Here is a 244,102-nt window from a genome sequence, read left to right on the forward strand (position 1 = left end):
GCCAGTCCGTAGGACGACACCCGGCGCAAGGCCGTGGGCCGACGACTCGAGCAAGTCCGTGGGACGACACCCCGGCGAAAGGCCGTGAGCCGATGGACGACTCGGGCCCGTTCCGGGGGCCGGCACCTCGGGAGTTTGCCGTGGGCCGCCGACTCGGGCCAATTCCGTGGGCCGCCACCTCCACGGAGCATGGCCGTTGGCTAAAGACTCAGGCCAATTCCGTCGGTCCGCACCATTGGGTCAAGGCCTTGGGGTCATCAACTCGGGTCAAGTGTTCAAGTGTTCAAGTTGCACAAGGCCGCGGGTTGACGGCTCTGGTCAAGTCCGTAGCTTGGCACCTCGGGTCAAGGCATGGTCGATGACTCGGGCCAGTCCATAGGACGACACCCCGGCGCAAGGCCGTGGGCCGCCACCTCCACGGAGCATGGCCGTTGGCTAAAGACTCAGGCCAATTCCGTCGGTCCGCACCATTGGGTCAAGGCCTTGGGGACATCAACTCGGGTCAAGTGTTCAAGTGTTCAAGTTGCACAAGGCCGCGGGTCGACGGCTCCGGTCAAGTCCGTAGCTTGGCACCTCGGGTCAAGGCATGGTCGATGACTCGGGCCAGTCCGTGTGACGGCATCCGTCAAACCGCCACATACTCGGAGCATGGCCGTGGGCCAAAGACTCAGGCCAATTCCGTGGGTCCGCACCATTGGGTCAAGGCCTTGGGGTCGTCAACTCGGGTCAAGTGTTCAAGTGTTCAAGCGCTCAATCCAATCGAGATCCAGGCCTTAGAGTCTGCTGAAAACACTGCTAATATCAACCTCTCAAGAAGCGTAGTCACGGTGGAGTCCATTCATGAGGTGGGATGACGTTCCACACGGTAAATAAAGTTGTTCGCTGTTGAAGAGTGAGAAAAAGATCCATTAATGGGGAGCGGTGTGGATTCAGAATATGTTTGAGTTGAAAGAAGAACGGAACAAACAAAATTCATCTGGAACACAATTTAAGTCAGTTAACGGTTGCAATGCATATGAACAGGATGCATCAAGAAAATGGTATTTCGAAAAACGATGGGCTAATATGTAAAGGTTAGGATCTTCAAAAATGTCAAAGTGGCCCATCTTTAGGGGTAGTTCATTTGCTTTTTAGTGATATCTTATTGACATCTCTTCGGTCACGGATGGCAGAGCATCATTGATTTCAAAATGATGGACAACATTTGCTGCATGAGTGGTGGACTCTCAGCTGTCCAAAGAAAGTGCCGTTGATGTGCAATGTGCATTGAAAAGAGGTACATTGGAGATGTTGTTGCTTTAACGTGGGTTCATCTCACCACTGACATGTGAACTTACATGTAAACTTGCAAACAGGGCTTTCAGGGGTGTGAGTTGACCACTGATAAAAATAGCTGAAAAAAGCTGAAAAAGGTGTAAAAAAAAACCCTGAACTTTGGAAATCTCCTATACTTTTGTACACAGCACGAGAGGGAAAAAAGCTGAAATCCAAAACCAAAAAAGCTGAAATCAGCTTTAAAGCTGAGATTTCGCACCCCTGGGCTTTGTTGGCCTTTGTTGTGAAATCACTCGTGCTTGGTCATCCCTGACTGATGAGATGCAGATATGGTGTCAATGCAAAGGTTATGGACTACCCTTTAAGATGGAGCAACTTTAACGTCTTGGTCATTGTACCTGCCTGGGTTTTTTTTTTTTAAATACATCCTGTAGAGGGTTAAATAGTGAGGCTGAAAAACATAAATACCGTCACATGCACAAATGTCGCTGCATGCAGTCAATTCATCTGAACATTTTCTTATGTTTTCATTGATCAATTGTCAGAATCTATTTATTACGCACATCACACCATTTCATACTGACATTTCAAAGACATGCACAATCAGTTTTTACTGAAATTTTCAAATTGAAAAGTTTCAATTTGAGAATGAGTACTTTAAGTTAGACTTTAGAATTCATATTTTAATAGGAGATCAAGCAATGTATATTTTGCCGGGGGGGGGGGGGGGGTGGGGTGGGGTGGAGGGGGTTAAAATACCACCCGAGGAATCATATTTCTTCATATACAGGTCTCTTTTTGTTTCTAAAATAAAACTCACCACAAGAATTCCAAAGAGCATTCACGGTAGTGGTCACAAGGCCGCGGGTTGACGGCTCTGGTCAAGTCCGTAGCTCGGCACCTCGGGTCAAGGCATGGTCGATGACTCGGGCCAGTCCGTAGGACGACACCCCGGCGCAAGGCCGTGGGCCGACGACTCGAGCAAGTCCGTGGGACGACACCCCGGCGAAAGGCCGTGAGCCGATGGACGACTCGGGCCCGTTCCGGGGGCCGGCACCTCGGGAGTTTGCCGTGGGCCGCCGACTCGGGCCAATTCCGTGGGCCGCCACCTCCACGGAGCATGGCCGTTGGCTAAAGACTCAGGCCAATTCCGTCGGTCCGCACCATTGGGTCAAGGCCTTGGGGTCATCAACTCGGGTCAAGTGTTCAAGTGTTCAAGTTGCACAAGGCCGCGGGTTGACGGCTCTGGTCAAGTCCGTAGCTTGGCACCTCGGGTCAAGGCATGGTCGATGACTCGGGCCAGTCCATAGGACGACACCCGGCGCAAGGCCGTGGGCCGCCACCTCCACGGAGCATGGCCGTTGGCTAAAGACTCAGGCCAATTCCGTCGGTCCGCACCATTGGGTCAAGGCCTTGGGGACATCAACTCGGGTCAAGTGTTCAAGTGTTCAAGTTGCACAAGGCCGCGGGTCGACGGCTCCGGTCAAGTCCGTAGCTTGGCACCTCGGGTCAAGGCATGGTCGATGACTCGGGCCAGTCCGTGTGACGGCATCCGTCAAACCGCCCACATACTCGGAGCATGGCCGTGGGCCAAAGACTCAGGCCAATTCCGTGGGTCCGCACCATTGGGTCAAGGCCTTGGGGTCGTCAACTCGGGTCAAGTGTTCAAGTGTTCAAGCGCTCAATCCAATGGAGATCCAGGCCTTAGAGTCTGCTGAAAACACTGCTAATATCAACTCTCAAGAAGCGTAGTCACGGTGGAGTCCATTCATGAGGTGGGATGACGTTTCCACACGGTAAATAAAGTTGTTCGCTGTTGAAGAGTGAGAAAAAGATCCATTAATGGGGAGCGGTGTGGATTCAGAATATGTTTGAGTTGAAAGAAGAACGGAACAAACAAAATTCATCTGGAACACAATTTAAGTCAGTTAACGGTTGCAATGCATATGAACAGGATGCATCAAGAAAATGGTATTTCGAAAAACGATGGGCTAATATGTAAAGGTTAGGATCTTCAAAAATGTCAAAGTGGCCCATCTTTAGGGGTAGTTCATTTGCTTTTTAGTGATATCTTATTGACATCTCTTCGGTCACGGATGGCAGAGCATCATTGATTTCAAAATGATGGACAACATTTGCTGCATGAGTGGTGGACTCTCAGCTGTCCAAAGAAAGTGCCGTTGATGTGCAATGTGCATTGAAAAGAGGTACATTGGAGATGTTGTTGCTTTAACGTGGGTTCATCTCACCACTGACATGTGAACTTACATGTAAACTTGCAAACAGGGCTTTCAGGGGTGTGAGTGACCACTGATAAAAATAGCTGAAAAAAGCTGAAAAAGGTGTAAAAAAAAACCCTGAACTTTGGAAATCTCCTATACTTTTGTACACAGCACGAGAGGGAAAAAAGCTGAAATCCAAAACCAAAAAAGCTGAAATCAGCTTTAAAGCTGAGAGATTTCGCACCCCTGGGCTTTGTTGGCCTTTGTTGTGAAATCACTCGTGCTTGGTCATCCCTGACTGATGAGATGCAGATATGGTGTCAATGCAAAGGTTATGGACTACCCTTTAAGATGGAGCAACTTTAACGTCTTGGTCATTGTACCTGCCTGGGTTTTTTTTTTTTAAATACATCCTGTAGAGGGTTAAATAGTGAGGCTGAAAAACATAAATACCGTCACATGCACAAATGTCGCTGCATGCAGTCAATTCATCTGAACATTTTCTTATGTTTTCATTGATCAATTGTCAGAATCTATTTATTACGCACATCACACCATTTCATACTGACATTTCAAAGACATGCACAATCAGTTTTTACTGAAAATCAAAGTCCTGCCCTATGCACACAAACTTAAAACTGCAAATATTGAAGAAGTCTTTTTTACCAGCTGTTCAGATGGGAAAAAAATATCAGAATGTCACTTTCGAGTGTCATTTACTTTTAGTCAGCTGTTTTGGGTGAGTGCAATCTTAATATAGGAATGGGGTCCGAAACTACACAAACGCTATCAGAGCAATGGTCACTCACCACGACGGTGTTGTTGAATGTTGGCTTGCAGACTGCTGAGCTCCAGCACAAAACTCCCAAATTGTCACAAGATGAACTCACAAAAGTCATAACTGCACCACCAAGTCTTTGCAGCTCAGACGTCGACAAGACCAAGTGAAATCAAGACAAGACGAAGCGTCAATCTCACGTCGAGCACTGGTTATTCCCGCCCGTGAAAAGGCGCGGTGGACGGTTGACGTTTTCAAAAGTGCAGATTGCGGCACGCGTTCCTGGAGTCAATCCATTCGAGAGATGATTTGTAGGCTTGTTGTAGTTTTATAATACTTTCCACTCGCCAAGATGGTGCAGAAGATCGTTAACAATGCAATACTTCAGTAAATACGATTGAAATCCTCGCCGAAGATCCTCCAGGCAGACTCGCAAATCCTGCTTAATTAATTCCCGCTACACCAAAAAAATACAAATGAAATAATGTGTCAACTGTCAACTTCAATTGCTTGTTAAAAGAGGGCGCGCTACACAAATTGTGGTCATCATATTAAGTCGGACGCCTCGTAGGGTTGCAGACCAGTAAAATAAACTTTATAAACCCAATGGTAAATGCTCCCAATTCAGAAATTCAGGGAAAATACTCGCAACTGTCCAAGGGGTTCGACACACACACATCAAATTAATGCTTATTTCATCATCTTTCTTCTTTATTTTCCAATTTTTTGGGGGGATTTATTGATGACTTTTGGGAGAAAATGTCATCTGAAGATGATCACGTTCCCCTAAAAGCAGGAAACTGCGTAATAGTCGTAGCCTTGTTGCCATTTTGTGATTCGACAATTAACGACGTTGAAGTACATGTACGGGCGCCGCATGTACATGTTCATCGTACAAGACCAGATTCTGCAGGTTTTCCTGTGACACATTTCGTTCACATAATGATACAGATCAGAAATGGGGAAAGAAAAAACTTTAGCATTTCACAAAACCCTACTGTGTATATCTCGATATTTAAATGAACATTGCAAGCTATCTGCAAGTAGACATTAATTTAGTACATTAAAACTGGGAATGGAAGAATTACTTCTCTCTTAAAAAACTTATTTATTCATCTATATTCTTGCTTCCTTTAAAAAAATATTTTACGAATGTAAATTTATTAATTTTATGTACTATTATGCGTATTAAATTGATCCCTGATTTTCATTTCAATCATTGTTTTAATCTTAAAATAGTTAATAAGTCTTTTAAAATATCTCCTTAATAACTAAAAAGGACTGATGATGCGACCGGAAGAACTAATTACTCAACACTCCGTATTCACTTTCATGCATTTATGGGGATGCGTCTGAACGATCTCAAGATGTAATTATAGATCATTTGGAAAATTGGAAATCTATTTTCTTTATGATGTTCATTTATGAAAACAGACCGTTTTTTTTATCTGAAAGTATACTGAGTGCGGATACCGGGTGCGTAAGCAGCGCTACTTGCGACCGCGCTTGCAGCTACTTGCAGTGGAGATATGAAGACACCATCAAACGAACGTCGTTCATCGTCCAATCACAAAATGGAAACGAGGCTACGAGTATTGCGCGTCATGGATGCATACCTGTAAATAAACTCCCATAGACACTTGTGCTAAATGCCCATACTTCAAAATTATTTTAAAATACTCAAAACTCTCACAGGTATTCAAGCTGCACAGAAAAATGATGATCAATGTGTCATCTTTCATTTTCTTTTCAATTTTTGGTGGGTTGACCATTGACTTTTCGAGATATTTTCACGCAAAGAAGACGACCCCTATTTTCCCCAAAGCGGAAAAGTAGCCATCTTGAAAAACTATCCCTCCAAAGCATGGCAAAATAGCGCCACTTTCGAGCCCGATAGCATCCAAAATGCTCAGAATTGGAAGCCCCAAGTCCGGGCCAGAGGTTCATTACCATACCTCTTCAATTCCCCAATTTTACGGCGCTCAGAACTCTCTAATATAGAATATTTTGAGGGTATAACTTTTATTCATGAGCTTGGCGGATCGATTTACCGGTGTGCACCCTCATGAAGCCCATCGCCATTTTGAAAATGGACGTCTACGCTCCATCGCAAAATAGGGCCATTTTAGGGCCTAATCATCATCTACATTTCACTGAAATACCAGCTCGTAGTCCTCTGCACGGCTTCCAACCTTATTGTTTACAAATCATCAAGTTCACAGCCTTCAAAATGCTCTAATACTAAAGAATTTGAGGGCATGCAAATCCTGATTTGGCCGGCGTAGGCAATTTCGGACCGATTTACTGTGGTTTGCACCCATGTATTAAAATTCCCATAGACACTAGTGCTAAATGCCCATACTTCCAAATTCTTTTTAAAATACTCAAAACTCACACGGTAAACTGATAATTAACATGTCATCTTTCTTTTATTTTCATTTCTTGTGGGTTGACCACTGACTTATTGAGATATTCTCACCCAAAATAGACGACCAATATATAAAGCGGAAAAGTAGCCATCTTGAAAAACGATCCCTCCACAACATGGCAAAGGAGCGCCACTTTCGGGCCCAATTGCATCCAAGATGCTCAGAACTGGACGCGCTCCCGGGTCCGGGCCAGAGGTTCATTGCCATATCTCTTCAATTTCCCAGTTTTATGGCTCTGAGAACTCTTTAATACAGAATATTTTGAGTGAATAACTTTTATTCACGGAGCTTGGTGGATGCATTTAGGCCTATATTTACCGGTGTGCACCCATAGCCATAATAAGATAAAACTGCCTAATACCGAAGTCAACTTTCATGGGAGAAAAACAACATCGTGGCGTTGTGGGGCAGACAACTCAAGACATATATTAGTGTATCATTATATATGGTGATTGGTCGTCACAACGTACTCCAAATGCTCAAAATTGAAGAAGTCGCCAAATAAAAATAATAAATTAACACGCTCGTTGTGGGGATAATAACTCCAGGAATATTGGTTGAATTTATTTATTTAGTGATTGGTTAGCAAACGTTTTGAAATTGGAGCGAAAATGACCAACCATTAAAAAAACGCGAATAGATATAAGGCGAACTGGAGTCAATTTTATTACACGCCGAAAGCAACGCCCGTTTCTACAAGATAACTCCAGTATCTGTTGCATCGAATTGAAATTTCACATGTTAATTTAAAGTAACAAGATTATGTGGAATATCGAAATAAACTTCACAAAAACAATGCCATGCAGTAAAAAAAACTGCCTTTTTAATAATGCTCGTGTCAACCAGTTCAATTGTTATGTCAAAAGAGGGCGCGCTACACAAATTGTGGTCACTGCCGTAAACAAATTGCAAGCCACGCGCCAGCCAATTGGAGTTGACTTTACTAAATCGTGACGTCATTTCATTCCAAAATCAGGACTGACTAGTTTGATTGGTCAATTTGAATGCAGTGCTTTTGAATAACAAACAGCCAGCTCCATATCGCGTAACATAATACAGAACGCGTGACATGTGTGTGTGGTGTGTTTTTAAATCCATTGTCTATTTGACGTGCAACGGGCGAATGACCGAAGACCCGATATAGAAAGCGCCCGCTAATTGGTCAAAATCTAGGAGGTCAAGAGGCGGGGTCTTGCCTAATTAATCAGGAACTACTAATCGGCGACTACAATAAGGGGGAGGGCACTGCACAAGCCGGTGAATAATGCGTTTAGCCTACGGAGACGCTTCACGTAGACGCTTAGTTTTGAGTTCACTAATCAGTAGAAGCGTAAATTACTTCTTTTTTTATGTAAGGCAAATTATGTGTTCCAAGAGTCCCCGAGTCCCTGCAAGTTTCAAGGAATTTCCATTTTCAGGCCCAACTGAAAAATATTGCAAGGGAACATGACTTTGGCGAACACATTAATGAATTTTAAAGAAAATTGGGCCCCCCAAAAGACCCTTCCATATCAGCTGGAACCAATCAATATTCAAACACCGTGTTAGTTTTGAAGAGTTCAAGTGGGCAAAACTATAAACGATTGTTGATAAATAAAAAGGTTAACATCTTGGAGTAAACCCCCCCCCCAAAAAAAAGTGACGCAATTTCCATTGTAGCCTTGGTCAATGCTCTCGTCGTTATTCGTCCCGTAGGCCAACGCGGTAATCAATCGGCGGCATATCCACGCGCGCTATGCATGGTGCACTGAAACGAGCCCCATTAAAAACAGTGTAAAATTAACAAAGTTCAGGTCCAAAAACATCACTGGGGTTTCTCAAACAAAAAATAAATTATTGTCTTGTCCTTCATCTTTTCAGTTCTTTTCAATTTGGGTAGACAAGCTGATCACATTTTTAAATATTCACACCAAAACAAAATCACCTCCCGAAAAGTGGTAGTTCCCAAGCCTGCATGTAGCCATTTTGCATACTTCCACTTTCACAGGCAAATAGGACCCATTTTTCAACCGTATCAATCAAGCCTGCCCTCAGATGGAAGCTCAATAACCAGGGAGTTGATCCTTGGGTATATTGACACAACTCCACCGTTTTTAAAGCCAAACGGTCTCCGTTTTCAAAAGAAACTGTGGGGGCACTTATTATGCTAATCAGCTGGCGTAGAAATTCTCGCTTGAATTAGTTCACTGCACCCCTGCCGCAACCTCGTTTCTAAGGTGTTGAGCCGTACGCGCCACCACTACCTGCTCTCTCACCCTGGTATTGGATCATTTGCATGTGCAAGATTTTTGAACACGTATGCAAATGAAAAATAGTCTGATGCCTGCCTGTGTGTCTCATTTTCATTTTTTTTTATGCGGTGTCTAGGGTAAATCAATTCGTCGTACCGCGAGCATATGGCATTAGTGACGAAAATACGATTTTATTTTAATTAAACTGTTACGATCTTAACGAGACAAAATTCAGTATCACATTTCATATTAATATGAACAAATTGGAAAGGAAATGAATATTTTAAGGAAGGCGTGGTCGAATGATCGCGAAAAAACGTACTGCGTGTTGTGAATGACAACACCAAGTACACGATATAAATCAATTTCTATTGCGGTATCGACAGATACAGGAAGAAAGTTTCCTATCCAGGGCTTACTATTGGAAACGAGGTTGGAAATAAAGTAAGCACTGGGGACGAAGTTGCCCCTGCCGTGCATGTAAAAATACAGCGCGAACAGCGACCTCATGCGGCCACTATTTTTATGCAGCTCAGTTGGGGACGATCGAGAATCTGCAAGATTCAAGCAATTTCATGTTCAACTTCAGCCACAATTGATAGAAAATGCTAGGGTTTGACCTTGACCTACCTTGACCTATGGCGTTCATTCCAATTGGAGTGGTGCCGGCCATTTACTTCATGATGTCCTACGACCATTATCTTGTGGTTTGTGTCATCTTAGCAGAGGCCGATGCATTTGATGTCGGCTTTCGAACAGTCTCTTTGGTAGTCTTCCCCTGCATAGGTCTGCTGCCTTGCATGCGTCTCTACAGGGTGACCCAAAAATCAAACCCTGAGGCATTTGCTTTCTTTCTCAAAATAGCGATCTGTGTATTGTTGTATTTTGGGTATCAGATTAATTGCAACGGCGGCGAAACGGGTTTCAAACAGGGGGGGGGGGGGGGGAATCAAAATGAGCCACTTGCTCAATATCTTGCGTCGGAGCGTGTCCAGCACTATTTGGTGCATCCATGCTAAAATGTCGACACGTGTTTAAACCGGACACTTGGCCTCCGTAAAATCGAATCATGGGGGACATGGGGGGGGGGGACCATCTTTCAAAATAGAAGGCGCTCTTCAAGACCGGCCATTAAGTACCCATTTTCAGGGCGCATTGTAAGGGTTTTGGGGCTTTCATTTTCCTCGTTCAACCATAACTCTCAATACCATTTCGGGAAATCAGAAAACAAATTATTCGACATTTTAGGGCAAGTTTTGTTTTCATCTCGAGGGGGCACATTTGATGCTAGAGGGGCCACATTTATGTCTTAAATGGTTTGTGTTCAAAATTCCGTAACTTAAAAAGGTACATGAGTGATTTGGATGATTCGTATTTCTGTGCAGGATCTATTGAATGAACCAAAACCCAATATTTGATTATTTGAGGAACTAATAATTGAATATGATATTTCTTACAAGGACAGAACAAAGTATAACACCCTACTTAATTGTATCCCTCAGGAATGGTTTTGTGATACGCATTTAGAGGGTGATGATATTACAATTATTTTAAATTATAACCTTATCACGGCCAAGAAAATCCGTAAGTTTACTTACAACATTATGATTGATAAATTCATGTCAGAAAAGCAAAAGACCTTTTGGCATAGTGCTTTTAATATTAATTTGGAGAATGAAGACTTGGAGGTGATTCATACGCACAATTTTAAATGTACTATTGAAACTAGACTGAGATCTGTTTACTTAAATTTGTTCCATGGGGTCATTGCCTTTAATAATTTTCATTTCAAAATTGGCAGAAAAGATTCCCCAAACTGCTCTTTTTGTGAAAAATATCCTGAAATTTCACTTCATGTGTTTTATGATTGTGAGTGTGTCACACCAATCCTTTCAGACCTCCTTTGTTACATAAATCAAAAACTAAACGATTCTGTACAAATTGGGAAATTTGATACCACATAAAGCTTATTCTCGATCATAACCCCATCTAAAAACATGTTAAAATTGTGCAGCAGCAGGATTCCAGTCAAACCAGTGAGTTTGGCGGTGTTGAGACATCATCTTTCATTGAAAAAAAAACTTTTTAATTTTGCCGACGTGCATGGCTACGCCGACGCGCGCGCATACCAGAAACCGGAAACTTTTTTTTCGCCTTACTGGAGTCTTCTCCTTGGCTTCTCTCTTTAAATAAGTGTATTTTTTTCCTAATTTTAATATATTGTTCTTCAATTACGTTAATTTTTTTGTGATACTTGTTTTTGTTTTCTAATGTATATTGCTTTTGCAAATCAATAAAACATAGAAAGAAAGACAAAAGTCAAATACCGTTGTGTCATCTTGTCGGTTCTGATATCAAAGCATTAATTTACTTGCAAATTATTTATTGACCAGACGAGGTAAGTTATTAGATTTAGTATTCATTTGCTTGTGGATCTGCGATGGCGGGGGAAGATATATTGCTTCTCCGTTCAGATCATGATCATAATGAGCTTTGGTTCCGGGCATTATGAATGAAGTGCAAGTTGAAGAACCAGGAAAGCGTCATATAGGTAGGCCAAGCCTACAATCCCTGAGCGGCACCAAGACTAACTCTCTAAATTCCAGAGAGTGAAAATTCACTCCATTCGAGTGAAGATTCACTCCCACAGTCAGAAACTAGGGACTAGACATTTTAGAGTAAAATTTCTTCGACCAAAACAATCAAGTTTTTTTTTTACTCAACTTCGACTATAGAGTGGTTCTTTTTCAGACTTTCACAATCTAACATGAGAGTGATTTTTCACTCTGAAACGTCTAGTCCCTAATTTCACTCGTTGGAATTTAGAGAGAAAATGGTAAGTTTTGCCGCAAATTCCATAACGTTTGTAACCTTTGCATTTTATGATTTCATTTAATAGCTTGTAAACCTAAAATAAAAACCACTGCAACTTTGAGGCGGTGACAACTGATAGAGTAGACATTTTGATGATTGATAGTTGGTTGTCGCTTTTAAGACAGTTGATTGTATTTGTCTTTTCATTCAAACCCGTTTTTACTAGCAAAGTTTGCTGGGAGGAATATTGATTGACATTCCATGCACATGTTGGACATGGATTACTCTTTTGCAAATCCTAATCATATGTGCCACATGTAAAGAGCAACTATTGTTTAATCAAACTCAAATTGTAACTCAAAACAAAAACAAAAACACAGCTGAACATATCAACACAATGCAATGGAAATTTCCAAAATAGAAACATTTAATGGTAACATAAAGAAAATAATGAAAATAAACCGAAAACTAAATGAAAACTTTAATTCAACATGTCAGAGTCCTACAAATGTTGAAGGTTGGCAATCCATGTAAGTGTTGGTGCATGGCTGCACGCTGACAGCATGTGGGTTCTGGAGTTGATTTACTTCGTAAGGCTATCCTGGCTAGCTAAGATGCAAATTATGTCACACATGTCAATTTTTTTTGAAAGCATCTATGACCTGACAAACCCATTACAAAAAGTTGTGAATTTAGCATCCTGCCTTCCATGAGATATGGCCATAATTGTCAAAACTTCAAAAATCCATATAAAATTACATGATGACATCATCATGACATCGCCTCAATTTTCATCTCTAACACATCCCTGTCAACATACGATACAAACTTTTATTTCTCGAGATATGGGTTTTAAAAATATGCTCCTTTATATAAGATGACATCACAGTACACATGATGTCGTCATGACAACGCCACATCACTATGCACAACATTACTATGTGGTCTTTGTCTATCTTAAGTTTCGTAGGGATATGACTATGTTTTATGTCCAATGTACCGGGCACAAAAAAAAGCATGAGCAAAGTCTAGGAGATTTGGGATACAACAAAATGAAGTAAACAAAAAATCTTCACAAAACTAAGGCTTTTCTGCAACTTTGTGGAAAAGTCTAAAAAGGAATCTGTCCAAGGCAGTACATACTGTTTTGGGGTTGAACTGCACAAGATCCGGCAACTGTTTCTAGGACTCCTTGGGCAGATGAAGAGCAGACAACTGAAGATCATATTCCCGAAAGGTCTGAACCCAGCGATGAATGTACCGACAGACAGCTGCACTCAGACACCCAACCTGGTATCAAGATCAGAGAAATCAAACATAAGCACCTGTATTACATTGTATTACCATTGTTGGCGACTAGACTCAACTCGAGTCGAAAGGGTAACAGACTCGACTCAATTCAAGTAACTGCAAGCAAATGACTCGACTCGACTCCTTCCTGGTTGGTATGAACACGGAGCTAGTGTGGTTTTCCCGATTCAACTGCACAATAAAACACAGTAATACACCAGACGACGAAAAATCCAAAGAAACGTAAACGTGAGAGTTATTTTCGTTCCGATTGAGACATGATAAAATGTCAATATCAAATTATTTTTTTCGGAGGTGTTTTTTCATCAAGTGTCTTGTCAAAGTTTCACAGTCCTATCTGATAAAAAAATTATCGTCCTTTTTCTGACGATTTATTGTTATATCTCCAATATCAAGAACATATTTGTAACATAAAAAAGTGATTGAAAGACGTCCTCCGGTGAGCTGTTTTTACCCTAAAAGAGACTGGATACAATTCGGCCACAAGAGGGCGTGTTGTACGAGCTAAAGCACGGACATGCGCACAAGCCTAATGTTGTCCTGAAAACGTACGGTGGTTTGGTCAGCATCAAATCAGGGCATAAATGATTATTGTGCGCATGCGCAAGATATACCGCCCCTAAAGTGGTAACAGGCATTTTGATGGACATTTGAAGAAAAAAAAACCCAGGGTGATAACACCCTAAAAGCTGCCACCGCTGCAATGCTATCACACATTTTCCAACTCTGGAGGACTGGTGTATACATTGCCAAAAATCGCTATAACGCTTGTGTTTGTCAAACTGGTACCGTACCGATGGACAAATTGTTGGACCGAGGCTGATGGCCTAAAGGGCGTTGCACACATAATTATCACAGTATGCCGTTATTTCGTGCAAGTTCCGTCGAAAAAAATGATTGTGCACAGGCTAGGCCCAAAGATCCTACAGCGCCGCATATGTGAATATACGTACCGAATATGCTTCAATTAACTGATTATCATCTTAAGAATGCAACCTGATTTCCCACAAAATTATGATGAAAACTTGTTGTCAAGTTGTTGACTTTTTTTAACCACGATAAGCTATGCGGAGATTCACGTGAGGGCGTCCTGAACACCGCGACTCAGCACTCTAAAATGGCGGCGGCTCGGCTTCACTACTATGACGAACATATATAAACACGGCGTTTGTGTTCAAAATTTCGTAACTTGAACAGGTACATGAGTGATTTGGATGATACTTGTACTAGAAATGTGTTGTCATACAAGACCAAATTAAATTTGGTCTTGAATGACAAGTCGGTTGAATTGAGCAGAAATTCTAACCCAAACAATTGGTTATTGAACAACCCAAGTTTGGGTACCTAGTTCCAGTTTTCAACCTTTCTTGGATAAAATTAACCCAGGCAATTTTTCAGTGTATTCTCCCTCCTCATGCTAATGCATTTCTTAAGGTTTCAAAATCATGACGTCATCAGACCGGAAGTTACTTTAAGGAGAATTTGAAAAGTATCATATTTTAATTTAATTCTATCATTTGATCCCTGTCATATCTTCGTAGTCCAAATTAATGATATCCATTACAATGTTCACCTTTGGATCTCTAATGCTGTGACGTCATCAAACCGTAACTTAGGTGTTATCAATACATCATCAAACCGGAAGTTAGGTGTTATTAACACATAAAATTATATTTCCCATATTTTCATACGTTATTTTAACTTCACAATGAAAATTTATCCTCTCCGAACTTTATCAGTATTCACTGACCGTTTTTGACCGATGACGTCATCAAACCAGAAACAACTTTTTTGCACACACAAAATGTTTACTGAAAATTATCACACCGTTAAAGATACATTTGTGTAACAAAATAATTGATTGTACTGGAAAGGATTTAATTTCGTGATCCTTTGTTCTACATAAACATATATAACTGGGCAGTGTATAATGAAAAGGCTGTCCGCCCGACCACTCTGCGTTTGTAACTCGACAAACGCGAAGCTCTAGTGTGATAGTTAGTTTTGCCAGGGGCCCGCTTCCTGTAGATTCGCATGATGTTACATTTGCTGGAGTTAAAATTTCATTCCCCAGTACACATGTATACATTTTTGGTTGTGGGTGTTCGACAAATACCTCGAAATCCGATTTTTTTCCCCCCTCACCCGGAAAGGTGTTTTTTTTTCCCTTCGATTCAATAGCCTTTTCCCTTGTCAAAAAGTGTGTGTGTGTGTGGGGGGGGGGGATACCCCCAACCCCCGGGATTTACGCCCCTGGTTTTGGGCCACTTTCCTTGAAGCGCAGTTAAACACACAAAGGATGGGTCAACTATATGGTGCAGCTTATCAGTTTATCATGTGAACAAAGGCTTTTTGGAAGAACAGGAGATATAATTTCCGAGAAAAAAATGACTTAAGTGGTTTTTCAAGTCACGTTTTGTGATTGCTGTACTATCTTTTGAACAAAACATCTTATAATGAAACCAACTAAAAAGCATTTGAAACGGTCATCAGCAACAATTAGACATCAAGTTTAAATACTGCCCCCACTCTTAATTTTATGAAAACATGCCCGATTGGGACAGACAACCTGTACACAATTTCTTCCGCCTTATTAAACATGTAAAACAACAGTCCTGGAAATTTGGGGAAAAGGGGATCAGGACATGGAAAATGGAGTGAGCAGACTTTCCACCGCTGTTCCAGAGGCTCACATTCGCTTATCCCCCCCCCCCGCCCGCGATTTTTTTTCTACCAAACGACATCCGCATACATGGCTGTTTAGCGCCCTCTACGATACTTTTACGATACGCACGCAGGTATATAATTATTTGTTTCCCTGGTTGGTATGAACACGGAGCTAGTGTGGTTTTCGCGATTCAACTGCACAAAAACACAGTGATACGCCAGACGACGAAAAATCCAAAGAAACGCAAACGTGAATGTTATTTTCATTCCGATTGAGACACTGATAAAACATCGCAATCAAATTAGTTTTTTCGGAGGTGTTTTTTTCATCAAGTGTCTTGCCAAAATTTCACAGTCCTATCTGATAAAAAAATTATAATCCTTTTTCTGTCGATTTATTGTTATATCTTCAATATCAAAAACTTATTTGTCACATAAAAAAGTGATTGAAAAGACGTCCTCCGGTGAGCTGTTTTTACCCAAAAAGAGACTGGATACAATTCGGCCACAAGAGGGCGTGTTGTACGAGCTAAAGTACGGACATGCGCACAAACCTAATGTTGTCCTGAAAACAGCGGTGGATTTGGTCAGTATCAAATCAGGGCATAAATGATTATTGTGCGCATGCGCAAGATATACCGCCCCTAAAGTGGTAACAAGCATTTTGATGGACCTTTGGAAAAAAAACCCAGGATGATAACAGCCTAAAGGCTGCCACCGCTGCAATGCTATCACATATTTTCCAGCTCTGGAGGACTGGTGTATACATTACCAAAACTCGCTATAACGATTGTTTCCCTCATTTGGTACTGGTGGCCAAGCATTTGGACCGAGGTCGATGGACTAAAGGGCGTTGCACACATAATTATCACAGTATGCCATTTATTTCATGCAAGTTCCGTCGGAAAAATGATTGTGCACAGGCTAGGCCCAAAGATCCTACAGCGCCGCATATGTGAATATACCGAATATATGCTTCAATTAACTATTTATCATATTAAGATTGCAACCTGATTTCCCACAAAATTATGATGAAAATTTGTTGTCAAGTTGTTGACTTTTTTTAACCACGATAAGCTATGCGGAAATTCACGTGAGGGCGTCCTGAACACCGCGACTCAGCACTCTAAAATGGCGGCGGCTCGGCTCCACTACTATGACGAACAAAAACACGGCGTTTGTGTTCAAAATTCCGTAACTTGAAAAGGTACATGAGTGATTTGGATGATTCGTATTTCTGTGAAGGATCTATTGAATGAACCAAAACCCAATATTTGATTATTTAAGGAACTAATAATTGAATATGATATTTCTTACAAGGACAGAACAAAGTATATGTCCTTACTTAATTGTATCCCTCAGGAATGGTTTTGTGATACGCATTAAGAGGGTGATGATATTACAATTATTTTAAAGAATAACCTTATCGTGTTCAAGAAATTCCGTAAGTTTACTTACAACATTATGATTGATAAATTCATGTCAGAAAAGCAAAAGACCTTTTGGAATAGTGCTTTTAATATCCATTTGGAGAATGAAGACTTAGAGGTGATTCATTCGTGCAATATTAAATGTACTATTGAAACTAGACTGAGATCTGTTTATTTTAATTTGTTCCATGGGGTCATTGCCTTTAATAATTTTCATTTCAAAACTTGGCAGAAAAGAGTCCCCAAACTGTTCTTTTTGTGAAAAATATCCTGAAACTTCACTTCATGTGTTTTATGATTGTGAGTGTGTCACACCAATCCTGTCAGACCTCCTTTGTTACATATATCAAAAACCAAACGATTCTGTACAAATTGGGAAATTTGAGATTTCATTTGGTGTTCCCAATAACAAATTTTGGACTTATGTTTTGCTGTGCGCTAAATTTTATTTTGATAGGTGTGAATTTCAAACTGAAATTCCCTCCTTTACTGGGTTAAGATTATTCTTGAAAAAAATCAACATGATATGGAATACAGGATTGCAATGAAAAATCAAACACTAACTCTTCATTTTATGAAATGGAAATTTAAGTTTTCATTTCAATATTAATTGTGTAATTGTAACATTTGCTTTACTTTACTTTACTTTTCTCGTTGGCTTCTCTCTTTAAATATGTGTCTGTTTTGCTAAGTATTTCTCCTAATTTTTGTATATTGTTCTTCAATTACCTTAATTTTTTTGTGATTCCTGTTCTTGTTTTCCAATGCATATTGCTTTTGCAAATCAATAAAACACAGAAAGAAAGAAAAAAAGTCAAATACGCTGTGACATCTTGTCGGTTCTGATATCAAAGCATTAATTTACTTGCAAGTTATTGACCAGACGAGGTAAGTTATTAGATTGAGTATTAATTTGCTTGTGGATCTCCGAAGTTGGAGGAAGATGCTTCTCTGTTCAGATCACGATCGTAATGAGCTTTGGGTTCCGGGCATTATGATTAAGTGCAAGTTGAAGAACCACGAAAGCCTACAATCCCCGAGCAGCACCAAGACTAACTTCCAAAAAGTGAAAATTCACTTCATTCGAGTGAAGATTCACTCCCACAGTCGGAAACTAGGGACTAGACATTTTAGAGTGAAATTTCTTCAACCAAAACAATCAAGTTTCGACTTCGACTGAAGTGGTTCTTTTTCAGACTTTTTTAATCTCAAATGAGAGTGATTCTCACTCTAAAACGTCTAGTCCCTAATTTCACTCGTTGGAATTTAGAAAGAAAATGGTAAGTTTTGCCGCAAATTCCTTACGTTTGTAACCTTTGCATTTTATGATTTCATTTAATAGCTTGTAAACCTAAAATAAAAACCACAGCAACTTTGAGGCGGTGACAACTGATAGAGTGGACATTTTGATGATTGATAGTTGGTTGTCGCTTTTAAGACAGTTGATTGTATTTGTCTTTTCATTCAAACCTGTTTTTACTAGCAACGTTTGCTGGGAGGAATATTGATTGACATTCCGTGCACATGTTGGACATGGATTACTTTTTGCTAATCTTTATCACATGTCCCACATGTAAAGAGCAACTATTGTTTAATCAAACTCAAACAGTAACTCAAAACAAAAACAAAAATACAGCTGAACGTATCAACACAATGCAAAAGCAATTTCCAAAATAGAAAAATTTAATAGTAACATAAAGAAAATAATGAAAATAAACTGAAAACTAATGAAAACTTTAATTCAACATGTCAGAGTCCTACAAATGCTGAAGGTTGGCAATCCATGCAAGTGTTGGTGCATGGCTGCACGCTGACAGCATGTGGGTTCTGGAGTTGATTTACTTCGTAAGGCTATCCTGGCTAGTTAAGATGCATATTATGTCACACATGTCAATTTTTTGTGCATGCATCTATGACCTGAAAAACTCATTGCAATAAGAAGTTTGAATTTAGCATCCTGCGTTCCATGAGATATGGCCATAATTGTCAAAACTAATTCAAAACTCCATATAAAATTACATGATGACATCATCATGACATCGCCTCAATTTTCATCTCTAACACATCCCTGTCAACATACGATACAAACTTGTATTTCTCGAGATATGGGTTTTAAAAATATGCTCCTTTAAGATGACATCACAGTACACGTGATGTCGTCATGACAACGCCACATCACTATGCACAACATTACTATGTGGTCTTTGTCTATCTCAGTTTCGCAGGGATATGACTATGTTTTATGTCCAATGTATCGGGCACAAAAAAAAGCATGAGCAAAGTCTAGGAGATTGGGATACAACAACATGAAGTAAACAAAAAATCTTCACAAAACTAAGGCTTTTCTGCAACTTCTAAGTCTAAAAAGGAATCTGCCCAAGGCAGTACATACTGTTTTGGGGTTGAACTGCACAAGATCTGCCAACTGTTTCTAGGACTCCTTGGGCAGATGAAGAGCAGACAACTGCAGATCATATTCCAGGAAGGTCTGAACCCAGCAATGAATGTGCGCGGCGGACAGATAGCTGCACTCAGACGCCAAACCTGGTATCAAGATCACAGAAATCAAACATTAGCACCTGTATTACATTGTATTACCATTTTTGGCGACTCGACTCAACTCGACTCGACTCAACCAGACTCGACTCGACTCAAGTAACTGCAAGCAAATGACTCGACTCGACTCCTTCCTGGTTGGTATGAACACAGAGCTAGTGTGGTTTTCGCCATTCAACTGCACAATAAAACACAGTAATACGCCAGACGACGAAAAATCCAAAGAAACGTAAACGTGAACGTTATTTTCATTCCGATTGAGACACTGATAAAACGTCGCAATCAAATTAGTTTTTTCGGAGGTGTTTTTTTCATCAAGTGTCTTGGCAAAATTTCACAGTCCTATCTGATAAAAAAATTATAGTCCTTTTTCTGTCGACTTATTGTTGTATCTCCAATATCAAAAACATATTTGTAATATGAAAAAGTGATTGAAAAGACGTCCTCCGGTGAGCTGTTTTTACCCCAACAGAGACTGGATGCAATTCGGCCACAAGAGGGCGTGTTGTACGAGCTAAAGCACGGTCATGCGCACAAACCTAATGTCCTGAAAACAGCGGTGGATTTGGTCAGTATCAAATCAGGGCATAAATGATTATTGTGCGCATGCGCAAGATAAACTGCCCCTAAAGTGGTAACAAGCATTTTGATCGACACTTGAAACATAACTAGGGTGATAACACCCTAAAAGCTGCCCCTGCTGCAATGCTACCACATTTGTTGACTTTTTTTACCACGATAAGCTAGCTGTGCCAGTGCGGCAATTCACGTGAGGGAGTCCTGATCAATGCGACTCAGCACTATAAAATGGCGGCGGCTCGGCTCCATGACGAACATAAACACGTGATTTGTGTTCAAAATTCCATAACTTGAAAAAGTACATGAGTTATTTGGATGATTCTTGTACATACAAGACCAAATTAAATTTGGTGTCAAGTTTTGATTGAATTTAGCAGCATGATGTTACATTTGCTGGAGTTAAATTTCATTCCCCAGTATACATGTATACATTTTTGGTTGTGGGTGTTCGACAATACCTCGAAATCCGATATTTTGTCCTCATGCGAAAAGGGGGGGGGGGGGTCGATTTAATAGCACATTACCCTTGTCAAAAAGTGTTGGGGGTTACATACCCCCGTCCCCCGGGATTTTCGCCCCTGGTCTTGGGCCACTTTCCTTGAAACGGAGTGAAACACACAAAGGATGGGTCATTATGGTTCAGTTTATCATTTGAATCAAGGATTTTTGGAAGAACAGGAGATATAATTTCAGACAAAAATGGCTTAAGTGGTTTTTCAAGTCCCGTTTTGTACTATCTTTTGAACAAAACATCTTACACTTTTCACTTTTCCAATTGAACCTTTAATTCAAATCAAATCACAAACCAAGTCCACTTAAAATTAAACATGGTTCAAAAGGATTAAACAAAGTATGTATATACAAAGAATAAACTAAAAAAATTTGGAACGTAGTAATTCACAGCATTCATGGATGAATGCAAACTTCATTGAACAAATATTGTTGAATTCACAGAACAAACAATCAAAAAAAAATCATACAAAACAAAAGAAACCCGAAAATCAAAAGCTGTTTGTTAACCACTTTCATCCCCGCAGGGAAGTAGTGGAAATCACCATGTTTCAAAAGAAAAAAAAATCAGTATCAAAAAAGCTTCATATCAGCCAGATTAATTTTTGGTTAATCATAGTGAACAATGCGTTGTTGTGATCCCATTTGTATTGAAACAAGCTAGTGTTGTTTTTGGCTGAGAAATAGTGAAAATCGATCAATATTTTACTTTTCATTCGATGTTTCCACACAGTGAGGAGATCGGTAGAGGACGAACGTAAGTAGAGGTAGTATATGGTAGCTTTCAGGCTGATAATGAAGTAATTTGCCAGATTGACCATCTCCTTTGGCCGTCCTCTCCCGTGAGGAAGCAGACACCAGTAGAGATCAAAATCTTGGATGAGGTCCGGGAACAGACGGCTCAGAAGGCAGTTGAGAAAGTTGAGTGCTTGCTGGATAGCGCGACATTGGATGAATAAGTGTAGAATTGTTCCTCTTTCACCGCACCACTGACAAAGCGGCGAAATGTCCGGATTTATATGTTGGAGAACCGGTAAACTGGGTAAAATGTTGTGTAGTAGTCGAAATTGAATATCGCCCTCCTTCTTCGAAGATGGAAGATGATATATCTCCTTCCATTGAATCCTTCGATTTTCCGGAATGATGTTATGTTTGTGCCAGTAAGTTTGAATTGGATTCTTCAAAGAGTTGAGTTCTGCGTTGAGAGTTTTATAGATGAATTTTGAGGATGCACTTGAAGCATCAATGTCTGGAGGGAAATGGATAGCGAGAGGAAGTTCCAAGAAGGCTGGAATGTTCTGTAGGTTACGTGTGGAGAGACGGTATCCGGAGCGGTTGAAGAATTTCGGAAAGACACGTATGAGGAGTTCTCTCGCATCCATGAGTTCCGAATGAAGAGTTCTGCTTGAGTACCTTCGTATAGAGTTGTCGGAATGGAGAGCTTCCAGTCCTTTCCACTTCCCGGATGAGAGGTCTAGTAGGTCCGCGACTGTGCGAATTCTACGCACGCGAAGACGAGGCCAAAGGAGCTGGTTATCAATACCGGCAAATTTAACTAAATAAACAGAGTTTAATGGTAAATTTAACACAAACTGAATATAATCAGGTGGTATGATAATTTGGGCTCTCGAAAGATTCCAGGCTTGCAAAACGTTACTGTAAAATGTGGGTAGATGGACGAAAAACTTGGCATCGAGATTAATGAGAAAAATCTGAGCGTCAAAATTCAGCTTACAATATTGGCGTAGGAAATAGCTCATTAACGAGAAAGCAGGATGAGGCGAATTCTTGAAAAATCTTTGTAAGTAGGTGTAACGAAAGGTGAGTATTCGTGACTGAAGACAGGTTAGGCCTAAACCACCTTTTTCAGGGGATTGGTACAAAATTGTCTCCTTTAGCCAATGTCGTCCATCAGACCAAATAAAATTAACCAAGTTCCTCTGGAGTTCACTGAGAATATCTTGAGGTGGGGAGAGAACAGCAAGAACATGAAGTAGTTTGGAAGTCGCAAGCTGATTTGCTACTAGGGCTCTGCCCCTGAACGAAAGCAGCCTCGATAAGCCTTTCCAACGGGCGAGGACTTTTTGTAATTTGTCACGACAAATTTGCCAGTTTTGTTGAAAACAACTGTGCGAGTTTCCCATGTGAACTCCGAGGAACTTGAGGCCTTCATTATTCCACTTAAAGTCCAGAGGTCTGTCGGTTCTATTTACCCATGAACCAACCCACAAACCTTGGGATTTTGTTTGATTCAAACTTGCAGCAGAAGAGCGACTGTAACATTTATAAATATCTCTAATAATATTGAACGCTTTATCACAAGTGACAAAAATTGAGACATCATCAGCGTAAGCTGAAGTAATTACGGTAGTTTCACTATCTGGTATTTTAAAACCAAATTGACTAGAATTACATCTAATCGTGTGAAGAAATGGTTCTATGGCTAAGGAATACAGTAAACCAGAGAGTGGACATCCTTGCCTGATTCCCTTTTTAAAAGGGAATGGAGCGGTCAGGGAGCCACACACTTTCAGAAGACTTTGCGAATCGTTATATAATAACTTAACATAAGAAATGAACTTTTCTCCAAAGCCCATGGCTTTCATAACTTTAAACAGATAATTATGATCCACATTATCAAATGCCTTTTTTTGATCCAAGTTTAACACCGCAAGAGGAACATCGTGAGAATTGGCGTACATAAGAATATCTTTAATCAATATAACATTGTCATAAATGGAGCGACCCGGAACAGTATAACTTTGATCAGGATGAACGATATCATTAATGACATTTTTAAGTCGATTTGCCATGATTTTAGCAAAGATTTTATAATCTGTGGTAAGTAAAGAAACAGGACGCCAGTTTGCAATTTCTAACAAATCGCCTGTTTTGGGAAGAAGGGTAATAACTCCCCTTCGGCAGGAGATTGGTAGACGCCCAGTAGAGACAGATTCATTAAGAACTGACATAAGGTCGTCTTTAATAATATTCCAAAAGGTCTGATAGAACTCAGCGGTCAACCCGTCCAAGCCAGGCGACTTATTGTTGTTCAACTGTTTCACTGCATTATCCATCTCATCTATTGTTATGGGATTATCACACTCGTCAGCGTCACTTTCACTGAGTGTGGGCAAATTCTTAACCAAGGGTTCTAAACTATTCGGATCAGTCTCAGCCTCACAATACAGGTTTTTATAAAAATTCCTAATGTGGGATTTTATTTCACTGGGATTATCGGAAACGTTGCCAGAGGAGAGGCGAATTTTAGAGATTATTTTGGCAGTGGAATTAGACTTCTCTAAGTTAAAAAAGAAGGTGGAACATGTATCGATCTCGGTCGTAAGTTGAAATCGTGATCTAATAAGAGCACCTTTGGCTTCATGTTTGTAACACTCATTCAGGGCATCTCTTTGTTCACGAAGAATTCTTTGAGTATCCGGGGTGAGATCAGGCGAAGACTGTAAATCATCAATACATTTTTGTAGAGAGCTAATTTTGTCTCGTTTTTCACGGGCAACCTTAACACCATACATTTGAGAAATAGTTTTAATGTGGGTCTTCCCTACATCCCACCAAGTGCTGATGTTGGAAAAGTTAGTTTTTTCAGTTTGCCAATTTTTCCAAAATTGCTTGAAAATAGCTTTGTACAATTCATCCTGAAGCAAGGAATTGTTGAAGTGCCAATAGACACTCCCTTTTTTTCTGAGTTCAGGAGATGTTATTTTGAAAACAACAGCACTATGATCAGAGAGGGAGCAAGGTTGAATGTCACAGGAGACAACAGAAGACAAAAGATGAACAGGAAAATATATTCGGTCGAGTCTAGCTTTAGAGATATTTCTTACTTGACCAGTGTTATATCTAAACCAAGTAAATTTCGACAAGTTGGGATTATTTCTACGCCAAACATCGCACAAGGAAAAAGTGTTAATGACATCTTCCAGAGCGGAGGCAAGTTTGTGTCTCCTTTCAATATTTTGTGAAAAACGGTCTAAAAGAGGGTTATGAGTACAATTGAAGTCGCCACCAAAGATGACTACTCCATTATCTTGTGAGGAACAATGGTCCTCAATTGCTTTCAGACAGTTCATAGCAACACCATCGTCTTGAGAAATCAAAATATTGTAAATATGATAAGTGGTTGAGCGAACATCAAGTTTGACATAATGAACGTAACCAGCAGATATCGTGCAAGATTGTAAGATGTTGAAAATTGGATTTTTCTTAATGAGAGTAGCGACACCAGACCCACGGGTAATTCCAGTGGAGCAAGAGACTTTATAAGGCCAAGTCTGCCAACATAAATCTTCCTCTCTGAGATCATTTATTTCCTGTAAAAGAACAATATCTGGGTTTCCAAGGGTGCTGTCTAGATACACACGAATAGAATTATTTTTGATGGGCATCGAACACCCTCCTGTATTTAGCGTTGCTAGGGAGAGTGTCATGCAGATAAAGTGAAGATGAGATAGAATCATCACGGAAGAAGATGAATAGGATCGGTTGGGTCAAGATTCCTGATCAGCTTACGAACCCTCTGCTGCATGTTCTTCTTTAACAAAGGGCTGTTGCGAAGCGGTTTCAGTTGTTTGATGAGACCGGGGATGTTATGAGTGAATTTTCTGGCAACCTCAAGTGGTTTTCGGCGTGATTTGACACATTTGAGAAAGGCGACTACCTCTGCATTGTTTAATGGCCCTTTTGACAAGTGCAGGTCCCCTGGGCCATCTTCATCTTGGGCAAGTTGACTCAAACCAGAAGATACAGATTCCTGGTCACTCTCTGTATCCTGTTGAGATGGGTTTATTTGTGGTGACTCTACAGACATTTGAGTGCTGTGTAGAATTGGTGATGTCTCTACAGATAGTTGAGTGTTGTCTAGAACTTGGGTAATGTTTTCCTCTGTTTCCATTTGAACTATATTTCTTTGTTTTCTCATTTTTCGTTGTGGAGAGGGAGATTTGAGTGTCACGAGAGAGATTGAGATATCCTCCTTTGCTTTAGGTGTTTTGTGTTTTCTTTTTGCCACCACCTTCAGCAAAGAGAGGGGAAGTTTCCCTAGTTGGTGCTGGGGGTGAGCCCCAGATTAGGGAGTCATTTTGATTGTTGGTGACGTGTGGAGGAGAGGATGTACTTTGCTTAGAATGTTTTGGAGTTGTGTTATGTTTGGGTGTATCTGCTAAATTATCTTTTTTGTTCTCAGATCGTTCTGGATGTTTCATTGAAGGTCGAGCTGCAAATACAGGTGACTTCTGTGAAGCTTCCGTCTCGGTCGGCTCATCTGTGGTGACTGATGATTTGCTTTGGACACCTGTATCATTTGTAGCATGTCTATTGTTTTTATGTAGATGTTTTAGATCAGATTTCTTTCCATGCATGAATACTGGAGGCGGGTTTAAAGGGTTGGAGTGCTCAGTAGTAGTTGCTGGTGCAGGCACTTCAGATGTTTTGGTTTTCTTACAGTGTTTACTTATATGACCATTTTCTCCGCAGTTGAAACATTTAACAGAGTCGTTGGAAATGAAAACCCTGTAGTTGACTCCCGAGTAGGTGATGTTCATGTGATCTGGGATAGTGACATTGGTTTCAATGATGGCATGAACTTGGCGTCTAAAAGACATTACATGAGACAGATCTTTGTCTTTTATCCCTAGGGGTATCGGTTTGATCGGTGATACTAATTTACAGAAACTCGACAAATTTTTGACAAGGATTGCGTTAGGCAGTTCTGGGTACACATTAGATAGCACCAATCTCTCTGTTGGTTGAACCAAAGGAGTGACTGGGATAAATGAGTCCTTATATTCTAACCCAAACGAAACAGCGTCGTCGACCGCCCCTCTGGACTTCAGATAGACGGCCACACGCCCATTCGATATGCGAGAGGCTGAGACTATTTCATTGGGGTCCATACCTGAGACGGATAGAGCATTTACATATGACTGGACTGAGACATTGTCTTCGGCTTTAAAAGCTATTCCATTGTTTCGAGTTATGTTCCTGAAAGGATCGGCGTTACCCGCGGTAGGTATGGTTTTTGAAGGGCCAGCCAACTGATCGCTCGACTGAACCCGAACACTGGAACGTGCAACAGCCCGACTAGCCATGGTGGCCAGCCCAGCTATCTAACGTTAAAGAGTACCCGAAGGTACGAAAGAAATAAACTCAAAATATCTGAAAATGGTAGAACGTAAAACCACCAAAGTAGGACCAATAGAGTCTACAACAGCCTACAATTACAACGGTATACAATTTTAGACCAACCTTGGTCTTAAAACAGTGAAAAACTTACGTTTTACGAGAGCCCAATATCATACCACCTTCAAAACAAACAAACAAACAAACAAAAAAAAAAATCTTGGATCCGTGCCTGATTATCATTATCGAGGGTTGATTATCATTATCGAGGGGCTTCCGCCGTGCGCGCGTCACGGCTGATGGCATCTTTATAGCCCGCCAGTCGACCAGCAAGGTAGCTAGCCCGATCTGGGGATGCTTCGTGGACTTGCGGGCGGCATACAACCACCTACACCGCCCCATTCTGTGGAAGATGCTGCGTGTGAGGCTAGGCAAGGAGGCGGACAAGATCGTGGACATCATCGAGGCGACCTATGAGGAATCGGAGGCCAACCTTGACGGCGCGCCCAGCCCCGATCCACTGCGGCGTGCGACAAGGAGCCGTGGAGTCATGTGTGCTATTCAATTATGCGCTCGACCTCGTAATGCGCGTGGCACTACAGCAGATCGAGCGCGAGTACCCCGGGGCAGGAGTGCAACACCGATATGACATCACCAACGAGTGTACAAACAGGATGCAGCAGGCGGAACATGCTGCGAGAGGCGAGGCTGTGACCACCGTGATCACCTATGCTGATGACATACTTATGCTGGGACAAACACGCGAGGAGTTGCAGGGCATGATGAATGTCATTTACCTGACGTTCAAGAACTATGGGCTCACCATGGCAGGGGACAAGACGGTCAGCATGTCCTGGAACACGCCTGAGGAGACGCGCAACAGCAAGAGCTTGATCACAGTCGGAGGGGAGGACCTGGGCAATGTCCGGACCTTCAAGTACCTCGGGCACGTGCTAGCCGACGACCCAAACAAGCCGCAACACATCACCCAGAAGATCAGCTCTGCACGGGCAAAGTGGGCGGAAATAAAGGGTGTCCTGACGGACAAGGAGTTGAAGATGACAACACGGGTCCGGATGCTGGAGGCGATGGTGCGCAGCAGACTAGTCTATGCAGTGCAAACCGAACGACTCCGAGCCTCCGAACGAGACAAGCTTGACAGCCTGTGGATGAATTTCTGCAGAAAGCTAGTCAAAGGCAGGTTCAGCAAGAAGAAGAACATGGACGGTGAGGACACCTACGTGTACAAGTATAACGCCAGTGAGATACTGAAAATCTGCCGGACATTTTGAGCGAGCGAGTTTTGTCTAAAACAGCACGTCAAGTACATGGCGCACATTACTCGCATGCCCAACTCGAGCGAGCAGAAACAGTGGCTGTTCACCAAGGCTGAGCATAAATACACCCAGAACCAGTGGATAGCCCTCGGCCAGGACCTGGACTGGACGAAATGCAAGTTAGGCGCATGCTCTTCAACCGGGCAGAGCTCAATGCGTGGCTTCGGCGCCACGAATCACAATGGACGTAAAACGTCTGCGAGTGACAACACCCATGATGATGATGATTGAATATTTAGGGAGCAAACTCACCGCAAATCCAAAATGTCTTGGGAGATTTTGGATCTCAATCTTGAAGATCTCTGAGGTGAAGTGCTGTTGCATCAGATAGTGATAAGGATCCGTTATGGCAGCACCAGTCACCGTACGTCAGAGGTGCTGGTGGAAGTCAAGATCTGATGCACAAATGAACAGATTAAAAAAATTGATATGGCTAGAGCTATATTGTCTATGTCTTCATCCATGACAATTACATAGCAACAATCTGACGATAGCTGTAGCCATAGCTCTAGAAGCCCGTTTCAGACACAGCCTAAGTAACAGATCAACAAACTTGCAAGTTATGCATTATGCATCTGATTCCAAATGTATACCAATCTTTGTGCATACATGTTGGGGTTTGAACCCCGGACAACTACAAAGTTAGCCAAGTAGCATCAGAACTCAGTTGATAAGCGGCGGCGCCACCAGATAATAAGTGGCGGCCGCCACATAATAAGTGGGGCCAGATAATAAGTGGCGGCCGCCACATAATAAGTGGGTCCAGATAATAAGTGGCGGCCACCACATAATAAGTGGCGGCCAGATAATAAGTGGCGGCCGCCACATAATAAGTGGGTGGTCGCTGTACAAAAAATTTTTTTCACAAGTACCAAAAAAATATATTATATATTATTGAGTGGCACTATCCGTCTTCCGTACATGAGTGATTTGGATGATTCTTGTAGTAGAAATGTATAGTCAAACAAGACCAGACCAAATTAAATTTGGTCTTGAATGACAAGTTTTGGTTGACTTTAGCAGAAATTCTAACCCAAACAATTGGTTATAGAACAACCCAAGTTTGGGTACCTAGTTCCAGTTTTCACCCTTTGTTGGGTAAAATTAACCCAGGCAATTTGTCAGTGTATTCTCCCTCCTCATGCTAATGTATTTCTTCTTTTTACACAAAGGTTAGTTTGATGATGCTGCGAGTACAGCGCTTCACCTCGAGTATTAACAGTCTGATACATGCAGTCGAAATGTTCTCTTTGAAAGCATTTGTGATAGTGATACGGTCACAGTCCGCGTTTGATACCTTATTTTCACTCGTAGGTAAATCAGGGAGGTTATAGTCCGAGAGCCCAGTGAGGTTTATTTAGATATTGCGCACAAAAGGTTTGATGATGGCAGCGAGTAGGTGGGGGCGTCTAACCTTCGAAACCGTCGTTCTTAAAGTGTCACCCCCCATGCATTTGGGAGGGGGCACCGCCTAAAGACCCCCAAAATTGACTTTTAATTAGAATATCGCGCACAAGCACGATTCTAACGTGAACAGATAGGCCTAGTATTCGATTAACTATCAATAACCAATAGTTTAAGAATGAGAAATCCCGTGCATTACATGCTTAAGAATGGCCTAATTAGTGCTAATTATTCACCTTTAATTAGAATTTTGAGCAAAACAGCGAAACCTTCACTAAAAGCTAATTAACGTCACCAACATGCAAGATCCGCAACTTAAGAATGGATTTTCGCGTGAATTTTGTACTTAAGAACGAGTTAAAGTTCAATAATTAGCCGCCCGCTAAGAATTAGTTTTTCATGTGTTTGATTAGAATGTTGAGCACAACGATCATTCCAACACCAAACGATAGTGTATGAGTCAGCGTTTGCAAAATTTCAACTTAAGAATAAAAAAATCTTGGGCAAAATCTACTTAAGAACGGCTTAGGCCAAAAAAAAAAAAGTCTCCGGTTTCTGGTATGGAGCTTGCCCCAAAAGTGGTGCGGCAACGCGGCTTTTTTTTTTTTTACATGTTTTTTTTTTTTTTTTGGGCTTCAAATGTCGGCTGATGACTGCAAATGGTGCCCGACTAAACTTAGTGCAAATATATGGGAGTCCAGAGAGGCTACATAAAGCTTATTCTCGATCATAACCCAATCTAAAAACACGTTAAAATTGTGCAGCAGTGGGAGTCCAGTCAAACCAGTTAGTTTGGCAGTTTTGAGACATCATCTTTTTTTTTCATTTTGCCGATGCGCATGGCTACGGTGACACGCGCGCATACCAGAAACCGGAGACTTTTTTTTTTGGCCTTAATAACCGCTAATTACTATTGTATGGTACGGAGGCCGATTTCCATCTCAAATTACACCTTGAAATCAAGCAGTAGGGTATGAACCAAAGACTCCTCAATTCCTACTAGGATAACTGAGATTACACCTTGAAATAAAAAGGGATCGAACCCAGGGTCAATGGAAAAGAAATCAAGCAGAAGGGTATGAACCAAAGACTCCTCAATTCCTACTAGGATAACTGAGGTTACACCTCGAAATAAAAAGGAATCGAACCCAGGGTCAATGGAGAAGAAATCAAGCAGTAGGGTATGAACCAAAGACTCCTCAATTCCTACTAGGATAACTGAGATTACACCTTGAAATAAAATGGAATCAAACCCAAGGTCAATGGAGAAGAAATCAAGCAGTAGGGTATGAACTAAAGACTCCTCAATTCCTACTAGGATAACTGAGATTACACCTTGAAATAAAAAGGAATCGAACCCAGGGTCAATGGAAAAGAAATCAAGCAGAAGGATATGAACCAAAGACTCCTCAATTCCTACTAGGATAACTGAGATTACACCTTGAAATTAAAAGGAATCGAACCCAGGGTCAATGGAGAAGAAATCAAGCAGAAGGGTATGAACCAAAGACTCCTCAATTCCTACTAGGATAACTGAGGTTACACCTCGAAATTAAAAGGAATCGAACCCAGGGTCAATGGAGAAGAAATCAAGCAGTAGGGTATGAACCAAAGACTCCTCAATTCCTACTAGGATAACTGAGATTACACCTTGAAATAAAAAGGAATCGAACCCAGGGTCAATGGAGAAGAAATCAAGCAGAAGGGTATGAACCAAAGACTCCTCAATTCCTACTAAGATAACTGAGATTACACCTTGAAATAAAAAGGAATCGAACCCAGGGTCAATGGAGAAGGAATCAAGCAGTAGGGTATGAACCAAAGACTCCTAAATTCCTACTAAGATAACTGAGATTACACCTTGAAATAAAAAGGAATCGAACACAGGGTCAATGGAGAAGGAGTCAAGCAGTAGGGTATGAACCAAAGACTCCTCAATTCCTACTAGGATAACTGAGATTACACCTTGAAATAAATAGGAATCGAACCCAGGGTCAATGGAAAAGAAATCAAGCAGAAGGGTATGAACCAAAGACTCCTCAATTCCTACTAGGATAACTGAGATTATACCTTGAAATAAAAAGGAATCCAACCCAGGGTCAATGGAGAAGAAATCAAGCAGTAGGGTATGAACCAAAGACTCCTCAATTCCTACTAGGATAACTGAGGTTACACCTCGAAATTAAAAGGAATCGAACCCAGGGTCAATGGAGAAGAAATCAAGCAGTAGGGTATGAACCAAAGACTCCTCAATTCCTACTAGGATAACTGAGGTTACACCTCGAAATTAAAAGGAATCGAACCCAGGGTCAATGGAGAAGAAATCAAGCAGTAGGGTATGAACCAAAGACTCCTCAATTCCTACTAGGATAACTGAGATTACACCTTGAAATAAAAAGGAATCGAACCCAGGGTCAATGGAGAAAAAATCAAGCAGTAGGGTATGAACCAAAGACTCCTCAATTCCTACTAGGATAACTGAGATTACACCTTGAAATAAAAAGGAATCGAACCCAGGGTCAATGGAAAAGAAATCAAGCAGAAGGGTATGAACCAAAGACTCCTCAATTCCTACTAGGATAACTGAGATTATACCTTGAAAAAAAAAGGAATCGAACCCAGGGTCAATGGAAAAGAAATCAAGCAGAAGGGTATGAACCAAAGACTCCTCAATTCCTACTAGGATAACTGAGATTACACCTTGAAATAAAAAGGAATCGAACCCAGGGTCAATGGAAAAGAAATCAAGCAGAAGGGTATGAACCAAAGACTCCTCAATTCCTACTAGGATAACTGAGATTACACCTTGAAATAAAAAGGAATCGAACCCAGGGTCAATGGAAAAGAAATCAAGCAGTAGGGTATGAACCAAAGACTCCTCAATTCCTACTAGGATAACTGAGATTACACCTTGATATAAAAAGGAATCGAACCCAGGGTCAATAGAAAAGAAATCAAGCAGTAGGATCTGAACCGAAGACTTTTCAATTCATTCAAGGATAACTAAGGCTACACCTTGGAACAAAAGAGGAATCAAACTTGCTACTTACTTTATCATCAATGGTGTCAATCTTAGTCAGCACTACTCCGTCAATCAGTGGAGGTTGATCCATGTCTCAATGGTGTGCTCGATTGATTGCCTGGTCCACTGCTTCGTTACCACCCAAATAACTCCCCAACTAAGAGAACTAACTCAGACAGGTTGATTTCAATCAGCTGTTTGAGCAAAAATAACAAAACAGGAATAACAGTTAATCATAAGGAAATGAAACATTTTCTATCTTTGTGCAGTTCTCTCTTGAAGGCAATAAATTATATTCTTAAATTAGGTTGTTGCCCTTCACCGACGTTTTAAACACTGGGCAACAACCTAATTTAATTTATATCACCCCGACGCAAAATTCCATCTTATAATAAATTATATTCTGTTTTTTTTTACATGGCGTTTCTGCTTACACATTGGAAGCTACGGCAATAGTTGAAAATATGTTACAACGAGTTGCAATACGACGGCTGTTTCTTGTAAAATGGATTCGCTCAGACTGTATGGTTGCACATTATTATACTATCGGTTGAGAGTTTGTACAAGAAACAGCCGTCGCATTGTAACCTGCATGCCGGATCGACAAGATTGACATGGCCGATTCCAGAGTCACTCGCATTTCACTTTTTTGCATCCTTTTCCAATCTTAGTGGTGTACTTTTTACAAAAAAGAGAATTCATTTTTGGTTTGGAAATACTCAACATAGGCCTATAAGGCATCAACCGTATGGTATTATGAAAATTAAATGATACTAAATATGAGCATGGCACTGTTGGACAAAACCGTCCGTGACTCGCATTTCGTGAAAAGTGCATGCCAAAAATTGTCTTGGTTTTAATTGAAAAATTTCCTCAAACCAAATGGACCACAACCAAATGTACTAGATACCTATTAAACATACTAAATGAGGGTAACAAAATATATTCAACAACTAACTGTATTGGAGGGGAAAAATGCCGTCATTCGCATTTCCCTCACTCGCATTTCAGTTTGTTCATTGTGAACGAAATGAAGCATTTCCTCCATAATTCTTATCAAGTCTTAGCTAAGTCTTTTCAAACAGCCTTTATAAACCTTTTCAGTGTGCTCAAAATACTAATTGCAATGAAAATAAGTCAGGTGTGTTTACAAACACAAATGCCCCGCAACCGTGACTGTTCCCATGACATAACACCACTCTTTTAACATCAACTTACACGTACCCTACATGTACCTTGGTCACATGGAACGTTCATTAGTGTCTTCTGTAGGTTTTATATGAATTAATCCCTAATCCCTTTGATCTCAGAATAAATACAAGATTTTTATTGTTTAAGCCACTGTGACCTTGACCCTTGACCTTTCGGCTCCAAATGCAAAAAGACAAGATATGTCCGGACACACACACACACCCACACCGTCGTGTTTTACTATACCCCTGAGGACAACCTATTGTGTTTCCCTTTGTCCCTCTAATGTAACACTTTCCCATAGACTAAGCACATAACCGTACAATCGAGGACCGGTTTTAACAATAGGCACCGTCGTCTGAGGATCAAAGGCTCCTTTGTGCTCCTTTTGTTGTCTGTCCTCGAGCGTATATACAATACAAGAGCACCCACCCACCCACACACCCACCCACCCACGGAAGGACAAGGCGGAAACAGTATGCCCCCTTCGGCTTCGCGGCGGGGCATAAAAAGTATTTTAAGTTACTGGGGAAAAATGCTGTCACTCGCATTTCCGTCACTCGCATTTCAGTTAGTCCATTAAAAACCACCTGCATTCATGCACTTTCTGGCCATTAGTTTTGAGTTCCGATGCAATTTTGATTAAACAAAATTGCCAGAGCATACATGTGTACAATAGCTCAACAGTACGGAGAGTTATGTATGATTCAGTCAACCAGACAACTGATCAGTGAGATGTGAGACATTTTTAAAAACAGCTGGAAAACAATCCGTGGCGACGACTTATAAATCAAGTCCCTGTTAAAAACAAACGGAAACATGCCCATGTGCATGCACAAGAGCCTCATGGGTGTGTGTGGTGGAAAAATACAAAAATCTCTTTGGGAAAAATAAAGTGGGAATGTTTCAGGTTGTAACAGCTAGCTGCTTTGTTCTTTGCTTGAATTCTCTTTCTCAGAATGAAACTTTTTTCTTTCCATTCATTTATTTAAAATGTAAGGCCCCTAACAAGCTGCTACATGTAAGGCTCCAATAACTTGTTAAAGGCACACAGGATCATTTGCATTAATCCCAAAAGTAATCTACTGGTGCTGATTTTTTATCAAAAATCAGCTTATTTGGCTTAAAAAAAATCACACTGACCATACTAAACACCCCATGAAATTATTCTGTCCAGCTTGCTGTCATTAAGAAGAAACAAAGAATTGTATTGGTGATTTCCAATGATTAGTCAATTCTTGACTGATTTTGCGAAATATACAGAGTGCTATGGATGAAATTGTGTCTTGTGATTAAAAGGTTTGTGCACGCACGGTGGGTTTTCACTGTTTTCACACAAAGTGTAATATGGCCATTTTCACAATCAGTGGTGTAACTTTGAAATGTTGAGGTTTTGGTCTATATTTCTTGAACCAGAGGATAGAATTCTTAGATTTTTGGTCCTACAACTATCCTGGGTAAAGGCTACCTCAGTCTTAACAAAGTTCCTGTGTTTCTTCATACATATGGATATCTCGGACCCCAGAAGGGGCTTAATCCTACCACTTCAAGTGGTACGTTTTTAGGTACCTTTTTTTCATTCAACCTATTTATATTATTGAGCATGCAATTCCAAGTTGCTTTTGGGTTGTGATTAAGCACAAGACTTGGACCTTTCTGCCATATAATTTTGACCACTGTTTCTGTTTCCGTTCTGTAGCTATGTCATTAAGAGTTGTCATGTTTCGGAGGTTACATTTTCCGTTAACTTTTGGTGTCAATATATTATGCATTACTTCTCACATTTGGAAATGGTAAATATCCTACATTTTCAAACATTTTGCTGGTGATTACATCTACGTTTGTTCAACATGTTACCCTTTTGGCTTAGCGGCAGCTTCGGGATATTGCATGCTTTCAAATATTGTTGTTAACTTTTCCGTTAACAGTTTTGTAACCTCCAAAACATTGGATTATGTGGTCTAACTCTGAAATGAAAGAAAGTGGTAACAAAGTGGATAAACTAAAAAGAACTGTTATGACAACCCATCATCCATAGAAAATATCTTTGGAAAGGAATGTTGACTTTTTGGTTAAATGTGTACTGTTAAATTTCCGTTAACACGCGTAACCTCCAAAACACAATGTAACCTCCGAAACATTTCAGTTTGGTTTCATTCAGTTTACTTCTCTCAGGAAATACCCTCAGACCTCAACATAATGTGTATTAACACTGCAATCACAAAAATAAAAATAGTTAGGTTTGAAAGAAAAGAATCAAGAAAATGTGTTATTTGAACGCATGATTCTGATACAAACCTGTTTCGGAGGTTAAATGTTAACATTTACAAATGTACAACACAAATCTGTAATTTGTAGGCACATTGCACTTTTTTCTTTCACCTTGTTTTGTATTTTTGCATCTCAACCCACTTAAAATTACTGACAAAAAGAAAAAAAATTGTTTCCTTTTTTTTTTTCTTGGGCTGCAATCTTTAGTAATTTGTGTTAACATTCTCCGAAACAAGCACATTTGTGAAGTTTTTTGGTGACAAACTTTAAATTAAATTTCACTTTTTTGTAAATGCAATTGGTCAAACCATTCCTGCCATTAATGTAAACATTGCATTTAAAAAACAATTCTGCCATGGCTTTAAATTGTAAAGAACATAAACAAGTCAGTTTGGAACTTTCAAATTCACTAGTGCTTTACAATAAAACATGCCTTAACCTAGGATGCAGACAGTTAGGGTCATAGTAAATCTGCAGCAAACAAATTATGTTTTTGTCAAATTTCAGGCCTCAAATCAAGTTTACCATAAAATTTGGCGACAATGATGGATAAATCAAGCTCCAAAACCAATGATTTCCTGAGAAATGTGTCCAACCTAAAATATTTTTAATGGAAAAAAATTAATATAACAGGTTTGAAATTTTGAACCCTTGGATACAAAGTTACACCACTGATTGTGAAAATAGCCATATGCACTGAGCTGAAACTTCAACAGGCTGGGTTTTTACCATTCTTCTTTGGATTTTGTGTGGTGTTATTAATTGGAAAGGAATGAATTGCTTAAAAAGCAAATGAACCTGAATGCCTTTAAGCACAGAATGTCTTAGTGGCTCAGTAAAGTCATGTTACCAGCCAAAATCCCATGCTATATTGTCTGTGGCTGGTTAAGAGCTTCTCTGTCTGCATTCTAAGTTATAATAGAAAGTGATATCGTCAGTCGCATTTCATTTGTCACTCGCATTTCATTTGTCACTCGCATATATATTCAAATTTCAAGGGCTCTCTATTATAATGTGCTCGGTTTTTGGTTAAATTAATACTTGTTGCTTTTATAGGCCTACTTGGTATTGGTGGGAGAAGCAAATTATCAATTGTCAGCAATATAATCACTACCAGTTTAAAATAATAATAAAAAAGATATTTTTGTATCAAACGCATATGCCTAAGCATCCACAGCTGTGCACCTACAAGTCTTAAAGGTATAAAATCATACTACTAAATTGCGTAATAAGTTTGTGACTACTGTTTTTCTAAGAAAAAAATGCAAACAAAGGAAAATGCACATAAAGTAGTACGGTACATTTTATAAACCAAACATCACAAGGAAGAAACTAGACCCATGAACGTGGCGTTGCACACAATGCCAAGCTGTTGTGTATTTTCGAACCTAGCGAAATCGATCCGCCATATACATAATTTCGTATGGATGTTGAGTAGGCCTACTCACCTGGAAATCTAAATTTGCCTGTCCGCGTGTTCAGGATGTGTCATTTCGACGACATTTGCCATCAATGAAGACCCATACGAACGTGTAGAAATGAGATTTTAACCTGACAAGTGACCATGACAAATGACCCTGGACGAGTACCCAGGGTCATTTGCGTGCAAAATTATTGGAGCCCTCCGAGCTACCCGTCTGCTTCATGTGGCGCATATGAAAGGCGGCGTCTGATTGGCCAATAACGAGACCACGTGATAAACGCAGCTAATAATTTGGAATCGCACTTATGATCCGGACATCAGGAGTGCCCGGAGTGTCAGTGCGATACCAAATTATCTGCAGCATTTATCACGTGGTAAATCACATGCATCAGGAGGAGGTTGCAGGACGTCGAGATCTTGCCAGATTTTACCTCGAATATCGTTTAAATGCCAGATTTGGCGTAAAAGCAGATTTCAACATGTTCAAGAAAGCTTGATATGTGAATACTTATTACACGGTAAGGCAATGTTCAGTCTTTGTCACAGAAGGCCGATTTTGCTTGGTTCGAACATGTACAAGAGCGTGGCGTAGTTTACAAGCCACGTTCACAGGTCTAGGAAGAAACGTGACAAGGATTTCATAGAAGACGATTGAGATTTGACTAAAAAAGTTTATATCCTGATCCTTACATCTATTAGCAATAACTTTTTTGGGGCCATGTCCCTGTTTGCTTGGAATCGCCCATTTGCATTAATACGATGTCACAGCTTTTGGGGTCACGCTTCTTACGGAAAGAATGTTGCAACCTGACGCTAATTTTTTCTTCATAGGCCTACATCATCTCAATGAAGGTCAGTCAGTGCAAAAAATGATGATAAGATATGAATCTGGGACTAAGAGTAAGAAACATTTCCAATTTTGTTAGGAAATAGGCCTAGGCCTTCTACTTAGAAAATTTTCTTGATTCTCCATAGACTTTGTACAAAACCTCTGAAGTAGCGTCAGGTTGCAACATTCTTTCTCAAGCAGACTAGCTGCTGCTGCATAGATGAAATACAGTAAAGCAAAAAAGTAAAGTCAACACTGACAAAGGAAATTGTTCTACCTTGGCTAAGTTGGTTGACTTCCAACACCGCGCCGTTGGCAAATGGTAGGTGCCCCTTGGCTCAGCTTAACTTCAGCCGTCCTCAGGCGCTAGGCATGTTGCAAAAGATGGTTTAAATGCCACTTGCCCAGAAGTAAACACAGTTCATCCAAAGACTCCTCATGATATTCCAAAGGAACTGAGCGACGGAGGTTGTATCTACACCATGAAAACAGAGCATGAAACTAGCAGAGGTTTCAACCAAATGTTCGCATTGAAACTCTCGCAGGAAAGTAAACAAACACATCAAACGAAAACGTGTTTGGCATTTAAACCATGTTTGGCGCCCTCAATATTGAGGGCGCCAAACAAGTTTCATTGCCCAGATTCCACAATAGCTGCATAAATAGTATGCTAACCAAGCCGTGTGGAAAACATCCCATATAATTATACTCCAAATCAGACTTTTCTGGGCATAAGGTCAAAAAATGAGATTTTTGCATATTATTAAAAATGTAAATTTTCCTATAATTGATGGTTTAATTCCTGGGTAAAGTTATGCTATTTTGAAGTTCATCGTGTCAAAAAGTAGAAAACGGAGAAAATGGCAGTAAAAGTTTGGGGTCTATTCTAAGACCTGTTTCAAGTGACATTTCTGTAACTGATAAACCTAAACAAATCATCAAAAAAACTAAATTTAAGGTTCAAATTAGGGTTTCAAACTTTTGTAGTATATTTTAGATATGTTCAAGATTAGAAATATGCAAAAATTCGAAAAAAAAAAAAATCACCCCAAAGCATTTTTTGCCCTATCTCAATTTCAACCTCTGCCCAGACGCACGAACAGGATAGCGTATACGAACTAATCGGTGTAGAAAACATGCTATATCTGCGTTTTACCTCCATAGCATTAGCGCATACGAACCAAGGGAGTACAAGACATGTCATTACAGCGTATCACTCCATAGCATTAGCGCATACGGGCCAAGGGGCTTGAAAAACATGCCATTACAGCGTATCACTCCATAGCATTAGCGCATACGGGCCCAGGGGCTTGAAAAACATGCCATTACAGCGTATCACTCCATAGCATTGGCGCATACGGACCAAGGGGCTTGAAAAACATGCCATTACAGCGTATCACTCCATAGCATTAGCGCATACGGACCAAGGGGCTTGAAAAACATGCCATTACAGCGTATCACTCCATAGCATTAGCGCATACGGGCCAAGGGGCTTAAAAACATGCCATTACAGCGTATCACTCCATAGCATTAGCGCATACGGACCAAGGGGCTTAAAAAACATGCCATTACAGCGTATCACTCCATAGCATTAGCGCATACGGGCCAAGGGGCTTGAAAAACATGCCATTACAGCGTATCACTCCATAGCATTAACGCATACGCGGGGCAAGGGGCTTGAAAAACATGCCATTACAGCGTATCACTCCATAGCATTAGCGCATACGGGGCAAGGGGCTTGAAAAACATGCCATTACAGCGTATCACTCCATAGCATTAGCGCATACGGGCCAAGGGGCTTGAAAAACATGCCATTACAGCGTATCACTCCATAGCATTAGCGCATACGGGCCAAGGGGCTTGAAAAACATGCCATTACAGCGTATCACTCCATAGCATTAGCGCATACGGGCCAAGGGGCTTGAAAAACATGCCATTACAGCGTATCACTCCATAGCATTAGCGCATACGGGCCAAGGGGCTTGAAAAACATGCCATTACAGCGTATCACTCCTTAGCATTAGCGCATACGGGCCAAGGGGCTTGAAAAACATGCCATTACAGCGTATCACTCCATAGCATTAGCGCATACGTGGCAAGGGGCTTGAAAAACATGCCATTACAGCGTATCACTCCATAGCATTAGCGCATACGGGCCAAGGGGCTTGAAAAACATGCCATTACAGCGTATCACTCCATAGCATTAGCGCATACGGGGCAAGGGGCTTGAAAAACATGCCATTACAGCGTATCACTCCATAGCATTAGCGCATACCGGCCAAGGGGCTTGAAAAACATGCCATTACAGCGTATCACTCCATAGCATTAGCGCATACGGACCAAGGGGCTTGAAAAACATGCCATTACAGCGTATCACTCCATAGCATTAGCGCATACGAGGCAAGGGGGCTTAAAAAAACATGCCATTACAGCGTATCACTCCATAGCATTAGCGCATACGGGTCAAGGGGCTTGAAAAACACGGCCGATTTTCTAACTCAGCACTCGCCATATGGTCGTGTACAATGCGCCTGTCCATAGGAAACGGCCAAACGGCCGATTTTCTACCGCGCTATTGGCAATACACGCGTGCACAATCGGCCGTGTACAAAAACGGCCATATACGGGGTTCAAATAGGATTTTCGCTACGGTCCAAAAAGCTGGTCTTCGGTTTGTAGGATAAGTTTACGCTTTAGAGCAGGGAACCAGTTACCGTGTGTGTCGCAGAAGTTTAGAGTAGAAGTTGCTCACGAAAAAGGAGTGGATAGAGTCTTTTCGTGTAAACTTCAACTTGCAATTAAACACAAAAATACAACAAGAGGTATTTATTTCATGATTTCAAGGGTTTGGCATCATATTTGAATGAATTAATCCAATCTAATTTCAATTAATTTTTGAAAAATCTCGGCACACCGCCATAATGGTCGCGTACCAATGCGCTTGTCCATAGGAAACGGCCAAACGGCTGATTTTCTATCTCAGCACACGCCATACGGTCGTGTACAATGCGCTTGCCCAAAGGAAACGGCCAAACGACAGCGTATCACTCCATAGCATTAGCGCATACAGACCAAGGGGCTTGAAAAACATGCCATTACAGCGTATCACTCCATAGCATTAGCGCATACGGACCAAGGGGCTTGAAAAACATGCCATTACAGCGAATCACTCCATAGCATTAGCGCATACGAGCCAAGGGGCTTGAAAAACATGCCATTACAGCGTATCACTCCATAGCATTAGCGCATACGGGGCAAGGGGCTTGAAAAACATGCCATTACAGCGAATCACTCCATAGCATAAACGCATACGGGCCAAGGGGCTTGAAAAGCATGCCATTACAGCGTATCACTCCATAGCATTAGCGCATACGGGGCAAGGGGCTTGAAAAACATGCCATTACAGCGTATCACTCCATAGCATTAGCGCATACGGGCCAAGGGGCTTGAAAAACATGCCATTACAGCGTATCACTCCATAGCATTAGCGCATACGGGGCAAGGGGCTTGAAAAACATGCCATTACAGCGAATCACTCCATAGCATAAACGCATACGGGCCAAGGGGCTTGAAAAACATGCCATTACAGCGTATCACTCCATAGCATTAGCGCATACGGGGCAAGGGGCTTGAAAAACATGCCATTACAGCGAATCACTCCATAGCATAAACGCATACGGGCCAAGGGGCTTGAAAAGCATGCCATTACAGCGTATCACTCCATAGCATTAGCGCATACGGGGCAAGGGGCTTGAAAAACATGCCATTACAGCGTATCACTCCATAGCATTAGCGCATACGGGCCAAGGGGCTTGAAAAACATGCCATTACAGCGTATCACTCCATAGCATTAGCGCATACGGGTCAAGGGGCTTGAAAAACACGGCCGATTTTCTAACTCAGCACTCGCCATATGGTCGTGTACAATGCGCCTGTCCATAGGAAACGGCCAAACGGCCGATTTTCTACCTCAGCACACGCCGTATTGGTCGTGTACAATGCGCTTGTCCATAGGAAACGGCCAAACGGCTGATTTTCTATCTCAGCACACGCCGTATTGGTCGTGTACAATTGCGCTGGTCCATAGGAAACAGCCAAACGGCTGATTTTCTATCTCAGCACACGCCATACGGTCGTGTACAATGCGCCTGTCCATAGGAAACGGCCAAACGGCTGATTTTGTACCGCGCTATTGGCAATACACGCGTGCACAATCGGCCGTGTACAAAAACGGCCATATACGGGGTTCAAATGGGATTTTCGCTACGGTCCAAAAAGCTGGTCTTCGGTTTTTAGGATAAGTTTACGCTTTAGAGCAGGGAACCAGTTACCGTGTGTGTCGCAGAAGTTTCGAGTAGAGTTGCTCACGAAAAAGGAGTGGATAGAGTCTTTTCGTGTAAACTTCAACTTGCAATTAAACACAAAAATACAACTAGAGGTATTTATTTCATGATTTCAAGGGTTTGGCATCATATTTGAATGAATTAATCCAATCTAATTTCAATTAATTTTTGAAAAATCTCGGCACACCGCCATAATGGTCGCGTACAATGCGCTTGTCCATAGGAAACGGCCAAACGGCTGATTTTCTATCTCAGCACACGCCATACGGTCGTGTACAATGCGCTTGCCCAAAGGAAACGGCCAAACGACAGCGTATCACTCCATATCATTAGCGCATACAGACCAAGGGGCTTGAAAAACATGCCATTACAGCGTATCACTCCATAGCATTAGCGCATACGGACCAAGGGGCTTGAAAAACATGCCATTACAGCGTATCACTCCATAGCATTAACGCATACGGGCCAAGGGGCTTGAAAAACATGCCATTACAGCGTATCACTCCATAGCATTAGCGCATACGGGCCAAGGGGCTTGAACAACATGCCATTACAGCGTATCACTCCATAGCATTAGCGCATACGAGCCAAGGGGCTTGAAAAACATGCCATTACAGCGTATCACTCCATAGCATTAGCGCATACGGGCCAAGGGGCTTGAAAAACATGCCATTACAGCGTATCACTCCATAGCAAATGTGACCCGCTCTACAAAAAAGGCCCGTAAGTCGCGCTATGCTGTGTAACACGTAATGGGTTGTTGTACGTGGAAAATGTGAAAAATTCATCACACATGATTTTTTTTTATTTGATTTTTGACATGTTAATTTCCATAGTTTCATAATTGATTGGCAGGTATTTTGATTTTGATCAATAAAGATGGAAAAAACGTGTTTTGTTTTGACTTTTGTTCTGGCTTTGTGTGGTTCATTGGTTTAGAACGTTGTAAGATTAGCGCATACGAGTCAAGGGGCTTGAAAAACATGCCATTACAGCGTATCACTCGATAGCACTAGCGCATATGAGCCAAGGGGCGTAGAAAACATGCCATTACAGCATATCTATCACTCACTGGATGGCAATACAACACAACCGCAGACAATTTTAACGCGGATAGAGGGCGCAATAACCACGGTTGTACAGTTGGTTAGACGCCCCATTGATAAATTGTCTACAAAACACTTATCGCGGGGGAATTATTATTCGTTGTATTAAATTAAATTTCCTCTGTTAATTGCCTGTTATCAAAGACGTGTTAATAAATATCAAGAAAATGGATGGACCAAGAAAGTAAATAAAGAGAGAATATATTTTATAGTCTTGAGCGCGAAATCACATACTACAATGCTTTAGCTATCTACACGTATTTTTTTTTTTTTTATTGTTTGGTGACTCCCCCTTGATATTCAAGAAAAATGCATAATTTAATTACCATCAATAATGGACATTTTTCAATACAACAGGTGTTTCTGGAAACGAGTAACTCGGTATTGTTTTTGTAGGCAGGTTTTTCTCCGCGGTGACAATTTTTTCCCCGGCGACCACTATTTATGTAGCGCGCCCTCTTTTGAAAATATTTCACGTGCAACACACGCAGTGTTTTGGTTTTATTATTTGTATTGTTTTGACGAATTCCCTCTAAATATTTAAGAGAAGTGTAAACTTATATGAAAAACAATCACTATACGACATTTCAAATGGATACAATAGATATTTCTTAAGTTATCGTCCGGAAAACGAGAATATCGCTTCTGTACTGTAGCGTAAGCAGCTTTTATCCGCAACCACTATTTCTGTAGCGCGCCCTCTTTTGAAAGAAATTGGCTATGGCCATGTGCACAGCCCAGAGTGTATGGCGCCCTCAGCGTGCATGAGAATCAAACCATGAAACGTGTTTGGCGCCCTCAATATTGAGGGCGCCAAACACGTTTCATTGCCGGCCGGCCCGTCGATTTGTAAACAAACGCGCGTAATTCGTAGTCAACTAATTTTGCCATTTTTGTGTTTTAAACTCTGTCAAAATACTGATGTTTAGTGATTTCATTTAATGATATGCCAATCTTTCTGCATGTGGGAAGATCGTCAGATCAAATGAGCTGTAGAACTAGAAGGATCGTCAGCTGATCGTGTGAAATCACTGGACACGGTTTCATCATCAGATCATGATGATCATTCATGAACATGATGAACTCTTGAAGTTAAGTATGCACTGCCTAAATAAACTAGTTTAGTTAGCCTAGAGAGCTCGATGTCAATTGTTGTTATGCTTGTATTTCTAAGTTGTATTAGGCATATTTTCTGGAGCCTTAAATCATAACATATGTCTCCCCCTCCCTCCAGGCCAGAGATCCAATAGTCGAAGTTTGGATGTTCCAAAAAGTGAAAGTTTTAGTTTTCAAAGTGGCTATCGTTACAGCAGCTGTAACCATCGTTATTGCAAAATCACTGGCATTGATGCAAATCTATATCTCATTTATACTACCGTCCAAAAAACTTGGACCCTACACGCCATTTTAACATTGGCACATGGTTTGAATATCACCAGACTTTGTGCCAATGTTAAAAAGGGGATTTGTAAGGTTTAACTTTAAAACTGTCCAACCAGAATGTTTAGATAGCTCAATTGCTTGCAAGTTTGACCATTGTGCCGGGGACTCGGGTTCATAACCAGTGCTGCGCTGCTAAAAAAAAAATTCTCTCATTTTTACATAGTTTTCTGTACCCCCATTTTTAAAAATAAAATTAGATTCCATTTTCTTTTTCACAGTCCGTTGCTTTGGGAATTGTTAAAAGGGAAATCAAGTCTGAGAACCATTTGGTTGAACGATAGTCCAGTTCTAACAGCTACAGATTCTGACATTGAATACTAGGTCAGGGAGCCAGATGCATTTAGATGGTTGCGTAATGATACCCGTTGATTAACGCGATACGACTGCCGTAACAATAGCCACTGCTTTAACTTCCCCATCATGCCCATGTGCCTGGGATATTGCTGTGCTATCGTAGCCACATCTCCCACCTAGAAAAGTCTGCCAATTCTTTTCCGGATGCAAGAAAATGTAAGGTTTTGAGGTATTGGTTGTCTTCTATGACCTCTCAGGTTTTGTGCCCCGAGTTGATTAGGTAATCTTACCTCAATATGTAGAGTTGACTGATGGTAGCCATGTTGAGTGTCAGAATTCAGATGACCCCAAAGCTGTGACATCAGGTGATGTAAATCGTCTTGCTCTGGCCGGCACGAGTTGCAATGCGATGGCTGTTTCATGTAAAGCTCCAATGACCACACTCCAACCCAGTCATGTCGTTGCAGCTGTGTGTGTGACGTATCAGGGGAGAGGGTACCAGCCTAGACTAATCCATTGTACACGACCATGTCCCAGTGTTTAAAAAAAAAGGTCCAAAATACTAGGACTAGCCCACTACGTGTACTTTGTGAGGCCTACAATGTACATCAACAAGTGGACGTGGTTTGATGTTTAGCTCAGCTGCATCCTAGCTATATAAATTCTACCTTAATGACTGTTAGATTTTTAAAAATAAAATTACAATGAATTTGGAGCTCAGGATTGGCCGGCCAGTAATCAATACCTAATGTTCATTTTCCAGATCTTGATGTGTTAGGCCTATCTTTTTAATTTTCCAGACATGTAGCTGATCAATGCTGAAATACCAACTGCAATCCGAGCCTACGACAACTGATAATAGCCAGTGATTTCTGACAAATCAGCCCTGATCACTGAGCTGCCATGTCCAAACCAAAGCACTATGCTCCCGTCTTGCAGCCTGCTGCTAAGCCTAAGACTGTTAAAGGCAAGAAAGTTGCATCTAGGAGGTCAGCTGAAGCTCAGCCATTGGCAGAGCCAGTCTATCATTCCACAGTGGCACTCGGACATCAACTCAAGAACTTACAAAGGATGGAGTTTGATGCTGAAGGCGGAGTGCTCAAGGCGTTAGAGGAATCAGATATGGCTAGAGTGAACTTTGCTGAGAAAGTTGCTGAAGCAGTTAACGTCTCAAAGAAACAAACTAAATATTCAGGTCTTATTAGCGTGAATGTGCCAGTAGAAGCCACTATCGCTCAGGAGGTGGAGGGTCGTATGTCGAGACTGAAAACCAGTCACAATCAAGCTTGGCGTAAACCCTCCAAGGTATTTTATGGAACCATTGCTGGAGGTGGGGTTATTTTATAGCTATATTAAATTACCAGAGGGTTAACTCCTCATTCTCACGCGGCAGAAATAATCCTTCCTGGGCGAACACGGTTTGAATTCATGTGCATGTTTGTAGAACATAATGACATTAGATACTACATTGTATATTTTGAAAGTGTATTCTAAATGCAACGCGCAAGTACAACATACCCAAACAAATTTAATAAACGCGCCATGACCGTTAAAAAACGAACAGCGAAAATCATCTGCAGCGGATACGCGCACGCATTTGCATTGTTTGCGCAGAGCAAAATGAAACGCACATTTACTGATTGAGATTTCAGTTTTGGGCATATCACCTTCGATAACGCACCAGTATTGAACACAAATGCAGATTTGCAAATAGCCGTACAAAAGCCGAAAAAAAAAATTCGAGTTTTCCATAGATTGTGCGCAAACATGGATGCACCCAGTAGGCATCACTTTGTACATCGAGTCAGCATTCCAGTAATTTAATATAGCTCTATGGGTGATTTATAATAAATGCCGTTAGTAGTGGATCTGGTTGGGTGGAAAGTTGGAACGTAAAGGAAGCATATTCAAAGTACAAACCTCCAACAAATTTCTCAGGGATTTCAAAGTCATGAAACGGCAAATGTTCCACCTTAAATTGTAGTGCAACACAGTGGAAATAAACCAAGTCGACTCTCGTTAATTGGGACACCAGTCCCATTCATTGTGCACATCAATGCACAGTCGGGACCAAGGCTTTATGTTTGTTATAACCAGAATTTGTATTAACAGAGTTTGTACTAACAAGAGTCGACTGTATATGTGTATTTTTAAAAATTCCAGATTTGTTTGAAATTTTTAATTTTTTTTCTCTTCTTTTTACTATTTTCAGGCATCAGAGGTCCCTCCTCCAAACATCAAGAATGTGTTCACCCCTAATTTGATAGTGGAGGAACCCATCATGGATGTCCCAACATTAGCCTCTCTAGACGTTCGGCCTGAACCATGTTCTCCCAAGGTAGCTTTTGAACTCTACAAACACATGATGTGTTGGGACTCATGAGGCCTGCATTCAAACTGTTGCATACAATGGACGTCAAAAATAAGAAGAAAATGATATTTGAGAAACCAGATTATGAACATTCAGGCCATTTCAGATAACATACTGAGCAATTTCATCAAATAATTGGCAAAACAGACTTTTATTTTACTGTGTCTTTTTTTTATTTGATCTCTGCAGCTCTTATTTACATAAACTATGGTAAGATTTTATATACAAATAAAATACACATGCACACACACACAGAATGGCTAACTGGCTTATTTCGATCCCTCTTGAACACTAAGATGTATCAAATGTAGAAAAGTAAAAAGCTATTTGCAGTTATTTTGGTTTTGTGAATTGACTAAGTTTGAAAAATGTATTGTGTCACATTTTTGTTTGCATTTGTTTTCATGAACATTACATTAGTAAGTGTTTTAAGGTAAAAATATTTTGATTTTTTTTGTTGCACAAACGCATTCCCTGCCAATTATTCAATCAAGTTTAAAAGATTTTGTTTCTGCATTTTTAATGGCAAAATTACCTTTCACACACAACAAAGCAACATCAAAAGTTGTCAGAAAATCTTTGGGACGCCTATACATTTTTATAGTGAAATGAACAAACCTTTTCATTTGCCTTTCTGTTATTTAAAAAAATGCAAAATCTAGGGCATTTCAGAGCAGTGCAAAACAAAATTTATGCAAAATGTAAAGACTACAAGGAAGAAGGAAACAAGCAAATAGTTTTACCTCCAAAACAAAATGTCCACAGAGAATTTTACAAAATGTGAAATGAGCCCAAGATTTGTGAGCTGGAAGCATTTTTTCTGGGATTCCGTCTTCTAAAGCACTTTTTGGTTCGCAGCACAAACGTTGATAATAAACAAAGAAATTAGGATTTTAAACATATCTGAATGAAATGGCATCAAATTCAGATGGCCATTCTCAAAATGGCTTAAAACTAATAAAAGGTCCAAGTTTTCACATGGTATGATGGTTTGAAAACCAACCCTGTCCAATAAACGGGCAAATTTGGTGGGATACATTTGGGACTGTTATGAGTGCTAGGAGATTCTTGGATCGTGCAGGGTTTGCGGCAGGGTTTATGAGATGTATTCAACCATGCCTTTGATTTTGAAAGGTCATTTTGACGTGGACATTTTGTGGTGGCACTACAGAAGCGTTGATGTTATTAATAATTTGAGAGAGAGCTATCCACGGCTTCTTTGAATTCTTTGATTGCCTCTTCAAGTTGTTTTCCTTTCTCTTGTCCTTCCACGGTGCCAAATAACAGCTCACTACAAATAACAGGAGTAATCACATAATCATATCAAGCAATCCAACGCACAGACATCTGGCATAAACTAGGCTTCTAATGTGTCCCAAAAGTTTAAACGGACTTTATCTCCAGTCATTAAAACAGTAAATTTTGAATTTGAATGCAAAAAAAAAAAGATTGAAAGGTTTATAACCTGCCCATCAATACTATCACTTACCATACCCTTGTTTCACATTAGTTTAGTTGGATACATAATTATAAACTTAGCGCATCAAGTTCAAGATTTTCTGGCAAATTTACAACATGGCAAAATGCAAGGTCACATACTGCACATTCATAATGTAGGTTTTCTGTTATAAAGGTGTCATGTCACATGTACATGTTTGCTAAAATGGGCCGATTTCTAATAATTCAATGTCAAATATTCATTAGCTGAGAAGACAACCTAATATTCGAAAGAGCTGAATATCTAGACTGGATAAGCATGTTGTGTCATAAAATTAGCAATATTGATACAGTTCTAGGTGGGTTAACAAGATAATGCCTGCCACCATGTGTTAGCATTTTGTGCGCAGTACATTGAATGTGATAGATTAATAGTATCCAAAATAATAAGCATGTTATATTTTTTAGCTGTTCACTAATTTGTACTTGAAGGGTAGATTAAAATACTCTTTGCAAATTGCAGTGCACGACATACGAAAGCAGACATAACAAAACAAGTGTTTTTACATTGATTGTTTAACAGCTTTAATCTATTGACATAATTTCTCCATAATATTATTTTTTTGAAAAATAAGTACTTTATTTAGTTGCTACATACTGCACATGTACAATTATAAATGAATTAGCGATATTGTTAAAATGTTAATATTGTGGCACATCACAGGATTACAAATGTATTTGTTAGTTGTATTAAAATTCCACACTGTATATTCAGGGTTTTTTATTGCATATTTTGGCCGATTTCTAATTTTTTTTTATTACAATGAGCCGATGTTATTTTTCCTTGAGGATTTACTGTGTAAATAAAGCTTATACTGACAAAACTGAAATAAGAGAATACTTCCTTAATTGGCTTGTATTATTGTGGAATTAGATGTGACGTTCAAGTTTAATCAAATAATATACAGGGGAAAAAAATCAAAATATTTACATCTGTATGATGCAAATTATCACTGGTCCCCACATCTGTGTAATGCTTTTTCTTCACAAAACTAAGATTGGGTTACCAGTGACAGGCTGTGCACATTCAGATGTCTGTTTTGCTCTTTTTGTTTGAATTTGGAGACGGGAGGAATCCATCAATGCCTCTACACAGAAAAAACAACAACAAAAAAGAACCACAAACACACTCGGATTAACTCACACACAGACAATGCATTGATGAAGATATCAGACTGAAATAAACATTTCATATAATAAAAAAGGAAAACGCATTTGATTAGAGGTGCAGTATTTGATTTTATTGGAGGCAGGGATTAGTCTCGTAGACCATCGCAAGTTAAATTCGAACGTATTCACATACCGACAACGACTGACGCTCACGCGAAGACGCGGTAGCTTTTGCACATTCAGGAAGTCGTGCGTATGTCACGCGCGAACCAGTACAGTACAGTATGCGCACGTTGTGTGTCCCGTCCACGGAGCTCTCAAAAGAGGTAAAAACGCGCCCTCTTTTGTTGGCGCACGGAGCCCATAGTTATTCAACATTTGCTTATTCCAGTCTGATATCTTCATAGCAGTAAGAAAGATTAGAACACAGATTCATTGTTAATACGGCCATTGTCCCGTTTGTTGTAACGACGGGTTGAATGCACGCTGGTTAATACTACGTACTGACCTTTATGCCTTGGCAAAACCAAGGTAGAGCTCACTGAAGTAGGCATGCAAGTCAAAGATGATAGTAGTTAGATACATTGATCAAAACATCCATAAATCATTGTTGTTCACATGCAATAACAACAACTTGGTCAAGCAACTGATTTGGAGCTTTCTTGTTATTCAGCCATTTTTTTTGCTAAAACTTGCGAGAACACTGACTCCCATGCATCATGCAAGTTTAATGTACATTTTTAAAGACAGCTGACTGGCAAAACAGTCAACTTATCAAAACAAACATTTAAAATGGAGTATTTCTTTGTACAAATTTCACAGCAAATTACCAACGCATGCATACAATTCCAAATTTGATTATTTGAGGCCTGCACACATACATGTGTTAATTAACAAGTCAACTTAACACTTTGTGGGAGTGTGGCGGAGTGGTTAGGGTTCGTGACTCGTGATCAGAGGGTCAGGGGTTCAAATCCAGCTGCTTGTACTGTCCATGGGCAAGCCACTTCACCTCCACTTGCCTCTCTCCACCCAGGAGTATAAATGGGTACCGGCATTAGCTGGGGAGTAACCTGCGACGGACTGGCATCCCATCCAGGGGGAGTAGAAATGTTCTCAGTCATTTCATGCTACTGAAACAGAGATAAACGCTGGCCTGCTGGGCCACAGTGGCTTGTAACAGACTTTAATAAGTATTTGTCACACCAGGAATTAATGGGTCCAAGGTATTAACTGAATACGCAATTTGCTCATTGCTCATTGGCTGATAACATTCCAGTCCAAATCAATTGTAACACGTGCACACAATACCATGGTAACTACCAACAAGGGTCAAGTGTCATAAGCATGCAGTCACTTACCTGACTGTGTCAAAGGTTAAGGGTCATGAGTGGGAGGGGCAAAGCAATGGAAGGGGGCGGGGTCACCTGGTGCTGAGGCCTAACACCATATAGCTACAATGAAACATTCAATGCTGAACGGTTACCTTGGTTACGCGAATAAGCGTACTGACACATAATACAGAAATACTTAAATCATGCAAAAATAAACACATGCATTCATGATAAACCAACAAGCTTAACAATTTTTGCTGTGTGGTGAAAAAAAATATGCAACACGCTGATATTCAAGGTTAGTTTTTCCAAAGCGTACAGCCGCTCTAAACATTTTGCATTAGCACTGCGTTATCTGCGTATGTTATGGTTTGAAAGCAAAAACCATCAAATTTGTCATTTTATTCTATGAAGTTAAAGTGTATTCAGCAATTAACACAATTCAGTGCAAAATGCACTGTGTACTTTGTTCTCAGATTCTAAAGGGCAAGACACAATGCAAGGCGAGGATAGACTGTCATCTTATGAATTAAATTTAAAATTAATACTAGGCTGCTCTATTTTTGTATTAATTAAAATCCACAAAAACACTAGCTTTTGATTTGGTCAATAATAGTTTTTACAGCAAAGCAAGCGCAGTGTAGATGCACTCAGTTCTATACTGCAACACAAGCATAACAACAAACAAAATAGCAAAGCCCCCACCCCCCCCAAAAAAAAGGAAAAAAAAGAAAAATTGATAGCAAACAAATTACAGATATTATGATGATAAAAGCTTAAAGAGACTTCAAGGAATATCATGAAATTATAACAAGCAAGTGTCATTCAGTGGAGAAACTGCAGGTCTTGACTACCCCCCCCCCCCCCCCCGACCATCCCCATCCCTACCCCAACACCCTGTTGTCAAGGATGATCCAACCAAGGTGATAAAGGAGAAAATGTTGAAATACAAACCATGCAATATGGGCAAAAGGAGTCGAGCAAAGTAGCAAGACGATGTGAATAAGATGAAGTTTGTTTAGGTTGAGAAGAGAGGATTAACAGAGCTGAATGTTAACGCTATAGTGATAGCTGCTGCTGACTGTAGGGAACCAGTGCAAAACATGGCTGGTTGCCGTGCCCCACGATCATGCACTAAGACAGATCGGTAGATGGAACTATGTAAAGAGAGGAATAGTCAAATGGAGGAAGGAAAGAGGAAAGAAGTGGAGATAGAAATGAGAATGCAGCCCAGAAATCAGCCTTATTCTCACGGTAATCTGTCGTTAGCAACTCATGCATCCACTGTGCCCATCTTTGTATTTTGTTCTTTCTTTTAAGCTGTGGCAGGAGCTTCAACATGTCACTTGGTGGTCGGTCAGTTGGTCGGTCGGTCTGTCTGTCTGTCCCCGAAAATTGATCAAAAATAATTCACCAAATGCTGTGCTGTGGTCATAAAATGCACTCTTGCTGACAGGTTTCGGAACAGCGATTGATCGATGCTCATGCGGGCTTGTTTTGCATATATGTCTGCCCCGAAAATTGACCAAAACAAGCCCATAACTTTCCCAAAAAGTATAACTACAAAGTTTTGATTTTCAAAAAAAGCAAACCGGCAAAATCAAATGAATACAATTTGGAAAAATGTTTATGAACATTTTGTAAATGGAAGCAAAATACATGCAGTAATGTTGTAGTCATGTGGTATTTATCACAGATCGCTATAAATCTAGGTACTTCTGAAGTATGGTGTTCGATATGTGCCATCGGCGTCGCATTTTTGGGCATCACTTCTTTAAGCTCTGGCAGGGATCGTTTTGATCGATTTCATGCAAGACTTTCATGCAAGATGGCCAGTGCACTCGCAGTTGTTTTTCTATAAATGCAAGGGTCATCTGATATTATGAGATAATTGTTCATGTCACTTGTTGCTGTATCTAGTGTTTCTAATTACAATTGGGTAAATTGAGTACAGGTGAAACACAGACAAAAGTAGCACATCTTCATTCAGTATTCCCCAATGTCTTCTGTTGCCCAAGACAACATTTAATCTTCAGTTTTCTCATGACCAAGACAAGATTCCAAATCATCCTGGAATACATGCTCAAGTCAACATTCATCGGATGCATGCACTGTGCTGGTGGAATAGTAAGAACATACACACAGATACATGTACATGACAACCGACATGACATACCTGTAGTTGATTTCACCGTCGCCATCTTTGTCCAATTCAGCAATCATAAACGCTATCTCTTCTTTGGAAAGGTCTATACCACTCTCCTGTAACATACAACACAACTCAAGGTCAGTAACTGCGAAAGGCTCAATTGCAGAGACGCGGCTACAATGCGGTCGAGCCAAAAGGCATTAACGCGCCTTAAGCAGCTCTCATATGACCCATGTCTTACCAAGGAGCACAGCTAGAGATTGAAAGTGATGATTTCTAGCAGAGGGATAAGAACCGGAGAACTCAGAGAAAAACCTCAAGGCACTGGACAGAATTAACGAACAACTCTACTCACATCTGGAATCGAACCAAGGCCACAACAGTGAACTGGAACTATACTTAGGCCAAACAACATTGATTTTTAGGTTTTCATCACTCAATTGGAAAAAATCTTTCGGGAGGGGAATTTATATTTTATATTTTATAAAATCCCTTTCTTCAAACCTCACAGTTTATAACAGACAGGTTTTCAGTTGACTGAGTGTTCAAACAAACAGCACAATAATTGGCCTACCCTTGCCATGCCAGCTAGATGTCAAACTTTGAACTTAAAAAAAATTACGACCATGGTTGTGTACAATATGCGCTCACTGTATGGTGCCTAGAGCGTTGTCCTATTGATACCATATCGACTCGTCATGGTTCCCGACTATGCAATGACGTCTGCATTAGCAGTGTGAATTCGCACGATGTGCTCAGTAAAGTCAGTATGTCGTGCACAATGTTGCGTGCAAATCAGTGCAACTGTGCCTGTGGATTTGGTGAGAAACTTGTCTGCAAAATGCACTTTTATTGAGGAAAAAACACTTTCAGAAAAATATAAAATATAAAATTAATTGGGGCAGGAGTGAAAATCGAGGCGGACGGTGATGAAAACTTCAAAATCAATGCTGATTGGACTTAACAATTCTTAAAATAATGCCAAATTTTCAAAATGTCAACAAGACATATTCAACTTACTATGAGTCCTTCTTCAAACTCGTCATATGTCACACTCATACTTCCATCTTTATCAAACTTGTTGAAGAAATCCACCAAGCGTAAGTTGTTCTTCTGGATGTAGCGTTGGAGTTTGAGCATCGGGTTGAGCTTCTGTTTGGGTTTGACGGTCTCCTTCATGCCGCCGTGATGGACCTTGATGCTTGGCCGTGTTTCCTTTAACTGATTGTAAAGATCTTCAAATTCTTTGTTGACTTGGATCCCCTGTCATGACGGAGTTATCAGTGATATGTGTCACATGTATTACCAGCGTTGTCAACTCCATCACAAGTTCTCCCAAGTCGTTCTGTTCCAAGTCAAGTCACAGGCCATTCCAATCAGCTTTGTGACCAGAATTTTGAAAGGATTTTTATATGACCTGCACCCGATTTCGTGTAACTCATTGTTACTTAAGATGCATCGCAGCGCTGTGACGCGTCGTATCCCTACAATGCCTGGCAGCTGCAACGCATCCTGCGATCCATGTCACAAAACACATCGTAAGTGCGATGCATCGTAGGTGTATTTATAGCACAACTCGGTGACTGTTTTATGAATTTATTCAGCGTACAGTAAATAGTCGTCTGATATTCAACAAAGAGTCATCAGATCTCCTTTCAAAAACTTTTAAAACGTCAAACAAAATGGCGAACGTTTGCTACAATTTTTAAGGAAAACAAGCTCTCAGTGGACTGTATAGCTACTTTGAAATTTCATCTGCAATATTCCAGGCTAATTCATTATTATTCAATGCAATTCTAATGACAACTTTACACACATTGTCTCGGTATTAGAGTCTTGCTTATGTATTTTTATGGCATAATACTGGCTAAGAAAGCAACGCTCCTTATTTTGCGATGACCTCTAGACTTGTCATAACTTGCAACGTGTTTACAGCCCTTGTCAAGGAACTTACGACACGTTCAACACGTTGCACGTTTCGCGAGTTGCGACATGTTACTCGGTTTGCGATGTGTCGCAGCGGTTCGTGAAATCGGGTGCTGACTTGTAATTTACACATGACGGAAACTATGGTTACAAATTGAGTCAGATACAGACAACGAAAATGAGATAATGTTAAAATCTGCAGTGTCTTCTAGGATGGCCAAGCGTGTTAAAAGCTACTAGACTGTCTGCCTCCGTAAGTTGGGCAAACGAATGAAAGTGTAAACTTACTGAAAAATCCAGTTCATCCATGATAGTGTTAGTGTTATCTTTGATGGCTTTTAAGATGGCGAATGCTCCTGCAGTTTGCATGGGGTTCTTCCCGATCTAAAGAAAAGTTATAGTTTACAAGGAATTAATAATATGACCCACTTAAAGGTAGGGTAGATCATTTGTGCAATTGTTTCTTGTTTGAACTTGAAGCAACAAAAGTGCTCAAAAGCTATAGAAGAGTGCTTTAAAACAACTAACCTGATGAAGTTTTAGCTCAGTGAATGCTGTATATTCAGAGAAAACAATGTTCAAAGATCTCGATTTCAATTCAAAAGTTGCCCAGTCATGTTTTGAATTGCGCAAGAAATCGGCATCTGAGACATGTTCTCATTTAGCCGATTGCAGCTACGCGATGTCACGCACTGAAACGACGAATTATAGCAACCGCGCACGTGTATGTCATGTCAATGCTTTTGCGCAACCATTCACGGATTCGCTGAATTACAAACCAACCACTGAGGGAAATTTCTAAAAACGTGTCACTTGACACATCTTTGGAAATAGCTTCTTTTTTGTCTTTTTTTTCTCAAAATGACAGCATGCCAGGAAGAATAATTTCACAGGGAGTTTAGTGTCATTACTATCTTTAAACCAAGTAAGTTTTTTCAACAATAATTTTGTCAGTTACTTTTTGGATCGCTGCAAATGATCTACTCTACCTTTAAACATCCTTTTTTTTTAAATCTGACATAACTGCCACCTGGACAGCAGTTCATTTATATCAAATATTGTACAATTGAGTCAGAATTCAGGAGCTAGCATTCTCTAATGGAGTGATTACTTACTCTCAGAATCTTGAGCGTCTCATTATTGCTCAAACCTTTCCCCAGGAAAACTGCTCCTTCACCAGACATTCTGTTATTCCTGTAGAAATAACAAAGACAACACGTGAAATGGACAACTCTGTAAAACTTGTCTGATTCCAAACCAAAACTAATGAATAGGAAATGCTACGGAGTGTTATGCATTCCTTCGATTCCTTATATTGTAGTTATTTCAAGCATGTATCGACTATTATCTGTTAGCAAATCTGTAACAAAAGTATCACAACTCTAACACCAGGTATTGTCCAAATGTAATGAGGCCCCTTAATTGAGCCCTATGACTACTGGTCCCCGACAAGTATAATTTTTCGGCCCCTTAATTAGGCCCTGCGTTTCTTGGCCCCTTAATTGGGCTAACATTGCTCCACCCCTGCAAGTTTTTATTTGTTTCCTTTTAACGTTTAACTTAGTTTAGTCTCATGCCTGCCAGAGTATCTATATATATATAAGAGAGAAGTTTACTCGCCTCCGAGACGATGTTTGCTCCTGAAAGGATCCGAGACCGCGGGCTCCCGCGGCGCCAAAATCGCTCCACGTCCGTGGAAAAATGCGAAGGGTGTCTTCCGCCGGGTCGGACACTTCGGGTCGTCCTAATTTTCCGGTACGGCCCGGCGATCCGTTTCGTCGATTTTTCGTGACTGCGTTTTGCGCAGGAATTTGCTGTCGTGTGCGCTTTCACGTTGACTGCCTGGCCGCCCCCTGTGCTGGCTTTTCTGCGTGTCTAGACTGTGCGAGGTCAGCGAGGTCAACGTAGGAGTTTCGTTTACGTGTTCTACTCGGCCGTTCTGCAAAAGTGTTCACCAAATGGTAGTATGGGGTGACCTTGGCAAAATATTTTTTCTCCATGGTGCGTGGCCACCAAGTGTCCCTATTGTTTCCTGTGCTTTGCTTGCCGCCCCTGCGCCGAGTGCAACGAATACTAAGAAGGACTACACATTAGTATGCCTTGCGCGGTCTGACCAATCGAAAGTCTACACTGCATAGTATTTCCGGGCTATGCAAAACTGTCGATGGCAACGCTTACTGCAGCCTGCTCCACACCCTGGAAACGAGGTTGGGTCTACGGTGTTCGCTATTTGAAGCGCAAGCATGTGACGTCGCGTGATAGAGTGCCATTGCTTCCATAATGTGTTTACAGCTCCATGCTTCCACCACCAAGGCTGAGCGTTGTGAGTTCGCTGCCCGCCACGTATAATTCAGTGTCGCGTTATAATTTCGGGGGCCTGTTTGGGGTCAACGAAGGATCGATGCATTGCTTCAAAATCGCGATCTTAACCGAAGTCACAAAAAAATCGACGAAAAAGTGTCCGACCCGGCGGAAGACACCCACATTTTTCCACGGACGTGGAGCCATTTTGGTGTCGCGGGAGACAGCGGTCTCGGATCCTTTCAGGAGCAAACATTTCTCAGAGGCCGAGTAAAACTTGCTCTTACATAGATGGTTGAACCAACTTGAATAAAAGTTAAATCGACTTTTTCCTCGCAGACGGTCTCGCAAATTGTAAGAAGTTCAAGTTTATGTTTGTTGAAGAGTCCAATACTGAAACTTAATTATGACCTTCCTCCATGATTCAGACCGTTTGTAATTTTATGGTAACACTCAACATTTTCATTTCAAATGACACCTTCACGTTTTATTGCATTATGATTTATTGTCAAAACTGTACAATCAGCCTTCGCCTGTGTACTCCAGTAACCTGTTTACTACGTTTTCCAAATGCGACTGCCTCACAAAATGCCCATTTCAGACCAACGGGAACATTTACAGACAGTTGCCATGGTACATAATTATCATGTGCGTAAATCGACAGGGGACAGGGGGAACCCCCCCCCCCTCACATTTTGAAGCGGGGGACATTGTTTGGTCCCCCCCCCCACTTTTTCTTCCCCGAATAAAAATTATAGCCTACAATAATGATTCTTTTGCTCAGAATACATGTAGCTGATTCAATTACCAAAACTTTAAAACATGGTCTTTTGCTCACATCGGTTTTAGTGGTCAGAAATTGCCTCAGATCACACCACAGAAATTGCTATTCTTTAACTGCATGTCTCCTCAACTTTATCCCCCATTCACATTTAACTCCCCACATTTTCATCCCCAACTCTACGCCCTACCCGATCTATGATCGGGTAAATCAGCTTGTTGTTTATAATACAAGAGAGGACCCCTTCCTGAAAGTGGAGTGACCCCTGGACATGAGGGTGCATTGGTTTGGGTGGTGTGGTCCAGCATGCTTTAGTGCTGTATCATCTACATGTACTATCAATTCCAACCGCCCTGTCTCTTATCTCCCTCTTTCAGCTCGCCATTTTCAAATCCCCTACCCCCCATTACACAAATAAACACTCTTACATTCAGTAACCTCTGCGGGCTGAATTCTTGGAAACTTTAGTTGGTAAAGTAAGGATCAATCAGCGCTAGAGTAGTTTTAAGTCACAGTAGCATAGACTTCAGGACAAGTCGTTAGAAGTGTTTTGTCCGACGAGGCCTCCGATAGTTACTACTGGCACGGCGCTCGCTAGCACTGTACTTTAATGCTTGTGTATCGTGTTTACATCAGCCATTGATCCGACATGTCTAACGCCTTGACTAATATGAAATCAGACAGTTATTACTCCATGTCCCAGCGAAATGCATATGCATTACGTTTCCATAGAGAGAGCCAATGATAAGCCGGCTGAATCGCTGGGAAGCATCCATTATTAGAGTGGGGATACAGTTCGCAGCATGTTTGATCAATGCATGTTTCTGTTTTTTCTCTCTCTTTTTCAAACGATTTTTGTTACAATATTATACACTCAGTGGTAAAATAGAAAATATAATGTTCAAATCGTTTTGTTTTTTTAACAAGAATATAATGATGCATGGATTCCAAATAACCCAAGAATTAGCTTTCGACCCCATGTGCAATCGATTCGCTGTTGCATGATGACGCACTCACCGTCAGTGAAATATGACACCCATGAGGTGCGTAAATGTCAGGTGTAATTCTTAGCCAATCAAAATTCCGTGATGTTTCAAGTCGGTAACTGGAATTATTCACAATGTTATTAAACCCAGGCATGCAACTGGGAATTTAGAAAAACGAGGAAACTCCAAATCAAACCAGACTTTGTACAGTATTTTTCAATTTGTAATGGCATTCATGAGAAGTCAAAAACGAGGAAATCAACGGATCCGAAAAGTTGCTTGTCTGTATGCTGCACGCTTCAACGTAACCCAGGGACAGTATGCAGTAGTCAGAGCCGGTGGTACGTCGGTGCAGTTTGCAGCAGCGCAGGTGGACTAAACCTGGCCAATTACCGACTTGATTTCAAGTCTAAGGAGTAAACACAACTTACGTGATGTCCAGTTCTTCCAAGGAACTATTCATCTTGAGTGCTTCACCTAATGCCTGAGCTCCTTCATTGCCAAAGCCATTCCAGGAGAGGTTCATGATCTTCAGACCGATATTGTTCTAAATGAAACGAATACATCAAAGGCATCAGTTACGGAGAGATTAAAGGGGACAGATGCTGACTAAAACCAAAGCAAGTTCTTGGAAGGCAAACCAAATCTCTGATTACCAAAAAACTTGCCCTTAATTCAATATTTATGTTTACAGACAACACAAATCCAAAAGATGGAAATGAGCCCGTCACTTTGATCCATTAATATCATGAATGCTTTAACCATTATACCCCAAAACATTCATTATTTAAGCACTCAATAAAGCTGCTTGTAATTATAAAGGAAATACTGTAGCTGATCAAGACATTGCAAATGTAGTACAGTGCGAGTCAGAATGATCTGGACCCAAGTTCACCAAGTTTTGTTGGCAAATAGAGTATATTGAGACTAAAACTAAGTGTTTTACATGAATGGTTACTACCTTGTCTTCCACAGGAATTCTGAATTTTTCAAATTAGTGGCTTTGGTGAGGAGTTATGCCATTTTCATTGAAGTGGCTCATTTTTCAGTCTGCACACGGAATTGGTTTTTCCTTTTTTAAATGTGTCAGTAACTTCAAGTGAGTCAGTCACCATGACAAAGTTTGTATTTGTTATTACACTGCTTCACATCAGTACGCGATTTTAATAAATTTGTTGAACCATGGAACCGTGGTCAGGGTGTTTTTTAGCGTGTGTTCTTTGCTAGCGATTTTCTTCAAAATGGAACAATCCTTCACCAAGTATGTCCAAAATACCAGCCTATAACATATCTCATTTAAACTTGTTTTGATAATTGCTACATATTTTTAATATTTTGTTTAAATATGGGTCCAGATCATTCTGACTCACCCTGTAGGAGCCTTATTTCCCACTCTATCTACTGCTCCATCTTACCATGATGCCTCTAGCCAGAGCTAATGCTCCTTTCCTTCTGACGTGATTCCAGCTCAGGTCGATATGTCGGATGCTGATATTTTCTGAGATTGCTGGGCCAAGCAGCAGACCGGCAGCCTCACTGAATTCATTGTGGCTCAGATTTAAGTACTCAACTTTGCTGTTGTTCTGAAATATAAAAAAACACCAACAAATTTCCATTAATGAGTCTATCTTACATTTGTGGTTTTCTTAATTTCATTCAGGTAATGAAACCAAGGATTCCTCATCAGTGCCCCAGGCACTGTAGCTCACAAGCCTGAAGAAACCTGTAGAGAGAAGACAATGAGAAGAAGTAACAGTTTTAGGGTTGGGAGGAAAAGCCCAGAAGAATATTCTGGGGAAAACCCATGGAATCAGGTAGGGACTGAAAACCCAATCTACATGTGGACCAGGGCAGGAATCTAACCTAGGCCACAGCGGTGGAAGGCGAGGACAGTTAACTCCTCATCAAACCACAAATAAAAACAATGCAATCATATTGTCATACTTTTTTTCAAAGGGGATATCTCATTATGAATTTCCAAAATATAAAGGGAATATAACAGAGAATGGACAAATAATTCACAACTGAATCTGTCAAAAAAATGTTTGACAGTCATTCTTTCTTCATCAATGTGAAAATAAATTTTATATCATTTGCCTTTGAAGAAGTCCTTGCTAGGTATGAAATATTGGGCCACTCTAATTTTCTGATTTTGAAATAAAAAATTAATTTAAGAATTCATTTTCATGTTCTTTTCTTTAAAACAATTTACTCACCAAAAGAACCTCAGCAAAATATTCTGCACTCTTGTCTTCAAAACTGTTTCCTGAAATGACAAAAAGTACATACCACAAATTCAAACCACTGCAAAATTGTTTGAATTTAAAATTACACTAAAAGTTACATATTTAGACAATATTGCCCTTCTTACCTTTTAATGTGAGATGTGTTAATGTGCTGTTCTGTAGAAGCATTTCACTCAGAGCTTTGGCACCGGTGTTACCCAATTTATTCTCAGAAAGGTCCTACAAGTATTCAAAACAACAAAAGCACAACAAATTAATTTTAAAATCTTTTATATTAAATGCTGATGGTTATTCAAAGTTTGGTTGTATTTTTCTTGTATTAAACCCGTTTCGGACAAAATTTTACAACAATCATATGATCCACTCTCCAACGGAAACCAGTTTTTCCAAGTGCACTACAGCCATGGGATTAGGCCTTTTCACAAGAGAGCCTATCAACCGGTTAAACTCAACCCTGGGTGAACTCGGTTCTGCCCCGGGTTGAGTTTTTGATTTTTCAACCCCGCGTTCAACCCCACATTGTTTCACACTTGTTTTGTGCAAACCGAGCTTATTTCGCTCGGTAACTACTGTTTTGAACCCTGGCAAAATGTCAGGTCTGGTTGAAAATCTCAACCCTGGTCTGCAGCAGGGTTGAGTTCAACCTGGGGTGAAATCAATTTCAGGGTTGGCGCTAGGTTGACGCAGGGTTGAAAACTTTTCAAGTGTGAAACGCTGCAGGTTTTCAACCCTGCGTTAACCCTGCATCAACCCCGAGATTTGTCTGGTGTGAAAAGGGCTGATAAAAGGTTGAGATGGAGAATATACATGTTCCCCCTTTGCTAAGTTGTTTTTTTTGGGGGGGGATGGGATAGTCTATTGGGCCCCTCTTCATGTTGCTACATAGCGCTTTAAAAAAATCAACTGTTTAAATAAAAATGGAGCACAGAATTCAATGAGAGTATTTTCTACTGGTTTTGGAAAGATTGGCAGACTGGACTATCTACTTCACTTACCAGATCAGTAATGTAGCAGTTTTCTTTGAGCATATCAGCAATGGCAACTCCTCCTACAGCATCCAGCCAATTATCACTCAGGTTCAGCTTACAGATTGTCGTGTTAGTCTGCATGAGAAAATAATCACTACGTAAACAATATGACAATATCGTTTAAGCACATACAGAGTGAGTAAAAAAGAAAGTGACCCGACTTAATATATTTATTTCCTTAAAAAGCAATCAAATTTGAAAACACCAATGAAGTATGTCCGAAAAGAGCATGGTCTTCCACTCATCTAAAAAAAAAAAGAATTACTGAAATTGATCCATGCTATCAGAAGTTATGAATGTTTTACTAAAAGAACCCATTTTTATAGCTGTCCATGGAGTGTCATTAGAAGCTATTGCACTGAATGAGAATTACAGATTACACGCAAGCATTCAAATACAAATGAGATTTTGATCATTTAAATCAAGACTGAAACATTATTTCTACTGTCAGATTTTGTGTAACTTTGAATACGAGGAAGAACTCATCTATTTTTTTCTGAAATATTCGTTGCAATTTTGGTATGTTTTCCTTTGCAAGTTCTCGATTCATCGAGGTGGGGAACATCCATGTTTCATTGTATTTAATGGGTATTCATCAGTTCGTAGAACGGTAAATGATCAGTGGTGGATAGCTGAATTTTGTGATCAATGTATTAAAATAGACTTAACTTGGGAAAAGAGTATGCAAATTACATGAAATTTGTAAAGTTACTAGTCAATAACCTGTACTTTATAACTATGGTTTTTGTTAATGAAATGGTGTGAGTTACATATTTTTTAAATATTTTCTCTAAAATCTGTCACTTTCTTGTTGACTCACCCTGTATACAAAAGTCATTCAGGAAGTTCAATGGTCCTAGACCTGGTGATATGATGATTCATAGCCACTACAGTCAGCTACGACTATGTCTGAATGACTTGGCTTAATTGGCTGATAGTCACATGCATCTATGGGAAGTGGCTGTGGCTACTTCCATTGGCACATGTGGCATTTCAGGTCATAGCCAAGTATCAGAGATGTAGGCTTTTTCTAAGACAGAAGGATATGGCTTACCACCAGGGATATAGCGATAGCCTTGGCTCCAGCAGGTCCGAGACCATGATGCTTCATCGTCAACTCAGAATCAGCTATGTGTCTTAGGAAGTAGGATACAGGAATCACACCGTTCAGCCGACACGCTTCTTTGTACGTTGATTTACCGGATGCGTCATACGCTTCCCGAACATCTACAATAAATTTCAGATTGAGATGTGTCAGATCTTGCTCTCATGCAGGACATAATAAGACAATGATGTTTACAAACACATATCCACAGCCGTCAACATTCTACTAAATTTTCTTCAAAATGCTGTTAGAATGCTTCTGTAAGAAGGACTATAAAGTTAATTTCAAAGGTTTAAAATGGATACTGACTAAATTATACATGTGTTTCAAATATCTGTAGGCCCATATTCATTAACATGCAATCATTAGTAACAATTTTTAAGTACTTATTTCAGTAATGAACCATCAGAAAACTGAAGGTATTTGGGGTTTTTTTTTGGTAATGTTTGATGGTTTGAAAGGAAAGCCCCTGTCACACTTTTGCGTATCCTAATTCCTTATGAGTTCCTTATCAAAATTTTTCAATACGCAGCCGTACGCTCAATTAACGTCGAAACGTTTTGATCACTTTGACTTATGTGCGACGCACATCTCGCATATAAGTAACGAATTCAGAGCATCCATTGCGTATGAGATGCGTATGAGTTGCGTATGCAGTGCACAACATTATTTTTCGGGCTGCGAATAGGTCAGTATCATTGATCTCCATATATGGAGATCAATGGTCAGTATGCAGTGCGCATGCCGAGCGTATTCCGGACGCACCCGACTTATGCCGACCGCATGCTTGAGGCACTTCTGAGCGTATTCCCGCCGCATTTCCGCTGCTCGCCGTTCAGCGTGCGTTGCATCTGCGCTGCAAGTACGCTATGTATACGTCCAATACAGGCGGCTCATATGCTGACGGGGTGCGTCACGAACACATAGCGTACTCGTAACGCACTCGACCGATGTGGGACCGATGCGCTGCGTATTTATAACTTATGACCTGCGTAACAGCGTACGCAGCGTAGTTTTGTGCATGCCCAAAACTATCCTGCGTACTGGGCCGTACCATGCTTATATCTGCGTACATAAAACCTACACAAAACGAAAGAGATGCATATGAGGTGCGTATTGTGCGTACGACTGCGTATGACAAAAATGTCAATGCGCAACTCATAAGGAATTAGGATACGCAGAAGTGTGACAGGGCCCTTAAGGAAATCATACATACGTATTGGTTTTTGTTTTGAAAGTTAAGGAAATCTTACATACGTATTAGTTTTTGTTTTTGTCCGTTGCATGCATTAAACCGAAATGAATTACCTTATCAAATGCGTGTTTTGAAAAAAAAACACCAAGGATTGCATGTTAGTAAACAAGAAATGTATCCATCAGGTCAAAAAAATCAACTAAAGTTGTTTTAATTGACTGAAGTTGCTTTCAAATAAATCTTCATTTTCCCAATCAGTTGGACATAAACAGTGGTTAATGTTATTTCTTCTACAAGATTATACACGTAATATCCAAATGTTAACTACATACATGTACTTCTCAATTTTCAGGGTGGGTGTTATACGTACATCCTTTTTGATGATGACTTTAATAGTGAGTGTTACATTTTAGGGGCGAGAGTATTTTGACCAGTTACAACATTTTAATGTTACTCCTTTAATACTTTCTGGTAAGCTGTGTGTAATATGAAGTAATAAGTCGAGAGGAATATACAAATCTGCAAAATCCTATTTTTGTAATGCACTAGGAAATAAAGGCACACAATGACAAGGATAAACCTTTGAAATATGGAGCATGAATTATTTACAACAGGGTAGGCTGAAAATAGAATATTAAGGAATAGTTATGCAATCTACAATATTTCTGCTTTTTCAGCACTAAAAACGGTTTCTGATTTCTACTTTCACATCAGATTAATTCTTGGACTATTGACGAGAAAGTGCACCTAATCTACTGAATTACATATCACCCGCACTGCAGTGAAATGACATTAAACATACTTTCGTCAGTACATTGAGTTGTTAGTGTGATGTGTTCTAGGGCTACAACCGTGAAGGTTATAATGGTATGGTTGCTAAGGTTAGTTTGGATTAATATTCGCATAAAGGCCAGTGGAATTTACAATTTAAGTACATGTATGAAATGCAAGATTTAAGTTTGGTTTAAATTTGGATTCTTTTCATCTGATGAGATCATTAATAATAAAAAAAATGACAAACAAAAACTAAGGACTTTGATAATGCTTTGAAAATGCGGTGTACTTCAGAAATGATTAGCAACCACCCAGAACGTTTTTAGCAAATTTAAACAATTTGAGTAAATTACCCTTATCACTAAGAGGTAACCCACAGCAACTGAAAGGATAACATACATGTACACGAGTGATATTTGCCATACAATTGAGCACTGGAGTGCCGGTATTAGCTATATCCACTGGCCTTGTTTACTGACTAAAAGGTTAATTAAACACAGAATACAATCAAGTCTTTATTCTTACTTCGTCTCAGTGCCAAAATGGTTTCTGTAGGAAGAAATGATTGCAGGAAACGTGCATGCAGGCAAACAAAGAATTTTTGTTATATAAAAAGGCTGTCAAATTCATCATCAAATTATCGGTATTATTTTAAAACACATTTTAGCTGAAAAATAATTTTTGATCTGAAATTTTCACATTATTGTGACAATTAAGTGAAATCGTTTAGGCTTGAATCCACAAATGTACTTTAAATTTGAGTGACTTTGATGTGCCGTCTTGATAAACCCTCAAAATCCCTCTTTTACACAAAACTTGAATATGTGCTGAATCGAGCCTTTTTCCTTCATGTGTGTTGGGGTGTGTGTGACCGTGTGTGACTTGGGGTGTGCTTAGGTGCTGTGATGTCACAGACATGATGTACATTTGTGATAATGAGCCAGCACAGGCAATGAAGCCACAACACATGCAAGTGAAATGGAAAAGTTTGGACACTCCAAAATAGGATGCTCACTTTAAATCAGATTTGCATTAATCTGTTATTACAAAGACGTGAAGGCTAAATGATCCAAAGGATTTTGCTACTCCTTCCTTGAACATTCTTAAAGTGCAGCTACAACCTTTGAACCTTAAACCCTTCATTCGCTCTCGCAGTCTCGGAGTCAGTTTTTCATAAAATGAGATGACAACTCCTTAATTGCTAAAATTCAAAAGGTGTCATCTATCATGTCACAAAGACTTTAGTATGATCCACTGAATGTGGTTTTGAAGAAGCAGCCTTGTGTTTGCTGGCCATAATCTCATAAGAAAGGATTCCTAATCCTAATTACTACTCAAACAGGATTAGACGCTTGGGAACTAATGCCTTAGAGCACTCTCTAAGAATCTTGAATCTAACTGTTGAAAGTTGTGGCACTGACAGCAACATGCAAATAACATCGATCGTTGGTCCCAAATACTACGCAAAGAAGTAGCGATGGAATAAAGGATGTTTGCATCCAATCTCTAAACAGCTTTGTCAATACAACAGCATCACAACATTTGAGACACGTAAGAGGATTTCATCAGCTTCTTCAAAATAAAAGCTTGGAGGGAAAGACAAGACTGAAAGTGGTTTAGAGAAACACTCTCTGCAACTGTTCTCTGCAGCTGAAATGTTTCAACGTCAGACTAAGGTGTCCAATGTTGACTTTGAGTTTGACTCGTTTTGTCAAAAAAGAATTTTTCTCTGGCTTCAAAGCAAATTCCTCTAGGACTCAAATCTACGCTTTCTTTTCAAATAATTGCTAAAAATGCATAAAATTCAGCGTTTGCACAGTGTATATTTATATGTTTGCAATTTTTGTATTAAAACAGCTTTTTGAGATTGATATTATTAAAGGGAATATACAACATTCGCTTTTGCTGTAAGTTTCAGAATCGATTGATTTGGGGGTTACTATTTTATAGCAAATATTGTTGCACTGACTTTTTTGAAGTTTTGTGTTTGTTGGTGCTGGAAAAACCAAGAAAAACAATCATCTTCTTGTAGTCTGGTTCCCTGACCCACTTATGATGAAACGGGGAATTGAATGGTCAGGAAACCAGTCTTACTGGCTTGTACCCGTTCATAGGAGTGCAACTGATTGCAAAAACAATGCGGAATAACTAAATATGGTCAATTGAAGACAGTTTTTGAAAACAAGCCAGTTTTTTTCCAACGCTGGTCGGCCAACCAGCGTTGGAAATCGTTACAAAAATACAACATTTCTTACATATGTCAGAACACCAGGTGCCATGATTTTACAGGATGCTTTAGACTGTCATTCACTAACAGCCCAGTAATGTATTTCATAATAATTTGGTGTTGTTTTTTTTTTGGAAATGTTGTATACTCCCTTTAAATTTTGATCAGAAGAGTGAAAATCTCTAATCTTGTCATTTTATAATTTTCACGTTGCATGAAGCGTGTATTTTTTATCAAGACCCAAGTGAATCACCTTCCACCTCGAGGTCCGTATCAAAACCACTGCTCTCACTGTACGTTGTCTCTGATTGGGCCATTTCATCAACTGGGGATTCGTTATCATCCACTCCAGACAGTCTGCTCTCTGGCCGAGCTGTCGAGCGACCACCCTTCCTCGTTATTGTCTGTAGCAGGTGGAATGATAAATGGAAAGGAACAAGGTTCAGCGTTTATCATTAGCAAAGATTCACACGGACTTAGACTGACCTTTTTGACTTGTAAATATGACACTGTCATTTAATGATTAATCCCAGACTGAAAAACACTTGAATGATAAATTACATTTGGTAAATAAGTTCTGTTGTGTGAAATTTATAGAATATTCTTTGACCGAATCAGTTATCATGGTTATTCCAGTGCATAGGAACAAGCTGAACTGCACACCGTGAAAGGAATCTTTTTGTGTCATAAATGCAATACCCAACATTCAACTTGTAAACATAAAATATGCCCAACAGTAATTCAAGTGGGTTTCTTGCAAGATTAAATTAAAGACAATATTTTTCTTATCAACAATGACACAGGGTGGCAAAAGGCCTTTACGTTTACTAACTTAATGCAATTAATCCTAACACGTATAAACCACAGGTAAATATGCGCTGGATATTTGATCACAAAATAAACACAAGTTGCTAGGATACTATCGAGAACGACTTAACTATCTGGATAATAATTGTTCAACAAATTGTACACAAAGGATAATTATTGACACAACAAACTCCTGTCTAGTTGATTCTCTTGGTGGTCCTTTTTCAGCATGAAATGTACATTTTTAGTGCCTATTTAATTATTTAAATTGAAAAAAATCTCTAAACAAATTAAGAATCCTGGACATGTTTTCCAGTGGTCCTTGGACCACACAGCACAGTCTCATTGAGATTTTGTTGCACGTGTCTGAATAACTTGGTCCATACAAAAGAAATCTTTCAACATTTGAACTGGAAAGATAATTTTATGTAGTAATACATGTTAAAAATGGCAATTTGTTGGATTTATCAAAGTTTAAAAAATAAAATAAAAAGTAGGCCTAACAAGGATTGAAAAACATTATGGAAAGAATGTTGCATCCTGACGCCACTTTTTTCATCATATATTATCTCAATGAAGGTCAGTCACTGCAAAAATGTGGAAAAGACATGAAGTTGGGTTGAGAAACATTTCCAATTTTGTTAGAAAAAAACTGAAATGCACTCAACTCTCCACAGACTTTGTACACAACCACAGAAGTGGTGTCAGGGGAAAAAATGTTGCAACCTGACGCCACTTCAGCGGTTGTGTCCACAGTCTTTGGAGAGTCAAGAAAATTGTCCAAGTATTTTCTAACAAAATTGGAAATGTTTCTCAGACCCAGATTCATGTCTTATCATCATTTTTGCAATCACTGACCTTCAATGAGATGATATATGAAGAAAAAAAAAGGCGTCAGGTTGCAACATTTTTCCCGCGTCAGGATACTACATTCTTTCCAAAATTATTGCACTTGAATACAGGGCATTAACATTAGTTACTTTTACTGGGGCCCCATTCCTATTATAACAGAACACAATTTCATTCTTAAAATAGTTTGGACGACAGCCAAAACTGGCAAGAGTGTCATATTTTCTCTAGATGCAAGTCCTGTTCAAAATGATAAAAAACAGTGTCATTAAATGTAAATAAAAAAAAAGACTGCTTGAGCCTGTAAATGTAATTTTGGAACGATAAACACCTTGCATTTTGTAAGACTCACTAAGAGAAGTAAAATAAAAGAATGAGCAAACCCCCAAAATAGCGGGGTCCTAAAAGTAACTAGGCCCTGTAAAAAGAAGCTCGAGTATTAAACTCCAGCTCGCACGAATGTCGGACACTTCACCCCATTTCCACGTCGCCCCATGTCACTTCGCCCCTAACCACTTCGCCCCATCCCCACATCGCCCCATCCCCACTTCGCCCCATTCCCACTTCGCCCCATCCCCACTTCGCCCCATCCCCACTTCGCCCCATCCCCACTTCGCCCCAGCTGTTACATGTAAAAAAAAATCTCATCTATTTTATTGGCTTAAAAACAATTCCAACAGATTCACTAATTGCTAACCAACGGAAAGAATTAGCCCACCAACATTGACCAAATAAACAATTCATAACCAACCTATCAAGCTATCACTCTCCCCTGCTGAGAAAAACAGCTTGAAGTAAAAGATCCAACTTTTTTCCCAACCCGGCTATACCAACCCGTCTCCCACTTATCTGAGAACGACAATACCTTTGACATCCTAATTTCACTCTTGGAGGAACCAATCTACATGGGGCGAAGTGGGGATGGGGCGAAGTGGGGATGGGGCGAAGCGGGGATGGGGCGAAGTGGGGATGAGGCGAAGCGGGGATGGGGCGAAGCGGGGATGGGGCGATGCGGGGATGGGGCGATGTGGGGATGGGGCGAAGTGGTTAGGGGCGAAGTGACATGGGGCGACGTGGAAATGGGGCGAAGCGTCCGACACCCGCTCGCACTGACTCATATGCTCATCGGGAATTCGACATTTCCTGATGAGCATATGAGCTGGAGTTACTGAAGCTTCCAAAAAAGGAACATTATTTATTGTTGTTTACAATGGAAAAGGGTGCATTAATATTGCCCAACACGCAGTAACGATAAGTGCTAGGCCCCCTACGTTTAAAACCTTTTCCCGAGTTACCTTGCGTTCATCACCGATACTTCCACGGCTCTTGGCCCGGCTCGGGGCCCGACTTCCCGCCGGTGTCTTGTTGGCATTCTCGTCCGTTACAAACTCCATTTCTGCCTCTTCCGTTTGCTCGTCTGGCTCATTTTCGTTCGACATTTTCGTCCCTTTAGTTCTGGGTCAAATTTTGCACTAAATTAACCCCATACAGAGAGACGCAGTGACTACTGAAGTATTACTTCGTTCTTTTCTAGTTGAAACCCCCGGGTTAGCGCTAGTGAAAGCGTCTAGCATTTATTGTGTACATCATTGCACACATTGTAGGCGTTCAATGGAAAAATGGCGCCCTTTGTGTGGACTGTTTGTGTTGCTATGGGGCCGTCCTACCGCTAATTGATTGATTGATCTCTGCACTTTGGAACCCCGGTAGTTTTTAGTGAAAGTTTATGTGCAGTTGAAAAAGCGCCCTCTATAAAAGGAAAACTAATTACTAACAGGTGTATAGCGCCCTCTATAAAGGAAAACCAATTAACTGCAACAGGTGTATGCAGTCTATCCTAAGAAACAAATGCAAATGGCAAAATATGCTTTTATTTTGATGCTTAAAAGTCCTTCAACTTTTTTTTAATGGAAACAGAAGGCTGATAAATTGTCTTTTTTTTACTTTCAATTATAATGATAGTTTCTGCAGCCAGAAATATTCACTCCTAAAATCTGGGGACACATTGAATAAAAAAAAAGACACAAATGCACAAAGTAAACTTTAAAAATACATGGCGTATATTTCTTCATCTGTGAATGCACACCAACTTTGCAAAGCACATTCTCAAGACATGTTAATGACAAAATTCATAAAATGCTAAATGTTGTTCCATTAACTTTGGCTTAGAAACAGTGCCAAGCTTGTAAACTTGTGTCAACAAATTGGGAGGGAGTGTTGATCTGTTGTGTTTAATTCAACAAAAAAGACAGTGACATGAACATAAATGCGACTTCAAACTACCAAATCACAGATAATACAACTTGGGCAACTTTTACCAAAGTAAAGCTTGTTACATCGACCTATGTCTATCTTTTTTAACAAAAACCTAGCAGTTCCATGCCAGAAGCAGTCATTTTTTTTATCCTTAAAACATTTTCTGCCCCCAAAAGATTCTCAACTGTATGATTATAGGGAAGAAAGTCTCCATGTAAATCAACAATTCAACTGCGTTTAAACTACACAGGCCTTGCCAATCAAAAACTTAGCAATTTGGAAATACAAGTGCATTATGGACACTTTTTATTTAATAACATTTACTTGCTGAAAATGAGAGATTTGTTTGTATCACAGACAGCTTTGAAATGTACAACTTTGTACGATGAAAAATACGTCACCCGAAAAATAGCCCTTACTTGGTAACACAACAAAATTGTGATTTCCACCATGCGATCTTGCAAATTTAATATTAAGTATTTAACAAGAAATATGATATTGAACATAATTTATGTGTGGATATATTAGCCCTAACCCCAGGCATGATTTACTAGGAACCATACCCATCCTGGCAAATTCCAACACCATATGGGAAACTACACACACATCTTTCTGACTTTGATTCTGGAGGTGTGCCAACCCAATGTTAAAAGACTGTCAGTTTAGGGGTACTGTACCCATCCTGACAGATTCCAACAAAACATGCCATTGGGGTTTGATGGGTTGAGTTCTGTTAGGATTAGCATAGAGTTTATGACACAATAAAGATGGCGCTTTCATGGATAATGAAATACTCTATAAGACGACAGATTTCAAATGATTTCTGCGAAAAGAGCACAAGTGCAGGTTAGACCAGACTTGTAAATATACAAATAATTAAAATAAATCTCTTATTTCATCTAACCGCCAGAAGAAAAAAACAAAGATAAAAACGTCAACCAAACCATGAAAGTGAAAGAAAAAGGCTGAAGGCTTCGCATTACAAATGGACTGATATTTTTTAGATGTGTTTTTTTTTTTTTCGTTTGAGATTGTTCGTCATCATTGCTGATGCAGGAGGTTACTGAATATTGTAAATATTCTCAAATATATTTCAAAGCATGATTTAGAAAATACCACCTTCCCAGACAAAACATAATTCAATTGACAAACAAGAATGGTAAATGTTACTTTTCAATGTGTATTCCTTTTGGCTATCATCATAAATTCAAGAATCATAATAGTTTGGACACAATAAAGAAGACCAATATAAAAGTACACTGGCCTATTGGTAACTGGTACCTTAATACTTGATTAAATTATTCAAAATGTGCATAATCACTGGAGCAAGACATTTATGCGTATAAATACGTCAACATTACACATTTCTTTTTTTTTATTTATTAAAGTCTTTACTCTTTAGAGGATTCAGATATTCTTTTTTTTCATTCAGCGTACAACTGTGTCATCTGCTTCAAATGGAGGCTCTGGCTGATTGACAACTTTGCGAAGCCTCTTCAGGCAATCAGTCAGGTTGGCGGCTGGTATGGAGTCTAAGCTCTTCAGGGTAGACTGAAGATTAACAAAGATTATCAAATGTAGATTAAGAAAAAAGAACAACTCAAAAGTTATGTGGAAAAGGTTAGCAATTAAGATTAAATTTTAGTTTCACAGAACATGCAAATAAAAACAGATCTACATATAAGGCCAAAAAGAAAGTCTCAGTTTTCTGGTCTATGCATGTATCGCTGTAGCCATGCGCGTTGGCAAAATTTAAAAAAAAAAAATCCATGTAAGACGATTTCTCAAAATCACCAAACTCTCTGATTTGACTGGAATCCTGCTGCTGCACAATTTTAACATGTTTTTAGATGGGGTTACGATCTAGTATAAGCTTTATCTGGCCTCTCTGGGCTCCCATATATTTTGCACTAAATTTAGTCGGACACCATTTGCAACTTGTAAACGCTTTTAACTAGCGCAACATGTAAGGGAGCAGACTAATGACCAGCCTAGCAGCTCATGCACAATGTCGATGTCGCTGTATGGTCTGACGTTACTGTTTTCTCTGATTTTTGTCTTGACTATCCAAATTTCCTGAAGACTGTTCTTGTCGGTCGAGATCATAAGTTGGGTGCAGAATTCTCAAGCCTTGTGGCCTTACTGAGGTCACCTGCGGCTCCAATCTGAAGGATATTTTTGAGAGTTTAAAGGGGATCGAAGAGTCATCTGCAACATCAGCCGACATTTAAAGAAAAAAAAGTAGGGGGGAAAAAACTGTGCCACTGCACCAAGTTTTGGGGCAAGCTCCATACCAGAAACCCGAGACTTTTTTTGGCCTAAAGATGAAGGCTTAATATTTGGTTCTTAAAGTTTGAAAACACATGATTGGAATTATTTACCTGTACAAGGTTGTCGTTTCGTCTCATCTGTAGTAGCGCCACCAATGCTATCTCGCTGTCTGCCTGTACTGCCGTGTTCTTGTCTTTGGTGTTGCTCACAAGAATGATGACTAAGGTTTTGATGACAGACACGCCCAGAGGTTTATCTGTTGCCTTGGCGATTTGTGTTATCATCTGTGCAGCTGTCATTTTGATATCGCTGGATGCATGGTTCAGATTCTGTCAAGAGAACAAATCAGATCAGCAGAATACTGGAGTCAATTGTGGCTTGAAATTTCCAACACGTAAAGACAAAGAGACATAATGCACTAGAAAGGAACATATCTTGTTTACATTTTCAAAAAAAGCCCTTTTGTTCTGTGTCAACTACGAGAATTTGGTGACTCGCATATCAATAGAACTATTGTTATATCGTGTGCTTGGATACTGTAATTTCATTGGTTGAGAAGGGCCACGTGTCCAGTTTGTAAAAATGCATGTACAGTGGCTAACCTCATATACAATGCGCGTTGCACGCACGCGTGTAGAACCTGCGCGCATTGCACGCACGTGTGTAGAACCTGCGCGCATGCTCAACTGAGCTGCATGCAATGCGTGCGAATCCGCTCAGTCTCATGTCGGCAGGAAGCAATTTTTTTCCCCAAACAACATCCGTTTCCCATCTTCTGATTGGTCCATTACGTGCATATCTAATGCCTTGTTCTCCACAACACAAACCCAAGATAGGCTTTACGTCTTGTGAGAAATGTTCCTTCCTCACTTTAGTTATTTAAAAGGTAAAATGAGAAGAAGTGAGAAACGCTCACTGGGGTTGGAAGTCGGATCACCTGATTAGAAGTCAGGACTACTTCCAACCAGTCCACGAAGCAGCTGCCAATCGTCGGTGATTTAAACACCATTATTCCTTGCTATATAACTTTTTCTCCAAAGCCCTCGACATTATGCATAACGCAGAGAGAGAGCGCCCTCTTTTGATATTGTTGGATCTCGTTTTGGAAAAAATATTTCGCGGGCAGTTATCAAGAGTTACACCACACTGATTTTATTTACTTCTTGCATAGTAATGTCCAACCATTTATCGTTTTGACTTACTGGTACGATATAACAAAACAATTGTTGACTGCTGTGATGTGGGATATGCGGTTTTTAACCTCATCTGGACGCATAGCACCTGAGGCGAAATATGCGCCCCTCAGGTGTTAAAAACGTCATATCCCACATCACATCAGTCAACAATTGTTCATCGTTAAACTGCACTTAATTCATGATTAAACTTCAATAAAATTCATTATTAAACTTGACAATGGAACAAACCCGGGCCCAGAAACATGCATACTGTAACTTAATCCTGGAACTCCGATTAAAATGATGATTGCACTACAGAATACCCACCTTGACAAGAACAGAGATGACATTAGCTGGTAAATCCTCATCTTTCATGACGAGATGCTGACCAAAGAATCCAATCGCTCGCAAACCACTAACAGATATAGGGATCTGTGGACAGCCATTAACACATCACATCATCAGAGAAATAATCAAGCCATTCAATGCGGAACAATGCTTGAAGAAAGCAGGCATGTCAGACAAGACATCCACACTCACCCTGTCATTGGCAATGTTTCTAGACACAGTCTCTAGCACCAGGGACCGGTATTTATCAGACAGTAGTTTCTCTGGAGCTTCTTTGATTGCAATCGCTAGAGCCACACTCCTACCGTGCTGCAACACCCACACAGCACTTGTATCATTCACTGCAATTTAACAAGGAAAAATAGTAGCACAAGTTCAGAGAGTAGTTTCATTTCAGCATTCTTTCCATTGATCAAGACAGAATTTAACCAAGAAATCTAAATTGCTTGAGAGATTTGGCATGTTCTGCTCTACCCCTAACCCTGCATGACGCAACACAGTGCATCAGCTCCATTTTATAAGTTACGATGGTTGATTCGGTAAAACTTTTGAGTAGCATTTTTTACAATAGAAGCACAACATTTTGTTGACATAATTTGTTTGTTTGAGTGTTTCTTGCAATACTCACCCAGAAGGTTTGATGAGACAATAGAGTCCAGTTCCTCATCAGAGAGTATCGATTTGTTTGTTTGAGTGTTTCTGGCAATACTCACCGAGAAGGTTTGATAAGACAATGGAGTCTAGTTCCTCATCAGTGAGTATCGATTTGTTTGTTTGAGTGTTTCTTACAATACTCACCCAGAAGGTTTGATAAGACAATGGAATCCAGTTCCTCATCAGTGAGTATTGATTTGTTTGTTTGAGTGTTTCTTACAATACTCACCCAGAAGGTTTGATAAGACAATGGAATCCAGTTCCTCATCAGTGAGTATCGGGCACAGCGTCCCCACGCAGCCTGCTGCTGCCATACGTGCCATGTCCTAGCAACGAAATCAGATCTTACATCAATATTTGAAAATTCACAGGTTCAAATTTGCTAATGATAATTAATTTTTCACCAATAGTAAGGTTATTCTATGATAGAATTTCCTGTAAGTTGTTGAAGTTACCGAGTTATCATTCAGACAATAAAGGCGCCTTTCCATACGCACGTTTTCCGTTGCATATACGTTGCGCTCGTGATGTGTTTTGTGCGCGTAATTTACCTTTCCATATATACGTGAAGTATGCACAGTGAATTTGGTTTGCAATGTAGGAAGAAGAAAATGGCAAGCCCTCAAAATCAAATGCGTCTATTGATTGCAGATGCAGCTTACAGAAAAAGAATTCATTCCAATCAAAAACAAAAACACTGGGTGTGGGTCCATGAAATCTTCCAAAGCAGGAAAGACAATCATTTAGATTGCAAGGCGGTATGGTAGGGGGATATTGCGCTTGCGCCAAGCGTTGCGTATGCGTCAAAATCGCTCATAGAGTGATTTGGACGGACAGTCGGAAAGTACACGCAACGTATATATACACATGAAAAGGGACGTGTGCTACAATATGAAGTCAATTTTTGTGGCCGTCAAAATGAAACGCAATGTAACGGACCAAAGAAACGTGCATATGGAAAGGCACCTTAAGACCTTGAATCTGACCTCTGGTATTGACAGTAATCCTAGCAGTGTGGCAGTGATGGCTTTCCTGTTGGCATCACTCATCTTAGTTCCTCCTCCTCTGATGACTCCACGTATGGCTTGTAAGAAAGTCTCCCTGTAGCAAGGAACAACATCAGTCACTGATAACTGAATCTTAACTATTTTGAAAGTGACGGAATCAACTTCTCATAATTATATCAGTGTGTTACTACCAGCTGAGCCAAATAAATCAGACGCCGGCCTTTCATCGGGCTTGAGCAAGACGCATCAAAGCTACCAATTTGAAGGCTGTTTCATGTTTGTTTTTATCGCATGACGAAACAGTCGTTAAAAAGAAATGCGCAAAACCAACTTCCCGTGTACATGCATAGAACACAAATTTTCACCAGAAAATAAAAAGTTTACTCAATAAATTTCACACGCAAGGTAGTACTACACAAGATGGGATAGAGTCGTTCTTGCTCCCCGTTTCATCACTCTATTTTAAAAGTCGACTAGGTTTTGGCATACAATTAAATTTTGTAAACAAGCTATTTTGATTTAAACTACCCACATAGCCTTATCAGAAATCTTTCAAATCTGTTTCTACAGCAGTTTTCTTCCTTGAAACTATAACTCTAGGCTGACACTCATCTTTAACGGGAATGATGTCCAGACGATATACAAATTAACATACGCATTAATGAGATAAGACGACCCTCAGACCGATCACAAGACGAATTCAGTCGTATTATTAAGGGAGTTAGGACGTGTTGAACAGGTCTTAAGTTTAGTACAATCGATCCTAGGACAAGTAGCGAGTTAAGACAAGTTACCCTTCCTAAGACACGTCTTAGCATCTTCTGAAATCTACCCCTGGTATCTGAGTTAAGAATCCATCACTTCTGTCTCACAGTCTTACCTGACTCCTATATCATTATCTTCATTCTTGATGCCGGTATGTAGCTCAGTAAATAGCGGATCTACCCTTGCGTGTATGATGACAAGCTTAGACAAAGCTGAGGCTGCTTCAAGGCGGACTGCTCGGTTAGAATCAGACAGCGCCCTCTGGAAGGTTGTTTGTAGTTGAGGAAGGAAGGGCTTCAGCAGAACACCAACCTTAAAGCGTAAACATTCAGGACGAAGATTTCAACACTACTGTGCACTCAGTGTAACATGAGACGCTTCACCAAAATTAATATTATACAGGGGTGAGTAAAAAAAAAGTCCCTTTGGACAGGTCCTTGTCTCCCACAAAAATGGGAACAATTATCGTTTTTTCCTCTTCAGCCAACATTCGGTATGGGTATCAGTGACCACATTCAGTACAGATTTCACTGATATCCATCCATGCATGCAAAGGATACAGGCCTTTCTTTGTGACTACCTGAAAACACTACCAACACAATGTTTTCTAATATTTTTAAAGGGATATGTAACGTTATTTAATGGCCAGCACACTGCAAGACAGAACATTTCAAAGTAGCCATGGCAAGGCCACAGTTTACTGCTGTCCCATGGGCCTTGATGGTCAGAATGTTTATGAAACAGGTAGTGTTCAAGACACGATAGGTCAATTTGGAGAACACCTTCCGGAGGTACCACAGCCCGACACTCTGACAGTGCGCAGAAACGTTGTAAAATACGGACCTCCAGATCTTACCCCCTTTGATTTTTTTCTTTGGGGGTACCTCAAGGACCGGGTGAACCACATTGTGCCAAACACCCTGCAGGAATTTCACCAATAAATTACTGGTGAAATCCAAGCCCTCAGAAGAACACGGATGGTCCGCAGAGCTATTGCAGACATGAGGACACTGGCACAACTATGCATTGATCTGAATGACAGACAGGTGGAGGGTCGAGCAACCTTATCTGTAATTCAGGTTCAAGTTCAGTAAATGTAATTCCATTTAATTATGACCTGTTCTGTTATTCCTTTTATTTCTTTCATTGCCCAGAGGCCCATTGTTGCCATTGTGTTGATAGCAAGAGGCCTATTCTAAACATTGTGTTGGTAGTGTTCTCTGGTAGTCACAAAGAAAGGCCTGCATCCTATTCAGGCATGGATGAATATCAGTAAAACTTTTACCGACTGTGGTCCATACCCAGACCGAATGTTGGCTGAAGAGAAAAAATGGTCACCTTTCCCATTTTTGTGGGAGACAAGAGCTTATCCAAAGGGACATTTTTTTTAACTCACCCTGTACAAGCATTCTGCACAAAGCAAGACACTAAATGTAAGCTTGAAATAAACCACACTCTGTATGCTATTTAGAGACTTCAAGGGGCATTAAAACAAAACAACTGTAGTCTGATGTTGACAGCTCGAGGACCCTAAGAGCGCTTTTCAAGAATCCTTAGTTTCATTGCCAGAAAGATTTCAGATAATAAACAAAAAATAGCTAAATAAGTAAATAAATGATTGGATGTTGTCCCTGCTACATGTAACATAAGATCCTATTTGTAATAATCTCACCTTCCCCAGTAGCAGAGTCAGCGTTTGTAAGATGGCCACTTTCAGTGTCCATGTGTAGCGATCACCTAAGACTCTGATCAACGGTCCAGTGATATTGACAACTTGGGACTTCAGAGCGTCGTTGCTAGTCAACTGGATGACTTGACCTAAACCTGAAGCTGCTTGTTCCTTCAGCTCTTGGGGACCGTTCAGCAACGCTTCCCTGAAAATGGGTAGGATCGGGGAGATGCCCTTCTTAGGCAGACAGAATCCTGGTAGTTCTTTGCCTTGTAGGCCATCAGCAGCGTAGCGAATGGCTTGGCGGAGGGAGGCAATATGCTGCAACTGATCTGCTGAAGTCAGACTCTGCATGAGAACACCAGGGAAAAATGACATGATAATCAACGCCTCTTGTCGAGCTCGTCAGTTTTTGAATAGCTAATGGATGAGGCTGCTCTAGTACACATTGATAGTTCCACGGTTAAATTTAAACTGCGCTACTCTGAATGTTATCATAACAAGCTTGATCGGATCTGGGAAGCTGCGGGCCAACAAAATGTTCACCTTATTTTGGCCTTTACCTCACAGCTGTAGGTCAGACGGAGAGGTCACAATGGACATTTTGTTAATGTTTGACCAAGGTCAACATGTTGGCAGCGTTACTTTTGTCATTCAGCTTCTTTGAAATTTGACCTATTTTGACATCGACCCCATAGCTGTAGGTCAGATGAAGAGGTCACCATGGACATTTGTTAATGTTTGACCAAGGCCAACAAGTTGAAAGCGCTACTTGTGTCATTGAGTTTATTTGACATATGACGTTATTTTGACCTTGACCCCATGATGACCTTTGACCCCAGTTTAGTCACGTGAAATGTAGGGGCTGGGCTACTGATACTTTTGACAAGGTTTGATTGAAATCGGTCAAACTATGTAGCAGCAATAGACAATGTCAACGTTTGTTACTAACTAACTAACGTACGGACTAATGGAGAGACATGATGATTTGTCGAGCTGCTACTCGCAGCTTAAAATATTGCCAAGATTAAATCGGTGACATTCAATTTCTAGGATAACATCAGGCTCACGGGAATCACGCTCAGGTAGTACACACGCCCTTGACCAATACCGTTACCAAAATGCGCACGCACCTCGTCTTTAAGAACGCGTGCAGCATGAGCACGAACGTGGTGCCACCTCAAAAACGGCTTCTAATTTTGTTTGCTCAAGTAGTCCAAAGCACAAAACATTTCCCAGCATGCTGCTCAAGCTAGACTGCCAAACATTACTGAAACCATCTTTGTGTCCATGGGGAACAAACAAGTCAATTTTGGTACTTAAGGCACACAGGGTTAACCAATTCTGCCCTCACAGGTATTGCATCTGTTGGAAGGAAATCAATTCATCAAATGGAAATCCGTAATCAAATAACATGACAAAATTCTTACCTTAGTGACTGCATTGAGTGCGTCCCATGTGACATCCAACACACTGCGATCGTCATCCTTCATCAGGAATATCAATCCACGCAGAAGCGCTGGCACAAACTGCGAGTAACTGACTTTAGTTTGGCTGCAGTAGACAAACAGGATGGTGGCAGCAGCACGACGTACCCCAGCGCTTGGGCTCTTAGTGGCTGGTAAGATCTCATCCATGATAATCTGAAGACCTAACTCATCCTTGACTGACAGAACAACAGTCTGACAATGCTGAAGCTCCTGAAAATTAATGAAGATCAAGTAAAGCCAATAAGAAATTTTATTTCTTGAAGTCTTCATTCCGACAAGATGGTGTGACTGTTGTTTTCGTAATGGCCGGAGTTACTGGAGATGAAAATTTTTAAGGACGTACTCACCTCCTGTCCTTGTGGAGTTCCTACACTGTTTTTCAGGGCATCCATGAGGGCAGGAAGAATCTTATGAAGATGCTTAGTGAGTGATTCCCCAGCAACCTCAGAAAGGATGGCTAGAACTCTGGTGTTCACGGGAGGTTGAATCAGCTACGGACAACCAAAGAAAATACATTGTTGCTAGCATCGTGACTTAGGGCGTGATCCCTGTCTACATGGGTTAATGGCTTCTGACTAGCGCCCTTGAACAACGACATTGACAAAATGGGGAACCACCAACATAGGGCTGGATAGCTCAGTTGGTAGACCACTGGAACGGCAATCCAGAAGTCGCAGGTTCAAACCCTGCTCCCCTCAATTTCTTTGTTGAAGTTTCAAAAACAAAATACAAGATGAAACAAGTAAAGGTTCAGGCATAATGGCTACATGATGGGAGTTTGAACCGTCTACAAACAAATGAAGACAACACATGACTGGTATACCTTAGGAATCAGGAACGGTAGAACCACTCGACTCTTGACCATCATAACTTGCTTCAAACCATCCAAGGCATAAGGACCTTTCACGTCATCATCAAGTTGCTTCAACAAATCTGGTAGAATGTCATCCAATGCTTTGTGTCCTGCACGATAAACATCACACACATGTACTCAGAGACTGTGAGGTTCATCTCAGTAGTCGTGACAAAAAAAATCTAAAGGCCCTCTCACACTGTCACGTCTATTCATGGCGTTCATATTGCGTTGTTGAAATAATTAAAAATGTAACAAAACGCCATTTGTCCAGGCGTCAAGTTAGTACGTACGACGTTCTTGGAGTCCTTATAGTGAGCTTGATGCGACCTTAAAACGTACGTGTGACGTCAGCAGCCAGAAGCACGGTGTATATTAATACTCGGGCCCAAACGGACGATAGTCATTGAGTCTTTGCATTTTGAACAGCATAGACGCAGAGGAGACGCACAGTCCTGATGCATGCACGTTCGTGGAGTTCTCACGACGTCGCTCCCGCCTGCCTGCGCGTTGCGAGTACGTCATGGCCGTTCACGAGGAGTTTGCGCACAGTCTTTACCGCGTTCTGGTCAAAACGCCGAGGCGCGGCGTTTGTTTTGTGCATGTCCAAAATGAACGTGGCAGTTTGGCGTTCAGCGAAGTCCTTGGAGTCCCTCTGAAGTCCTCAACTAGTATCAATGAGTCCCCACGCCGTCATCAGCGTTCCCAGCCTTTTAGTCAATTTTCTTCGTTGCGGTACGAACTCCATACCGGAACGTGACAGTGTGACAGGGCCTTTAGCACAGGAGTTGCTTTCAATGAAACGTTTTCCAACATAAACAACATCACAATGGAAATGCAAAATAAAGAGGAAATTTCTTACCAATGGTGGAGTGTAGATTATCAAACGTCTTGGCTGCTGCTTCTCTGACGTCTGGCAGCGGATCACACAAAGCTTTCCTGACCGTTGGAACAATGTTATCTACAAAACCCAAAACCTACAACAAAACAACAGGGGACTTTGTTTAAGTCTTACTTTGCCCCTGGTAACAATGTTAGTAGTTTTAAAACTGTTGACTGCTCCCAAATTATTCTATTATATTCTTTTCTCTACTAACTTTGAATATATTGATTGTTGTAACTAAGATCCATTCAAAATCCATTTAAATTCTACAAATCACATTTTTATCGCGGCTGAAACAAATTTTGGAATCTCAGGCCTCTGAAAGTCCGACAAATCGACAAATTTGTTGTTAAACTTTCCCAAATGAACTCCTTAGCAGTGCACATTTCTATAAACGCAATCACAATGAAATTTGGAGTATACATTCATCACTTGTCCTGATTATTTACACAAATTTTCATCAACATTCTATGTATTGTAAGCTGTATCTCAAAATATAGCCGTGCAGCGTCAAACTTGTTTTGTACCAGAGGGTCACTTGTTCTTTACATTACCTGTTCCCTGCTGGTGGATTCCATGATCTCACTCAGACCCACACATACTCCTTGTCGCTGGTCACTCTGATCAGAATCCAAACCTTTCTCTAAGATTGGAATAATCTCAGGAAGAACTCGCTCTCCTAACTTTCGCACAAGATCTCCCAAAGTACGAGCTGCAACCTACACAAAGGCAAAAGGCAAATCCCACAAATTAATCATATCTGTTTATAGACAGTAGAATGTCAGTCGTACCATGGAGGTAGGAATAGAAGGAGTTAGCACAAGCACAGATCAAACGGGCCATGTCTCACGCCGCGATCGATCAGATAACGACCGCAAAGTAAACACATTCCACGCTCAACCTGCTGAAAACCGCAAAAATGCATCCGCAAAAATGCATGCGCATTGCATGCGGCTAATACGGAAAACTGCCACTAAGTTTCGTTTTTCGACCTTGCAATTTTTTTTTTTCCAAAAGTGCTAAGCATCGCTAAGTTACGATTCTGGCATCATTTGAAAGCGCTATGTTTCCAAAACATTTCCTGTTATTTTTATTCAAAGGGCATGGCAGGAACCTGCCAAAAATGCCTAACATTTCACCAGGTAATTCACGAAATTTCACATTTATCCGAAATATGACAAATTTACTTGCCAAACCAATTATTGGCCGATTTTCATCGTTCAAAAGATGACATGACAAAGATTTTTGTTGCGCATCCAAAAAACAAGACCCCGATAGCATGTCTACGCTCGAAACGTACTGCGCATGTCCGAAGTATATATTTGATTGTTGGATGGTAGGAAGTATGTACTCCAGTCAGGCTTCTTCGGTAGGGAACGCGACAAAGCTGAGCGCGCGGTCGGCATTAGACATAGCGTTCAAGGGGATTAAAGGTGGTCGTTAAAATGTCAATGCGCTGCATGATATCCCATAGCTCACCACAGTGGCCTGGAATATGCTAATTGGGATTAAAACCAGGGGGAATTTCGTGTTAACTCCTTCTATTCCTACCTCCATGGTCGTACATAGGTAAAATTCTTTTACAGTTCTTTTTATATTTACAAGTACATTATTAAAGGAAAAATGTGTGTTCCGGAGGTATTATAACACTCTGTTTAAAACCGGTTTCAGTCTGGATGGGTAATTATCATCCATCCAGTGAGCTAAACGAACGCACCCATAGAGAACACGATGAGATGATAACAGTTACCAACCTGTCTCTTATCATAGCTGGTACTCGCCAAGCAGCCAAGCAATAATCCAAACAGTGTGGAGAGAATCTCTCGTAGTGTCCGTGGAGTGTTGACTACAACCACTTTCCAGACATGCAGAGCAGCTTGTCGTACCATCAACGCTGTATCAGATCGACCCATGTACAGACCGGCAAGTACACGGTTTCTTCTGTCCATACCCAACACTTTCAGAATGGACTACAAACAGAAAAGAAACCCACCAAATTATCAATGGGCAACAGTCGTTGACAAGAAGTGTACAATGCCGAAAGTTCGGCTGGAAAACTATTTTCCTGGTGCAAAAATGCTGGCAGTTCTCTGTTAGTCCGAAAACTTGAGACTTTCAATACTGTGTATGAGAGTCCAAAAACTTAAGGCATGTATATCATGCAAAAGTTTGTTGCGTAAAAAAAACAGCGTGAGTTAATTATGCAAGCTTCTTACTCGCAACAGTTTGCTCACATTTCTCGAAACGTCTGTGATGCTAAGTTGTTGTTGTGAGCATCGCACCATCCTAATTTCAGCTGTTAATTCTATTTTTACTGAAGTTCGAACATGATACATCATGTTGATGTGATCGCAATGAATTATGGATACTAACCAAAAAACTCCTCCGCTGTAACATTTTCATATGGTCGTGAAGTGAAACAGTGCCCTCTTGCTGTTACAACCTCGCATTTGCAATACGAATAATGTATGTTTTCAATAGAGGGCGCTATGTTATTTGGCCAACCATTAAAAAAACAAGAATACTTTGCGAAGCACACAAGCTTTCTAGAACAAAATGGGTGAAATTCAAGCTGCCATTAACATTGGATTAAAGGTCTAAAATTTCGCAGGAGACATGCTTGTAACTATAGCGTTTTGAGGTACTGTTGTGTGGGCGATAATTAGCCGAATGGCGAGTGAAAAAACGTCGGTAGTAATTTTGCATTTTTTGTATGCAGTTACGGTCCCAGTCTAGTGCAATGTACTTGACAGTTAATAGCGAGAGGAAAGAATGGCTCTAGGAAACTTGTAGTCTTTCAAGGCATTGTAGGTTAACATTTACGTCAGTCCAAGTACTAACCTTAGTTGAGTGTTCAGTTCCAAAGTTATCATCTTCTCCACTGACGGTCGACTGCTTGCCCGTGACCCCTGACACTCGGTACAACAGATCACCTAATAACTGGACAGAGCTGTAGCGAATTCTCCAATTCTCATCAAACAAACCCTTCTCTAATTCTGGTAGGAAGACAGATACAGATGTCTCTGCAAACATGTGGACGATGCGTTGGCCGGCTCGTAAGGCCGTATCACGGACAAACTCGGATTCATCTGCCAGGGCCTGGGATAAAAATGGAAGTAAATGCTTTTGAAACTCAGACAAATTTAATGAAGATACATAATAATCAAAATTTTCAATGGTACTTTTTTTGCATGTTACAAAAGATTTACTTTGGAAAGAGACCATATTGGCTTAAAGCATCATTATGAAAGTTTATGGAAATTTCACCCAACCATCCATACCTGAAAGAAATACAATGGAACGCCGCTATAACGAACATCGCTGGATCCACTGAAATTGTTCGTAATAGTGATCGTTCAGCATAGCGATTTTAAGCTGCCGGTGCTCTGGTACGCACTTTTCAATAAATATCGCCCTTCAAAACTTCACCCTGCACGCCCTGGTAGTTACTGAAAGACAACTTTGAACATGTGCCGACTATAAACCTCTGTCCAATGATGTCACACTGTGTTTACCTGTGCACTTTCCTATGGAGCCAGTGGGGGCCCACGGTCCACTGAGCACCATAGGAAAGCACACACGTAAACAAAGTGTGACGTCATCAGTACAGAGGCTTATTGAACTACGTAATCCCACAGTTTTTGAGCTTACTATCTACAGCAACGGGTGGCCGTTCCCCTCTATTCCTTGGGAAATAATAGCCGCTAGTCATTCTTCTGTTGACATTTTTCAACAACAATGTTAAGTACGTTTTGTACACAAAAACCGGGAGCCAAGGACGATGTTTGGTATAGCTGAATGTTCGGTACAGCAGTGTTCGGTATAGCGGCGTGCCACTGTACTGCAATTGGTTGGAAATACCACACTCTACTGAGCTATAATATCCATACATTCTTTCCTTACCTTTAAGATAGCAGGGATAACCTTGCCGACATACGCTGTGAATCTATCACCAAATGTCCCAGGTAGATAGATGAACATCATGATGTAACCGTCTCTGACATGAGGTGGGATGTCGGGTGCTTCGGCTGTCTTGATGATATCAGGCATCAACTTGGCTAGTTTCTCTATCCCCATACCTGCCATGACTTCACTCAAACCTGCAACAAATTATATCCATTCATGCATCAGATCAACAAATTAATTCAATCTCTTGAACATAAAACAGGTAATGAGTTTTGTAACAATTTACCTAATGACTACAGGTATACAGGGTGGTCCAACAAAAAAAAAAGTTAACACTTTTTCAGATGCAGATTTCTCAATACTGGGGAGACATGTTGAAATTGTTTTAAGATATTCCTAAACTACAAGATCTTGTCGGTATGTGGTGAAACCGTGTTGAAAATAAAGCCTAAATTAAGAAATGGCGGCCATTTAGAGAAAAATGGTCAACAACAATTTCTTCAATATGCAAGTCTATGAGACATGGTCAAAACAATAGCAAAGAACCACAGTAACGATGACCATATCTCATACACCATTTCTGTAAATGACCGCCATTTCTTAAGTTAGACTTTATTTTCAACGCCATTTTCACCATATACCACCAAGATCTTGTAGTTTAGGAATATTGTAGCGCAATGCATTTTATAGAGGGCGCACTTTAGTTCTTTACTGGCATGACTGGTAGCTAGCGGGGTGCGCGTGCACTCACCCAGGTTTATGGGGGCACCAGCCAATAGCGCCAGTGTATATAAGCGGCCGAGCGCTCAGCTTCACTCTCTTTCTGCTGTGGCCGTAACCCGAGCGCGGTCTCGTGGAGTGTTCTTGCAATGCTCTAATCTCCCACAATTAACCAATAACCAATCACCTATAGTCGCAGTGGAGGGAGCCTCATACTTTGTGTAAGTGTAATTGTCAAATGATTCCTGCATCATAATCCAGATAATTAAGTAATCTCTGAGTTTATAAGGGAAGTGATTTAGTATAAGATCACGTAGGCGGGGGACAAAGGTAGGCTGAAACTGGAATGGTGAATAAACCATTGAAGCTAAGGGTAGGCACAAACCAGTGTGGAGTGTCCAATTCCCCCCCCCCCCCCCCCCCCCCCCCCCCCCCCCCCCCCCGCTTACCTTGTGCGGCACCGGACCGATCCACTGAATTCTGCTCAACGGTCAGCTTCTCCATCAACCACGGCAGCAGATCATCAAAGCTACTCTCTCCCATTCCTTTGACCATGGCTCCTAAGGCACGGGCTGATACCTTCCTCACCTCAGGTACAGGGTCTAGAAGAGATGCCTTGAGCCCTGGCATGACCGACGGGAGGTAGGGAGCTAGATCCTATCAAGAAAATCATTCAAAATAGGTCTGATGGGCTGATACCTTGCTGACCTAAGGTACAGCGTATCACTGATTGGAGGTAGGGAGCTAGATCCTATCAAGAAAATCATTCAAAATGGGCTGATACCTTGCTGACCTAAGGTACAGAGTATCACTGATAGGAGGTAGGGAGCTAGATCCTATCAAGAAAATCATTCAAAATGGGCTGATACCTTGCTGACCTAAGGTACAGACTATCACTGATTGGAGGTAAGGAGCTAGATTTGTCTCTTACCTTCTGGTCAGTAAGTGAGTACATATTGCCGATAATCTGCGCTGCCATCTTCTTAGTATCGGTGGATCGATCTTGAAAGGCTCGCTGAACAACTGGCATGATCAGGGCAAGTGAGGGCGCATCAATGAAGTGAACAAACTTGGTTGCCAAGAGCAACTGTAGACATTTGGAGGTCTTGCTGGATGGATTGGACAGGGCGTCCAACAGCATGGGAACGATAGCTGGAAAAATGGAAGAGAAAATACAGGAAAAAGCCATTGGAAACACGGGTAGAATCGCTGAAAAATGGGCAAAAACTACAGGGGAAACATTGGAACATGGGTACAATTCCTTAAAATGGGTGACATGATAGTTTGAATTAAAGTGAAAGTTGAATGCAGAAAAACAAGTAGTCTAGGGGGTAGACGTTGTTATGGTTTGATACGCGATAACCCGCCGCCGCGATAACCCGCCGCCGCGAGAGGGCACTATCACGACCAACCAATATCACCCACGGACTTGTCAGGAACAACGTCTAGGCAAGCTCCTGAAATCTCGCTCCGAAATATGAAGGGAACTAGTGCGCATGCGCGACTTCTGCAGGCAATTACGGTCCATTTTCAGTCCCACACACGCTACACACAACAAAAGAGCTGACCAGTGAAGTTGCACAAAGGTCTTGCTGCATCTTTTATTGCACTGGAAGAAATTTAAAAGTTTGCTTCGGAACTAATATAAATTGTTTGAATTGCGCGCTGCAAATATTAGGCCAAACAGGTGCACGCGCATTATACAACCAATAGGAGATTTTCTAGACGTTGTTCCTGACAAGTCCGTGGACGATATTGGTTGGTCGTGATAGCGCCCTCTCGCGTCAGCGGGTTATCGCGGCGGCGGGCTATTGCGTATCAACGTCTAGCCCCTAGATTAAAAAACAAGCAGCAAAAACAAGGGAAATAAATTAATAAGTATGGAAAAAACAAATGCGATTTGTATATGTCATAAGGCTAAAGAGCGCCCTCACACTTCATGCACAGATCCTATTACAATCCTTACCTTGGATTTCTGGATTCCTGATGACAGCTCCGATCTGTTTGAGTGCTTGAATTCCAGATTTCTGTACCTTACTGTGAGAATCTGTCAATACTTCCATGAGTTTGGGGACGATGCTGGGCAGACATGATGATAACTGCTTAGGGGCACAGTAGGCCATGGCTCCTAACAACTCAACAGAACCTACACAACAAAAACCAGATGAATTCAATTATAGTTGACATACTACAAAAGCCAATTATAAATACGTAGCGACACACTAGCTTAAATCTCAACAATATGAGTTTTTACCGTGAATCTTTGAATCATTGTACTATCTACTCACCTGTTTTGGTTCTCCATGAGTCTTCTTCGAGTGCAGCTAGTAGTGATGGTAGCACCAACTTGACCCCATGTCCACTCAGCTTGCTCATGACAGCCTTGGCTGTATCATCAGCTGCCTGCAAAACAAAGAAAACCAAATATGCCAACTATACTCAATAAAAATCAATGTCACAAAGCCTTTTAGCAACAATAATAATGTGGCGCTTATATAGAACTTTAGACCAATGTCAAAAAGTGCTTCACAATTATTACCCCTGTTCATCAGGCCATGAGACCATTTATTGCAGCAGCTGGAGATCAGCGCAATCTGGTCTTTACCCTCATAGGTACTGCTGGATGGATGGAGGCAATTGCAGTAAAATGTCTTGCCCAAGAACACAAACACAAGGTTCCTGTCAGGGTGTGAACCCATGTATCATCACATGTATGAGACCTGGCCACAACAACCATTGGACCATGGTACTCCACATTGAAAACCTCACAAAAACAATGTAAAGAACATGAACCATTTGATATTAAAACAAATTTACTTATCTAGCTGGGACATGATTTACATCCCGAAGCACTGTAAGAAATGAGAAACATGACCCACACAATGTTCATGTAAACTAACCGACCTCTCTAACATACTGGTTTCCATCCCCGAAGCACAGTAGGAGATGAGAAACATAACCCACACAATGTTCATGTAAACTAACCTACCTCTCTAACATACTGGTTTCCATCCCCGAAGCACAGTAGGAGATGAGAAACATGACCCACACAATGTTCATGTAAACTAACCGACCTCTCTAACATACTGGTTTCCATCCCCGAAGCACAGTAGGAGATGAGAAACATGACCCACACAATGTTCATGTAAACTAACCGACCTCTCTAACATACTGGTTTCCATCCCCGAAGCACAGTAGGAGATGAGAAACATGACCCACACAATGTTCATGCAAACTAACCTACCTCTCTAACATACCCCGAAGCACAGAAGAAATGAGAGACATGACTCGCACAATGTTCATGCAAACTAACCTACCTCTCTAACATACTGGTTTCCATCCCCGAAGCACAGTAGGAGATGAGAAACATGGCCCACACAATGTTCATGCAAACTAACCTACCTCTCTAACATACTGGTTTCCATCCCCGAAGCACAGTAGGAGATGAGAAACATGACCCACACAATGTTCATGCAAACTAACCTACCTCTCTAACATACTGGTTTCTATCCCTGGAGCACAGTAGGAGATGAGAAACATGACCCACACAATGTTCATGCAAACTAACCTACCTCTCTAACATACTGGTTTCCATCCCCGAAGCACAGTAGGAGATGACAGACATGACTCACACAATGTTCATGCAAACTAACCCACCTCTCTAACATACTGGTTTCCATCCCCGAAGCACAGTAGGAGATGAGAAACATGACCCACACAATGTTCATGCAAACTAACTTACCTCTCTAACATACTGGTTTCCATCCCCGAAGCACAGTAGGAGATGAGAAACATGACCCACACAATGTTCATGCAAACTAACCTACCTCTCTAACATACTGGTTTCTATCCCTGAAGCACAGTAGGAGATGAGAAACATGACCCACACAATGTTCATGCAAACTAACCTACCTCTCTAACATACTGGTTTCCATCCCCGAAGCACAGTAGGAGATGAGGCAGAACATGGACCACGTAAGGTTCAAACAGACGTCCCAGCATGTTGCATAGCATCTCAAAGGCAAACAGAGCTCCTGTGTGAGTTACAAGAATTTCAAGCGTTTAATCAGAAAATTATGAAAAGTTAAACAAAGAAATTGACTGGAGCGGGGTTTAAACCTGCGACCTCCGGATTACCGTTCCAGTGCTCTACCAACTGAGCTATCCAGCCTTATGTTGGTGGTTCCCCAATTGGTCAATGTCTTTGTTCAAGGGACGCTAGAAGCCATAAACCCGTATATGCCATGCAGACACGGATTACGCCCAAAGTTAGGTTTGAACCTGATGCAGACCTGGCAAATAGCAAATAGAATCTCTCAGAGAGGAAACAGCTTTTTATTACACATTTTCAAATGAACCGCAAAGGGAAACTGACTAGGTGAATTATAACATTTTTTGAAAAGTTGAACAAAGAATGCATCGTGACTTTGGGTGTGATCTATGTCTGCACTGAATATATGGGCTTCTGACTAGCACCCCTTGAATAAAGATATTGACTAATAAATTGCACCACTTTTCATGGTGAAATCTCTTTTTTCCCCACCTGCCTTGATTGGCAACCAAATCCTTTCACTCTGTGACAACTGACACCTCAAAAACCACAATTGAAAAGTGCCACAATTCTCTTAATAGACCCTTTCATCAAATTGGTCACTGCTCAGTCAACCATGAATGTAAGGACATGATCAGGGTGTCATTTTAAAGAGGAGATTCAACCCTTACAGGGGATATCTCCGTTTGATTCACATGTGCCCTACTTCTGTTCCAATAAGCAATAATTTCTCGGTTTCGTTTTCTTTTATCCACCCTGTATATCTGTACAAACAAGATGCTGTTGATATCACTGGTTAAGTCATAACTATGTCCAAACAATAAATTGGAATAAGGAGTTAAGTTATCTGACCTTCTCTCTTCCGGAAATTCTTCTTGTCTTGAATAGCTTCTTGCAGTGTCGACATGATATCCATCTGTTTGAGGGATAGAATACCTAGACCCTTGACGAGTCCAGCTAAGCCATACGCAGCACCTTTCCTTTCACCATAATTCTCTGATTCCAGGAGCAATGCCAGAAGATTCTTGACGATCGCAGGTGCGTCGGTCTTGATGGCTGGTACGAGGGGTGGGAGGCAGTTGGCGACAGCTTCTTGAACCTTAAGTAAAGGTCATAATGATCAGGTTAAAGTCAATGTCCAAATTGCTTTTGACATTGAAGCTTACTACCTGACCCAAGGAATGTACTGTTGGATGATGCTGGTTAGTGCTACAACTTGTGTCTTGCTACAATCACTGACCATGTTGCGACACAATCGTGACTAATTTCAAGGACGTTAGAGATTCAGAACGGCTTAGGTAACCTGTAATTTCAGCAGGTTCTAAGAATCACAATTCAGTCATGTTTCAAGGCATATAGGATCATCCACTTGTCATACATTTTGTCGTGTCAATAACGACCCTCAAAATCCAAAGAAGAATGTTTAAACCCTAACCTGCTGATGTTAAACTCAGTGGATATTACACTTTTCGAAAAAATATTGAAAACAAAGCACAATTTGGTCAAAAGCACTCTGAATTCCAAAAATCAGTCAACTGACTGATCATTGCGAAGCACCTACATTTCATGATGTCTTCTAAATGACAGCAAGCCAGACGTAATAATTTCATAGGGTGTTTAGTACCAGTACGATCTTTAATCCAAGTAAGCTTCTTAATAAAATTTGGAAAAATTGTCGTGTCAGTGCAACAAGGTCTTAACTCGATTCTGCAACAAAGTTGTATCTCGCGCGAATACGCTCTGTACAACAAGGTTGCATCTCACGTATCGCAACGTCCATTGACTTTGTGTGTACATCCGGGTTATTTTAAGCGAGATACGACCTTTTGACACTCAAAACTCGCGTTTCACGTTTGACGTACACGACGTCACACGCATTTTTAGGAGATTGTTGCACAGACACGACGAAATGCAAATGAACCCACGTGCCTTTAATTGTATCTTGTACTGCCTATAGGTTGAAATAACCTTGGAATTTGAAAGTTCGGAGAATGTAAATAAACACATCGTTTACCTGTTGGGAAGGTGTAGACAGAGCTTCAATCAACTTAGCAACAATTGGTTTGACCTTAGGATCGTCTTTATCCAGATGTCTAGCGAGCGATCCCATTAAGATGACGACGCTGTGTCGCACTGCGTCATAGGATGAGGTATTAGGTGCTTCATCTAGGAACTTCTCAAAGACTGGCAGAAGCACTGAGACATTGTCCTAAAGACAAAAGCAAAGAGGGTAAAATTAGGATAGCTAGATGGCTACAAGGTAAAGGGACGAACCTGTGTTCACAGGAACAGAGTGCCCATCTCTCTTTCGAAGCGATTGGGCCAGACTTGAGTCAATGAAAAGCTGCTGTGGGGGGATCGCCACACCTCCTCCACAGCGAGTCTGTTACCTTCCCAGCATTGAATAATGCCGGTACCCATTTAACACCTGGGTTGAGAGGAGTAATTGAGGTAAAGCACCTTACTCAAGGGCACAACGCGCATGGCCACGGCGGGGCTCGAACCACAATCTCACGATCATGAATTCTGAGCCCTACTGCAAGACCACACGTGCCACCTAGATGGCTAGGCACTCTGTGTTGACGATGTTAGCAATTACTTCAAGAATTGCCAGTTTTTGGAGGTGTCTTACCTTGCCATGGTTGTCTATGACTGCAGTCGCTGCTTTTAACATGACCTGCCGGACCTCTTCGTTACGATCATTCAGTCCCTCAGAGACAAAGAACTCAAACATCTCTAAGACTTGTCCCCTGATGAGATAAGGGGATATCTTGCCTAGAGTGTTGCCTACCCCACATCGGGCTTCGTATCGATCGGGGGGCGATTCGGATATGACACGGCCAAGACTGTCCAGTACAGGTGGTGGGATCTGAAAGACATCAAACAGAGACAACATAGCAGATAAGACGGTAAACTACACGTCACATTTCCAACGTTTTTGTCAACAATTTTACTTCATGTTTTTTCAAAGACCAGCAGGCCATGTCTGTATTATCCCTTTAAGACCGGCCACGAGACGGGCTCTCGACCAATGGGAATGGGTAAACTGCCTATTTATGAATAGTCAACAGTCTTGACATAAAGGAATTATCAGAAGTAAAGATGTTGTGAGTGGTAGAATTTCAATTCAGATTTGTTTTCATTCGGTTTGAATTCCACTTTTCTGTTTTGATTTTGCCAAGGCCAAAAAAAAGAATAGTTCTGCTTCCGATTACATGCCTTTCAAAAATAGGGTCGGTCGGTCGGAAATTTTTTTTTTTTTGCCAATTTTTTTTATGCAGATTGAATGAACTGTTGGATGATGATTGAGTATTCAATTATATGCGAAGTTTTAGCCTGAACTATTTCCATTGCACTACAAAAGCTATACACAAAATTACCACAAAAAGTGAATAAAACCTACCTTAATTATTGTCAATATATTTACGTTCGATAATTCGTAAAAAAAATTGTGGGAAATTCAGGTCGTTCGCACCATAGGCACAACACTAGTCAAGAAGGGGAGCTGGCCAAAATAAATAAAACTCCGAAGTGTGTGATGCACTGTACATGTACATGTGTGGCCCGCGGCCAACGGGTCGAACATTTCAGGAAACACGCTGCATTGTATCACTCCAAATACGAGTAGTGCGATCTCAAAATGAACTCTTGAACACGGAAAATACATACACAGACAAGCTAGATCAAATCTGTGATTTAACTTGCAAAAATGTTCTTTCTCCATCGGTGTTTTTCTCAACATATTTACGATGTCGAATCCGACCAGTTGACAGAGCACGTGCCTGCGCCTGCAAAGCCATGCTAGCGCTAACGATCGCATAGCCGTGCACAGACTAGTTACCGCATTTTCATAATTGGACCCTGCGCGGCGCTGAGGGAACCAGTTGTCGCCGCATTGCGCTTATTACGCACGTGATTATAGACATCGAATTGCGAAGTAGTTGAATCGCGCAGCAAATTTGTAAAAATAACGGAGGTTTCTTTTGAAAAAATAGCGAATGTAAGTAAGAAAACAATAAATACAAGCATTTTTTGATGCAAAAGGGTTGTTGAGAGGTATTTTGTGAAGACAGACAAGACATAAGGTTTTTATTTTTATTTATTCAATCTTTTTTTTTTTTTTTTTTTTGAATTGCCGATAACATTTTTAGGGTCGCAGCCTAAAAATAGGGTCGGTCGGGTAACCGGAAGCAGAACTATTCTTTTTTTTGGCCTAACAAAGGTTATTGGACTTACGTGTAGGTTGTCCTTATGCAGACTAAACAACTTGATCAGCGTCTCCTCCACATGTTCAGGGTATTCATCTAAGAGTATAGCCAGTGATAACGCAGCTGATTGACGAATCACATGCTCAGTATGGATGACATCATCGATGGTCAGAGGGCAAAGGTCAGGGTCTAAGGCTAGGTCAGCTTCATCCCATAATCTATAAATAGTAACACATAAAAATGGGAACGATTCAGGCTTTGTATATTTACAACAAGTGGTCAGATCAACATGAAATTCACCGCTCAACTCAGGACTAGATAAACACCGCTAAAAAAGGAAGACCACGCTCATTGGAGGGGTCATAATTTTAAGTCTGATCGTCTTATGATGACGTCATTTATATAGACCTTTGGGGAATGTTGTTAGCTACATTTTGATACCTCGTTTGCTATTGCAGACTGTAAATCGTCCATGATTGACGACGGTTTATGAAAACTGATGCAGTTGGAGAAGTTGAAAATTTAAAAGATTATGCGAGGAGAAATTACTAAGTGTAACCAAACACACATTCTCATAATTGGCCTCTATAGACTGCACAGTGCCCGAACAAAATGCAGGCCATTCGAAAAGCCTGCGTGCTCCAATGCATACAAGCACTGTGCGATTGATATTCCCTGGCGTTTTCGGGCAGTGTGACATTGTCACACTCAGTGTAAACTTTTACATTTTCAACCTTTTCAACTGCATCATTTTTCATCAACCATTGTCAATCGTAGACGATTTACAGTCTTCGGTAGCAAACGGGGTATCAAAATGTAGCTAACAACATTCACAAAAGTCTATATAAATGAGGTTTTCATAAGACGATCAGATTCAAAATTATGACCCCTCCAATGAGTATGGACTTTCTTTTTTTGTGGTGTTTATATAGAAATACTAAGCACAGGAGTTGGCTGTAGATAGCGATTTGTTACGGTAATAAACTTGGGGAGCAAAAGATTACCCAAATTTTGAATCAATATGTATAAGAAATTGCATAAAATCTATTTCACTGTAGGCTCAGTTCCTTCCTTGATATTGAAGTAAAAAATCAAAATCAAAATCAAAATAATCTTTATTATATCCCACTGGGGTAATTTAAATACATTGACAGGCTTGCTTGCGTGAGACGTGAACCCACAACCACCAGCTTACTGGTTCATGTATCTCAAGAACCTTGCCAGACTTACTCATCGGCAAGCAGCTTGACTGTGTCCTCAGGATCCTGTCTTGCTATCAGAACTCTGCGTGTCAGGTTCAATGCGTGCTCCTTATCTGTGTCCATGGTGGGTAGTACTTCATTCAGCTCTTTCAATCCCTGGAAACAAGACAAAATGCTCGTCAAATATCATTTTCATTTTAAAGGTAGAACACATCATTTGCAGCCATCCAAAATGTAACTGACAAAGTTATTGTTGAAAAGCATTCTTTCTGGCATGCTGTCATTTTGAAGAAAACAATAAAAGGCCTTTTCCAACGATGCGTCTAAAGATGCGTTTTTGGAAATTTCCATTAGTAGTTAGTTTTTAATTCGGCGAGGCTGTGAATGAGTGCGCGCAAGTGCTGACACAACGCACAGGTGCGCGCAGTTGCAATTATTCGTCAGTTCAGTGTGCGACATCGCGTAGCTGCAATCAGCTGAAGGAGAACGTGTCCTGGACGCTGATTTTGGGTGCAATTTAAAACATGACTCTGTGAATTTTGAATTGAAAATGAGATCCTAGATATTGTTTTGCTTGGAATATACAACATTTACTGAGCTGAAACTTCATCAGGTTATTTGTTTAAGAAGAAGGCTTACCAAGCACCCTTCTTTAGATTTTGAGCACTTTTGTTGCTTCAAACAAACAAAAATGCACACATGACAAATGATATACTCTACCTTTAACGATCTTTTAAAACAAAAGAGGACAAACAAAGCGATCAAAGAATTTTCACTGGGGTAGTCGAGGTCCAAGATTATCCATAATAAATCCAACGTTGTTAAAATTTTACAGTACCACATCAAGCAACACATCTGCTACCGTTTCTTCAGCCTCGGGCGCAAAAAGTTGAACATACTTTCATTAACCCTCCTATGCAAACAAACAGTCTGTGCCAAGTTGTCCTTTCATTCAAAATCAATCAAGTGACTGTTTTCAACAGTTAAGAGCTCCCAGCCTACATAAAGCAGGATTGACTGGCTGGGACTGTTTATGTAACGTGATACAGCTATGCTTTGACTGTAGATGATTGATCAGATATCTGCGCTAGCTAGTTGCCTGCTATTGTCTGTTAACTGAATTTGACTAGTCAGAGTGCTTGCTTGAAATATGATCTGACGGTTGGTGACTAGCCAGTGTAAAAGGCATGGCAGGGGAATGTTGACTGTCTGTTACTGTTCAAACAGTAGATGGGTTAAGGTTTGGTTTCATCAAGTTATCTGAAATTAAGTGAATGCAACAACATGAAACTTGGTACATGTATGTCTCACGACCCGGATAAGCTAATACCTTGAGTGCAGCTTCCCGGACTGCAGCACATGGAGATTGTAACACCGTCAAGATAACATCGATCTCATCTTGCTCTGCCATGGTACAGCCTTCCAATCCTCCGGCGCTATGACACAGATCAACCAGGACAGTGGTAGCTGTCTGTTGTAGGACCGGTCCACTGATACCAATCAGATGGGTCAGGAGAGTCAACATAGCACAGCGTGGTAGCAGCTCAGGGCCGTTCTGTCAAAAATAAACAAGTAAAAAAGTCAGTGATGTCAAATCTTGACACAGCTGGATAACTCAGAGTCATTCTAAATCAATACGATAGAAGGTCTGGGATTTCAATTGATTCTAAATCAATACGATAGAAGGTCTGGGATTTCAATTGATTCTAAATCAATACGATAGAAGGTCTGGGATTTCAATTGATTCTAAATCAATACGATAGAAGGTCTGGGATTTCAATTGATTCTAAATCAATACGATAGAAGGTCTGGGATTTCAATTGATTCTAAATCAATACGATAGAAGGTCTGGGATATCAATTGATTCTAAATCAATACGATAGAAGGTCTGGGATTTCAATTGATTCTAAATCAATACGATAGAAGGTCTGGGATTTCAATTGATTCTAAATCAATACGATAGAAGGTCTGGGATTTCAATTGATTCTAAATCAATACAATAGAAGGTCTGGGATTTCAATTCTTCTCATGAACACTATACCTTCCCAAATCCTCCAATATATTCTTTGCAAAAAGGAGGATTTTGCAGGACTGAGGCTACATGGCAAAGATGTGTGGCTGATTTTGGAGGATGCACTGTGTCAAGGTCTTGGGCCGGACCTTGTGTTGTTTATGCTCAGCCGTGCATGAATTTAGACCTAGATTATACTTGAAATCCTCCGCACTGCTCCAGGATGTCACTGGCTCTGCCTCAACGTATTGACAGTGATTGCTGGAGGATTTTGCAGAATTGAGGCAGTGGTCACCCCTCCAAGGACCACTTCAAAGAAATAACAGAGGATTTTGCAGGATTGAGGTTGCATCCTGGTGAAAATGCCCAGGAACTTAGGGTTTAGAGACTTAACATTGCACAGCAAGTTAAAAAGTCTGATATATCAAATCTTACCTAATCAAATGAGACTATAAAAATTCCAAGTGAGCTGAAACTAATTATGAATTCAAGGAATTCATTTGAGGTATTCAAATAGAGATTTTGTTCCTACCTCATCAATTTCATCCAACATACTATCCTGGCATCTCAACTGAGCATGTGCAGACAGGATTGCGAGGGATTTATCAACCACCTCTTCCTTCTTGTCGACTGCAATGCCGCCATCTTTGAGCACACGGTTCAGTAATGGGAAGAAATACGCAAAGGTTGGCGCAGGAAAACGCCTTGAATGGAGACTAGGTTCATCCCTCTCATCAGATAGGTCATCGTCGTCACTGTCATCATCGGACGAGGATGCCCGACCACCATGAAGAACCTCCACTGCTCTAGTTGCCATGTCAACCAAGTCTTCTTTACACCAGTTGGGTTCAATGGGGCATGCTACAGAAGACAGTCGCAGAGTGCAGTAGGCCACAGTTGCTCCTGATAATGAACAAGAAAAGTTGCCTTGTGTTAATTTGTGTACTCGTATCCTTTAATGTGAGTTAAAAAGAAAATTCGCTCTAGTTTTTTTAACAATACAGGGCGAGTCAAAAAAATGAAACCCAAATGGCAGGGCCAATTTATTAATGAAGTTCTGCATGTAGCACTTTCAAAATCTAGGATATGAAAGCCCCATTAATAAGCTTTCATTTAGTACAAGAATCATTCAAATCACTCATTTACTTTCAAGTTACGAAATTTTAAACACGGCCATCGTTTTAAAGTTCTGTCCAGGGATCACAAAAAAGGTAAGTGTTCTTTCAGCAAAATGAAAATAATTCACATAGGGATGTGTGTGAAGTGTTTTCTTTTTGCTGAGATGTTCCTTAAACCACTGAACAACTGCCCACTCATTTGCAAGTTGAAATACATGATCATGTCGAGATTTGACGAAGACTTACCTGTATTATATTCTTCCTTGTCAAAGACACATTGGCCCAGGTCCAGGAAGAGACTGACCACATAAGGAGCTGCCAAAGGGGAGGACAGAAGGGACAACAGACTGGGCACTAGGGTGGGGATATGACGACACATTGCTGCTGGGTTGCCCTGGATGCTTGCATGCAGTAGACTGGCTGTGCTGGTTAATTCTTGATCAAGCTTTACGGATAAAATCAAGATTTAGAAGAGTTTAATTCTATCAACTTTATCAATCTTAAACTTCGCCCATTTGTCAAATATTAATTTGTGCACTTAGTGAAGTGAACTTATCAACACTTGAAAACTGAAGTTTTTTTTGGAAAATGATAAATAAAAAATTTGCGCTGTTGCTGTGATGTCATTTCAGGAAGACAATGTTCAGTTTAGGGATTTTCTGTTCAAATTGTGAACCCAAAATTTGCTCATTGAGAACATTTGTCAGAAAGGTTTGGTCGTTGCCTTACTGCCATGTACTGACACAGCAACAAATCACCAAAGAAAAGAAAATTGCAAAATAGCTAAAATTCTGGAAAAAAATTTGCGCTGAAATAGCTATAACATTGAGGTTTATGCCCAGAATGACATCACACTTTGCTCATGAATATGGAAATTTGCGTTAGCATGAAACCAAAAATAGCCACCAAAATACCCTTTAAAAATGCAAAATGAAAAGAGAAAATCAGGTTATATGGGACACAAAGGTGCATTTTCAATGATTGCATTAAAACAGTTACATTGCATGGTCCCTTTAAGTTTTGAAGAATTGATCATTACAGCAGAATCGAGCTATGATAATCTGAACTGTTCTATATTTTTAGTGAGTCAGTTGATACCATAGTCGTACCTGTTTGAGTCGATTCCTGATCGCCGATTCCTTGGCCAATTCTGCATCTTTTGCTTCCTGCTGTTTCTTGCTGAGTTTGACTTCTACCTTCATTCCTTTAGCTCTCTTCTTGGCTTCCATTTCCTGTCAGGGAAGCGAGGGCAGACATGTTACCTCGTTACTAGCCCTGGTGGACTCCCTTTCCTCCCTACGTTACGGAGGGAGTCCTGAGTACACATGTGCTCACAACCGAACGAAAACATTTCTGACCAATAATTTTAATATTTTTACCTTGTTGGAGAAGCTAATTTTTACGTCGTAGTATTCTATGTGTCCTTATCTGTTAGCACGCTGGGTTCAGGAATTCCATATACGATGCTGACTGACGTCAATCAGGAAAATAAACTCGAAAGCATCGTTAAACTTGTACGTGTTTAGTCTCTTTTCATCAGTTTCTCACCGCCGAGTCTATTCTAGTCGTACATCATGTACGTCTGTACTGTGCAGCGTGTAGTCTGGTTCCCTAGACCGGACAATTATTCTCGACGCTCATTATCACATCTGGTCCGGGGGACAGACTATGCCGCATGAATATGCAGTGCGCACGCGCGATTTGCTTAGTAACCACCCTCATACGCACGCGCACTTACTTGAAGGTGCGGTCGCTAATCCAATGACCGAGCGTGTTTTCGCGCCAGTTACCAGAAACACGTTTCGGCTTTGGTCATTGGTTGAGCGTTTTCCTGACATCGGTTGGCTGGAGTGACTTCACGGTTCCAACCAAAACTAAACAAATGAGGGCGCTTAGCGTGCGTGCGCGCTTTAGGATTGTACGCACGTACATTTGTACATTGTACATGACGTACGACTCTGGGAATAAACTGATGAAAAGCGACTACAAACACGTACAAGTTTAACGTTGCTTTGGAGTTTATTTTCCTGATTAACGTCAGTCAGCATCGCATATGGAATTCCTGAACCCAGCAACCCAACAGATAAGGATACATAGAGTATGTAGGCGTGAAATATTAGCTTCTAAAACGAGGTAAAACATAACAAAACTCTGGTAAAAATGTTGTATGGTTTCATGTAGAAAAGTCTTGTCCTGGACGTTTGTCGTATTGCAATGAAGACTTCGTCCAACCTGGGCTACCTCGTTACAAGTTCTACTACAAGCTGAGCACACTCCATCAAATGCTCACTTTTGTATAATAAAGTCAAAGCCTTCTTACAAATGATTCTCAGTAAATTCCTAAAATATAACATGACATGCCAACCATTGGCTCATCTAACTTTCATGTGATGTCACTGTATCCGCTCCGTTCACAAGTACCCCCTCACAGGCAAAGAAAGTACAGTTGGGGGTAACTGAACAATGCCATCTTGCCTGACTGCAATATTTTGCTGCGGAGAAGGCCACTGCATGTACATAGTACAAATCCCCTAGTGTATGTGCGACACACACAAGGAACGGTGCGCGCACGTCAACCAGCGAAATATATGTGTCCCGCCCATGGGACATCGTTGCTTGGTAAGAGGGCGCCCTCTTTATTGGCGCACGGAGCCTATACTCTGTGCTGTCAGAAAGCTTGATTCACACGCTTATTATTGTCAGGAATGCACGACCTCCTGCTTACTAGTGCAGATACTACTCAATCACTGAGCTTGCTGGGTCGGCTGGCTAGTTCAATCTGATGAATCAACCAATTACCGTAAACAAACACTATTTTAAGTGATGGAATTCAAAGTAAATAGTCACTTTCTTTCCCTTATTCGTGAACTATTGACCCTTACACCCTCTTTAATCCTCCAAAGTCCTCCAGGCGGTTTTGGAGGATTTTGGAGGATTGAGGCTGAATGGCAAACGAGTGTCGGTTGATGTTGGAGGATGCATCGTGTCGAGTTCGTAGGCTGTACCCAGCACTGTTTATGTTCAGCCATGCATAATTGAGCCCTGCATTATGCTTGATATCATCCACACTGCTTCTGAATGTCATCTGCACTGCCTCAACACATTAACAGTGATTGTTGGAGGATTTTGAAGGATTGAGGCAATGGTCACCCCTCCACTGAACAAATGCAAGAAATAACGGATGATTTTGGAGGAGTGAGGCTGAATCCATATTTTTACATGATGCCAATTGGAGGATATTGCAGGATTGAGGATAGCTCCTTGCCAAAAGCAGTGGGGCACCCGGGGGGGGGGGGGGGGGGCTCGGGAGGTCACCAACGGCGCCACCAACGTCACCAACATCAAAATAGTCCGGCCCATCAAACAAAAAAAACCAATTTTTTTCTGCGACCAAAACTTTTGGGCAAATTTTTTTGAAAAAAATTTAACTTCTAAAAATCTTTTTTTTTAAATGTGAGGCCCCTCCCAATCCTGGGTGCGCCACTGGCCGAAAGGGCCTGGGGGGTTAGGGTTAAGATATAAACAAATATCAACTGACCTTCCTGAGTTCAATTTCCATGACTTGATCTTTGTAGGAGTAGGCCTTACTCTCCCTCTTCATGTTAGCGGTACTGGGAGCATCAGGGGCCAACCTGCACGACAAACAGTGTGTTCATAATCATATCATGCACAACTATAAAAACACAGACAACTTATACTAAGTCATTACAGATGTACTCAAAATAAGGGAATAAATGTGTGCATGGCCGTTTTAAACACTATGTTTAAGACTTGTTGGAGTCTGGATGCTGATAATGACCCTTTTCAGTCCAAAAGTCAAAAATGATATTTGTACAATGATTTTGTTCAACAATTTTAATTCCTGCTTTTCGAGACACCCCTCCAGTTATGCTATGGTATGGCCCTCTCGCGAGTAGTTGTTAACAACTCCTTGTATGGAGATTGGCGCGCGTGTCGCGTGTACTGCATCAGTGGCGCAGAATGCAGCTGTGCCAGTGTAGTGTAAATTCAGGACTGTGAAATACTGACTCACTGGTAGTATTGCGCATGCCTACGTGAGGATTGTGAATGTTCAACCAATAAAACGGTACTGGCACCGGATTTCATAGAGTCCAAACTTCAAGTTTCAATCTGTTCAAAACTTCCGTGGTGAAATGTCATGAAAATCAATCCGTAGTGCCGTAGGACAACCGTACTGATTCGTAGTGTTATTCGTGGCTATTCGTACATACTCTTTTGAGATTCGTAGCTCATTCTTGGTAGAAATCTCTATGAATTCGCTACGAATGTCTTACGGATATGCCTGGATGTGCTAGGGTTCTGCTAAGGTTGTACTACGAATATCCACGCTTTATTCGTAGGAGAACCTTGGTCATCCGTGGCCCAATCGCAGACAACCGTGGCGTTAACGTCATTATTCTTAGTAATACCGTCGATATTCTTCACCAATCCGTCCATATTCTCGACAAAACTCGTAGAGAAACCGTAGGACAGTCGTGGCTATCTGTCCTGAAACCGAAGTGCATTCTTAGGAAGTCGATTTCTTCACGAATCTCAACGGTTCATCATGATCGATTGATTCTTGGTTCACCGTGGATATTCGTAGCTCCACGCCGTAAATGTGTGACTGGGGCTTTAGGTATTTATGAATAAAACTTAATGAGTATTCAATTGAGAAAACAGAGAAATCTCATAACAAGTTGAAACATCAATACAAAAAATATATGAATTTGAAAGTTCAATATTTTCAATCCTACTTCTCAATGATGGCTTTGTTGTACAATTCTCCTTCTGGTGTCTTCATAATGTCATATTCTTCCTTGGTAATCGTTACTAAGTCTGAGTTTCCAAGACAACCTACGGCATGACTGATGAGAGTTGGTAGGATCTGTTTGGATGCTAGTCTGACAACGGTTGCCATGGCATTGGAAGATGTCTGCAAACAACAATCAACAATATAAATATAAACAGTTAATTCATGATAAAAAAAGAATAACATTGCAATCACCAAGAACAATTGCAAGCAAGCATTCACAGCACCATACACTTCCGTATTTAACTTTATCTGTCACATATTAGTTGTGTTATGTCACATCCTAATAAACACTTACATCAGTTGAACAACAGTTTAAAGACGGATCATTTGTCGTGTATTTTTGTGCTTGAAGCAACAAAAGTGCTCAAAATCTAAAGAAGGGTGCTTATCAACTAACCTGATGACGTTTTAGCTCAGTGAATGCAGTATATTCTGAGAAAACAATACTCTGGGGTCTCGGTTTCAATTCAAAATGTTGGCGAGTCATGTTTTGAATTGCGCCTGCGATCACATCCAGGACACGTTCTCATTCAGCTAATTGCAGTCACACGGTGTCACGTGTTGAAATGACAAATAATAGTAACCACACGCATGTGTGCGTCTTGTTAACCCTTGTGTGCACCCATTCACAAATTCGCCGAATTACAAACCAACTACTAACTATTTCCAAAAATGTGTCACTTGACGCATCTTTGGAAATGGCCTTCTTTGATTGTTTTCTTCAAATTGACAGCATGCCAGAAAGAATCATTTCACAGGGAGTTTAGTGCCATTACTATCTTTAAACCAAATAAGCTTTTCAACTATAATTTTGTCAGTTATTTTGGATAGCTGCAAATGATCTACTCTACCTTCAATTTTATAAATCAATAATATACAAATAATGAATGTTTATGAGTGCAATGGTGAGAATATTTTCATGAGTTGAAGATTGAATATTCCATTCAACGAGGCAAAGCCGAGTTGAGTGGAACATTCCATCTTCCAATGAATGAAAATATTCTCACTATTGTACGAATGCAAAACATTCATTTGTTTTATATAACATCCAAGTAGATCTTTGTCATTCGATTGGAGGATAAAACTTTAAGAACAAACAAAACTCACAAAATTGTATCATATCCACTCCTTTTTTCAGCTTGTTCAAGGCTTACAAAGGTTTAAAAGTCAAATCATTGACAATAATGAAAACTAACATTGTAAATTCTTAAAACAATGGAAAGAAAAAACATCAAGGCAACTGCCTCAACTTCAAAGGCAAGTTTTGTACTCCTATAATGCATGACATGGTCTAAATAGCGCAAAGATCGTATAGCGCCGGGCCGCAGCGCGTCTTAGCGTGCGCGCAGCATGCAATAGATTAAAAGGGATGGGACGAAAATGCACGGTGAATGGAACCAAAAATGCACGGTTATGATGTAGGCCGTGCAATGGTTCGATTAATGAATGCCGCGGAACCTACAATCCTCCAATCAAATGACAAGGATTTACTTGGGTGTTATATAATTTAAAATAATAACTGAATGCTGGCCCAACGTACCTCCTTTGCACTTGTCTGTCCATTGGACAATGTGGTGAAGATATTCTGTGCATTGTCAGTCACTAGTTGGACTGGGTCTATCTTGAGTTTGTGTAAGATGCTGGACCACAGATTAGGCTTGGCACAAACTGAAATCAAACAAACAAGAATCAGATGGAAACATAGTTAAGAAAGTATGCGTTTAAACTAATGTTATGCAAACCTGACACAAAACCAAAACCGACCCGAAACTGACTTCGGGTCGGGTCGGGTCAGAAATAAACCGAAAAAAAAAACAGTTTGGAAATTCACGTGGTGCAATATTATTGTAGGGCTACTGTGCCCGGTACAACCAACATCAACCCACCACACAAATGTGCACGTGGTTTGCAATCTATCACGCACAGTCTACAACCTGTAGGCCTACCAGTAGGTAAAGTTGTGTAGGTAAAGTCTTCACCAACCGTACGGTACGATTCTTTACTGAGAGATGACAATTTTCACGAGATGCGGGTAAGTTCAGACACAAAAAGCGTACACAGGGTTGCTAAAGTTTGTTTATCGTTTGTTTAATAGGGTTTTTTGTATCATTTCGGTTTGCAGTAACACCATGTGGTGATAACTGCTGCTCTGCAGATGTTTTGTTCTGAAAAGAACTTGTCGTGCTTGTTTTGTTTTTGTTTTTTTGGCTAATTCTCAACTGTTTTTTTTCTCCAGGGTAATATTACGTCTTTTTACTTGCAACGAAACTTTTTTTACTGGGGGGGGGGGGTTGGCATTTTTCTCATGTTTTGTTGAATTATTTTCCTTACTTTTTCTAATATTTGTTTTTTTTATTGCGTGTATTGAAACTTTTTTAATGTTTAATGTGGACATCCACAATAATTGGGTCTTTGAACTATAATGGGGGGGGGGGACATTTTTTTACCCGTTCTTTTTGTTGGACTATTTTTTTGTTTTGTTTTTTGCTTTTTATCTTGTTTTTTTCTCAACGTGGTATTTTGATGTTAATTTTAGGGGACAATAACTTTTTAGCATTGATACCTCTGCCATTTTTAATATATGCTTTTTTTGTTAACACATTTTTATAGATTTTTATAGATTTATATATATTCTTTGTGTAGCCAGAGGTATTGGAATTGAAGGCCTTCGGGCCACAGTTTTTAGGTAAACTTTTTAATTCCGGGCATATGCCCCTGGCTTTTGTCATGTTCGTTTTTGTTTTCTTGGTTTTTGGTTTTCTCTATATGTGAATGTTTGTTGTTTGTGTTTTTAATGCCGAATAAATAATAATAATAATAATAATAAAGCCAGAAAATCTTTTTTTGGGGGGGGGGGGAGTTGGTTCGGTTTTGGGTCCGTTCAGGTCGGTTTTTGCTTGATTTTCATCGCTTGGGGTCGGGTCGGATTTGGGGAGTTCAGATCGGTTTCGGATTCAGTTTATATCTGTAATGTTTCAGGTCGGTTTGTCCTGGTCAACCCGACCCGATGCACAACATCAGTTTACCCTAAAACGGAGATGAATTTAAGCAAAATTTGTCACTTTCTTTGTGTTTATCCAGACTTACCCAGATAAGGCTGATGCACATCCAATAACGCATCCAACACCAACATGCTAGCCTCCTCTCCAGTCAAGCATGAGCCGGTAGTCACAATGAGTGACTGGAGTGTCGAGGCTAGCACCATCGCTGATATACCTTGTCTAGACTCAGGATTGGTGGTCTCTCCATTGGTGGCATCAGTCTGGTTGGGGTCGATAATCTTAGATGGATAACAAAGATAATAATGTACTCTATAATCACACAGAATTAATTACTGGTTGGAAGAACAGTAAGTCAATTATCTAAATGTTAATAGAGTCTATAAAGTATCGAAGAGTATTATTTCAATTTAAAAAAAAAGCTATAGGCAACAGTTAAATTTTAAGACTGAATTTATGTACAGGAACATGGAAGTATGGCCTAGTGGTTAGGGTTGATGACTCATGATCAGGTTAGGAGTTCGAATCCAGCTGCTGGCTATATGTTTTGTCCTTGGGCAAGCCACTTCACCCCCATTTGCCTCTCTCCACCCAGGAGTATAAATGGGTACCGGCATTAGCTGGGGAGTAACCTGCAATGGACCAGCATCCCATCCAAGGGCAACAGAAATATTCTCACGTGGAGAGAAAGGAAGATGCCAGCTGGGTCAAGACGTGTACCAACATAGTCGTGGGAGGGCCCACACCCGTCGGCCGTCCACGCAAGACATGGCAGAGTTCTGTGACTGATGACATGCGACTGCTTGGACTCAATGCGAGGGACGTGATGGACAGGGCCAAGTGGAGAGGAGCCATAGGGAGAAAGCAGGCCAACCCAGAACAGACTGGACAACGGCCTCAAAACCGACGATGATGATGATGTTTCATGCCAAGGAAACTGGAGATAACACAGGCCTGGTGGGTCATAACTGGTTCGTGAGAACCTCATTTTAGTTATAGTTAATAACATGAAAATTGATTCCTACCTTTTGTGTTGGCATAGCAACCCTGAGTTCCTGCATCAGTGACCTTGCCACCTGGAGACCGTTGCCGCTCATGACCAGTCTCTTAGCAACCAGCAAGCCACTTTTTCTCAGCTTCCAAGATGGATGGAGGAGGGTTGTCACTACGGCGCGGTGGTACAACCTAGAGATCAAAACACGGCATGAGGATTTACTTCTGATGAAAACTTCGCCAGAGTGATTTTTAAAAATTTATATCCCAACACAAAGTCATTTATTTCTGGTAAGACTGTGATAATGGCCTGTGCACGTATAGAGCATACAACACCAGACTAAAGTCGACACGCAACTGCAGCTGAATTTCTGTGAAGTCTCCCCTGATTGGGTTTCATGTGGGGCGCGCGCATGAGTTTCTTGCAAAGGTGTATTGTATGTTCTACATGCGCACAGGCCGTTATCACGCCTGTAGACAAACCGTTCTGTACACTTTGTAAACGAGGTCAGATGAGTCGTTTATCCTTGTGTAGAGGATCCGTGATTAATCATCAGCATCGTTATCATTAACCATTGCATTTTGTGCTTTCGCACTCTCATTAGGCCTTTTACAAACGTGACACACAGACATCAGACAGATTTCAGACAGACAGACATCAGACAGACAGATAGCAGACAGACAGCATGCGATATTTCAATATACGATGTTGCCATATCAGATTCGTATCAGATTGAAATCAGCTAGACCATGCTGGATATCAGATCCAACCTGATTCAGCAGTTAAGCAGGTTTCTATTCTTACCTTTCGCTTCCAGTGTTGAGTTTGTCTTCATGCTCCATCAGTAGTTTCTCAGTAAGATGAAGTAACGTCTGCAAAGCTGGAAGCAAACATAACGATGTCATTACTTCCAAAGTTTCATTTCAAATAAAAACTTAGCTGTACAACTCATGAAATGATACAATCTATTTTGCCATCCAAACCAATTTATAGTTTCAAGTGAGATATTTTGTGTCGGCCATCTTGAAAGACGTACCTTCTTCTGATGCTGAAGATAGAAACTTCTCGGATACAACGAGCTGTTTATCAGGATCAGAAACAACTCCAAACACCCAGGCCAGCTTGGACTCTACAAGAAATAGAAGTTACCAAAAATATCAAGAGATTTAAGATGACTATGAGATCACTGATCATGCAGGTCATCAATTAAGCTTCATCTTAATAAAGTTCCAATATCCGTACACCTTTCAACTGTTCGACACCAGGGACCCCTCCTTTGGAATAAAATTAGATCTTCCTGCCCGATGACGTCAATTAGAGCATTTAAAATGAATTATAAAAACTTCTTCTCACTGCAGTTAAAGGGAATATACAACATTTGCAAACATCGAAAAATAAAACTACCAAGATTTTACGAAATACCTTACTAGGATGTTGATAAATGACAGTGGAAAGCATCCTGTAAAATTATGGCACCTGGTGTGAAGTAATTTTCAAGAAAATAGTATTTTTGTATAAATTTCCAACGGTGGTCGGCCGACCACCGTTGGAAAAACCTGACTATTTGTCAACTACTGATCTAAATTTACCATTTTTTCAGTCCAAATTTTGTTTGCTATTGGTTGCATTTTTATGAATGGGTGCAGGTAGGCTAGACTGGTTCCCTTACCTTACAATTTTCCGGCATCTATAAATATTGATCTATTTCATCTTGAGTGGAGTCAGGGAACCAGACTGCTTAAACATTTTAGTTTTTCTTGGTTTTTCCAGCATTTTCGAACACAAAACTTCAAACAAGTTAGTGTAATAATATTTGATCTATTATACTAACCCCTCAAATAGTTCATTTCTAAAAATTACAGCAAAAGCCAATGATGTACATTCCCTTTAATGTCAATGGTGATGAAGAGCAAAATTTTTACTTCATGTAACTTATTAATTTATTTAATTTGTTTATTAGATTTTGTAACTTTATTTGGTCATGAATTTAATGTAATAACATCTATTATTTATTATTATTATCTCATTTGGTTAATCATGAATTGTATAACTACATGTAGTCTTTGTGAAGGGGGCAGACCTAGTACAAGATTCGGCTTCTTGTCTGACCTCCCCATACTATTTTTTCATGTTCCATTTACAGTATTCAACTTAGTATGGAAATAAACCTGAAACCTGAACTGATATGTTTATTTCATTGTCATTTTTTCCCCGTTTTATTTTGTTGGTGCGCTTACCTGCTTCAATGTCTGCACCGTACATCAGTAACATGAGATACGCGGCCGACAGACTTTCTGTTACTATGGTTACCAGGTTGGATTGTGACTATTTCATTGTCATTATTATTTTCGTTTTATTTTGTTAGTCCACTTACCTGCTTCAATGTCTGCACCGTACATCAGTAACATGAGATACGCGGCCGACAGACCTTCCGTTACTATGGTTACCAGGTTGGATTGTGACTGAGCGCGCTCCAAGGATTGCTTGAGCAGAGGTAGAAGTGTCATTGCCTGAAGAAGGGTGTCACCTAGAACAATAAAGACAAACAAGAATTTGTTTTTTCTAAATTGCTTCATACTTCAAGGGTAGGTGTCTAGAAATGTGTTTAGGAGCTTACTTTATGAATATATTTGAACTGATTTATCTAGCATTACTAACCTTTGAAGGCGGCCAGCATGCACTGGATGTATCCGTTTCTCACAGCTGATGTGGACTGCTTGAGTGTCATTCCTTTCTGGAACCAATCAATTAACTTCTGCGGCACCTGACTGGTGAACTTGGCACACCACAATGACATCATGGACAGGGTGTGAACCAATGTAGCCTCATGAACTGTGATATCATTCAAGACAGGATTATTGGGTTAAATAGTTGCCGGTAGAAAATGAAGTGATATTATATACAGACAAATCTTGTTTGTTACTTAAATAAATTACTTTACAGCATATCTGAGACTTTCAAATGAGTTTCATAAATACGTAAGACAGTTTACCCATTCCTATTTGTCGAGAGCCCATCACGTGGCCAGTTTTAAACGGTTATAAGACATGGCTGGCTAGTCTTAGACACTTTTCCAGTGTCACATGCGATTTGGACTTACATGGGCATGCACAATACTACCAGCACTTCAAAGTCCAAAATTCACAATACACCGGCACAGCTGCGTTCTGTGCCACATCGCGCCGTATGCGCGACACGTGAGCCAATCTCCATATAAAGAGTTTTTTACATCTACTTGCGAGACTGAATATACCATAATATAGCTAGAGGGGTGTCCCAAAAACATGAAGTAAAATTGTTGAACAAAATCGTTGGAAATGTATATTTTTTGACTTGTTTTGACTTTTAGGACTGAAAAAGTGTGATTTTTTTTACCAAAGAGGTTTTGGCTCAGGTAATTATCAGCATCCAGACTCCAACTGGTCTTAAACGTAGTGTTTACAACCGGCCAAGCACATAATTATTCCCTTAATGTATACACATGGGAAAAGGTCAGAAACTATGCACATCTGAGCTCACTAGATTTAAGACTGACTTGCCTTCTTGTTGTAGTGGTCCAATGAACTGTTCAATGACTGTAGATGTCAGTGAGTGGACAGACCCACTACCCATGACTCCATTGTAGCTGAGATGACCGATACCAGACAGCATACTCATACGCTGGGTCACGATAGTAAGCTTGCCCTCAGAACCTAACGAAAAAGAGTGGACAAGAACTCAGTCATTTGTAGCTGAGATGACCGATACCAGAGAGCATACTCATACGCTGGGTCACGATAGTAAGCTTGCCCTCAGAACCTAACGAAAAAGAGTGGACAATAACTCAGTCATTTGTAGCTGAGATGACCGATACCAGACAGCATACTCATACGCTGGGTCACGATAGTAAGCTTGCCCTCAGAACCTAACGAAAAAGAGTGGACAATAACTCAGTCATTTGTAGCTGAGATGACCGATACCAGACAGCATACTCATACGCTGGGTCACGATAGTAAGCTTGCCCTCAGAACCTAACGAAAAAGAGTGGACAAGAACTCAGTCATTTGTAGCTGAGATGACCGATACCAGAGAGCATACTCATACGCTGGGTCACGATAGTAAGCTTGCCCTCAGAACCTAAGGAAAAAGAGTGGACAATAACTCAAGTCATTTGTAGCTGAGATGACCGATACCAGAGAGCATACTCATACGCTGGGTGACAATAGTAAGCTTGCCCTCAGAACCTAACGAAAAAGAGTGGACAATAACTCAGTCATTTGTAGCTGAGATGACCGATACCAGACAGCATACTCATACGCTGGGTCACGATAGTAAGCTTGCCCTCAGAACCTAACGAAAAAGAGTGGACAATAACTCGGTCATTTGTAGCTGAGATGACCGATACCAGACAGCGTACTCATACGCTGGGTCGCGATAGTAAGCTTGCCCTCAGAACCTAACGAAAAAGAGTGGACAAGAACTCAGTCATTTGTAGCTGAGATGACCGATACCAGACAGCATACTCATACGCTGGGTCACGATAGTAAGCTTGCCCTCAGAACCTAACGAAAAAGAGTGGACAAGAACTCAGTCATTTGTAGCTGAGATGACCGATACCAGAGAGCATACTCATACGCTGGGTCACGATAGTAAGCTTGCCCTCAGAACCTAAGGAAAAAGAGTGGACAATAACTCAAGTCATTTGTAGCTGAGATGACCGATACCAGAGAGCATACTCATACGCTGGGTGACAATAGTAAGCTTGCCCTCAGAACCTAACGAAAAAGAGTGGACAATAACTCAGTCATTTGTAGCTGAGATGACCGATACCAGACAGCATACTCATACGCTGGGTCACGATAGTAAGCTTGCCCTCAGAACCTAACGAAAAAGAGTGGACAATAACTCGGTCATTTGTAGCTGAGATGACCGATACCAGACAGCGTACTCATACGCTGGGTCGCGATAGTAAGCTTGCCCTCAGAACCTAACGAAAAAGAGTGGACAAGAACTCAGTCATTTGTAGCTGAGATGACCGATACCAGACAGCATACTCATACGCTGGGTCACGATAGTAAGCTTGCCCTCAGAACCTAACGAAAAAGAGTGGACAAGAACTCAGTCATTGTAGCTGAAATGACCAATAACAGACAGCATGCTCATACGCTGGGTCACGATAGTAAGCTTGCCCTCAGAACCTAACGATATATCATAAAAGAGTTGACAATAACTTAGCCATTTAAAATATGAAAAGAGACATGCATACAATAGTCCTTTTTACATCTGAATGAACCCCTGTCATCTGATTAGTGGGTCGTCATTGAATTATTTGCCCCAACCCACGGCAAAAATAGAAGTTCTATTCCACAGTACAAATGTAAATAGAAGTTCTATTGTACGGTCATATGATTGGTGGCTCTAACCAATCAGATGAGGAGGATTTAGTCAGGTGTTTTATTAAACAAATAGTGAATGCATCACATTCGTGCAATGGAAAGAATAATTTCATTGGGTGACAGATGGCATGTTCCATGCCACTCTGATCGCCTCGTGGAATGGAACAACCATCTGTCACCTCAGGAAATTATTCTTACCATTGCACTCATAAACTGTGAGTTTCTTTGAAAGAAACAAAAGAATCGTTGCATAATCAACAACTTTTAGTGTTTTAACCATGCGTTCACAATTGACATCGTTTTACCGCTGGAAAATCTTTTGCTTTTAAATCCTATATTTAGCTTGTAAATAGGTGTTACTTCAAAACGAGCTTTATCGTAGTCATGAATAATTCTTTCAAGCTTAATTTAGATATTTGGATATGTTTGTTTTCTGACATAATGCCTAGTTTACCATTCAGGACTGCAAAGAAGAGCGTCGCTAGTTGTTGTATTGCTTCTCCATCACTACACTGCATAGCAAGATGTTTAGCAGCAACGGCTGCTTCATCTCGCAATGTGTCTTCCTTAGCATGTAACTGAGCTGAAACGAAAACACAAAGCAAGAAAAACACTCAAGATCATTTCAGTCAAACTACTTGCTAACATAGCAAATCACTGGTTCTCTTCGTACATTTTTGTGGCTTGAAAACATCTCACAAAGGATGAGACAAAACAAGACAATTTCAATGCACATTTCACACATCTTTCTCTGTTTTCCAAAATGAAATTTACTTGGACTTAATTAAGAATATTATGTCTCATAAAATTTAAATTTACACTTGATGACTTACTTGCAATGTTCTTGCCTAGATCCGGAGCATACTGACTCAAATCCAGAGAAACTCCACTCAACAAGTAACCAACAGCTGTACATGAAAACCAATTAGGGAAAACATTATTACTCAATTACTCAATGTACCAAATGTTTCTAGTGCAATTTACTCTTACAAGTCCACTTCTCATTCTTTCTTATCCAAGGTTTGAGTGGGTTTTAACAATTTGTTTTTGCTTCGGCTGAATTAAATATAACCTCTTCTGAATGTTTGCGTAAAGCTTACGCACCAACCCTAGCAGTCTTCTAAACAACACACTAGGTGTCAAAGGCAACAAATTATGGGGAAAAGCTAAAAACAACCTTTGAACCTTGACTTTCTCCCGTTTCTGGTATAGGAAAGTTTCAGCATTGTGTAATGTCTGTGACAGAGCATTTAAGAGCTCAGTGAATAAACCTGAAAATGTATTTTTCAAATCTTATACATCCATCATCTAGTGATGGTCAAGGAGATTACAGACTAGGAGTTTGGGATCATTTCTTTGAATCATTAACCGTTACTCCTGGACATTTTTGCTAGGATGCAACCTCAATCCTGCAAAATCCTCCAACTGCCTCAATGTCAAAATTGCATACAGCCTCAATCCTGCAAAATCCTCCGTTATTTCTTGAATGTGGTCCTTGGAGGGGTGCCCCTGCCTCAATCCTGCAAAATCCTCCAGCAAACACTGTCAGTATGTTGAGGCAGAGCCAGTGACATCCTGGAGCAGTGCAGAGGTTTTCAAGTATAATCTAGGCCTAAATTTTTGCACGGCTGAGCATAAACAACACAAGGTCTGGCCTATGACCTTGACACAGTGCATCCTCCAAAATCAGCCACACATTTTTGCCATGTAGCCTCAATCCTGCAAAATCCTCCATTTTGTAAATAGGATTTTGGAGGAATTGGGAAGGTTAGGGTTAATTAGATACCATGATTAAATGGCTGTGTCACGGACATTACAGACGTTAAATTTTCTTTCCTAATGCTGGAATTGCTCCATAACTGACAGAAAAGTAAAGACTGTACACATTGTATGGAGAGGTACCTTGCATGACGTTCTCCGGACTTCTCAGCATTGCTTTCTGCACAGCTGGAAGAATGACTTGTTTGAACTGCTCATGATTGACTTGGCACAACAACCATTTACAAACAACCTAGTAGGAGGAGCAATTACAAATATCAAAACATCGTTTAAGAATACGATTAAAAAATGCACAATGCTGGTCAACTGACTTATCGTTTAAATAAGCTTAAGTAAGTTGAGCTAGACTTAAATTTTCAATGCTGCTCATCTAGGAATTTGTAAAATTATGAAGTGCAACTAATTCTGTGGACTTTGACAAAATACCGGTTAGTCAAGATATTGGGAGGAAATTGCTGAGGTACAAGAAGAGGGGCCTCGTAGCCGAGCGGTTAGAGCGTGGAGCTATGGAGTGGAAGGTTGGTGGTTCGAATCCCATTCGGACCAAAAACTGGAAAACTCTCTCTGACGACCCAACAGTAAGATCTTTACCTTTTTATTTACCTTTTACAAGCAGATAATATGATGACTAGAGCAGGCTAGTCAAAACGTTGAGACCAAAGACAAGTTCTTTTAGAACTTAAAGCAGGACTGTTCTTACCAGCACTATAACTACTTTAATAGCGAAAGTTGATAATAAGCAGGACAAGTTCTTATCAGAACTAAATATCTGCTGAGCGACAGTAGTTATTACCACATGGTGTTACCGCAAACCAAAACGATACAGATAATAATAGGTCTTTTGTTTACATACCAGAACATGAACGGGAGCTTTGCGTTTGCCTCCAAAGACTGTCTTGATGTATGCGTCTAGGAAGGCTGTACTGTAAGCACTGATAGTGCTGCTAAGCTTACTCTCAGTACAATGTTGCATCAGTAAGCTGATAATGCACAGTTTGTGGAAGGAATGATCAAGTTTAGACAACGTCTCAGCGTAACTGCCGACTGCATCTGGATTCTAAACGAAAAAGAGATTTACTTTAAACACAATCTGAGTCATCAGATATACAATATTGTTTCACCTCATTCATATTCATGAGGCAATCCAATGATTTCATTGGTAAGAAGCATTAGCAAGACAATTGTGTTTCACCTCATTCATATTCATGAACCAATCACATCATTTCATTGGTTAGAAGCATTAGGCAGACAATTTTGTTTCATCTCATTCATATTCATGAGCCAATCCCATCATTTCATTGGTTAGAAGCATTAGGCAATTTTGTTTCATCTCATTCATATTCATGAGCCTATCCCATCATTTCATTGGTTAGAAGCATTAGGCAGACAATAGCGTTTCATCTCATTCATATTCATGAGCCAATCCCATCGTTTCATTGGTTAGAAACATAAGGTAGACATTATTGTTTCACCTCATTATATTCATGAGCCAATCCCATCATTTCATTGGTTAGGACAAGCACTGAATAGACATTGTTTCATCTCATTCATATTCATGAGCCAATCCCATCATTTCTAGACATTGTTTTACCTCATTCATATTCATGAGCCAATCTCATCATTTCATTGGTTAGGACAAGCACTGAATAGACATTGTTTCATCTCATTCATATTCATGAGCCAATCCCATCATTTCATTGGTTAGGACAAGCACTGAATAGACATTGTTTCATCTCATTCATATTCATGAGCCAATCCCATCATTTCATTGGTTAGCATGAGAGTTACCTGTTTCCAGACATTCTTGAGTTTCCTTTCAGCAGATTTGATGAGTGACTGGTAGTCAGTGCCTAGTACAGCCGAGATTAACCCACACTGGGCTTCAATCTGAACGACAAAACAAACAATTCAATATAACAGTTTGTATTATGTTGCTTGCAATATCATAACTTAAACCATTGCTATGATGTCACACCACTGTTAAAAGTGTACATTCGGAACTACGAATCTTTACTTTGAACATGTTGGACAATTGTTCTCCATAATGAGCATTAATAGGACCGTCTGCATGAAAACTTTCCTTCTGTAATTACAAATGCATCTTCACTGTCAGATTCTCCGCCGTCGCTGCAAAAAATCGTCGTTTGAACTATCCATATAGACGTAAAGAGCCTACACACAAAGTGACTTGGTTGTATGGGTGTGGCGATACACATGCTAAACACACCACAATACTTGATTAACAATAAGAGCCTCGAAAGACTCCTTTGTAAATTACTCTAATGGCCATGACTGGACACGAGTTATGCAAGTCTTTTCATCTCCACTCACTGGACTGTTAATGACAATACTTCTTTTGATGCAATGGTTTAAGTTGAAGAATACACTCGCAAGTGTGGATTCTTAATTTACGAATTCACTCGGCGCTTTGCACCTCGTGAATTCTTAAACTAAGAATCCACACTTTCTTGTGTGTTCTCCTTAACAAAAACCACAGAAACTACATGTAAAACAAGCCCAATTTCTTGAGGTACGATTGCTACACATACCAGATCATTCCATGCTTCACCAGTCTGCTTGTCTTTGGAATCGAATGCAGTAAGAACAATCACACATGTCCAGCCTAGCGCAGCAAAAGCAGCACCTCCTGAAGTGGGTCTGTCAATAAAAACACAGATGCAAATATCATAATGCAGTATTGCCAATTGGAGAATACTCAACGTTAAGACGTTGAAATTGACTATTTTGCATATTGGTCAGCACATGATCCTACGAGGGCGCTGTTGTGACCAGCTCATAAGAGCTAAACGATGGCATGTAACATGCTCACACCGGTGCATGCATACATCAAGCCCAGCAAGAAGATATGAACTGCATGAGACCAACTTTCAATTTGAATTTTTAGTATAACGAAGTGCCGGGATCCAGGAAGGCGATGTCTCAAAGGAACAATGACTGAGTGCTTAACAAATGCCCTGCAAACATGATTTTGTTAATTAAAAGTATGGCAGGGCAGTGGATGGAAATTTTGTCTGTCTGTGACTATTGAATAGCAAGAGGGTTAAAATGGAGTTAAAACACACACAAGGGCAAGTGGCACGCTACAGTAGACTATTCAGATTTAAAGGGAATATACATCATTTGCTTTTGCTGTAATTTTCAGAAATGGATGGAATTGGGGGGTTGGAAATATATAGCAAATATAGTTACACTGACCTTTTTGAGGTTTTGGGTTCAAAAATGCTATGAAAACCAAGAAAAACAATCATTTTCCTGTAGTCTGGTTCCCTGACTCCATTTAAGAAGAAACAGAGCAGTTTACATACGTTGGGGAATTGTAAGGTCAGGATTGCAAACAAGAACGATGGTCAACTGGGGCCAGTATTTGAAAAAAAAGCCAGTTCTTTCCAACGCTGATCAGCCGATCAGCGTTGGAAATTGATACAAAAATACCACTTTTCTTGAAAATGACAGCATACCAGGTGCCATGATTTTACAGGATGCTTTACACTGTCATTCACTAACAGTCCAGCAAGGTATTTCAAAATGATTTGGTAGTTTTATTTGTTGATGTTTGCAAATGTTGTATTTTCCCTTTAAGACGAGGTCTGTTTATAACTTACGATGGATGTACGTTCCTCTCCTTCTGTGCAAAACTTGTCAGAAACTTCAGCAGAGGTTTGGTTGCGTCTTGGCCATATTTAGATATGAGCGCTCTGATGACATCTTGGACAGCTTTGCGTGACTTGGAATCCTTGTAACGCTCCAGAGTTAGAGGAAGTAGCTTGATCAACAACTTGCAGGCATTATCAGGAAAATCTGCAACACAAAATCGTAAACATATCCATGAAAACCGTCGGACATTCTGAAACAGCAAGCACACTTGCTGCACTTTCAATAAAGCTGGAAAGACTCCCATATCTGGCCATCACTTGCCACCCTGTGCACAAACCCTATGAGACTGGTCAGAAAATTTCTGTGTTTTCTGAGTAAATACTTCAATATTTTCCCTGCTAAATTTGACTTTTTAGGACATATTATCACTTTTTGATGGCTGATATGATAGGTCTTAGACAGGACATCTGGTAACTGTGGACACGGTGGAGTGTGTTACTTTGTCAAATACCACCTAAAATTCTTGCCACATACCACATATCAATAAACACTGATTTTTAACTCACATTGATTCCTGTGTGCTATAACCAGATAACCCTAAGTCCCCTAACTTACTTCCATGGTGAATTCACTGTTTAGAGTGAGAGTGAGATAATTCTTGGGCAAGTTTACCATATGTGAAGTTCACTAATTTTCCTCTGTATTGACTAACAAGCCCCCAGATAGCAATTTCATGTCATCAAAGTCAATTTGAGCAGTGAGACAATACAAGCATTTTCTTAGAAAACACTTAGAATATTTCAATTCAATCTCATAGGGTTTGTACACAGGGTGTTGAGTGAACTTCGTATATGGAAATCTTTCCAATTCTTATTTATGCATGTCGGGATTCACTTTATTAAAAGTGTTCTTTACGTGTGGATATTGTTAATGTTTTGTTCCATGCTCTAGTCAGGGGAAAGGCCTTGGTTGTAAAAGAAGTTTCAAGACTACCCCGATCCTGCCGATCGAAAAGTATCGACTCTTCTAAAGTTCTAGTCGATGTAGTTGAATCATGGAGGAATAAAAATGAATGAGCTTACCAGCTTTGGCGATAAAACCTGACAAATCCGACAAAAGAAGACACCTTTCCTTTGTCTTGGATGTTGTCACCTTACAGAAGAAGTCCTTCAGTAGTGCTGACGGCTCTGGTGTCGTCATTTTGACAACAAATGCCGTAAATTCGGCACAAGAAAACTCCCTCAGTTACACGTGTCGATACAGGTACATATGGGTACAGTACATGTACGTATACACACATGCATTGTGCATACGTTGTGCAATACATGCGTATGTGAATAGCGCCTGGCGCCCTCATGCGGTTGGTTTTGACCAACCCGTATCTCTTGGGGCGGGGTGAAAGCAATGGGGGGGGGGGGGGGGGAAGTCAACTTAATATTTGGCCGGCATCATTATTTTATTCTCCTGACTTTGTGAACTTTCGTCATCCCACTGCTCGAATGACAACCCTTCGAGTTTTAATTCCATTAATTTGAAAAAAAATTGTATATAAATCCAATGGCACGAATATTCGTCAACAAAGACCCCTGCGCGCGGCAGGCTTTCAGAGTTGCAGGGCTCTGGTGTAGAAGTCTGTCAAGCAATATGTTTTGAATATTCATTATCCTACGTTTTTGGTCTTTATTATTGAATTCTGAAAAGCGATAACTACATAACGAGATTTGGGTAAACGGTCCTCAGAAAAAGTGTCACATTTGACGTTTATTTCCCGGGTAAATACTTCATCTATGACGACAAAAACTGCACAATACCATCTAATATATCCTGAAGTACATTTAGGCCCTATTTTTTTTTTAAATTTTGGAATAAGTATTACATAAGGAGTAGTTTTGCTCACAGTGTATGAATATTCCGTTTTAGACCGACAAATGGCCCACCACGTACATTCGCGATAAACATGGCAATGGGTATTAATGCCCGTTATCACGCGTCCAACCAATGATTAAGGCAAGTCCGCTCAGTGCATTTTGTACTAGAGCTCATAACAGTCGCTTATCCTTGTGTGTAGGATCCGTGCAACATCTCTGTGTATTTACCAGATCACACAGTAAATGCAACCGACAATTGCCCCGGATGCGGGGGATACAATGGGGGCGATTGCCCTCCCACCCCCACCCCCACCCCAAAAAGGGGGGGGGGGGGCGGGAACGATCCCATTTTTTTTTTAAAGTGACTTCCCTAAAGAAAGGGGTACACCACCATCTTTTCATGAAACAAAATTTGTTAAGTGGAAATTACCTCAAATCGCACCACAGAGCATCTAGAATCAAACAAATGTATCTAAATGTATCTAAAACGGTGGGTAATACTTGGATATAAACATACCTAAAACAAAACTCAGCACCAGTTACAACTTCACAATTCTCAAAAACACACCCTTTTCAATATCCCTGAATACAATTGATAAAAGGCAAATATTTAAATAAAACGGAGTACTTTTGTTAAACCTTAAACAGTAAGTATATTTTTAACGTTATCATATTTTGTCTAGACCTGTCTCCGTCTTCGCCAACAGCTACATGTGCTAGGGAACAAGCCGACAATAGACATAGCCGCATCAATTAAAATTCAATTTCGGACACGACCTAATTTAAAAAACGTTTTAAAGCCCGATTAAATAAAGAGGCAGCGACTCATTTGATGATATAGGGGGCGCTATTTATAAGTTCATTCAACGCCGACTCATTTGATGATTAAGGGGGCGCTGACAAAAAATAGGCTACAAAGCCGAATCATTTGATGGATAGGCCATAAACTTAAAGTTCAAAGCTCATTTGATGATATAGGGCGCTATTTATAATGTATACATTTCTGATGAACTTCAAAGCCATTCATTTGGTGATATAGGGCGCTATATGATATACTTCTTATTAAGTCGAGTACCAAGCCGACTCATGATGATATAAGGGGGCGCTATTAATGATTTATAGACTTCTAATTAAGTTCAAAGCCGATTCATTTGTTAAAAGGGGGCGCTATTTATGACGTGCAGGCTTCTTATTAAAGCTGACTAGCGTTAGCCCTTTTCCCGAGACAACGTCGATGAAAAACCACTTGTTAAGAAGAAGAAGGGGGGGGGGGGGGCCTACGTTCTCATGATGTACTTAATTTCAACTAGGCCTACTTCTCTCCATTGCTCATGTTCGTTATCCCGTTTTGAAGAAGGGTGTCAGTCTCTTGCATGATTGCATTCCAAGCAAACGTTATATCCTGAGACGTGGTCTGATCTGAGCATACAGCGAATCGGATGATGAATTGTTTATTAAGATGACTCCCAACCATGAAGATTCTGCCTGTCTTGTTGATTTGCTGTAGAAGCTCCTCGTTTTGAGCATCAGAGCCCTGCGAAAGAGATTAATCATTAATGTCATTATCAACATCAATAGTGACATCATCATAATGTCGCGCAACCGTCAATGTCGTTGTGACCGTTCCTTATTGACATCACTGTCATGCGTCGCCAAATTGTCGTGATCGTCTTGTCACAGTCATATTATCAGGAATATTATTTGAGACAAAAGCCCACTGACCTTCAGACGAAAGCACACTAGACCAAGCACCACATCCGCAACGATCTCGAATCTTGAATCTGTCCTCACTAAAGATTCAAACTCATGAGCTAGGCTGACTTGCTGCAGTGTGAATGGAAATAAATGAAATCGTAATCGATTTAATGTTTCAGATAGGGGTTTTGCGTCTCCTCTTTTAATATCTCTTTTGACTTTGAAACTATAGGATTTCCTGGCCAATTTCCTGAAATGTTCATTCACTTGTAAAAATCGGACATTCGTTTTCGTCTGAATTTGAATGCACGTCTTTTATACCATTTCAATTCAACGAAAGTTCATTCGTTTTCATTGTCCGTGCATTCGGTTTTGAGAAACGGACGGCCAATTACGTTACCTGTGCACTCATTTACGCAAGCATACCTTTTCTAAATTGATTTCAGGAACAGCTAATTTGAATGACGGTTAATGAAAAAGAAACCCCTAGTTGTATTTGGTGCCGATGGCATTAAACTAAAAGTGAAATAGAATGGTGAATGTTTGAAATCGCCCTCTAAAAGTGAAAAAGAAATCGTGTAAACGAATCCGAATGGACTTAAACGAAAGGTGCTGCTCAATCACTTAATTGATTGAACTGAAATGGAATCGAATGCTCTGGTAGCGAAAATGAAACGCGTGTTCAGAGCGATTTTCAAATTCAGTCGAAAACGAATGACAGATTTTCAGAACTGAATGAACATTTTAGGAAATTGGCCGGGAAAACCTATATTATAGTTCCACATATTGCCTGAAGCAAGACATCGTTCTGTGTTGATACTATAGGTTTCCCGCACATTAAAAAAAAAATTCATTCAAATTTAAACGGTTAACTTCAATTTCGTCTCGAGAAGACTGGGACGCGCAAATACTGCAATGAATTTAGTCATTGGTCATTCCGAATGATCAATGGTCAAACAGTTCCAACATTTGTCCATTCGATGTCGTCAGATTCCAATGGATTTCGTCTCACCTGTGATCATCTACATAATAAGTGGCGTACCCAGGATTTGGCTTGGGGGGGGGGGGGGGCTCGGGAAAAAAAAAATACAAAAATGCTGCCCAAAATTGTTGGCCGCAGAAAAAAAAAGATTTTTTTTTGTGGGGGAGCGGACTATTTGACGTTGGTGGCGCCACCTACACCTCTATTATACTACCCGAAAATAGGCCACATACATATCACCAAGGTCAAATCGCGGGACTAAAAAAAAAAAAGAAAAAAAAATTGACAACATCTTGGGGGCCTCAAGCCCCCCCCCCCCCCCAGTGCGTCACGTACTGTTAACATAATGTTAGGATTGAATACGTCTTTGTTCAATCGATTTCAATAAATGTTCATGCTGGTATACCATGCACAGACGTACCCTATTTGGCACGGTGTATTGCAAGACAAGAAATTGAAGGTTGAACAACCTATCCTAAGGACAAGAAGAAGAACTGAATTGACTGTTTTCCAAAAGATGTGAAATGTGAATGCATTTTGCTTTTTATAATTATGGACCTACTTATCCCTTGCATTAAATGGAAAGTATGCATTTTCATTTGCCTGTTCATTCATTATTTCTTACAGTTGTTGACGCATAAAATTGTCAAAGAGCTACATGGATACACAAATAAGTATTGAAAAAGATTTCAATATTAAATAATAATTATTACATGAAAAATGCTTATTTTAGGTTATAGACATACGTAAACAAGGAGAAAATAAGCAGAAACAACAAAACAAAGTAAATATGTTTCAAGTAGAAATGAACAGATGAAAACGTAAAAATAACGAAGATTTGACGAATTTGAATGAAATGTATATACAATTGATTGCAGAGGACAAAATTGATTCCTCTATCGTACGTTCGGCAATTGCAGACGACGAAATTGAATTGTCTTTTACGAAAAAGTATGGACATTGGACAAGGTATGAAATTGTTTGAACAAATTGCGAATATGCTTGACCAAAGACGAAATTGAACATGGGGTATGCAAGCTCATGAATTTTCAAGCCAATTACGTGAATTACCCATTAGAACCGGACCCGAGTTTGCCTATGACAAACTCGGGTCTGTACTCACCGGTTTGGGACGGAGCAGTTTTCAACATGACCTTCCATCTGACCAAATGGTAACCCCAACAGTCCTGAGTCCTCCAATTTTAATAGATTTTGCACACCCCTAGGGAGTTAGGGTTACGTGGCGTAGACAGGTGGTTTATGGCACCACTGCCTGTGAGTTTACTGACCAAAAATATCTACACAAATCTACTAGGTTGTTATTTATACTGTAAAGTAATGGAAACAGTGTCAAAAGTTATTATTCAAGCAACTTTGAATCATAAAAATCGACCGGACATATCCCGAGCAAGGAAATAAGAAACAGTCAGACTTTTTTTCTAATTCTACCTCCATTGTTCATGCTTTTCATGCCAGATGGCCGATGCACATGCTGTGATTGATAGGGCAATTACCACAGCTAATGGTCACTGACCCTGGGGACCCTACAGCTGGTAGGGGTCACAGTAGTGAAACTGGTGAGAAGAACTTTCACAGTTTTTGGCTAAAGGGAGTTTCACGTAATGCGAAATTGAAGTAAACCGTTTGTGAATTTGAATGAAAACATTTTTAAAATGTGCAGGAAAACCTTTATCTTTCATAGACAGCTCTAGAGAATTTGCATCGGCTTTGATGTCAGTGATGTTTGTTGTGAATGAAAAACATCATGACGGATTCTGGCAGTACGACAATTGCAATCTGTGACATAGTTTACCGTATGTTATCTGTGACATAGTTTACCGTATATTATCTGTGACATAGTTTACCGTAATTATTGGTATACCATATATTGCTGAATGGAACCTATAACGACAGGAATATTTGGGACAACAAACCTTTCTGACGTGCTGCTGAAGTTGCGACACGCCAAAGAGTCGAAGAACGAACCACAACTTGAGTGAACGGAATCGTCTACCTAGTGGTATGTGCCAGTGCTAGAATAAGAAAACAACATTTGGGCGATCGTTTTTGAAAACGTGTAGGTAGTTTCACGAGCATAACATAATGTAAAAATGTACGTCCGATACGTTGAGGAAAACGAGAAATTGTAATTAGTCCGAAAGGTTTACAGTGTGCATAGACATTTTGGCGATTATTTTTAATTTGAATATATTAAACCGACCCAACAGTAACATCCATCTCATTATCCTACACAACCTGTGAAGATGGTAGGATTAACGGTAACAAAACCGTCAAGTTATTCTTCATATTTCATGCAGTATTCACTTACTCACCCTATAATCAACCACTTTTCCTTCATGTTCGTGTTTGAGATAGGTCGGGTCAACTTGGAAGGCACCTTCCAAGTCGGTCTTGTTCCGGACCCACATTGCTGAACAATCAAAGTTCACACGCATCCATTTATGCGGATTGAAGTTGAAAGAATCGGCCAACTTTATAGACAAAGAAAAAATACTAAAACGATTAAAGACAACTCTTCAGAAATAATGCAAGTACGTTGGATTTTTTACGCTCAAGCTCTTACATCGTGTATTCATTTTAATATAGGTTTTCCCGGCCAATTTCATGAAATGTTCATTCACTTCTGAAAATCGGTCATTCGTTTTCGTTTGAATTTGAATGCACGTCTTTATTCCCATTTCAATTCAACGAAAGTTCAATCGTGTTCATTGGCGTGCATTCGGTTTTGAGAAACAGACGCTGTGCATTCATTTACGCAAGCATGCCTTTTCTAAATTGACTTCAGGTACACCTAATTTGATTGACGGTTAATGAAAAAGAAACCCCTAATTTTATCTGGTGCCGATGGCATTAAACTAAAAGTGAAATAGACTATAGTGAATGTTTAAAATCGCCCTCCAAATGCGAAAAAGAAGTCTTGTAAACGAATCTGAATGGACATAAACGAAAGGTGCTGCTCAATCACTTAATTGATTGAACTGAAATGGAATCGAATGTTCTAATAACGAAAACGAAACGCGTGTTCAGAGCGATTCTCAAATTCAGACGAATATGAATGACCGATTTTCAGAAGTGAATGAATATTTTAGGAAATTGGCCTGGAAAGCATATATTACTGCATAACTTTGAATAATTTTGAAGAAGTATACAATTGAACGAACCTCCACCCCATCGGCTAGCGATCTAAACTCTGGGCAGATGAATGCGGTACCAGCGTATGCAGCATCGACATGTAACCATATACCCTCGTCTTTACCTGTAGTATGATTACATATGGTACATGCTATAAATTCTACCATTTATAAATAGGTACAAAATGTACATAAAACTTAATTGTCGAAGTCATTTTCCTCATTCATGCGAGTGTTCTGGTATATAATCTATCGACGAGTCACTGCATAATTAGTAAATTCATACTCACATATTGGTCCTATTTCTTCAAGGTTATCGAAGGCACAGGATGGTGTAGTACCCAAAGTAACACAAACCTGGAATAAACCATTTTCAATAAATCACATTTAAAAATAAATTATTCGAATGCCGGAAAGATTGTCGCTAGAAATTCGACAGTAAAGGTACAGTTTAAAAATATACTTCCGAATCCCTCGCTTTCAGAATGTCAAATAACATTTACTGGACAAAAAACGTTCAGAGTCGTGCTTTACAAATTTAAGTTAAAAGCTTCAAACGTTGATATGATTCTTCTTACAAATAAATTGTTTTGAGGTTTGAATCGGATAACTTACAAATGTTGGAATGAGTCTCTTGGCCTTGTCTTCTTGGATCGCCTTCGCCAGCGTTTTTCCTCGTAAGGCATGTTTCTCGTCGCATGGCAACATTCTCATTCTGACGGAGCTGATCATAGACGCCCTCTCCACGGATGAATGGGCCTTGCGAATGAATCGTCACAAACAGACATTAGACTCTACATTTACATCGATCTGAATTTAATTGATGTTAAATTTTAAATTCATATTTTGTTTTATTTGCATGTTTCAATATGCGGGGGAAATATGAAGTCTGTTAAGTTTTCCGAAAGGATATCTCAGAGTGGGGAGCAGAATTGTTTTGAAAGACTTACATATTCTGACGTGTAAGCCACGAGTTTGGACATGATCTCGTATTGGTCCCTGTCTGGTTGTAAAGCTGTTTCTTGGCGGATCGTTCTCATCTTAGCAGAGAGAAGAGCCATGCAGGTGCTTTCACTGGCTGTTCCCTGGGAAGGAAAAAAAGAGTTCATGAACATTGATCACATACACCATCTCTTTGATAAAAAACACCGAGACAAAAAGATAATGCCGACTTTCTACGCTTTGTGTTTATTGTGGGAGGATTTACCTGAATAACCCCGCCCCCTTGTCCACCTTCAGCGCATGACAGGAATGCATCCGGGAGCTGTAGCATCTTACCAAGCCAATCTAATGTTACCATCTCCAGCTCAGTGCAGGCTGGACTGCTGATCTACATAATCAGAGACAATTAAAATTCGTTCATGAATAATTCGAGCTAAAAATATTCAAACCAGCAGGCCCAAATACTTCAGGATTGGTGTATGGCATTATGTTATCTTATAGGAGAGGAATGGGTAAAAACAATCTAATTTTGAATCCGTCCTGATTTGTCGTTTTGGGGAGAAGAAATAAATCCTCATATTGATAATAGACTATAGCCCGAAGTAAACATGTAATCAATATACAGAAATAATGTGTATATAAGGACCGGGTTCGAGTCCCATCCCAGTGATATTTTCCAACTTTCACTCGGGAGGTAACACACCGAGCATGCAGTGTTTTTATACGTCGGTGAAGGGCAAAAACCTACATTTCATTTACATCACCCCGACGCAAAAATCCATCTTATGGATATAATGCTTGGAAATTTTTAGATTTTTTGAAGTTATTTGTAAGGGCTCAAAAATTTACTCAAAACTCTGCGCTAACCAAATTGCCAGTGCATGGAACATGTTGCGTTTCAAACACAACGTAACGATCAGTGTGTTATTATAATGAGGCAGAGAGTATGGATTTCTTACCCAACTGAACCCAATGCAGCCGATAGCATCAGACAACATGTCTCCCAGAATAGCAGCGTAAGAATTACCAGTGGGGAAGTAGGAATGAAAGTGTGGAGAATGCCAATGGGTAACCTGTATGCATAGAACAAGAGATTTTCCATTCAGCAATGAAATAACAATCGTGCCACAAGTAGTAAAAACAATAACACCCCTCAAATAAAAAAAAAAATCCTTGGATATACGATTAATTAAACCTCATAAACAACAGGTAGACGAAATATTCTAAATGAATTTGAGAATGGCTGACAAAATTGGCACAGGTGACCGTGTTAAGCAATCTGTTATTAAACGATGCAAGCTTATAATTGTTGCAATGTTCTTGTTCCCTTTATAGAATCAAGTACGATACGTGGGCCAGGATATTTGATCTGGATTGAATCGGGACATCTGCTCGCCTACGGCAAAACCGTCTGATACCATGATACCATGAATTAAAACGAGAAGCTTGAATTAGAACGAAAATGCACATAATGCATCTTAGAACATAAAAGGATTGTTGCGCAAACACTGTTCATTACGATAATGTAAAAGATGATTGATTTCTTATAATACAGACGGTCAAGGCTTGAAAAGCAAACTTCTATAGTGTAACAAAATTGAAATAGTGAATTACTCAGTCAATATTTAAAAAAAAATATGTTTCATCTCTTTAAAAATGGAAGCAACTTAAGATCCACATCTCATTAGAATCGACTCATTTTGCTACAATTACTGGCAACTCATTACCCATTACAAGTAGGTTTTATAATGGCTTCTTATAGGCTTATTTTGTGTCAGTCCGAGACACTTATTAACCACGCCAAACAATGACGTGATTACCTCCCATCTGTTGCCTCGTGTTAGTTAGCGCACTATTGTCAGGCAATATGGTCATGTTTGTTAGCTTAATGAGCTCGGTGTGTCCAGAGAGGAAATTAAAAGAGCTTGTATATTGACATCATGACGTCACCAGGCTTTCCATTACATCCGTTTCGGGTTTTTCTTTAACGAACTTGCTATGAAGGAGACATGAAATAAAAATAACAAAAATCAGATATTCAACGAACTGAATGCTTTGACATCTATCAGTTATGGCCCATATACCTTCTTCCCTTTTGAATGGTTGTTTGGGGAAATAATGAAAAGAAAAACCTGCTGAAATAACAAGGGAGATATTTCTTAAAAATAAATCGAGATAAATTATACCACCTACCCCTGGCATAATGACCCGTTCGATATCTGCGAAGACATCTTGCCATTTATCAGGATAAATAGGGGCTTCGTCAGGTATCATCTTCCGCAGATACCCTGGCTCAACTTGAGACAATGGTGGGCGATCGGCAATGTTGTCCAGATAATCCGCGATATAGTCCACCATCTCTCTACCATACTGACGAAAATCCACCGAGTTTGTCATGTTGACGCTTGTTATCTGAGCACGCATGTATCTTGGAGGTTGCACACAAGGAAGAAAAATGTACAAAACTTCTCAGTTATTTCAATAACAACATCTTGACAGTTAAACTCAGTTTTAGTCCGTTTGTTCACAACATTTAAATAAGCAACATTTAATGACGAGCAGGCGCGGTTCCAGAGCCAATATTTTTGGGGGCTAGCAGGGCGGATCCAGAATTTTTTTCAGGTAGGCGTGCTGAAATGTAGATTATTTTCTCCGCACACTTAGGCCTCCGAAAATCAATAGGAGGGGGGGGGGGGGGGGGGGGGGGGGCTCGTGCCATATTTTCAATGGGGAGCGCCAATTAAATCCTACAATCAGGCACAAATATATATTAACTAATGCACCCTTGTCACGACTATTTCTTCAGGGGGAGACCGTTCGCATGTACGTCACATTCCTTCTTTTCGCTAATGCAATTTTTTTATGGAATTTTTTTTGGGGGCTACACAAAATTTTGGGGGGCTATAGCCCCCCGTAGAACCGCCACTGATGACGAGCTGTTTTGCCCAAACAGCTTATTAAATTGAAATCATATAGGCCACTTTTTGTTATAGTAATGCCAGTTTGTGTTAAACATGCGGTCCCAGCATTGCTGCAGTTTGCTGGCAATAATTGGCATAGAAATCTCTCTGTACCTACCTTGTAGTCGGTTGGTTGATCGCGGAGCTGCGGCTTCCTGATGTAGCTCGTTCAAAGATCAATGCTTGAATGTCACCAGCGGTGAAAACACCGTACTGGTAGGCTGCAGTCACAATCTTAAGTGGATGTCACGTGGTGCATTACTTTGAGATAATACGGTTATGAAGTTACAAAGTATAGGTCGACAATATTGTTGCTGTATGGATTCCTTAATCACAAATATACACGAGGTTGCGTTTATAGGGTTTTTTTGTGGAAAGCAATTACAGTAACCTATATACATAAGAGAGAGATTTACTCGGGTCCGAGACGATGTTTGCTCCTGAAAGGATCCGAGACCGCGGGCTCCTGCGGCGCCAAAATCGCATCACGTCCGTGGAAAAATGCGGAGGGTGTCTTCCGCCGGGTCGGACACTTCGGGTCGTCCTGATTTTCCCGTACGGACCGGCGATCCGTTTCGTCGATTTTTCGTGACTGCGTTTTGCGCAGGAATTTGCCGTCGTGTGCACTTTCTAGTTGACTGCCTGGCCGCCCCCTGTGCTGGCTTTTCTGCGAGTCTAGACTGTGCGAGGTCAGCGAGGTCAACGTAGGGGTTTCGTTTACGTGTTCTACTCGGCCGTTCTGCAAAAGTGTTCACCAAATGATAGTATGGGGTGACCTTGGCAAAATATTTTTTCTCCATGGTGCGTGGCCACCAAGTGTCCCTATTGTTTCCTGTGCTTTGCTTGCCGCCCCTGCGCCGAGTGCAACGAATACTCAGAAGGACTACACATTAGTATGCCTTGCGCGGTCCGACCAATCGAAAGTCTACACTGCATAGTATTTCCGGGCTATGCAAAACTGTCGATGCAAAACTGTCGATGCAACCTCGTCCCCAGGGTGTCGAGCAGTACGCGCCCACCACTACCTGCTCTATCACCCTGGTATTGGATCATTTGCATGTGCAAGATTTTTGAACATGTATGCAAATTAGGAGTAGTCTGGTGCCTGCCTGTGCGTTACATTTGCGTTTGTTTTTGTATGCGGTGTCTGGGGTAAAAACAGAATCAATTCGTTGCAGCGCGAGCATGGCGTGAGTTACGAAAACATGATTTTATTTTAATTAAACTGTTACTATCTTAACGAGACAACATGCAGTATCACATTTCATATTAATATTAACAAACTGAAAAGGAAATGAATATTTTCGAGAAGGCGTGGACGAATGATCGCGAAAACACGTACTGCACGTTGTGAATAACAACACCAAGTACACGATATAAATCCATTTCTAGCCAATTGCGGTATCGAATCAGGATGCAGGAAGGAAGTTTCCTATCCAGGGCTTACTATTGGAAACAAGGTTGGAAATAAAGTAAGCACTGGGGACGAGGTTGCTGTCGATGGCAACGCGTACTGAAGCCTGCTCGACACCCTGCAAACGAGGTTGGGTCCACGGTGCTCGCTATTTGAGGTGTCCGACCCGGCGGAAGACACCCACATTGTTCCACGGACGTGAAGCCGCGGTCTAGGATCCTTTCAGGAGCAAACATTTCTCGGAGGCCGAGTAAAACTTGCTTTTATATAGATGGTTGAACCAACTTGAATAAAAGTTGAATCGACTTTTTCCTCGCAGACGGTCTCGCAAATTGTAAGAAGTTCAAGTTTACGTTTGTTGAAGAGTCCAATACTGAAACTTAATTATGACCTTCCTCCATGATTCAGACCGTTTGTAATTTTATGGTAACACTCAACCTTTTTTTATTTTAAATGACACCTTCACGTTTGATTACATTATGATTTATTGTCAAAACTGTACAACCAGCCTTCGCCTGTGTACTACAGTGACCTTTTCACTACGTTTTCCAAATGCGACTGAATCACAAAAAGCCAATTTAACAGACCAACGGCAACATTTACAGACAGTTGCCATGGTACATAATTATCATGTGCGTAAATCGACGGGGGACAGGGGGAATCCCCCCCCCACACACACACACACAAACACATTTTGAGGCGGGGGACATTGTTTGGTCCCCCCCCCCCCAATTTTTCTTCCCCGAATAAAAATATTGTAGCCTACAATAATGATTCTATTGCTCAGAATACATGTAGCTGATTCAATTACTCCAAACTCAAAACTTTCAAAGATGATCTTTTGCTCAAATTGGTTTTAGTGGTCAGAAATTGCCTCAGATCACACCACAGAAATTGCTTTTCTATAACTGCATGTCTCCCCAACTATATCCCCCATTTACATTTAACTCCCCACATTTTCATCCCCAACACTACGCCCTACCCGATCTATGATCGGGTAAATCAGCTTGTTAATTGATAAATATCACTCTTTTTGCCGGCTTCCATTTGTCGATACCGAGACCCACGCCAAGTCACGCCAGGTGACGCTAATGAATATGCTAATTTACATGTATACCCATCGTTATTGTGCTGCCAGGCCGAATTTGGGCAACCGTAGTGCCTCTACGGCGGTAGAAAACCATGCAAGTGGGTTGGGTCGGAAAAACTCCTCGTCGAGATTTTCCTTAGAGATAGTTCGAGCTGTAAGAAGCGGTTAACAACAACAGATTAAGCTGAAATTCAAAGTATACTTAGATGATATAAGTGTTCAACTATTTGTGAAATAACAACTTGAGTAGATTCCTAGAAATTGAGACAAATACATAGATTTGGGGAAGTTTTCGAACGATTGCTTCCAGACTTGAAGGTCAGCTTTACCAGTAACCAGTATTGAGGTTTCGGCATCGATGACCGATATTTTTTTCACTGACATGAAGTTTAGAATTCTTCTTCCGTTATATTTTAACATTTCAATCATACTGAGCATATTTTCTGAGAAACACAACGTTCAAAAGGCTATTTTTTTTTGGGGGGGGGGGGGGGTTCACGAATTTCACTGCTCTGTTACAGCGTCTAAGTACGTAATCGGATTAGCTTTGCCTGACAACCAGCCACGCTTCACCTTCGCAACCATCATGGATCATGACCGTGAAAACATCCCTTATAAGCATAATCAGCTGTCCCAACTATGCTCTATCATGGTTCAACAACCCGGCCACAAGAATGGTACACACACATGTCACCATATGCACGTACCACGTGGCATATAGGACCCACAAGCCACGTCCCCTAAAGACTACAACGCCACAGGTTTTTCGTGTGGATTTTTCGTGTGCTTGAAGCCGGTTCGACAACTTGATAAAGTGTGTCATTTTTACTTTATGGTATGACTTTATGTACTGTCGGGCTACCGAACAAAGTAAACAATGACCATCGAAGCTATCAAAGTACTAACAATAATTATGTAGGTCGGATGGCTAAAGCCGATTATATTATTATCAGTTATCAGTGTTGCTCGGAACTCACGCGTGGAACTGGAAATATGCGAAAACAGAGCTCAGAGCATATGAAATGCTATGTCAGTGTACTAGTATAAATTATATTCCAACACGATGATAAATGGTTTTCACTGGTAGGCAAAGCACGTGACATCTTCCATAAGAAACTGGTCAAAGAAGGCGTTTACTCACCAAAATGGAACCAACACTACCGCACGACTAGTTATAGGGTTATGCATAAATAGTTATACCTCCATGAACATATCATCTCCTCGATGGAAAAGGGAACAACAGTGCATGTACGTACATGTACATGTACATACTGGACTTTTACCCGTAGCGCTAGTAATCCAGACTGTACGAAATACATGTAATCCTAAGTACATGGTCGAAGATTATGTCTCATACATAATTCATGAGGTTCATTGTAGTCATGATGCCACCATATTGACAGAAGTTTACAAAATAAAAAAGAAGGAACAATGACGACTTTTTGCAAACATGCATGTGTATATTTATTGTAAAATCACATGGCAAATGATTGGCCCACGTCAGTCGAATTGTCCAATAGTATTTAAGATATTTTTTAGAATAGAATCTGATGAAACGATTGATCGAGGGCCGTTAGTGGAAGTGTGCGGGAAATGGTGTCGGCTTCGGAAAACCAATAAACAATTATTATTACGTACATTAGCAACTACATCGGAGCTGGGAACTTTGATAGGAGCTAAGTTTATAACTGTGGGAGATACTAATTCTTATGAGGTCCAGCAACACGTACGTACAGTTCACTCTACTGAGCTGGCCGACTGTAAAAAATGGCTGTATTTAGACAGTATCTTACTGTAATTTCCTACAGTAGTAATAGTATGCTGTATATTAATTGTTTCACAGTAATTTACTGTAAAGTACAGTGCATTGTTGGGAGCCGTGGTTTTAGCTGTAAAATACTGTAAAAATTACAATTACACTGTAATTTTCACAGTTATTTACTGTTAAATATTTTTTACAGTATCATACTGAAACTTAATCACGTATAGACAACACGCCCATAATGATTATTTTACTAGGCTGCATCGTCTCGCGCGTGAAAGGCGAAACCGACAGCCACTATCTTTTTTTTGCAGATTTGAAGTGTTGGTAATTCTGTTCCTTGAATTTGTACATGTTAATTTTATACACTATAGGTTTTCTCGGTCAATTTCGGCAAATGAGCAGCCAATTTAATTTTCGTGCGTTCGAATTGAAGCTATTTTGCCTCTCCAGTTGTTACTGCGTTTCAAATTCAGAATTCGGCCATTCAATTTCGTTTTGAGGCATTCAAATTCCTTTAGCACTGTGTTCAATTTAGCATATCGTCATTCTTTTTCGTGACACACAATCATCATTCAATTTAGCAAAGCTGGTTCGACTGGAGATTTTACTGATTTAATTTTTTTCAATTTCGTAAAGAGGCAATCAATTTCGCTTAAAGAGAATTCAAATAAGTACGACTAAAGAAATACGAATAAACAGATAAACTGTACTAGGCAACTGTTTCGTATCTTCACTTTAATTCAGGCAAACCTTGTTTTCTTTATTTATGCTTCCAGTAGACTTTACATGGGGCCAATGAGGTTTTTTCTTCTTCTTTGTTTTCTTCTTCATTCTTTGTTTTTTTTTTTGGGGGGGGGATCTTTATTGGTTAACTGACCAAGACCTAATTTTGTATTGTGTTTGAATGGGGTGTTTCTTTATGTTTTTCCTGGTTTTTTATTGTTTATGTTGTTTCTTCCTCAACCATCAATCTGTTGGCGTGCCAGACATCTTGGCATATATGTTTGGGTATGGTTGTACCACTGCATGCACTTCACTTGGGTGATGACATCAACGCTCTGGATGGCTGCTTGTTGAAGGAGATTGCACCTCCACTGCTGCATGTTCATTCCTGCTTGCTGGGCAGCCTGTCTGTCTCCGACACGTTGTTGCCACTCAGGTAACCCAAGGATGCGTTTAACTGCAGCCTTGAATACAGAGTGTGCCATCTCCGTGCTGTTCAGGAATGGGGAGTAGGGAGGGAGGCGCTTCAGCTGGATCATTGGGTTGGCACCTTCAGGGAGTTGGGCTCGCACGTGAGGCCTCGCCTTGTCGTATATGAGGTAAATGGGTTCGTCGTCTGGGAAAACTGCATCACACTCTTGAATTGTGTCCGCAAGAAACTCCTCGAATCTCTCTCGCGTCACAGTTTCGAATGCGATTCGGTGGTGCACCAAGCCTACTTCACTAGAAACAGCGAAGGTGACATTGCAATTTCTCCCTCGTTGTCTGTCGACGATTCGTCTTGCAGCGATCCCTCGTGGAGCTCTACCCTGGGAGCGTCGAGTCCAGATGTTATAACCTGTCTCGTCAATGAAGACTAGATGCGCCAGAACACCATGCTGCAGGAACCACTCACCATACTGGACGCGTTGATCAAGAACTTCAGGGAAATTTCTTGCACCAGGGACGTCCTCCACTAGTTTCAGTGTAATCATCATCCCATCCAAGGCCCTGGCTATGGTGGCAGTAGAAACCTGGGGCTTCTCTTGCAGATGCTCACTCAAACTAGCCTTCATTTGTTGAAGTGTCAAGACGGGATTAGCGTCAAGGATGCCTTGCAGATGGTTTCGCATGTCATAATCCATCTTGCTGTGGGTTGCTCCTCCTCTTGCCAGCGTCTCTCGCCTTCCAGTCCTCAAATATGTTGCAACAATTGATCTGGCTGTGGACTTGTTGATGTTCAAATTGACCGCAAGCTGAAGGTAGTCTTGCTCGTTTCCCTCGAAGGCCTCAATCAACCTTTCTCGATCTACCTGGGCCACTCTAGCGTAGCGACCACGAGCTGCCATTTCTAGAAATATGCGTGTGAAACTGTAGCGAAAGCTCGTCTTCGAAGTACATCGGCAAAGTGACTCAAGTGCCAAAAAGTGAACCGTATTTATGCCTTCAACATTCTTAAGGAAACAAAAAATTTAACAAAGCGTTTTTTAGATTGCACAAATTCCAGAAATGACTGCCCAAAAATGAATTTGAATGACTAAACACACGCCTCAAAAAGCTCCTGCGAATTTGAATGCTGCTTTGTTGAATTGTTAAATTGCATGATTATTTTGTTAAATCGAATGACGCAACAGTACATTTGACTGGTCATAAAACGTAATCGAATGACCCTTTTCAGTAGCATTTGATTTCGCGCGAAATAGAATAGCGTAGTGGTTAAATTGGCTGTTCATTTGCCGAAATTGACCGAGAAAACCTATATTACACTCCGTGCAAGATTAATGTTTGCTTCAATCGTGATAATTTGTTTTTAAGGGTTACGAATAAATATTATGCAGGCCTATGACATTTTTCTATCGGATCACTTCAAATTTTCCTCACTTAGTTTAGTTTAAAAAAAATTCTGTTGCTTCCCTTTATTTCTTATCTTATTGGATTGTATTCGTATAAAGCCTAGTAGGCCCTATGATTTTCAAGGTTTTTTTTCCGTTTATACATGTATTCTGTTGTTGGCTTGTGGTCTGTGGGGTAAGTTAACTACCCCAGCAGAAGTTTTCCCGGCCTTGAACCCATTTACGACCTTGCTGTGATCGTGCTGGCTGTATCGAAATATGTTATTGATTTCTTCCCCTTCGCAAACATGGCTTCACAGTCATATAGTGGCCGATTCGAAGTGAATTAATTCTCTCCCAGCTGTCGTTCCCGTGGTTATTTCTTATATTCAATTTCGTTTGAAGACCTGACTTTTCAAGTTTAAGTTGAACTTGTGTCATTCGATTGAAGTGAGATTCGTATTTCCGCTTCGTTTCCGAGCATTGGTGGGACCTTTTGCGTTCAAGATGTTTTTAAAACATCCACATACCGATGCCGATACATATACGAACGAGTATGCAATTTTTATATCGTCTATACAGGGGGTGTTCGGGGCTTTGTTAAAGAAACGAGTACAAATTCTCCTCCATCCCTTGATCAGTTGTCCGGAAATTAAAAATACCTCAAGACCCAATGAATTATTGAGTTGTTTGATTTATCCTTTCCAGTGACTTCCATTTTGACTGCACACAAGTGGATGTTAGTCTACTGAAGGCAAAGTCGTATAGTGTCTCTAAAGACTTCAATACAGGTCTAGCCTTCCTGTCCTGCCATGCATGTTCTCAATTTGGATTGCCAAGCCGAACCTACCACTACGTTAGAATTCGTACAGAGGTAATTTTGTGTGACCTATAACGAATGCTGTTCCTACTCAAATCGGAGTATTTTCTCATTGTTGTCTATTTCCTGATGTATGAAGTACATGTACTCCAGAGTAAAGGGGGCGTATTCCCTCCCATCCCCACTATTTAGTTCCCTGGGAAACACTTAAGGGCGTGTCTACAATATCCAAAATGCCACCCCGAAAAATCGTAGAGCCCCTTGAGTGCCCCCCCCCCCCATCACCACTGAAACGACTCTAGTTAGTTGAACAAAATAGGTCACATCACATCTGACTGGAAAAGGTTGTACATGACTTAAATTCCGACCTCTCGGTTTTGGCATTTTTAGCAAATCGATCCTGGGTCACACTAGGGGTGGGGGTCCCTTGATAAGGAAGCCTAGTCAAGTCAAAGAGATTACATAAACAGTGAAGTTTGGTTCTCGTTATATTTCCTAAAGGTATGCTACAAATGGTTCACCCAAATAACTCAATTGCACTTTTCAACACTGGTAATTAACCTTATAACAAAATTACTTGTACGTATTTTGTCTTACAGATGCTTCATGGGAATCAGTCTGGAATCTGGCACCAAATGCACAAGAAGAGGGGAAATCAAACGCACAGGTCAGGACGTTCAGAGGAAGAGAGAAATGATCAGTTGCCATGTTGCAACATTTTGTTCGCAAACTTACCATGGGTGGACGTGATTATATTGTTGAAAGATCTAGAGAATAATGAATGCTATAGATAAACTTTGATGAGAGTAGAGTTCAAAAAGGTTTTACTCCATGTGAATCCCTAGTTTACCAAATTGAGTCACTTAAAGATTCAAGATCTATTACCCAGGCCTGATTTTACCTTGAAAAAATATTTAAATGTGTAATTACTATTTCTGTGTGATCTCCAAAGTAATAAGCCTTCAGATGCGATACACCAAACTATAATCATCCATGTGCTAGTACATGTATATCCAGTCATTAAATTAATAAAAATTGATAACATAAAAATATTATCACAGAAAATTGTTGTAACACTTAGAAAGGCCTTGTCCACTATACTAAGGTCACCAAACGCAATAATGTTCTGTATACACAATTTTGTGGAATGTGTAAACTTTTTCTTAACATCTGTACAATAGTTCTAGAAGAAAAACAAGATGTAGTTTCTTAGTTAAAACCCCGGCCTGTGTAATATTACCGGTGTAGCGTGAATATCCGACTCCATGAAATGTGGACTCATTGGTAGTACTGCGCACGCGTGAGTACGATACTATGCTATTTTTAGGATCATTTCGGGAGAGTGACCTGTCACGTGCGAGGGATCAACCAATAATAGGGAAATAGGGGTCCGATTTTCATAGGAGTCGGATTTTCATGTGACACCGGCCACAATTGCAACCTGGGGACCAGTTGTTTGTACTTGAAACCTCAATCTCCTCAACCGGATAAAATATTTATGAGAAGCAATCTGACGTACGATACATGTATGATGTCCTCCACAATTGTCATTTCAAAGAGAACAAACTCAGCTGATTCAATAGGTAGCGGAGGTTCATACCTGACACGCATAGTCACTTTTGCCAAATAATACTATATGTTGAAGTACAATTTCTTTGGGAGTTCCAAAAATGAAGGAGGGTTTGGAAAAGAATAATGTAAGTACACTTAAAGGATAATGTTTCGTCACCGACACCACGAAGTAACACCCATCTACATACCAGTAAAAACTAGCAATCGGAGAAAACGGCAACTAAAGTTGAACGCCTTCTAAAACAACACTTTGCGTCAAAACGACAGAGTATTTTCAGTTGGGTTTTCGTTGTGGACACTTGATGAATTGAATTTATTAAATCTGCTGTTTTTCACTCGTTTGTGTATTAAATAAACAAGAAATAAGAGAAAAAAGATGAGTGTTAGTTCGTGAAACCGAAAAAGCTGCGAAACTGTACATTTTCGTTTTCACGAAGTAACACTCTTCAATGTATTTAACACGAGGAAAGTGCAACTTCAGGTCAGCGCGCGCGCTCATACAACTTGTTACAAGAAGATACTTCGTGAAAACGTTTTTGCTCACTTATGAGCAGAGTGCGCGCCATGCATTGCAATGGAAAATGGAACTTGAGTGTTACTTCGTGAAAACGAAAATTGTCACTTTTGCGCAAAAGTTGCCATGGCCATAATAATTACGCTAAGTATCCATGCATGGATACTTAGCGTAATTATTAAAGTAAAGCTCTTTAAGCTTTGAAACTTCGTGCAATGGTAGGCCTTGATGAATAATGTTTAAAAATCCAAAAAACTGAAAATCGAAAAAAATATGCTTTAATACGGTAGAGTGTTATTATACTTCGTGGTGTCGATGACGGTTTGTACACTTAAAGATAATTAAAAACAAAATACCAGCTTACAGTGGGCCGCGAATTAAGTTACCTGTACCGGTATGTGGGTTGTTTCCACTTTACTTGGAATAACACATGGTTTTGAACAATCCATTCAATTGAAGAATAGAAAGATGTCTAATTGTGTTCCAACATAATAAAAAATCTTTCTCGTCGTATTAGTTATCACTGTTCAAACTCCACGCAATGAAGAGAATAAAAGTTTCAAACGAGGAACAGTTGTCATCTGTGTGCATTTTTGTAAATTTTTACTGGATCAGTAGGCCCTACTGTAAACTTTCAAGATTACTGTAAATTTAGCTGTAAATTACTGTTAATTACTTAACAGGATGATCACCACTACTGTACAAATTATACAGTACTTTACCGTGATCATTTTACAGTAGCACTGCTCTTGTTGTAAAAAAATACAGTAATTTACTATTTTATTTAAATACAGTATGATAATATTTACTGTAAAATTTACAGTAAACGGCTGGCAACTCAGCTGCCGGTAAATTACTGTAATTTTTACAGTTAATTTTTTTTACAGTGTAATCGTGACGCGACGCGCGGCGTTAGAGATGATGTGCCGTGAGTGACCCTGAGCAGCCGTGGTAATGTCTTGCACTCGTATTGAGAAACTGTAGATCACTATCGGACCATGGAGCTAGAAAATAGCTCCACTATATGACCCACTCATATTCCCGTGCAACAGTAGCAAATTATACAAAGTACAGGACTGGGAAAACTTGTGTTCCTCTACAAACGACAGGTACATTCGAGTTAGACAAATTTACAGCAAAAGTTTCAGCTTGGATGGTATGACGGTAGAGGGCAGTAGACAGATCCAGCGCCCTCAGCCTCAGTGATAGAGCGCTAGTGGTCTTCACTCGTACCCACCGCCCTGGGCCCAATTTCACGGCGCTGCTAAGCACAAAACTAAGCAGGTTACCAGCCAAAACTCCATGTGATTTTCATGCTAAGCAAACAACAGCTGAATACTAAATACGAGCAATATACATGTACATCACGTGGAGTTTTGACTGGTAACCTGCTTTTATAAGCCAGACTACTTTTGTGGTAAGCAAATTTTTGTGCTTAGCAGTGCCGTGAAATTGGGCCTAGGGCGCTGGGATACGCTGATGAGCTGCACAGAATCTTGTGAAAGAAGTGGCCTTTCACATATAAAGCATCTGGCTGCAGCTGTTTAAGACCGCAGTTAGCCAAAGCGCGCAAATGCTATCCGAAAACTTTCCCTTTAAAATGCGCACATTCCATACCGGATGTGATTTCTGTTTCATTTTGGACCATGTGGACACATTTTGAGCGTCGCATGCAATCGGACCCATCGTGAATTCGAAACGGAGCCTGAGCAATTGACGAGAATTGAAATTTTACAAAACAGATTTTCCTGCATTATTGCGCTTTTCAACGAAATAAAGCATTTATGAATCGGAATAAAACGGCCGTTTCAAACCTTGCCGAGTCGTGGCCGTGCTGACGTGCAGGTTACAGGTCACGCAAAATCCATCCAATCAGAGCGTGAATTCATCAGCGTATCCCAGCGTCCTGTTTGCAGGGCGGGGGTACGAGCGAATAGTTGATCATGCTAGATGACAGGGGGCGCTTGTTAAGTCGAACGGAACTTTGCAATTCACATGCGTCCGAAGTCTTTTTTTGTCGGAAAGATGTTCCAATCATAAATGTATTTAGGCCATGTGGCATTCGGCAATTGCAACAATAATGTTGCCGCCGCTTTAAATTTTGATAGGATGATCCTCTGCCATTTTTACATCCATGAAAAATCAAACTGTAGCCTACATATCTAGGGGCGATGAAGATAATATTGCCATTGACGTCATGATGAGTCAGTGAAACAACACATATAATTACAGCGCGGGCGGACGGGACAACGCATACACCGCGTACAGAAGACTTACTCAACAGACACTTAGTACAAACGTGTTTCTCATGAAACAAAAATTAGGCTGAAACATTCATATGTGATTTTCTTGGTTGCAAGTGGCCGAATTTATACTACACGGCAGTTTGTTTCTGGGGAATCCGTTCGCTGTTACTAATCTACAGAGACATGGGCCATGATCGTAACTGCTTCAAAACTTCCTTCGTATCATTCATAAGTTGCTTATGGCTGATTGTCTCCTTCGATGCGCATTCAGTTTTTGCTCAAGCCACTGCTCCCATGCCGAAGCAACTACCGAGTGTGTTTACTACCGGGCAAACTCTTAACAGACTGCGGAATATCTTATGCAAGAGGTAAGTCATTATCAGTCGTTCTTGCATTGACTTTCCTAGTAGGATATCATCGTTAAAATAACTTCAACCGCAGTCCACGCTTAAACCACATTCGTGCAGTGGGTTGATTTTGGGTTTGAGCCAATTTCATTCTTAGCGATGATTCTTTAAAGTGAAGATACATCATTTGCAAACATCACAAAACGAAATGATCACTTGAAATTATCATGAAATACCTTTCTGGCTTGATAGGGAATGACAGTCTAAAGCACCCTGTAAAATCGTGGCTCCTGGTGTGCTGTCATTTTCAAGAAAAAAAAAATTGCATTTTTCCAACGCTGGTCGACCGACCAGCGTTGGAGAAAACTGTTTTTTTTTTCTTCAAAAACTGCTCCTAATTTTTCATAATTAGGTATTTCATGTTTTCTTTACAATTGATAACATACATGTGAAGGTTTTTTGGGCAACATTTTCTCACTGCGTTCCCAACTTATTAATATCGCTAGCCGTTTCTTCCACGCCATGGACTAATTAAACAAGTTGCAAAAACGGTCGATCATTTTAGGATTTCTCATTTTTCTGAACCTACGAATTTAAGCGACCACACTGCGTGTTTGACATCTCATGGGAGATGTTCCCTGATTTGCGGAAATCCTTGATAATTGAGCTAATTCCACAGATATCCGGTCGGGCGGATTGATGATCATCATGTATTGCTACAATAAAATGCACACCATGATTAACTTCATAACAAGAAAACAAACTATTTCATAATTATTTTCTGATATACTTGTGTTATTGCAACGAAAGGAGAAGCAGTGATTTTGAATATTTTTTTTACGTATTTGTAGTTGCAGCCATCAAGGGCGCAATCGACAGTGTCGAGAATATGGACAGCAAGACGTGTGTTACTTGCTATGCGGATGTGGCAATTATGGCAAATGTCTAGCTGAAGGGTCCTGCACATGCCCCCTGATCCCCGAGGAAGGTAGGACGTCAGTAGACTTTCCTGTTTTATTTTTGTCCAAGGAACATGACCTGCTTCTCTGTTGGAGTAAAGGAACTCATTATGCTGAATTGTTCATGACGATGTCGATACTTTAAGACTATTAATGATGACAACGCCGATAACTTTGATAATGATAACCATGCCGACGGTGATAATTGTGAAAAAAATAACACATTTATTTCGATTTCATTTTATTATCATCCATGTAAGGTTGTCCACTGAGTCAAACTCTGTGCCTGTTCGACGATGCTTCAATATGCTCAACCGAAAACGATATATGTCTGTACTATGATGAGAGGAAAATTCGCTGTGAATGCCGAGATGGGTGGATCGGTGAGAACTGTCAAACATGCAGTGACGAATCGACAAGGTAAGAAAAGCCTCAAATACATGTCATTGAGTGCGTTGGTTTTAAAGGTTATTGCTTTACCTTGACCTATACTTAATTAAATAGCAGATTTGGATATCGACCTCACGCAGGCAAACTCACCGTCGTTCTTACTCAAGTTACGCAGGGGAGTGGCAGGGGAGGGGCGGGTAATGAGAGGGGAGCGCACGTAGCTTTGAAAGAAGGCAAATGTTTCAGGGTTGCATTTTTTGGGGTCACCCTGTATAATCGTTCTTGTTTTTTTACTTGTTTCAAATCTAGCTGCAAGTTGGATGAAGAGTCCTTGGACCCTCCAGTTTCTGGATCCGAGCTGACCATCAAGGTGCTTGTTATAGCTTGTGCTGGCTGTCTGATCCTGGGGATCATAATCGGTGTCTTCTGCATGTGTCGAACAGGAAAACTTGTGTGTATTACAACATCAAGGTGAGAACTCAATTCCCAAATAGAATCTCTTTGGTATGGGCTTTATGCACGAGGCACCCATTTTTGTCGAGTTTCCTGAATGTATTTCATAAATTGTTTACTGTTGAATGGGAATGCACCAGACTATTTATTGCGGCATAATGCAGCCTTATTTCACTATTATTTTTTTTTAATCTGGCTTTCTACATTAGGAAATGTTTAAGAAATTACTCATTGGAGCAGACTGGAATTAATTAGTCATTACCTTGTTTGCATTTAAGCAAGTTCCAAAAATTAAGCTTTTACCAAACTTTCAATTTAATGTGGCTGACTCGTGCATATGGCCCATTATATCCTCATGCGATGCGATCCTTGGCTGAATGTTTATCTTCTAAACAAAATACTGTTTTTGTATAAAAGTTGAACTCCATCAAATCCACCCTTCTTTATCAACCATTAACATGGTGCAACTGATTAATTTACAACTACATTTTGCATTATAACTGCAAACTACAGTGCCTTACTATCACTAGGTCTATCACAAACTGTCCTCTGATCGGTATAACAAAACTGAATTCATCTGGAAAGTATACCCAATGTACTTTTTTTCACTATCTCATTTTTTTAGCAGGGTTGAAAATCGAGTGGAAAATTTTAGGAAAGACGAAACTCAAGAACGGAATCTGAATCGGCCAGTTACAAGGCAACACTCGGATCATGCTTATTGTCATGTCATCCAGTACGCTGTTCCCGAAACGCCTACCAGTCAACCAATTTCAGAGACATCACAAGATGCGGGATACGCAGAACTTAATATCACTCGGCACAGAAAGTCGGAGGGCATCTACTACTTCAAACTAGAGTCACCCTCTTCCGGTGCCACTTACGAAAGTGTTAAGAAAAGTAGTTCGGCTGTTACCCCATTTCACAATGTCAAGGACGACGCATCATCGATTGACGTCATGAACAAAGAACTGGACAAAAAGTCCGGAAACAGGGAATTTAAAGGTAATCCATGGTCTTCTGACGAATACGATCATCTACAGCGACAAGTGGATGTTAATATTAGCGAGACTTCCAAGAACTACAGTCACCTAGCGCTTCAGGAGTTCCTCTAAACTGCTCGACTCTGTCAAAAAGAAAATTGTTTCTTGTCTCGCTCAAATATAAATAATTGCCTTTATTTTTTTTTATCCTGTAGCTTGGTCGTGATTTATATAGTAAAACTTCGTTTTTGGTGTCCAGTCTCTATCAATTATTTTATCTATAATTTGTGTAGACAATCACACGGTCATGGGTCAGTACACTAAAAAAATTGCCTGGAATAATTTAACCCAAGAAAGGGTGAAAACTGCAACTACCCAAAATTGGGTTGTTCTTTACCCAATTGTTTGGGTTAGAATTTCTGTTAAATTGGTTATAAAACAACCCAAGTTTGGGTAGTTGCAGTTTTCACCCTTTCTTGTGTAAAATTAACCCAGGCAATTTTTCAGTGTAACTATATAGGGGAAATAAAGCAACAGTAAAATCCATAATTACAGTTACTGGCAAGGCATTTAATTTAGCCGAATTTTATTCGTACGGAAATGGCATAATATTAAAGTTTTACTTTGTGCGCATATAAGTTAAGTATTGTGCTTCCTGTTATTTAACTTTTATAACATTATACCCCTTATATTTCATGTGCTCCATTGTTCTTCTTGGTGATAAAGTTGGTCTTTTGGTGTAATAACTAAAAGAATAAATAAGGGGTATAATAACAAGTGCATGATGTGAACAGTGCTTCCCAAATCCTTCTCAGTCATATACTTTTCCAAACAAACAAATATTCGGTAATTATCTATTTTCGGCAAGTTTTGATACATTGAAACAAAAATAACGACATATAATATATAGTATAGTATATATGGAATATCTTATACTCTCAAACCCATATGGTTGTACAATATTATGCTGTTGAGTTGCATCGTTTCAGAATGATCTTCATTTTCACTGTTCATTTCATTGTTCATTTTCACTATTCATATAATACCTTTATAAAAATATAACCTGCATAAATTAAAACCTATCATTTTAATATAATGAAAAAAACGCCCAGCTGCAATGACATGAATAATAAAAATACATATCATTTAAATTAAAAGCTTTGGTCTTGTTTTCATCGTTATCTGCTCGTTATACTGCATCCAAATGAATATGAATCCATAAATGGCCAACACAGCGAATCCTGAGTTAGCACAAATAGGCCTACATTCACAGAGTAATACACGACCAGCCTGTTTCCTGTGATTGACTAAGCGGCTGTCTCACTGAGAATACTTGTACATGTACATATATATGAGACTCTCCGATCCAGCTACTTTTTAGGCAAGTTGAATGGGTCATGAAGTTACTTTTGCTCAGGAACACATAGTGTGCATCTTTCTACTCCTCTAAAATATATGAAAACTATTTGGCATACTTTTTGGTTAATTTTACGGAAAGGTGTATTTTTTTAAACAATTATAATTGTCCATTCTTTTCTGGAAAACTGAAGGCGCTGTTTGCTGTGATGTCATTTCAGGAAGACACCGTCCAGTTTTGGTTGTTTGTGTTCAAGTTGTTGAACCCAAACATTTGTTGAAAACATCTGTGAGAAAAGTTTGCTCATTGGCTTATTGCCATGTAATGACACAACAACGAATCGCCAAAGAAAAGTTTACGACAGCAAAACATCCTAAACTCTGGCAACTTTGATGATCCAATAGTTGTAATGCGGATTCTGCCTTAAATGACATCACACATTTGTTCATGAATATGGAAATTGGCATCAGCATAAAAACAAGAACGCACAAAAAATGCCCTTGAAAATGGCAAGCGATAATTGAAAATAAGGTTAAATGCGACACAAAGGTGCATTTTTAAGGACTGCATAAAAACAATTACATTGCATGGCCCCTTTAAGCATTATACTAACGAGCGTCGAGTTGGGGGTATCAAGACCCCAATATCTGAAGAATCAAGATTCAACATCCGTGGTGTTGCATCTTAATTCTTCAGATATTAAGAGTTCTTAGGAGGACAATTAATGGATTTCGCTGGACAAACCGATTCACTGTGCCTTAGTTAACCCGGATGGTTATCTGCAGTTGGCACCACGGGAGGCGACTGTGAGCAACATCCAGGGAAAGGAATCTGCGCACACTTACCCTGAGGTCCGATGACACGACACACAGACAGGAAGAAGAATGTTGCAAAGACCCAACTCACTGCCATGACTAACATCAGAAAGATACCGAGTTGGATGTATGTGATCACACTGGAAGGCATCATCATAGCACCTGCAACAAAGGTTGACAGAGCAGCAACAGTGATAGCCGAGCTTACTGTAGTCAGTGATGTCATGGTCCTATCTTTCCTCGAACGAGACGGAGCTAAGCGGTAAGCAACACCATAATGAATCGTGAAATCTACCGACAAACCCACAGCTAAGGACAAGATAGCCGACTCAAAGATGTTAAGGCGCCAGTCTAGCAGTACAAGAGTACCAACAGTGACGCAGAAAGCACCTGCTATCGATAGCATGGCATAGAGGGATATCAAGAGATTCCAAGTAGTAAGAAGAAGCACTACGGCCGCAATGGCTAACGATAAACCCATGGATATAGGCGTGTCCCTTGCCAAACTTCTCTGAAGATTGTAGAAGTAGAGTTGTTGGCCACCGCTGTTACTTCCAGCGTACAACCACCCTCCTGTGATTTCTGCAGGCTTGTTGGTCAGATTCTTGTCAAACCATTTATTGACCTCAGTCCAAAATTCGTCAATGGAGTTGAAGTCCATTGTGTCCATCCTAGAGCTGACGTCATACATCATAAAGCCTCGAATGGAACCATCTAAGCGACTGAATAAGGGCCCTGGATACAACCCATAGTCATAACAAGGTGATGTAGCAGCATCACATCTGCGACTTGCCTTGAGACAAGTCTCGCAGAGGTCGGCAGAATACGGAAAGACAGTCTGCCCACAGCAAGGACGTGTGACGTCACTGCAAGGAGTTCCCATCAATCTCCGGAAAGAATCCATGAAACATTCATGCGATTCAGATTCACTACCGTAGAAGCCTTGCTCACGAAAATTATGGCAAAATTCAAATAGCCACTCTTGTGCCTTGGGGTGAAACATGTTGAAGTTCTGTTTGAGAACCACACTACCGTAGTCATCTGGATTCCAATGATCGCCGTTGTCAAGGGCATCGACTCCGAATACAATGGAGATAAAGAGAGGATCGGTTTCCTCAATGTTGAAATAAAACTGGGATTTGTATACGTTATCATACAATTCAAATAAATTACTGTCTTGAAAGACTTGGAATTCTGCTGAGGTCGGTAGGCGTAACTTTGGAGTAATATACACGATACAAAACGCCCCGACGCCAAGAGAAGCTAACATGACTATCCATACATACCTTAGATTAATCACTAGTAGCGGTAGGTAGTGATCGAAAACTCTGCGATAGGCCGCAGCAACCCGTGAATGTGCAGCATGAAGTTTCCTTAAGAACCCAGGACATGGACAAGTTACTGTTGCACACCAATCCTGAAAACGTGAGTGAATGACAACAGTGGCTGGCAACCAGGTCAATGTGAACAGAAAATTGATCAAGATTGCTGTGCCGCCGTACACACCAAAGCATCTCACGGCAGTAATTGAACTTACCACACCACAAAACAGTGCTGACGCGGTCGTGAAACTTGTAACAAACATAGTGACTGCGGCATGATGCAAGGTTTTCCTTAGGATGACGCTTGGGGGCGCTTTTGGATGACTTGACTTCATCAGGCTCCATATATCCACATAAACAAACATATCATCAGCACCAATACCAATCATTAAAACAGCACTAGCTATGTTCACAAATGGAAAAAGGGAAGCCTGTATACTACAACAAAAGCGAAATACGCCACGATCAAAGACATAAGCATACTCAAAATAGTCATGACTGTAATAAGAAGTGAGCCGGTGTACACCCACATAATGACAAACACGAAACATGCGCCTAGCCCAATATACAATGTATCTAAAAGAAGGTAATCACTGAATAGGGCAAATTTCAGCGAACCAAATCCCAATGCCACCACAGCCGTTACTCCGTCATTAATGTGCTTGCCCTCCAGCCCTGCCTCATAGATGTCACGTTTGTAACCCAAATATGGGACAAATAAGATAGTAGAGCTAAGATCAAAGTGTCCCGCATTAGCGTTTTCCGCAAACGTAGCCGGAACCAAATAGTGAAAAATAAAGTAAACCGCATGGTTGAAGGACAAGCATTCTGTGGGGACATCTGGAGGGCAGTTTCCCTCCTGACAATACTTGAGTGCATTCTGTCGGTAGTAAGGAGCGCATTTCTTCAATAACGTCTTCACATTTGAGACATCCGAGTCCTGAATATCTTGACATGATTCTCTTCCGTTCAGTAGGGCTATGTAATGACCAAGCGACATGCTATCCGAGCAATCCCCGTTAGATATTCTACAGCAATAGTCTTGCATCTCAGGTGTACTACCAATGTTGTCGTCGTATTGGGTGCAGATGGATATCAACGCTTCACGTGTGAACAATTTGTGATCGCCGATAGCTTCAAAAACTACCGCTGGTTGACCATACGAACCACCTACAGAGAGAAAAAAATCCTCGATAAAAGCAAAGTTGTAACGAGTCACCTGATTATCAGGTGACTCGACTCGAGTCGAGTCATTCTTAAAGAAGTGACTCGAGTCGAGTCGAGTCATTAGGTCAAGAGGGTCGAGTCGAGTCGAGTCAAGAATTTAGCTCTAGTCAATTCGAATCACAAATATTTAGATACTCAACAATAAATAAACACAGAAGAAAAGTCTTCTTTTTTTTAAATTTTACATTCGGGCTACTACATGTGGTGACACCACATTATTTTGATGACCGACATTCAACTTACGGGGACACTGATCAAACTATGTGTGTATATGTATGGATTATTCGCGAACATCCTAACGTGACTTGAACAAAAACCAGCATCGTTGTAAGGCATTGCAACTATTTTTTTCGCAATGCTTTGCTTTTAGTAATTTTGTGGGACCCGGATCTTATTAGTCTTCTTTGAGTCGAGTCTTCTGATATATGAGGGACTTGCGAGTCGAGTGGAGTCATTTGTTTACAGTGACTCGAGTTGAGTTGAGTCATTTGCCCTCAGGGACTTGAGTCGAGTCGGGCCACCAAAAATTGTGACTCCAGTCGAACTCGAGTCGAGTCACTGACTCGAGTCATTAAAACTCTGCCGATAAGTTGTAGTAAGTTTGCAACAGATCACTTATGACCTACACCATCAATTTAATACCCAATGAAGCTCTTACCCAATTCAGTACTAGTGCAGAATTCTATGCCAGACGCAACATCAGTGTTATTGACGTCACGTCGTCTTCGCCTGGTCTGTTCGTTGGTCGTCATATTGTCTGATCCTGACATCTGACCCGGCAAAGTGAGGGAACTGTTCCATATGACGACCGAGCTAAGTGCTGTATTCAAATTGTAAAAGGACAACATTCTGGCGCTAATCTCGGTGCCCCTTGCCTCGAAACCCTGAGGAAAGACAATGTAGAAAGTTCGGCTTACTTGTCAATAGAATAAGAGTGAAAATGGAGCGCTTGAGACAGTTTGGAAAAAAAAAAGTTTGTTTCGCTGAATTATGGACGTCTTCGGCTCCAGGTATTGGTCGACGATTTTGCAAGGAATCTAAGGAGATGTTCAAGACAAAGTGTTTGGTTGAATCATTAAGAACCAAGAAATGAAAAATAAATTGAGTTCAAACTTTCTTTTAGATCGATAATTACTACGGTTACCTTCGGTGCAACAGAATGGCTAAAATGTTTTCCAGATTTTCTAAAATTAAATTTTTTATTGACTATACTTATTAAAGGTTTTCCCGGCCAATTTCCTGAAATGTTCATTCACTTCTGAAAATCAGTCATTCATCTTTGTCTGAATTTGAATGCACGTCTTTAATCTCATTTCAATTCAACGAAAGTTCAATCGTTTTCATTGTCAGATTTGAGAAACAGGCGGCCAATCACGTTACCTGTGCATTCATTTACGCAAGCATGTAATTGATTTCAGGTACAGCTAATTTGATTGGCAGTTAATAAAAAAGAAACCCAAAATTGTATCCAGTGCCGAAGGCATTAAACTATAAATGAAATAAAATGGTGAATGTTTGAAATCGCCCTCTTAAAGCGAAAAAGAAGTCTTGTAAATGAATCTGAATGGACATAAACGAAAGGTGCTGCTCAATCACTTAATTGATTGAACGGAAATAGATTCGAATGCTCTGGTAGCGAAAATGAAAAGTATATGTTCAGAGCGATTCTCAAATTCAGACGAAAATGAAAGACCGATTTTCAGAAGTGAATGAACGTTTTAGGAAATTGGCCGGGAAAACCTATATTAACAGCAATAAGTCACACGTACCTTTGTGGGCTCACTGAAGTCGGGAGGATCGTACACAATTAATGAAATGACGCCGCAAACAGCCGTCAATATCAGCAGGCAAACACACATCCCTATGGCAACGGGAAGCTTGATAAGCTGTCGCGAGTACCTAAATTGTATGATCGAATAAATTCACGTTATTAATTCAAATAAATTTACATTACTAATTCGCGACTCATACAGCTATATAATTAGAATACACATGCATGTGCTTATTTGTGCTATCTGATCTGTTTTAAGTTACTGTTCAATTCCGATGTAAAGTTTTACGGTGGCCCTGGAACGACATTTTAATATTGACCTTTTTAATATGAACCTTGTAACTTCTTAATATTGACGTTGTACCTTCGCAATATGCACGTTGCACGAGGCTTAATATCGCATTGTGGAAGTTGTTCCTTCTTAATGTGAATGTTCCAACTTGTTAATGATCACGTTCAATCTTGTCAATGTACATCATTGATCATGCTTGATGTCAACGTTGCACCTTGCTTCTTCGCAATATGAATCATGTACAATGTACCTTCGCATTGTGAACAATTGACCTTGCATCTTGTTAATATCATTGTTGAACCGTCCTCCTTCGCAATGTGAATCATGCATTCTAAAAAGTACGAAGTCCTTGTCAAGCCCTATAGTTAAACAACCAGTTATGATGGAGTTTCAATCTGACAGCTGTTTAATGTCACTTAACCTGGGTCTACCTTGTAGTGATTTTATCATGAATCAAGGCTCTCTGATTTATTTCACATCTATTGTTGATCACTGTGTGCGCATATTAATTGAAATATTCTAATACAGGGAGTTTCCATAAATATTATGATAGGGGCGCTGTAAGTTGCCTTGCATCTTGGAGTTGCAGCACCGCAGACATGAACTGACACAATGGAAACCGCATGCAAGCGTGGAGTGTACACGCTTGCAGCCATTCAAATGTCCACATGAGCCAAGTTATCGCAACTGTAAAGTTCGCTCAGAATCGTATACAAAATAGTGGTTAACTATATGATTATTTCAACCACACAGAGAAAAAAAAACAGTGTTTATCAAGAACCATTGAGTTTTTTATTTTACATGTAAACTTAACTGATCGAGACCTATACCGTAGTCTTTGCCTGAGGCTGGATGCTGTATTTTATTCTGTATTGACAAGGTAATGCGTGCGCGGAGTATATGCCTGAAATCTCCTGGGTAGCGCTGCCAAAGTTCTTAAGACAACATAACTGTTGACAGCGTCCTCTGCCGCACGCCATGGCAGCTTCACCGGGCTTGTCAGTGACTGGCTGGGTTCCGTAATATCTCATCTCAACTGAAGCTGTCCGTTGCAGACTCGTCTTTGTCGTCAATGCGTGATCAAGTGAATTATCACAGATATAAATATATACTCGGCCAGCAACACTCGCTGGTGAATAAGCTAGACCAAACGACTTGTAACGTAACGACACTAAAGGGAATATACAGGTATCACAAGTCCTAAGTTCCCCCCAACATTATTCTTAATTAATGAAATAGAAATACACGATGTCAACAATATCCCAAATGCAAATGACAGAGGACACTCTTCTGCCCATCTTGTGAGAAAATGATGGAAATCCAATCACGCATACCAACACGAAGCTCATTTGAATGAAAAAAGTGCCAATAAAAAAAGTTGCAGTAAATAGCATTGCTCCAATGTACTGGTTTGATCATGCTTTAAAAGGTAGAATGTCAATCCCTTTTGTATCTAATCTAAAAGTAATAGGATTACACAGCATTTTCTTTGTCATCTTCGCATTAAAAGGTCTGCAATTATCTGTTAGATTACCCAGATTGCGTCTTGTTTTAGTTAAACATCCTTTTAAACAAGGAAACTTTTGTAAGGTAAAATTATTAATTAATGAAAGTCTACCCTGCCTTGCAGGATCACTCAAACCAGTACATTGGAGCAATGCTATTTACTGCAACTTTTTTTTGGGCACTTTTTTCATTCTAATGAGCTTCGTGTTGGTATGCGTGATTGGATTTCTATCATTTTCTCACAATATGGGCAGAAGAGTGTCCTCTGTCATTTGCATTTGGGATATTGTTGACATCGTGCATTTCTATTTCATTAATTAACAATAATGTTGGGGGGAACTTAGGACTTGTGATACCTGTATAGATGTATGCGAACAGTGTCAATTATAAGCCTGCATTGATCCTAGGTATTTACTCGGAAATATTTCCGGAAATGTTTTGTCGTTTCGCTTTCGATGTTGGCCTGCATTGATCCTAGGTATTTACTCGGAAATATTTCCGGAAATGTTTTGTCGTTTCGCTTTCGATGTTGGCCTCTTCCTCGAAACCTGACTAACTACAGATGAGGACGTGTAACCTAATATGATGTGGATGAATAACAGGATGGGGTTAGACTAGAATTGGAACATTTTCTGGAAAAAAGGTAATCTATACGGTGTAGATTACATTTCTGTCCAGAAAATGGTGCATGGATGGATATGCATAGAAAAAGAAAACCGGTCAAGATGTAAACCAAAACATACATTTTTGAAATTAAAGATATATTCGTCTCCCGATGGCAAAATATCGGTGTCTATGATTGCTTACTATATACAGGTGACCCAAACAAATGCAACCCTGAAACATTTGTCCTTTTTTCAAAAACGTGATCTATGAATTTTTAAGTTTTGGATATGAGATAAAAGCTGAGAGTTTTTTCTCTTGTATACTGAAAAAGTCATGAAAACAGTACATTGCGTGGCTGAGAAAATGCAAATTATGTAACACCACTCCTGGTCCATTTCAATGACATTACCACAGTTAAGAAACATTTATTTTAATATGTCTTTCATTAATTGTGCAATTTCTTTAGTCTTTGGACATATTTATGATGCTGAAAAGGTTTAACATAGGACTAAAAGGATAAGATACCTGTTCGGGTGGTAAACAAAAGGTATTTCCATCAAATTCATTCGTACTCTTGTCATGTTCCGTGTTGTTTGTAGGGATTAGGACACAATGCGCTACATGCATTTCATGCACAAAAAGGTACAGTGTAATTCCATTAACTGTGGTAATGCCATTGGAATGGACCATAAAGGAGTTGTGTTACATAATTTGCATTTTCTCAGTAACCCAATTTGCTGTTTTCATGTTTTTTATTCTGTATTTAATGAAATAAAAACCTCTAAGCTTTAATCTGATATCCAAAACATAACAATTTATAATTCATGTTCAGGCTAATGAACGCTGTTTCACTAGAAAAGATGTGTTCAATTCATGAGACTAATTAATTTCTTGACGGGATACTCTCCGTCAATTACAATAATGCAAAACAGCGTTCTGTGATCTCGTTAAGAAGGCTTTTATCATAATACTTTACATCCTTCAAGCCCTATTCAGATTTTTTGTGTGTTTTAATCATAGTTACGAGAGATTTCCGATGGAGTACATTGACAAGATCGAACGTGAATATTAACAAGTTGGAAAATTCACATTAAGAAGGAACAACTTCCACAATGCGATATTAAGCTACGTGCAACGTGCATATTGCGAAGGTACAACGTCAATATTAAGAGGTTTAAAGTTCACATTAAAAAAGTCAATATTAAAATGTCGTTCCAGGGCCACCGTAAAGTTTAATATCCCAAGTCCTGCTTGTATTGCTACTAGTATTATTCGAGAGTTTCTCGATCCTCAAAACTGACAAATGCAAATATTGATCTTCGGGTGAAGCGTGCACTAAAACTGAACGATAAGGTTACAATTCCGCCTGCACCATTGGAAAGGGATCAATAATTTTGTCACTCGTCGGACTCAAATCCATCGGTGCCATGCCGCAAACTCACATCACCCAAAACAGAGACTTTAAGGATGGGCTCCGTCCCACACTTTCAGACCCTCGTAACCATGTACAAAAAGGAGTAAAAATGAATCAAATAAAACCAAACACCTTAGCTATGATTTTCAATTCAAGGCGTCGTGAAATTTATGGACTTTATAATTTGAAGAATCGCCCCTCACAGTCCTCATTAATACTGCCTTTTATTAAACAAAATGTTCTGAACTTCACTTTAACAAACCTATTATTGATTGATAGCAATATCCTTTCATAAATCCGTATAAATGATTTGCCCTTTGCTATGCCTAGTACATTAATCATAGCATGGATAAAATGCATCAAATTCTCATCGGACGGAAATTTCTGCGCGACTGTCAAAGTCCTTAAAATAACCAGGAGATAAGCAACTCTCTAGCCGTGTCAAAGTTTAATATCCATACACTATTTAGGTAACAGTGCTTTTTCCCTTCGCTCTATTGAAAATCATGGTACATTAGAAAATCAAATTAACGTTTTAGTAAAAAAAGGAACGTTTCATATTATTCTCCATTTGGAAACATTAGATATGATTGCAGTCATAAGCTAGTACACTTGCAGTTTGAAAAACCTAAACCGTAGCGCTTATAATAAGCATTACATTGTAAGGATATGGGAAATTACTCTGCACAAGGTCAGTCGAACAAGCTATAAATAAGGACAACAAAACCTGCTGGAATATTAAGTGCGATAATGCACGATAGAATGCAATTCAACAAGAGCCACTTTCAGCTATAACGACGGATCGACGCACAACGTACACATGCGTTGTACTCTTGATATGAGGAGTAACGTGGGAGGACCAACGGAGGTCACGTGCCCCCCCCCTCGAGACATGGGCCCTGTGTGCCCCCGACCGCCAATCAGAATTAGAGGCAGGCAAAAAATAACTTGTTATTGTTTAAAACCAGTTTAGCCCCTCCCCCTCCTCTAGAAATGTGGCCCCCTGCCCGGCTGCCTCCCCAACCCGTAAATTTGACCCCAGTTACGTCATTCATGCGTCACTGATAAAAAATATTTTGCAGTACATCAAACAGCACAGAGGATGTTTTCTATTAAGTCTAAATGCAATGAATCATAAAACAAACAAGGAAATAAAACACATCAAAACCGAAACACACACGCTTTTCTATCTGTACATAATGCATTATTACTAGTTCTGATCCGTTATCTTACCATCCTCTGATTCCACCGGCATCATGTGTCTTATATTCTTCATTCGCCTTCTCCTGGTAATCTTCTATGGTCGAAGTCCCTGTACCATCCTCCTTATTAATTTGTGGCAGTTCTGTGGCCTCAACTGTCGCCATTTTGTGTCGTACGATCCTCAGCCGGCGCTAGATCATCCGACATGTATACCGGCATATCCCGGCCAAATACATGCATAACATTAGCATTAAATATACGCGCAATCACTGTGTGCATTGACGTAGGCTAATAGGTCAGAGGCAGCAGGCGCTATGGCAACGGCTGTAATAAAATTATAATGCGGTACGATATACATGTACATTTACATGTATAGAACACGCGTAAATTTGAAAACTCGTTCTTGAAAATTAGTTTGCAGGCCTTTGAAGGAAACAATGTCTTTCTACACATTTGACTGAAAATCCCCCCAATTAAATAACCTTAAAATTTAAATAACCTCCTGATGTAGTGGATCTAGGGATCGGGGGGGGGGGGGGGGGGGGGGCTCAGCCACTGACTCATGTTATACATTATACAGGGTGGATACAGGCGCGGTTCTAGGGGGGGGGGGCCTGGGGGGGGGGCTGTAGCTCTATGGCTCTAGTCCCCCCCCCCCAAAAAAAATTTCATTAGCAAAAAGAAGGATTGTGATGTACATGCGAACGGTCTCCCCTAAAGAAGAAATAGTCGTGACAAGGGCGCAGTAGTTAATATAGTGTGAATGATTTTAGGATTTTATTGGCGCTCCCCATTAAAAATATGGCATGAGCCAATATTTTCGGAGGCCTAAGTGTCTGGAAAAAATAACCGGTCTACATTTCAGCACGCCTCCCTGAATTTTTTTTTTGATCCACCGTGCTAGCCCCCCAAAATATTGGTTCTAGAACCGCGCCTGGGTGGATAACAAAAAACGAAACCGAGATATTATTGCTAATTGGAACAGAAGTAGGGCACATATGAATCAAAGGGAGATATCCTCTGTTAGGGTTGAATCTCCTCTTTAAAATTACCAATTTTATGACAGGGTCTGTTTAGAGAACTGCACCACTCTTCAAATGTGTTTTTTGTGGTGTCATTAAGAGTGAAATGCTATGAATGCCAATCAAGGCAGGTGGGGGGGGGGGGGAAGAGATTTCACCATGAAAAGTGGCGCAAGTCTCTAAATAGACCATTTCATCAAATTGGTCACTGCTCAGTCAACCGTGAATGTAAGGACATGATCAAGGTGTCATTTTAAAGAGGAGATTCAACTCTAACAGAGGATATCTCCCTTTGATTCACATGTGCCCTACTTCTGTTCCAATTAGCAAATAATATCTCGGTTTCGTGTTTTTTATCCACCCTGTATAGTAAAATTGGTACAAGAAATGGAATGCTGAAGTTCCTCAATTAATTCTCATTAGAATGCAGAAGAAAGCATCGTAGATTTAAAAATGTTCCTGGTGGCAAGCCCCCCTCCCCCATTTCCTCGGAAAGCTATAGATACGCCCCCATCGGGCCTTCTCAAGTTTTGAGCTACCAAAAGTGGGAACTTAATGAAGTAAGATAAAAAAAAATCACTGATGGGACTTCTTCTTTGAAGAATTAAACATTTCGAATGGTATTTTCAATAGAATCTACTTGACACATACAATAAACGTAATGTTGAAGGGGGGAAAATGTGACCGATTTCAAAATGTTACCGTGCCCAGCAATCTATGAGTGTATAACGAAGCATGTGCAAATTCGTTTGTGTAAATCCCTGGTTCCGACACTATTGTCCGCATGATTTCCAAAACAATGGGCCGTGCGAACCAGCTACTTTGGAAAGCGCCCTCATGATCCCTGAAAATCAGTAACCCTCCGCAAAGCGATGCCATTTTGGTGCCCACCAGTTATTTTGGAAAGCAGCAACCTTCCGCAACGCGAAATTCACAAAATTGAACAGCCTGTTTTGTCTGGGGGAATAAAGGATGTAAGGATGATAATAGTTGCTGACTGATTCGCATTTTTAACCCCATTAAATACTCTTCAATACTATCAAAAATATGGACAATGGAAAAATATTGAAAAATACTTATGGTATTTAGTTGATAGAAATAATTTAACTAAAGACTCAAGACGGTCTTTCATACACATTTGGCTAAAAATGTAAAAAAAATTAATTTGGAGCAGTTTCAACTGCATCAAGTTTAGTAGGCCCTACATTATAGTGCAGTTTGGTCAAAAGATGCTCGGACTATTTGGAAAGTTCTCCACTCTCCGTGGCCGCCAATTTACGAATGCGTGAAAACAGCACACGGTCGCTGGTCCCCCAACTATCGCTACGGTTTAAAAAGCATTGGGCGACGCCAACCGGTTATTTTGAAAAGAGCATATTGCTAAAAAGACTCTTTTTTATATTGAACTTGGTAATCAAACGTGAATTCGTCACGATGGCCGGCTTCGAGGTGGCTAGACGGTGGGGGGGGGGGGGGGGGGGGCAGCATACCTGATTCACATGACAATGTTGGAAGCAGTGACATCGACATTCAACATTTCACCAAGTATTTAATAAAAAAATGGGGGTTTCGTACCATACTTTCAATGGGGGCGCTGTTCAAATAAGACGATTTTTTTTTTTACAGAATAGTGTTCAAATAACCCCTTACCATGGTGGCTCTGTGCGTATATTGTGCACAGGAATACATTATTTCCGGTACATTTTTGGGGGGTCAGAGCAGGGGAGAGGGGTTTGCATTATTTTTAAGGAATAGTCTATGACAATTTTTTTTTGACAGAGTTGGGGGGGGGGGGAACTCCCCCCCCCCCCGGATCCGCGCCTGATTTCATGCGGGTGTCTGTGAAAGATTTGAGGATATGTACAAAATTAGTCCGGGTAAAACAGGGAAAAATAAGGGAAAATTACTACGGGAATAACAAGGCTACGAGGGGAATAACAAGGCTACTAGGGGAATAACAACAAGGCTAGGCCTTTTGATGAGGGAGTCTGTGTACAAATAGAACATTGATATCACTAGCCTTAGTTTGAGGGAGAAAGTTAGCCAGTACTATGTACAATATAACGATTACAAAGAGTTATCAAATAGGTCATGATTAAACCGTAAAATTGCTGTAGGATTTCAATTTGACAAGAGTATTTAAATAATATTCAAATCGGCACAGCAACAATATTACGACCAAACAAAGTAGATTCTGTACCAAAAACAGGGAATTTACGAATAGAAGAATCGTTAATCATACACGGGAAATGCGCAATGCCAATCTTACAATTTTTTTTTTTATAAAATGGACCAATAACGATCCTGTACCTGCCAGAGAGTTAGTGACTGGTGGGTACCGTCTCAATTAAAAGCTACCACAGCAAATGGCCACAGATATGGATTACTGAATAAAACTTAATACGAGTAGGCCAACTTGTGAACATTCGTTATTTGTCACATGCAAATTATCTACAGTTTGTAATATATCGATGGGGGCACTGTTCCAAACCGACGATTATGCACATGGCGATACATGCGCAAAATACAAAAGAAAAAGCACCCGAAACAGTCGCTGACACAAAAAAGGCACTTGTTCAGAAAAAGGGCACTGCTAAGAACGAAGGGCACACTTTATAAATATCGGGGGAGGTAAGCGCAGGTAAAAAACAAAGGCCACTATAAGGGCAGTCCTCACAGAAAAAACTCACAGTCACTAAAACGTACAAAATTGCATTAGAAAATTAGTTTTGAAATTGAGCTCACCGGAAGGTATTTCTGCACAAAAAGGGGCCGTCAGAAGCCAGACACAGCTGGGCGAGGCTTCATAATGGTAGCACAGTAATAGCAATGGTTGTAAAGGAAGGAAAATGAATGTGGCTGAACTCAGGAAACACAAAGAACGAAGACAGAACAGCGCTCTACGTCGACCCTTCTCTCAGGACGGCAAGTGCAGGAATGACTGTCTTGAATGTCGCGCTGCACCACGCCCTAACGCTCAACTAAGCACAGGCATTTCACTTGTTCGCCTTAACAATGCCAACAACAATTCCTTCAGTAAGGAGAGCTCCTGCGGTAGGTATTCATCACTGATCTCTATATAAAGACTGGATAGCTAATACAGAGCCGCACAATGTACGAATTTGACGCCATATTGGTGAGACCGGCTGGTGATCTACAAAGGACAAGTTGTCGTTTTTATAGACAGCATGATTTCTTTTGTAACGTCGCGTTTCACTTGATTAATATTTTGACCACCATCACTGACCAAGGTTAACTACAATTTTTCTAACGTCGTGGTTACTAAAATGCCGCAAATATAACTTTTTCGGCGTTTTGAAATAATAATCACTACGGAAATGTGTCCCTTTTAGAACATCACAATATGTGTACGTGACCAAAATGCGCGTCAACTGTTGATACAACGCGCGCGTATTTACGCGTAGAACGTTTGTATATACGCGGCCATCTTCGTGAGACCGGGGGCGAATTGGTCAATATGCAAAGTCTACTGTGTGAATGTTGTATGCATATCCGCCATCCAGTCTTTATATAGAGATCAGTGGTATTCATACATTCCGAAGTGGACTTGTTAACAAATGAATTCGCAGCTAGCATTTTTTTGGGGGGGGGGGGAGCCCAGAAAAAAATTGGCCTCAAAAGTGGGTCCAAAAATTACGGCGTGAGGTTCGGGGCCCGCTGAAGCACGCCCGGAAATTGTTTGGATTCTAGATGCCCTGTGGTGCGATCTGAGGAAATTTCTCACCACTTTAACTAAGGGTATAAATGTGTAATTGGAAGGTATTATAACAATGTGTTTAAGACCAGTTTGAGTCTGGATGGGCGATAATTACCCGAGGCGAAGACGAGGGTAATTATCGCCCATCCAGACTCAAACCGTTCTTAAAACAGAGTGTTTAATATATCGACCGAACACACATTTATTCCCATTCATAAATACCATTTCGGTCCAAAATAAAAAAAAAATGTTAAAAACTAGACGTTGCCAACCATTTTGTTCAACAATTTTACATCATGTTTTACGAAACACCCCTCTGACTATATTATGGAATGCCCCTCCACAACTCGTTACCTTATAGGGACATTCGCGTGCGCGTCGCGCGTACTGCGCGATGTCCCGCAAAACGCAGCTGGGCTGGTGAAGTGTGAATTTCGGACCATGAATCCCTGATTCACTGGTAGTAGTGCCAATATGCATGTGAGGAATGTAAACGTTCAACCAATGAAACGTTAAAAGGCACCGGATCTCAAACTTGATAAATTTTGATAAATCATTATTATCTTTACTTACAAACCCAGCCAGATGTTTGTCAGAAAATTATTTTCTTATTTTTCGGGGCATTTTCAAAGGGTTCACTTTGCACTTGAAAATAAAATCGGAAAATCACGCCAAAATGATTTTTTCTTTTAACTTTGTAACGGGTAAATAAACTCGCGATTTATGAACGGGAGTGTTTAGAACTTGATGAAATTTCACTTTCTGTGAAATTTCAGTTAAAACTTTTGCTCTAGCTAGGCTACAGGCGAAAAATAAAAGTGCGCCACGTACCATATTTCAATAGGGGGCGCTGTTCAAATTCGATGATAATTTACACTAGATTACAGAATGGTGTACCGTATTTTGAACAGCCAAACATTATACCAGTATAAATTTTTTTGGGTGCCACAGCAGGGGGGGGGGGGGGGGTTTCGACTTATTTTTGGGGAATTTATATGGCAAATATTTAATTTGACAGAGCTGGGGGGGGGGGGGGTTGACCCCCCAAACCCCCCTCTGGATCTGACCTGCACAGATATAGAATCTATGTTTTATCCATGTCTATGACGCGCAACGCGGGTGGATGACCGAAGACCCGATAGGCCTATAGAATACACCCGCTGATTGGTCAAAATCTAGGAAGTCAAGAGGCGGGGTCTTGCCTAATCAGCAAATCTGTTCGCGCCAAATAGCTGTACACTGGGGGGGGGGGGGGGGGGGGAGGGGGGGCGCTATGGTCCCATCCCCCCCCCCGATCTGCCGTTGAGTGGACTCATCATACACGATAACAGTTGACATTTGAAAGCTATATGATACAACTAGCTCTATGATTCGCACACATGCCAACTACACCGTAAAAGTGCATCAGCCAAATTCAATCTACATTGAGGAATAAAAATGAGCAAAAACTACCAACTTCTCAATTAAATAATTGTGCCTTTTTCCGATTATTTTCGGCACAAGAAATAAAGAACATTACAAAAATATCCAGAAATATGTTGCCTAAAAAGGTGAATGAAATTGGACGCTAACCCACTTTGAACAATATACACAAGTTTATTCATGACTGATTTAAAACTTTTGAATTTCATTTGAGTAACTCTCTCAACCAATAATTATTATTGAAATAATTGTCTTATTTCCACTCCTTTTCGGTTCACAAAACTGAGCAGGAGAACAGTAAAAAAAAGATAGAATATAAAAACCAATCGCAAATTATTGCCCAAAATGGTGAATGAAATTAATTTTACGCAACTTACGTTTACAGCAGGGAAATGTTTTAAAGTTTTTACTCAGAAATGATTTCGAAATTTTAAATTTTTTTTCAGAAAAACATCTCGATAATGATTAGTAAAAGTTAAGCCTGAAAAAAAGTTCTTGTGATTAAGAGCCCAATGTCGGGGACCAGTTTAGCACATAATTTAACTTCATAGAAAAAAATACTTGTGACTGGTACTCGACAGATTTCTGATAAAAATACCTCATTAAACATGTCAACTCATTGTACATGTTGAATCACTGAACATGTTAACACTCACTGAAATTTTGTCTTTATTTAACTTTTTTCGGTTCAAACTGAACATATGCATGTTTAACTCATTCAACATGTTAAATTATTCAACATGTTATCTCATATTGAACATGATAACTCATTCATGGAACATGATTTCTCACTGAAATTGTGGGCAAAAACAATACAGAAACCACAGGTCACAATCAAAAGAACTTTGTATTTCTTTAAAGTTTGTAATGAGTTAATTCTCCGAATAAATTGTACACTCCTTTTCCAGCATTTAACAACCGTCCAACAAATAGCCAAAAAGTACAGACAAAAGTAAAGACAAAATCTAAGACACTCTTAGACTCAATGCATTGAAAAATATCAATTCAGTTCTGCTTGGAGAATTAATTTTGACAAGACCTGACAACCCCAACAAACAAAACCCTAACCAGTGTTTCAAAACTGTATTATATTTTCATACTGCCAGATGTCTAAATCTGGTCCCTTACACCCTTACACACAGTGCCAGTTGCACAGTCGTGTATCCAGCTTTTGATGTGGGGGGGGGGGGGGCAAAAAAAAATCAAAAGTCACCACTTTTTTCAGCATTTGATGTCAGGGTGGGGGGGGGGGGTGTATAGCAAAATGGTTTCTTGGGGGGCTTGGTTTTCATTATTTGGCGTTTATGTCAGACCTGGAAGAAGTAGGGCTACTAAATAAAAAAAAAATGTAAAAGAATCTGCCGGGGGGGAGGGGGAACAAAATGCACAGCAACTGGACCATTTTCAAACGTTAAATTGAAAGTATATCGAGGCCACAATGACAAAAATTTCTGGATCACACGTTTCTGATACAGGAACTCACATTCTTTCAATTGGTATAAACAGACTTATTTTGTTTGTCATCTGACAATATATTTTCCTTTTGATTTAAAATCAACAAGTTTTTGGTAAAAGTCAATGGCAAGATGTGAAATAACGCACACTTTTTCTATACTTTGTGCAAGAAAACCTGCTATAACTTTCGAAGCATTGGTTGTCATTTGGATCAAGCGTCTTGTTAGAGTCTAATACTTGCTCATTACATTCATGTAAAAGTTATTGTGGTTGGTCAATTGTAACCCACTGACCTAGTCAATAATAAAAAATATAGAGTAGCTCAGAGTGGAATGGGATGATTATCACAAGGTAAAATCTGGACTTTTCCATTTTATGAGGCAAAGCCGAGTGAACTGGAAAAAAAAAAACAGATTGTACCGAGCAATAATATTCCTCCCATTTCACAATTTAAAGCCACACTTAGCCACTCAAAATTTTTTTTTATGTCACTCATTGCAATATAGCCTGGGCACAAACAAACAATTAGATCCAAACTTCACGCACTTACTATCATTCAAAAAAGGGCTATTAGGATCTGTATTTTCTCACATCCTCTTGATCACACTGCACCACATTTAGCTAGACTAAATACTTTAACTGATATCAGTGATTTTTATGTTCGAGTTCACCCATAACTTGCTCCCTTGCACCATTTCTTTTAACCGCCGTATGAGACACACAAATGTACTACAAGGGATCCACAAGAATCTATTCCTACCCTTCACTCGTACGACCTTTTCCATTAACACTCTTTGATTCCATGGTCCTCGACTATGGAACACCATTGATATGAAGGTTAAGGCTCAGTCGTCCATGGACAGATTCAAATCTGCCTAAAAGAGTTTCCTCATCTCCCACAACGTGACATAGCTTCGTTCATTTTAATTTTTTCGTTGATGCTCTTCATTTACTTTTTTTAAAAATTATTTTTATTCATTTATCTTATCTTCTAATTTTTCATCCTATTTTTTTATTTGACTTATTTTGTTTTATTTATTTACTGACACATTACTTATTATATATTTCATCTCATGTTTCTTTTTTTCGTACATGCGTTTGTACATACAGAGTTGGAAATAAATGCGAAATGAATGAATGAATGAATACTACCATCTGTTGGTATAGTCAGTACCTCCAGTCGTCTTCAAGATATTGACGAAGCTGTTAGATGTCAGATGGCCAAATGGCTTTGCATCTCACTCCCAGTGACTCCCACTAGGAGGAAGATAGTTACAAATCTCCTACCTCAGGAATGCCACTCTCTGCATAAGCAGAAACTGAACAGCTTATGTCGAGAGCCTGATGGTAAGAACTCATTAGATCATCACAGAAACTGAAGACACAGAGAGGGTCAGACTTGCAAAAATTTTGCACAACTTTGAAGGGTCTTACAGGTATATATATCAAGTTAGGTTTATATGACCTCTCCCTTCAAACACCAGCTCAGATGACCGTCGTTGCCAGTTGGTGCCACCAACCGTCCTCAAGCACTCGACAATGCTTTGAGATGCAGAATGGCAAAGGGGATTTTTATCCCACTGCCAGATGCTTCTGCAAGGAGAAAGATGGTAACACATCTCCTAGAACAGGAATGCTTCCTGGGCAAGTAGGAACTAGACATTATATGTCACAAGACTAAAGGGATCTGGAGCTGATATGGCCATTCTTTGTATATAAGGAGGCTGCTCTAGGCCCAACGCGTTGCATTCGCGATGCGGACATAAAACACACCAGTGCTGATCAGGTACATTCATTGATTGAGCATTGATATCTTGTACCACGGAAGGCATCAGCTTCTTTTGTTGTTTTCTGATGCAAAGAGAATGTATGGGGAGAAGAGCCCCAGGTACTCGGAGTTTGTCAGTGTAGGCTCTGATGAATGCTCTGATCTTTTCAAGCTTGCATGCCTTTTCTTGACTTGGAGCAACTAGAAAAAGCATCATGTCAATGTCTTTGGTTTGTCTCCAAACCATTTCTCATTTGCTCTATCCAATATGCAAGACTCCCCTACCTCTGTTCAATAATACATGTTTGGTTATTGCTTTTTGTCTATATCCTCCAAAGATTTCCAGGACGCCATGAAGAACATCACACCCACTGCAGTGTTTCTGAGGTGGAAGTAACATCATTAATGAAATGGAACAAGAACTTTGGAACTGGTGTAAATTAAGTGAACACACAGTCACATCGCAATTTTGACTTATAGTTCATCTGCAACATTCAAAGCATTATATGCTTGGAACCTATCACTGTTATTATTATTATTTATTATTAATTGTTTCTGGTTATGAAACCAAGAATTCCTCAAAAGCGCCCTAGGCACTGTAGCTCGCAAGCCTGAAGAAACCTGTGGAGAGAAGACAATGAGAAGTTACAGTTTTAGAGGTGGGAGGAAGAGCCCTTCATGTCCTCTCCCTTACTAGGATGCAAACACCAGCTCTAAAGATCGTCTGCTGCTAGTTGGTGCAAGTATTTTTAGCCAACTATTCTTCAGATTTTTTAACCTACTACCAAAAATTTAAAATGTATTGGTAATACTGAAAAACTATTAAAAACATTTTTTTTTTAAATAGGTTGTCCAGACTTCTGTCCGGTCCATGAGGGTGCTGTTGGGAACAAAACAACTTTTCAGTTGCATTGCAAATATATTTATTAAAAGGCAATTGTGCCAAATTATTCAATAAGTACAACACAAGGCATCCCAAGGTACATGTAGTTTTGTCAGGTGTTTTTGTCTCACTGTTGCATCACTTGCAACTGTTTTGCTGGAACCTATCACTTTTATTATTATTTATTATTAATCATTTCTGGTAATGAAATCAAGGATTCCTCAAAAGCGGCCTAGGCACTATAGCTCGCATGCCTGAAGAAACCTGTGGAGAGAAGACAATGAGAAGAAGTTACAGTTTTAGAGGTGGGAGGAAAAGCCCTTCATTAGGCCTTGCAAAATATGTTTATTTTGTATGACGTCAAATGTCACATGATGTTGTCATCATAACGTCAAGTTAATTTTCATCTATAAGACATCTCGGTCTAGGTACATACTAACTTTCAACCCAATCGGACCTGTAGATCTGGAGATATAGCCCAATCTGTCAGATCTAGCCGAATTCTGCTAGGAAATGGTCACAACAGAAAAATCACATATATGTGACATCACGTGACACGTGATGACGTCAATGTTCGGCACACAGCGGCAGGTGCTGGTCTAAGTGTGTGCCGTGCCAAGTATAAAGGCAATCGGATGGATATATCAGTGGCCAAAGTGCCGGGGACAAAAAAACGTGTACAAAAGCAATGGGCAAAAATGACTGAAAAGGAAAAATAATAAGGTAATAAAATAAAAATCTTAACGAAAACAAAGGCAAACAGCCAATTATATTAACCCCCAAATCCTTTAATTTCTGAAACTTCAGCAAAACTGACCAAATGTGGTACATAATTACCCTAATAACTTAGGAAACAGTTGATGTTTATCCTCAAGTTGCAAATTAATGTTCCATTCCAAATTTGAATTTTTAATGTCTTCACCTTTGGTTTCAATATTAGGTCGGTGATGGAGAAGATGGTCAGAGCACTATTTGCTGTTGCTCGCTGCCACCAGCCAGCGGTGATATTCATTGATGAAATTGATTCCCTGCTCTCTGGGACATCGAACAGTGAGCATGAATCATCCCGACGAATCAAAGCAGATTGTCTGTGGTGCATCCCCTAGGCCTCAAAAGACCATTCCATTAACTGCTGGAAAGGGAGGGTACAATGTTTGGAGAATTAACTAATTCCAAACTGAAACACAAATTTCTTTCTAGTGGCTTTTGCTATTTCCAACAAGATGGCAAGTACAGTGACAACACTCCCAATAGGGGTTTCCGAAAGACTCATTTGCGTCTATACGTATTCCGATCAGAAAGGATCGCTCTCTGAGTTTGGTTAATGTGTACATATATGCCCCAACCATGGCGTACGCTGATGAAGACAAGGATTCCTTCTATCGGGGACTGGCTGAAGTGGTTGATGATATGCCAAAGGCATGGGGGGGGGCAGTTTTGTCTAGCCCCCCCCCCAAAAAAAAAATTCCATAAAAAAAAAGGGCAGTAGCCAATTTTAGAAGGTGACGACACATGAAAATTGTCTTCCCCCCCCCAAAAAAAAAAGTGAGAAGGGGGCATTAAATTTGTTCACTTTTAGGTAATAATATAGTGTGCGTGATTGTAGGATTTTGTCAGCGCTCCCCCCATTGAAAATGTGGTGCGGACCATGCGGCGTTTAGAATTTGCGGTTTCCACAGGGTGGCGCTTCCGGCCGCTTTGTTTTGTATTATATGAACATGAAACCAATCTCAGTTTGGAAGTAAAGACGATGCAGACGTGTATTCACGGGATATTCAGTACTTTAGACCAGACAAAATGGCTACGCCAAGAAAACAGATGATGTTGGATTTTTTTCTTAAGAAACAGGAGATAACAGAGAGTGATGACAGGCCATCTTCATCCACATCGGCAGATGTTGATGATGCCCAAGAAGAGGTGAGATTGTTGTATTATAAATTAACATATATAAAATAATAGAAGGGGATCAGGCTATGGACGGTTTTAATATTATCAGTTTGGTCTGTAATAAGAAGCTTTTCTGTAGACCTACATGTACATGTATACTGCTGTTACCAACAACAATGATAATGGAAACAGCAGAACCTAACAAATACTGAAAGATAGTTACAGCTACATACAAAAAACCGAACCGAATTGCTATACTGGGGCGACACTTGTGCACCAAACTTTGGACCCACATCCTTCATAAGAAATATCCTCCTGCCCCCAAACTTCACAGAAATAGTTTTGAGCCAAATTAAGTGATTTAGATTTCCAACAGTAACTGCCTAGTTAAATTTTGCTATGATTTGTAAAAATTGCCTAACTGTTGCTAAACTATATGCAGTATTATTTCGGTTTATCTGTTTAGGTTATTTTTTATTAATGATACGATCCAACTTAGTAGAACGAAATGGGTCACTTTATATAAGTATCCGTAACGTTTTTTAAGCATATTTATCATGGTCCAGGTTATTCTTGTTTCCTTTTTTAATACTTTCAGAATCCTATCGACATGGAAGTAGCTTTACCAGAGGAGACACAGAAGGATAGATCGAAACCAATTGATCTGAACACCATGGATGATGGAGAACCAACCCAGCCACGGCTAGCTCACTTTCCATCTTCACAGGTTGGATCACAGAGGCGAAGTTTTAGTGCCACCTATTACATCCGGTACCCATTCATAGACAAGGGCGGATCCAGAACACAATTTGGGGGGGGGCCAAAAAAATTTTTGGTCCCCCAAAAAAGTGGGTCTAAAAAATTACGGCGTGGGGTTCGGGGCCCGCTAGGGCCCCGAAAAATTTTTGGATTCTAGATGCTCTGTGGTGCGATCTGAGGCAATTTCTGACCACTTTAACCAATTTTTTTGGAGGAAAAGATGGTGGTGTACTCATTGCCTGCCTTTATTGCGATGTCACATTAAAAAAAAAAAAAATTGGTTTCGTTTTGGGGGGGGGCCATGGCCCCCTTTGGCCCCCCCCTGGATCCGCCCTTGTTCATAGAATACTCCAAGGAGCAAGATGCTGCCTTCTGCTATGCTTGCCGCATCTTTCCATCCCACTCAGGCCACGCCTGTGCTGAAGACGTATTTACTACAAAGGGCTTTTCCAACTGGAAGAAGATAGACTCTAAAGTCAAGAAGCACAGTGAGAGTAAAGGTCACATCAATGCTATGGCTTTGTGGTGTGCGTGGAAGCAAACCAAGGCATCTCAGGGAGTGCATACAATGCTTGAGGATACGAGGCAAAAACAAACAACACAAAATCGAAAGGCACTCTGCACGCTAGCCAGGGTTGCCATGCTATGTGCACAACAGACAATTGCTCTTTGCGGTCACAGGGAGACTCAAGAAACAGACCTAACACATACTACAAGACGCGGGAATTTTCTTGAAATTCTGACGCTGTTGGAGATGGAAAGTCCTGAAACTTAGTAGTGACTTAAAACAACTTTGGACTATACGATCATCGAATCTATTTTAATTGATGCCGTAAAGAATTTGCTGTGCATGTGCTCATTTTGGAGAATGGAAGAGAGCGGAACTTGTATATCTGAAAATCTTGAAATTCGTGTTTATCTTCATCTCCAAATAATCCTTGTCTGATTCCAAAGTATATTGAGTAATTTTTTTTGCTTCAACATTAATTTCTAGTTCCTTGCTTCATCTAGACTGTTTCTTTTGATTCGTCTTGCATGTTCATGATGTCCTAGGTTTCCTCCATGTCTTTTGGTTGTTGTTGATTTATGATTAATGAATAAAAGACATTTGATGATGATATGTTGATGTCAGGCTTAAACCACTCAAGTGTTGTTGTCTTTACAGTAAAATTCTCGATACTTGCATCTTAACATTCAAGCTTGTCTTGAAACCAGATGTGAGTGTGAATTTGTCATGCCATGTTGAGCTTTGGCATTACCTAATCACAAGAAGTGTACAGCTTTCAAAGTTTGGGAATTTGTTTGCAAATGTTTCACAACATCAAATCTGCTTTTGGATCGATTCACGAACCAGATCTGTTAGTAACTGTATAGGTTCTTAAAGTAGAACGCCATGGTCCAGTGGTTACGGTGTTTGACTCATGTACGAAGGTGCGTGGGTTCGAACCCTGCCAGGAACATGGTGTTTGTGCCCTTGGGCAAGACACTTAACTACAATTGCCTCTCTCCACCCAGGAGTATGAATGGGTACCTGTGAGGGTCGAGGACCGATTGAGCGCTGATATCGGCTGCTGCGTGGTCCCATGGCCTGATAAACGGGGTAATAATTGTAAAACGCTTTGAAATTGCTGATACGATGGAAAGCGCTATATAATCACAATTATTATTTATTATTATTAAAGAGATCACCTATTCAACATGCAGTTATCTGTTTATGATTTGTCCTAGGCCACAAACACCGCCTACTATATCGAGGTCTACGCTGCTATATCAGTCGCTGGTTTATTGACTTCCTTCGTTACCACAATGACTACAGTCACAGGCCTACTCATAGCGGCACGGCATCTTTTTAAGCTGATGCTGAGTAACGTCATTCACATGCCCATGAGGTATTCCCATTTGTTCTAAACTCAGGATTGTTTCCAGCCAGGAGAAATGAACAGAACTTGACCATCTGTGTTTTGTTTTTTGGTTTGTTTTTTTTGGAAGAAAAATTGAGTTGCAGTAATTTTTAGGGAAGAATGCAAATTTAAACTAACTGTGATTTGAAGCTGAGCCCCAAGGTACACCGCGAAACCCTGTAAAACCTTGAGGTAAATCTTAAGGTAACGGATGTTCAATTACGAATTCTTCCCTTACTCAATATATTACATTCACAAGCATGCCAAAAAAAAAAAAAAGATCCCAAAACTAGAAAAATGTGGGTGCTACTAAAAAGTCGAACAGTGTTCTATCCAATTAAAATCTTCAGAAAGTGTGTCTTATATTTTTTGTCACTGGTTTTCTATATTTCTGTTGCTGGATGTTAACAAATTTAAATAAGGGAATAAATATGTGCTTGGCCGGTATAAAGCACTCTTTTTAAGACTGGTTGCAGTCTGGATGCTGATAATTACCTGAGCCGAAGGCAAGGGTAATTATCAGCATCCAGACTCCGACCGGTCTTAAACAGAGTGTTTAATACCAACCAAGCACATATTTGTTCCCATTCATAAATACCTTTTCAGTCAAAAAAATTAAAAATTTTCAGTCCAAATTCAAAACGAGATGAAAATTATAAATTTCCAACCTTTTTTTTTTGAACAATTTTACTACATGTTTTTCGAAATTCCCTTGTACATTATGGTTATGGCCATGTCGTAAAGAACGCAGCTGTGCCGGTGAAGTGTGAATTTAGGACTATGAAATACTGGTAGTATTGCGCATACCTAAGTGCGCATGTGAACGTTCAACCAATAAAACGGTAACTCAAAGGCACCGGATTTAAAGGAGTCAAAATTTCATGTGAGTAGTGTTTAAGAACAGCCAGCCTGGCTATATTAACCGTTTAAAACAGGCCATGTGACGGACTCTCGACCGATAGGAATGGGTAAACTCTCTTTAAGTATTTATGAATGCATCAATAATTATTACATCATTGCATTCAAATTTGCAGCCTTATAATTAGTACTTTTCCAGCCAAAAGAAACGTTTTTGGAAAAAAAAGTGATATTTTTCTTTCTATGTTTCCCAGATTCTTTGACACCACTCCCATAGGTCGCATCATTAACAGATTTTCGGCAGACACACACACTATAGACGAGGTAAGAGCAGTATTTCATTGGACTCATCATTCCCCGATATTAGTTTAATTATGTAACCCTCCTCTCGTTTGATCATTCACAGACAGTCAAATATTTCTTCTACTTGAAAACAAGTACATTTAAAACCAGCTAGGGACCTGGTCGGGGACAATGGCCCTCGTCTTCGGCTTGGGCCACTATCAGCATCAAGTCTCCTAGCTGTTTTTTAACATACTTATTTAAAAATGGTAAAGCACATATTTATTCCCTTAAAAACACATGGCTTCTCTCCACCCAGGAGTAAATGGGTACCTGTGAGGGCAGAGATGGTTATTATGATTGAAGTATAGCTTCCTTGCGCCTAACAGGCTGCATCGAGCTATATACTCCCCAGGGAGCTGAGATGGTGTTTGGCATGTTTCATGGGCCCAATGAGCAGGGGTAATAATGATGTAGCGCCTTGAGCACCAGTCCTGTGGATACGTGCGCTTTATAAATACCCACTATTGATATTATTATTATTAAAAACAGTCACTTGAATGATTTTTACTGCCGTTATGGCGTAGCTGAAATTGCCAGCCAGAGAGGGAAGCATTTTTGTTATACTTATAAATCAAACTATCCTTCCTCATCCTTATAATTAGTATTATATTTTGAGTATATTTTTCAGAAACTTTTTACACCTTACTTTTGAAATGTTTTCCAAATTTTTAATTTTTTTTTCAGAAGCTGATGATGTCCTTTGACGCAATCTTCTATCACCTAACGAACATCTTAGCTGCTTTAATCATCAACGCCATCATCAGTCCGCTCTTCCTCGTCTTCACCTTACCCTTCTGTGTCTTGTACTACTTCATCCAGAAAGTCTTCATCACAACCTCCAGGTTGACACACAAATCGAAGAACTCAACTGTTTGGGTTTGTTTTCTTACAAAAAAAACCTATTGTATTTCATGAACCCTGTGTATTTCAATTTGGATTCAATTTACTCAAATTCACTTCTGTGTTTTCTAACATTCCCAATTTCTTTGTTTATTTTTTGGCGTCAACTTGTACAATGCATTTAATAGAGTTCCCCCATAGTTGAAAATCACTTCATGCTAACTTATTAAGTTCTGAAACCACACATTTGTTTCTTTTGAAATGTGATTAGAAGTGTTTTTTTTTTTACTTTTGCCGTGATACAGAGAGCTGCAAAGACTTGACAGCACCTCCAAATCGCCCATTTTTGCCTTCTTTTCTGAAACCCTTGGCGGATTATCTTCTATAAGAGCATACCGGTGAGTCTGGACTGAGTGTTCACCCTTGCCTCACTCAACCCTTCCCCCCCTAACACCTCCACCCTAACACCTCCCCCAACCTCACCACCCGCACCCCCAAACATCACCACTATCCAGAACTATTTGTTGTACTCCACAGTAGAGCACCTGAGTTTATTGAGTCAGAGGTTTTTGCCAAACTTCTGTCAAATTTGTCAAAACAACTTGCGTCAAAAATGTCAAAACTGACCCAATGACGGTCAGATATATCCAAAGGGCTTCATGTCAAAATAACTCAAGAAAACGCATACTGAGGATTTAAAAGGCCAAACTTATGTCAGATGTCTCAATACAACTTTTGTCAATATGGCGAAAATGACTTCACGTCAAATATGTCAAAAAGTTTGTCAAATATGTCAAAACACCTTGGAGGTCAGACAAATATTTTATGGGCAATGTTCTTTTGAAACTTTAAGGATTGGGTTTTACATCAATTTAAATTTACAGCGGCTGGATTTTTTCAGCTCTATATTTTTGTGAAGATCTTTCCTGGTAGAGCACAGTCAGGTTTTGACAGATTGCCGAACAGCGCAACGTATCGATCAAAGGATTCGCAGAATGATCTTCTAGCAGCAGCTTTCCACATATCACAGAAGGCAATTACTGATGATGTGAAGGCAAGTGGGATGTACAGTTTGATTTCCGACGAGGCTCGGGATGTGAGCAAGACAGAACAAATGGCCATTTGTCTGAGATACATGAAAGATTTCATCATTAACGGACGGTTTATCAGGTTTGTTGATGTTCATAAGATGGATGCTCAGTCCCTGGCAACAACTTTGGCAGACTCTCTCACATCAGTTGGGCTCAGTCTCAAAGAATGTGTAAGCTAATGCTACGATGGCGCAAGTGTGATGTTAGGGCGATTTTCTGGAGTACAGGAAAGATTTCGACAGATGTCAGGTTCATCTTGTCCTTATGTCCACTGCCATGCCCACAGGCTGAACCTTGTCTTAATCGACACTTGCAAGTCTGTACCTTATGCAGGTGATGTGATTGGTTTACTTGAAGCTGTTTATCGCTTCATTACCGCTTCCACAAAACGCCACGACCTGTTTGTCGACTCCCAAAGAGCAAGTAACTTGAAGGTGTTGGAGCTACAACAACAAAGTGATACCAGATGGGCGTGTAAGTTCAAAGCAATCACCGCGTTTCTCCATCGCTTCAAACAAATATGTGACATCTGACAAAGATCACCGAATCCGATAACAGATGTGAAGCGGCTGAAGCACGGGGTCTGCTCCTCCGGCTCAGATCATTCAAGGTTATCTTCACCATCAATCTACTCTATGATGTCCTGGGAAAGTCCAACCTACTGTCACTGACTCTTCAAGACAAGACCTTGACCATGGCCAAATCATCCAAGCTAATAGAGGCTACGAGTTCAACCATTGAGAAGATGCGATGTGACGAGGCCTTTGAGAAAATGATGAACATTTCCAAAACCATGGCCGAACGTGCTGGTGTCGAGATACAAGATGACACAACAAGACCAAGAGCAAGGGCCCCACCGCGCCGCCTGGAAGACTTCCTAGTCACGGAATCTGTGGGGATGACACAAGAAACTGGTGCTGGACAGAGTTCTCCACCAATCTACCGTCGTAGTATGTATGAAATCATTGACAAGATGTCGTCAGAAATTCACCGGCGTTTTGTTCAGAACAATGATGTTATCCAGGCCTGCATTGCATGCGACCCAGCTAATCCAGAATCAGATCGCTTTCTCTGACTTGCTGACATGGCACCTATGATTGCCAAGTTTTCCAACATCAACATAGACCCCAATAACCTAGAGCATCAGGTGGCTCTAGCACGTCAGATGTTTTCAACAGATGCTCCGGGTTCGACAGAGGAAACCATGGAACGGTTGCATAAATTGCAACCCGCATTTCCTGACCTCCTCCGCTTCTTCCAACTGGTCTGTACCATCCCTGTTACATCAGCAACAGCAGAGAGAAGTTTTTCAACGATGAAAAGAGTAAAGACATATTTACGCGCTACCATGAGCCACAGCCGACTAACACATCTATGCGGCCTCGCAATCGAACGCGACATGACACAAGAACTACTTCAACATCCCGACAAAGTTGTCGATGAGTTTGCCCGAAAAGGACGCCGCGTTTCATTAATGAAGTAGACTGCAGGAGGCCAGGAGCTTTTTTGGACACTGTAGTTAAGATTCCTAGCCATAATTTTCTGAATCAAAATCACTAACAGTTAGACCATTGCAATGACGCCACATTAAACATGCTATTGTTCTGTAAACTGTTTTGGGGGTCAAAATGTGCACGCAACTCCATCATGTTATTGTATGATTATTTAAACTTTCCACTGATTGCTCGATCTAGCCCCCCCCCCCCCCAAAAAAAGATTGGGTCTAGAACCACGCCTGATATCAAGTTAGGTTTATATGACCCTCTCCCTTTAATACTAGGATGGTGCAAACACCAGCTCAGATGACCATCGTTGCCAGTTGGTGCCAGCAACCGTCCTAAAGCACTCGACAATGCTTTGAGGCGCAGGATGGCAAAGGGGATTTTTATCCCACTGCCAGGAGAAAGATTGTAACAAATTTCCTAGCACAGGAATGCTTCCAGGGCAAGTAGGAACTAGACTTTATATGTCACATGTTTAAAGGTATCTGGAGCTGATATGGCCATTCTTTGTATATAAGGAGGCTGCTCTAGGTCCAACGCGCTGCATTCGCGATGCGGACATACAACACACCATTGCTGCTCAGGTACATTCATTGATTGAGCATTGATATCTTGTACCACGGAAGGCGCCAGCTTCTTTTGTTGTTTTCTGATACAAAGAGAATGTATGGGGAGAGAGCCCAAGGTACTCAGAGGCACATCAAGGTAGTTTTGTCAGATGTTTTTGTCTCACTGTTGCATCACTTACAAACTGTTTTGCTGGAACATATCACTGTTATTATTATTATTTATTATTAACTGTTTCTGGTTATGAAACCAAGGATTCCTCAAAAGCGCCCTAGGCACTGTAGCTCGCAAGCCTGAAGAACCCTGTGGAGAGAAGACAATAAGAAGTTACAGTTTTAGAGGTGGGAGGAAGAGCCCTCACAGGTATATATATCAAGTTAGGTTTATTATTATTATTATTATTATTAATCATTTCTGGTAATGAAACCAAGGATTCCTCAAAAGCGCCCTAGGCACTGTAGCTCGCAAACCTGAAGAAACCTGTGGAGAGAAGACAATGAGAAGAAGTTGCAGTTTCAGAGGTGGGAGCCCAGAAGAATATTCTGGGGAAAACCCACGGAATCAGGCAGGGACTGAAAACCCAATCCACATATTGGCCCAGGCGGGATTCGAACTCGGGTCACAGCGGTGGAAGGCGGGGAAAGTACCGCTACACCAACCTGACTCCCCGATATGACTTCTCCCTTACTAGGATGGTGCAAACACCAGCTCTAAAGATCGTCTGCTGCTAGTTGGTGCCATTAACCATTCTCAAGCACTCCAAAGTGCTCTGAGGCGCAGGATGGCCAAGGGGATTTTAATCTCACTGCCAGATGCTTCTGGCCCCAATTCCTTAGAAAAGAGCAAGTAATTTTAGCCAACTATTCTTCATATTATTTAACCTACTACCAAACATTTTAAAATGTTTTGGTAATACTGAAAAACTATTAAAAACTTTTTTTTTTTAAACAGGTTGTCCAGACTTCTGTCCGGTCCATGAGGGTGCTGTTGGGAACAAAACAACTTTTCAGTTGCAGTGCAAATATATTTATTAAATGGGGATTGTGCCAAATTATTCAATAAGTACAACACAAGACACCCCAAGGTAGTTTTGTCAGGTGTTTTTGTCTCACTGTTGCATCACTTGCAACTGTTTTGCTGGAACCTATCACTGTTATTTTTATTTATTATTAATCGTTTCTGGTAATGAAATCAAGGATTCCTCAACAGCGCCCTAGGTACTGTAGCTCGCATGCCTGAAGAAACCTGTAGAGAAAAGACAATGAGAAGAAGTTACAGTTTTAGAGGTGGGAGGAAAAGCCCTTCATTAGACCTTGCAAAATATGTTTATTTTGTATGACGTCAAATGTCACATGATGTCGTCATCATAACGTCAAGTTCATTTTCATCTATAAGATGAATATTTCTGATATATTGATATATATTATGATATATTTGCTGTTGCCCGCTGCCACCAGCCAGCCGTAATATTCATTGACGAAATTGATTCGCTGCTCTCTGGGACATGAACATGAGTCATCCCGACGATTTATTGCATTCTGGGTAATTTTGCTGGACCATCCCAATCGAGTTCCCCCAAATCTACCACTCACAATGGGGCCGAATCATGAGTCCGACGCCTCGTAAATCCTATGCCTCATAAGTCCAAAATATCGGAATTATGAGGCGTCGCATTTATGTTGAGGCATCTCAGTTATGTATTCCCCCTTCATAGCTGCGACGGCGCATAAATCCGATGCCTCATAAATCATACATCAGACAAAAGAGGCATCAGACCTATGAGGCGTCGGAGCTATGGACCATTTAGAAAGGTTCATTTGTCCAACAAGGCAACAACAAGATTAACCAAAATTAAACGTGAGAGAGTGCACACTATGCTGGCATCGTCAGAGTCTGCCAGCCCTCAGTTTTTATGGCACCAGGGTTAAGGCCATGCACGTAAATCCGGGGAGGGGGGGGGTGTCTGTGGTGCATCCCCTAGGCCACCATGTGGAGCGGACCACTATACTTGGTCCGTTCGCAACTCAGACTAAAACTGCTACTGCCAAGGCGAAAGAAACACAGCGCTGCACCCAAGAAATAGGATGTTGCCAAGTTGGCGAGTGAGGAGCATCAAAGGAGACTGGTCAAAGCAATAACATCTGAGCTCTCCAAGAAGACAAAGATCTGCTCGTCGACTTAACCGGCACTGAAGATCGTTGGAAGTGGCTCGCAGAAGCCATCCACCCCACTGTGAGTGCTGTGCAAGGCCACCCAAAGAGAAAGACTCCTGACTGGTTTAAAGAGCAAAGGGAGCTAATCTGACAAAGTAACTTAACGAAAAACATGATATTAAAAGCTGTATACATGTGTCACCTGAAAGAGAACTCTAAAAGAAGCAAAGCAGCTTTTAAAAAGGCCATTAAAGCTAAAGTTCAGAGGGGGATCCAAGCAAAGGGGATTTTTATCCCACTGCCAGATGCTTCTGCAAGGAGAAAGATTGTAACAAATCTCCTAGCACAGGAATGCTTCCTGGGCAAGTAGGAACTAGACATTATATGTCACATGACTAAAGGTATCTGGAGCTGATATGGCCATTCTTTGTATATAAGGAGGCTGCTCTAGGTCCAACGCGCTGCATTCGCGATGCGGACATACAACACACCAGTGCTGATCAGGTACATTCATTGATTGAGCATTGATATCTTGTACCATGGAAGGCACCGCAGCTTCTTTAGTTGTTTTCTGATACAAAGAGAATGTATGGGGAGAGAGCCCCAGGTACTCAGAGGCACATCAAGGTAGTTTTGTCAGATGTTTTTGTCTCACTGTTGCATCACTTACAAACTGTTTCCCTGGAACCTATCACTGTTAGTATTATCATTTGTTATTAATCGTTTCTGGTTATAAAACCAAGGATTCCTCAAAAGCGCCCTAGGCACTGTAGCTCGCAAGCCTGAAGAAACCTGTCCCGGTGGAGAGAAGACAATGAGAAGTTACAGTTTTAGAGGTGTGAGGAAGAGCCCTTACAGGTATGTATATCAAGTTGGGTTTATATGACCTCTCCCTTACTAGGATGGTGCAAACACCAGCTCTAAAGATCGTCTGCTGCTAGTTGGTGCCATTAACCGTCCGCAAGCACTCCAAAGTGCTCTGAGGCGCAGGATGGCCAAGGGGATTTTAAGCTTCTGGCCCCAATTCCTTAGAAAAGGGCAAGTAAGTTTAGCCAACTATTCTTCAGATTTTTTAACCTACTACCAGAAATTTAAAATGTTTTGGTAATACTGAAAAACTATTAAAAACATTTTTTTTTTTATAAAATAGTTTGTCCAGACTTCTGTCCAGTCCATGAGGGTGCTGTTGGGAACAAAACAACTTTTCAGTTGCACTGCAAATATATTTATTAAATGGGGATTGTGCCAAATTATTCAATAAGTACAACACATGGCACCCCAAGGTAGTTTTGTCAGATGTTTTTGTCTCACTGTTGAATCACTTGCAACTGTTTTGCTGGCACCTATCACTGTTATTATTATTTATTATTAATCATTTCTGGTAATGAAATCAAGGATTCCTCAAAAGCGCCCTAGGCACTGTAGCTCGCATGCCTGAAGAAACCTGTAGAGAAAAGACAATGAGAAGAAGTTACAGTTTTAGAGGTGGGAGGAAAAACCCTTTCATTAGGCCTTCAAAATATGTTTATTTTGTATGATGTCAAATGTCACGTGATGACGTCATCATAACCTCAAGTCAATTTTTATCTATAAGACATCCCGGTCTAGGTACGTACTAACTTTCAACCCAATCGGACCTGTAGTTCTGGAGATATAGCCCAATCTGTCCAGATCTAGCCGAATTCTGCTAGAAAATGGTCACAACAGAAAAAATCGCATATATGTGACGTCACGTGACACGTGATGATGTCATGATGACGTCAATGTTCGGCACACAGCGGCAGGTGCTGGTCTAAGTGTGTGCCGTGCCAAGTATAAAGGCAATCGGATGGATATATCAGTGGCCAAAGTGCCGGGGACAAAAAAAACGTGTACAAAAGCAATGGGCAAAAATGACTGAAAAGGAAAAATAATAAAGTAATAAAATAAAAATCTTAACGAAAACAAAGGAAAACAGCCAATAATATTAATCCCCAAATCCTTTAATTTCTGAAATTTCAGCAAAACTGACCAAATGTTGTACATAATTACCCTAATAACTTAGGAAACAGTTGATGTTTATCCTCAAGTTGCAACTTAGTGTTCCATTACAAATTTGAATTTTTAATGTCTTCACCTTTGGTTTCAATGTTAGGTCTGTGATGGAGAGAACATGGTCAGAGCACTATTTGCAGTTGCTCGCTGCCACGTACAGCCAGCGGTGATATTTATTGACAAAATTGATTCGCTGCTCTCTGGGACATCCAACAATGAGCATGAGTCATCCCGACGATTTATTGCATTCTGGGTAATTTTGCTGGACCATCCAAATTGAGTCCCCCAAATTTACCACTCACAATGGGGCAGAATCATGAGTCCGACGCCTCGTATGCTGAACTTTTGTGCTAAGAGAGACCTGTGTTACCAACACGTTCTTCTACCAACACGAGAAGAACTACTTCACCTGGATCCACCTAAGGTCTGAACTTTTCCATGTGCTGGACTGCGTACATTGTGACAAGGAGAGCTGATATACCTGAGATTCTATCAACAAAGGCAATGCGTGGGGCTGAGTGCTCAACTGATCACTATACTTGGTCCGTTCGCAACTCAGACTAAAACTGCTACTGCCAGGGCGAAAGAAACACAGCGCTGCACCCAAGAAATTGGATGTTGCCAAGTTGGCAAGTGAGGAGCATCAAAGGAGACTGGTCAAAGCAATAACATCTGAGCTCTCCAAGAAGACAAAGATCTGCTTGTCGACTTAACCAGCATGAAGATCGTTGGAAGTGGCTCGGAGAAGCCATCCACCCCACTGTAAACCGTATAGAGAGAGCAAGAAGAAAGAGACAAGAGGCAAATATGAATAAAAAGAAGCAGAGCGAACAAATGAGGCGACAGAAACAAAGAGAATATTCGAGGAGGAGGAGGGAAGCGAAGAGAAAAGAGAAGGCAGAGAAGGAAGAGGAAGAGAGGCAGAGGAAGAGGAGGAAGCTACAGGAGGAGGCAGCGGAGAAAGAGTTGCCAAAGGAGGAGGTGGAGGAAGTCGTGCCAGAGGAGGCGGTGGTAGAGGAAGTGGAGTAGGGGCTGCTCAGTTGGGCAGCACCGTTGGAAATGCCTTCTTTCGTTGATTTCTTCAAAATGAGAGCTTGCCAGAAAGGATAATTTCACAGGGAGTTTAGTCCCCTTACTATCTTTCAACCAGTATGTTTTTCAACAATAATTACGCCAGTTACTTTTTTGGATAGCTGCAAATGATGGTCTCGGGCTTTAAGGTGGTGGTACCTTTTCTGTTATTGTTTTCTACTCATTAGCTTAGACATCACATTATTAGTGATGTAACCTATTAAATTTTCCTAACAGCAGCTAGAATATCTGACATGCACGTCTGAATTCACAGAATTGCCCCTTAGGTTATTACTTAATTAGGAATTCTAATTATAGAGCTGGCATGTGTAAACCTTTATCAGCAAATTTCGAGTAAAAGCCACACATTTAGCGAAATCTTAATTTGAGGTCTCAAATGCGAAATACATGTGTTCCAGTGGAAGGTATTTCCATCAAATTCATTTGTACTCTTGTTGTATTATGTGCTGTGTTGGTTTTCAAAAAAATTGACTAGCTTTACATAATTGGTATTTTCTCAGCAACCCAAAGTGCTATTTTCATGATGTTTTTCAGCATTTGAAAGAAAAAGCTCTCAGCTTAATAATCTGATACCCTAAACATAAAAATCCACTTTTTTCAAGGCAAATGTTCTAGGGTTGCATTTTTTGGGGGGTTACCCTGTAGATATAATATAACATGTATCCTGTATCAATTTTTTTGAATGAGAGATATTATTTCACAATTGTTCTGTTGTTTGCTATAGACACTTTGTAATGATTGACTTGTTTTGCTTTAAAGGAGTAGACTTTTGGAAGCAGCAACGAAGAAAAATCATGTGCTTGACAGAAGCTCAACACAAGGACCTCATGCGGGCAAAAAGAACGAACTCCGGGTTAGTTACTTTCTACCCTGTAAAGTAACCATGATACGATGCAAAGGAAAAAAAACAATCAAACAGACAAAAACACAAACAAAAATATGTAAATATGCTATTATTATAGTGACATTTTAAGGCCAAGTAAAAAAAATACCAGTTGATCTTCCCAGCCAAACTCCTTTTATTTTTTTGAGGCTCAAACAAAGGCTGTTTCGGAAATACATATTACTCAAATAAAAGCAAAATAAGCTAAATAAGCTAAATAAGGCTATTTTTCAATAAAAAATAAAAATACATTGTAAATAAGCCCTCATCATCCTCTTTTTGAGAAACCCAGGACAATCAACAGGTGTTTTTTTTTACTTGGCCAAATGTTACGGAATGGTAAAGATACATGACCATGCAAGAAAAACACAGTCGTCCCAATCCCCATCCCCCATCCAAGACAATACAGTGCATGTGATGACAGACCTGCATACATAATAGGCCTACTCTTGCCTAGTGTTGCCTAGTGTTGTGTCCACAAAAACTCTTGTACTGAAACACAAATTCCACATGATTGCAGATGGCGAGAATCCTCCAGTGACTTTTCAAGGGTTCTGGAGGAGGGGCACGATGTTCTTGACTCCTTGCTTGAGAAATCGCGTTGCCTGGAGAAGAACCTCCAACCGCTACTGGGCTCTGCAACAGACAGCGTCTTCATCAAGATGACCAGGAGGGAGGAACAAGCTATCAGGGATGCCTTCACCTGCTGCATATGCAAAGGTTGGCTTTTACTTTGATACATGTATCCTAGGGGTTCAGGCTGGTGTAGTAAGGTCTGTCATGAGCCAATGTGGCCCATCAGGCCGGCGTTTGTCTCCCATTTCAGTAACCCTTTTCTCTTTACGATCTCAGTCAAAAAAAATTTCTATGTTCTTTTTTATTTCAATACCATTACAACTTGAGATACATAAATCCCAGTATTAAACCTAATTGACATTAATTCACATTGCATCCTGGCTATGGAAGACAAATAATCAATGCTATTTATGTATTTGTTCCCACTTAACTGTCACCTCACAAATGCATAGAATATAAAAAAAGTTAATTGATAAAGATCATTTTTTTATTTTAGAAATAAAGAAATAATCTTGACATCTTTATATTAACTGCTCTGCAATGTCAAGGGCCAACTTGGAATCTATTTCAGACTTTTGTCCATTTTTAAGATCAAGCAATTATTGCTTAAAATAAATTTGTTTTCCTAAAGCAATATTTCCCTTAAGGTGGCATTTAACTCCCCAGCCTAATTTACTAGGAGCCATACCCATTCAGGCAAATTCCAACACCTGGGCTGTTAGGGTTAATGTAACTGTAAGACTTAGGGGCCCTTGTATATGGCTTATCTTTTTATCAGACTAATCCTATGAAACGTGAAGATTTTAAAATCACTTTTTCTTTTAGTAGAACGTTTGATGAAAAATACTTATTTATGGTTCTTTTTTACAATTCCTATGAATGGGAGAGGCTGATTTTAGATTGTCTGTCTGTTGTGTGTGTCTCTTAGTCTGTTGTTTACGTCTCTCTGTCGTGACCGTCGTGCTATTTATCTTCCAAAATGTACCAACAGAAACATCTCCGGTCCTACTTAACAGAAAAGATAGCATAAAAAAGACTCCTTTAAAAAAAAATCTTATAAGATTCTTAAAAGAATCTTATCAGACTGTTCTTAGAACTTAAAATGATTCATACGAATTGCAAAATATTCTTATCAAAACATGGTGTGCGAACTGGGGGTTCTGTTCACAAATAAAATACATGGTCCCTGCGCATCCAAAACCTTACACTTCAAACACGCTCATCAGCCAAATTCCTGGGAGTTATCTTCGACAACAAATTTACCTGGAAACAATATATTGACAGTGTCCTCACCAAATGCAAAAAGAGGCTCAATATTCTAAGATGGACATATCTGCGGCAACTCCTGGGGTGCTGACTGCAAAACACTCTACTACTCGACTATGGAACACTTTTGTCTCAGATCCGTCACATTGCCCTCGACGATTTTAGTCATGCCATCAACAACATGACACCAAGTGTTTCCGAGGTGGAAATCAACTCATTAAAGAAGTTGAGTGACTATTAGAGACAATTTCTTAAGCAAATATCAGGGAATTTAATTTTATCCTTGGTTGTTGATTCATATGTTTAAGAGGAAATTTGAGAAAGAGAGAAAACAGCACAAAGAAGCGGGAAGGTCAGTTGAAACCTTCCAAACAAGCCAAGGCCCCCAGTCCCAGCAGCTCTGGACCATCAAACAAAGGCAACTATGCGACATGGAAAGGAGCAGGGGGTGCGAAGAATCTCTGGTGTAATAATCAAAGTTGCCAAAAAAGAATCAATGTCTGCACCTACAATGCAAGATCACTGATAATGAGATGAAAGGCTAATCAATCTGTTCAATTGGGATATAGTTGGACTGAGCCAAATAAAAAGGAGGGGACTAAGCCAAGTGAAAAGAAGGGGCAATGAACTATTATTTCAAAGTGGGTCAATGTTCTACTCTAAAGGACGGGATAATGACAGCAACAGCAGAGTGGGTTTCTTGGTGAACACGGTAACATCAAGAACAAGGTCACAACCTACAGTAACTCAGGCGGTAGACTAGCCCAGATAACTGTATGAATTTCATACAGATACAGACTCCAGATAATACAGGTGTATCCACCAACCAGTACACATGATGAGGATGAAGTGGTAGAGCTGTACCCAAACCTCAAAAAAATATTTTTAAAATATGGAGCACCAAAAATAATGACTGGAAGCCAATTTCATAAACTACTGTTATAGATGAAAAATGACTAAAATAGCTCAATCTGTTCAGAATATCTATCACCATTTTATATACAATGACCCTAAAACCTCTTTCATCCAAAAATGAGATTTCAAAAATCGCCGTTACAATTGTCTCCATACATCATCAGCGATAAAACCAGCGTTTAAAAGTTACAAATATATCCCCCAAGTTACAAATATTCCCTCAAAATATTCCCACAAGTTATTGAAACAAGTATTGTGTCATTTTCTTTGTTGTTTTGAAACAGTCAGAATACACAATACACTGCCTTAGGATCTGTATTTTATGGCTAGTTGGATCTGTATTTTCTCACATCCTCGTGATCACACTGCACCACTTTTTGCTAGACTAATTACTTTAACTCTGATGACCGTTTCTTGCTAGTTGGAGCCACAAACCGTCTTCAAGCACTCGAAAGTGATTATTACAAATCTCCTAGCATCAAATCTCATCACTTCGTCCATGCCTTCAGTGCCCGGCTCCAGAGGCTGATCAGACAAGCTGGCAATCGTGACTACGCCTACCTAGCTGCCTATGAGTTGGGGCAGAAAATGACTATGGAAGACTACCGCTCCTTCAGACAGTGCGTGACAAAGATCAAGTCATTGATGGTGATGAATACCTGCACATGATTAATGAAGATGTCGTGCCAGCCATCAATGATTTTCGTTGTTATCGTCCTGGCAGAAGAAATGGACAGTTTAAGCATGGCTGGTGGGCGCAAGATGGGCACCACCGCACAGGAGAAGGATCGCAACTGAACTGTTGGCGATCGCGTCATCGCGTTGAACCGGCGGCACACGGACGGAGGTCCGACTTTGCCCCCCTTCAAAAAGAAGCACCGCAGACAGAATTATCGAGCATATCCTCCAGACATACACATGTCATGAAACACCCTCCACCAACTGAGAAGACTGTTACGGCCCAAGACAGAGAGGGGAGTTTTCCCTGAACCTACTAAAATTGCTGAGAAAAGTGAAGATCGCCTCATCCGAGGGCAGTTCCCTGAAATCGTTGTGCCTCAAGACTGGGGGACGAAATTGGTGGGGAGGCCTACCAGCGACAAAGATCCCGAATCCGAAAGTGAGCGGAGGATGCGTGTGCTAACTACCCTAGATTCCCTTGGAGGCACAGAATTTTGGACTTGTAAAAATACGTCTGCATGCCCTTCGGACTCAGCAACAGCCAATGCAACCTTCCAGTGGCTGATTTGGCGACCTAAATACGTTTCAGTCAGATAGCAGCACAGCTTCATGCAATCCTCACAATTCCAGCACATCCTGGCAAAAGTTTGTTCCAGCAGGCTTGCTGATCATTGTCAACCGGCCTGGTACGGAACTTCAAAACAACCATCTTATGTGATTTAATCACCGTCATAAAGAGGATTATATGTATTTGGGTTAAAGATCAAAAATTATATGTTGAGCACGGTACCAGTCGAGATATGAAGCTGGAAAAACAAAAAAGACACTGTTTTGTGAGATTTCCTGAGACAATTTCCAGTGTGTTCATTCTTGGTAGATTATGCTGTACCAAGGAATTCATATGAATGACTAAATAGAGACTATTTCTGAAGCAAATATCAGGGAATTTTATCTTATCCTTTGTTGTAGATTCATATGTTTAAGAAGAAATACAAGGAGGGGAGAAAACAGCACATAGAAGCTGTCGATACAAGGAGAAGCTGTCGGTGCAAAGGAGAAGCTGGCAACTCGAGTCACTTGACTTGACTCTACTCAAGTCACAAAAATCAATGGCTCGTTTCATCTCTGTGTTTATCCTCATGTTGTGAGTTTGAAGGCCTTCCAATGTAACTACCAATGTTTCATTCAATCTTTAAATATTTAATGCCTTTGTTTTCCACATTAGGACGACGAAGTAAAGATGTTGAGAGCACTGTTTGCAGTTGCTCGATGCCATCAGCCAGCAGTGATCTTCATTGAGCACATTGATTGGTTGCTCAATGAAGATAAGGCATCATGACTAATGAAAGCAGAGTGCATGGTGAAGTTAGTAAGTTTGGTTTGCAATTATTAGTCATTTAGTCACAGTTAGTTAGAATTAAGACTTTTATTGCATACCATTTATAACTAATTCCAGACAATATTGCTGGAACCATCCTCAGGTCCCCAAAATTCACCACTCACTATAAACTAAAAGGCCCACTTTTTTGTAATTCAAAACTTTCAGAGGGTGATAAGCTGCTTTCAAATAACTTTGTGACAAGATCGACTCTTTCTCCCTAAATCTTGCAAAATATTCCAAAACTTTGAAATGTCTTCCAAGTTTAAAGATAAAGTTGGGTTAACATATGACCCGTCTTTTGAAAAAAGTGGATTTTATAAAGCATAATTTGTTTGCCTAAGCAGGGTTGTTAGTAAAAGATACTGTGTACTACAGTTGTTGAAACAAGTATTCTGTGTCATTTTCTTTGTGGTTTCAAACAGTCAGGACACACAATAAATTGCTTCTCTTTTTTTTGAAGAAACAGGTTTTAAGGTCACCGTGTTAAAATGGTGATATTGTTTGCACAGATTGAGCAATTTCAGTAATTTTTTTCATCTAAAAGTACAACTGTAGTTTCTAAAATTGGCTTTCCAGTCATTATTATTTCTGGTGCTACATATTTTTTAAATATGAAGTTTATTTTTTGGGACTCGGGTTCCACTTTTTTTACTCAATGTGTATCTACGACAAAAAAATTTGCCAGATGGTAACTGGACTCAAGAAATCAAAAAGAGAATGAAAGTGGGATTGGCAGCCTTCAGCATGCATAAAGACATCCTGACAGAGAAGACAATACCAAACTGTTTGAAAAGGAATCTTTTCAATCAGTGTGTTTTGTCATCCATGATGTATGGAAGTGAAACATGGACTTTGTGTAAGGAAATGGAAAGATAAATTAAAACATGCCAAAGAAACTTGGAATGGCCACATTGGCGAAGCTTGCGGCAATGGAGATGAAGAGTGTGAGTAGCTTGCCCAATGATCAAGTACCGTTCTGGCAGATCCAACAGAAATGCGGATGCCCTTTGCCAGACTGCTCACGCAGAAGAGGCCCTATCAAACGTGACCGACTCGACATCACTCTGAGAGATTGAAGAGGCTACGAATGCAACCCGTGCCAGTGTAACTGTCTCGAGGCCCCGACAGCGACGGCTAACCCTGCCCGTCACCTGCAGGGTACTTAGGCAGTGCAAATGGTTTGATCACACCCTTCGCATTCCACTCTCGGAACAAAAGAAGCGCTGGCCGGAACATCTGATGGAGCTGATCTTCATGTACAACTGCACGCCACACACATCAACCGGCATGTCACCCTTCTTGGGACGGCAGCCAACTCTACAAATCGACCTGATGTTTGAATTAGCAGAGCCGAAGACCACACCAGCACCAGATATGAACGCGTGAGTGAAGCAACATCAGCAGAAATTGAGAAACACTGCTGCATCGTGTCAGAAAAGGATAAAAGAGAAGATCCAGCGGGTTTCGAGAGGAAGGACCTGGACCAAGCAACTCCTATGGTGCAGTTCAGTCACCCAGGGGTTGAATCTGCAAAACCTGTGATTCTCCTTCAGGAGCAGCCAAGATAGTGATTGCTGCATGACATTCAACCTGATGGCACACACATAGCAGCAGAGCCTGCTATGGCTATAGTCTCCCTTGATTCATGATCCCTATTTAACACTATACAGGGTGTATCAAAAAAAAGTATACACTTAGAAAAATGTATCAAAAAAGGACGTTTTATAATTTTTCAAAAATCTGTCACTAAATATTGATGGACCAAGGTCTTACGCTTCAATTGCCACCATGTCAATCTTCAGCTGTTCCGCATGAGTGAACACTAGCTATTTACTTTCACCAGATTTGAATTGGCTGGCGCACAAAAGTGAAATGGTTAAAACATAATCAAACACCGTGGTAGGGAAGTTTAGGCATGTGGTTTGTTGCTCACAAACTTTCATGAAAATTGGATTAACCCTTAGTCCTCCACAGGCCCACCAAGTTTGGACTCAAGTTGCGCCTTCCTCAAAACATTAACAACAGCATGACCTTACAAGTCAATGATTAGGCCTAATGGTAATCGTCATGAGGGAATGCAACGTTTGCACTTCATGCATGCACGATTCAGTCTCGACGTGGCCACCATTTCTTTGCACACAGACTTCTGCCCTCCTCAGCATGTCATAAACTGCACGCCTAATCATTGCGGCATCCTGCCTCACAACAGCAACTTCGGCAGTAACACGTTCTTGCAGGCCATCCAGGTCTCTTGGTGGAGTGTTGTACACCTTAGACTTTAGATGGCCCCACAAGAAAAAGTCCAGTGGGATAAGATCGGGCGATCTTGGTGGCCACTCGACGGGCCGGTTCAATGCGATGACGCGATCGCCAACAGTTCAGTTACGATCCTTCTCCTGTGCGGTGGTGCCCCATCTTGCGCCCACCAGACATGCCTAAACTGTCCATTTCTTCTGCCAGTACAATAACGACGAAAATCATTGATGGCTGGCACGACATCTTCATTAATCATGTGCAGGTATTCATCACCATTGATGTAATTCCTGAAGAAAGGGCCAATGATTGACCCATTTCCAAGCAAACCAATCCAGACTGTCAGTTTGTGCCTGTCGTTATTCCGTTGGTAGTCAAAATCAAAATTCGGCCTCGTCAACGATGATTAAATCACCAAGGAACCGTTACATAACAGATGTTACATAACAAAGTGTCATGCTATGGCATAAAACTGAGGGTCCGCCTTGTACATCCCTACATTTCTGCATTGAATTGAGTACAACATGGTTCGTCCACAGTACACACCACAACAGAGATCATTTTTGGTAACAGAGTACCACCGTACTAACAGTGTCTCTGCAGTGCTTCGAAGGTTCCGCCAAGAGTACCCAAATGTACGCTGTCCAGCACGAGTAACAGTTTACAAAAATGTTAGGAAGTACCAGGCTACTGGGACAAGTCGGAATCTGAACAAGGAACATTCTGGTCGACCCAGAACTGGTCGATCTGCTGCAAACATCCAATCTGTCCGTGATGTCCTGGAAGCACAGCAAGAAGCAGATGCAGGTGGCAGGCATGACGGGAGGATAAGCTGTCGTCGTAATGGGGTAGGGTTGGCCCCGGCAACCTTCAACAGGATTACTCACCTTGATCTGCATCTACACCCTTACCAAATCATCAAACTGCATCAACTCCTGCCCGGTGATCCACAGAGGAGGCGTCAATTTTGTACATGGCTTTTGGCACAGGGTCCACGGTTCCTTGATGATTTAATCATCGGTGACGAGGCCGGATTTTCCTTGAGCGCCATGGTGAATTCCCACAACGTAAGGGAGTATCAGCCACGTGGACAAAAACCTGTTGATTTTGACTACCAACGGAATAACGACAGGCACAAACTGACAGTCTGGATTGGTTTGCTTGGAAATGGGTCAATCATTGGCCCTTTCTTCAGGAATTACATCAATGGTGATGAATACCTGCACATGATTAATGAAGATGTCGTGCCAGCCATCAATGATTTTCGTCAATATCGTCCTGGCAGAAGAAATGGACAGTTTCGGCATGCCTGGTGGGCGCAAGATGGGGCACCACCGCACAGGAGAAGGATCGTAACTGAACTGTTGGCGATCGCGTCATCGCATTGAACCGGCCCGTCGAGTGGCCACCAAGATCGCCCGATCTTACCCCACTGGACTTTTTCTTGTGGGGCCATCTTAAGTCTAAGGTGTACACCACTCCACCAAGAGACCTGGATGACCTGCAAGAACGTGTTACTGCCGAAGTTGCTGTTGTGAGGCAAGATGCCGCAATGATAAGGCGTGCTGTTTATGACATGCTGAGGAGGGCAGAAGTCTGTGTGCAAAGAAATGGAGGCCACGTCGAAGACTGAATGCTTGAAGTGCAAACGTTGCATTCCCTTATGACGATTACCATTAGACCTAATCATTGACTTGTTTTGAGGAAGGCGCATCCTGAGTTCAAACTTGGTGGGCTTATGGAGGACTTGGGGTTAATCCGATTTCCTTGAAAATTTGTGAGCAACAAATCACATGCCTAAACTTCCCTACCACGGTGTTTGATTCTGTTTTAACCCTTGCACTTTTGTGCGCAAGCCAATTCAAATCTGATGAAAGTGAAAGCTAGTGTTCACTCATGCGGAACAGCTGAGGTTTGATATGGTGGCAATTAAGGCATAAGACCTTGGTCCATCAATCATTAGTGACAGACTTTTGGAAAATTATGAAACATCCATTTTTGATACATTTCTCTAAGTGTATACTTTTTTTTGATACACCCTGTAGATATCTGGCATGCACCAGATGAACCCCAGGAGCTTGGACGTAGTAGTAAAAGCAAGCTGCGGTGAGCTTTGTTCACAATACAGTGGTGATTTTATCAGTTTTAATATCAATTTTCCTCAAGCAAATTGATATGAAAATGCGGGGGATACATCAGTCCAACCTCGCATGACTTTGTGATGCTTATGTGTCCGGACGAGGTTAAACGCTTCCCTTTCACACACCATAAATGCTAACCTTCCCCCACCAATAACGTGTGGTTTCCTCCCCTTTCTTTCACCTTTCCAGATATTCCTGGTTTTAGTACCGACTCCTCTTTTCTTCCCGACAATAAAGCCACAGAGCCAGCGGCGTAGCTAAGGGGGGGGGGGGGGCCCATGCTCCCCCATAAAACGCCCCCCACTGAAAATTTGTGCCCCCCACTGAAAATTTAACATCCGAAGAAAAGCACAGCCATATGAGTTACCATGATTAGCTGTAAAAACATGAATTATCTTTGCCTGCGTTACAGTGGTATAGCAGGCAAAATGTGTCTAATCGGTTGAGGAATGAATTCCGCGAGGCGGTAGTGCGTGTAAGGGTGGAAAGGGTGTGTCAAATTTGAATATGAAAGACGTGCATAGAATGTACGTAGAACGTGTGAGGCGAAGGTGTGGGGGATCATTCTAGCTTGCGACTTCAGGTTAGTGAAGAACAAACTGAAAATGGATCAGCTTTAAAAATAGCTTTGTGTAAACTTTCGAAACGTTTTGTCTTGCTGGCAACCACAAGGTTTTCCCAGAGTTTTTGCTCATTGAGTTTTATCTCTGGTTTTTAATCCAGTGGGTTTATTCGGGAGTTTGTAAGATTACATTGAATATCTGTATAATTATTGTTTATAATTAAACAATTAAAGAGCCAGCTCCAACTAGTTGACTGCCCCTTGGCAAGCCGTATGCAACAACGTTATAATCCTACTCAAAAGCACAAAGAGTACACAAATGCTGTACACACCAGATACGGTCCAAACAACAACAATATCAAGAGATTTCAAAAACCGTCACAGCAGCCAAAGTAAGCTTGCAACATTAACAACTGAACCAAATTACGTCTTGACTGGGAAAGAATAGCAGTATCCGGCTCCACATCTTAAGTTGCACGTGTACAAAGTCCATGGCTTAAGAATCAAGTGCATTCTTTAAAGTATTTTCACACAAAATGGGAAATGGTTCTTAGTCCCAGATTATGTCTTTGAGGTAAAAAAAAAGTCTAGAAATGCTATACAACAGTTTTGCAACATTAGCAAAAAACTGAACTTTTTGGTAGCAGTTAAAAGAATGTTTGGCTAAAATTGATATTTCCTTTTCTAAAAGGTATTGTGATGTGGCTCAGGGTACCAAACATTACTTCAAATTTCTGTGTCCTCACTTTCTGTGATGATCTCATGAGCTCTAAATTTACCCTCACTCTCTCGACTCTTGAGATGGTAACTCTGCTGAGCTAAGACTTTCCTGGCAATTCTGCCTCCTGGGGAGAGCCTCCGGGAGTAGGGTGTAAAGCCGTTTGGCCATCCGACATCTCCTTCGCCAATCTCTTGAAGATGACTGGAAGTACCAACTATATACACCATGCGTGGTTCTAGAGCCAGCAATTTTTGCAGGGAGTCATGCTGAAATGTATTCCGGTTATTTTCTGCGGACACCACTGCTGTTTTCAGGGTGACATTAGGTTTGTGTCACATGTCCGTGCTTTAGCTCGCATAAAACGCCCTCTTGGGACCGAATGTATCCAGTCTCGTTTTCCGTAAAAACGGCTCAACGGAGGACGTCTTTTCAATCACCTTTTTATATTACAAATAAGTTTTTGATATTAGAGATACAATAAATCGACAGAAAAAGGACTGTAACTTTTTATCAGATAGGACTGTAAACTTTCCGACAAGACACTTGATGAGAAAACACCTCCGCAAAATTACCTTTTGATTGCGACGTTTATAAATGTTTCATTCGGCGCGAAAATAATGGTCACGTTTCATGGGATTTTTCGTCACCCTGGGAAGTTCATTCCGAATCGAGTAAATTACCATTGGAAAGACTAAATAAAAGAGAATACCAATGTGGAAGACTTTTGAGAGCCAACCCTGTCGGAGCCACGTACGTAGCTATTAAATACTGACACTAAATGTAAACAAACGGCGCCATGTGTGCACGAATCCTGTGAAATGTATACACGCGGGGCACTGGCTAATCACGCGTCGACATGGTTTTGTTGAATTGCAAAACCCGAAGTTCTGTGTTATATAGTGCAGTTGAGTGGAAAACCACACACCAGGTTCAGTAAACCCACCAGGGAATCCCCATTTGCATGAGGCGAGTTTAGGGGTTTGCTCTTTTGAAATCACCGTTAATACAACATTTAAAGTCTAATTGTTGATTTCATGGCAGGCTTAATGCTAGCTGAATTTACTTGATTGCAAAAAAATGCTTTCTTTTGGACCTTTTTTTCCGCATGTTGCTGGCTTTCGTTCAGTGAAAGAGGCCTTCGTTTTTGTGCATTTCGCGAAAATAACTACATCGTATTTGAAATAATTGATGAAGATGCTAAGGATTTATAGTTTTTAACCTACTTTGGGACAAATCTGTCAGCTTCAATACATAATTATAACAGTTACATACACAAAATCAAACACACATGGAAACCAACAGAATCAAGCAGGGCCTTCGATATCTCTAATAAACTAAATAAACTTGTCAATTTTCTGGATTTTCACAAATCAAATCTTCGTGCATTTATGAGCAGTTTTTTGTAAGGCCGTTCTCAGCGACTTGTTTTTATGAACAAGCTCATGAATATTCATTCTAGCGCATGCAAATAAACCTCAGGTCGCGCTGTGAGCCTCTGGAACAGCGGTGACACTTAGGCCTCTGAAAATCAATAGGGGGGGGGGGGGGGACTCGTATGAGCGCTGATAAAATCCTACAATCATTCACTCACTCACTCTACCGCATAGATATCTGGGGTCCGTCGCGCTGATCTCCGTGGTTTGTAGCGTGGTTCCAGAACCTGTCAACCTTGCTGGGCGGTCAGTTGCTCAACCCAGGACGTCCTTGGTCGGCCTCTGGGTCTTGTCCAGCCAGGTGCCGGTTGATGGCCTCTGCGGTTAATGGTGAAGTTAAGTGCCTTCCTTCACCATTTTCACCATTTCTCCTTCACCGACCTAATATGGTAAACAAAGCTGAAGACATTAAATATTCAAAGATGGAATGGAACATTGGTAGGTACATTGAAAGGCCTGCAAACTCACCACAACCTTTGCAACATATGGCTCCACTGTTTTCCAATTCAAAAAAGGGAATTATTTACAGCATTTGCGCAGTTTTTATGTGATTTTCAGAAATGGATGGATTTGGGGGTCAATATGATTGGAAATTAATACAAAAATTGCACTTTTCTTGAAAATGACAGCACACCAGGTGCCATGATTTCACAGGATGTTTCATTTACTTTAAACAGTATTAGAGAACAATTGGGTAGTTTGGTCTGAAAATATTATATGAATTACCAATGTGATGACAGTCAGTGACAGTCCTATAATGATGGGCATGGAGCACACTTACTGAAACACTGAGTTAGAATTTTGGGTTCTTCTCAGAACCACTTCTCATTTTTGAGGCAGCCACTTCATGTCGAGATTCTAAAACAAAATTACAGACAATGTAACTACACATCGTCACTGTAGGCACGGTGTGAACATGGACATAAACTTTGGACTAGATCTGCTTACCCATGACGATGGACTTATATTGAAGAAGGTTGCACTTGATTGGCTTGCAATGCACTCCCCTGAAGATAAGTGAAACAGAAAATGAGACAAGTGTTCACATTTGATTTGGTATAGAAACCTTGGTGAATTTATCTTGACAGGCATCCCATAATTTAATTGATTAATTCAAAAATTGAACAAAGAAATTGACCAGAGTGGGTTTGGAAAATAATGGCCCGGAGGTGGCATGCTTCGAGAGTGACTTTTCTGTGAAATAGATTCTAGCCAAGTCAATCTTCTTTGATTTGGATCTGAATTTTTGAAGTGTCATCTGCATTTACCAAGTGTTCATGCAAAGAAAAAGTTGTCTTGTCTTTCAACAATTGAGTTAAGGGGTATATTCTCCTGTCCCTGTATTCTTATTGGCCACTCTCAAGCATGTGCATATGCAGAAGTCGACCCAGTACCAAGATCTATACTTAAATTAGTTGACCTCAGCTCAGGGGTCGATTTAGAAAATGACATTTACATGCATAATTGCTTGCGACTGGTACTTTGCAGATTTCTGCTTAACACATAAATCACTGAACATGTTAACTCACTGAACATTTGGCTCACAGCACATATTGACTAATTAAACGCGTCAACTCTTTGAACGCGTCGACTCATGGAACGTGTTGACTCATTCAACGCGTCAACTCATGGAACGTGTTGACTCATTCAACGCGTCGACTCATGGAACGTGTTGACTCATTCAACGCGTCAACTCATTCAACGCATAGACTCATTCAACACGTCAACTCATTCAACACGTCAACTCATTTAATGTGTTTACTCATTCAACATGTTTTAACATGAATGAGTTAACATGTTGAATGAGTTAACACTCATTCAACATGTTAAGTCACTCATTCAACATGTTAACTCACTCATTCAACATATGTCAACTCATTCAACATGTTAACTCATTACATGTTACTCATTGAACACAATAACTCATTGAACATGAAAACACATTGAACATGTCTCACTGAAATTGTAAAAAGGCCCAATACAGAAACTACATGTCCAAATATAAAAAAGAAATTAGTATTTTTTTAAAGTGTGGAATTAGTTTATTCTCCAAACATTATACACTCCCTTTCCAGCATTTAATAACTATCCAACAAATAACCAAAAAGTCCAGACAAAAAGTTTTTAAAAATCCAAGACACTCTTAGATTAAGACTCTTAGATTCACTACATTGAAAATTACGAAGTCAGTTCCGCTTGGACTACAATTTTGAATGAATATGTTAAGTACCATTGGTTGCATTCCCTGTGCCATATTTGTGTTACTGGTGCTCAGTAGCACCATATCCATGTCTTGTTCCACTCCTGGTAGATGTTGAGATCCAACTTGGAAACAACGTGTGCCCTGTGCCTTTCTGCCTCAGAAACACTTGGTGTCATGTTCTTTGTCGCATCCTTAAAATCCTTGAAGGCAATTGGACGATCTAGGCAAAAAGCAATAACCAAACATGTATTGAACAAAGGAAGGGGAGTCTTGCATATTGGATAGAGCAATTTATAGAGCAGAAATTCTAATTTATAGAGCAGAAATGATTTGGAGACAAACCAAAGACATGGACATGATGCTTTTGCTAGTTGCTCCAAGTCAAGAAAAGGCATGCAAGCTTGAAAAGATCAGAGCATTCATCAGAGCATACAAGCATCAGAGCAAATTCCGAGAACCTGGGGCTCTTCTCCCCATACATTCTCTTTGTATCAGAAAACAACAAAAGAAGCTGGTGTCTTCTAGTGATACAAGATATCAATGCTCAATCAATGAATGTACCTGATCAGCACTGGTGTGTTGTATGTCTGTGCCTTGAACGCAGCACGTTGGGCCTAGAGCAGCCTCCTTACAAAGATCAGTCCTAACAGCTCCAGAGTAACCTGTTATAATAAGATCACAAGACTATTGGCAAGCAGTAGCCTTGGGTCAAGGCGTTTGTCATTATCCGTCCGTACAGTAAGCTAAGCGGTGTCACATATCCTCGCAAATACAGCGCGAAAAGCAACCTCGTACGTACTGTTTAGATATGCAAATCATTTGGATCCGATCGAACGCCTTGGTCCTATTTTTCTTTAGTTTGTGCTAGATTTCTGGCATATGACCTCATATTAAAATACAGATAAGTGTAGGCAGGGCTAATATGTGGAGTGTCCAATCACACCTTGGTAAATCCCAACATCATCAAATTATTTGTAGCTATTCGCCTTTCGCGGACGTGCACAAAACCACTATTTTTTGTGCATCAGTGCTGGTGCGACACACAACGTGTGTGCACACAATGTCGCTATTTGACCTTTCCCTGCGCACTAACTATTATGCAAGTTTCCAAGAGTGGATTTACTAATAAGAATTTTAACAACTTTTAAGGTCAGCTTAGGCTATAGCATAATGAGCATAAAGTGAGGAACGCCTTGACCAAGGCTGGGCAAGCAGTTGAGGTCAGCTTTCTTCTTTGAGGTAAAAAAAAAGTCTAGAAATGTTAAGAGCTTTTCAACATTACCAAACATTTTTTTAGTAATTTTGGTATTTTTTATAAAAATATATGTTAATTATACTTGTCCTTTTCTAAGGGATATAGGGTTGGGGCTCAAGGTACCTAATAAGTGAGTGCATTTCTTCAAATGTCCATGTCCTCAGTTTCTGTGATGATCTAATTAGTTCTTACCTTCAGTCATGTGACATATGTCTAGTTCCTGTTCCTGACATATGTCTAGTTCCTGCTTCAGTCATGTGACATATGTCTAGTTCCCATCAGGAAGCATTACTCAGCTAGGAGATTAGTAATGATCTTTCTCCTAGCTGAGCAATCTGGGAGCGGTATGAAGAGCCTCTTGGCCATCCTGCGCCTCAAAGCACTTTCCAGTGCTTGAAGTCGGTTGGTGGCTCCAACTAGCAGCAGACGGTCTTTAGAGCTTGTGTTTGCACTATCCTAGTAAGGGAGAGGACATATAAACTTAACGTGATATATATACCTGTAAGATCCTTCAAAGTTTTGCAAAAAATTTTTGGTCAATCTCGTTGTCGGACAAATGAACCTTTCTAAATGGTCCATAGCCCCAACGCCTCATAGGTGATCATGCCTCTTTTGTCCGATGTCGGATTATGAGGCGACAGAGCTATTTGAGGGGGATACATAAGGGCAGGCTTCAAAATTGACTTCGCGAACTGTTCACGAATATCCAAGAGCTAGCCAGTTTGCGAACTTCGCGGAGCTACTCATCCATCCGTGGTCAAGTTAATGAGGTAGCGCGAAACTTGCGCCTTTGTTATGTTAATGGTCGTACTGAATAATTCACAGCACTTGCACGTCTTATTATCATAACGCGAAGTCAGCAAACATGCGTGCCGATGTATTTTCCAGAGACTGTTCGCAATCAGTGTCCAGAAGTAGCATGTGAAATGTCGATTTTTTTTATTGCAGGAATTAGTCAAACAACCGAACGGATATTAGGACAACTTTCTGTTTTGGTATTATATAGATGTTACGGTATTATATAATGCAATCACTCAATTGTCAAAAATAAAGTTGAAGGAAACACCAATTGTCCAAAAACAAATTAACGTAAAAACACGAAAGATTGTTTTAAAAGATCGTTTCAAAAACTTTTCTCTCCATTAAGTGTAATAATTATTTTGATTACTTTTTTAAATTACTATCCGGGAACCTAAATTACGGTATTATGCTTAACACGGTTTAAGTAAATGAAACATTAAATGAAATACATTGTACATGTAATTATTTTATTACCTTCGGTTCAAAAATGAACCGAAACGGGTTTGGAAAGAAATGCGAATAAACTGAAGACAACTGTTGATCAACTCTCTATCGGGAAGTATAGAAACTGTCACTCATGAATTTTTACGAAGCCCACACGTCACTAAAATATCCTTGGCAACATTGTTACTATAGATATGCCTTGCACAAGACAACCTTTATATGGGATGTGTGGGCGGGTCTTATTGTCTATCATTTAAATCAGTTTGGCGCGAACGTTTCCCAGCTCATCTCATTGGTGGTGAAATGTCGTCATGACGATAAACCTGTCTGTCTTACGCAGCGCCGGTGACAATTTCAAGTTCCCACGCCCTTTTATTTTGGCGAGTAGCCAAACTGACCAGAATCCTTTTGCGCCAGACAAAGCATGCGGGCGTCGTTTGGAGCTGCCGACGGCTGTTTACTGTACAGGTTGTATCAGGCTACGCGGAGTTCGCGAACCTCAGCTGTGCTGCCGTCGTGTTCCCCGTGTCAACATACATCGACCAACATATAAAGGTTGCATGGGACCTGACTTCCAGCGCAACGTGTGCTCAGATTAATAATGCCCGTTCCTTTGGGTCGAACTACCGACTGCGTATATTGGGCGCCGATATCAAGGCATTCCGAAGGGACGGCTGGTCTGGCGCAGTGTGAAGGGAAAAAAACGGACGGTTGGCCATAAATTGTGACCATTTGGAATATTTTTTCCCGGAACAGAATAAAGATTTTTAAAAGATGCTTAAAGTATACAAGTATAATGTAAATCTCACTGAATTGAAACTCCAAATTCGGCCATTTAAATTGTTGTATCTCCAAAATGCAAACACCTATGAAGCTAGCTGATTCAAACTCCATTGATTTTGTTGTGTAATTTTCATCATGGCGATACAAAATAGGATAATTTTATTTTTCGCTAAAAATGATATTCGTCGGACGCCCTAATCCAACATCTTTGAAGAATAATAAGTGAATTTGAAATGAAAAATAAAACCGCTCCCATTCATGGAAGTCTCGAAAAAAATGGTTTCGTGAATTTTTTTTTTTTAACTATATTACCCATGTTGATTAAAACAATTATTGTGAAAAAATATGTATTATTTTATTAGATTATTTCGTTTACTGTCGGTGTCGTACAAAACAAAGCCGTAAAAATATCAAGACCTCCATATGACTTGTGCCCACTTATAGTAAAAGGAAATGCTGGAGGATTCGATGACGAGAAGGAAAAAAAAGTAGTTTCTTTTGTATCGAGCCTTCAGAACAACATAAACACGTACACGCATAGCATGCAGTGGCTTGGACGGTACACAATAGATAGTCTACAAGATTAGTGTGCGCATCTGTGCTGCAGCGTAGCACTAGAGTCAGCTCCCTCTGCAACCTTTACACGTTGGTTGATGTATTGATGCAGGGATCACGACGGTAGCACAGGTTCGCGAAGTCCGCGGCGCTGTAGCTGTCAACGTAAATCAACCGGCTCGACGCATCGTAACCATAGAGAAGCACACAATTACTAGTTGATGTAGTTTGACACAAGACGTAAATAAAAGAACAAGTTCGTCCTTGCATTCTTTGCTCTATGCTCCTTGGTGCAGCACCACACCATGGATGAATTTTCTGGGCTGCTTCCAGAGGTTGCTGATTTACTTCGTTTTACCCAGCGAATTGAACATGGTGCTAATTTGTTATCTACCAACACTACCTGCGAAGCATCTTGAGCAACGGCTGTAATGGCTGCAAGCACAATGGTCACGACAGCAAATGCCGCTCACGCTGGTGCAAGTAATTGCCAACAGGCTGACCCGCTTCGATGTAAGTATTTTTTCTTTGTTTAATAATAGGCACTTAACATGCTTATATAATGGCTTGTTGCTAGAAATTAAAAGGGAAAGCTTTTAAAAATATCTTAGTGCATCTAGGTATATGTGTAAAATGACAACATTGAAAAAAATGTTTCTAAAAAAAAAAAAGGTCTAGGCCCTACTCTTAAAATTTACTGGGCTTATGTCGCCCCTGAATTTATGGTGACAACAATGGCCTATCCATTTGCAGCTTGATATTCATATAATTTAAATTTACTCATGTAATTTAGCAATATTAAAGGGGCATACTAATGCATCTGAAACATCAACTGGAGCCAACAAACATCAAAACATTTTGTGTAGTTTTTGGAACATCTGAAGTAGCTTCATATGGTAGAGATAGCACAAAAAAGAATGTATTCAGCATATATATTAAATTTAAAATTATTTAAAAAGTTGGAGGTTTTTTCCCCACTCAAAACATATATGTCTGTTGATTTAGTATTGGCCGCCATCTTGTTTTTATCGCTGCATCACGTGTACAAGATGGCAAAAACTCTACACCGACAAACTCGTTGTAGGTTTCGCGTTGAAAATAAAACTTTGAATTGAATGATATGCTGAAGTGAAGATGTTCTCTGTTGCCATTTCTACCACATAAAGCTACTTCTGATGTTCACAAACCTATACATGTACAACATTTGTTGACGCTGGGTTGAGTACCATTGACGCTTGTTCATGCCAGTTTCCTACATACAACTGTGGCTTAAATTCTTCTCAAAAAAGTAATTTATTTAAAAATTTCTTTAAACAGTTTTATAATAGCAATAATTAATCAGTATATCTAAATCCATATTTTTTTTAGTACTGCAGAGGATGAACCAGTCTGACCAAGTGCAGCCTTTGCAAGGGAAACGCCAAGCCAGTGTTCTGAGTGAGTCTCAGAACAATACATCTGCTAAACGAGGCCGAGCGGGCCGACCCTCCATTGAACAACTATTCCCAGGCATCGTAGCTACTACACAGAAGTTCGTCGAGGAGAGTGGATTTGAAGCTCACAGAAGGCGTCAAGAACTGACTGGAAGCTGTGGAACAACAATGCAACGTGTTCGGAACCACTTGCTTCAAGTTGTTCCTGGACTCAAAGAACATCGTGAAAACATTGGCAAGACAAATTGTTTAGAAATTTGCAGGTTAGTTGGCTTCATACATGAAATTATTGGTGAAGAACAAAGCCTGTTAAATGAATTTACATGTACAGGAAGTAAACTCTACTCTTTTGCCCCTTGCCATATTTCAACTGCATACCATTGCTGTTCAGCTTTGTTTGCTTAAGTGCTGATTATACCAGAAACTGAAACAGAATTTTAAAAAAATCACGTGGTGTATATATACCATAAACTACGACAAAGAAAAAAAAACACCACAATCATCTTGTTCACTTTAATCTAAAAAGAGGCGGTATACAAGTTCTCACAGTACTGTCCTATATTTGGTCTCGAAACCTACACATTATGCAATTTCAATATTTTTGAAACCAAACTGTTATTTTATAAATTTATTTTAGGTTTGGCTACCATAAGGCGGTGGATGAAGGCCCCTCAGTTGCTTGCAAGTCAGCCAAATACTACAAGGGCTACATCGATGCAAAGGTTCCCCGCAAGGAGAACTCCAAGCGTTCAGAAAACTCTGATGAGCATTACTACTCATCCCGGGTCAGTTACGCCTTACAAGCAGTGAGTAGATTTCCATCTTCATCGGTAGCATTCTCCGTTGATAACAAGAACAAATTAAGGATAAGCTCCTGTACAACAGCAGTGGACCGGCGTTGCCAAGTCACACGGATCTACCCAACGGCTGATTCTCCAAACTACTGGGATCATGACTTCCCCAACCCAGGGTTCCTCATCACACCTGCTGGATACATGGGGATGATGCCACCAAACCCACCACAGCTTACCTATGACAAGCTTGGCCGCCAAACTTACAGGTGATTACTACTTTTAGAATAGATCAAATAGTCGAGTATTCGATTATCAACCAAATACTCAACCAAATACTCAAATAGCTTTTTTGCTGGTTTCAATATTTGGAAGAGAAAAATTCTTTGCACACGCATGACTGTGGTATTTTTTTTATTGAAAAGTCGCGGTGCTTTATTTTTAGGTGCCACTTTTTGGTCATGTACACTTGTATGAACGTATTGTCAACGACGATTCATTGTTCACATCCTTTAAGTTGGTTAAGGCCCATTTGATTATCTGAATATTCTGTCAAACACAGTTTTGAGTAATCATCGTTGAATTCTGTAGTATTCGCAAAATGGACAGCCCTATCGAAGACATGCAATAAAGGGGGAGGTAAACAAAATTCTCCTTCAATGATAACAAATTATCTTGACAGAACAAAAGATTCAGTCAGTTAATATTCAACACTAAAAAACTGTCATTTACATTGGTACATTGCATTTCAAAAATAGATTAAGTTAAAGTGTACTTACATATTCACAGACTTGCCCTTTTGTGGCAATGCAATTGCGTCTTGTAAAAATGACAAAATATTAAGTTATCATTTTCTTTTGTTTTATATATTTTTTATTGCTACAGCCTCCCTCCGCGTTCCAGCATTGATGTCATCAACAGAGGACCCCGCACTAAAACGAATATTGCGAGCCATGCCAGTGACCTGACTCCACTTATACAGGCAAGCCAGAAGAGCTGTGTAACCATCCTAGCCGACGGAGAAGCAGATTTTAATGCATCACCTCATAAATCAGTGGTATTATATGAAGCTGTTTAGGGATCTGGACTTGGACGTTCTTCTGGCCACCGCATACTGTCCCGGATTTTCAGCAAGAAATCCGATCGAACACGTCTGGTCCGTTCTAACGAGGGCTTCAGTATCAATCTATCTCCCAGATAGGTTGCCAGGAGAAGCCACACCGCCGCAGCAACGGTTAACTGTTGAAGAGCGAGATCTGAAGGAACAGCAGGTGTTTGATGCCGCTCTACGACAGCTGGACAGATACTGGACTGACCTTCACTATGGTGGGGTCAAAATCAACGTGAGTCACCGCCCAAGCTCACAAAAGTCTACACCTTACGATACGGATGCACAGGAACGCATCCACAAACTACTGACTGGACCGTACAAGGACATCAAGAAGGCCAACATCACAGCAGATATGGAGTTCTTCAAGACACATGTAGACAGACGGAAGGGAATGATTATTTTCTCCAAGTGCCTACCCCTGGAACAGTGTGCACACTAAGCGGAGCAACCCATCAGAAACATTGAAGCAGTCCACCTGTACAAGAAGTTTCCATCACCGATACCGTCAACAGTTCACCCTGGACATTTTGTGTCATTTATTGAGGCACTGAGCATGGATCCTGGGCAACCTGATGCAAATATGCCATCCACTGCTGAAAAGCAGCTGGGTACATGTCCAACCTGTAGTTACCTGTTCACCTCAAAGTCTGACCGTCAGAACCATGCAAGGCTTTTTCATCCACAGCGGCAAAGAAATAAATAAGTCTTGACAATTAAATTAATGTTGATTACTGCGTTTTCTTGCACTTTTTGCAGAGTAGGTCATAGTAGACCTCTCTCACACGACGCCATCTTCGTAGGAAACCCGTGTTCAATGCCATCAGGTGCGTGAATGCGCAGTGTGCAAACATTTTTAAACATGCGCATGTTGCTTGAATTTGAAAGCAGTGTGGTCGCTTGAATGAGATCCAGGTTGTGCACTTTTTAGTTCTCTAAATGTAATCCATTCATTGAATTTAATTATCTCTTCTTTTAGCGTATTCATTAGCAAAATCATTCTTGTCAGTACATGTATTAGTACGGCTCTTAATTAGTATCAGAAGTTGACACAATTTAGTGTCTTGCCAGAATACAATATATTTTAATGTTCTTTCAGTTGTTTCAAATAGCGACCTTTTCAGCACAGGTTCATAGGAAGACAACAGATCCACTGCAACTTCATTTAACATGTTTAATAGCAACCACTTGTGCCACTCCAGTTTTTCATTAATTGATTTGTTTATGTAAATATTTATTTAATTAATCTGACTCCCAATACCGTAATGCACATGACAACGTGTAGGCAGTAACGTCATCTGAGAGAGATAAATTTTATGCAATTTTTAGTTCTCAAAATGTAATTCATCCATCAAATTATGATTTTTTTTTTCGAACGGCCTTCTTTTTACGTTCGAGATTTGGCATATTCATCAGCGAAACCATTCTTGTCAGTAATAGTACAGCTTTTAATATTTTATCAGGAGTTTAAAGAATTTAGGGTCTTGCCAGTATACAGTTTATTATAGTTGTTTCAAATTGCGACCTTTTCAGCAACAGTTTATAGGAAGAGAACAGATCAGATCCACTCCAACTTCATGTTTAATTTAAATCACTTGTGCCACTATGTAATTTTTGTTTTTTTAAATACTTATTATTTTCTATATTTGTATTTATTCATTTATTAAAAGAGAAACACATACTCAAAAAAGGAGATGCTCGATGTTTCTGTTTTTCAAGAAAAATTTATTGACCTTTAATGATATCGAAAATAGCAAATAACAATAAATAACAGGCTGAAATAATCATATATTATGTCAAAGACTAGCTTATAATAAATAAAACAATAAAAACATGCAGTTGAAAAACGGCTTCGTTTTGATGGAAATAATATATGCACAAAGGCTCTTGATTGGAATGAAAATATTTGGTAAATACGTGTAAATTTAGAAGTTAGAAGCCCAAAACCCCAATTGCTGAATGAAAATACAGGAAAATACGAAAATAAAATTAAAAGCAACATTTTTCCGGCATTAGATAAATTGGCAATGGACAAAAAAGTTAACTGGGGTATTCATGTATTTGATGAATATAAAATTCAAAGCAATAAAACAGAAGATTGATTCCATGTTACAATTTGATTTCTGACATTTTACTTGCATTGGGGCACCTATTAAGACATACTCTTTGCTTGATTCCGGCATTTAGCGTTGACGCTCTTGCGAATACTCCGCAGCTGTGGGCCGGTCGTGCCGCCGGGAAAAACCTTTGCCACTTGCTTAATAATGCACTGAAATCTAAATTCGCTGGTGAGTGGCACTTTGATGGTACTTCCACCGCCATCCTTTGCAGCAAAAATGCCTCCGCTGTAGGACCGCTCGGCAAGGTCATCGGCGGTGTAGAAGATGGTGACAAGTTTGAGGCAAAGTGTTTGGGCATTGGCCGACTTGTGGAACACATCCATGTACAATGCTTTGGAGATGGCAAGGGTGTTGCTCCCGTGTCCAATGTGTACAGTGTCAGGGTCAGTCTCGATGACTGAGGGACCCTGCTTGAGACCGATGGATGGTTGGGACTGCTGTGCGGCTGCCAATGATTTGATGGCCTCAGCCAGAGCTGCAGTGTTCAAATCGGACGATTTCCTTGCGGCTGCAACCTCTGCCTCGACGGTGGCAAGCCGGGCCAAGATCTGCTTCTGGAACGCAATGACCTCTTGCAACAGGTCATCACGCGGCGGGGGAACAGCAGAGTGCTCATGAGGACCGATTCGTCAAAAGAATCAGGTGGGGCAATCAATGACGAAGAGGTCGGTGCCGGTTCCGGTAAATTTTCATATACATGTATGTTTTGAAGAAACGGGAAATGATTTATTCTATCCTAATTGGACGCTTTTTATTATCCCTCTAAAATTACGGTTGATTTTTTTAATTGCTTGTACGGTCATTAGGCATAAAGGTTAATAATTGTTCGGCTAAAATATTTGCGTTTGGGTGCATTACCTCCTTCAATAGAAAATTTGTTATGTATTGCTAATGCATTTAAAAAAAGACGGAAGTATTTATTTTCGGAGTGAAACTCTGAGCATGGCCGGGGAGATCCGCAGCAACTTGAAGTTGTTTTATTGATAAACGTATTAGGCCTGATATACTCCTCTTCAATTCTACCTTACGGAGGAAAAATAGAAAGGGCTACATGCAGACAACATCTCCAGTAAATAAGTTCTACAGAATGCGGAAATCGGAAGCCATGGATAGTATACTTTTCCATATCACGACAATCGGTGCTTAATTATATAAAAAAGTGCAGTTCATATACAAATAATATAGATCGTATTTTTCAGGCGAAACGCTTTCTGAAAATACATTTTGGCAGTCTTTGTGCTTGATGAATACCGCAGGTGTGAAGTTAAAATATTGCCCAAGGGCCAAGAAACTTGCGGCAAGGAATTTTCATTCCGATTTTAGGAAGTTGATTTCAAGTTGTCAACATTATCAAACGATGTGACGGAAATTTGCCACTTATCAAAAAATATTCGGGAACACAGCGCCTTGCTAGCTCCTGGTTTAACAAATACCGCCGACACAAATAAGCCTGAATATTACCGGAGCACTGACCGGTAGCTTACGCGAACTCCGCGTACGCCAGTTTCGCGCACTTCGCGAACTCAGCAGCTGTAGCATATTAGCATAGTTTTAGCATAACAAAGGCGCATTGTCATGCGATGCAAATGAACCTGCACAGCTTGAAGTTTACTCCCAACTTGAAATCAAAATTAGTTCGCGACCTTCGCTGACTTCGCGAACAGTCAATTTTGAAGCCTGCCCTAACTAAGATGCCTAAACACAAATGCAACGCCTCATAATTCCGATATTTTTGGACTAATGAAGCTTCAGATTTACGAGACGTCAGACTTATGATTCAGCTCCATTGCAAGCGGGGAATTTGGGGGACTCAATTTAGGATGGTCCAGCAAAATTACCCAGAATGCAATAAATTACTACCTTATCTACAATGATCAATCTAGAAATAGATATTAGACACTACAAACCAAACTTACTAACTGCACCAGGAACTCTGCTTTGATTCATCAGGATGACTCATGCTCATGTTGGATGTCCCAGAGAGCGCATCAATTTCTTGATGAATATCACCGCTGGCTGGTGGCAGCGAGCAACTGAAACAGTGCTTTGACCATGTTCTCTCCATCACTGACCTAATATTGAAACCAAAGGTGATGACATTAAAAGTTCAAATTTGGAATGGAACATTAATTTGCAACTTGAGGATAAACATCAACTGTTTCCTAAGTTATTAGGGTAATTATGTACAACGTTTGGTCAGTTTTGCTGAAATTTCAGAAATTAAAGGATTTGGGGGTTAATATGCTTACAATTTGTGTTTATAGATGCTGGAGAAAACAAGAAAAAAATGTTTTGGTCACATACTCTGGTTCCCTGACCTAAACATAGCAATTTATAGTCTTCGGGCAAATGTGTTATTGCAAACAAAGTACACGTATGGACTAAATTTGGAAACTGGGGCATATGGGGAAAGTAAGTTTTTTTTTCCAATGATGGTTGTTTGACCATCACTGGACATCAGGGGCATAGCAAGGTAGTAGAAGGTAGGATGGCCATTTAGTTACAATCCCTGAAACTACGGGAAGCCAAGTCTATAGCAAACGGAGCGTTTCACAGCATGGGGTCCAAGGGCCGGCTTAAGTTTGGTTCGGTTCGGTTGCGGTTCAATTTTTTTCTCCGAACTTCGGTTCAGTTCGGCTTCGGAAGTGCATACATAAAGTACATATCCATGGTACAATGTATTGGGCTACAACGGAAAGCATAGGCCGTTTCCCTGTTCAAACAAACACGTGTGTACCGTGCACGTCTGACAGAACTAAGCACCACAATTTCCACATGCCATACAACACAAGTTGAAGGATGATCTTATTTTTGTTGTGTAAACAAAATACCATTATAAATTGACTTAATGGCATTGAGAATCGCAGCCCTATGCGGCCCTGCAACTATGATAAAATTTTCCCACACGTGCTGACGGTTTTCCCGACGGGTTCCGTCCCGGTCGAGCATGCCCTGATGAGCACTAAAAACTTGCTTTGTGGTAATAATTGCTGATTAGTTTTGTTCTAAGAACAAACAAATCCTTTTACAGTGCCAAACTTATGAAATCGTAATCGTTTTGAGCCACAAGCTGTCAAGTAGCTACCGTTAAAAAATAATTTAAAAAATTTGATATGGGACTTCCATAAATTCTCATTCTGTGGATGAATCCATTAATTCTGTAAATGGCTTTTTGCCCTCTTTTGGGAGATTCCATCGTTTTTCGTATACATTCTTTACGAAAAAAAATATATTGCAAAAAATTAAGAACTTATTCTGAACATGGGAAAGGTTTCAAACTCAGGGAAGGGCCGGGGGCTATAGCGGTGCTCATACCCAAGCCACGCTTGCCCTGTCAGTAGGCTTTGCTCCGGCACAGGAAGTAGTTTTATAGAAACCTTGCCGGAGCATGCCTTTTGTTTGGGTGCCGTTTGAATTGACCGGAGAAGGAGACCGAGGTCCCTTTAACTGGTCAATGGAACTGCCAACGTCCCCAGCTGGCAGTGGCTGAGGGTGCTGGACGAGGGACTCGGTCCGTCCCGTACGAGATCAATTCTCCCCAGTTAGTGACAGATCAGTTCTCCCCAAACGCTTCATAATAAGGAATAAATGTGTGTTCCGGAGGTATTAATTAACACTCTGTTTAAGACCGGTGGGGCCAGACTCCTTCCGGTCTTAAACAGAGTGTTTAATACACATATTTATTCCCATTCATAAATACCTTTTCGGTCAAAAAACCAAATCTCTTCGGTCCAAAAATCAAAACATGCCAAAAACTAGACGTTGTCAACCATTTTGTTCAACAATTTTACTTCATGTTTTACGAAGCACCCCTCTGACTATAATATGGAATGCCCCTCCACATCTCGTTACAACTCCTCGTCCCGCAAAACGCAGCTGGGCTGGTGTGGTGTGAATTTCGGACCATGAAATACTGATTCACTAGTAGTAGTGCGCATCATACGTGAGGAATGTGAACATTCAACCAATGAAACGTTAAAAGGCACCGGATTTCGTGGGAGTCCAAATTTCATGTGACACTGGAAAAGTGTCAAGACCAGATAGTCACGTCTTTATCATCCATTTAAGACCAGCCACGTGACGGGCTCTCAACCAATAGGAATGCGTAAACTGTCTTAGTTATTTATGAATAATCGAATAAATATAACCAAGAAGATGATGAGAATCTCTACAAACTGTTGATTAACTCTTTTAATTATAAACTTCTCTTAAGCGAAAAAAGGGTAGTAAATTGACGAGGAAAAACAGGAGCTATTTTACACATGTCCTACCCGACCTGCCGCTAAGAGAAAAGAGGACGCTCACGAGGCACGCATGCTGCATGGTACTATGGGTAGGACACCAGAGGGCGCTACTGTATAAAACTCTTAGCGGGAAATACCTGCCGGTATAGGGAATATTGCTCTACAGGTAAGTAGAGTGAAGTAGACACAAGCATTTTTTTTAGGCAAAAGGGTTGTTGAGAGGTGTTTTCTGAAGACAGAAAAGACATCAGGATTTTTATTTGTTTATTGATTTTTTTTTGGTTTTTTTTAATTAAAAATAAAATTTTAGGGTCGCGGCTTAAAAATGGGGTCGGTCGGGTAACTGGAAGCAGAAGTAATTTTTTTGGTTTTACCGTATTCATCACGTCCAATCCTCAGAGGATCAAATCCTTCCAGATGTCACCTTTGACCTCCCAGTGACCCCTTGTTGACCTCTGTACAGTCATAAAGTAACAAGAGAGTGCATGATTGGTCTTTGTTCAAGTTTGTTTTTGGTAGCTGATAACATATGTAATAGAGCTGGGTGAGTTATAATTTCTTTTTGAAATATACAATTTTGTCATGTACATTCATTGTTCATTGTTTGCTTATAGTGCTGGTCTTAATACATTTTACAGTGGGTGGATTGATAAAATAAGCAAATACATACCACAAATAATTGCATTTTCATTTTCTTTGTTGCACTACAGTTGTCTTGGAACCAATGGTGAATAGTTGTCAAGCTAACAATAAATTAAATTATTAACTAAGAAACTCTTGAATCTGTTAAATATTTTCCATTAAAATACCAATATCCTTATCCATCCTTTATGAAAATTACAGCAAAAGCTAGTACCTTTAAGGATTCTGAATTGAATATTTTCAAATCAATGTTTCAATTTGGCTCCATTGACGCAACACAAAGGGGGCGCGAACTGTACTGGTTTAATTGCGCGTGAAGTACGCACAACTTCTTGAATGCGCAGAAACTATAGCTATATCACGGTCTTCGCGTGAGCCTACGGAGCCAAGTTAGTACCATGTCCTAGCTAGGGGTGACAACTTACATGTGAAGTATATATAGGCCGGACAACAATCTCTCTATAATGGTAGTCTTTAATAGCAAACTCCTGGCCAGCAATGGCATATCCCAAGAAACTGGAGGTACGTAACCCATGCATGATCTAGAGGAAAAAGAGCATAAAAAGAGATATCATCAATGAACCGATGATCTTGGTCCAATTTAAATACGTCTTTAATAACAAACAAATTCACTATTTCAAGCTGCCCATTTTTGTTTTATCTAGAAGAATTAGGCCTAGGTTAAAGGGAATGTACAACATTTGCTTTTGCTGCAATTTTCAGAAATAAATGTTAAATAAATTTTGTTATGGAAAATATTGTTATTAACTGACTTGTTTCACGTTTAGGGCTTGTAGATGCTGGGAAAACCAAGAAAACCAATCATGTTCTTGTAGCCTGGTTCCCTGCATGACCCCACTTAAGATGAAACGGAGCAATTTATAGGATTTGGGGAATTAGGTCAGCGAATCAGTCTAGCAGGCTAGTACCCCTGCAAAGGCGTGTAATCAATTGAAACGAAAAGGCAGAATAACTAAATGTGAAAAATTAGGAGCAGTATTTTAAAAGCAACTTTTCTCCAACGCTGGTCGGCCGACCAGCATTGAAAATATACAAGTTTTCTTGAAAATGTCAGCACACCAGGAGCCACGATTTTACAGGATGCTTAAGATTGTCATTCTATAACAATCCAGTAAGATATTTTGTGATAATTTGACCATTTTGTTTTTTGATGTTTGCAAATGTTTTATCTTCCCTTTAACAGTATTTTTCGAAAGTAAATTCTCCACACCGTTTCATATGATATTCTTCTTGTTTGCAGATCTCTATTTACAATCTTAAGTATCTGAAATTGATGTCTGCACAACAGTAGCGTAGCACAGTCATTTTGAGGGGGGGTTTAAAATTATTTGAAAATGGCATTTGCACATCCGTCATAAAATGTCAGCCCGATTGTTTTCCCCGTAAAACACAAAGCGGAGGGGGGGGGGGGGGGGGGGAGGGGAGGGGCCCTATGATATATAAGCAGGAGCCATAGGTGAAGCCAGCTGGGGGGGGGGGGGGGGGGGTAAGGGGGTATTTTTCCCCTCCCTCCCCCCCCCCAATATTTTCTAAAGACTGCCCTTTTCCATTAAAATGCCTTATTTCCCCAGCGCTTAAGAGTGCCCTTTTTTTACAAAGAATTGCTGCCCTTTTTGTGCAAGCGGCAGTTCGGGTGTTTTTTTTATTTAACGCACGTATCGCCCTGAATAGGCCCATATATTGTCCGTTTGTGTGAATAATGGTCAGTTTTGAACCGAAAATCATCGATCAATCATTTCTGCGTGCATGTTTTAAGAGTCAGGTTGGCTCAGTGCGGAAAGGGCATATTTTTCATCATTTTGGCCTAAAAACCGACAGAATCCACCAATGTTTGTTGAGTGTAATTCAATTCTAGAAATTCGGAAAACTATTTTTTTTTTCAATTATAAATTATGCAAAACTTGGTCACGGTACTTGGCTAATTATTTGAAAAATATGCCTACTGACACTGTTCACAATGTCTGCCAAAAAATCCCAATGCAAAAACCAAACGAGGTATCGCAAAGCGTAACGTATAAAGAAACCCCTATGCGTGAATGGTACACTCCACGCATGCGTAGTATGTAGATCTCAAACAAGATGGCGGCCAATACTAAACCGAAAAACCCGTCGTAGATTTCGCGCTGGAAAACCACTTTTTAAGTAATTTTTACTTTAATTGATATGCAGAAGATGTTCATTATTGCTTTTTCTACCATATAAAGCTGTTTTTATTGTTCAAAGGGCTATACAAAATTTGTTGACGCGCACTTAACGACTACTAAAACTTGTTGACGCTTGTTGACGCGCTTTAGTAGGACCCCCTATTTTAGTCTAAAATGGGAAACAGGGTAATCCTTACTTTTAGGACCCCGTTCCTATATAAGGTTAAAAGACTCACCAAAACAGTGGACTAAATGACACTCAAAAGCGACATTCTGATGGCAATGACACCTTCTTAAATATCAGCAGGATTAATTTTGTGGAAAGAGGGCAGGGCTTTGATTTATGAGGGGTATAAGACAACATCAAACAAAAAAAATTATTAAAAAAGCAAGATGGCGAACTGCAAAAAAGTGAGTTTATCTGAAAAAGACTGAAGAAAAAAAGACTGCTTTAGCCTGCAAAAGTCACTTAATTAGGTACTCGTCAGTCATCTGCAAAATTCAGTTTTGAACAGAACTCGCAAAAATAGAGGTGTCCGAAAGATAAGGATTAACGAAAACAGTGTTTTTACAATTTGTTAGAGGGCTATTCCTAGCCAAATTTTGTATCGTTATATTTGTACTACTAGTACTACAACATTGTACTAGCAGCAGCACCAAATTTTAGTAAGAAGTTCATGAAGTTCAAACACTCACCAAAACAGTTGAGTAATTGACGCTCAAAAGTGACAAAGGCCGATATTTCTTGATGCATTTGAACAGCTGCAGTGTATAATGGCACCTCTTGAATATCAGCAGGTATTATTTTGCGGCGGCAGGGTTTTTTTTTGTAAGAGGGAAATTACGGTAAATGACGACAGCACCGAAAAACCAAGACGGTGACAATGAAAACTTGATGCAATGAAAGCTCGATGCCGATTGGCTGATAAAAAATATTTTTTTTAATTTTTGTTTTACACCCAAAGAAGTATTGGATTCATTTTCTTTCCCCAGGGTAAGACGTAATTTTGAAAGAAATAATGGTAAAAATTTTAGGCCAAAAGTGGCAAGCTTACTTTGGCTATTGTGACGGCCTCGGGAAAACTCTCGATCCGCCCGCCAATTTCTGACGGTGCTTATAAAAGCACGTGTGAATCGACCTCGTCCCCAGGGTGTCTAGCAGTACGCGCCCACCACTAGCTGCTCCTAGACGCAGTTAGACCGACAGAGGGCGCAAGTACATTCGCGATTGATGAGGGTTTACAAAATTTCTACGCGACCTAATTTGAATCAAATGTGCCCCCACAATCTTTTTGGAAAAACATACCTTATATTTTGAAAAACAGTGGAATCGTGCGAATATAGCCGAGGATCATCTCCCTAACTTTTTGGCTATTATCTAAGTGCAGACTTGATGAAATAACGCAAATGCTAATCCTAACTAATTTTCTGCAATATGAACCAATAACGATCATGTATACCTGCCATAGAATTAGCCCGTATATCGTCTCAACAGCTACCACAGCAAATGTCCACAGATATAGATTAGGCTGAAATAAAATTATCAATGGCACTAATCAATACGAGTACGTGTGAACATTTATATTTGTCACAAGAAAATCTACAGTTTGTACTTTAGGCCTACAAATACCAACACTTTAAATAACCAACTTTGTGAAATGAGGTTATTTAGCAAACAGCATACAATGAGGATATTAATTAGCCACAATAATGCAATATTGGAGGCACCATATATCGGCAATGTTCATAGTCAAAATACTCAAATACAGACACTAAAACATACAATTTTACATTACAAAATTAGTTTTGAAATTGAGCTCACCGGAAGGTACTTCTGCACAAAAAGGGGCCGTCAGAAGCCAGATACAGCTAGGCGAGGCTTCATAATGGTATCAAAGAAATAACAACGGTTGTAAAGGAAGGAAAATGAATGTGGCTGAACTCAGGAAACGCAAAGAACGAAGAAAGAACAGCGCTCTACGTCGATCCTTCTCTCAGGACGGCAAGTGCAGGAATGACCGTCTTGAATTTCGCGCTGCACCACGCCCTAAACGCTCAACTAAGCACAGGCATTTCACTTGTTCGCCTTAACAATGCCAACAACAATTCCTTCAGTAAGGAGACCTCCTGCGAGGGCGGTAGGTATTTATACATTCCTAAAGGTTTACAATTTACTTGAAACCATGAGTTAAACGTTTGCAAAGCAGGCGCGGATCCAGAGGGGGGGGGGGGGGGGGGGGGGGGGGGTGTCAACCCCCCCACCCCAGCACTGTCAAAATATTTTTGATCCATAGAAATTCATAAAGAAAATGCGAAACATCCCCCCCCCCACTGCTCTGACACCAAACTTTTTTTTTGCTAGTAATAATGTCCGCCTTGCACAAAATACGTACAGAGCCAGCTTGGTTAAAAAATTTAACCCGAAAATATAATTGCAAACTAACTATAAAGACGGTTATTAAAAAGAGAAAATTCTTTTTAGGAATTAATTTGTACGTAATCGCAAAATTAAATCTTGTAATTTAACATATTGCCAATTGAAATTCAGAAGTTTTACCTAGGCCCTACAAAGATTACCACTGAAGTGGCACTACGGTGGTCACCTCGCTAGTATTGGGCTTTCAATACAACTTTTCCAAATATGGTAAGACACTTTGAAAATATTCCATCAGTTTGGATATTATACTTCATGAATGAATTTCTTAATAAACGAGCGTATTAAAATTAAAAAAAAACAAAAGTTGTATTGCTATTTTATTTTCGAGGGGGGGGGGGGGAGGGGCACATATCCGAATGACGCAATTAGACCGACAGCGGGCGCAATACATTCGCTATTGATGAAGGTTCACAATAGGGTGCAGACCAGTAAATCGGTCGGAAATTGCCTGCGCCGGCCAAATCACGATTTGCATGCCCTCAAAATCTTCGGTATTTGAGCATGCTGTGGGCCATGAACTTGAGGGTTTGTAAAAAATATGGGTGGAAACCGTGCACAGGACTTGGAGCTTGCAGTTCTGTGTAATTTTGATGTAATTTGGACCCTAAAAGCGCTCTACTTTGCAATGGAGTGTAGGCATCGTTTTTCAAAATGGCGATGGGCTTCAGGACTATTTTCAGGGGTGATCATCTTCAGATGGAAATTTCTCCTAAAAGTCATCAGTTGACCCCCAAAAATTGAAAAGAAAATGAAAGATGATGAAATAAGCTTTAATTTGATGTGTGTCTCGAACACCTTGGAGAGTTGTGAGTATTTTTCCCGAATTTTTGAAGTGGGAGCATTTACCATTGGGGTCTATGGAAGTTTATTTACTGGTCTGCTACCACAAAATTTCTACGCGACCTAATTTGAATCAAGTGTGCCTCCACAATTTTTGGGGGAAAAACATACCTTATGTTTTGAAAAACGGTGGAATCGTGCGAATATAGCCGGGGATCATCTCCCTAACTTTTAGGCTATTATCTAAGGGCAAACTTGTTAAAATAACGGTGGAAAAAATGAGTACCAGAGAAAAATGTAGGGATGATTTTTTGTATGTAACCAAGCAGGCAAGAGAAAGTGGTAAAAAAAACCTCAAGTGCTGTGGGAACTTAATTTTCAGGTCGCTCACAAGATCAATTGGGAACAAAAAATGATTTTATGCGGGTGTCTGATTTACAATTGAAAAACTTGAGGATAATGTACAAAATTAGTCCGGGTACAACAAGGAAAAATAAGCGGAAATTACCAGGGAAATAACAACAACAAGGCTACCAGATGAGGAGGGAGTCTGTGTACAAATAGAAAACATTGATATCACTTATTTTGAGATGGAAAGTTAGCCAGCACTTTGTACAATAAAACGATTACAAAGTGTTACCAAAGCGGCCATGGTTAATTCGTAAAATTGCATGATATCAATTTGACAAAAGTACATGTACATGCGTTGCGAGCCATTTGAAATATTCAAATCAGCACAGCAACAACGTTATGTCCAAACAAAGATTCTGCACAAATAAACAGGAAATTTACAAACTGAAGAATCCGAATTCAATCTGCACATATTGTAGAGTCGAAGTGAGGCAAAATACATGGGAAATACGCAATGCTAATCCTAACTAATTTTTTGCAATATGAACCAATAACGACCATGTATACCTGCCATAGAATTAGCCTGCATATCGTCTCAACAGCTACCACAGCAAATGTTCACAGATATGGATTACTGAAAAAAAATTATCAATGGCACTAATAAATACGAGTACGTGTGAACATTGTTATTTTTCACAAGAAAATCTACAGTTTGTACTATAGGCCTACAAATACCAACACCTTAAATAACCAACTTTGTGAAATGAGGTTAGGCCTATTTAGCATACAGCATACAATGCGGATATTAGCCACAATAATGCAATATTGGAGGCACCATGTATCGGCAATGTTCATAGTGAAAGTACTCAAATACAGTCACTAAAACATACAATTTTACATTAGAAAATTAGTTTTGAAATCGAGCTCACCGGAGTTCTTCTGCACAAAAAGGGGCCGTCAGAAGCCAGATACAGCTGGGCGAGGCTTCATAATGGTAGCAAAGAAATAGCAATGGTTGTAAAGGAAGGAAAATGAATGTGGCTGAACTCAGGAAACGCAAAGAACGAAGAAAGAACAGCGCTCTACGTCGATCCTTCTCTCAGGACGGCAAGTGCAGGAATGACTGTCTTGAATTTCGCGCTGCACCACGCCCTAACGCTCCACTAAGCACAGGCATTTCACTTGTTCGCCTGAACAATGCCAACAACAATTCCTATTCCCAAATAAGGAGAGTTCCTGCGAGGGCGGTAGGTATTTATACATTCCTTAAGGTTTACAATTTACTCGAAACTATTTAAACGTTTGCAAGCAGGCGCGGATCCAGGGGGGGGGGGCCGGGGGGTTTCCAGCACTGTCAAAATATTTTTGATCCATAGAAATTCACGAGAAAAAAATGCGAAATACCCCCCCCCCTCCTACACCCAAACATTTGTTTGTTAGTAATGTCCGCCTTACACAAAATACGTACAGAGCCAGCTTGGTTAAAAAATTTAACCCGAAAATATTATTGCAAACTAATTATAAAGACGGTTATTAAAAAGAGAAAATTCTTTTCAGGAAATTAATTTGTACGTCATCGCAAAATTAAATCTCGTCTTTCTAACATATATTATTGCCAATTACTAATTCAGAAGTTTTACCTAGGCCCTACAAAGATTACCACTGAAGTGGCACTACGGTGGTCACCTCGCTATATAGTATTGGGCTTTCAAATACAACTTTTCCAAATGGTAAGACACTTTGAAAATATTCCATCAGTTTGGATATTATACTTCATGAATTTCTTAATAAACGAGCGTATTGAAAAAAACAAAAGTTGTATTGCTATTTTATTTTCGAGGGGGGGGGGGGGGAGAGGGGGGGGGGGGCTCATATCCGAATGACGCAATCAGACCAACAGCGGGCGCAATACATTCGCGATTGATGAGGGTTCACACAATTTCTACGCGACCTAATTTGAATCAATTGTGCCCCCACAATTTTTTTTTGAAAAAAACATACCTTATCTTTTAAAAACGATGAAATTGTGCAAATATAGCCGAGGATCATCTCCCTAACCTTTTGGCTATTATCTAAGGGCAGACTTGTTAAAATAACGGTGAAAAAATAGGTCATATTTACCCGAGAAAATGTAGGGATTATTTCTGTATGTAACCATGATGACGAGAGAAAGTGGTAAAAAAATCAAGTGCTGTTGGAAACTTAATTTTCCGGTCGTTCACAAGATCAATTGGGACTTAATAAAAAAAAAAGATTTTATGCGGGTGTCTGATTTACAATTGAAAAATTTGAGGATAATGTACACAATTAGTACAGGGACAACAAGGAAAAGTAAGGGGAAATGACCAGGGAAATAACAACACGGCGGCTACCAGATGAGGAGGGAGTCTGTGTACAAATAGAAAACATTGATAACACTTATTTTGAGTGGGAAAGTTAGCCAGCACTTAATTTGTACAATAAAACGATTACAAAGTGTTACCAAATCGGTCATGATTCATTCGTAAAACTGCATGATTTCAATTTGACAAATTACATTGACATGCGTTGCGAGCCATTTGAAATATTCAAATCAGCACAGCAACAACGTTATGTCCAAACAAAGATTCTGCACAAATAAACAGGAAATTTACAAACTAAAGAATCCGTATTCAATGTACATATTGTAGAGTCGAAGTGAGGCAAAATACATGGAAATACGCAATGCTAATCCTAACTATTTTTTTGCAATATGAACCAATAACGATCATCATTAGAACCTGCCATAGAATTAGCCTGCATATCGTCTCAACAGCTACCACAGCAAATGTTCACAGATATGGATTACTGAAATAAAATTATCAATGGCACTAATAAATACGAGTACGTGTGAACATCGTTATTTTTCACAAGAAAATCTACAGTGTGTACTACAGGCCTACAAAATCCAACACCTTCAATAACCAACTTTGTGAAATGAGGTTATCTAGCATGCAGCATGCAATGAGGATATTAGCAACAATAATGCAATATTGGAGGCACCATATATCGGCAATGTTCATAGTGAAAATGCTCAAATACAGTCACTAAAACATACAATTTTACATTAGAAAATAAGTTTTGAAATTGAGCTCACCGGTAGGTACTTCTGCACAAAAAGGGGCCGTCAGAAGCCAGATACAGCTGGGCGAGGCTTCATAATGGTAGCACATAAATAGCAATGGTTGTAAAGGAAGGAAAATGAATGTGGCTGAACTCAGGAAACGCAAAGAACGTAGAAAGAACAGCGCTCTACGTCGATCCTTCTCTCGGGACGGCAAGTGCAGGAATGACTGTCTTGAATTTCGCGCTGCACCACGCCCTCACGCTCCACTAAGCACAGGCATTTCACTTGTTCGCCAACAATGCCAACAACAATTCCTTCAGTAAGGAGAGCTCCTGCGAGGGCGGTAGGTATTTATACATTCCTAAAGGTTTACAATTTACTTGAAACTATTTAAACGTTTGCAAGCAGGCGCGGATCCAGAGGTGGGGGGGGGGGGGGGGTGTCAACCACCCAGCACTGTCAAAATATTTTGATTCATAGAAATTCATGAAAAAAATGCGAAACATCCCCCCACTGCTCCGACACCCAAACATTTTTTTTTGCTGGTAATAATGTCCGCCTTGCACAAAATACGTACAGAGCCAGCTTGGTTAAAAATTTTAACCTGAAAATATTATTGCAAACTAATTATAAAGACGGTTATTAAAAAGAGAAAACTCTTTTCCAGGATATTAATTTGTACGTCATCGCAAAATTAAATCTTGTCTTTCTAACATATTGCCAACTAGGCCCTACAAAGATTACCACTGAAGTGGCACTACGGTGGTCACCCCGCTAGGATTGGGCTTTCAAATACAACTTGTCCAAATGGTAATACACTTTGAAAATATTTCATCAGTTTGGATATTATACTTCATGAATTTCTTACTAAAGGAGCGTATTAAAAAAACAAAAAGTTGTATTGCTATTTTATTTTCGGGGGGGGGGGGGGGGAAGAGGGGAGGGGCTCATATCCGAATGACGCAATCAGACCAACAGCGGGCGCAATACATTCGCGATTGATGAGGGTTCACACAATTTCTACGCGACCTAATTTGAATCAAATGTGCCCCCACAATTTTTTTTGGAAAAAACATACCTTGTGTTTTAAAAACGGTGGAATTATGCGAATATAGCCGAGGATCATCTCCCTAGCTTTGGGGCTATTATCTAAGGGCAGACTTGTTAAAATAACGGTGAAAAAATGAGTCATACAGGCCTACCCGGGAAAATGTAGGGATGATTTTTTTTTATGTAACCAAGCAGACGAGAGAAAGTGGTTAAAAAAACTCACGGTGCTGTTGGAACTTAATTTTCAGGTCGCTCACAAGATCAATTGGGAACTTATTAAAAAAAAAAGATTTTATGCGGGTGTCTGATTTACAATTGAAAAAATAATGTACAAAATTAGCACGGGTACAACAAGGAAAAATAAGGGGAAATAACCAGGGAAATAACAACAGCAAGGCTACCAGATGAGGGGGGGGGGGGGGGGGGGGGGTGGGGAGTCTGTGTACAAATAAAAACATTGATATCACTTATTTTGAGTGGGAACGTTAGACAGCATTTTGTACAATTTAACGATTACAAAGTGTTACCAAAGCGGCCATGATTAATTCGTAAAATTACACGATTTCAATTTGACAAAAGTACATGTACATGAGTTGCGAGCCATTTGAAATATTCAAATCAGCACAGCAACAATGTTATGTCCACACAAAGATTCTGCACAAATAAACAGGAAATTTACAAACTAAAGAATCCGTATTCAATGTACATATTGCAGAGTCGAAGTGAGGCAAAATACATGGGAAATACACAATGCTAATCCTAACTATTTTTTTGCAATATGAACCAATAACGACCATGTATACCTGCCATAGAATTAGCCTGCATATCGTCTCAACAGCTACCACAGCAAATGTTCACAGATATGGATTACTGAAATAAAATTATCAATGGCACTAATAAATACGAGTACGTGTGAACATTGTTATTTTTCACAAGAAAATCTACAGTTTGTACTATAGGCCTACAAATACCAACACCTTAAATAACCAACTTTGTGAAATGAGGTTAGGCCTATTAAGCATACAGCATACAATGAGGATATTAGCCACAATAATGCAATATTGGAGGCACCATGTATCGGCAATGTTCATAGTGAAAGTACTCAAATACAGTCACTAAAACATACAATTTTACATTAGAAAATAAGTTTTGAAATCGAGCTCACCGGAGTTCTTCTGCACAAAAAGGGGCCGTCAGAAGCCAGATACAGCTGGGCTAGGCTTCATAATGGTAGCAAAGAAATAGCAACGGTTGTAAAGGAAGGAAAATGAATGTGGTTGAACTCGGGAAACGCAAAGAACGAAGAAAGAACAGCGCTCTACGTCGATCCTTCTCTCAGGACGGCAAGTGCAGGAATGACTGTCTTGAATTTCGCGCTGCACCACGCCCTAAACGCTCCACTAAGCACAGGCATTTCACTTGTTCGCCTGAACAATGCCAACAACAATTCCTTCAGTAAGGAGAGCTCCTGCGAGGGCGGTAGGTATTTATACATTCCTGAAGGTTTACAATTTACTCGAAACTATTTCAACGTTTGCAAAGCAGGCGCGAACCAGAGGGGGGGGGGGGGGGGGGGGAGGGCGGGGGTGTCAACCCCTGTCCCCCCCCCCCCCCCGCACTGTCAAAATATTTTTGATCCATAGAAATTCATGAAAAAATGCGAAACATTATCCCCCCCCCCCCCCGCTCCGACACCCAAACATTTTTTGCTAGTAATAATGTCCGCCTTGCACAAAATACGTACAGAGCCAGCGTGGTTAAAAATTTTAACCCGAAAATATTATTGCAAACTAATTATAAAGACGGTTATTAAAAGAGAAAATTCTTTTCAGGAAATTAATTTGTACGCCATCGCAAAATTATATCTTGTCTTTCTAACATATTGCCAACTAGGCCCTACAAAGATTACCACTGAAGTGGCACTACGGTGGTTACCTCGCTAGTATTGGGCTTTCAAATACAACTTGTCCAAATGGTAAGACACTTTGAAAATATTCCATCATATAATACTTCATAAATTTCTTAATAAACGAGCGTATTAAAAAAAACCAAAAGTTGTATTGCTATTTTATTGGGGGGGGGGGGGGGGGAGAGGGGATGGGCTCATATCCGAATGACGCAATTAGACCGACAGCGGGCGCAATACATTCGCGATTGATGAGGGTTCACACCATTTCTACGCGACCTAATTTGAATCAAATGTGCCCTACAATTCTTTTGGAAAAACATACCTTATGTTTTGAAAAACGGTGGAATCATGCGAATATAGCCGAGGATCATCTCCCTAACTTTTTGACTATTATCTAAGGGACGACTTGTTAAAATAACGGTGGAAAACGAGTCATATTTACCCGAGAAAATGTAGGGATTATTTTTTTATGTAAACCATGATGACGAGAGAAAGTGGTAAAAAAACTCAAGTGCTGTTGGAAACTTAATTTTCCGGTCGTTCACAAGATCAATTGGGAACTTGATAAACAAAATGATTTTATGCGGGTGTCTGATTTACAATTGAAAAATTTGAGGATAATGTACAAAATTAGTCCGGGTACAACAAGGAAAAATAAGGGGAAATGACCAGGGAAATAACAACAACAACAACAAGGCTACCAGATGAGGAGGGAGTCTGTGTTCAAATAGAAAACATTGATAACACTTAGTTTGAGTTGGAAAGTTAGCCAGCACTTTGTACAATATAACGATTAAAAAGTGTTACCAAAGTGGTCATGATTAATTCGTAAAATTGCATGATTTCAATTTGACCAAAGTACATGTACATGCGTTGCGAGCCATTTGAAATATTCAAATCAGCACAGCAACAATGTTATGTCCAAACAAAGATTCTGCACAAATAAACAGGAAATTTACAAACTGAAGCATCCGTATTCAATGTACATATTGTAGAGTCGAAGTGAGGCAAAATACATGGGAAATACGCAATTAATTCCTAACTAATTTTCTGCAATATGAACCAATAACGGTCGAGTATACCTGCCATAGAATTAGCCTGCATATCGTCTCAACAGCTACCACAGCAAAATAATGTTCACAAATATGGATTACTGAAATGAAATACAAATATATACGAGTACGTGTGAACATTGTTATTTTTCACAAGCAAATCTACAGTTTGTACTATAGGCCTACAAATACCAACACCTTAAATAACCAACTTTGTGAAATGAGGTTATTTAGCATGCAGCATGCAATGAGGATATTTATTAGCCATAATAATGCAATATTGGAGGCATCATATATCGGCAATGTTCATAGTGAAAATACTCAAATACAGTCACTAAAACATACAGTTTTACATTAGAAAGTTAGTTTTGAAATTGAGCTCACCGGAAGGTACTTCTGCACAAAAAGGGGCCGTCAGAAGCCAGATACAGCTGGGCGAGGCTTCATAATGGTATCAAAGAAATAGCAACGGTTGTAAAGGAAGGAAAATGAATGTGGCTGAACTCAGGAAACGCAAAGAACGAAGAAAGAACAGCGCTCTACGTCGATCCTTCTCTCAAGACGGCAAGTGCAGGAATGACTGTCTTGAATTTCGCACTGCACCACGCCCTAACGCTCAACTAAGCACAGGCATTTCACTTGTTCGCCTTAACAATGCCAACAACAATTCCTTCAGTAAGGAGACCTCCTGCGAGGGCGGTAGGTATTTATACATTCCTAAAGGTTTACAATTTACTTGTGACTATTTTAACGTTTGCAAAGCAGGCGCGGATCCAGAGGGGGGGGGGGGGGGGTCCCCCAGCACTGTCAAAATATTTGTGATCCATAGAAATTCATGACAACATGCGAAACATCCATCACTGCTCCGTCACCCAAACATGTTTTGTTAGTAATAATGTCCGCCTTGCACAGAGCCAGCTTGGTTAAAAAAAATTAACCAGAAAATATTATTGCAAACTAATTATAAAGACGGTTATCAAAAAGAGAAAATTCTTTTCAGGAAATTAATTTGTACGTTATCGCAAAATTAAATCTCGTCTTTCTTACATATTGCCAATTGAAATTCAGAAGTTTTACCTAGGCCCTACAAAGATTACCACTGAAGTGGAACTAGAGCTAGTATTGGGCTTTCGAATGGTGCTGAATGTCAGACAAGTCGACCGTTGAGACAACTCGACTCGAGACAAGTCGACCGTTGAGACAACTCGACCGTTGAGACAACTCGACTGTTGAGACAACTCGACTCGAGACAAGTCGACCGTTGAGACAACTCGACTCGGGACAACTCGCCCGTTGAGACAGCTCGACTTAATGGAAATGTATACACGTGGAGCGGAATAAGTTGCATATATCTGTTGCAGGACCGGTCCCGGGCGCGGCGCGGGCACACTCGATGCACGGAGGGCGCTCCGATCGGCGCTGGCCGTCGCGTCGGGTCGGCGCGCCCCGCCCGCGAGGACCGGGCCCGGCCCGCGCGGCACGCGGGCACACGTCGATGCACAGTGAGCGCTCCGGTGGCCGTCGCGTCGGGCCGCCCGGATCCCAGCGCGGCGACGCGGCATTCAGTCAACCGACGGAGAGGGCTCGGCTTCCAACCGGGGTCCTCAATGTACATCTACACAGGCCTGTTGTGTTTCTACTAGTGCATTAATGATGGTCAGTAATGTCCAGGAAATGTATTCAATATAACAAAAAAATAAGGTAAGTATTAACAACTAGGCCTAACATGATTGTTAATTGATACTTTTTGATATCAGGCCAAAAAAACACAAATATATGTTCTGCTTTCGATTACATGGCATTCGAAAATACGGTAGGTAGGTATTATTTTGGCCTATATTTTTTTGTACTAACATGGGGTCTGCGTGTAGTCAAGGGTAAAAGGTAGAAATTGATGGTTTTGGGTGTTTTTCCCCCTCATTCTCCCCATAAAATGTAGGTAGGGGCTCTCGGAATAGAGTAGGTAGGGAAACTGGAAGCAGAACTATTTTGTTTCAAGGCCCAATTTATTTCATTCAATTTTCAATTGCAGAGAGAGAAATTAATATGAATATTTAGAAAACTCACTGTAGGCCTACCGCAATAATAGAATACCCATAAAACTGTTGTTGAGGATATTTTAATGGGTTTTTAAATACTCGCAGACAAAAGCAAATTTTCTACGTTCTCCCGACAGCCTGCGACGTTCAACCCTTGAAAACAGTGTGCCTCGAAAACAGGTACGATGAAGTCACAATTTATATCATAACATGTTCTGAGTGATTTTGTTCTTCCATCTTCCAAGCCGAGATGCTGCGAAGCACTGTGGAGCATATTTTTATGACAATTTTTTTTCAATAAATTAAAAACCATAGGAAAGCCGGGTTCAAAGTCCTCATTGCACTCTTTTGGAAATAAAACTGTTGTGTAAGTTTGATTTTGCTATTTTAGCCTACTTTGTTCACTAAAATAAAAAAAAATTGTTCAACAAACAAAGGCCCTTATACTCCTCGTTTTCTTTTAATAATCGGACCATCCACGGGTGGTTTGTTCTACTTGTATGGCCTTAATATGTTCTGTTCAAGCTATAGCTGTAATATCAACCATGATTCGACAAAATTGAAAAACAAGCATGCACCATAAATTCATTCTTTCATTTCACATTAATGAAGTCAGATTTATTACCTTTAAAACGAAATGTATAGATTACAATATACATGTATACAAAAAATGAAGAGGCATGCATAATGTAATAAATAAATAAGTAGATCCATAAACCATGAACTTAGCAAACATAATAACGCAAATAGAAAGGATTGTGCCTAGTACATGGGAACAATAAACTAATTTAAAAAAAAAACATAGTAGGTTTGCAGTAACACCATGTGAATGATAGGCCTCTTTTATTGAGTTGCGTGGTTCTTACACCACACAACTTACTAAAAGAGATACAATTCACAAGGTGTTACTGCAAACCTACTACAGGGTGTATCAAAAAAAAATATACACTTAGAGAAATGTATCAAAAAAGGATGTTTTATAATTTTTCAAATTTTTTTCAAAAAAGCTGTTCCGCATGAGTGAACACTAGCTATTTACTTTCACCAGATTTCAATTGGCTTGCGCACAAAAGTGAAATGGTTAAAACATAATCAAACACCGTGGTAGGGAAGTTTAGGCAAGTGCTTTGTTGCTCACAAATTTTCATGAAAATTGGATTAACCCTTAGTCCTCCACAGGCCCACCAAGTTTGGACTCAAGTTGCGCCTTCCTCAAAACATTAACAACAGCATGACCTTACAAGTCAATGATTAGGCCTAATGGTAACCGTCATGAGGGAATGCAACGTTTGCACTTCATGCATGCACGATTCAGTCTTCGACGTGGCCACCATTTCTTTGCACACAGACTTCTGCCCTCCTCAGCATGTCATAAACTGCGCACCTAATCATTGCGGCATCCTGCCTCACAACAGCAACTTCGGCAGTAACACGTTCTTGCAGGTCATCCAGGTCTTGGTAAAGTGGTGTACACCTTAGACTTAACATGGCCTCACAAGAAAAAGTCCAGTATGGGGTAAGATCGGGCGATCTTGGGGGCCACTCGACGGGCCGGTTTTAATGCGATGAAGCGATCGCCAAACAATTCAGTCAGACGTTCAGTCACGATCCTTCTCTTGTGCGGTGGTGCCCCATCTTGCGCCCACCAGGCACGCCTAAATTGTCCATTTCTTCTGCCAGGACGATAATGACGAAAATCATTGACATGCTGAGGAGGGCAGAAGTCGGTGTGCAAAGAAATGGTGGCCACTTCGAAGACTGAATCGTGCATGCATGAAGTGCAAACGTTGCATTCCCTCATGACGAGTACCATTAGGCCTAATCATTGACTTGTATTGGTCATGCTGTTGTTAATGTTTTGAGGAAGGCGCAACTTGAGTCCAAACTTGGTGGGCCTGTGGAGGACTAAGGGTTAATCCAATTTTCTTGAAAATTTGTGAGCAACAAAGCACATGCCTAAACTTCCCTACCACGGTGTTTGATTATGTTTTAATCATTTCACTTTTGTGCGCAAGCCAATTGAAATCTGGTGAAAGTAAATAGCTAGAGTTCACTCATGCGGAACAGCTGAAGATTGACATGGTGGCAATTAAAGCGTGAGACCTTGGTCCATCAATATTTAGTGACAAATTTTTGAAAAATTATAAAACATCCTTTTTAGATACATTTCTCTAAGTGTATACTTTTTTTTGATACACCCGGTATGTTATTTTTTTTTAATTAGTTGATTGCTCGAGCAAACCCACCATACTATTGATCTGTTTTTAAAAAAATGAGCATAATGTAAAAAAAAAAATACTGAAATAATAATAGATAAAATACAATACTATAAATGAAAAAAACTGGGAAAAAATTATATAAATAGGCCTAGATACACAGATAAATTACTAAATATACATACTAGCCGCAAATACTAAATTAAATAAGTTAATACGCAAATGATGATAAATTAGTTTAAATAATAAATAACTAATCACCGACTTGAAGTCCACCCGAAAAGTGCCATGATGATCAGACCTATCCTATGTTACATTCGGATGACTGGTGCGTTTCCCTGCACGGCAGCACATGCCCGAAGCAGGGACTTGGCTGTGCGCTCCCCCTCCTGGAACTCTTTCCAGTACTTGAAAATTCTCCCCTGTGCTGCCTTGAACTTCTTCTTCTGGTGGCGTTGAAGCTTCTTCTCGGAGACTAGCTTCACTTGAACATCCACGAACCTCGCCTCAGCGTGGAGTAGCTGGATGAGAAGATAGAAGGGCACATTGAGCCTACGTGCCTTCGTCTTCAGTCTCAGGTGCCATCCTTCGCAGTCATTATTGGTGCGGATGGTCTGACCATAGCATGACCAGGCTGCAGGAGGCCATGTACATGTATTGGAGTAGATCCACGTTGATGCTACATAGTCAAAGAGCTAAAGGTAAGGATACAAATAGGTTCATGTTATGTGTTAGTGCACTGAAAAGCAGTTTAATATAAGCTGTCTTACCCTCCACAACCTTCAAATCTTCCAAAAAAAGTGTCCTAGTGATCGTGTTTGCAGGCTGTACCCAACGTTTGTGTTCAGTCGTGCGTAATCCAAAAATGGCTATCATTCGTACTGCTTACAGATTATTTTTAAGGATTGATGCCAAATCCAAATTTTATGTGGTACATGCAGCATTGGTGTTCAAGCTGTACATTGCACAACATGGTAATATACCCCAAAATGGACATTTCCATATATGCACATACTAACACTGTAAACACACAAACCTTCTTAGCTCCTATCATTCACCATGCTTCAGTCAAATTTAGGGAAAGGGAAAAACATTGTTGTGAACAAGTTGGAAGCCAAAATTGGGGGGGGGGGGGTTGGGGGGGTGAAATACATACCCTTTGCAGCATTGGTGTGTTTGCCTTCTTCCGTAGTGACTCGAACATCGCAGGGATTACTTCTTGGGGCAGATATGGTAGACCCATGAGACTCTGCAGTACCTTGAAGACATCATCTCTCTGCATGTAGGCTGGTTGGAGCCCGGTTTCCTGGATCTTCCTCCAGACTGCTTGCTTTCAATGGAAGCAGCAGCCCTTCACGGGAACCCCAGGAAACACGGACTCCAAGGCTCCCCAGAGAGCGGCCTCAAAGTCGACGAGGACCTCCTTGAGGCAGATGTGCTCCAGAAGAAGTTGTCGCACAGCTTTCAGAACTTCTTGTAGTCCCGCATCTTCTGTCCGGACATCAAAACGAAGACCAGCGGTACCTGTGAAAAATGAACCGCCCCAACAATTTCAAACAATGTAATCATAGACGACATCAATGCACTTGCGTTTGCAAAGCTTTGCTCAGTGGCTCAGTGCATAAGTATCACTTAACTTCAAGAAATGGAGAGTCGGGAAGACCTATAGACTCGTTCCGGGACCATCCACTGCGTATTATTGCATGAACCAGAACAGTACGCAAACCAGTGGGCAAATTTTTTTTCATCTTGGTTCATCACTGTTTCTTTAGAAATTTTACATTATTAGAAATCCAGATTTACCCATGGGGGGCACAAGGGTTCAGGAAGATTGCCAAATGACCTTTTAATTTTCAAGTTCTATACCAAGTGTATTTCTTTACTATGTTGATGTTAAAGTCAACACATGGTTTGCCCTTTTTAAATTAAAAGTTAGAAGGACGAAACCATGCTTTTATACATTATCACAGGACAAAATATGCAAGTAAGATTACGTATTTGTTCTAACCTGTTTTGTTGCTTCTTCTTTACGGACAAAGCAGTGAATGCCCAGCAATTGGGTGAAGGGGGCCCTCACCACCTTGAAGGTTGCGTCCATATACCACCGAGCACCCCGTGCTAGCAGGACCTGCTGGTTGGGTGTTGAAAAGATGAGATGACGTCTCTTCTTCACTCGCACGTCCGTCTGAAGAAAATCTGTGGGAGTTAAAGATAACAATGCTAGATTATGCACAAAAAGTGTCATACACATGTATTTGACAATGTATTTTAGACAAACAGAGATGAACTTTAACATGAAATGAACTTCAATGACGATTACATCATCATGATAACCCATCTTTCTCTAAATAGATAAAATTGAACTCGAATGAAAACTAGATTTCATTAATTGGCAAGTTATCAAGTTATGACTTTGAATCTTTTCCAAATGGTAAGATATTTGAAATTATTCCATCAGTTTGGATATATACTTCATGAATTTCTTAATAAACGAGCGTATCAAAAAACACAGATTAATCAGACACAGATTTCAATCTCTTTTTTGAAAATATGTGGCCCTGAAAAGGGCCGGTTGTTTGTTTTTTCTTCAGTAAAACTGAATATACTCCTTTACCGTCTGTGGTAGCTCCAGGGTTGCCACAGACGGGTGTACAACTTCGCTTCGACGAAACGCCAAGTAGTCCGACATGGACATGTTGACAGCCAAAATGCCCCGGACAGCATCCGCCGCTAACCCCTCCATCATTGTGAGGTGCATCAGGTATTGACTGTGTTGTCGTAACCATGGCATCCGTACCGGTAGGGCCCTCGCATAATGCTTGGCGGTTGACACGGAGATGCAAAGTCTATGATCGGCACTAATAAAATATGAGTACGTGTGAACATTGTTATTATTCACCAGAAAATCTACAGTTTGTACTATAGGCCTACAAATACCAACACCTTAAATGACCAACTTTGTGAAATGAGGTTATTTAGTATACAACATAAACAATGAGGATATTGGCCACAATAATGCAACATTGGAGGCATCATAATCTGCAATGATCATAGTGAAAATACTCAAATACAGTCACTAAAACATACAATTTTGCATTGGAAATTAGTTTGAAATTGAGCTCACCGGAAGGTACTTCTGCACAAAAAGGGGCCGTCAGAGAAGACAGATACAGCTAGGCGAGGCTTCATAATGGTAGCAAAGAAATAGCAATGGTTGTAAAGAAAGGAAAATGAATGTGGCTGAACTCAGGAAACGCAAAGAACGAAGAAAGAACAGCGCTCTACGTCGATCCTTCTCTCAGGACGGCAAGTGCAGGAATGACTGTCTTGAATTTCGCGCTGCACCACGCCCTAACGCTCAACTAAGCACAGGCATTTCACTTGTTCGCCTGAACAATGCCAACAACAATTCCTTCAGTAAGGAGAGCTCCTGCGAGGGCGGTAGGTATTCATACATTCCTAAAGGTTTACAATTTACTTAAAACTATTTAAACGTTTGCAAGCAGGCGCGGATCCAGAAGGGGGCGGGGGGGGGGGGGGGGTTCAACCACCCAGCACTGTCAAAATATTTTGAACCATAGAAATTCATGAACAAAATGCGAAACATCCCCCCCCCACTGCTCCGACACCCAAACATTTTTTTTGCTAGTATTACATAATGTCCGCCTTGCACAAAATACGTACAGAGCCAGCTTGGTTACAAATTTTAACCCGAAAATATTATTGCAAATTAATTATAAAGACGGTTATTAAAAAGAGACAATTCTTTCAGGAAATTAATTTGCAAAATTAAATCTTGTCTTTCTAACATAATTATTGCCAACTAGGCCCTACAAAGATACCACTGAAGTGGCACTACGGTGGTCATCCCGCAAGGATTGGGCTTTCAAATACAACTTGTCCAAATGGTAAGGCACTTTGAAATATTTCATCAGTTTGGATATTATATCATGAATTTCTTAATAAAGGAGCGTATTAAAAAAGAAGAAGTTGTATTGCTATTTTATTTTCGGGGGGGGGGGAGAGGGGAGGGGCTCATATCCGAATGACGCAATCAGACCAACAGCGGGCGCAATACATTCGCGATTGATGAGGGTTCACACAATTTCTACGCGACCTAATTTGAATGAAATGTGCCCCCACAATTTCTTTTGGAAAAAAACATACCTTGTGTTTTAAAAACGGTGGAATTGTGCGAATATAGCCGAGGATCATCTCCCTAGCTTTGGGGCTATTATCTAAGGGCAGACTTGTTAAAATAACGGTCGAAAAAATGAGTCATATAGGCCTACCCGAAAAAATGTAGGGATGATTTTTTTTTATGTAACCAAGCAGACGAGAGAAAGTGGTTAAAAAACTCACGGTGCTGTTGAAACTTAATGTTCAGGTCGCTCACAAGATCAATTGGGAACTTGATTTTAAAAAAAATGATTTTATGCTGGTGTCTGATTTACAATTGAAAAATTTGAGGATAATGTACAAAATTATTCCGGGTACAACAAGGAAAAATAAGCGGAAATTACCAGGGAAATAACAACAAGGCGGCTACCAGATAAGGAGGGAGTCTATGTTCAAATAGAAAACATTGATATCACTTATTTTGAGTGGGAAAGTTAGCCAGCACTTTGTACAATATAACCATTACAAAGTGTTACCAAAACGGCCATGATTAATTCGTAAATTGCATGATTTCAATTTGACAAAAGTACAGTGTACATGCGTTGCGAGCCATTTGAAATATTCAAATCAGCACAGCAACAATGTTATGTCAAAACAAAGATTCTGCACAAATAAACAGGAAATTTACAAACTAAAGAATCCGTATTCAATGTACATATTGTAGAGTCGAAGTGAGGCAAAATACATGGGAAATACGCAATGCTAATCCTAATAATTTTCTGCAATATGAACCAATAACCATGGGCGTCGCGAGGGGGGGGGGCAAGGGGGGCACTTGCCCCCCCCCCCGGAAAAGCGAAAAAAAGAAGGAAGAAAAAAAGAAGAAAAAAAGAAAAGAACTAGAGGTTCGCGTTTGTTGTTACAAACGCAGAGTGGTCGGGTAGACAACCATTCATTAGGCATTGTCCAATTAAGTTATGAATATGTTTATGTCAGAAAAAAAGGACCAAGAACTTCAACATTTCCAGTTCCAATTATTTTGTACAAAAAGAATACGTCTTTTAAGGTGTGATAAATTTTAGTAAACAGTTGGGTACGCGTACAAGTTATTTCGGTTTGATGGCGTCATCAGTCAAACAGGGAAGGGAGGACACTTGTTTATCATTAAGTAAAAATAACGCATGAAAATATGGAAATTAAGTGTATGTAATATTAACAGCTAACTTCCAGTTTGATGATGTCACAGTATTTGGAAGCAAAAGGTCAATATTAAGTGTAACAGATGTCTTTTTTTTTTGGGGGGGGGCAAAAAACATAGTCATGAGACAGGGATCAAATGATGGATTTAAATTAAAAATAATAATAATGGTTATTGTTGAATTCTCCCTACAGTAACTTCCGGTCTGATGAGGTCATGATTATGAAACCTTGCAAATTCATCTGCGGTTGCTCACGGGATATACAGGGGCAATATATCATAAAAATTTGATTGAGGGTTTTAACATTTTAAAACATTAAACTGTTTTCTAGTTGCCGCTGGAGGGCGCCCTTTCGTGGATGACGTCAAAATAATGTTTTTGTGATTGGCATTCCTCACTTAACACTTCCATAATGTATTTGTCTGTAGTAAAATGCTTTCGTTTTAGAGTTAGATTCAGTTTCTATTGCACTTCCGGTAACACCGGAAGTAAAGGTCAAGCAGTTTTGTGCCCGGGAATAAGAAATGTTGCTCAAGGCTCTTCTACAACCTCACGAAAAAAAACGAACACGATACCCTATTTAGTTCAAGAGATATAGGTCAAAGTATTTTGTCAAATCGTGCAATCAAATCACTTGTAATTTGATACCTGATGACGTCATGATGACGTAACAGCAGTTATAACATTTCCGTAACATGGTACAAGTTCACACAAGGTTTTATGATCATACTGTAAACCGTTTGGAAGAAATTGTGCTTTGTTTTGATATCAGGCTAATGTCTTCATTTTGAATTCACCTAACTTTGACCTTCCGGTAGACCCGGAAGTAAAGGTCAAGTGAGTTCACGTACACGACAAAAAATGTTTATCAATTTATGGTCTATCTGTTTACAAGATTGGAGCAAAATTGATCATTTGTTGAAGAGTTATAGATGAAAGAAGATCGTCATTTTTTTCAAAGAAAATCGCTTGTAATTTGACACCCGATGACGTCATTATGACGTCAGTGTAATATGCACCACTCCGAGTGAGGGTCAATATATGTTTAAAGTTACAAGTTCATATCATATACCGTTTAGGAGAAAACCCGCGGAAACGTGCTATGCAGAAGAAAAAAAAAGAAAGAAAGAAAGAAAGAAAGTTTAATCGCAACAAATCCAAAGAGTGGTCGGGTTGTGCCCGACCACTCAAAAAGAGGCGCGAAGGCAAAGTGGTGTAAATTAATGAGTGTGGGGGGGGGGGGGGCAAAATGTCCTGCCCCCCTCTAAAACTGATAAATCGAGAATGTGTGAGAAATACAAGCATTGTTTGGCAAAAAAATTGTTGCCCCCCTCTAGAAAAAATCCTGGCGACGCCCATGCCAATAACGATCATGTATACCTGCCATAGAATTAGCCTGCATATCGTCTCGACAGCCGCCACAGCAATGTCCACAGATATGGATTACTGAATAAAATTATCCATGTCACTAATAAATACGAGTACGTGTGGACATTGTTATTTTCACAAGAGAATCTACAGTTTATACTATATAGGCCTACAAATACCAACACCTTAAATAACCAACTTTGTGAAATGAGGTTATTTAGCATACAGCATGCAATGAGGATATTAGCCACAATAATGCAAATTGGAGGCACCACATACTTTTGTATCGGCAATGTTCATAGTGAAAACACTCAAATACGGTCACTAAAACATACAATTTTACATTAGAAAATTAGTTTTGAAATTGAGCTCACCGGAGTACTTCTGCACAAAAAGGGACCGTCAGAAGCCAGAGACAGCTAGGCGAGGCTTCATAATGGTAGCAAAGAAACAGCAATGGTTGTAAAGGAAGGAAAATGAATGTGGCTGAACTCAGGAAACGCAAAGTACGAAGAAAGAACAGCGCTCTCGATCCTTCTCTCAGGCCGGACGGCAAATGCAGGAATGACCGTCTTGAATTTCGTGCTGCACCACGCCCTAACGCTCAACTAAGCACAGGCATTTCACTTGTTCGCCTGAACAATGCCAACAACAATTCATTCAGAGGAGAGCTCCTGCGAGGGCGGTAGGTATTCATACATTCCCTAAGGTTTAAAATTTACTTGCAACTATTTAAACGTTTGCAAGCAGGCGCGGATCCAGAAGGGGGGGGGGGGGGGGCAACACCCAGCACTGTCAAAATATTTTATCCATAGAAATTCATGAAAAAAATGCGAAACATCCCCCCACTACTCCGACACCCAAACATTTTTAGTAATAATGTCCGCCTTGCCTTGCACACAATACGTACAGAGCCAGATTGGTTAAAAAAAAATTAACCCGAAAATATTATTGCAAACTAATTATAAAGACGGTTATTAAAAATAGAAAATTCTTTTCAGGAAATTAATTTCTACGTCATCGCAAAATTAAATCTTGTCTTCTTAAATATTGCCAATTGAAATTCAGAAGTTGTACCTAGGCCCTACAAAGATTACCACTGAAGTGGAACTATAGCTAGTATTGGGCTTTCAAATACAACTTTTCCAAATGGTAAGACATTTTGAAATTATTCCATCAGTTTGGATATATACTTCATGAATTTCTTAATAAACGAGCGTATCAAAAAAACACAGATTAATCAGACACAGATTTCAATCTCTTTTTTGAAAATATGTGGCCCTGAAAAGGGCCGGTTGGCTTTTTTTTCTTCAGTAAAACTGAATATACTCCTTTACCGTCTGTGGTAGCTCCAGGGTTTCCACCATTTTTTTGGAAGAACATACCTTTACCTTTATGTTTAAAAAAACCCAGTGGAATCGTGCGAATATAGCCGAGGATTATCTCCCTAACATTTTGGCTATTATCTAAGGGCAGACTTGTTAAAATAACGGTGGAAAAATAGGTCATTTTTTTATGTAACCATGATGACGAGAGAAAGTGGTAAAAAAACTCAAGTGCTGTTGGAAACTTAATTTTCCGGTCGTTCAAAAGATCAATTGGGAACTTAATAAAAAAAATGATTTGATGCGGGTGTCTGATTTACAATTGAAAAATTGGAGGATATTGTACAAAATTAGTCCGGGTACAACAAGGAAAAATAAGGGGAAATGACCAGGGAAATAACAACAAGGCGGCTACCAGATGAGGAGGGAGTCTGTGTACAAATAGAAAACATTGATATCACTTATTTTGAGTGGAAAAGTTAGCCAGCACTTTGTACAATATAACGATTGCAAAATGTTACCAAAGTGGTCATGGTTAATTCGTAAATTGCATGATTTCCATTTGACAAAAGTATATGAACATGCATTGCGAGCCACGTACAGCCAACTTACAATGTTATGTCCAAACAAAGATTTTGCACAAATAAACAGGAAATTTACAACATGAAGAATCCGTATTCAATGTACATATTGTAGAGTCGAAGTGAGGCAAAATACATGGGAAATACGCAATGCTAATCCTAACTAATTTTCTGCAATATGAACCAATAACGATCATGTATACCTGCCATAGAATTAGCCTGCATATCTGTTCAACAGCAAATGTCCACAGATATGGATTACTGAAATAAAATTATCAACGGCACTAATAAATACGAGTACGTGTGAACATTTATATTTGTCACAAGAAAATCTACAGTTTGTACTTTAGGCCTACAAAATCCAACACCTTCAATAACCAACTTTGTGAAATGAGGTTATTTAGCATGCAGCATGCAATGAAGATATTAATTAGACACAATAATGCAATATTGGAGGAACCATATATCGGCAATGTTCATAGTGAAAATACTCAAATACAGACACTAAAACATACAATTTTACATTAGAAAATTAGTTTTGAAATTGAGCTCACCAGAAGGAACTTTTACAAAAAAGGGGCCGTCAAAAGACAGATATATAGCTGGGCGAGGCTTCATAATGGTAGCAAAGAAATAGCAATGGTTGTAAAGGAAGGAAAACGAATGTGGCTGAACTCAGGAAACGCAAAGAAGGAAGAAAGAACAGCGCTCTACGTCGATCCTTCTCTCAGGACGGCAAGTGCAGGAATGACTGTCTTGAATTTCGCACTGCACCACGCCCTAACGCTCAACTAAGCACAGGCATTTCACTTGTTCGCCTGAACAATGCCAACAACAATTCCTTCAGTAAGGAGAGCTCCTGCGAGGGCGGTAGGTATTTATACATTCCTAAAGGTTTACAATTTACTTGAAATTATTTAAACGTTTGCAAGCAGGCGCGGATCCAGAAGGGGGGGTCACCCCCAGCACTGTCAAAATATTGTTAATCCATCATGAAAAAATGCGAAACATCCCCCGCTCCGACACCCAAACATTTTTTTTTGCTAGTATTACATAATGTCCGCCTTGCACAAAATACGTACAGAGCCAGCTTGGTTACAAATTTTAACCCGAAAATATTATTGCAAATTAATTATAAAGACGGTTATTAAAAAGAGAAAATTCTTTTCAGGAAATTAATTTGTACGCCATCGCAAAATTAAATCTTGTCTTTCTAACATAATTATTGCCAACTAGGCCCTACAAAGATTACCACTGAAGTGGCACTACGGTGGTCACCCTGCTAGGATTGGGCTTTCAAATACAACTTTTCCAAATGGTAAGGCACTTTGAAAATATTTCATCAGTTTGGATATTATACTTCATGAATTCTTAATAAAGGAGCGTATTAAAAAAGAAGAAGTTGTATTGCTATTTTATTTTCGGGGGGGGGGGGGGAAGAGGGGAGGGGCTCATATCCGAATGACGCAATCAGACCAACAGCGTGCGCAATACATTCGCGATTGATGAGGGTTCACACAATTTCTACGCGACCTAATTTGAATGAAATGTGCCCCAACAATTTGTATTGGAAAAATACATACCTTGTGTTTTAAAAACGGTGGAATTGTGCGAATATAGCCGAGGATCATCTCCCTAGCTTTGGGGCTATTATCTAAGGGCAGACTTGTTAAAATACCGGTGGAAAAAATGGGTCATACAGGCCTACCCGGGAAAATGTAGGGATGATTTTTTTTTTATGTAACCAAGCAGACGAGAGAAAGTGGTTAAAATTTAATTTTCAGGTCGTTCACAAGATCAATTGGGAACTTAATTTAAAAAAAAAAGATTTTATGCGGGTGTCTGATTTACAACTGAAAAATTTGAGGATAATGTACAAAATTAGTCCGGGTACAACAAGGAAAAATAAGGGGAAATGACCAGGGAAACAACAACAAGGCTACCAGATGAGGAGGGAGTCTGTGTACAAATAGAAAACATTGATATCACTTATTTTGAGTGGGAAAGTTAGCCAGGACTTTGTACAATATAACCATTACAAAGTGTTACCAAATCGGTCATGATTCATTCGTAAAATTGCATGATTTCAATTTGACAAAAGTACATGTACATGTACATGCGTTGCGAGCCATTTGATATATTCAAATCAGCACAGCAACAATGTTATGTCCAAACAAAGATTCTGCACAAATAAACAGGGAATTTACAAACTGAAGAATCCGTATTCAATGTACATATTGTAGAGTCGAAGTGAGGCAAAACACATGGGAAATACGCAATGCTTTTCCTAATTACTTTTCTGCAATGAACCAATAACGATCATGTATACCTGCCATAGAATTAGCCTGCATATCGTCTCAACAACTACCACAGCAAATGTCCACAGATATGGATTACTGAAATAAAATTATCAACGGCACCAATATCAATACGAGCACGTGTGAACATTGTTATTTTTCACAAGAAAATCTACAGTTTGTACTATAGGCCTACAAATACCAACACCTTAAATAACCAACTTTGTGAAATGAGGTTATTTAGTATACAACATATACAATGAGGATATTAGCCACAATAATGCAATATTGGAGGCATCATATATCTGCAATGATCATAGTGAAAATACTCAAATACAGTCACTAAAACATACAATTTTGCATTAGAAAATTAGTTTTGAAATTGGGCTCACCGGAAGATACTTCTGCACAAAAAGGGGCCGTCAGAAGACAGATACAGCTGGGCGAGGCTTCATAATGGTACCAAAGAAATAGCAACGGTTGTAAAGGAAGGAAAACGAATGTGGCTGAACTCAGGAAACGCAAAGAACGAAGAAAGAACAGCGCTCTACGTGGATCCTTCTCTCAGGACGGCAAGTGCAGGAATGACTGTCTTGAATTTCGCGCTGCACCACGCCCTAAACGCTCAACTAAGCACAGGCATTTCACTTGTTCGCCTTAACAATGCCAACAACAATTCCTTCAGTAAGGAGAGCTCCTGCGAGGGCGGTCGGTATTTATACATTCCTAAAGGTTTACAATTTACTTGAAACTATTTAAACGTTTGCAAGCAGGCGCGGATCAAGAGGAGAGGTCACCCCCCCCCCCAGCACTGTCAAAATATTTTTGATCCATGGAAATTCATGAAAAAATGCGAAACATCCCCAAACATCCGACACCCAAACATTTTTTTGCTAGTAATAATGTCCGCCTTGCACAAAATACGTACAGAGCCAGCTTGGTTAAAAATTTTAACCCGAAAATATTATTGCAAACTAATTATAAAAGACGGTTATTAAAAAGAGAAAATTCTTTTCAGGAATTAATTTCTACGTCGTCGCAAAATTAAATCTTGTCTTTCTAACATATTGCCAATTAAAATTCAGAAGTTTTACCTAGGCCCTACAAAGATTACCACTGAAGTGGCACTACGTTGGTCACCCCGCTAGTATTGGGCTTTCAAATACAACTTTCCAAATGGTAAGACACTTTGAAAATATTCTATCAGTTTGGATATTATACTTCATGAATTTCTTAATAAACGAGCGTATTAAAAAAAACGTTGTATTGCTATTTTATTTTGGAGGGGGGAGGGAGGGGCTCATATACGAATGACTAAAATAGACCGACAGAGGGCGCAATACATTCGCGATTGATGAGGGTTCACACAATTTCTACGCGACCTAACTTGAATCAAATGTGCCCCCACAATTCTTTTGGAAAAACATACGTTGTGTTTTGAAAAACGGTGGAATTATGCGAATATATCCGAGGATCATCTCCCTAACTTTTTGGCTATTATCTAAGGGCAGACTTGTTAATATAACGGTGGAAAAGAGGTCATATTTACCCGAGAAAATGTAGGGATTATTTTTTTTGTATGTAACCAAGCAGGCGAGAGAAAGTGGGATAAAAAAACTGAAGTGCTGTTGGAAACTTATTTTTTTCCTGTCGTTCGCAAGATAAATTTGGAACTTAATTTTAAACAAAGATTTTATGCGGGTGTCCGATTTACAATTGAAAAATTTGAGGATAATGTACAAAATTAGTCCGGGTACAACAAGGAAAAATAAGGGGAAATGACCAGGGAAATAACAACAACAAGGCTACCAGACGAGGAGGGGGTAGTCTGGGTACAAATATAAAAAAAATTGATATCACTTATTGTGAGTGGAAAAGTTAGCCAGCACTTTGCACAATATAACGATTACAAAGTGTTACCAAAGCGGTCATGGTTCATTCGTAAAATTGCACGATTTCAATTTGACAAAAGTACATGTACATGCGTTGCGAGCCATTTGAAATATTCAAATCAGCACAGCAACAATGTTATGTCCAAACAAAGATTCTGCACAAATAAACAGGAAATTTACAAACTAAAGAATCCGTATTCAATGTACATATTGTAGAGTCGAAGTGAGGCAAAATACATACATGGGAAATACGCAATGCTAATCCTAACTAATTTTCTGCAATATTAACCAATAACGAACATGTATACCTGCCATAGAATTAGCCTGCATATCGTCTCAACAGCTACCACAGCAAATGTCCACAGATATGGATTACTGAAATAAAATTATCGACGGCACTAATAAATACGAGTACGTGTGAACATAGTTATTTTTCACAAGAAAATCTACAGTTTGTACTATAGGCCTAAAAATACCAACACCTTAAATAACCAACTTTGTGAAATGAGGTTATTTAGCATACAGCATGCAATGAGGATATTAATTAGCCACAATAATGCAATATTGGAGGCGCCATATATCGGCAATGTTCATAGTGAAAATACTCAAATACAGTCACTAAAACATACAATTTTACATTAGAAAATTAGTTTTGGAATTGAGCTCACCGGAAGGTACTTCTGCACAAAAAGGGGCCGTCAGAAGCCAGATACAGCTGGGCGAGGGCTTCATAATGGTAGCACAGTAATAGCAATGGTTGTAAAGGAAGGAAAATGAATGTGGCTGAACTCAGGAAACGCAAAGAACGAAGAAAGAACAGCGCTCTACGTCGATCCTTCTCTCAGGACGGCAAGTGCAGGAATGACTGTCTTGAATTTCGCGCTGCACCACGCCCTAACGCTCCACTAAGCACAGGCATTTCACTTGTTCGCCATAACAATGCCAACAACAATTCCTTCAGTAAGGAGAGCTCCTGCGAGGGCGGTAGGTATTTATACATTCCTAAAGGTTTACAATTTACTTGAAACTATTTAAACGTTGCGGCAAGCAGGCGCGGATCCAGAAGGAGCCGGGGTGTCAACCCCCCCCCCCC

The 244,102-nt window shown here is 40.3% G+C and overlaps 5 protein-coding genes, 1 long non-coding RNA gene and 3 pseudogenes across 13 annotated transcripts; 3 read left to right on the forward strand and 6 right to left on the reverse strand.

Moving 5' to 3' along the window:
- Window positions 1–28,617: 28,617 nt before the first annotated feature.
- On the reverse strand, window positions 28,618–39,012 carry LOC119732497. Its single transcript, XR_005271561.1, has 3 exons — window positions 38,698–39,012; window positions 32,735–32,900; window positions 28,618–28,675 (listed from the first exon to the last, which is right to left on the reverse strand). It is a non-coding gene; the product is annotated as an uncharacterized LOC119732497 (long non-coding RNA).
- A 5,659-nt stretch (window positions 39,013–44,671) lies between these two features.
- LOC119732173 lies at window positions 44,672–50,160 on the forward strand. The gene is made up of 3 exons (XM_038205593.1): window positions 44,672–44,961; window positions 46,407–46,911; window positions 47,819–50,160. The coding sequence occupies exons 2-3, from the start codon at window positions 46,510–46,512 to the stop codon at window positions 47,987–47,989; spliced, it is 573 nt and encodes a 190-aa protein (XP_038061521.1). The 5' UTR covers window positions 44,672–44,961; window positions 46,407–46,509; the 3' UTR covers window positions 47,990–50,160.
- LOC119732172 (leucine-rich repeat-containing protein 74B-like) lies at window positions 48,132–71,988 on the reverse strand. 7 transcript variants are annotated; one of them, XR_005271517.1, is made up of 16 exons: window positions 71,588–71,987; window positions 68,890–69,040; window positions 66,935–66,958; window positions 64,390–64,562; window positions 63,303–63,410; window positions 62,433–62,526; window positions 62,278–62,327; window positions 61,477–61,644; window positions 60,493–60,608; window positions 57,109–57,187; window positions 56,282–56,377; window positions 55,088–55,330; window positions 54,095–54,180; window positions 51,946–52,038; window positions 51,093–51,125; window positions 49,165–49,268 (listed from the first exon to the last, which is right to left on the reverse strand). XR_005271517.1 is itself a non-coding variant. In XM_038205591.1 (15 exons), the coding sequence occupies exons 1-14, from the start codon at window positions 71,729–71,731 to the stop codon at window positions 51,095–51,097; spliced, it is 1,563 nt and encodes a 520-aa protein (XP_038061519.1). In that variant the 5' UTR covers window positions 71,732–71,987; the 3' UTR covers window positions 48,132–49,268; window positions 51,093–51,094. The 7 variants fall into 7 exon arrangements, 2 of the variants coding, with proteins under 2 accessions (XP_038061519.1, XP_038061518.1); XR_005271516.1 differs by lacking the exon at window positions 51,093–51,125 and having other exon boundaries at window positions 48,132–49,268; XM_038205591.1 differs by lacking the exon at window positions 51,946–52,038 and having other exon boundaries at window positions 48,132–49,268.
- Window positions 71,989–72,329: 341 nt separating this feature from the next.
- Window positions 72,330–121,739, reverse strand: LOC119732174 (eIF-2-alpha kinase activator GCN1-like). The gene is made up of 48 exons (XM_038205594.1): window positions 121,540–121,739; window positions 120,466–120,661; window positions 119,392–119,500; window positions 118,631–118,729; window positions 117,696–117,899; window positions 116,966–117,074; window positions 115,897–115,971; window positions 115,518–115,646; window positions 113,228–113,380; window positions 112,347–112,520; window positions 112,063–112,215; window positions 110,725–110,817; window positions 110,493–110,568; window positions 109,720–109,879; window positions 108,783–108,975; window positions 107,236–107,363; window positions 105,637–105,815; window positions 104,418–104,511; window positions 101,989–102,111; window positions 101,126–101,324; window positions 100,294–100,664; window positions 99,081–99,305; window positions 97,779–97,906; window positions 96,577–96,766; window positions 94,973–95,209; window positions 94,355–94,549; window positions 93,193–93,439; window positions 92,202–92,323; window positions 90,578–90,692; window positions 90,256–90,435; window positions 89,221–89,441; window positions 88,739–88,946; window positions 87,567–87,763; window positions 86,505–86,762; window positions 85,418–85,633; window positions 84,218–84,382; window positions 83,643–83,757; window positions 82,751–82,890; window positions 82,275–82,418; window positions 81,868–82,137; window positions 80,441–80,785; window positions 78,884–79,080; window positions 77,983–78,097; window positions 77,226–77,322; window positions 76,535–76,683; window positions 76,322–76,426; window positions 74,930–75,148; window positions 72,330–74,099 (listed from the first exon to the last, which is right to left on the reverse strand). Exons 1-48 carry the CDS (start codon window positions 121,655–121,657, stop codon window positions 73,977–73,979), a joined length of 8,058 nt encoding a protein of 2,685 aa, XP_038061522.1. The 5' UTR covers window positions 121,658–121,739; the 3' UTR covers window positions 72,330–73,976.
- Window positions 121,740–122,742: 1,003 nt separating this feature from the next.
- On the reverse strand, window positions 122,743–131,547 carry LOC119732114 (aromatic-L-amino-acid decarboxylase-like). The gene is made up of 11 exons (XM_038205507.1): window positions 131,290–131,547; window positions 130,056–130,169; window positions 129,362–129,484; window positions 129,105–129,239; window positions 128,770–128,913; window positions 128,445–128,511; window positions 128,185–128,279; window positions 127,336–127,494; window positions 126,937–127,035; window positions 124,048–124,149; window positions 122,743–123,859 (listed from the first exon to the last, which is right to left on the reverse strand). The coding sequence occupies exons 1-11, from the start codon at window positions 131,518–131,520 to the stop codon at window positions 123,638–123,640; spliced, it is 1,491 nt and encodes a 496-aa protein (XP_038061435.1). The 5' UTR covers window positions 131,521–131,547; the 3' UTR covers window positions 122,743–123,637.
- Window positions 131,548–143,678: 12,131 nt separating this feature from the next.
- On the forward strand, window positions 143,679–147,471 carry LOC119732115. 2 transcript variants are annotated; one of them, XM_038205508.1, is made up of 5 exons: window positions 143,679–144,379; window positions 145,210–145,346; window positions 145,578–145,737; window positions 146,017–146,178; window positions 146,786–147,471. In XM_038205508.1, exons 1-5 carry the CDS (start codon window positions 144,195–144,197, stop codon window positions 147,273–147,275), a joined length of 1,134 nt encoding a protein of 377 aa, XP_038061436.1. In that variant the 5' UTR covers window positions 143,679–144,194; the 3' UTR covers window positions 147,276–147,471. The 2 variants fall into 2 exon arrangements, with proteins under 2 accessions (XP_038061436.1, XP_038061437.1); XM_038205509.1 differs by having other exon boundaries at window positions 146,789–147,471.
- Window positions 147,472–149,018: 1,547 nt separating this feature from the next.
- Window positions 149,019–159,126, reverse strand: LOC119732116 (annotated as a pseudogene).
- A 42,879-nt stretch (window positions 159,127–202,005) lies between these two features.
- Window positions 202,006–208,587, forward strand: LOC119732558 (annotated as a pseudogene).
- A 21,729-nt stretch (window positions 208,588–230,316) lies between these two features.
- LOC119732365 lies at window positions 230,317–233,014 on the reverse strand (annotated as a pseudogene).
- Window positions 233,015–244,102: the final 11,088 nt, after the last annotated feature.

Source organism: Patiria miniata, unplaced genomic scaffold (assembly GCF_015706575.1).
Source record: "Patiria miniata isolate m_02_andy unplaced genomic scaffold, ASM1570657v1 HiC_scaffold_24, whole genome shotgun sequence".
Taxonomy (NCBI): domain Eukaryota; kingdom Metazoa; phylum Echinodermata; class Asteroidea; order Valvatida; family Asterinidae; genus Patiria; species Patiria miniata.

Bases quoted from the DNA above. Each gene is read 5' to 3' on its own strand.
- LOC119732173 (XM_038205593.1), top strand. From the start codon at position 46,510: ATGTCCAAACCAAAGCACTATGCTCCCGTCTTGCAGCCTGCTGCTAAG. The intron at 46,912-47,818 runs GTATTTTATGGA...TACTATTTTCAG, and splicing joins CTTGGCGTAAACCCTCCAAG to GCATCAGAGGTCCCTCCTCC.
- LOC119732172 (XM_038205590.1), bottom strand. From the start codon at position 71,731: ATGTCGAACGAAAATGAGCCAGACGAGCAAACGGAAGAGGCAGAAATG. The intron at 62,527-63,302 runs GTAAGTGAAGTA...GAATACTTGTAG, and splicing joins ACTGCTACATTACTGATCTG to GACCTTTCTGAGAATAAATT. The intron at 56,378-57,108 runs GTAAGTAATCAC...ACTTTTCTTTAG, and splicing joins AGACGCTCAAGATTCTGAGA to ATCGGGAAGAACCCCATGCA.
- LOC119732174 (XM_038205594.1), bottom strand. From the start codon at position 121,657: ATGACGACACCAGAGCCGTCAGCACTACTGAAGGACTTCTTCTGTAAG. The intron at 76,684-77,225 runs GTGAGTATTGTA...GTTAAATTGCAG, and splicing joins TGTCTTATCAAACCTTCTGG to TGAATGATACAAGTGCTGTG. The intron at 75,149-76,321 runs GTGGGTATTCTG...TTCTCTTGACAG, and splicing joins TCATCTCTGTTCTTGTCAAG to AATCTGAACCATGCATCCAG.
- LOC119732114 (XM_038205507.1), bottom strand. From the start codon at position 131,520: ATGCGTGCTCAGATAACAAGCGTCAACATGACAAACTCGGTGGATTTT. The intron at 127,495-128,184 runs GTTCGTTCAATT...TTGTCTATAAAG, and splicing joins CGCTAGCCGATGGGGTGGAG to TTGGCCGATTCTTTCAACTT. The intron at 123,860-124,047 runs GTCAGTGGGCTT...TCTCTTTCGCAG, and splicing joins TAGTGTGCTTTCGTCTGAAG to GGCTCTGATGCTCAAAACGA.
- LOC119732115 (XM_038205508.1), top strand. From the start codon at position 144,195: ATGGGCCATGATCGTAACTGCTTCAAAACTTCCTTCGTATCATTCATA. The intron at 144,380-145,209 runs GTAAGTCATTAT...ACGTATTTGTAG, and splicing joins CGGAATATCTTATGCAAGAG to TTGCAGCCATCAAGGGCGCA. The intron at 145,738-146,016 runs GTAAGAAAAGCC...TTTCAAATCTAG, and splicing joins TGCAGTGACGAATCGACAAG to CTGCAAGTTGGATGAAGAGT.